The 288358-nt window shown below is 48.8% G+C and overlaps 1 protein-coding gene across 1 annotated transcript; it reads right to left on the reverse strand.

Moving 5' to 3' along the window:
• Positions 1-3913: 3913 nt before the first annotated feature.
• IL2RG (interleukin 2 receptor subunit gamma) lies at positions 3914-160292 on the reverse strand. The gene is made up of 8 exons (XM_075322751.1): positions 160043-160292; positions 86979-87078; positions 38592-38767; positions 38357-38505; positions 23114-23276; positions 7401-7494; positions 6577-6661; positions 3914-5788 (listed from the first exon to the last, which is right to left on the reverse strand). Exons 1-8 carry the CDS (start codon positions 160176-160178, stop codon positions 5651-5653), a joined length of 1041 nt encoding a protein of 346 aa, XP_075178866.1. The 5' UTR covers positions 160179-160292; the 3' UTR covers positions 3914-5650.
• Between the last annotated feature and the right edge of the window lie 128066 nt (positions 160293-288358).

The following is a 288358-nucleotide window of genomic DNA, read 5'->3' on the forward strand; positions in this document are numbered from 1 at the left end:
GAGATCAAGGAGGATTTGTTGGTTTGGGACGTCTTCTTGCGGCGGTTTAACGGCCGAGCTTTGTGGTTAAAGAAGATGGTGCCCAATGGGGCACTGGAGCTGTATACGGATGCGGCCGGGTCAGCGGGTTTTGGCGCGATTTTTCAAGGCCATTGGTGCGCAGGGAGGTGACCTGAGGACTGGCGGCAGAGTGGCCTGGTAAAAAAATTGGCGTTGCTGGAGTTGTTTCCGATTGTGGTGGCGGTTGAGTTGTAAGGGTCGCAGTTTTCTGGAGGTAAAGTCTGCTTTCATTGCGACAATCAGGCAGTCGTGCATGCAATAAACAGTTTGTCAGCTAAGTCTGGGCCTGTAGTGGCATATTTGCAGCATTTGGTGCTCAAGTGTTTACTGTGGAATATTCATGTGGTTGCAAAACATGTACCGGCGGTCGACAACGGGGTAGCTGACGCTTTATCTCGTTTTCAGTTCCGCAGGTTTTGGGACTTGATGCAAGGGGCGGACGAGATCAGAGCGGTGTGTCCAGAGGACTTGTGCAGTCTGGTGAGGCTGTAATTGCGGGTTTGATTAGGAACTCGGTGACTGAGGTTATTTGGTGCCGTTATGCTAAAGTGTGGGTTGAGTATCAGGCATTGTTGGGAGCGATGTTTGGAAATGGGCAGGTGGATTATCTGTTGGCACTACTGGCATTTGTGAGTGATGATTTCAGGGCCGGTAGGTCAGCATCGGCAGTGGCACTTAGGGTGGCGGCCATGGCCTTTTGGTTGAAGGTCAGGGGTGAGCGAGACATTTCCCGGGATTTCCGTGTGCGGCAGGCCTTGAAGGGGTTTCGTAAAGGAGTGAAGGAGCGGGACACTAGGCGGCCCATTTAGTTGGAATTGTTACGGCGTTTAGTGAATGGTTTGCGGGGGATTTGTGTTTCAGTGTATGAGAGGGTGCTTTTTGAGACTGCTTTTGTGTTAGCCTTTTTTGGGGCTTTTCGGATTTGGGAGTTGGTGAGCCTGTCTAGTGTTAGAGGTGATGGTTTGCTGTCTGAGGATGTGTCAGTAGTAGGACAGAGAGTGGAGTGTCGGCTTCGGCGGTCCAAAACGGACCAGATGGGTCGAGACAGGCTGGTGGTGTTGTATGCGGTACAAGGGGATGAGTTGTGCCCGGTGCAGGTGGTGAGTAAGTTCCGGGCCCGCTGTTACGTCACGAGGATGGTGCTTGGTTGTCTCGTTACCAATTTGTAGCAATGCTGAGGAGTTGTTTGCGCTGGGCTGGGGAGCGCCCGGAGGATTATGGGTCACATTCATTCAGAATCGGGGCGGCCACCAAAGCTTCTCGTTGGGGCCTTGGGGATGAAATGGTGAGACGGACTGGTTGGTGGGAGTCCTCTCGTTTTCGGGGTTATGTGCGCCCACAGTTGGTATCGCTTTAAGGGCTTAGGTTGGAGTTTGTTTGTTTTCCATTGGGTATTATTCCTTGGTACAATTTGGATTGGTATCGTATTGTTATTATTAAAGTTGTTTCTTTTATTGTAGGAGTGTGTGTGATCTGGATTCTGGGGCAATCTTTCGTTTTTTGGGGGGCCCATCGGGCCGACGCTTGCCCAAATGGTCGGCAGCTGGGAGTGGACAAATCGCTGGCATCGGTCAAATGGTTTGGCGTGCGTGGCATGGAATGGAGCAGGGTCGTGCCGGAGTTCGAGTATTATTGCAGGATGGACAGACCTCCGAACGTGTTAGTGTTACACGCGGGGGGAATGACCTGGGTTTGCGGACATTGCGCGATCTGATCAGGGACATTAAGATGGACCTCTTGCGTTTATGGGCAAGGTACCCGGGTTTGATCGTGGTATGGTCGGATATTGTGGCCAGGCTAGTGTGGAGGGGGGCTGGGTCGGTTGAGAAGCTTAATCGCGCTCGGGCACAGGTGAACAGGGTGGTGGCACGTTTCGTGCGGAGAAACGGTGGTATTGTGGTGAGGCATGTGGAGCTGGAGTCGCCGAAGTGGCAGTTTCGGAGGGGTGATGGTGTACACCTTAATGATATTGGTTCTGATTTATGGGCGTTGGGTTTGCGTGACGGTGTGGAGCAAGCCTTGGGTGTGTGGCGGGTCCAGGCCACGTAAGGAGTCACATGGTCTGTCCTGTGGCGGGGGTAGGTCTGGTCCAGAGGCGGTTTTAAGGGATTGGTAGCTGGACCGAGAGACACTGTCTTGGCACGGTGTCTCCAGGTTCCGGGAATTGCAGGAACGGGGTTCTCTGGGTCGGAGTGTTGCGGCCAGGGATATTGGTGTAAGAAGTGGTTTCTGGACCGGGCCTACATAGGGTTACATATACTGTTTGTTATTTTTATTATTATTTGTTTGGGTTCGCCCGTTGGACGGCGCCCCCTTGTGTTAGAGTGTTAATAAGTAATAAAGGCTGCTGTGGCCAATTTTCAACCAAGTCGCATGCAGTCGGTGTATTAAGGTTAAGTTTGGGGTATCGTAGAACATCACGACTGGAGAATCCTTCCTCAGCGGTCATGTGTGTGAAATTGTGCTGGGCATTTTGTTGTTTTGCAATCCTCATGAATCTAAATCTCAAAGTGTTCAAATTCACATGGAGCCAAGGATTTTAGGAAATTCAACTTCAAGTCAATTCTTTGCAGATCAATCAGCTTATCTCTAGTCAGAATTGCTTGCACATACGAGATTTAAAGGGGACCTGTCAGGTCTCCTATGTGCTCCAACCCAGCAGCATTCTTAGCCATATGTCCAACTTCCCTCTCAACCAGCCCTGTATAATGCTATTCACTAGTATGAATATTTAAAAAAGTGACTTATAAACCTTGCTTTCCCCATCAGGGTCTTGAATAGTCGCAAGGACGTTCCCCAGACTAGTCTGCCCTCTTTCCGTGTTATCATGCCCAAGCGGGATAACATGATTTCCATGAGCCGGCATAACCGCCAGCACCTAGAAATCTCATACATGCACGTGGCTCATTTTGTTCTCGTCAGTGCACCATTGAAACCAGGTGGACGCTTCCAAGCTTCATAAGACGCACTGTACATGACTAAATAATCAGAAGACATGTATGTGAGCCGTCTCCTGAAATTACAGGCATGCGGTGTGTCTAATGAAGCCGGGAAGCATACACCCTGCTTCTGAGGCACACTGATGCGGCTGAAATGAGCCACGTGCATGGCGGGATTTCCAGGAGCTGGCGGTTACAGCAGCTCATAAAAATCATCTTATCATGCCCACAGGAGCAAGATAACAGAGAAAGAGGGAAGACTAGTCTGGGGAAATAATGCCCATTTGTCTAGTCCACTTCCCAATTTGCATAGGGAAAGCGATGTTTATAAGTAGTTTTTTAAACATTCGTATTAGTGAATACAGTTATACAGGGATGGTTAGGGAGGGGATGTGGGCATACAGGTATTAATGCTGCTGGATTGGAGGGAATTGGTGGACCTGACAGGTTCCCTTTAATTCTGATATTAATATTAGCATTTCATGAGGTAAAAAGAGTTTGAGATTTAGATTCATGAGGATTGCAAAACAACAAAAATACCCAGCACAATTTCACACACATATCTGAAGCATCAGAAAGTCACACTTGCGAGTGACTTGCATGCAATACGCGCGAGTCTCGCATCGCATCACCTGGAACGGCCGCACACTCTCTTGATAGGAGCGTCTCAGCTGCATAGAAATACATGCAGCCGACCCGTTCCTGTCAGGAGAGAAACCAGCCGCGCCGGGTGATGCAATGCAAGACTCACGCGTATTACATGCGAGTCACTCGCATGTGTGACTCCAGACTTACAGAGCTTATGAGTTCTAGTCCATTCAATCTCTTCTTAGCCAGCCCGACTGACAGTTGTAGCTTGTACAGAGCAGTGTGAGACTGTTGCAGCAGGCAGGAGGGAAACTCAGGAGCTGTCACAAGGACTAAGTTTAAGCTTTAATAAAGAATTAAGAAGCTATTCTAACTTGTATTTTCAAAGTTAATACACCAGTCTCATCACATCTATAATATATATGTAATTATGTATGCACTGTATATTTTGAAATTCGGTGTCAGATCTATTCTGTAATATGATATTGAATGGTTTCAATCAAAACCAATTTCATTAATTAATGATTCAGTCATGAAGCAATAATTTGTCCGCTATGTCACAGAAAGAACCTCTATCTAAAATGAAAGGGACTCAGTGGTGCAGTACAGGCCCTATGCACTTGAATTGGCGCCACCAAACTACTTGGTACAGTCATAATATGGGCTTATTTCCTATTACAGGCGTAATACCAAGTACTCTATACCTGGATTACCACATGATGCTATGTTGGCCTAAATGTAGTTCTTTTGAAATTTTCAAAGTCTGCATGTTACAGTTGTAAGGCTATGTGCGCACGTTGCGTCGGAGTACCTGCAGTTTATTCTGCACGTTTTCCTTCCCTTGGTTTTTGACCAAATGGCTTTTGACCATTTTTTAGCGCTAAAAACGCATGCGTTTTTAGCGCTTTTTACCTGCGCTTTCACATGCGTTTCTGCAGATGCGTTTTTGAGATCAAGACACTGAGAAATAAAGTTGAATTAGTCAAAAAGAATGAAAAAAGAGAAAAAAAGTATAAAATTTACTTTTAATAAAACTATTTGGGAAATTATCATTTTTAATGAAAAAATAGTGGTTATGCACATTTTATCTGAAAAATAGGTGAAGTTTCTAATGTTTTAACATTTAAATTTTCGGTTATTGTGTGTGTGTGTGTAAAGGAACATTAGAACCCATTAAATTTTGTCCAGAAAAGCATGCGTTTTTGGAGCCAAAAACGCAGTGGAAAAGCAGGTAAAAAGCATGAAAAACGCAGGAATTGTGATTTTGGTTGCGTTTTGCCATTTCTCATTGACTCCAATGTTAAGGAAACGCTGCAGAAATGGCAAAAACAACTGACATGCTGCTTCTTTTTCAGCATGGTTTTTGACCCAAAATATGCAAATTAAACGCTGCAGAAAAAAAAGCAAAGTGCAGACAGGATTTCTGCTTTTCCCATAGACTTTGCTGGCAATCAAAAACGCATGCGTTTTAGCGCAAAAACGCTGCTGCTAAAAACGCTGCAGAAACGCGGAAAAAAACGCAACGTGCGAACATAGTCTTAGAGAGTCCTTACAAATCTATGATTTGCTGATATTGAGAGATTTTCTAAAAAAGGTCTCAGTAAATAAATGCCCAGATAAAGGCAAATATATACCTATACAGTTATATACGATATATTTGCAAGTGACTGGTACTAAGAAACCAACCAACTGCAGTTCCAGATGTGGGGTTTCAAGGTTATCTGGGTAATCAACAGGCTATAAAAGTCTAATAGGTGATGGCCTATAATGGAGTTCCTTAATATTGTCCTTTTTGGACCTCAAAACTACACAAAGCAATTGCTTCAATGAAATAATTGTCAAGAGTCCTTATCCATTCCACTTTAGCTGTTGTATGTCACTGCTCTAGTCTAAGGTAATAGATGTCATAGCAGGGAAAAAGTAGTAGTTGTCAAAATTGTCTCTATGAACTCAAGTAAAAAACAAAGACCAGCAATTACAAGAACGCTGGAAAACACTCTGTGATACAGGACATAGGACACAAGGGGCAGTGCAGCTAGCGCTGTGTCCTGCACTGATCGGAGTCACTTTGTAGGTGAGCTGGTTGGAGGATTCTTCCCATCAGGCCAGGTACAGTCAGGGTCTTCAGTAACAGTGCAAAGCGTTTCAGTATAATTCGTCTGCAAGTTCTCCACATCTTTTTTTGAAATACCAATCCAATCCTTGAAAGAAAACAAAAAACATTATTAAGCTCAATAGAAACAGTTATCAGATATTTGACGTTTTTAACTGTAATTTGATAGTGTAAAGAGGACCTTTCACTAATTGCTGCAGAGCTGAATAAAACATAGAGCTTAGGCTATAATTTATGATAAGCCCAATTGGGCATTAACAGAGATTTTTCTCTTGGGATGTATAGTTCATATTGTTGACCAATAATAAGCAGGAGGTGTCACACATGGGAAAATATAACACCCCCCCCACACACACACAATAACGTAGAGCAGGTTTTCTTTTGTGTGAGACATGTAATGACAGACAGTCTGCTCTCTCTGATCTCACTCCAGAGCTGTATGTGATTGCAAAGTGCTGGGAGCATAACAGAGCTAAATGTAATTACTAACTCTTCTTCAGCTTTCATTTCACAGCATCCAACATGGTGAGATGGAACAGTAAAGCAGGGCTGACAACACTGAGAAGAGAGCTGCTAGTAGTATTCATAATGAGACAAACCTGAGGTCCGCTGTACTGTCTCACACTGGTTACTGTGAGATGAAAGCTAGAGAAGTGTTAGATAAGACTCAGTCATTTCTGTTTTGCTCTTAGCACTATTTTATCATACACAGCTCTGCAGTGATATCAGAGGGAGCAGACTGTCTGTTATTATATGTCTCACATGTTGTTTTTTTCTTTATTTAATTAGATAACATTTTTATTTACAAAGTTGCTACATGACATTATTTTAGACTACACTGAGAACCTGGCTACAGTGTCCTAGAAAGTTGTTTACCTGGAAGTTGTTATCGTAGGTCTTAAAAAGATCTTCAAACTTTTTGCCAGGATTTGGAATTTGAGGAACAAGAATCACCCAAATCCTATAAAAATGAAAATCTGAAATTAGCTTTAACCAAGCAACACTGAAAAACACTACTCTAGGCTGGCTTTGCATGTCTGCAGTTGATGGTCCATGTATGAACCACAATTTCTGAAGCAACTGCAAATATTCTAACCCACATATATGTGTGAATCAGTAGATCTTCTTTCATGCCATATATGTACCGATAAATACAGTTATGTGAAGCTGGCCCATGAGATGAGAGTAATTGGATGGCAGAAAACTGTAGAATTTATAATAATGAACAAAATAAATGAAAAAGTTATCTATGCCAGGTATGGCTGAGCTGATAGTAATGCTACAAAATTAAATGGATTATATTTATATTACTAGCAATCTTTACTAATGCATCATAAACTTTAGTTAGACATTTAATCCCCATGTATATAATGCATATTTTGCCATCAAGTAGGAGCTAAAATAACAAACACAAGCATGAATGCAGCATGGCTTCTCCTATTTGTTACTGCACATATTTTTTGAGGAAAACATGAAAGTAGTGGGGCTCCTAGGCCGCAATAAAAAAATGCACCTGGCAGAATGGGGATCTCTGTATAAAGAATTTTATAATGAAAAGCAAATTGTTGTAAGACGCTAAGTATAGCACAATTACATTTATTATATATTTGTTCCATTGTGTCAATTATATTCTTGTGACTGAAACATAATGATAAATCAATGAAAAAGCAGAAAAATGAATAACTGTAAATATGACTTACCTATCCGCCCTGATCACTAGAACCGCAACTACCAGCAACAGAAATGTAACAACGAGTATAACACATGCTTTTACAAATGTTGATTGCTGCTCATCTGAAAAGAAAAAGTAGTATTATAAATAATATATATATACCGTATATATATATATATACAGTAGTTGAAACCAGAAGCTTACATACACTAACTAAAAAGACACATCTGCATGTTTTTCTCTTTATCTGACATGAAATCAGAATAAACCTTTCCCATTTTAGGTCAATAGGGAACCAAAATTATTTATATTTGCCAAACGTCAGAATAATGAGAGAGAGAATGTTTTAAGGCATTTTTATTACTTTCTGCAAAGTCAAAAGTTTACATACATTTCATTAGTATTTGGTACCATTGCCCTTACACTGTATGACTTGTGTAAAATGTTTTGGATATCCTTCGACAAGCTTCTCACAATACTTGGCAGGAATTTGGGCCCATTCCTCCTGACAGAACTGGTTTAATCCCTTCACGACCAATTACGTACTGGAATGTCATTTGTAATGTAGCAGTAATCGGTGCGGTGAGCCAGCGGTGATCCCCGCACATGTCTGCTGATTTGATTAGCAGATATGTGGGGCTAAAAGCGTGGGTGGATTTGCAATCCACCCATGCATGCTTGCCACTTAGACCATGCTGTCAAAATGTGACTTGCGATTTAAATGGGCGAGGCAGAGATCATGCTGTTCCCCCATGCCATCGGAGGCCCTGTGACATGATCACGGGGAACCAATGGTTGCCATGGTAACTCAGGGTCATGTGATAACCCCATGACCCTACTATGACGTACTTTCTGTAAGAGCCGACAGAGCGTCGGCTCTCACAGGAACACTGCATTTCTGCTGATCAAAGCAATGCTGCTCTGATCAGGAGAAATGAACAATTGATCCATAAAGTCTCCTAGGGGGACTAGTAAAATAAACAAAAAATGTAAAAAAAAAATTAAAAAATATGAAAAAATAAAAAAAAACTAAAAGTTCAAATCACCCCCCATTCACCCCATTGAAAATAAAACAGTAAAAAAAAATTAAAAATATACATCTATTTGGTATTACTGCATTCAGAAATGCTTAATCTATCAAAATATAAAATCAATTAATCTGATTGGTACATGGCATGGTGAGAAAAAAATTCCAAATGACAAAATTATGTTTTTTGGTCGCCGCAATTTTTTTTAAATGCAATAACAGGTGAACAAAATGTAGCATCCACAGAAAAGCGGTATAATTAATAATGTCACCTCAAGACAAAAAATAAGCCATCACTGAGCCCCAGATCCCAAAAAATAAGAACACTATGGGTCTCAGAAAATGTCGCCAAAAGCGCAATTCTTTTTTTGGACAAACTGAATTTTTTTAACTCTTTAGATAAAAGTAAAAGTATACATAAAAGTAAAGTAAAGTATATGCTTGTTATCTATGAACTCGTACCAACATTAGGCATATAATGAACACGGTGAATAAAATATTCCAAAAACAATCATGTAATTGCACTTTTTTTGCAATTTCACCACACTTGGAATTTTTTCCCTTTTCCAGTACACTATATAGTAAAACTAATCATTCCATTCAAGAGTACAACTCATCCCGCAAAAAATAAACCTGCAGATGGCAATTTTGACAGAAAAATAAAAAATGTATGGCTCCTGGAAGAAGGGGTGCAAAAACGAAAAAGAAAAACAAAAAATTGGGGATAACTGAGCCATGTTTGTCAGCGCCTTGCTTGCACCTGCCTTTTCAGCTTTGCCAATAAGTTTTAATAGTATTGAGATCAGGGCTTTGTGATAGCCACTCCAAAACATTGACTTTGTTATCCTTAAGCCACTTTGTAAACAGTTTGGCAGTATGGTTCGGGTCTTTGTCCATTTGGAAGACACCTTTATGCACAAGCTTTAAGTTCCTAGCTGATGTCTTGAGATGTATCTTTAGTATTGCCAAATAATCTTCTTTCCTCATGATGCCATGTATTTTGTGAAGTACACTAGTCCCTCCTGCAGCAAAACAACCCCACAACATGATGCTGCCACCCCCAGTATTTCACAGTTGTGATGGTGTTCTTAGGCTTCAAAGCTTCTTCCTTTTTCCTCCAAACATAACGATGGGCATTATGGCCAAATAGTTCAATTTCAGTTTGGTCAGATCACAGAAGATGTCTCCAAAAATTAAGGTCTGTGTTCCTATGTGCATTTGCAAACATTAATCTCGCTTTTTATGTTTCTTTTGAAATAATGGCTTCTTCCTGGCAGAGTGGTCTTTCACCCCATGTTGATACAGTACTCGTTTCACTGTGGATAATGACACAATCTTACCAGTTTCCTTCAGCATCTTCCCAAGGTCTTTTGCTTTTGTTGTTGGGTTAATATAGACATGTCTGACCAAAGCATATTCACCTGTGGTACACAGAACACGTCTCCTTCATGAGCGGTATTATGGCTGGACATTCCCATCTTGTTTGTACTTGCAGATAATTGATTGTACAGATGAACGTTGCACCTTCAGGTATCTGGAAATTGCACCCAAGGATGGACCAGACTGGTGTAAGTCCACAATTCTCTTCCTGAGATCTTGGCTGATTTCTTTTGACTTTCCCATGATGCTACACTAACAAGCAGTGTGTTTTAGGTGTGCATGAAAGTACATCCACAGGTGTGTGTCTAATTAAATCAGATGTTGCTAATAAACCTATCAATAATAATAATAATAATAATAATAAACTGTAAGGTGGATGGATTATCTCGGCAAAGGAGAAGCTCTAACTAACACAGATTTAGACAACTTTGTGAACAATATTTGAGAAAAAAAGGCCTTTTGTGTACAAGTGTTAGATCTTTGACATTCAGTTCATGACAAATGTGAGCAAAAACAGAAGTTTTGCGTTTATATTTTTTGAATGAGTCCTAAGGCTGCATAACCACGATGAGTATTTTATGCGTTTTTGATTTTGCAGATTCTCTGCAGCATTTCTGCATCAATTAGCTAATTTCGGCTACTTGCATTTTTAATAGTGTTTTTACTGACTTATATATTGTATTTTTGCTAACATTTTTCTATGAGTATGATCTATCAAGCTTGACATATTTAGAATTTTTGAAAATATGGATACAAACAGTACAGACCAAAAGTTTGGACACACCTTCTCATTCAAAGAGTTTTCTTTATTTTCATGACTCTAAAAATTGTAGATTCCCATTGAAGGCATCAAAACTATGAATTAAAACATGTGGAATTAAATACTTAAAAAAGTGTGAAACAACTGAAAATATGTCTTATATTCTAGGTTCTTAAAAATAGCCACCTTTTGCTTTGATTACTGCTTTGCACACTCTTGGCATTCTCTTGATGAGCTTCAAGAAGTAGTCACTGGAAATGTTCTTCCAACAGTCTTGAAGGAGTTCCCAGAGATGCTTAGCACTTATTGGCCCTTTTGCCTTCACTCTGCGGTCCAGCTCACCACAAACCATCTCGATTGGGTTCAGGTCTGGTGACAGTGGAGGCCAGGTCATCTGGCGTAGCACCCCATCACTCTCCTTCTTAGTCAAATAGCCCTTACACAGCCTGGAGGTGTGTTTTGGGTGATTGTCCTGTTGAAAAATAAATGATGGTCCAACGAAACGCAAACTGGATGGAATAGCATGTTACTGCAAGATGCTGTGGTAGCCATGCTGGTTTAGTATGCCTTCAATTTTGAATAAATCCCCAACAGTGTCACCAGCAAAGCACCCCCACACCATCACACCTCCTCCTCCATGCTTCACGGTGGAAATCAGGCATGTAGAGTCCATCCGTTCACCTTTTCTACAAAGACACGGTGGTTGGATCCAAAGAGATCAAATTTGGACTCATCAGACCAAAGCACAGATTTCCACTGGTCTAATGTCCATTTCTTGTGTTTTTAGCCCAAACAAGTCTCTTTTGATTGTTGCCTGTCCTTAGCAGTGGTTTCCTAGCAGCTATTTTACCATGAAGGCCTGCTGCACAAAGTCTCCTCTTAATAGTTGTTCTAGAGATGAGAAGGTGTGTCCAAACTTTTGCTCTGTACTGTATGTTTTAATCTACAACCCTCCAGCTCGACATAGGATGTTATCTATTTTTCCCCAAATTGTTTCCAGTACAAACTCTGGCACATCCGTGGGGGCGTACTAACCATGACAGTGGATAACACTTGCTGGTAAGATGACTCTCCTATTTCTCTTTATATGCCAAAGAATGACAGCGTCTCATTGGGTGAAAAAATTCAGTCCACATTTATTCCATCAAGTGTAATGATAGCAACATTTCGACCGGATACTCTTTGTCAAGCATACGGTCGAAACATTGTTGTCATTACTAGAGTTGAGCGCGGTTCGCGGTTCTCCAGTTCTAAGCTCGAGTGATTTTGGGGGCTGTTCGAGATCGAACTAGAACTCGAGCTTTTTGCAAAAGCTCGATAGTTCTAGATACGTTCGAGAACGGTTCTAGCAGCAAAAAGCAGGGCTTTTTACAGCTACAGTGTGCAGGAGCCATCGCTGGCAGCCTGCCAGAAGCTGGTAACCAAGATAAACATCGGGTATCCAAGCAAAGCGCTTTGGTTAGTAACCCGATGTTTATCTTAGTTACGTGCAGGAAGCCCACACTTCCCCGCTCAGCTCGCTCCACCCCCTCCTGCCCGCGGCATGTACACATACACACACACACACACACACACACACACACACACACACATGGTCCCGCTCGGCTTACCTGCGGTGATGAAGTCCCGCCATCCCGACCTCAGCGCTGTCACTGTCCTCCATGGCCGCCGCTTGTCACATCACCTCTCGCTTCCGACCCGAGACTGACTAGCGGTGACTCTAGCGGGCCTCTCGCGATATTTGGCTGTGAAGGCGCCGGTCATTGAACTCAGTGACAGGGGCTGTCAGTGTGCTGGAGATCAGCGCAGGTAATGTACCTCGCTGACAGCAGCACTTGTCATCCCCTGCAGTGACCTGGGCTGACCTATTGATGTTAGCTCAAGTCACTGCATTGCTCTCCCAGCCAATGGGGAACATCCTGCTCTTCATTGACTGGGACAGTGTGGATCGTCATGGCAACCCCTTGGATTACACCAGACCTGGATTTGTTTTTCATTCTAATAAATTGGTTAAAGAGGGAATGTTTTGGGGAGTGTTTTTTCAAATAAAAATGTGTTTGTCGTCTATTTTTTTTTATTACTGACTGGGTTGGTGATGTCGGGTATCTGATAGACGCCTGACCTCACCAACCCCAGGGCTTGATGCCAGGTGACATTACACATCTGGTATTAACCCCATATATTACCCCGTTTGCCACCGCACCAGGGCACGGGATGAGCTGGGGCGAAGCACCAGGATTGGCACATCTAATGGATGCGCCACTTCTGGGGCGGCTGCGGCCTGCTATTTTTAGGCTGGGGAGAGTCCAATAACCATGGACCTCCCTAGTCTGAGAATATCAGGCCCCAGCTGTCTGCTTTACCTTGGCTGGTGATCCAATTTTGGGGGACCCCTACGTGTTTTTTTTTTTAATTATTTATTTAATTTAAAATAACAGCGTGGGGTGCCCTCAGTTTTGGATTACCAGCCAAGGTGAGGTTGCCAGCTGTGGTCTGCAGGCTGCAGCCGTCTGCTTTACCCTAGCTGGCTACAAAACTAGGGGGAACCCTACGTCATTTTTTTTTTCATTTTTTTGGCTAAATACAAAGCTAAGCACCCCTTAGTGCCACATGAAAGGCACCAAAGGGTGCTCCACTTTTTCTCCATTTTTTCTCCACTTTTTCTCCACTTTTTCTCCACTTTTTCTCCACTTTTTCTCCGTTCTTTTTCTATGGTCGGTCTACCCATTAGCTCTGCCATGCATACTGTAGCTCTACACCTACTGCACATGTTACTTTATGATTGACATCTCTTTCGTACCAGAGCTGTCTAAGTCTACTCTGACCCCATATTTGTCATTACTATATTGTCCTTGTACTGTATTATGACATTTGTATCATGTGTTTCATTTCTTGATGTGTTGCAATTTTTTTGCTGCATCCCAATTGTACCTCTACATTGTTCGAGTTTATGTTATTGTTCTCTCACTCTTATGTGATACTGATTATTGTCATTTTTCATGATTACATGCAGATAAGTCCAATCTGACGAAGGCTCAGGCCGAAACGTCATTTGTAACTTGTTTTGGACAAAAACATATATGCTTATGAAAAAAAAAATTTTCTTAATACGGACCAATAAAGAGTGATTTTGCATTACTATCCATTGTGACTTACTGACTTAGTCTGGGAGATTTAGAGTGCCGAGGTTACTCACTAATTTTATCTATTATTACCTCTGAGCACCTATATACCAGTGAGCAGAGCTTCCTCTACAGTAGTTCTCCTGATTAGGCATGCCCTTACCTCATGAGCAGGGCATTGCAGCTTTGGTAGCAACCATTACGACATGGACTCTGCTGCTGTGGACCCGGGGAGAGTGAGTGCAGATTCATTGCACCCACACTCCTCACATGAAGGGTCCGCACTCCTAGAAAATGGGGGATACGTTCCCGGAGTGTCTCCCCCCCATATTCTAGACGGTCCAGAGTCGTCGTGGGACCCCTTTATTTTTTTTCTTACAATAAATTGGTGAAAGAGGAAATGTTTTGGGGACTGTTTTTTCAAATAAATTTCTTTTGCCGATTTTTTGTTTTTGTTAGTACTGACAGTTTATGATGTTGGGTATCTAATAGACGCCATGACATCACAAACTGCTGGGCTTGATCTCAGGTGACTTTACAGCTAGTATCAACCCGATTTATTACCCCGTTTGCCACTGCACCAGGGCACGGGATGAGCTGGGGTGAAGCGCCAGGATTGGCGCATCTAGTGGATGCGCCACGTCTGGGGTGCCTGCGGCCTGCTATTTTTAGGCTGTGAAGGCCCAATAACTATGGACCTTCCCACCCTGAGAATATCAGACCTCAGCTGTCCGCTTTACCTTGGCTGGTGATCCAATTTGGGGGGGACCCTACTTTTATTGTGTAATTATTAATATTTATAAAATAATTATAAAAAAAGAGCCTGAGGGGACCTCCACATTGGATCCCCAACCACGGTAAAGCTGCCAGCTGTGGTTTTCAGGCTACAGCCGTTTGCTTTACCCTAGCTGGCTATCAAAAATGGGGGGACCCAACGTCATTTTTTTTTTAACTATTTTTTAAATAGAAAAAATTAATGGGCTTCCCTGTATTTTGATTGCCAACCAAGGTAACGGCAGGCAGATGGGGGTGGAAACCCATAGCTGTCTGCTTTATCTGCGCTGAGAATCAAAAATACCGCGGAGCGCTACGTCATTTTTTTAAAGATTTATTTTTACAGTACTGTGATGTCCAGCAATCAAAATACAGGGAAGCCCATTTTATTTTTAGTTATTTAAATAAATAATTAAAAAAAATAAATATGGGCTCCCGCTGCATTTTTTGTATTGCTAGCTAAGGGTAATCCAAGCAGCTACTGGCTGCTAACCCCCACTGCTTGGTGTTACCTTCACTGGCAATGGAAAATCCAGGGAAGCATTTTTTATTTTTTTTGCCAAAAAACTACAAAAAAAGGACGTGAGCTTCGCCATATTTTTGTATGCTAGCCAGGTATAGCAGGCAGGTGCTGGAAGAGTTGGATACAGCGCCAGAAGATGGCGCTTCTATGAAAATGCCATTTTCTGAGGCGGCTGCAGACTGCAATTCGCAGCAGTGGGGCCCAGAAAGCTCAGGCCAACCTGTGGTGCGGATTCCAATCCCCAGCTGCCTAGTTGTACCTGGCTGGACACAAAAATGGGGCGAAGCCTACGTCATTTGTTTTCTAATTATTTCATGAAATTCATGAAATAATAAAAAAAGGGCTTCCCTTTATTTTTGGTTCCCAGCCGGGTACAAATAGGCAACTGCGGGTTGGGGGCAGCCGTACCTGCCTGCTGTACCTGGCTAGCATACAAAAATATGGCGAAGCCCACATAATTTTTTCAGGGGGCAAAAAACTTCTGCATACAGTCCTGGATGGATAATGGAAAAAGGTTTTTTGCCCAGCTCACCTGTGCAATGGAAGCCAGTAATCCTGGGCTGTGCACGGAGAAGAGGTTTGGAGAGCCAGTCCATGTGCATTGAAAATGGTTGAAGGGTTTCACCAGCACAAAACTCCAGGCATTTTGTTCTTTAAAATAAAAATTCCTTTATTTTCTTATCATTAAAAAGTCCATGCTATAGTGGTCAAGCCCATGTCAGAGAGGACGCGTTTCGAACATCCAGTTCTTATTCAGTCTCTAAACCATCTAGTCACAGAACTGTTTAAAAAGGGCTGAACCCAAACATGTGATCAAATGCAAGGAGAGAGCAAGACAATTACAAAAACATTAACCCCTTAAGTTGTATAACTCCATATAATGCTTATAACACTTATATACATACATAGTATTTAAGCCAGATTAATATGCAAACATTAATTCATTTCTTTTATTTAGACCTTTAGGAAATCTTGTGCCCATTAAAAACATCCATTTTATTTCTCTCTGAAAGAGGATGTCTTTCAAATTTCCACCTCTTCTAGGTAGTTTAATTTTTTCAATGGCATTGACTTTCATGCCTTTCAAATCACCTGCATGTGCGTCGCGAAAATGTTGAGACACTCCTGATAATTTTCTTGTGGTGGCATTATTCACATCATAAATGTGTTCAGATATCCTCTTTCTGAGAGAACGACAAGTGCTGCCTATATATTGTAACTGACAAATAGTACAAGATATTAAATAAACCACATGGTCTGAGCCGCAGTTTATGAGTGACATTATTTTATACGTTTTTTTATCAGTAAATGAAGAAAAATCCTTCACATTTAACATATAACCGCATAGTCCACACGATCTGTGGCCACATTTGAAAGAGCCTGTGCTAGGTAACCAATTGCCGGTATTTTTTTCTTTTTTAATGGAACCGCACCTATTCATGTGATCACTAGGTGATAACATGGATCCCAATGTAATGTTCCTTTTTGAAACAAATTTAACTCCATTTTTTAAGATTTGATATAATGTGTCATCTGTAGATAAAATGGGTAAATATTTTTTAATAATTTTAATTACATCATAATAATTCTTACTGTATGTTGTTGAAAAAACAACTGACAATTCTTTCTGGGGACTATCTCTGGTTTTATTCATGTCCAAATATTGTGACCTACTCACTTTAGTTGCCTTGGTTTTGGCTTTCTGGAGATTTGTCTTTTTATAACCTCTTGCCAAAAACCTTTTTTCAATAGTGCTGCATTCTACCTCAAAACCATTTTGGGTGTTGCAACATCTCCTAGCACGGACATATTCACCTGTAGGGATGTTATCTATAACATGCTTTGGATGGCAACTTCCCGCATGTAATAGCGAGTTGCCTGATATAGGTTTTCTGTAAAGACTGCAATTAATTTCTCCATTATCACCCTTCCCATGGAATTGTATATCCAAAAAATTGATTTTTGATACATCATGAAAAAAAGTGAAAAAAAGATTATGGGCATTATTATTGATATAAAATCCTCAATTTTTTTATTTGGATTTTACCATACAATAAGTACATCATCTATAAATCTCAGATATAATGCTATATCTGAGAAAAAAGGATTACATTGATTAAAAATATATTGTTCTTCCCACCAAAACATGAATATGCCTGCTAGAGAGGGGGAAAAACGTGCGCCCATTGAACATCCCTGCAACTGAATATATCCTTTATTTAGAAAGGTAAAATAGTTGTTCTTAAGTAAAAACTCAGTTACATCAACCAAATAATCCTGTAGTTCAAGTGAGTAGTCAGAATATTTTTTGAGCAAATCTTTCAAAGCTAAAATGGCAAGGGAATGTGGAATGGATGTATAAAGTGATTGCACATCACAAGTTAACCAACTGTAATTATCCTGCCATTTCATCTGAGAGATAATATTCAACACATGTTTGCTATCCAGGACATAGCCAGGAGACATTTTGGGAAGAAATTGAAGGTGGTTATCCAACCACTCTGCTAGATGTTCAGTATAAGAATCGATACCTGAGACAATCGGTCTCATTTTTGGGGGAAATTGGTTTTTATGTGACTTGGGTAAGGCATGCAATAGTGGTGTTAAACAATAAGAGGGATTAAGATAATCTCTCAATTTTTCATCCATTAAACCCAAATGTAAGCCTTCTTCTAGAATTTTTTCCAAGGATTTTTTTATATCTGCAGAGGGGTCATAATCGACTCTCCTGTAGGTATCACAATCCTGTAACATAGTCAATACCTCCCTTTCATAAAGTCCTGTATCCAAAACTACGACTGCCCCCCCCTTGTCAGAATTTTTTATTATGATGTTCAAGTTTTTTTGCAAGGAAATAACCGCATCCTTCTCAGTCTTAGACAAATGGATACAGGACTTTAGGAAAGGGAGGTATTGACTATGTTACAGGATTGTGATACCTACAGGAGAGTCGATTATGACCCCTCTGCAGATATAAAAAAATCCTTGGAAAAAATTCTAGAAGAAGGCTTACATTTGGGTTTAATGGATGAAAAATTGAGAGATTATCTTAATCCCTCTTATTGTTTAACACCACTATTGCATGCCTTACCCAAGTCACATAAAAACCAATTTCCCCCAAAAATGAGACCGATTGTCTCAGGTATTGATTCTTATACTGAACATCTAGCAGAGTGGTTGGATAACCACCTTCAATTTCTTCCCAAAATGTCTCCTGGCTATGTCCTAGATAGCAAACATGTGTTGAATATTATCTCTCAGATGAAATGGCAGGATAATTACAGTTGGTTAACTTGTGATGTGCAATCACTTTATACATCCATTCCACATTCCCTTGACATTTTAGCTTTGAAAGATTTGCTCAAAAAATATTCTGACTACTCACTTGAACTACAGGATTATTTGGTTGATGTAACTGAGTTTTTACTTAAGAACAACTATTTTACCTTTCTAAATAAAGGATATATTCAGTTGCAGGGATGTTCAATGGGCGCACGGTTTTCCCCCTCTCTAGCAGGCATATTCATGTTTTGGTGGGAAGAACAATATATTTTTAATCAGTGCAATCCTTTTTTCTCGGATATAGCATTATATCTGAGATTTATAGATGATATACTTATTGTATGGCAAAATCCAAATAAAAAAATTGAGGATTTTATATTTTATATCAATAATAATGCCCATAATCTTTTTTTCACTTTTTTTCATGATGTATCAAAAATCAATTTTTTGGATATACAATTCCATGGGAAGGGTGATAATGGAGAAATTAATTGCAGTCTTTACAGAAAACCTATATCAGGCAACTCGCTATTACATGCGGGAAGTTGCCATCCAAAGCATGTTATAGATAACATCCCTACAGGTGAATATGTCCGTGCCAGGAGATGTTGCAACACCCAAAATGGTTTTGAGGTAGAATGCAGCACTATTGAAAAAAGGTTTTTGGCAAGAGGTTATAAAATGACAAATCTCCAGAAAGCCAAAACCAAGGCAACTAAAGTGAGTAGGTCACAATATTTGGACATGAATAAAACCAGAGATAGTCCCCAGAAAGAATTGTCAGTTGTTTTTTCAACAACATACAGTAAGAATTATTATGATGTAATTAAAATTATTAAAAAATATTTACCCATTTTATCTACAGATGACACATTATATCAAATCTTAAAAAATGGAGTTAAATTTGTTTCAAAAAGGAACATTACATTGGGATCCATGTTATCACCTAGTGATCACATGAATAGGTGCGGTTCCATTAAAAAAGAAAAAAATACCGGCAATTGGTTACCTAGCACAGGCTCTTTCAAATGTGGCCACAGATCGTGTGGACTATGCGGTTATATGTTAAATGTGAAGGATTTTTCTTCATTTACTGATAAAAAAACGTATAAAATAATGTCACTCATAAACTGCGGTTCAGACCATGTGGTTTATTTAATATCGTGTACTATTTGTCAGTTACAATATATAGGCAGCACTTGTCGTTCTCTCAGAAAGAGGATATCTGAACACATTTATGATGTGAATAATGCCACCACAAGAAAATTATCAGGAGTGTCTCAACATTTTCGCGACGCACATGCAGGTGATTTGAAAGGCATGAAAGTCAATGCCATTGAAAAAATTAAACTACCTAGAAGAGGTGGAAATTTGAAAGACATCCTCTTTCAGAGAGAAATAAAATGGATGTTTTTAATGGGCACAAGATTTCCTAAAGGTCTAAATAAAAGAAATGAATTAATGTTTGCATATTAATCTGGCTTAAATACTATGTATGTATATAAGTGTTATAAGCATTATATGGAGTTATACAACTTAAGGGGTTAATGTTTTTGTAATTGTCTTGCTCTCTCCTTGCATTTGATCACATGTTTGGGTTCAGCCCTTTTTAAACAGTTCTGTGACTAGATGGTTTAGAGACTGAATAAGAACTGGATGTTCGAAACGCGTCCTCTCTGACATGGGCTTGACCACTATAGCATGGACTTTTTAATGATAAGAAAATAAAGGAATTTTTATTTTAAAGAACAAAATGCCTGGAGTTTTGTGCTGGTGAAACCCTTCAACCATTTTCAGTCCTGGATGGAGTATGCTGAGCCTTGTAGTTCTGCAGCTGCTGTCTGTCTGTATGGAGAAGAGCAGACAGCAGCTGCAGAACTACAAGGCTCAGCATACTCCATCCAGGACTGTATGCAGAATTTTTTTGCCCACCAAAAAAATGACGTGGGCTTCGCCATATTTTTGTATGCTAGCCAGGTACAGCTGGCAGCCACGGGCTGCCTCCAACCCCCAGTTGCCTATTTGTACCCGGCTGGGAACCAAAAATATAGGGAAGCCCGTTTTTTTTTAATTATTTCACTTATTTCATGAAATAATTAAAAAACAAATGACGTGGGCTTCGCCCCATTTTTGTGTCCAGCCGGGTACAACTAGGCAGCTGGGGATTGGAATCCGCAGCACAGGTTAGCCCGAGGTTTCTGGGCGCCTCTACTGCGGATTTCAGTCCGCAGCCGTCCCAGAAAATGGTGCTCTCATAGAAGCGCCATCATCTGGCGCTGTATCCAACTCTTCCAACAGCCCTGGAGCCGGGTGGCTTGTTGGGTAATCATGAGTTAATACTGGCTTTGTTTTACTAGCCAGTATTAAGCCAGAGATTCTTAATGTCAGGCACGTTTGACCCGGCCATTAAGAATCTCCAATAAAGGGTTAAAAAAAACACCACACAGAGAAAAAATACTTTAATAGAAATAAATACACAGACACATTAGAGACTCCATCTTTATTACCGCCTGTCAGCCCTCCACGATCCTGCTCTTCTGTCTTCTTTCTTTCTAGTGTAGTAGTAGTGACGATTGTAGTGAGGAAGGATGAGATTCACCAGCTCATCACTTGGGGCTGGGGAACCTCATCCTCACTACAATCATCACTACAATCGGGAAGCAGCGTGCAGCCTTCACTCCGTGAGTGATCAGTGCTGGCTGCTAGCGGTAACAGCGGTAACGCTGACAGACGCGTTACCATAGCAACGGTGCTCTCGGAGCCGCGGTTAGCGGTGACGTCACCGCTAACTGCGGTGCTATGGCAACGGTGATCTCCGTTAATGACCGGCTGTGTCAGCCGGTCCCTAACGGAACGGGGAGTCGACCGTGTGCGAGAGCATGTCGCCGGTACACGGCGATACACATATGTGCACCGTGTACCGGAGAGATGCACTCGCAGGTCCTACATGACGTGTCATAGTCATGTGACCAGTCTGTAGCCAATGAGATAATAGCCACGTGACTGGTCACATGGCTATTTTGACGTCACGATAGGTCCTGCATCTCTGCTGGCAGTGCAGGTCACCGGGAGGATTCAGCGATCATCGGATGGAATAGCGGCAGGAGACAGAGTGCAGAAGGGATCGCGAGGACCGGTAAGTGTTATGGCAATGTTTATTAACTGTTTGTGTACATTTATCATGCATTTTTATGTGTTTGTGATTGCCTCCCATTATAGCCTATAGGTTCTAGTTCGGTTCGTCGAACGTTCGACGAACCGAACTCGAACGGGACCCCCGTTCGGCGAACCGGCCTCGAGCCGAACCGGGACCGGTTCGCTCATCTCTAGTCATTACACTTGATGGAATAAATATGGACTGAATTTTTTCACCCAATGGGACGCTGTCATCCTTTGGCATATGATATGTTTGCATCAAGTAGATCCCTTGACATTGGACATGTGTCCCTAATCTGCTTGAATTGTGTTACTTATACACAAACAGTTTTTTGACCATAGGTGCTGCAGACCTTGCTTTTTTCTCCTTTTTCTCTCTTTCATATGATGCATTTTGTATTGTTTTTCAAATAAAGTTTCAATCTAACATTAAACTAAAAAAGTTGGTGACTTAAACAAAATAGTGGAAATCCTGACTAACAGAACCATTTGATGTTCTACAGGACAAAGAGAAGAGTCCAGTATTAAAATAGGAAAGGAACTTTCAATCTTTACAACAAAATTTCCCCAGAAATCCATCAGACAGCCGGAAACACGTAAAGGGGTATTTTCATCTCCAAGATCCTATCCTAATGTGTAGTAGGTGTAATAATAATAATAATATTAGCAAATACCTACAATTATAAATGAAGTATAGTTCTTCTGATTCACTACGTCACTTACCTCATGTTCAGGGCATTGTAGGACCTTAATTATCCATAGTTATGACCAGGCATATGGTCACAGTTAGTAAGTTAGGTAGTAGCTAGTGGTCATAACCATGGACATCTAAGGTTCTGTAATGCCTTGAACAGGAGGCAAGTGACATATAGAATCAGAAGAACTAGACTACATTTCTAATTGGAGGTAATTGTTATTATTACTTCTACTATATATTGGGATAGGATCTTGGAGATGAGACTAGCCCTTTAAGCTATGATCCTTGCTGTTTAATGGAATTCATCGAGTTCTGTAATAACACTATAAAGATCTTTTTACTTTATGGATGCTGGAGCTTTCACATTGTCTTGTATATTCAGTTAGTCCATTACTAATTTACAAGTTTAATGTCAGAGTTGTTAGAAAGCAATGTAAGACATATTTTGGCCCCGTTTCATTAGAACTAATGATTTTAATGCCAGTCTTAATGATGGGCCTGGATGTAAGTTCAATATTTTTGGATCAGTACAGTAGCCCTAAGGGTATGTTCACGCAGTGCATATTTTGTAACTACAAAAATGCAGTGTTTTTGGCCCCAAAACACGCACAAAAAATGCACCCGTGCAAAAAAAAAATAGTAAAAAATGCATGTGTTTTTACCGTATTTTGCCCAATGCGTTTTTTAAGTCAAATCTATTGCAACAGCTCAAAAACGCTGGAAAAACGCAAAAAAAGAATTGAAATGCTGCATCTTCAAAAACGCAGCCAAGATACAGCCAACAAAAGATGCTCAGTGTGGACAGCAAAATAGAAATCCCATAGACTTTGCTGGGAGAAGGAAATGCATGCATTTAGGTGCATTTTTGTAACACCAAAAACGCACCGAAAGATACAGTGTGTGAACATAGCCTTGTCTGATATGACAGCAGTTGGCTATCTGTCCTATAGGTTCTTGGATATTTATAAGTTGTTAATAGAAAATATAGAAATCCTTTACATTATCACGACCCTCACTTACCAGTAACTGTGACGTTCCTTCCCCAGGTAACTGCTTGACTCCAGTCACTCCAAAATTTAGAGTTTCCACAATTTTTATCTATTTGGCTTCTCACATGGAATGTATATGTTTGTCTGGGGTCATAACTTGGCAAGGTAAATGAAAGGGAAGAGGCGTCCTTAAACTTTAAAATAGAATTAATGAACGTTATTTGAAATTGTTTCTAATAGAAATTGATTAAGACATTTTAAGCCTGCTTTACACACTTCAATAGATCTTTCAATCCGTCGTCGGGGTCAAGTTGTAAGTGACGCACATCCGGCATCGTTCGTGACGTATTTGCGTGTGACACCTACGTGCGATCGATATTGAACGCAAATACGGTGATCGCATACACGTCATTTATTCCTCATACATTGGACGTTTGGTAGTACGAAACTAGTCAATTGTAACGTGTGACATCCCTCATACGATTGTGATGTCTGAGGCTATGTGCGCAGGTGTGCGCTCTGCACCGCAGCTTAAAAAAGGTCTGCTTCAGAGCGCAGCTGAAAAGCTGCGTTCTGAAGCACCTCACAATGTCTGTCATTCACTAATCTCTGTCAGTCGGTCACTATCTCTGTCCCTCTCTCTCTGTCCATGTCAGTCTATCCCTCTTACCCCCTCTCTCATACTCACCGATCCCCGATCACCAGCGCGGCTCTGCACGGCGTTCACACTGCTCCGGCGGCTTTTACTGTTTTGAAAAAGCCGGCCGCCCATTAAATAATCTCGTATTCCCTGCTTACCCCGCCCACCGGCGCCTATGATTGGTTACAGTGAGACACGCCCCCCACGCTGAGTGACAGGTGTCACACTGCACCCAATCACAGCAGCCGGTGGGCGTGTATATACTGTGTAGTGAAATAAATAATTAAATAATTTAAAAAAACGGCGTGCGGTCCCCCCTAATTTTAAAACCAGCCAGATAAAGCAATACGGCTGAAGGCTGCTATTCTCAGGATGGGGAGCTCCACGTTATGGGGAGCCCCCCAGCCTAACAATATCAGCCAACAGCCGCCCAGAATTGCCGCATACATTAGATGCGACAGTTCTGGGACTGTACCCGGCTCTTCCCGATTTGCCCTGGTGCGTTGGCAAATCGGGGTAAAAAGGAGTTATTGGCAGCCCATAGCTGCCAATAAGTCCTAGATTAATCATGTTAAGCGTCTATGAGACACCTTCCATGATTAATCTGTAAATTACAGTAAATAAACACACACACCCGAAAAAAATCATTTATGAGGAATAAAAAACACAAACATATACCCTGGTTAACCACTTTAATCAGCCCCAAAAAGCCCTCCATGTACGGCGTAATCCAGGATGCTCCAGCGTCGCTTCCAGCGCTGCTGCATGGAGGTGACCAGAGCCTGTACACTGCCGCTCCTGTCATCTCCACACAGCAACTGAAGACAGCTGCGCGATCAGCTGAGCTGTCACTGAGGTTACCCGCTGTCACTGGATGCAGCGGTGGCCGCGGGTAACCTCAGTGACAGCTCAGCTGATCGCGCTACTCACCTCAGTTGCTGACTGGAGCTGACCGGAGCGGCGGTGAGTAGCGCGATCAGCTGAGCTGTCACTGAGGTTACCCGCGGCCACCGCTGCATCCACCGCTGGATCCAGTGACAGCGGGTAACCTCAGTGACAGATCAGCTGATCGCGCGGCTGTCTTCAGTTGCTGTGTGGAGGTGACCGGAGCGGCTGTGTCTGCTGCAGCTCCGGTCACCTCCATGCAGCAGCGCTGGAAGCGACGCTGGAGCATCCTGGCTTCCGCCGGACATGGAGGGCTTTTTGGGGCTGATTAAAGTGGTTAACCAGGGTATATGTTTGTGTTTTTTACTCCTAATAAATGATTTTTTTCAGGTGTGTGTGTTTATTTACTGTAATTTACAGATTAATCATGGAAGGTATCTCATAGACGCCTGACATGATTAATCTAGGATTTAGTGGCAGCTATGGGCTGCCAATAACTCCTTATTACCCCGATTTGCCAACGCACCAGGGCAAATCGGGAAGAGCCGGGTACAGTCCCAGAACTGTCGCATCTAATGTATGCGGCAATTCTGGGCGGCTGTTGGCTGATATTGTTAGGCTGGGGGGCTCCCCATAACGTGGAGCTCCCCATCCTGAGAATACCAGCCTTCAGCCGTATGGCTTTATCTGGCTGGTTTTAAAATTAGGGGGGACGGGCACGCCGTTTTTTTTAATTATTTAATTAGTTATTTCACTACACAGTATAGACACGCCCACCGGCTGCTGTGATTGGGTGCAGTGTGACACCTGTCACTCAGCGTGGGGGCGTGTCTCACTGTAACCAATCATAGGCGCCGGTGGGCGGGGTAAGCAGGGAATACGAGATTGTTAAATGGGCGGCCGGCTTTTTCAAAACAGTAAAAGCCGCCGGAGCAGTGTGAATGCCGTGCAGTGCCGGGGATCGGGGATCAGTGAGTATATGAGAGAGGGCTGCTCAATTCAGTTACTCAGGAGTTTAGCGGTCACCGGTGAATCCTTCACAGGTGACCGCTAATCAGGGCGCGACACAGACAGAGCCGCAGCATGACAATGAAGTCGGGTGAGGTTCACCCGAGTTCATTCTGATCGTGCGGCTCTTTCTGTGTCTGCTGTCAACTACCATTCACCGCTGCTACATGGCTGTCTGTGTCTGCTGTCAGCGGCCATGTAGCAGAGCTGAATGGCAAATGACATAGTAAAAACGCATCCCTACACATTATACACGCTTGTCAAGTCAATAAATAAAAAAAAAAAAAGGTGCCCAATGCATACGTCACAGAACACATGATCTAAAGGATCGCACACAAAATTGATCAATTTAACATAGACTACTAACGCTCGTGTGACATCAAATGAACGACCTACGTGCAATCTCATTCAATCGCATATGCGACCTGGGCGTGTCACATCGCATACGAGATCGCATACCTAATTGTAAGGTGTAAAGCTGGCTTTAGAAATAATAACACTGGCGTACAATGATTTTGGTGCCAACGATGTGTGAACAGTTTTATATTAAGTTTATGATGCTGATTAAGAATATGACTTTGGTTTTGCCAGATTGGCTCTAGAGAGATTTTTAAAAGTTAAATAATGAATGCATCACAATTAATAAAACATTCATAATTGCAATAATATTATTTTTGTTATAACCAGTAAGTAAATAGTCTAAAATCAAAGAAATTAAAACAGTGACAGGAAAAAGTTATGTATAATCGATTAATAACAAAAAGTAATTAATATTAATTAATGTCAGTGCTTCAAAAACACTGTTTATATGTTTCCTTTTATGTATGTCACCAGGACAATCACGGAGACGCCAACGCTAGTCTGCCATCATGTGTATGTCTCATCTGCCGTCATCTGTGTGTCCCGTCTGCCATCATGTGTGTGTCCCGTCTGCCATCATGTGTGTGTCCTGTCTGCCATCATGTGTGTGTCCCGTCATGCCGTCATGTGTGTGCCCCGTCTGCCATCATGTGTATCTCCCGTCTGCCGTCATGTGTATGTCCCGTCTGCCGTCATGTGTATGTCCCGTCTGCCACCATGTGTATGTTCCATTTGCCACCATGTGTACGTCCCGTCTGCCACCATGTGTATGTCCCGTCTGCCGTCATGTCTATGTCCTGTCTGCCATCATGTGTATGTCCCGTCTGCCATTATGTATATGTCCCTTCTGCCATCATGTGTATGTCCCGTCTGCCATCATGTGCATGTGTGACGCCCTGGGCAAGCCAGGGGTCACAGGTCACAACATCACATGCACCCCACATTCCCGGCAGGTACATCTGAGCTAACCTAAAATCCTTGTTGCCTTCCTCCAGGGGCTGATGTCCACACCAGGGGGTGGGCCAGGCGGTTGGCTCTGCCCACCGAGGAGTTCACAGCCCTGGAGGCGGGAAAACCAAGCAGTCAAGCTAGGGAAGTGAAGGAGTAAAGAGATGAGTTTAGGAAGTGAAAGTAGAAGGAAGTGAAGTGGTAGAGGAGCAAAGGAGAGGAGCTTGAGTGAAGAAGTAAAAAAGGAACAGTTAAGAAAGCCTGAAGTTGGTCCGGGTGTGTGCCCCGGACTGAGACAGCAAGGTCAGCAGACGGCGGTGATAGTCTGCAGGGGGACTGCTTGGAGGTTGCTGGAAGGACCGCAGACGGGTGGTGACACGGCGGTACCGGAGCAGTATACGAAGAACAGTCAGCACCAGGGCAGGGGCCTTTCAGATCCCGGCAAGGCTAGGAGTCGCCATAATTTGCCAAATCCGTCAGTGAAGGGGACCTCTGTCTCCTAACAACCAAGTCCCGATTGAAGGCAACAGTCCCACCGTTAAGGGGAGACACCGCCACCGCCAAGGCACCAGTTTCCCAAGGCCAGCGCCTGCGGGCAAGAGAGAGGCTCCTCCGGCTCATGTCCAGGTCGGGGAGCGGGTAACCGGTGGGAACCCATCGCTACCAAAAAGACTTTACATAGGTGCAGGGAAGAGACCGTCACCGCTAACCGCAGGGAACATCAGCACCGTAACCGTCCGAGGGACCCGTCCAACCAGCCGTTTGTTTACCGAGAACTGTGTCGTGTTTACTGGCTGAGTGAGTACCTCCGTGCGGTGCGACACAGCGCTGCCCCTGCACCTCCACAGGCCCCATACCCGCCTGTCCACCATACCAACCCCATCACTGGACCCCGGGAGCACCAAAACCCCTACCCATGGAGGGGCAAACCAACAACTGGCTGCTCCATACCATCACTCCCGGGCTCCCCAGAAAGAGCAGCGGTGGTGTCCACTTAATCACCACAACCGTGGGTGGCGTCACGGACAATAAACTATCCCAAATCCCAATCCCCTTTCACTCACGGGCGAGGAGCGCCGCTCGAGTCCCCGGGATCCGGCCCATCGCTCGAGCCACCGAGCAGCAGCAGGCCGCAGCAGCCGCGGCAGCCGGACCCGAGCAGTGGGAGAGCACGGCGTCCCCTCCTCCGCCCGTGACACATGTCCCGTCTGCCATCATGTGTATGTCCCTTCTGCCATCATGTGTATGTCCCTTCTGCCATCATGTGTGTGTCCCGTCTGCCATCATGTGTATGTCCCGTCTGCTATCATGTGTATGTCCCGTCTGCCGTCATGTGTATGTCCCGTCTGCTGTCATGTGTATGTCCCTTCTGCCATCATATGTGTGTTCCATCTGCCATCATGTGTATGTCCCATCTGCCATCATGTGTGTGTCCCGTCTGCCATCATGTGCATGTCCTGTCTGCCATCATGTGCATGTCCCGTCTGCCATCATGTGTATGTCTCGTCTGCCATCATGTGATCATATGTGTGTCCCATCTGCCATCATGTGTATGTCCCGTCTGCCATCATGTGTATGTCCCGTCTGCCATCATGTGTATCTCCCGTCTAACTTAATACCTCTCCTCGCTTCACTCCGTCTCCCATGTGATCGAGACTCCTGCATTGTGATCAATGGGGCCCAATAGCTGTCATATCAAGGTCATCATGTCAGGCAGCTATGGCAAACTTCTTAGACCATGCCAGGAGCATGGTGTAAGACACTTGAGTCAGTGTCTCACTGACAAGTATAATGTATTACAATGCTGGTACATTGCAATACATTACACCAGTGATCAGACTAATAAAAGTAAAAAAAGTAAAAAAAAAATTGTAAATTTAATGTTGTAAATATATTAACCCCCCTACATAAAATATAGAACAAAAAGATGAAAAAAATTATATATTATACCAATAAATGCATTTATGTAAAAAAAAAAATATACAAAAGTACACATAAAATTTGGTATTGCTGAATTTGGAACAACCCGATCTATAAAATTGGCACACTAGTTAACCCCTTCAGTGTACACTGTAAAAAAAAAACGAAAAAAAAAACAGAACAGCAAAAACTATGTCTTTTCATCATGCAGCTGACAAAAAAGTGGAATAAAACATGATTAAAAAGTGATATATAAATAAAAATGCTAATGCTAAAAATGAAATCTTATCTTGCAAAACACAAGCTGCCATACCGCAGCGTCATCAAAATAATAAAAAAGTTATAGATCTTAGAATACAGCAATGCAAAAACTATTTTCTTCTATAAAAATAGTTTTTATGATGTAAAAGGGGCAAAACATAAAAAAATATAAATGTGATATTACTGTAATCACACCTGAAGAATAAAGCTGACATCACTTTTACGACATGGTGAAAGGCATAAAATAAAAATAATAGTAATAATAATCCTGAATTGCTGTTTCTTCTTGATTCTGCCTCACAAAAAGCAGAATAGAAAGCGATCAAAAATATTATGTGGCTCAAAATGAAAACAATATAAAACTCCAACTCATCCCGCAATAAATCAGCCCTCACATGACTTCCTGAGCAGAAACATAAAAAGTATAGCCCTGAAAATTCAATGATGCAAAAACCTGCTGTAATCGGATTGACCTGCATAATAAAGCTGCATTATCACTTATTTGGCAAGGTGAATGTCATAAAAAACAATTAAAACCAATTCTTCAATTGCTGTTAATTTGTTTATTCTTCCTCCCAAAGGTGTTCAACATCAATTCTAAACGATTTTGCGCTCCAAAATTCAAATAGCGCTCCTTCACTTCCCAGTCATGTCATTTGCACATAAAGTACAGTAGCTTTCCACCACACATATAGTATCTGCATACTCAGAAATTGCACAACAAATTATATTGTGAAATTTCTCCTGTTACCCATGTGAAAATGCAAAATTTGGTGCTAAAGTAACATTTTTGTGGGAAAAAGTAAAATTTTAATTTTTCCTTCCACATTGCTCTAGCTCCTGTGAAGCATGTAATGAGTTAATAAACTTCTTGAATGTGATTTTGAGCACTTTAAGGGGTGCAGTTTTTAGAATTGTGTCACTTTGGGGTATTTTCTGTCATATGGGCACCTCAAAATCACTTTAAATGGTTTTGTAAATTTTGTTGCAAAAATTAGAAATTGCTGATAAACGTTTAACCCTTCTAACTTGCTAACAAAAAAATATAGATATATACATATTTAAAAAATAGTGCTGATGTAAAGTAGACATGTGGGAAATGTTATGTATTATCTATTTTGTGTCACATAACTCTCTAGTTTAAGGGCATAAAAATTCAAATTAGAAAACTACTAAATTTTCACCAAATTTCCAATTTTTTCACAAATAAACATAAATATTGTCCTAAATTTATGGTTATCATGAAGTGCAATATGTTCCATAGATGAAAACAGGCTGGGTGGTGAAGGGGTAAATGGCTATGGAGATAGTGCATCTTTACACCCATATTAATTTCTGAACTTGGCGAGCATACAGTATCTTGCACCAATTCTTCATAACTGTCTACTCTGTGATTACCCACGTAGCTCTTCACAATAGAGGCAACACTTTTCCAGGCCGAAGCTTCAGTGTAATTCATGCATGTCGGGAAATTGGGATCGTTGATGAGTTTATGAATATGGGGACCGTCAAAGACTTCAGCTTTTAGTTCCCTCTGGGGAGTACAAATGTACTTAAAGCAATTACCAGATTTGTCCAAAGCCCTAACACATTGGTACATATACCATGGTTTAACGTGAACCTGTCAGGTGCAATATATACCTAGAATTATGAGCAGTTCTGGATGCATATTCCTAATTGCTGCCTAACCATCTCAGCATCTGTTAGCATAGATAAAGAGATAGTTAGAAAAAGAATTTCTAAAGATTCTTTATAATATGCTAATGAGGCCAGGGACTAGTCACAAGGGCGTTATTTCCCTTGGCTAGTCGGCCCCCTTAGCATGGTAGCATTCCCACAGGGGCACGCTAACATGCTAATGAATGCGCAGCATCAGAGGCATGGTCGCTTTCACCTCTGCTGCTACTGCTGGTTTTTGGCTCAGTGCGCATGATCAGAACATCCTCAGACTTCTGGTCATGCGCACTACACCAGTTGGAAGCCGGGACACGTACACTCGGCTTCATACATAGTGCGCATGACTGGAAGTCCGGGACTTCTGATCATGCGCGCTGAGCTGAAATCCAGAGCTGGGCACAGTGGCAACAGAGAGCGGTGAGATCGAACATACCTCTAATGCTGCGCATTCATTAGCATGTTAGCACGCCCACATGGGCGTGCTTACATGATAAGGGGGCCGACTAGACAAGGGAATAATGCCCTTGTGACTAGTCACTGGCCTCATTAGCATATGAAAAAAGATCTTTAGAAATACTTTTCTAAAGAGCTCTTTATCTATGCTAGTGTATACAGGGACGGTTAGGCAGTGATTATCAATATACACCCAGAACTGCTCCTGTGTAACAGCAAGCCACCCACTAAGCAGGACCCCCCTAGTACCCCGAAACCCTTTAACCCCTATACACGGATCTGGAATTACTGCAGGGTTCAGGGGTTCACTGCCTATGGTAGGCTTCAATCTAGAGATGGGGATAGTTGACAGGCCGAGGTCAAACCGAGATGTCAGGTGAGGTACAAAACACAAATAAGGAATTTAATTCAGCTCACCACTCCAAAGCAGGTCTCTCCAACTTCTGGTCCGGTGCACGGAACAAGTGGTTTGGCTACTACAGCTGAATAATCAGTCACATCAAGAGGAGGAGGGGAAGAGAGAAGATCCAGCACCGATGTAATAAAAAAATTCTTTATTCAAAATTCAGAAAAAAGGTAATTTCAACCAAGTGCAAAATATATTTACACTTGACGCGCTTCGGAGAAAGTAGACTCCTTATTCATAAGCTACATAATATTTCATGTTACTTATGAATAAGGAGTTTACTTTCGCTGAAACGCGTCAAGCGTAAATATATTTTGCACATGGTTGGAATTACCTTTTTTATGAATTTTGAATAAAGAATTTTTTTAATACAACGGTGCTGGATCTTCTCTCCTCCCCTCCTCCTTTTGATGTGAGGTACAAAACAGCAGGCATGAGGGACGTCAATAAACAAAGCCAAGTTGATATGAGAATTCAAGCAAGAGGCACAGTACCAGGAAGGATGTGGCTCAAAGAAACACAAGACTATATCTGGCAGGGAACCAGGGACACTGAATGCTATAAAAAGGGTGTTGTGCCTTCCCATAGGCGGAAGTAGGAGCTGATACTAGCTGGAAGGCACACACTCCTACAGTCAGTCAGCAGTACTGCAAGTTCCAGCCAGACCAAGCCTGGTGAATGTGTGATGCCCTGGCAAAACCAGGGTGTCACAGACCTGCAGAAATCCAGCGAAGAGCAGGTCATTCTCCTCCTTGGTAACCTGATCCCACACCAGTGCAGCAGGACAGACCCCCCCCCCCCCCAGTGTAAGAGCAAAACAGAGCAGCAGGGGAGGGGCTGGAGCAGAGTGTGTGGGGAGAGGGAGAGGAGAGGAGTCCGGAGTTGTAGCTCCCGAGCTGCTAGAGAAGCATGCTCCAAAAGGGCCGGGACAGGCTGTTAGTGAGGAAGGTGTGGTGCCCTGGACCACAGAGAACAACATCAACACACCCCACACTCCCATCAGGCACACCGAAGTCAGACACAAAACCCTTGTTGCCTTCCTCCAGGGGCTGATGTTCACACCAGGGGGTGGGCCAGGCGGTTGGTCCCACCCACCGAGGAGTTCACAGTCCTGGAGGCAGGAAAAACAGACAGATTAGTTTTGGAGGTGAAAGTGGAAGGAGGAGAAGTGGTAGTGGAGCAACTAACTGACAGCGTCCGGGTGTGTGGCCCGGGCGAGACAGCAAGGTTGGCAGACGGTGGTGACCGTCTGCAGGAGTGGCTGATTGGAGTCTACCGTAAGGACCGTGGACGGGCGGTGGCCCGGCGGTACCGGACCGGTACGCAAAGAGAAGCCAGCACCATCTGGCAGGGGCCTACGGACCCCGGCAAGGCTAGGAGTCACCATGAATTTGCCAAATTCGTTAGTGAAGGGAACCTCCTGGGTTTCCCAATAGCCAAGTCCCAACAGAAGGCAACAGTCCAACCAAAGTGAGGGAGACACCGCCAAGGCAGCTGTTTCTCAGGGCCAGAGCCTGCGGGCAAAAGGGGCTCCTCCGGCTCATATCCAAGCTGGGGAGCGGGTTACCGGTGGGAACCCATTGGAACCATCTACCGTATCTAGGTGCAGGGAAAGGCAGTCACCATCAACCTGCCGGGAGAAAACAACACCGCAGCCGTCTGTGGGACCCGTCCATCCAGCCGTGTGTTTTACCGAGAACTGTGTCCTCATCATTGGCTGAGAGCGTACCACCGTGCCGTGCGGCATAGCGCTGCCCCTGCGACCTTGCACCTCGCCAGGCTCCGTAACCCGCCTGCCATCCATCCCTACCCCATCATCGGGCTCCTGGACCACCAACCCCCTACCCACGGAGGGGAGAACTAACAACTAAGCTGCTCCCTGTCACCGCTCCCGGGATCCCCGTCTAGAGCAGCGGTGGTGTCACCAATATCACCACAACCGTGGGTGGCGTCACGGACAATAATCAAAACCCCCACAATCAAAATCCCCTTTTCACTCACGGGCGAGGAACGCCGCTCGAGTCCGCGGGATCCGGCCCACCGCTCGAGCCACCACAGAGCAGCAGCAGCCGCAACAGCAGCGGCAGCCGGACCCGAGCAGTGGGAGAGCGCAGCGTCCCCTCCTCCGCCCGCGACAATTTGGCGTCACGAACAGGATCCTACCGTTCTACCGACTGGTGGAAGTGCGCCTTGTGTGACCGCCGGAGGTGTCCGGCCGAAAAATTTGCGAAGCCGCCATCTTGGGCGCGAAGAGTTCCCGCTCGAGCGTCTCCTCGAGTAGTAGAGGCGCGAAGGCCAAAACCCCGCCTATATAGAGGAGGAGCCGGAAAGAGACTGAGGGGGACGATATGGCGGCTGGTCGCATGTGAGCGCGGCTATAAAAGCAGGGACGCTAGGACCCTGCGGCCATCTTGTTCCTGGGAGAGGCCGCCAGCAAGATGTACATGCCGTCCCGAAGCACCGTAGCCCCCGCGCCTGGAACCGCGGCAACGGCTGCAGGTCAAAATGCAGCTCCTCTTGTAGGAGTGGGAGACCGACATGGCGGAGGTCATAGCGACCGTGCGGAGACGCGAGGAGGAAGTTGCGGAAGGGAGGGTGAGTGCCCCACGCCCCGATACCCCTAGTGGGTCGGTCATCGCGGCTGCGGGACCCGGTCTGAACCCCCTCGCCCTACTGCCTCCCTCGCCACCCGTCCCGGCTGCCGTGACCCCGCCACTAGGCCCGCTGCCCCCGCAACCGGTAGCGAAACCCCGCATGTCTGCCCAGGCGGATCGACCTGTAGCCGGAGCCCGTAGCCGACCGGAGGTGCTACCGTGGAAAGCCCCGAAGCCTGAACCGGAGGCATCCCCCGAGAGATTCCCCGAGCTGAAGCCGACAGACCGCTCCGTGCCGAAGGCCCAGCGGAGGAAAGCCCCTGTGCCCATCCCCCACACCTCGGCTGAGGTTGCGCCGGGTTGTCGCTGCAAGGCGGCGTCCAAGGCCAAGTCACCGCGGGACCTTCTGCCCAGATCACCAGCAGTGGGCAGTGTCCAAAAGGTCTCGCGGGGCCCGACCCGTGCGCCGGAGCTCGCAGCAGCACCGTACTGGGATAGGGAGCCGATACCGTTGGGCCCAGAAATCGAGGAAAGGGAAAGGAAGAAGGCGGAGTTGGTGGCCCGTGCAATCCGGGAGAAGGAGAGCCTCCGCCAAGCGACCTTCCGTGTCCGGGGCCCCCTGTATGAAGGGCAGGTGAGGCGGTTTGATGTCCGCCGGGGCTATGGCTTCATATACGAACCGGGCCTGGAGGCCGAAGTATTCATAGCCCGGCGGGATGTTAATGCCTACCTGCCGGAGGAGCACCCAGGCCGTAACCTGATGCCGGGCGACTTGGTGCAGTACACCCGGCACTGTGGGGAGAGGGGGTGGTTTGCGCTGGATGCCAAGCTGAGGGGCAGCCAAGAGGCCCGGGTGTCCACCGCGTCCCCTCCCCCAGCAGACACCGAAGAGTCGGAGTAAGGGCAGCGGAATGCCGTTGTCGCCATCCCCGTTGGGACCACCAGTGTTAAAAGTACTGTTTAAAGTTAAAAAGAATGAAAAAGAATAATCAACTGAGATGTCACCTGATTGAAGCCCAGATTTGCAACCTTGATTTGAAATCGGTCGTTGCCGGCAACTGGTCCCCGTTGGGACCCCCTTCACCATTTTGCATAAGGAACTCCTTATGAACAGGCCCGAGAACTAGCAGGGCAACCACAAACTAGTGGCATGTAAATAAAGTTGTTGTGGCTTCTACCGTTACCGCTTCCGGAGAGGCAGATTGGAGGAAGGGCCCGCAGTGGAGCAGGCTGGGGCCCAGTCACCACCGTAACCGGTGGCAATCCTCTGGGGGTTTCAGGGGTTTCCCATGGACGTGGGTCCCCTGAAAAGGACAGAACCCGCTCTGGCAACTTGTGCTGGACTGGGGTCAAGGGGTGCTGCCTGTTGCTTAGGGGCAGCATCAGGGTCAGGTTGCTTGGGTGGGAGAGAGCGGAAGCCGTAACCGTTACGCAACGTTTAAATAAGAGTACCTCCCAATGTGGGAAGATGTTATTATAAATGTAATGTGTTACTGTTTTACCTTTTCTATTTTTCAGTTTGTGAAAATAAAACCGGTGATGGACGGGCAGCCCGCGGACGGTCTGCATTTAACTAAGGGGGAATGTGGCGCCCTGGACAAGCCAGGGGCCACAGAGAACAACATCAACACACCCCACACTCCCAGCAGGCACACCGAAGTCAGACACAAAACCCTTGTTGCCTTCCTCCAGGGGCTCATGTTCACACCAGGGGGTGGGCCAGGCGGTTGGTCCCGCCCACCGAGGAGTTCACATTCCTGGAGGCAGGAAAAACAGACAGATTAGTTTTGGAGGTGAAAGTGGAAGGAGGAGAAGTGGTAGTGGAGCAACTAACTGACAGCGTCCGGGTGTGTGGCCCGGGCGAGACAGCAAGGTTGGCAGATGGTGGTGACCGTCTGTAGGAGTGGCTGATTGGAGTCTACCGTAAGGACCGTGGACGGGCGGTGGCCCGGCGGTACCGGACCGGTACACAAAGAGAAGCCAGCACCATCTGGCAGGGGCCTACGGACCCCGGCAAGGCTAGGAGTCACCGTGAATTTGCCAAATTCGTTAGTGAAGGGAACCTTCTGGGTTTCCCAACAGCCATGTCCCGACAGAAGGCAACAGTCCAACCAAAGTGAGGGAGACACCGCCACCGCCAAGGCAGCCGTTTCTCAGGGCCAGAGCCTGCGGGCAAAAGGGGCTCGTCCGGCTCATATCCAAGCTGGGGAGCGGGTTACCGGTGGGAACCCATTGGAACCATCTACCGTATCTAGGTGCAGGGAAAGGCAGTCACCATCAACCTGCCGGGAGAAAACAACACCGCAGCCTTCTGTGGGACCCGTCCATCCATCCGTGTGTTTTACCGAGAACTGTGTCCTCATCATTGGCTGAGTGAGTACCACCGTGCCGTGCGGCACAGCGCTGCCCCCGCGACCCTGCAACTCGCCAGGCTCCGTAACCCACCTGCCATCCATCCCTGCTCCATCATCGGGCCCCGGAACCACCAACCCCCTACCCACGGAGGGGAGAACTAACAACTAAGCTGCTCCCTGTCACCGCTCCCAGGATCCCTGTCTAGAGCAGCGGTGGTGTCACCAATATCACCACAACCGTGGGTGGCGTCACGGACAATAATCAAAACCCCCACAATCAAAATCCCCTTTTCACTCACGGGTGAGGAACGCCGCTCGAGTCCCCGGGATCCGGCCCACCGCTCGAGCCACCACCGAGCAGCAGCAGCCGCAGCAGCAGCGGCAGCCGGACCCGAGCAGTGGGAGAGCACAGCGTCCCCTCCTCCGCCCGCGACAAAGGGACTTGAGGTGACCGGGGCAGGGTAGTGGCCCGCCAGTATCGAAAGACATCCCGGATCACTGCAGGGGAGTGGACTCCCCGTTCCTGGCTGAGGAGGAAAGAAAGAGAAAGAGTGGAGAAAGAGGCACCTGGCTGCAGGGAAAGAACAGGGGCTGTTGCACCGTGTGTGGGACTTAAACACCCTCCGTACCGAAGGCTACGGACACCGGCAATTTCTGGTTAATTCCTGACTCTGTGTGAATTTCCTTGCAAAGCGAACTGTGAGTAACAACATGCCCCCGGTCCAACCGGGTGCACAGCTCTCAGACAGTCTCCATTTCCTCCCTGCACCACCTCACCGGGGTCCTGGGACACCAACACCCTACCTGTGGAGGGAAATCACCACCTTGCTGCCCACCACCATCCCCGGGATCCATTTACCGGCAGCTGCAGTGCTCTGTTACTTCACCGCACACCACAGGTGGCGTCACGGACAATCTCCCTTACCTAATCCCCTTCTTACTGTGGAGCCTGGGATCACACACCGGGTCACGCCACCGTGATACCCACAGAAGTGACCCTGTGGCCTGGAACTGAGTACCCCTTATCCCTGGGTGACACAAATGTGTGGCGAATCCGCCCACTAGAGCCACTGGAACTCACCTCTCCACCATCACCAGCACTGCCTGCAGTGTAAGCAGAGCAGCGCCTGGTGACTGGGGCAGATGTCTCCGGTGCAGGCCCTGATGGAGACGTGACAGTAGGGCGGTGCCTGGTGACCGGGGCAGACGTCACCGGAGCAGGCCCTGGTGACGTGACATCGTGGTTCTGGGTGCATATTGCACCCGACAGGTTCACTTTAATATGAAGTGATGGGAGAATGATTTTGTTCTTCCACACCATCATTTCAGCACCCTCAAAATACTCTAGATCCATTCAAACAACCTTGACACCTGAATTTTCTTTTTAACAGACCTATGTATGTATGTTATTTATGTGTAAATGGACAAGGCAAACATTGCTAACATTTAACACAGAGAACCATATAGCCAAGTTCTCAATAAAATAGCTTCTAATTATAGAATGCCCACAAGCTCTGCAGAGGGGTGTGCACTGAAAATGAAATATACTTTACGGGTTTCAATACTTTGCAATCCAGTAAGTTATACACTATAGTCTACATATCTTCCCTCTCAAACAGAAATAAACTGATATACAGTAAATGATCTCCATGATCATGCATCAAACAGCTGACAGGAACAAGAATGAAGAAATCCTTTACTATTAGTAAAAAAAAAATTAATTAGAGACAGAACCAGGTTTTAGTATTTTCTATGTAAGGTTCCTTACCGTCCACTGCTCACTGGCCATATTCCGGTGCTGCACTTGGTAAGCCATACAGCCTGCAGGGAAAGAGCCGACGGATTGCTCCCATGTCAGAAGCAGCTCCAAACTGCTAGTATTAACCACATAAAGATTTGAAGGGGGATCCGTCTTTACTGTAAAATAAGATAATATTTCATTAAGTGCAGGTAGATATTTTATTGATAAGGTCCAATGTGTATTGTATACATATATTTATTACCCCAGTCTTGCAACAAGTCAAACTTCCTTTTAGTTTCAAGTCCCTGACGAGTACTGTTCAGCTTTACGGTGCAGGATGTGAATGTATCACTTAGTAATATCTGACACCCAACAGTTTGACGGTTTGTAATCAGGTATTGAGGACAGGGAGCAGCGGAGGATTCCTTGCCACTGAACCTAAAATAGATGACACAAAACAAAGTCCTCATTTTTCTTTTATTATGTCTAATTTAAAGCACTTTTATTGAGAGGTCTCATATCTTAATATTGGAAATCTCTCAATTTCAGTGTCCATGAGCTTGTTCTAAAATCCATACAATTATTTGCATATTAGATCATAAATCAATTGTTCCCAAACTATCATGTTAGCTATTGCTTTTAGATATATTAATAATTCCAGATTGACATATAACTGAAGCTTTGTAACCTCTGTAGAGAGGAATTACGGTGGGACGCTTGTTCTGGTTGTCATAAACAGCAAAACTCTTCATCCCAGGAACTTGATATATCCAAGTGGATGAATAATACCACATACACAGTTTGGAAGAGCTCTGAAGTTCGGAGTCTAAAACTACAAGTTCCCTAAGACTTAGGGACTTTGGAAATCATAGGTGTTCACATTCCATCTTCTGGTTAGAGAAATCTGCTCTCATTGTTAGTTGAGTTTACCAACATACTGTATCGGGTGCTTTACATGCTGCGACATCGCTAACGATATATCGTCGGGGGCACGTTAGTGACGCACATCCGGCGCGACATCGCAGCGTGTGACACCTAGGAGCGACCATCAACGAGCGCAAAAACATGAAAAATCGTTGCTCGTTGACACGTCACTCCTTTTCCAAATATCGTTGCTGCAGCAGGTACGATGTTGTTCGTCGTTCCTGCGGCAGCACATATCGCTATGTGTGACACCGCAGGAACGACGAAAATCTCCTTACCTGCGTCCACCGGCAATGAGGAAGGAAGGAGGTGGGCGGCATGTTCCGGCCGCTCATCTCCGCCCCTCCTCTACTATTGGACGGCTGCCGTGTGACATCGCTGTGACGCCGCACAAACCGCCCCCTTAGAAAGGAGGCGGATCGCCGGCCAGAGCGACATCGCAGGGAAGGTAAGTCCGTGTGACGGATATTAGCGATGTTGTGCGCCACGGGCAGCGATTTGCCCGTGACGCACAACCGACGGGGGCGGGTACGCTTGCTAGCGATATCGGTACCGATATCGCAGCGTGTAAAGTACCCTTAACTCTTATTATCTGGCTATGTTGTAATGTGGATTTATATGCTTTTTATGCTCTCTTCCCTCCCATATTGTATTTCTTCTCTCTAACCAAGAACTGGAAGCAGTCCCTTCAAATATTTGATTAGACTCATTTCTGATGGACTTATCACCCTTACTTTGTGTTGACCTTTCCTATGATCTTAATTTGCCTCCTACATTTTGTGTTCTTGTGTTGTTATTAATATGTTTTTCATATCAATAGAATCTTTGAATTGTTATGTATATGATTACCTAACAATGTACCTATGTTTCCATGTTAATGCACTTTTGGTCAGCATGAAGGCCCAGATTCATAAAAGCTTCTACGCCAGAAAATGGTCACAAAAATCTTTAGTAAGAAAATTAGTAAAATTATTGTGCAACACAGAATAAAAGATTTAACAACTTTTGTCATTTTCATGCTATTTTTGCCTAGTTCCAACAAAGTGGGTACAGCTGGGGTGGAATGGGGTGTGGCGACCATATTCATGAGAAGTGGTGGCATTCATTACACCACACATCTTACTCCAGTCACTGACTTCACGCCTTGCCTAATTCATGAGGAGGCATATGCCTCGCACTCCACCTCGCCCCCTCATCAAGATTGGCATGATAACCACCAGTGTTCATGAATCAAGGCGTGTGTCATATTGTAATTTCTATTTGCCTTGCATTTTGAAGGATCGGTAATTAAAATTTGCAAAAAAGGTTAAAAAAACCCTTCCATGGTTTTAGTAAAAGAAATTCACTAATATTTAGGAAACTCCCTGAGGAAGCAAACATATGAAAAGCACAGTAGATGCTGAGAACCAGGCTAATCCAGGCAATAAATATAAAAAGGGCAAAGGAGTAACAAACAATGTTATGCAGTCACAAGCTCCATATCTCACCATCCAAAATAGCTCTGAGCGTGAGACTATCTTCATTTTACAGACAATCATCTTGGCTATCTCATACGTAAATTTGACTTGCAACTATTTAGTATATGATTAGTTATGCAGATTCTTGTCATGAAACTGCATTGTTACTGTTTTGCTCCTAAAAATCTAAATTATTGTTTTGTTAGTATTTTGTAGTATTTTGCATTTCAACACTGCCTGAATCCTTCTGGTCATGCTCTCTATCAAATTCAAGCATGTCTCAATTGAAATCTGATCTCAGGTCTTTTCTATTCGTTCCCAATGTTGGTGCATTCTGGTCAACTCTTTTGGGTATGTATACAGCTTTTACTTCAACTCTACTCACAAGTGTTGGATTGGGTTGAGGTCTGAGGCCTGTGGGGGCCAATTCAGCATCTCTACTTTATTGTCATTGAACCATTTCTTTGCTAATTTCGATGTATGCTTTCGGTCGCTGTCCTGCTGAAACACCATGTCATCCTTTTCATACCCACAGTACTCAAGTGTTCAAAGTAGCTCATCTTGTAGGGTAATCACATACAGCTCAGCATTTAGACCACCATTGATTCCGGTCAATTATTCAATGCCTTTGGCTGTGAAATACCCTCTTATCATCAGGCTTCTCCAGCAAACTTGACAGTTCCTTAAATTTTTCGATCCATTAGCCCCTTTCTCCCTTGTTTCTTCCAAACCCATTTACACTCATCAGAACCTAGCCCCCTGCCGTGTTTGTCGCCCCCGAACTTGTGATGAGCTGACTTGCTGACTCTGATATGTTGCCTGGACGCCATCTCTTGACGGACTTAATTTCCTGTTCTCCCAACTGTCATTGCACTCACATGAAGTAGTTTGGCAATTTTCTTGGCCGAGAGACCAGTATCGATTAGCTTACATAGTTACATAGGTTAAAAAAAGACCTAGGTCCATCTAGTACAACCTTCCTCCACCAATTTTACATTTTGTTATTGTCATTTATAACCGACAATGTTGTGTGCACTGAGGAAATCATCCAGCCCTTTTTTAAAAGCTGTTATAGTATCTGCCATTACTACCTCTTGTGGTAGGGCATTCCACAGTCTGACTGCTCTAACTGTAAAGAACCCTTTCCTATTTAGCTGCCGGAATCGCTTTTCTTCCACTCGCAGTGAGTGTCCCCTGGTTCTTAGTATTGCCTTTGGAAGGAATAAGTCATGTGCCAGTCCTTTATATTGACCACACATGTATTTATGCATATAAATGAGATCTCCTCGGATATGTCTTTTTTCTAAGCTAAACAAATCTAACTTTTTTCAACATCTCATCATATGGGAGGCCTTCCATAGCGTGATGATACTGGTTCTGTTTTCGTGGGAAATCTTCTTCATGGCTGCTCCTCGATTCAAGCCATTGACCTTTCACTTGGGAATCAACCTAATAACACACTGAGCTATTAGGGAATGTGAGAACAGCTTGTAATTTGTTGTATACAGGAAGAAAAATATTTTTCCAACATCAGAAGCAAAATAGTAACAATGCAGTGACATGAAAAGAATCTGCATAACTAATCACATGCTAAATAGCTGCAAGTCAAATTTCTGTATGAGATAGCCAACATGATTGTCTATAAAATAAAGTTAGTCTCACATTTGAAGCTGCAGTGGATGGAGAGATATGGAGCCTGAAAAGTTATAAGTTCACAACATTGTTACCCTTTTGCTTGTCAGTGTAATTGGCATTTTTTTTTTACATGCAAGTGCATTTATTATAGTGAAAAAAATATGGAATGATAATATTAAAAGGGGTTATCCTAGAATCTGTTATTTCTCCAAACTGTAGTTTTATAATCTCTTTGAAGTAATCCAAGCAAACCTTTAACTCCTTACCGACATCCGCAGTACATGTACAGCACAAGTTGGTAGCGGGTGTATGGACTGGGCTCATTAAAAAAGAAAACAAAACATTAAAGTTCAAATCATTCCCCTTTTCACCCACCAAAAATAAATATAATAAAAAAATACACATTTGTGGTATCATCGCATTCAGAAACTTTCGACCTATCAAAATATACACATAATTAACCTGCTTGGTAAACACCGTAAATGCGAAAAATTCAAGAAATTACGGTTTTCTGGTCTCTGCAATACCACAAAAAATGCTAAAGTAAGCAATCAAAATTTAATTTCTATCCCAAAATGGTATCAATGAAAATATTGTCTCACTGCAAAAAATAAGCCGTCACACAGATCCATCGACTGAGAAAATGGCGACACAACCTAAAATTATTTATTTCAAACTTCTGTTTTCTTTTTTACCACAAAAATAATAAAAAAACGGACATGTTTGGTATAGCTGTAATTTTACTAATGTGCAGAATCATATAGCCAGGTAATTTTTACCACATAATGTACACTATAAAAACAATTCCCATAAACAATGTCAGAATCGTATTTTTCTCACAATTTCAATGCGCTTGAAATGTATTTCCTGTTTTCCAGTACACTGTATGGTAAAATAAATGGTGTCATTCATAAGTAGAACTCGCCTCACTAAAACAAGCTCGCATATGTCCATTTGGACCGAAAAATAAAAAAGTTATGTCTCTGGTGGGAATATGGGAAGGAAAGAAGCAAAATCAGAAATTGGCCATGTCGGAGTAGAGGGGAGCCAGGGAATGGCCGGCAGGGCTCCGCTCTAATTTACCAAACTGGACTTGTGTTTGTGTTCCACCTCGGCTGGGGGGAGCAACACTTATGTGACGCCCTGGGCAAGCCAGGGGTCACAGGTCACAACATCACATGCACCCCACATTCCCTGCAGGAACATCCAAGCTAACCCAAAATCCTTGTTGCCTTCCTCCAGGGGCTGATGTCCACACCAGTGGGTGGGCCAGGCGGTTGGCTCCACCCACCGAGGAGTACACAGCCCTGGAGGCGGGAGAACCAGGCAGTGAAGTTAGGGAAGTAGAGGTAGAAGGAAGTGAAGTGGTAGAGGAGCTGGAGAGAAAGAGTAAAAAGTGACAGTAGTAAAGCCTGAAGCTGGTCCGGGTGTGTGCCCCGGACTGTGACAGCAAGGTCAGCAGACGGCGGTGATAGTCTGCAGGGGGACTGCTTGGAGGTTGCTGGAAGGACCGCGGACGGGTGGTGACCCGGCGGTACTGGAGCAGTATATGAAGAACAGTCAGCACCAGGGCAGGGGCCTTTCGGATCCCGGCAAGGCTAGGAGTCGCCATAATTTGCCAAATCCGTCAGTGAAGGGGACCTCTGTCTCCTAACAACCAAGTCCCGATTGAAGGCAACAGCCCGACCGTGAAGGGGAGACACCGCCACCGCCAGGGCACCAGTTTCCCAGGGCCAGCGCCTGCGGGCAAAGTAGGGCTCCTTCGTCCCAGATTGAAGCCGAGGAGTGGGTAACCAGTGGGGACCCATCGCTACCAAGAGACATTACATAGGTGCAGGGAAGAGACCGTCACCGCTAACTGCAGGGAACCGCAGCACCGTAACCATCCGAGGGACCCGTCCAACCAGCCGTTTGTTTACCGAGAACTGTGTCGTGTTTACTGGCTGAGTGAGTACCTCCGTGCCGTGCGGCACAGCGCTGCCCCTGCGCCCCTGCACCTCCACAGGCCCCATACCCGCCTGTCCACCATACCAACCCCATCACTGGGCCCCGGGAGCACCAAGACCCCTACCCACGGAGGGGCAAATCAACAACTGGCTGCTCAACACCATCACTCCCGGGCTCCCCAGACAGAGCAGCGGTGGTGTCCACTTAATCACCACAACCGTGGGTGGCGTCACGGACAATAAACTATCCCAAAACCCAATCCCCTTTCACTCACGGGCGAGGAGCGCCGCTCGAGTCCCCGGGATCCGGCCCATCACTCGAGCCACCGAGCAGCGGCAGCAGCAGGCCGCAGCAGCCGCAGCGGCAGCCGGACCCGAGCAGTGGGAGAGCGCGGCGCCCCCTCCTCCGCCCGCGACAACTTGGTGTCACGAACAGGATCTTACCGCTCTGCCGTTGGGTAGAGGTGCACCTTGTGACTGCCGGAGGTATCCGGCCGGAAAATTTCAGAAGTCGCCATCTTTGGAGCGAAAAGTTCTCGCTCGAGCGTCTTCTCGAGTAGCAGAGGCGAGAAGGCCAAAACCCCGCCCCGATAGAGGAGGGGCCGGAAAGAGGCTAAGGGGGACGGAAACAAGATGTCTGCGCCCGACGGAGCCGCTGGAGGAGCGGTGGTCGCAGCCGCAGTGGCACCCGTGGATGGGAATGGGCCTGCCCAGGTCCCTCCCGCGCTGGCGGGAGGTGCCGCGGCCCCCGCGCTCGCTCAGGTGATGCCGTTCTCCTTGCCCTATGCGCCCGGAGCTACCTGGCTACCGCAGTATGACGGGAAACCTGATGCTTTACAGGTCTTCCGGAAAAAGCTTAACCCGTTGCTAGAACTGTACCCCCTGACCGATAAGCAACGTGCAGCGGTAGTGCTGGGCCAGTTAACCGGTGCGGCTGAGCAGGAGGCGGAGACCTGGGCAGAGGGGGACCGGCTCTCTGTAGCCACCATCTTTGAGAAGCTACAGACTGCCTTTGAGACCCGGACTGAAGCTGAGCTGAGGATGCAGTTTTACCAGTGCCGGCAACGGTCTGTGGATAGCATTCGGGACTATGCTTTACGTCTGCAAACCGCCCTCCGCACGCTAAAGCGGGTGAATCCTATCAATGAGGCGGACAGCAACAAGATGTTAGTAGAGCAATTTGTGCAGGGGATGAGATTCCTTGAGGATCGCAAACAACTCCGGCTCTGGGCCCTAGAACACCCTGATGTGGACTTTGCCGTGTTAAAGGAACGGGCCATTAAAGCACTACAGCCCCCAGCTTCAGAAATCTTGGAGCCAGCCCCGTGGCCCATTGAGACGGCCCCCGTTGTGGTGGCCCCTGCCCTACCAACCTCTCCAATACCTACAGCCCCAAGCAGCACGATGGAGGAACTGGCAGCCCAGGTCCGTCGCATGGACGGAGACCTCGCCAAGATTCTTGCTGCACTCCAACCTTTGACCAGATCTCAGCCTCCAGCACAGATACAGCTTGCCGACAGCCCTGAGGATGTTCCCTTGATGCAGCGGAGAAGTGCTAACAACCCACGGAGCAGACCTCCAACCTGCTACAAGTGCCGTAAGCCTGGGCATTACTTCCGACAGTGCCCGTTAAACGAGCAACCCCTGGGGCCCCGGGCCAATCCTCAGGAGTAGAACCCCGTGGCCCCCCAGACTGGCGGGACCGGTATATCGAGGCCCGGCCCATCATCCCCGTGGCTGTGGACGGCATACCGGTGATGGCTCTCTTGGACACTGGATCACAGGTAACCACCATACCATACACATTGTACCAGCGGTATTGGGGGATAGACGAGCTGGCACCCCCAGATACTAGTATAACGCTAATTGCTGCTAATGGACTCCCATTGACCCAAGTGGGGTATAAACAGGTGGTTATGACAGTGGGGCAAGCTGAACTGCAACACCAGGGTATGATTGTGATCATGAATGAACCCAGTGATCATAACCCGAAGATAGTGCTAGGAACCAATATGATGGAGCACTGTATGGGTGATGTGTTGGCCCTACTGCAACAGCTGGCCGCCATGGCGGCGGGGAGCCGACACAGAGCTGTGCAGCGTGAGATCCGAGCCTTGATGTACCGCCAGCATGTAAACTCAACAGGAGGAGAGATTGGTGGAGTGAGAGTGATGGATGTTGCTCCGTTGATTGTGCCCCCTAGGAGTGAGATGATGATTTGGTGTAGGGCAGCAGTAGGGCCTCAGGGGCGTGACTACCCTGCCATGATGGAGCCCATACCCTCCGAGCACTGGCCCACTGTAATGGCCGCCCGAGGGGTGGTGGACGTAAAGAAGGGGAGAGTGCCCATGAGGGTGCTGAACTGTGGGGAGGAAGAAGTCAGGCTTCCCCGGTATGCCACCATTGCCAAGCTGCTCACCCTGGATCCCCACACCATCCACGAAGCCATTCCCTCAGTCTCCCCACCTACTACCAGCACTTCCCCGCCTCAAGGGGAGGTAAATGAGTGGCACCAACAGCTACACGTGGGCACTGATGATACCCCTACACATCACAAAGCAGGGGTATACAGGGTGGTGCGGGAGTATGAACAGGTTTTCAGCAAACATCCACTAGACTTTGGGCAGATCAAAGGGGTCCAACACCACATCCCCACCGGTGAACACCCCCCTATCAAAGAGAGGTACAGGCCTATTCCCCCTGCACATTACCAGTGTGCCAAAGATATGTTGAGGAATATGAAGGAGGCAGGGGTTATTCGGGACAGCTGTAGTCCCTGGGCCGCTCCGTTGGTACTGGTCAAGAAGAAGGATGGTACCATGCGGATGTGTGTGGACTACCGGAAGATTAATCAGATAACCCATAAAGATGCCTACCCACTGCCCCGTATTGAAGAGTCTTTGGCCGCACTGAGAACCGCAAATTACTTCTCTACCCTTGACCTCACCAGTGGGTACTGGCAAGTGGCCGTGGCCCCGGAAGACCGGGAGAAAACCGCCTTCACCACCCCAATGGGGCTCTGTGAATTCAATAGTATGCCGTTTGGGCTGTGCAATGCCCCTGGAACCTTCCAACGGCTGATGGAGTGCTGTCTGGGACATCTAAACTTCGAGACCGTCCTGTTATACCTGGATGATGTGATTGTGTACTCTCAGACGTATGAAGCCCATCTGGAGCACCTAGCCGAGGTGTTCGCGTCCCTGGCCAAATACGTGATGAAGTTGAAGCCCTCCAAGTGCCACCTGCTGAAACCCAGAGTGCAGTACCTGGGGCATGTGGTGAGTGCGGAAGGTGTTGCCCCCGACCCTGAGAAGATCACTGCCATCCAGGACTGGCCAAGACCAACCACCGTGAGGGAAGTAAGGCAGTTTTTGGGTCTGGTGGGGTACTACCGGCGCTTCATCAAGGGGTACACGAAGATGGCTGCTCCCATGCAAGACCTCCTCGTGGGACAGACCAAAGGTGGTAGACCCATCGGAGCCCCACTGGTGTGGGAGGACAGGCATGAGGAATCCTTCCGTCAGCTGAAAGCGGCCTTGACTGGAGAAGAGGTCCTAGCGTACCCTGACTACGGCTGCCCATTCATCCTCTACACAGACGCCAGCAATGTGGGTTTGGGGGCAGTCCTGTCCCAGGTCCAGGAAGGAAAGGAGAAGGTGATTGCCTATGCTAGTCGAAAACTCCGGCCGACTGAAAGGAACCCTGAGAACTACAGCTCCTTCAAGCTCGAGCTCCTGGCACTGGTGTGGGCTATCACCGAGCGGTTCCGCCACTACTTGGCCGCAGCAAAATTCACCACTTTCACGGATAACAATCCGTTGACTCACCTGGACACGGCCAAGCTGGGCGTGTTGGAGCAGCAGTGGGTGGCCAGACTAGCCAACTATGACTTCACCATCAAATACAGGGCCGGTCGTGTCAACATTAATGCTGATGCCCTCTCTCGGATGCCCCACTTGTCAGAAGGTGGGTGCGAGGATGATGACCTCGAGGAGATCGAGTTGCCTGCATTCCACCAGTCACCAACTGAGAAGGTACATGTCCACCAACAACGGGTGAACCTGGATCCGCTGCCCAGTCAGGAGTGGCAGGAAGCTCAAAATCAGGCGCCTGCTGTCCGCCTAGTCAAGACCCTGGTGGAGCGAGGCGCTGTTGGGATGGACCCTGCCGCCCCAGCTGAAGCCCAACGCTTGTGGAAGGAACGGACCCGGCTGTGTCTACATTAGGGGAGGTTGTACCGTGAGCTGATCAACCCAAAGACCCATGAGAAAATCCGCCAGTTGGTTATTCCCCAAGCTGATGTACCCACTGTTCTGCAGGCGTACCATGATGGTGCGGGCCACTTCGGGTGGAAGAAGCTGGAGATGCTGTTGAGGGAGCGGTTCTATTGGAGTGGGATGCGGGAGTCTGTGGAGGCCTGGTGTCGAGAGTGCGGTCCTTGTACGTTGAGGAGGAAGGATGAAGCCAGCCAGAAGGCTCCCCTACGCCCGATCGTTACACACCAACCGCTGGAGCTGGTCGCCTTGGACCATGTAAAGCTCACCCCCAGCCGAAGTGGGTACACTTACGCTCTGACCATAGTAGATCATTACTCCTGGTTCATGGTGGTTGTCCCGGTCAAGGACTTAACCGGCCGTACCGCCGCTAGAGCGTTCCAAGCTTACTTCTGTCGACCCCATGGATACCCTGAGAAGGTGCTTACCGACCAAGGTCCAGCCTTTGAGGCGGAGGTGTTCCATGAGTTCTGTCAGCTGTACGGCTGCAAGAAGATCCGGACCAAACCTTACCATGCCCAGACCAACGATATGTGTGAGAAGATGAACCATCTGGTCCTTGGCCTCCTCAGAACGTTGCCGTTGGAGGAGCGGAACCTGTGGCCGGAGAAGCTGCCTGACTTGGTCGATATGTACAACAATATCCCGTCTAGCTCAACGAAGTGCACCCCAGCGTATCTGATGAGGGCTCGGCCTGGCCGACTGCCGGTGGACCTGGAATCGGGACTGGAAGCCCCAGAGACACTCCCCTCAATGGCTGAATGGGACACCCGGCGGAGGGTGCAGTACCGACAGATTCAGGAGTATGTGGAGAAGAACCTAAGTCGGAGTCGAGAACAACAGGAGCAGCGCTTCAATCAGAAAGCGTCTGCGGGCCCTTTCCAGCCTGGAGATGTGGTGTTAAAGCGGAAGAGGAAAACCCACAAGCTGGATGATCAATGGGAACAAATCCCGTACGTCATCCAACCTACAGGATGGGAAGATGGAAAGGCCTACCAGATCAGTCGTGACCAAGGGGGCACCTTGGCCACGGTTTCCCGGGACCATCTGAAAAGGTGCCCACCAGCATTGAGGGCGATGGCTGAAGTACCAGTTCCTCCACCAGCAGAGAAGGCAAAAGAGGTGATCCACACTGTGATGGGTGACTTCCCAGCAGACTGGCCTACACAGAACGGCACGGTGATTCTTCCAGTGATACTGTTCCCACAACCTGTGGATGAAGAAGTGGTGGAAGCGGTCAACCGTAAGCCAGAACCAGTGACAGTGCCCAGGGATGAACCTGTGCCCAGCTCCCCTATGCCTCCGCCTGCCCCACACAATAGCCTAGAGGAGGAACCGATTGTTCCCTCTGCCCCACTGCCTAGCCCCACTGACACCGGACCCCGGAGGTCCACCCGTCCCAACCTAGGTAGGCCCCCACTTAGGCACAGGGAAACCGTTCTTTAAAAGGGGGAGGGGAAAGAAAACAGGTGTGTTTTAAGTGTGTTTGTTTGAAAGTTTTTGTGAACATGAAGAATTGATTACCGAACAGTCACCTGATTCTTCTGTGATTTGGAAACCGGCCGTTGCCGGCACCGTTGTCCCCGTGGGGACCGTTTTAAAAATATGCATAGGAACTCCTATGGACAAGCCCGTGAACTTGCAGGGCAACCACAGACGTTAGTGGCTTGTAAATAAGTTGTGTTAGCGTTACCGTTTCCGCATTTACCGCCTCTGGAGAGGCAGGTTGGAGGGAGGGCCCACAGCAGAGCAGGCTGGGGCCCAGCCACCACAGGAACCGGTGACTACCCTCTGGAGGGGAAGGACAGATCCCGCTCGGGTAGCTTGTGCTGGACTGGGGTCAAGGGGTGCTGCCTGGGTTTTAGGGGCAGCATCAGGGCCAGGTTACTTGGGTGGGAGAGCGGAGATCGTAACCGTTAACCGTTTTAATGTTAGCAACGTTTAAGAAATGAACCTCCCGATGTGGGATGATGCCATAAATTGTATATATGTTACCGTTTTCCCTATCTTTTCAGAAAAACAAAAGGAAAATAAAACCGGTGTTGGACGGGCAGCCCGAGGACGGTCTGCGTTTTGCTAAGGGGGAATGTGACGCTCTGGGCAACCCAGGGGTCACAGGTCACAACATCACATGCACCCCACATTCCCTGCAGGAACATCCAAGCTAACCCAAAATCCTTGTTGCCTTCCTCCAGGGGCTGATGTCCACACCAGTGGGTGGGCCAGGCGGTTGGCTCCGCCCACTGAGGAGTACACAGCCCTAGAGGCGGGAGAACCAGGCAGTGAAGTTAGGGAAGTGGAGGTAGAAGGAAGTGAAGTGGTAGAGGAGCTGGAGAGAAAGAGTAAAAAGTGACAGTAGTAAAGCCTGAAGCTGGTCCGGGTGTGTGCCCCGGACTGTGACAGCAAGGTCAGCAGACGGCGGTGATAGTCTGCAGGGGGACTGCTTGGAGGTTGCTGGAAGGACCGCGGACGGGTGGTGACCCGGCGGTACTGGAGCAGTATACGAAGTCAGCACCAGGGCAGGGGCCTTTCGGATCCCGGCAAGGCTAGGAGTAGCCATAATTTGCCAAATCCATCAGTGAAGGGGACCTCTGTCTCCTAACAACCGAGTCCCGATTGAAGGCAACAGCCCGACCGTGAAGGGGAGACACCGCCACCGCCAGGGCACCAGTTTCCCAGGGCCAGCGCCTGCGGGCAAAGTAGGGCTCCTTCGGCCCAGATTGAAGCCGAGGAGTGGGTAACCGGTGGGGACCCATCGCTACCAAGAGACTTTACATAGGTGCAGGGAAGAGACCGTCACCGCTAACTGCAGGGAACCGCAGCACCGTAACCGTCCGAGGGACCCGTCCAACCAGCCGTTTGTTTACCGAGAACTGTGTCGTGTTTACTGGCTGAGTGAGTACCTCCGTGCCGTGCGGCACAGCGCTGCCCCTGCGCCCCTGCACCTCCACAGGCCCCATACCTGCCTGTCCACCATACCAACCCCATCACTGGGCCCCGGGAGCACCAAGACCCCTACCCACGGAGGGGCAAATCAACAACTGGCTGCTCAACACCATCACTCCCGGGCTCCCCAGACAGAGCAGCGGTGGTGTCCACTTAATCACCACAACCGTGGGTGGCGTCACGGACAATAAACTATCCCAAAACCCAATCACCTTTCACTCACGGGCGAGGAGCGCCGCTCGAGTCCCCGGGATCCGGCCCATCACTCGAGCCACCGAGCAGCGGCAGCAGCAGGCCGCAGCAGCCGCAGCGGCAGCCGGACCCGAGCAGTGGGAGAGCGCGGCGTCCCCTCCTCCGCCCGCGACACTTACTTGGGTCTTCATGGATGTGTCCACCACCCCACAGCCAATCACCGACGTAGACATAGCAGGGCAAAACATCACACAGAGAGATTCTTTGCAACATAACAACAAACACTTTATTCATCTTTCAATCTTCTGGACAGACATGGTCACTATTTTTATACATTCCTGTTCTGCCGCCGCCTTACTTCTGGTAGTTTTCCTTACACTAACCCTTGCTCTGGGCATCAGCCTTCCAGTAGCCGAGTCTAGACTCCTGTTTTCTCTCGATTCCTGTTCCTGCAGCTTCTTTGGTCCACATCACTACCTCAGACATCTTTCTAGCCTCTCGACCTATATATAGGCCCCGGTGCCCGACTGGTCCCCGAACTCTCATCACGAGGTGAGCCGTAGGCTCCTGACCGTTGGAGTATACCTCCTGGTTCTGCAATGGATTCTGGTAGAGAGCTAGACCTTGCTTCAACAACCCTTGGCAGAACTGACTCCTTTCCTGGCTTGTCTGGCTAACCAACCCTCTGCTCTCTCACACTCCTTCCATCCTGCCTCTAGTTCCCTCAGCAACCAGGATGTGTCTATTACACTAGACCTGTTAAAACTGTGACGCCCGAAGGCTGTGGGATACTCGGTCCCGGGCGTGTGTGACACTCAGGGGAGTCATGGTCGTGGCCGATGCCCGATTTCGTGACCCCGGGCGTCGGTTTGAAATAGAAAGGGGTTTAAATAAAATAAAATATAATAGTTTTTGGTGACTACGCAACTTGCGGTGTGTGGCCAGGTTATTTGAAGCCGCCACTGCACGGTTCTGTTGGGGCTGATGGAGTTGTGCAGTTTAGGTGTTTTGGGCCCTCCACAAGCAGGGCTAGACCCCAGCAGTGGATGATAGGGGTTGTAGTGAGAAACAGTCAGTGTGAGTGCACAGGGTGATCAAGAACACAGTCCACACCAGTATTGCAGTTTCTACTTACCTTTACTTTGCTGTGGTGGTACCTGAACCAGCGGGTTCCGATCCCAGGTGTATCCGTTCTCCGTGCCAGCTGTGACCTTGGTTGGCTTTCCTCCGTGCACACTTGTTATTGATGGGCTCCTGTGGCCTAGAGCTACTTGGGAACCTCTCCGTTTCTGTTTTGGTCCTATTGCAGGCAGCATGGACTATTTAAGGGGTTCAGTCCCCGATCCCCTCTTTGCTGCTTGTGCTTCAGACTTTTTTTGGGTTGGCAATGGACCCTGGAGATCTTCTCGCCCGGCAGAGTTAACAGCTGACCATAAAGTGTCCCACTGTCCTAGGGTCTGCATCCTGCCTTGTGCTGAGTACTGTGAGCCTTGGTTTCAGACTTCCACAGGCCCTCCGTGGTACCTGGCAGAAGATGAAGCTCTGCTACACTGGTGTATAGGTGCTCAGAGGTAAAAAATAGTAAAATTAGAGGATAACCCCGGCACACTAAATCTCCCAATAAGAGTAAAAAGTCACACTGGATAGTAATGCAAAATGATTCTTTATTAGTCCTTTTTTTTTAAAAAAGTTGCATATATGGTTTGTGTCCAAATCAAATACAAGTGACGTTTCGGCCTGAGCCTTCGTCAGATTGGACTTATCAGATACATATAGTAGCAAGAAATGCGTCAATCAAAAGAGCTGAGTAGTGCAAAACAGCTTATTCTGTAGGATACACTGCTGTTGTAGGATGGCCCACTAAGGTAATTTAATACTGTTGGTTATTGGTCAAGTGCTAAAAATGTCACAGCCTAGGGGTACTGGAAGAGAGCGTCAATAATGAATCACGCTGAGTCGTATCCTTGCTGGGTATAGCACTGTCACACGTGCTGTATAAGAGTTACTAGGACGTTCTCTACAGTATGCACCTATGGGTAGTGTGCTGCTGCTAGAAATCTGTAGAAATAATATTGCAGTCTGCACAGGAGCACGCGAGGACTGAACGCACGTCCACAGCAGCGAGGACCCTGGCCTGTTAACCCCTCCGGTGCTACCGGCTGTATACACCCAGGCCATCTACATAGGTAATGTTGCTTCTAACCTGTTCCTAATCTACACGGTTTATGTGACTATCCGCATTCCACAAGCGCATTACTTATAGGGCTTACTTTGGAATACGTCACAGTACAAGTGACAGTGTCATACTGCAAGGCGGCTTCACAGACGCTTCCTATACATTCTCCTCAGTACTCCTTGGCTGTGACCTAATGGCACCTGGTCAGTGTTGCCATTGAAATATTATTTCTACAGATTTCTAGCAGCAGCACACTACCCATAGGTGCGTACTGTAGAGAACGTCCTAGTAACTCTTATACAGCACGTGTGACAGTGCTATACCCAGCAAGGATACGACTCAGCGTGATTCATTATTGACGCTCTCTTCCAGTACCCCTAGGCTGTGACATTTTTAGCACTTGACCAATAACCAACAGTATTAAATTACCTTAGTGGGCCATCCTACAACAGCAGTGTATCCTACAGAATAAGCTGTTTTGCACTACTCAGCTCTTTTGATTGACGCATTTCTTGCTACTATATGTATCTGATAAGTCCAATCTGACGAAGGCTCAGGCCGAAACGTCACTTGTATTTGATTTGGACACAAACCATATATGCAACTTTTTCAAAAAAAAGGACTAATAAAGAATCATTTTGCATTACTATCCAGTGTGACTTTTTACTCTTATTGGGAGATTTAGTGTGCCGGGGTTATCCTCTAATTCTCCGTGGTACCTGGAGTCTGGCGCTTCCACAGGTAACCCACGGTGCCTGGAAACCTGGTTGCGTGCTCCACAGTCACTCACTCCATTTACAGCACTCCAGTGGTTCGTCACATCAGTTTCAGTACTTTCCACTTTCTACTACCATATTTTTCGGACCATAAGACGCACTTTTTTCCCCCCAAATGTTGGGGGAAATTGGGGGGTGCGTCTAATGGTCTGAATATAGGGCTGCGGCCGGGAATGAGGGTGCTGCGTTGGAGCGGGTCATGGGCGGCACGAGCAGGCTGTGGCAGCGCCTGCCGTGACCACGTGGGCCTGCTCATTACATATGCACGCCCATCATCCCGCCCATCATCTCTCAGCACTGAAGCCAGCGCTGACAGGAGGGCGGGATGATGGGCGGGGGGTTCACGCATAGTAAACAGCCGGCCGTGATCACCCCTGGCAACTACAGCCTGGAGTGATCATGTGCGGCCGTATTCATTGCCCCCCGCGCATCATCATCAGTGCGGGGTGCAGTGAATCAATACGGCATACTCCCCGTTCCCCTGCAGCACCGCGATGTCCTCCTGTCTGTATCGGTGTGCTGATCTGTGTAGAGAGGGGTGAGCACAGCGATGACTTCATCGCTGTGCGCGCCGCTAGTCACGCAGGTCAGCTGACCGGCAGACAGGAGGACGAGCGGTGCTGCATGGAGCGAGGAGAGGTGAGTATAAACGTTTTTTTTTTTGTGCGTGATACACAATACATGCCATATACCAGGATGGGGTTATTTATCAGGATGGGGGTATATAGCAGGATGGGTGTATATAGCAGGATGGGGCTATATAGCAGGATGGATGGGGTATATAGCAGGATGGATGGATGGGGGGTATATGGCAGGATGGATGGCGGTATATAGCAGGATGGGAATATATAGCAGGATGGGAATATATACCAGGATGGGGGCATATAGCAGGATGGGAGTATATAGCAGGATAGGAGTATGTAGCAGGATGCCAGTATATAGCAGGATAAGGGCATATACGAGGATGGGGGTACATATAAAAGGCAGGAGGATCATTACCAGGATGCGGTACCTTAGCAGAGAATTTGGGGACATTACCCCCATAACAGTGTCAACAGCAGAACCTCGCCCCATAACAGTGTGTCATGACCAAATTTTTTGCTTAAAATTTTGTTTTCCTATTTCCCTCCTCTAAAACCAGGGGGCGATGGTCCGGTTCGTCTTATAGTCCGAAAAATATGGTACTACTCCTCTCCTTTACTTCCTTCACTCTCTCTCTCTCCTTTAACTGACTACTACTTCCTGCCAGCTTCCCAACTGACCACTGGCCCCTCCCCCTCACTGGGTCTCTCCCTATAGGTTGGGTGGCTACATCCAATCAGTGCCCTTCCCTTTTACCTGTTTCTAGGCAGTCTCCCAGTTTGGTGCTGGGGTTGTGTGTGGCCTGCTAGTGTGTTTGCTGGCATGGGTAGTCCGGGGTTTGGGTTTGGGTCCATAGGTTACATTTGTAGCACTTGGTACTGCAGCGGTGCTACAAAACTCTCTCTTACGCTACCATCTATCCATTAATATTCCAACTAACATTTCAAGATAAACACATTAGACAGATTTCACTATAAAATACATATTATACAGTAAAATGTGATTTGCAATAAAACACTTAAAACTGCTGGTTGCCAGAGTGTGCCGACTGCTGCACTGCTCCGGCTCTGCTACATCACCAGCCGTACACTAGTACACTCTGTCAGCAGCATCTAGACATTTACTTTAATACACATTATTTATATGTCCATCGTAGGAGTGGGGTGATCTGACCACCTCCTATATCGGGACTGATTTAAAATATCATTGGCCAATTCTTCCATTCTTTACTTTTTCTGACTCCAGCTCCTCCATAATTGTGTCCCTGTACAATATGAAGTGGGTGGGCCTTCAGTGCTGCCCATGTGACCAATATAAACTACATTTCCCAAAATTTCCTACTTCTTCTCCAGGATCCCTCCCTCTCTCCATGCACATATAACATTAGCTACTCATCCAGCTGCTCTTAAAGGGAACTTGTCACAAGGTTTTTCCTTTAAGAGCTGCGGCCACCACCAGTGAGTTTTTATATACAGCATTCCAGAATAGTGTATATAAGAGCCCAGACCACTATGCATAAAAAAAACCTTTATTATACTCACCTAGGGGGCGGTCCAGATCGATGGGTATTGCTGTTCTTGGTCTGGCGCCTCCTCCATCTTGTGCGATCGCCATCCTTCTTCCCAGACATGTTGCCTGACACATCCTGCGTCGTTCCCACAGAAGCTCCATTGTGGTTCTGCGCAGACACACTCTGATCTGCCCGGCTGAGGGCAGCTCAAAGTACTGTAGTGCGCATGTGTGCCTCCCCCGTACCAGCAGCTGGAGCTGCTCGGATCCGGATCCGCGGTGGCTCGAGGGGTCTCCGGACCCGGGGGTCGTGCGGCCACTCAAATGAAGTGAGTATTTACAGGGGATTGTAAAGTTCGTGACACTATGTGGTATTTGGAGTACCACCGCTGCAGTTGGGAGTACCCGGGGATGATGGAACGGGGCAGCCAGGTGATGAGACCCTCCATGGGTAGGGGGGAATACCCCGAGACTTGGTGATGGTGGGAGAGCGCCGTTGGGTGCAGAGGGGTCACTTGCGTACTCACTCAATCCATTAAGCTGACACTGACAACTGGATAAACCAAAGTTCTGGATACCGCTGCCGCTGAGGGGAGCTAGTTCAGGTCCCGTCCCCAATGGTGCTGCCTGGTGATCCGTGACCTGCCTCCTGGCACTAAGTTTACTTCTCTGTTGGTCCCGGTAGTATGGAACTTGCCGGGTCCCACTCCCCACTATGGCTAAGTGTGGGAGCTTGCTCTCAGGGTTCACGTTTGGGATTTTCTGGACCGTTTTAGTTGAAAGTTCTATCCGCTCGTTGCGCTAGTACCCCGATTTTGAAGCAGGAGGAGAGTGGATCTTGAAGGCTCCGGCCTCGTCGGGTAAATTGTCAGGTTGCCTGAAGCTACTCCCTGACCTAGGGTCCACGTACCCCGTCGTGCCCTGGTCCCAGCCCGGTGATGGTGCAAGGCCGCCGGCTGTCCTCCTCGACAGATCTGTGCCCCTTGCCACGATCCCCTGTGACCGGGGGTCCAGCTCCTCTAGGCCCACACCACCGTCTGCCTCCTAGATAGTTCCTAGGAGCCCTGCTCCTGACCTCCTCTCACCTTCACTTCCAAAACTACAACTCTTTCCTGACACTCCTGACCTCCCCTAACCAACCCCCCAAGTGGGCAACCCTATTCCACTCAGGCCGTCCACTGGTGTGTCTGGTGGGTGTGGTGCGGAGTGTACCTATGATTTTGATTAGCTGATGTAGGCAACGCCATGTAGTTGGGGACCCATAACCAAGAAGGAGGTGGATATTGCACGGGAGGGTAGATTGTGCAATACCCTGTGACGACCTGATAGTCCAGGGGAGTCACACATGCACGGGTGGTCTTTGACCTTTCCTCGTTCCTGCGCATTACAGTACTTTGCTCTGCCCTCATCAGTACAGATCAAAGTGTGCATATGCAGGACCGCAATGGAGGCCTCTATGTAGAAGACGTAGGACATGTCATACAAACGTGGCTGGGAAGGAGGACGGTGACTGCACAAGATGGAGGAGGCGTGGAACTGAGATCAGTGACATCCATCAGACCAGATCGCCCCCTAGGTAAGTATTATAAAGGTCTTTTTTACATTATACAGAGCTGCCTGGGCTCTTATATGCAGCATGTTAGAATGTTGTATATAAAGGCTCACTCGTGGTGGCCGCAGCTCATAAGGGAAAAACCTGGTGACAGGTTCCCTTTAATCTACTAGTCGCTGCAGGGTAAAGCTGATAAGAGGAGATAATATGCTGCTCCAAAATTTGTTTTTGTTGTGCATAACAACCAATCACAATGCAGCTTTTAATTCTGCCAAATCTGTTAAAGAAAATAAAGATGACCTCAGATTGATCACCGTGGGGAACAATGGCAGTTATTCTTTTAGCCAGAATAAATATAGGCTCCGTTGTGTGCAAATGATATGTATAGGTATGAGGTATAACAATATACAGTTAGGTCCAGAAATATTTGGACAGTGACACAATTTTCGCGAGTTGGGCTCTGCATGCCACCACATTGGATTTGAAATGAAACCAATACAACAGAATTCAAGTGCAGATTGTAACGTTTAATTTGAAGGTTTGAACAAAAATATCTGATAGAAATTGTAGGAATTGTACACATTTCTTTACAAACACTCCACATTTTAGGAGGTCAAAAGTAATTGGACAAATAAATCAAACCCAAAAAAATATTTTTATTTTCAATATTTTGTTGCGAATCCTTTGGAGGCAATCACTGCCTTAAGTCTGGAACCCATGGACATCACCAAACGCTGGGTTTCCTCCTTCTTAATGCTTTGCCAGGCCTTTACAGCCGCAGCCTTCAGGTCTTGCTTGTTTGTGGGTCTTTCCGTCTTAAGTCTGGATTTGAGCAAGTGAAATGCATGCTCAATTGGGTTAAGATCTGGTGATTGACTTGGCCATTGCAGAATGTTCCACTTTTTTGCACTCATGAACTCCTGGGTAGCTTTGGCTGTATGCTTGGGGTCATTGTCCATCTGTACTATGAAGCGCCGTCCGATCAACTTTGCGGCATTTGGCTGAATCTGGGCTGAAAGTATATCCCGGTACGCTTCAGAATTCATCCGGCTACTCTTGTCTGCTGTTATGTCATCAATAAACACAAGTGACCCAGTGCCATTAAAAGCCATGCATGCCCATGCCATCACGTTGCCTCCACCATGTTTTACAGAGGATGTGGTGTGTCTTGGATCATGTGCCGTTCCCTTTCTTCTCCAAACTTTTTTCTTCCCATCATTCTGGTACAGGTTGATCTTGGTCTCATCTGTCCATAGAATACTTTTCCAGAACTGAGCTGGCTTCATGAGGTGTTGTGCCGCCCTGGGCAAGCCAGGGGACACAGGTCACACACCACCACACCTACATCCCAGGTAGGAACATCTAAGCTAACCAAAAATCCTTGTTGCCTTCCTCCAGAGACTGATGATTCACACCAGGGGGTGGGCCAGGCGGTTGGCTCCGCCCACCGAGGAGTTCACAGTTCTGGAGGCGGGAGAAACCAGGCAGTCAGCTCAGGGACGAGCTTGAGTAAACAACAGAGATTAGCTCAGGGGGAGCTTGAGTGAGGAGCTAAGTGGAGGAGTAAACAAGTAGTAAAGGAGGAAAGCAAGAGTGGTGACAGAACAGAAAGAGCGTGTAAAAGCCTGAAGGGTCCAGCTGTGTGCAGGACAGGTCAGCAAGGTCAGCAACGGCGGTGACTGTCTGGAGGGGGACCGTTTGGAAGTTCCTGGAAGGACCCCGTAGGCTGTGTGCCCGGCGGTCTGGAGCAGTGTTCCGAAGGACAGTCAGCACCAGGGCAGGGGCCTCTCGGACCCCGGCAAGGCTTGGAGTCGCCATAATTTGCCGAATCCGTCAGTGAAGGGGACGTAGATCCCCCAACAACCAAGTCCCGATTGAAGGCAACAGCCCAGCCAGTGTAAAAGAGACACCGCCACCGCCAAGGCACCAGTTTCTTAGGGCCAGCGCCTGCGGGCAAAGAGTAGAGCTCCTCCGGTCCAGCTTGAAGCCGCGGAGCGGGTTACCGGTGGGGACACATCGCAACCAACAAGCACACCAAGGTGCTAGGAAAAGGGACATCACCGTCACCTACCGGGAGAGCAAGTGCAGCCGTCCGTGGGACCGTCTATCCAGCCGTTTGGTTTACCGTAAAAACTGTGTCAACGTCTCAGGCTGAGTGAGTACCACAGTGCCGCAAGGCACAGCACTGCCCCCGCGTCCCTGTGCCCACCAGGCCCTGCACCTCCCAAACCATCACCGGGCCCCGGGATCACCAACCCCTACCCACGGAGGGGCAACACAACACCTGGCTGCTCCGCATCACCATCCCCGGGACCCCCGCATTGAGCAGCGGTGGTGAAATCACCACAACCGTGGGTGGCGTCACGGACAATAACCAATTCCCACACCCAACCAACCCCTTTCACTCACAGGCGAGGAGTGCCGCTCGAGAACCCCCGGGATCCGGCCTACAGCTCGAGCCACCACTGAGCAGCGGCCGCCGGACCCGAGCAGAAGGGGGTGAGCGTAGTGTGCTGACACCCTCCTCCCTGCCCGCGACAGTGTTTTTCAGCAAATTTAACTCTGGCCTGTCTATTTTTGGAATTGATGAATGGTTTGCATCTAGATGTGAACCCTTTGTATTTACTTTCATGGAGTCTTCTCTTTACTGTTGACTTAGAGACAGATACACCTACTTCACTGAGTGTTCTGGACTTCAGTTGATGTTGTGAACGGGTTCTTCTTCACCAAAGAAAGTATGCGGCGATCATCCACCACTGTTGTCATCCGTGGACGCCCAGGCCTTTTTGAGTTCCCAAGCTCACCAGTCAATTCCTTTTTTTCTCAGAATGTACCCGACTGTTGATTTTGCTACTCCAAGCATGTCTGCTATCTCTCTGATGGATTTTTTCTTTTTTTTCAGCCTCAGGATGTTCTGCTTCACCTCAATTGAGAGTTCCTTAGACCGCATGTTGTCTGGTCACAGCAACAGCTTCCAAATGCAAAACCACACACCTGTAATCAACCCCAGACCTTTTAACTACTTCATTGATTACAGGTTAACGAGGGAGACGCCTTCAGAGTTAATTGCAGCCCTTAGAGTCCCTTGTCCAATTACTTTTGGTCCCTTGAAAAAGAGGAGGCTATGCATTACAGAGCTATGATTCCTAAACCCTTTCTCCGATTTGGATGTGAAAACTCTCATATTGCAGCTGGGAGTGTGCACTTTCAGCCCATATTATATATATAATTGTATTTCTGAACATGTTTTTGTAAACAGTTAAAATAACAAAACTTGTGTCACTGTCCAAATATTTCTGGACCTAACTGTAGATAGAAATATTTTTGTGAAATATTGGTGGTTTAGCAGCTGGTACTTCTCCATTCAAGTTTGTGTTTTGTGAACATTACATACATCACATGGATGTCCTTAGTGTGCAATCCATGTACGCGCCTTTTTTTAACATTGCAATGGCTAGGAGAAGATTTGTAGCTTATTTTAAATTTTTGCTGAAAAGAAAATCACTGATGGAGCACTGATTGAAGAAACTGAAACACTGAATGAACACTGATAAAAATCTGAACCAACACACTGATAAAAAACAGACTTTTTTTTGCATATGACAACAATCACGGAAATCTAAATGAAATCTTGTATGCTGTAGGGTAAAATGGATTGATACTGTAAACTTTTTTTTTTTTAATTTAATGTGTTTAGTTTAACCCGAGAAATGTATGCCACAAAATAATCTTTATATTGTAGACTGATACCAAGCAAATGTACTAAGCCCAAATTTCCTGAGAAAAATGATCTATATTTGTTTCTTGAACACCCACTGTATTTGGGATTTTTAATTCTTCTTCATAGGACTTCCCAAAAGATGTATGTGCCCCAAAATTCTAGAAATGGCAACTACAGCAGATCACAAACAGAAACATAGCTTTGAAGAAAAAAATAGTTATGGCTCTCAGAATATGGTAACCAATAAAAAGTTTCTTGAAAAGTCATTTTAGAAAATAATGAACTTCATAAAATAACCATAACAAAAATGCTGTTGTGACGCCCCTGAACTAGTCAGGGTGTCACAGGCTACTGCACTCCTTTCTCTTCTGGTGCAGAACTCAATCCCCCATGGTTCTGGGATCCTAACTTTTGGTATTGCTCCATCAGCATTCAAATCCTAGTCACACCTCACACCACACCCTGTCATGCACACCAGTGGGTGGTCTAGCCGGAACAGGGCCACTCGCCTAGGGGTCAGGCAAACTGGTGGGGGGAAGTCAGAGAGAGGAAATGCAGAGAAAAGCTTAGAGAGTTGAGTAGTGGCTCCCAAAGAGTGAGGAGCTGGGAGTTGGAGCTCACTGGGGACTTTTGGCTAGGTCGTGGACAGTGGTCTGGGACCGAAGGAGTCGGAGACCCGGTCGCAGGGTATTGGAGAAAGGTGTCAGGCTTAGTTTTGGGGAACGGTCGGCACTAGAGTACCTAGTAACCGAACCGGTACCGAGCACTGTGGGGTACTGGACCCTAGATCAGGGAGTAGCTTCACGCAACCTGATAATTAACCTGTGGAGGATAGTCTCTTTATGAACTTTCCCCAAGAGCTCAGAGATCAAAGGCATCAACACAAAGAGGGGGATAAGGCTTTCCAGCTTATGCGGCCCACTGAAATCCCAAGTGTCAGCCATCGAGAGTATAGCTCTCCTACTTAACAGGGATGAGTGGGACCCCAACAGCTACAAGCAGAGGGGTCACTCAGAACATCTAAAATACAGTGCATGGAGGCAAGGTACAGACCATCAGCAATACCAACGGGTGTGGACTCCCGGACGAGCTCCCCTGAAGTAGCCGTGGCACCCAGAGACTTGGTTTACTTCTGTGTCAGAGTCTGCTTTGTGGTCGCATCATTACCAACACTGCCTGTACGCTGTCCTCCCCTGCTTCCAATCTGCACCACGCTCCCCTATATCTCCATCATCCAGAGTCCCGGGGCCTCCCCTACCCGTGGAGGGAACGTCATCTGGCTGCCCCACTCCATCTCCCCTGGGTACTCCCATCGGCAGCGGCGGTACTCCCCTTACCACGAACCACGGGTGGCGTCACAAACTCTTATCCCCTGTAAATACCCCCTTTGCATTTGAAGTAGCCGTGAGCCCCCGAGTTCGGAGACCCTCGAGCCACAGCAACCTCCGGATCCAAGCGGTTCGACTGTTGCAGGGGCGGCACACTGTTTTACATTCTTCTTATAAAGCAGAGGTGGGGAACCTCCTGCCCGCGATAAAGTTTTCTGCGGCCCCAGGGCAGATTCCTGGGTCCGCAGTACTCGGGTCGGCCAAAGGCGCTTTAAATCTCCAGGTGCGCTGTGAGGACGCACATTCCAGAGTCACACTTGCAAGTGACTCGCGCTAGTATCACATCACCTGGCATGGCAGCACTCTCCCCTGACAGGAGCGGGTAAGCTGTATATATTTCTATGCAGCTGAGACACTTCTGTCCAGAGAGTATGTGGGCCAATCCAGGTGGTGTGATGTGAGACTAGCGTGAGTGACTTGCAAATGTGACTCCAGCGCTGAAGCGTTCACTACTGAATGCTACGTGAGCGTACCATTGGGTCCTCGCATTGGCCAGTGCCAGTGTGCTCAGAACTTACTTTGTGGGCGGGGTTAGAGCTCTGCGCTTCCGTACAACAGAAGACGAACAGCAGCTTCTTGGCTTCCAGCGCTGTGTGGCGGCCCACCGGTGCTGTGTACCCCCTCTCTCAGTGCTGTGTGCGCCCTCCGGTGCTGTGTTCCCCCTCCCCCAGTGCTGTGTGCCCTTGTGCTGTGTGCGCCCTCTGGTGCAGTGTGCCACCCATAGTGCTGTGTGACCCCTCCCTCAGTGCTGAGTGCTCCTGTGCTATGTGCCCCCTCCCCAAGTGCTGTGTGCCACCCAAAGTGCTGTGTGCCACCCCCAGTGCTGTGTGCCCTCTCCAGAGCTGTGTGCTACCCCCCAGTGCTGTGTACCACCCTCAGTGCTGTGTCAGTGATGTCCAAGTTCCCCTGTGCTGTCCATGCCCCCTAGTGATGTTTGTGGTCCCCAGTTCCCCCCTAGTGAAGTCTGTGTTCCCCTAGTGATGTCTGTGCTTTGCAAGTGTTATCCATTTTCCCCAGTGCCCTTCTAGTGCTATTTTTGCCCTCTAGTGTGGTCTGTGCTCCCCTCATGATATACAAGCCCCCCTTATGCTGTCCGTGCCCCCGGGTGCTGTCCATGCACCCCCAGTGATGTCCGTAACCCCCAGTGATGTCTGTGCCCTCCTAGTGATGTATGTGCTCCCCCAGTGCTGTCCGTGCCCCCTAGTGATGCCTGCTCCCCAGTGATGTTTGTGCCCCAACAGTGCTGTTCATGCCCCCAAGTGCTGTCTGTGCCCCTCAGGCATATATATATATATGCCTCCCAGAGATGTATATGCCCCAGCCTTTCCTGTGATGTGTATGCCCTCAGCCCCTCCAGTATTGTATATGCCCTCAGCCCCGCCTGTGAGGTATATGCCCCAGCCCCTCCTGTGATGTGTATTCCCCAAACGTCTCCTGTGATGTGTATGCCCCAGCGTCTCTTGTGATGTGTATGCACCCAGCATCTCATGTGATGTGTATGCCCCCAACGTTTCCCATGATGTGTATGCCCCAGAGTCTTCTGTCATGTGTATGCCCCCAGCGTCTTCTGTGATATATACATCACAGCAGGGACTGGGGCATATACATCACAGGAGGGACTGGGGTCATACACATCACAGGAGAGGCTAGGGGCATATATATCACAGAAGGGGCTGGGGCATATACATCACAGGAGGGGCTGGATCATATACATCACAGGGGGGGCTAGGGCATATACATCACAGGGGGGACTGGGACACATACATCACAGGAGGGGCTGGGGCATATACAGTTAGGTCCAGAAATATTTGGACAGTGACACACGTTTTGTTATTTTAGCTGTTTACAAAAACATGTTCAGAAATACAATTATATATATAATATGGGCTGAAAGTGCACACTCCCAGCTGCAATATGAGAGTTTTCACATCCAAATCGGAGAAAGGGTTTAGGAATCATAGCTCTGTAATGCATAGCCTCCTCTTTTTCAAGGGACCAAAAGTAATTGGACAAGGGACTCTAAGGGCTGCAATTAACTCTGAAGGCGTCTCCCTCGTTAACCTGTAATCAATGAAGTAGTTAAAAGGTCTGGGGTTGATTACAGGTGTGTGGTTTTGCATTTGGAAGCTGTTGCTGTGACCAGACAACATGCGGTCTAAGGAACTCTCAATTGAGGTGAAGCAGAACATCCTGAGGCTGAAAAAAAAGAAAAAATCCATCAGAGAGATAGCAGACATGCTTGGAGTAGCAAAATCAACAGTCGGGTACATTCTGAGAAAAAAGGAATTGACTGGTGAGCTTGGGAACTCAAAAAGGCCTGGGCGTCCACGGATGACAACAGTGGTGGATGATCGCCGCATACTTTCTTTGGTGAAGAAGAACCCGTTCACAACATCAACTGAAGTCCAGAACACTCTCAGTGAAGTAGGTGTATCTGTCTCTAAGTCAACAGTAAAGAGAAGACTCCATGAAAGTAAATACAAAGGGTTCACATCTAGATGCAAACCATTCATCAATTCCAAAAATAGACAGGCCAGAGTTAAATTTGCTGAAAAACACCTCATGAAGCCAGCTCAGTTCTGGAAAAGTATTCTATGGACAGATGAGACAAAGATCAACCTGTACCAGAATGATGGGTAGAAAAAAGTTTGGAGAAGAAAGGGAACGGCACATGATCCAAGGCACACCACATCCTCTGTAAAACATGGTGGAGGCAACGTGATGGCATGGGCATGCATGGCTTTCAATGGCACTGGGTCACTTGTGTTTATTGATGACATAACAGCAGACAAGAGTAGCCGGATGAATTCTGAAGTGTACAGGGATATACTTTCAGCCCAGATTCAGCCAAATGCCGCAAAGTTGATCGGACGGCGCTTCATAGTACAGATGGACAATGACCCCAAGCATACAGCCAAAGCTACCCAGGAGTTCATGAGTGCAAAAAAGTGGAACATTCTGCAATGGCCAAGTCAATCACCAGATCTTAACCCAATTGAGCATGCATTTCACTTGCTCAAATCCAGACTTAAGACGGAAAGACCCACAAACAAGCAAGACCTGAAGGCTGCGGCTGTAAAGGCCTGGCAAAGCATTAAGAAGGAGGAAACCCAGCGTTTGGTGATGTCCATGGGTTCCAGACTTAAGGCAGTGATTGCGTCCAAAGGATTCGCAACAAAATATTGAAAATAAAAATATTTTGTTTGGGTTTGGTTTATTTGTCCAATTACTTTTGACCTCCTAAAATGTGGAGTGTTTGTAAAGAAATGTGTACAATTCCTACAATTTCTATGAGATATTTTTGTTCAAACCTTCAAATTAAACGTTACAATCTGCACTTGAATTCTGTTGTAGAGGTTTCATTTCAAATCCAATGTGGTGGCATGCAGAGCCCAACTCGCGAAAATTGTGTCACTGTCCAAATATTTCTGGACCTAACTGTACATGTCCCCAGCCCCTCATGACCATTGAGGAAGGATTCTCCAGTCGTGCTGTATGTGTGTTACCCACCAATACCATCTGTAAATAATACACGAACTGCATGTGACTTGGTTTAAAATTGGCCACAGCAGCCTTTATTACCTATTATTTACATACTAACACAAGGGGGCGCCGTCCAACGGGCGACCCCAACAAATAACAATAGGTAACACAGTAACCAATACAGTAAATATACAACCCTGAGTAGGCCCAGTCCAGGAACCACTTCTCACCCCAGCATCCCTGGCCGCAACACACCGACCCAGAGATGAGGTATTAATCACCTACGGATTAACCCTCCAACTTTGCAGAACCCCGTGCCTGCAACATCCCGGAACCTGGAGCCACCATACCAAGATGGTGTCTCTCTGTCCAGTTACCATTGCCTTCAACCGCCTCTGGACCAGACCTACCCCCCGCTGCTGTGACAAAGAAACAACCCAGACAAAATTCCCCTCGGTATTAAACACAAGGGAGGGTGGGCGGGGATCGTTCCATATCCGGAAGTCAAGAGAGAGGGGGTAAGTCAAAGTCCTTTACTTACACCCCTCAACTGTCCCACCTCTTCCTCCAGGGAACTCCTCCTACCCACCAATCCCTTTTATTCTGCCTTATAAACAAACCATTCCTGTTTCCATTAACCCCATCACTCCTTCCCTTCCCTCTAGTCATGTCGCCCCTCCACCCTATGGGTTCCATGGCTTTCTTGACCATTGAGGAAGGATTCTCCAGTCGTGCTGTATGTGTGTTACCCACCAATACCATCTGTAAATAATACACGAACTGCATGTGACTTGGTTTAAAATTGGCCACAGCAGCCTTTATTACCTATTATTTACATACTAACACAAGGGGGCGCCGTCCAACGGGCGACCCCAACAAATAACAATAGGTAACACAGTAACCAATACAGTAAATATACAACCCTGAGTAGGCCCAGTCCAGGAACCACTTCTCACCCCAGCATCCCTGGCCGCAACACACCGACCCAGAGATGAGGTATTAATCACCTACGGATTAACCCTCCAACTTTGCAGAACCCCGTGCCTGCAACATCCCGGAACCTGGAGCCACCATACCAAGATGGTGTCTCTCTGTCCAGTTACCATTGCCTTCAACCGCCTCTGGACCAGACCTACCCCCCGCCACAGGACAGGGCACGTGACTCCTTACGTGGCCTGGACCCGCCACACACCAAAAGCTTGTACCACACCTCCACGCAATCCCAGCGTCCACAAACAGCACCAAGAACGTTAAGATGCACCCCCATCGCATCACCAAAACCACCAGTTCAGCGCCACCAACTTTAGGCGCCGCCCCCCCAATAAAGGCTCGATTGATACTGCCTACCGCACAAGCCACACGCCATTCCAAACCGGTCACACTATCAAAAACTACCCCACGATTAAGCCCGGGTATGTCTTCCACAATGCAACAAACCAACAATTTTTTTTTTTTTTTTTTTTTTTTTTAAAACATTCATAAATAACTTCTCGAGATACCTAATCGCTGCCTCCCACTCACTGGACCAGTACCATCGACCCGTCCAGACCCCACTGGCAAAATTTGGGCGAGCCTCAGACCGTCGAGGCCCCGAGAACCAACGAATGCCCAAATATCCAAATGAGGCACACCCTCACCACAAAACCCAGAGGTTATAAACCCACAGATAACACCAACCTGTTACGCCAACCCATTCCACTCCCAAAAGACTCAAACGCCCCCATTGGCCTTAACCCGATAACAACTGAGGCCAACGTAACACCGAAACAAGAGGACTCCCACCTCCCAATACTTCTCACCACCCCTTTTCTGAGCCCACCGAGGGGCCTCCGTGGAAGCCCAATCCAGAAGGAAGACGACCCGTAGTATTCCGGGCGCCCACCCCCGCCACCTGCAATCCAGTCTGCAGCGCTGCCACAAAATGGTACCTTAACAAACGCGACACAAGAATGATCCTGGGCGTCCTCACAACATAAATTCCGCACCCGGGACCGCGTATAACAACACCAACCTTCACCACCCGCCTAATCTGATTCGGTGAGCGACAAAGTCGGCGCTCAACCCACTGCACCACCTCGGACACATCCTCCAACATCCAACCTCCGCTCCTAACCGTAGATGGGCTGACCAACCCCACAATCTCAAAGCCTCCCAAAAGGCTAACACAAACCGTTTTGGACAAGGGAAACAAAACCTGCTCGTGCTCAGATGAACATAGCCACCACAAACCACTCACCAAACGCTGCCACAAAACAACGGAGACGGACCCTTGTATCCCGCTGCCTCACACCCTTACGACCAAACCCTTCAAGGCCTGCCGCGCACTAAGATCCTGCGAAAACATCTCTCCACATCTAATCCTCAACAAGACAGCCACAGCCGCCACCCTCTGCTCCACTGCTGACGCCGGCCTAGCAGCCTGAAAACCGTTAATCACCACTGCCAACGCCCCCACCAAATACTCCACCGGGCCTTCCTCACACATTGTCCCAAACAACGTTATCCGCGCCACCCACACTTCTGGATATCAGCCCCAAATAACCTCAGTCACTGGGCACCGAGCCGCTCCCCAACACAGCCACACCAGACTCCACAAGCCCTCAGGACACACCGTGCCCACCTCGTCTGTTACGCGGCCTCAACTCCCGAGACCTGCAGAACTGGAAGGAAACAAAGCAGCTGCTATTCCCTTGGCGAACCCCAGTACTGGTTGCGCCACGCATACCATTTTTTTTTTTTTTTTTTAAACGCATACAATTGCGAAACCAACTGTCGCAAGTACGCCACCCTTGGCCCCAGGATTAGCAAACCAACTATTAATCGAATTCTCCACCAACTGATAGTCAGAATGACAGCACACCTTCCTCTTGGAAAAACTGCCAACCTCCCCAACCCGACTACTACCACCGGTTGGAAGCGCTACCCCACAATGCCCAACCAGAAAACCAACTGGACCCGCTGCATCCGAGTACCGCAGCTACGTTCCATCAGGCACCACCTTACCCAGCCACAATCCGCGGCCACTAAATCGCCGTAAGAAAAAACCTCCTACACCATCAGATCGTCATTGATCTCCTTCGTGACCACACACAAAGGATCCGATGGCTGCACCCTTGGCGCAGCCATCTCCAGCGTCCAGCAGACACGCCCCCCAGCGGCGTAACTCTGCACCCGTGGTTCGACCGCCCCTGCAAAGACTGCACCGCCTGAAACCGCACCGTCTTAGCTGACCTAACTGCCTCTATCGCAGCCCATAGGACCACACCATTACCCACGAATCCTACCTCTCTGACCATAACATCAAACTTTATCCCCCACAAACTGTATCACTGGCGTTGGACCCTCAGTCTTCGCCTGCGCCAACAGGCCCAAAAGAGTATCCACCACCATCTGCAATGAAACAAACAACCTCAACGAATCATCAACCCGCCAACCCGATGTAAAGAGAATCAACCTATAATGAATAAGAGGTGTAAGCTGGGACACACCACGCACAAACCACTCCACAAAGAAATAACCGCCCCCAACGGAACATAAAATGGGACAAAACCCATTAGCCCCCACCGATCAGCATAATAATAACTCCCCTCCCCACCGCAGCACCAGAACTGCTAGCTAGCAGGGTGGACCAGTAACAACCTAAATGCCGCCTCCAAATCCACCTTTGCCATCAATGCTCCACGGCTCACCGCCTTTACCAAATCCCACCCTCTGTCCAACGACACATAATAAACCGCCGACAATTCTGGAGCCAAGCAGGCATACACCGATGACTCCTCCAGATAAGATACGTTTTGAACAAGCCGAAATATATACATCTATATACAGCTCATTTCCGGCACTACCCACCAACAGAGAAACCCAATCATGACAAGAAGGGCCCCGAATGGCCCACCCATCCTGCCCAAAGCCACGTCCTGACCCCTCTTTCCACTGACAACCACCAGGTGTCCCCTAGCCCAGCACAAACTTCCAATAAGGAGGCAAAGATCCATCAATATAAATAGAAAGACGCAGAATTACTATGTTCCTTACCACAACCCAACACGTATGCTTAAGACAACCGTCCGCGCCAAATCTGCACCACCCATCATTCTATTCCCCCCAAAAAACCCTCATCGACCGTGTCGCCGGGGTTCCACGCCCCGAACAGCCAACTACCCCCCAAAAGGGGGGGGCTGACTAGGAGCCGCCATCCACTGCAGCCATAAGGATGTGCCCGTATGCTCCTACCGCATACTGGCACGCAACACCTTCCCTTGCTGAAATTACACGGCGTACTGAAGCCAGACTAAACCGCCATATGACCTAAACAAGCCACCCCAAATGGATCCATATAACCGAACCATGCCGAACCAATTACCCAATTCCTTCCCCCGATACCCTTGCCAAAAACGCAAATGCCCGCAGCCACGTTGCAAATGTACGAGGGGTGAGCCTCCACCGGCGCTCCCCTCCCTCTACTTATCCTTCCTGGAATCACTTGGCTTAACCTAATCCAGGTGAAACTGTTCCAGGGGGAGCAGCGAAACTATTGCTACACGTTCCCCCATTCAAATCTTATCCCTCACATCCTCCAGCAACTGAGCCCCCCCCCAGCGGGCCTTTGAAGCACCCATAACTCTCACACTTGACCACTGTCAGCCCAATGCACCACCTCATCCCCCTCTTCGCTCCTCACCACCCACTCGGTCACAGCCCTTGCCGCCTCTGCCCGAAAATGCTCCCCTGCCGCCTCATGCGCCCTCACTCTGCCTGCCGCACCTGCGCCTACTAACCACCGATCCCGTCCATGCCGCCGGCGGTGCATGCGCACTCTCCACAACCGTATACACCACTGCAGTAAACCCCATACCTTGTCAAAACACAAACCCACTCGGCGCTGCCGTGTCCGCAGCCGCCCCCCCCACCAACTGCGCCCCAACCCTGCCGAATCCACGGCCGTCTCACCCGACCGCGACCTGGCGTATCCTGGAATAAAAGTCACGCCATCCAGACGTCTGATTCTTCCGTCGCTGCTTCCTCCTCCTCCTCGCTGGAGCCGACCGCCTCTGGCTCATGTAATGCAGACGCCGCCGAAGCGCTGCCACCACCACGGCCGTCCTCCTGGTACGCCGCGTGGGCACCATCCTCCAAGCTCCATCTTCTGTCCCGCGGCGACAACCCCGGAAACCGTCCCGACCCACGGGCTGCCACCGCGGGCCTCATCTTCTGGCCCGACCCCCCCCTGCTGCCTGCAAGGACAGGGGGTACCTGTGGCCCGACCCGCTGCCAGCAGACTCCCATCCAGAGCCGCCAGCCTCCTGCCCACCTGGGCCCAGAAGGCATCCGTCCGCCGGGTCCTCGCCCCCCTGGGGGAGACCGCCGCTGCCGGGAGCTGCACGCCTGCTCTGGGTGACCAGGCGGGGACCGCAGGGTCCCCGCCGTCACCCCCACGTACCGACGCCTCCCGGGCATCCGTCGCACCAGGCTCGCCTGCCCTGGTGCCGGACCCCTTGCTGGCTGCAGCCCCCCGGCCACCCCCCCTCCACCCACGGGGGAAGGGGGGTAACGCTGGCCTCCGTCCTCGCCGGGCGCTCTCCTGGCCAGGAGCCGCCGCATCCAGCCCTCCTGGGCCCCATGAAAGCCTCTGTCCGCTGGGCCCTCCCCCTCCTGGGGGAGACCGCCGCTGCCGGGAGCTGCAACCTGATCTGGGTGACCAAGGAGAAACCGCAGGGCCCCTGCCGTCACCCCAACTCACCGACGCCTCCTGGGCACCCGTCGCCCCAGGCCCGCCTGCCCTGGTGCCGGACCCACCACTGGCTGCAGCTCCGCGGCCCCCCCCACCGTCCGCGAGGGGTAAAGCTGGCCTCTGTCACCGCCGGGCGCTCTCCCCGTCCGGGAGCCGCCGCATCCAGCAATCCAGGCCGCGGCTCGGACCGGAAATAGGCCGCAGACAAGCCACGCCCCCCTCCCGGCTGCCGCGACCCGGACGGAGATTCCTCCCGCGGCCGGAGCAGCAGCTGAGTACTGCCCTGCCCACGTCCCACCGCGGAGGGTCCCCGAAGGGGCTCTCACATCTCCTCCTCGCTCCCCCCGCACACGGCAAGTACCTGAGATATGAGGGAGGGGGGACGCCGCCCGCAGCTGACAGGGGAGCGAGGGGAAAGTGCCAACGGGTTAACCCCCAGCAGCCAAGGCGTGGGACCGCGCTGCCAGGGGCCCGTGCACTGCCATGATGAATCCGCTGGTCCCGGGTAGCAGCCATCCTGTCGCACGTCCGGATCGTTCCATATCCGGAAGTCTGGTGATGTGAGGGGCTGGGGAACCTCCATTATGACGTCCTTGTACAGATCTTTGTGTCCTTCTAAATACTCCCACTCCTCCATGGAGAAATAGAAGGTGACGTCCTGACACCTTATAGGAACCTCTCCAGTCAGATCGTTCCATATCCGGAAGTCAAGAGAGAGGGGGTAAGTCAAAGTCCTTTACTTACACCCCTCAACTGTCCCACCTCTTCCTCCAGGGAACTCCTCCTACCCACCAATCCCTTTTATTCTGCCTTATAAACAAACCATTCCTGTTTCCATTAACCCCATCACTCCTTCCCTTCCCTCTAGTCATGTCGCCCCTCCACCCTATGGGTTCCATGGCTTTCTTGTCATGCATGTGTCCGCAATGTCTCCTGTGATGTATATACAGCAGTCCCAATGTCTACTATGTGATATATATGATTTACCAATCTTATTATCACGAAGAGTCAACTGCACTCCAGACAGAGACAAAGCTGGAAAAGTAGTTGTGAAAAGCAACATTACGTACTCAATGTCACTGAAAATTAACTGCCGCACTAAAGAGAAACAGCTCCAGGCACCACAGTAGGGGTGAGTTAATTAATTGCTTGATCAAATATAGCCAGTTAATTTTCACATTGATCATTTTGTGCAGCCCCCGAAGCTTGGTAGAATTTTACAAGCGGCACCCGGTAGTAAAAAGTTTCCCTACCCCTGTTATAAAGAGTTGCCAACAGTTGATCTGTCGCGGGCGGGGAGGACGCCACCGCTGCTGCGCTCTCGCTAACGCTTGGGTCCGGCGCTGCTGCGACTGCTGCTCGGTGGCTCGAGCGGTGGGCCGGATCCGGGGACTCGAGCGGCACTCCTCGCCCGTGAGTGAAAGGGGTGGTTGGTTTGGGGGATTTAGTCCGTGACGCCACCCACGGTTCGTGGTGAAGATGGGCACCACCGCTGCTGGTGACGGGGATCCCGGGAGCGATTGTAGGGAGCAGCTGGGATATTGTTTTCCACCTCCGTGGGTAGGGGTCGGTGGTCCCAGGGCCGGATGATGTGACGGGGAGGCAGGGTTGGTGAGGTGCAGGGTTGCAGGGACAGCGCGGCGCGGTGCCGGATGGCACGGGTGTACTCACTCAGTAAGAAATGTACAATGTCCTCGGTAAACCAAACGGCTGGATGGACGGGTCCCGCAGCTGGCTGCAGTGTCTCTCCCCGGACAGGTGATGGCGGCTGTGTTTCCCTGCACCTTGATATTTTCGTTTGACTACTATGGATCCCCAACGGTAGACAGCTCCCCGGTGTATGGGTATGGGAGGAGTCTGTTTGCCCGCAGACGCTGGCCCTTGGGCCTCTAGCCTTAGGCGGTAGCTGTATACCCTCACAGTGTGGGTGGTTGCCTTCAATCGGGACTTTTGCTGTTAGGAAACCCCTGGGGTTCCAGTCACATTCGGATCTGACTATTGTCGGCGGCTCCAAGCCTGGTCGGGGTCCGATGGCCCTGCCTGTGTGTGCTGGCTTCACTTCGCTCCCCGGTCGGTACCGGCGGGCCGTCGCCCGACCCCGGTCCTACGGTTCCGCGTTGCTCTACCACTCCTGCAGACGGCCACCACCGTCTGCCAACCTTGCTGTCAGTGCCTGGGCCACAAACCCAGACACCCAAGTGTTCACTCCTCAACACTGAACTGACACTTTTCCCGCCTCCAGGCCTGTGAACTCCTCGGTGGGTGGAGCCAACCGCTTAGCTCCGCCCCACCTGGTGTGTACATCAGTCACTGGAGGGAGGCAACAAGGGTTTTGTGTTTGGCTGGTGTCCCTGTCTAATGGGGGTGGGGTGTTTGTGTGTTATCTGTGACAACCTGGCTAGGCCAGGGCGCCACAGATCAAAAAGTTATATGAACCCTAAAATGGTGCCTCTGAAAAATTCAACTTTGCACACAAAAAGCAAGCCTTCATATTCATACAGCTATGTCAACAGAAAAAGAAAGTAATGGCTGTTGGAATGCAACGATGAGAAAGTGCATTGTCCTAAAGGGGCAAAACAGGCTAATCCTATAGGGGTTAGATGGAATCTGTCACTAGGTTTTTGCTACCTAATCTGAGAGCAGCATAATGTAGGGGCAGAGATCCTGATCCCAGCGATGTGTGGCTTTGGGCTGCTTAGTGTAGTTTTGATAAAATGACTGATTAATCAGTAGTAGATTATCATTAAAGGACTACTTGGCCTGCTGCCAGGTAGTCCAGCATATTCATGAGCTCTGTATAATTGCTAGATCTGCAGCAGAGAAAACATAGATTTTTTTTATCAAAATAACAGCAATCAGCTCAGTAAGTGACACATCGCTGGAAATAGGGTCTCTGTCTTTACATTATGTTGCTCTCAGATGAGGGAGCAAAAACCTGGTGACTAATTTCCTTTGAAGTTCCTTTGATTTCAGTGATATAACTCAATGCTAAATCTGTGCCATCAAAAACACAGGAAAGCTGAAGACCAATTACAATTACAATTACAATTACAAAGTTAATTAATTTAATAAATTAAGTTAGAAAGATCTACCAGAAATAAGCTCTTTTGAAAATGTTTTTTTTTTATTTTTAACTTTTAGCTCCATCCTACAGTACATCACTCCTTTCAGCCCTAGTACATACAGTGCTACCCTGCAGTATATCACTCCTCTCAGCTTCTCTATATACAGTATAATCTTGCAAGTACATCACTTCTCTCAGCCCTATTCTGCAGTACACAGCTAAATTAGCCCAATCCTGCATTACATCATTGCTCTTTTCCCCTCTGTATATGGTACCATCCTGTCGGACATCGTTTTTCTTAGTACAATTCTGCATTATATCACTCCCCTCAGTCCTAATCTGCACTATATTGCTACTCCTAGCCCCTAGGTATATGGAATCATCCTGAAGTTCAGTTCTCCCTTCAGACCCATTTTGCAATACACTTCTTTCAGTCCATCCTGCACTACATCATTTTTCTAAGGGTGGCTTTATACGCTGCGACATAGCTAGCCGATGCTAGCGATGGCGAGCGTGATAGCACCCGCCCCTATCGTTATGCCGATATTTGGTGATCGCTGCTGCAGCGAACATTATCGCTACGCCAGCGTCACACGCACTTACCTGATCGTCGTCGTCGCTGTGACTGCCGAACAATCCCTCCCTCAAGGGGGAGGGACGTTCGGCATCACAGCGACGTCACCGCGACGTCACTAAGCGGCCGGCCAATCACAGCGGAGGGCAGAGATGAGCGGGACGAACATCCCGCCCACCTTCTTCCTTCCTCATTGGTGGCGTGTGGCAGGTAAGGAAAGGTTCCTCGTTCCTACAGCTTCACACGTAGCGATGTGTGTTGCCGCAGGGACGAGGAAACCCTTCGCCCAAGCGACAGAAGCGATGATTGGGAGCGGACCCCCATGTCAACGAGGAGCGATTTTGGACGTTTTTGCAACGATCCAAAATTGCTCCTAGGAGTCACACACAATGAGATCGCTACAGCGGCCGGATGTGCGCCACAAAATCCATGACCCCAACGAGATCGCTGTAGCGATCTCGTAGCGTGTAAAGCCCGCTTAAGCCCTTCTATATGCAGTACCATACTGCAATACATTATTCCTCTCAGCTCCTTTATATTCAGCCACATCCTGCAGTACATTGCTCCTCTCAGCCACATCCTGCAGTACATTGCTCCTCTCAGCCACATCTTCCACTGCATCGATTCTCTCAGTTGTTCTGTATCTGATGTCATATATAGTAAATTACTCATATCTGCCCAATTTTCCAGTCCATCACTCTTTTCAGTCCCTTCCTGTACTATATAGTTGCTCAGTCCCTCTCTATATAGTAGCATTGTTCAGTACATTATTCCTATCATCGCCACTGTATTCAGTACCATCCTGCCATGCATCGATCCTTCAATCCCCATCTTGTAGAACCTGACTCCACTAAACCCCATGCTGCAGTATATCACAACTTCACATGAGCAATCCCTGTTCACTCTCCTGCTGGACACAAGACTCCTTATGGGTATAGATCATCAAGAGTCCTGTGTGCAGCAGAAGGAGCAAGATTTACTGACTTTATGAATAGGGTTTTCAGATTGTTCCTGCAGTACATCACTCCTCTCTGCCTCTCTGTATACTCTACTATGCTTCAGATTATTTCTCCCAGTCCTGTTCTGCAGTATATTACTCCTCTCAATCTCAGTACATATAGTTCCATCATGCAGTATATCGCTCCTCTCATCTTCTCTATATACAGTAGCATTTTGCAGCATGTTGCCCCTCTTAACTCCTGTATATGCTGTTACATCCTGCAGTACATCACTTTTTTTTGCTTCAATCAGCTATACATTGCTCCTCTATCTGCATCCTGCAGTCATCATTCCTCTAAGCCAATTTATATACAGTACCATCCTGTAGAAAATCATTCCTCTTAGCCCCATTCTGCATTTCATCTCTCTCCTCTGTAACTATTCTGTGCTCCATTGTTCTTTTTAGCCCCTCTATATATGGTATTATCCTACAGCACACTGCTCCTTTCAGCCCCATTCTACAGTACATAGCTCCTCTCAGCCCCTCTGTATACGGTACCATCCTTCAGTAGCTCTGTTCCTCTTAGCTCGACTGTATTCAGTACGATCCTGTAGTACATTGGTCCTCTCATCCCAGTTCTACAGTACATAACTTCCCTCAACACAGTACTTATATACTGTTTCATCCTGCAGTACATCCACATTACTTATATACAGTTTCATCCTGCAGTACATCACTTGTCTCAGCCACTATATATGTTGTTGCACCTTGCATTGCAACACTTCTATCAACCTAATCTGTAATATATATGTGGCGCCCCTGACCCGGTCAGGCACCACAGAGTATTGCACCCATGCGGGAGCAATGCTTCCAGGTAATCTCCAAAGGCCAGGATGAGGTGCACACACAAACATATAGTGACCAGGCCTCCCACATCACCAGAGGGGACCCTTGGGTAGCCATAAGGGGTTAACTTTCAATTCCCAGCTGGGGGTGTGTTCAGGGGCTGGTTGCTAGGAAGCAGGGCAGAGAGAGAGAGGAAGAGGGGAGTCTGGAGGAAGAGGTTGAAGTGTGAGGAAGCAGGGCAGAGGAGCTCTAGAGTGTGAGACAGGTCCTGAGGAGTGCAGTAGCTGAAAGCGGGGGAGAAAGGAGTACCGTGGGTCGGCCTGAAAATCATCCAGAGAGAGAAGGGTGGCTGAGTACGGAGATCCCGGTATCCGAGCACACAAGGGGAACTAGGTCCCCAGTACAGGCAGCAGATCATCCAGAGCTGCTTAACCTACAGGTGGGGGGGGGTACTTCATGCCCTCACCACGACTACACAGAGCTTGAGCCAAGCAGCAATCACCAGGCCCATAAGGGGACAGGGCCAGAAGCCATCCCACCAAGGCCACGCTGCCGGCAGACGAGCCAGAGAGAGGGGAGCAGGGTTGTAACAGCTTCCCTGGAGGGGTCCTACCACGCTTCAAGCAAAGGATCCTCCTAAAACAGAAAGAGTGCAAGGAAGGCAAGTGGACAGCTACCCTCAGAACGGCCTCCTGGAATTCCTGACTCAACATGGTTATCACAGTGTCGCCCGGGCATCTCACCGTGACCTCCAAACAGTGAGTAAACACGTTGAAAGACTTCTTGGACTGTGTTTGAGTCATTCTGCGACCTGTGGTCCCACACACATACACCGGGGCCTGGGGCTTGCCTCACTCTCAGGGGGCTAATATACTGACTGCACCCACCATCAGCCCCAGGCATCCCTTAATCTGCAGTGGCGGTCCCCGCTGACCGCAATACTGAGAGTGGCGTCACGACAATCCCAAATAGAAGATTTCCTACCTGTGACCAGACTGTTCCATCCACGTGGAGTCCCTGAAGGTAATGCACAGACACATACTAGCGGGGCTTCACATATAGCTTCTTTAAACTCATCCTGCATGACATCAGTCCTGTCAGCACTTCAATATATGGTTCCACCCAGCAGGATATCTTTCCTCTTAGCCACATTTGGTAGTAAATAGCTCCTCTCAGCCCCATTCTGCACTGCATTTTTTTCAGTCTCTCTATATATGGTACCATCCTGAAGTACATTGTTTCTCTCAGCTGCACTACATAAAGTCACATACAGCATACATTTCTCTTTGTATATACTGTATATACAGTAGCTTCCTTCAGTATATCACTACTCTTAGCCCCAATGTATTCACTATCATTCTGCAGTAAATCACTTTTGTCATTCCTTTTATATACTGTATGCAGTGCATTGCTTCTTTCCGCCCCATTCTGTAGTATGTGGCGCCCCTGAGGCTCAGTTGCCACAGGGTATTGCATCTGATTTAAGGTGCAGTACTCATCCCAGGTAAGGAAGAGGTTAACCACTGGTTTTCACTTACACAACACACCCCTGCTCAGGTGCTTGCCCGCTGGAACTGGGTTAAAGGTGGTCACCATAACAAGGGTTTTTTCCCAGCCACCAGTGGTCATCAGGAAGGTGGGGGGAGCACATGGGAAGTGAGAGAACTCACAGTTTTTACCTCAGAATAGTCTGGGACACAGAACAACACGGTCACTAAGGAGAGTGCTTTAGAGCTTCCTTAGTTAGGACCAGCCCAACTGGAAGAAGCAGGAGACGACCAGTGGAGCTATGGGACACAGGAGCAAGAGGGGAGCTGGAGGTAGAGCTCAATAATTCCCTCATCACTAGCGCAGTTCAGGGTGTAGAGCCCTAGGGTGGTGCACACTCCACATTGCGCCACCAGATTCTGCAGGACAGGGGAATTTCATGTCTCTCTGGCCACCAAAGATCCCGGGGCACACCAGCACAAAGAGTCAGGAGTCAGGACCACGGTCGGGCCCACGTTTGATTCACGCTGCCTGCGAATGGGACAGGAACTTTAACACCAATCAGGGTTCCCCAAGTACAGGTCACGGGGATCCACACAGAAAGTGCAAGGAAGGAACGTCTCACACTCCACAACAGCGGTGGTGGCTTCTGAGGTACCCGGGATCAGCTGGGGTCCATCGCGGCGGAAACCGGCACTCCAACTGAACTGTGAGACCTTGAACCACAACCACTGTGTCAGCCCATCATTGCCAGCGCCCCGCGCTCCGGCGCCAACGGCCACTACTACCTCCATCATCCTCCCTGTGGCCTAGCTTCACCTGCGGGAAAATGAACTATTCTAGCTGCAACACCATCCGCCCCAGAGGACAGCGACTGTAGCGGCGGCTAATCCCTGGCCGCATACCGCAGGTGGCATCATGAGACAACCACAACTCCTATCATACTCATCATCACCTATCCTCATCTCATTTCCATTCCCCCTTTTGGTGTAAAACTCGGGGCCACGAAGCCAGGCAGGGCCACCTGTGACCTCCCAAACCCGACATCACTGGCCCGGTGACTAGTATTTTAAACCGTTGCCCGTGGGTGCTACAAGTACATAACTCCTCTCAGCCATCATTCCTCTCTGTCATATTTTGCAATTACATTACTTCTCTCAGCTTCAGTCTGCACTACATCATTGCTCTCAACCACTCTATACATAGTTTCTTCCTGCAGTACATTGCTCCTTTCAGTCACATTTTGCAAAATATCCCTCTTCTAAGCTCCATCCTTCACTACATTGTTTTTTCCTCAGTCCTAATGAATAGGGTATTATCCTGCAGCAAATTAGTCCTCTCAGCCCTTTTATATAGTGCATCATCCTGCAGTACATCACTCCTCTTAGTACCTTTTTCAGTAGCATCCTTCAGTACATCTTCACTATATACCTGTCATGGTTGTCTTCCTGTTTTTGGAGACTATGACAGCTTTTTGACTGGAGCCCCTCATCTCCATATGGGACTCTGCATTTATATGTTGTTTCATTTCCTTTGGTTCTGAAATGTTAACGTCAGTTTTTCTGTCAGCAGCTCTCCTGCAGGTAAGGTCAGCTGCAGCTGCTCTGTAGCCACACACCCCTTGTGTTTAAATAGCTAGGTTTCCCAGCAAGCCATGCTAATTATATAAAGCATTTTGTATGCTGACCCCCTTGGTTAAGGAGCTGCTGAGGATTCGTCCTGAAGTTGGATCTTCTCCATTTTTTGTTGTATTCCCTGTTTGTCTCACCTACCCTTTTGTTGTATTAGTGCAGCAGGGGGCCTAGTGAGTCATACCGCCCCACTCCTTAGCTAGGACTATAGTAGGGATTTTTTAGGGCTTCAGGTATTCCTGCTTGGCGCCAGGTGTGGAGCCTGTATAGGGTCTGGCTAGGCGTGCAGGGTAAAGTGCCAGGTTTAGGCAGGAGGTGTCTCCATCTACCCTCTCACTAGAGCTAGGGCTCACCATTGTTATTGTGTTCCTAGTGTTTCCCCTTGTTTTTGTTGTAGTTGTGGGGTGTTTTTTGTTGTGCGTCAGACATCTGTTGGTCTGAACGTGCTCACCACACTAAATGCGTGACATATAATCAGCCATACATTTTTTCTTATGCCACCATGGCTCAGGCTGCAGTGCTTGAACAACTGATGCAGGCCACATCCCATGAGGTTTCGGACATGCGCTCTCAGATTGTGCAGCAGCTCCACATATTGATGGATTTCTGATCTCGACGCACGCCCAGGCACAACTAGAACCCAAGATATCCCTCCCAGATATGTTTTCTGGTGGGAAGGATACGTTTACCACCTTCAGGGAAGCCTGCAAGTTGTACTTCAGGCTCAGCCCTTCAGGGAGCGAGGAATAGCGAGTGGGGATAGTTGTCTCTCGTTTGCGGGGAGATCCCCAGTCCTGGGCCTTCTCTCAGCTGATTGACTCTCAGTCATTGCAGTCGATGGATGAGTTTTTTGCAGCTTTGGCCTTTGTATATGGCAACCCTGGTGGCGTCACACTTGTGGAGGTAGGCTTAGACCAACATTTGTTGGTCTGAATGTGCCCTCTACGCTAAATGCATGACAATACCCTACTGTAATCAGTACCATCCGGCAGTACACAACTCATCTAAGCCCCATCCTGCACTGCATAATTTTTTTTAGCTCTTTGATATATGGTATCATCCAACAGGACATTGCTCAGCCCCATTCTGCAGTTCATTGCTCTTCTCAGTCCTGTCCTGCATTACATAATTTTTCTCAGCCCTCTATATACAGTACTATATTACAGTACAACATTTCTTTAAGCCCCTCTTTATACAGCTCCTTCCTGCACTACACCACTCCTTTTACTCCATCTATATTCAGAATCATTCTTCAATATATTGTTCGTCTTAGCCACACTGTATTGAATACCATCCTGCCATACATCACTCTTCTCAGTCCCTGTATATACAGCCCCCATCCTGCAGTACATCACTCCTCTCAGCCCCATCTTGCACAACATGCCTCCACTAAATCTCATTTTGCAGTACATCATATCTCACATACATGAGTTATCACTGCTCACTTCCCTGCTGTAGACAGGATTCCTGATAAGCAGCGATAAAAAGGAGTCCTGTTATCCAACTTCTTCTGTACCACTGAGAGTGCAGGTAAGAGATCAAGAATTGAACATGTGCGATCTGACAACTTTAGGACACCCCATGTACCAATGTGAACAGTGACATTTATTATACTTAGCAGTGCAGTTGAGGCTGAAAATCAGGTGTGCTGTATATGTAACACCAAAGTGATGTCACATGACCACCACACATTATATTACACATGTTCAGAATTTTTACTCTAATATATAAAGCTGAGTGTATGTATATGTATGTATGTGCGTATGTATGTGACTCGCCCACCCCAGGGCTATGGGACACCCGGTGCCGGGCCGGACTAGTCCGGTGGTAGTCAGTGGTGGCTGGGCCCGGCTCCGTGGCCCTGGTGGGTGTCAGTTGAATATGTGGCTGATGACTTTAATGTTTGTGTTCGTGACGCCACCTGTGGTATGCGGCTATTAAGCCGCCGCTGCTGTGTGAGGCCACCGGGATGATGTTATGGCAGCAATGTTGGTACTGCTCCCCACAGGTGGAGCAATGCCCGGGGCACAGTTGGTGCTTGTGGAAGTCTATGGTGCTGCGTGACTAACACGGTGCAGGGCCGACAAGCAATGAAAGAAACAGGCACAAACAGTAGTCTCTTTACCTTCTCCTCTTTTACTCGGCAGAAACTTAGTCCAGGGAGACCGTCACAGATGGTATAGATGATCCGGCCGGCCTGGAAGTGCCTGGGGTGATCTTTGGCCAGTTGAGTATGAGGCCTACTCCTTAATCTTTCTCTGCTGTTTTAGGACACTGCACTTTGGGTTCGCAATTGCCCTCTTGCTGCTGGGACTTGTTGTTCGTCCCCTCTTCTGTGTGGTAGGCTGCGCAGGCCCTCTCTGGTGCTTCTCTGCTGGAGCCCACACCAGGCCCTTGGGATGCAGTTGTACCTTCAGATTGCTTCTGGGGCAGGGGGCTTACAGCTCTCCTGCCCTCCGGATTCAGCTACCAGGGATGGATTTTATGCCCTGGCAACTACAGACTCCGATGTCCGAGTCTCTGCTGTGCCTCTCTGCTCCCCTTGCTTCACTGGGCCAAGCTATCCCAGCTCTAGGCCCCAGTTTACAAGGCAGCACTACTCTGCGTCTGCACTCTTTCACTCCTGTCTCCAGACTAACTAACACTTCCTCCTTCCAGCCAGACTTAAGGAATGCTCCCTGAAGTTCCAGGTTCAGAGCTCCCCCTGCTGGCCGGAGGGAGAACTGTGTTGAGTGTTAACTTACTGGCCAATAGATCTCCCAATTACCTCCAGGCTCAGCATTAACCCTTTTGGGAGGGCAATGCTGTTGTGGCGACCAGGTCCTGGGGCGCCACATATGTCCACTAAAGGAATCCACACCGTCACATGTACAATCGTGAAATTTTGCACAAACACCCCATTTCACTCAAGGAATGTAATACACTATGTTTTGAAGGGAAATTTTAACCCCGCACTTTACAGTTATTTGCCAAAAACCTGACTTCATTAAAGTCAATGGAGCTGGGAGCCACAATGCAGTCGGAATTTCAGAAGAATGTGCAGCCACACCCTTGAATTGAATGCTAGCATGTCACAATGCAGTGAGGGAAAGAGACAGACAGACAGAGACAAGCAGACACAGACAGACAAAGAGATGGGTAAAGAGACAGACAGACAAGGAAAGATACAGACAGACAGACAACGAGACAGACAGACAAAGAAACAGATGGACACAGATAGACACAGACAAAGAGACAGACACAGACAAAGAGACAGACAGGGAAAGACAGGGAAAGAGACAGTCAGAGACAGACAGACAGGGAAAGAGATAGAGAGACAGACAGGGAATGAAACAGACAGGAAAAGAGAGAGACAGATAGGGAACGAGATAGAGAGACATAGGGTAAGAGACAGACACGGAAAGAGACAGAGACAGACAAAGATAGAGAGACAGACAGGGAAAGAGACAAAGAGATAGAGAGAGAGATAGACAGACAGAGACTGAGAGAGAAACAGAGAGGCAACTCCAGGTGCTACAGCTAGTATACAGTGCCTGCAAGTAGTATTCAACCCCCTGCAGATTTAGCAGGTTTACACATTCGGAATTAACTTGACATTTGGAATGTAGATCAGCCTGGAAGTGTGAAATGCACTGCAGCAAAAAAGAATGTTATTTCTTTTTTTTTTTTTTTTAAATTGTGAAAAGTTTATTCAGAGTGTCATTTATTATTCAACCCCTCAAACCACAAGAATTCTGTTTGGTTCCCCTAAAGTATTAAGAAGTATTTCAGACACAAAGAACAATGAGCTTCACATGTATGGATTAATTATCTCTTTTTCCAGCCTTTTCTGACTAATTAAGACCCTCCCCAAACTTGTGAACAGCACTCATACTTGGTCAACATGGGAAAGACAAAGGAGCATTCCAAGGCCATCAGAGACAAGATCGTGGAGGGTCACAAGGCTGGCAAGGGGTACAAAACCCTTTCCAAGGAGTTGGGCCTACCTGTCTCCACTGTTGGGAGCATCATCCGGAAGTGGAAGGCTTATGGAACTACTGTTAGCCTTCCACGGCCTGGACAGCCTTTGAAAGTTTCCACCCGTGCCAAGGCCAGGCTTGTCCGAAGAGTCAAGGCTAACCCAAGGACTACAAGGAAGGAGCTCCGGGAAGATCTCATGGCAGTGGGGACATTGGTTTCAGTCAATACCATAAGTAACGTACTCCACCGCAATGGTCTCCGTTCCAGACGAGCCCGTAAGGTACCTTTACTTTCAAAGCGTCATGTCAAGGCTCGTCTACAGTTTGCTCATGATCACTCGGAGGACTCTGAGACAGACTGGTTCAAGATTCTCTGGTCTGATGAGACCAAGATCGAGATCTTTGGTGCCAACCACACACGTGACGTTTGGAGACTGGATGGCACTGCATACGACCCCAAGAATACCATCCCTACAGTCAAGCATGGTGGTGGCAGCATCATGCTGTGGGGCTGTTTCTCAGCCAAGGGGCCTGGCCATCTGGTCCGCATCCATGGAAGATGGATAGCACGGCCTATCTGGAGATTTTGGCCAAGAACCTCCGCTCCTCCATCAAGGATCTTAAGATGGGTCGTCATTTCATCTTCCAACAAGACAACGACACAAAGCACACAGCCAAGAAAACCAAGGCCTGGTTCAAGAGGGAAAAAATCAAGGTGTTGCAGTGGCCTAGTCAGTCTCCTGACCTTAACCCAATTGAAAACTTGTGAAAGGAGCTCAAGATTAAAGTCCACATGAGACACCCAAAGAACCTAGATAACTTGGAGAAGATCTGCATGGAGGAGTGGGCCAAGATAACTCCAGAGACCTGTGCCGGCCTGATCAGGTCTTATAAAAGACGATTATTAGCTGTAATTGCAAACAAGGGTTATTCCACAAAATATTAAACCTAGGGGTTGAATAATAATTGACCCACACTTTTATGTTGAAAATTTATTAAAATTTAACTGAGCAACATAACTTGTTGGTTTGTAAGATTTATGCATCTGTTAATAAATCCTGCTCTTGTTTGAAGTTTGCAGGCTCTAACTTATTTGCATCTTATCAAACCTGCTAAATCTGCAGGGGGTTGAATACTACTTGTAGGCACTGTTAAGGCTACTTTACACACTGCGATATCGGTCCCGATATCGCTAGTGTGGGTACCCGCCCCCATCTGTTGCGCGACATGGGCAAATCGCTGCCCGTGCCGCACAACAGCCGTCACACATACATACCTGTCCGGCGACGTTGCTGTGACGGGCGAACCGTCTCCTTTCTAAGGGGGCGGTCCGTGCGGCGTCACAGCGACGTCACTGAACCGCCGCCCAATAGCAGCGGAGGGGCGGAGCTGAGCGGGACGTAACATCCCGTCCACAGCAGGTAAGGGGAGCTTCCTCGTTCCTGCGGCGTCACACGCAGCGATGTGTGCTGCCGCAGGAACGAGGAACAACCTCGTTACTGCTGCAGTAACGAGATTTGAGAATGGACCCCCATGTCGCCGATTAGCGATTTTGCACGTTTTTGCAACGATGCAAAATCGCTTATCGGTGTCACACGCAACGGCATCGCTAATGCGGCCGGATGTGCGTCACAAATTCCGTGACCCCAACGACTCCGCATTAGCGATGTCGCAGCGTGTAAAGCCCGCTTAAGTCTCCTTACAATGCAGGACATCTTACAGATTAATAATAAAACATTATGTACACCCCTTTAAGAACACAATCTGTTTTAGCTGTCGCCCAGGTTTCTCAGAAAAAATGTAACAAAGAAAAGGACAGAACAGATTTCTTTGGACAATAATTTATTTTACTTACCAGTAATATAATGTATAGTTTTCATTTGTGTCTGACTGCTCACTCCAATAACAAATTAAGAATTTATCCTTGTTGACAGTACAATTCAGCTGCAAGTCACCTAATAAAGAAGTGTGAGATATCAATAAGTTATGTAAGTTATGAGTATTATATATATTTTTTTATATATATATATATATATATATATATATATATATATATACCGGTATATACCATGTGAAGAATTATAAGGCAAGTTGTGTTTTAGATGATTTTTTTTATTATTGATCAACAACTATGTTCTCAATCAACCCAAAAGACTCATAAATATCAAAGCTTAATATTTTTGGAAGTTGGAGTGGTTTTTTTTTTAGATTTGGCTATCTTAGGAGGATATCTGTTTGTGCAGGTAACTATTACTGTGCTGAATTATTAGACAACTTAATAAAAAACAAATATATTTCAATCTCACTTTTTTATTTTCACCAGGTAAGCCAATATAACTGCACCAAATTTAGAAATAAACATTTCTGACATGCAAAAACAAAACTCCCAAAAAATAGTGACCAATATAGCCACCTTTCTTTATGATGACACTCAACAGTCTACCATCCATAGATTCTGTCTGTTGATTGATCTGTTTACGATCAACATTGTGTGCAGCAGCCACTACAGCCAGCCAGACACTGTTCCGAGAGGTGTACTGTTTTCCCTCCCTGTAGATCTCACATTTTATGAGGGACCACAGGTTCTCTATGGGGTTCAGATCAGGTGAACAAAGGGGCCATGTCATTATTTTTTCATCTTTTAGACCTTTACTGGCCAGCCATGCTGTGGAGTAGTTGGATGCATGTAACGGAGCATTGTCCTGCATGAAAATCATGTTTTTCTTGAACGATACCGACTTCTTCCTGTACCACTGCTTGAAGAAGTTGTCTTCCAGAAACTGGCAGTAGGTCTGGCAGTTGAGCTTCACTCCATCCTCAACCCGAAAAGGTCCCACAAGTTCATCTTTGACGATACCAGCCCATACCAGTACCCCACCTCCACCTTGCTGGCGTCTGAGTCGGAGTGGAGCTCTCTGCCCTTTACTAATCCAGCCTCTGGCCCATCCATCTGGCCCACCAAGAGTCACTCTCATTTCATTAGTCCATAAAACCTTTGAAAAATCAGTCTTAGGCTATGTGCGCACGTGTGCGCTCTGCACCGCACCGAAAAGGTGCGCTTCAGAGCGCAGCTGAAAAGCTCCGTTCTGAAGCGCATGGTGCCGGCAGAGAACATGCGCTCTGCATGCTGCCTCTCCCTATAGACAGCATGCAAACCGCACGAAAGAAGTGATATGTCACTTCTTAGAACGCAGCGATTCGGGCAGAAGCCGAATCGCTGCGTTCTAATATGCCACGTGCGCACGGCTCCTGCACAATCTCCATAGATTGTGCAGGGGACGCAGGACGCATGCAGTTACGCTGCGGTGCAGAAAGCAGCGTAACTGTATGCAATACGCACACATGCGCACATACCCTTAAGATATTTCTTGGCCCAGTCTTGACGTTTTAGCTTATGTTTCTTGGTTTCTTGTTCAAAGGTGGTTGTTTTTCAGCCTTCCTTACCTTTGCCATGTCCATGAGTAATGGCACACCTTGTGCTTTTTGATACTCCAGTAACCTTGCAGCTCTGAAATATGGCCAAACTGGTGGCAAATGGCATCTTGGCAGCTTCACGTTTGATTTTCCTCAATTCGTGGGCAGTTATTTTGCGCCTTTTTTGTCCAACACGCTTCTTGTGACTCTGTTGGCTATTTGCCATGAAACGCTTGCTTGTTCGATGATCACGCTTCAAAAGGTTGGCAATTTCAAGACTGCTGCATCCCTCTGCAAGACATCTCACAGTTTTGGACTTTTCAGAGCACGTCAAATCTCTCTTCTGACCCATTTTGCCAAAGGAAGGAAGAAAGGAAGTTTCCTAATAATTAAGCACACCTTATATAGGGTGTTGATGTCATTACATAACACCCCTCCTCATTACAGAGATGCACATCACCTGATTTACTTAATTGGTAGTTGGCTCTCAAGCCTATACAGCTTGGAGTAGGACGACATGTATAAAAATTATCATGTGATCAAAATACTCATTTGCCTAATAATTCTGCACACAGTGTATATATATATAAATACAGTACAGACCAAAAGTTTGGACACACCTTCTCATCTCTAGAACAACTATTAAGAGGAGACGTTGTGCAGCAGGCCTTCATGGTAAAATAGCTGCTAGGAAACGACTGCTAAAGGCAGGCAACAAGCAGAAGAGAGTTGTTTTGGCTAAAGAACACAGGGAATGGACATTAGACCAGTGGAAATCTGTGCTTTGGTCTGATGAGTCCAAATTTGAGATCTTTGGATCCAACCACCGTGTCTTTGTAGAAAAGGTGAACGGATGGACTCTACATGCCTGGTTCCCACCGTGAAGCATGGAGGAGGAGGTGTGACGGTGTGGGGGTGCTTTGCTGATGACACTGCTGGGGATTTATTCAAAATTGAAGGCATACTAAACCAGCATGGCTACCACAACATCTTGCAGCGGCATGCTATTCCATCCGTTTTGCGTTTAGTTGGACCATAATTTATTTTTCAACAGGACAATGACCCCAAACACACCTCCAGACTGTGTAAGGGCTATTTGACTAAGAAAGAGAGTGATGGGGTGCTACGCCAGATGACCTGGCCTCCACCGTCACCAGACCTGAACCCAATCGAGATGGTTTGGGGTAAGGTTGACCGCAGAGTGAAGGCAAAAGGGCCAACAAGTGCTAAGCATCTCTGGGAACTCCTTCAAGACTGTTGGAAGACCATTTCCGGTGACTACCTCTTGAAGCTTGAATCAAGAGAATGCCAAGAGTGTGCAAAGTAGTAATGAAAGCAAAAGGTGGCTACTTTGAAGAACCTAGAATATAAGACATATTTTCAGTTGTTTCACACTTTTTTAAGTATTTCATTCGACATGTTCTCATTCATAGTTTTGATGTACTCAATGTGAAGCTACAATTTTTAGAGTCAAGAAAATAAAGAAAACTCTTTGAATGAGAAGGTGTGTCCAAACTTTTAGTCTGTACTGTATGTATATATATATATATATATATATAAAAAGAGCGTCGGTCTGGCGTGCCGGGGTAGTGGGGAAACTCCCGGTAGGCCCCGACCTCCTTGTCTTCAAATTAAGCTGTCACAGGCACCCTGCAGGGGCCCCCGCCGGGTGTATTAACATGACCTGCGGCTGCGACTCCTTAGACCGTCGGGCTGCCGCTGCAGGTGATGACACTGTATGCACTGCAGGCAGCAGTAAGATTATGACAGCGCCAGTAGCTACACGGTTGGCAGAGGGGGCGCTCCTGACCTGGAGTTGAGCACCGGAGCTTATGAGCAGCAGCGCATTCAGGGGCAGAACACAAGCTGCTTCCCAGAAGAAGAAACTGCATCTAGTGCTAGGACCTGCGATGAATCATGCCCATGTGACAGTGTGGGTGGAGCCAGGCCGGAGATGCCGAGCAGACTGAGGAAGATGTGATAATGAGGATGTGGGGAGGGTGGGTGAGTGGCATATGGGGGGTCCAGACTGTGACAGAGGAGTGTTAAGGGATACTATCTATGTGGGGCTTCAGTGTGTTTTTGAGAGAGGGGTAATTTGTGGTACAGCCAGTCTGTGAGATATGCAGGGCATGAGGGTGCTGGATGTGTGTGAGATATGTAGGGCATGAGGGTGCTGGGTGTGTGAGATATGCAAGGTATGAGGGTGCCGGGTGTGTGTGAGATATGCAGGGCATAAGGGTGCTGGGTGTGTATGACATATGCAGGGCATGAGGGTGCTGTGTGTGTGTGTGTGTGTGTGTGTGTGTGTGAGAGAGAGATATGCAAAGCATGAGGGTGCTGGGTGTGTGTGATTTGGGGGTGCTGGGTGTGTGCACCAGTCCCTGCTGTGTGACGTGGGTAAAGTCCACACAGTAACCATATATCAGTAGGGATTAGGGAAAGAGGGATAGCAGCAGTCAGAGCATGGGATAGGATTGGGAAAGCTTGATGCTCAGCTGAGAGAAAGAGGCTCTTTTCCTCATCACCCAGATCATAGAAAAGCTGGGAGCTGAGGAAAAGAACCGAGTATCTAGAGTAATTATCCTGTACCCCATCTGGCTTATCCTGTACCGAGTATCAAGCGTCAGTATCCTGTAACCCCAGTGTCAATATCCGGTACCCCCAGTGTCAGTGTCATTATCCTGTACCCCCAATGTCAGTATCCAGTACCACCAGTGTCAGCGTCATTATCCTGTACCCCCAGTGTCATTATCCCGTACCCCCAGTGTCATTATCCCGTACCCCCAGTGTCAGTGTCATTATCCTGTACCCCCAGTGTCGGTGTCATTATCCTGTTCCCCCAGTGTCAGTGTCATTATCCTGTACTCCCAGTGTCAGTGTCATTATCCTGTACCCCCAGTGTCAGTGTCATTATCCTGTTCCCCCAGTGTCAGTGTCATTATCCTGTACCCCCAATGTCAGTGTCAGTATCCTGTACCCCCAGTGTCAGTGTCAGTATCTTATACCCCCAGTGTCAGTGTCATTATCCTGTACCCGTGGTGTCAGTATCTTGTACCCGCAGTGTCAGTGTCATTCTCCTGTACCCCAGTGTCAGTGTCATTATCCTGTACCCCCAGTGTCAGTGTCATTATCCTGTACCCACAGTGTCAGCGTCATTATCCTGTACCCCCAGTGTCAGTGTCATTATCCTGTACCCACAGTGTCAGTGTCATTATCCTGTACCCCCAGTGTCAGTGTCATTATCCTGTACCCACAGTGTCAGTGTCATTATCCTGTACCCCCAGGGTCAGTGTCATTATCCTGTACCCCCAGTGTCAGTGTCATTATCCTGTACTCCCAGTGTCAGTGTCATTATCCTGTACCCCCAGTGTCAGTGTCATTATCCTGTACCTCCAGTGTCAGTGTCATTATCCTGTACCCACAGTGTCAGCGTCATTATCCTGTACCCCCAGTGTCAGTGTCATTATCCTGTACCCACAGTGTCAGTGTCATTATCCTGTACCCCCAGTGTCAGTGTCATTATCCTGTACCCACAGTGTCAGTGTCATTATCCTGTACCCCCAGGGTCAGTGTCATTATCCTGTACCCCCAGTGTCAGTGTCATTATCCTGTACTCCCAGTGTCAGTGTCATTATCCTGTACCCCCAGTGTCAGTGTCATTATCCTGTACCTCCAGTGTCAGTGTCATTATCCTGTACCCCCAGTGTCAGTGTCATTATCCTGTACCCCCAGTGTCAGTGTCATTATCCTGTACCCCCAGGGTCAGTGTCATTATCCTGTACCCCCAGTGTCAGTGTCATTATCCTGTACCCACAGTGTCAGTGTCATTATCCTGTACCCCCAGGGTCAGTGTCATTATCCTGTACCCCCAGTGTCAGTGTCATTATCCTGTACCCCCAATGTCAGTGTCATTATCCTGTACCCCCAGTGTCAGTGTCATTATCCTGTACCCCCAGTGTCAGTGTCATTATCCTGTACCCCCAATGTCAGTGTCATTATCCTGTACCCCCAGTGTCAGTGTCATTATCCTGTACCCCCAGTGTCAGTGTCATTATCCTGTACCCCCAGTGTCAGTGTCATTATCCTGTACCCCCAATGTCAGTGTCATTATCCTGTACCCCAGTGTCAGTGTCATTATCCTGTACCCCAGTGTCAGTGTCATTATCCTGTACCCCCAGTGTCAGTGTTATTATCTTAGGCTATATATATAATTACTTTACTCTTCAGGGGGTCTCTATGTGATGATAATACAGGAGGGGCCTCAATATAAATACATGTAAAAAAAAGCCTGATCTGATTATAGAGCAGTATTGTCAGAATACACAGGACTAGTGAAGGGTTTATCCAACATGTAAAACTAATTTGGAAACCATAGTGCGGCTTTTATAGGGCCTCTGTCCCCACAGAATGACTGATCACATCCAGTAGGCTGATCATTACCTGATAATTATGTACTGTGTGAGGGTGGAAAGAGAAGAGAATTCACCAGTCTCCACATGGAAGAGTATATGGAGGGTAATGCTGCACACCTCCATATACTGACTCTATAGGGGATTTCCCTGTATGGTGGATAGATGGCGGCATCGGTGGATTAATTTTAGTAATCTCTTCCATGTGAAGATGCTGGATAACGTTCTGCTTCTCTTTGAATATTATTTGGCTGATGGACTCGGTGGTTACCGAGGATAAGGAATGTCCGTGTGTAAGAAAAACTGCGACTGACTGTAAATAATAGATTCCATTATTAACTACAATAAATAAGAGGCTACAAGAAATCCTGGGATATCCGCAGGGCACAATACAGGTCTCTTCTGTGCTATCCGCAGGCACAGGACAGGTCTCTACTGCGCACTGTAGAGTTTGCTAATAGGCTCACGTTATACGGAGAGAAGCCGAAAATAAACAAGTAATAAAAACATTCATGGTAGTTATAGTGCGGGCCCCTAGAGACAATTTCACTGGTGTGCCTCCCACATCCCAGTCTCACCCTGTATATAAATATATATATAATTCAAAACATTGCCAGCTGTCGTTGCTATGTGTAACAAATAGTGTTTTACTAAAATCTGAGTTATTTATGTTGTTGCTGATACTTCTATGAATTTCATGTAAGGTTAATAGGAAAATAATAATTTTACGTGAAAATTAACCCCTTCAGCCCCCGGGCACTTTTCGTTTTTTGCTTTTTGCTCCCCTTCTTTCGAGAGCCGTATCTTTTTTATTTTTCTGTCAATCTTGCCTGCCATATGAGGGCTTGTGTTTTGCTGGACGAGTTGTACTTTTAAATTAAGCCATAGGTTTTACCATATAGTGTACTGGAAAACAGCAAAAAAATTCCAAGTGTGGAAAAACTGCAAAAAAAAGTGTGATTGCATAATAGTTTTTGGGATGTTTTATTCACCGTGTTCAATATATGGTAAAACTGATGAATGGGTATGATGCCTCAGGTTGGTGCGAGTTTGTAGACACCAAACATGTATAGGTTTACTTGTATCTAAGAGGTTAAAATAAATTCACAAACTTGTCCAATAAAAGTGGTGCACGTTTTGCGCCATTTTCCGAAACATGTAGCGTTCTCATTTTTCTGGATCTATGGCTCAGTGACAGCTTATTTTTTGCGTCTCGAGCTGACATTTTTAATGGTACCATTTTTGTGCAGATGCTACGTTTTGGTCGCCTGTTATTGCATTTTGCGTAAAACATGCGGCGACCAAAAAACTTAATTTTGGCGTTCGGAATTTTTTTACTACTACGCCGTTTACCAATCAGATTAATTGATTTTATATTTTGATAGATCAGGCATTTCTGAACGCGGCGATACCAAATATGTGTATATATATATTTTTTTTTAACCCTATAATTTTCAATGGGGTGAAAGGGGGGTGATTTGGACTTTTAGTTTTTTTTTTATTTTTTAAAACTTTTTTTTACTTTTTTTTATTTTACTAGTCCCCTTAGGGGGCTATAGCGATCAGCAATCCGATCGCTCTGATCTATCTGCTGATCACAGCTACACAGCTGTAAACAGCAGATACGGTCACTTCCTGTTTCATTCGGTTCCGGGCCGGGTGAAAACGAAAGTGAAACGTCATAGCTGCAGGCGTCATCACATGACCCTGAGCTACCATGGCAACCACCGAAAGTCACGTGATCACGCACGTTACTTCCGATGGGGGCGGCGGTAAGTAAAAATCATGGCTGCGCGCATATAGATTTAAGGGGTTAAATGTTGCGAGTGGAAGCGATTCCACTCGCAACATGCAGGCACACATGTCAGCTGTTGAAAACAGCTGATATGTGTTCCGATCGCCGCCGCCTGCCCGTGGCAGGGGGCAGGGCTTAACGTGACACGCTCCATGACGGATAGATCCGTCAAAGGTCGTGAAGGGGTTAAAATTAGGTGTATGTCTAGAAAATGTAAACTCATTAGGATTCTACATCGTTTTTGTATATTATTGGTGTTATGTAAGGGTAAGGTAATCACAACGGTAACAGTGTCACTGTTGTGGTTTTTATTACCTTACCATTACATAACAGCAATAATATACAAAAGGATGTAGAATCTTAATGTGTAATCATTTTTTTAATTCAGTTTTATTCAGGTTCATTCAGATTGAGTCAGTGAAAAAATTGTACAAAAGAAGATAAAGAAGATACTATGGCACATCCAATATTAGGAAAATCTGTGCATATGGGCCAATGTTTCAGTCAATAGACCTTGTTCACGGCCTATGAAAATTGTACAAATACATTTGTAAATATATGTAAATGTGCTTCCAGTGTGAGTCAAGTGTCCTGCGAGGATCGCAGTAGTCCCCCGTGTGACCCCGGCCTAAAGGTCAGTGAAAAGAATGCCAGTAAGTAATTTCTTGACCAAGATATCAAGGAAAATTAATTTCAGATTTATCGCTGTGTGGAGGGTATTTTATTCAGGATCACTGTTATTAATTGATAGAAAAGAAGTAGCCAAAAGTCTCAAGATTACAAGTTTATCTTCAGAGGTCTTGATGCTTCTTTGTCCAAAGTGCTCAACATAATCAGGAAGTTTAAAACTCATGGCACTGTAACTAATGTTCCTAGATGTAGACTGCAGAGAAAAATTAAAGGTTGCAATGCAGGATAGTCCGAATTGAGGACAAGCAGCCCCAATCAGGTTCCAAAGAAATTCAAGCTGTTCTGCAGGCTCAGGGTGCATCAGTATCAGTGCAAACTATCTGTTATCATTTGAATGAAATGAAACACTATGGCTAGGTTCGCACACTGCGTCTTTTTGACGCTGCGTTTTTGTGCGTTTGTGGCCGCTAAAAACGCACAAAAACGCACCTGCGTCGAAAAAACGCATAAAAAAAGCATGCGTTTTTGCCGCGATTTGGTGCATTTTTGGCTGCGTTTTGCTGCGTTTTTGATCTCTGCGTTTTGCTGCGTTTTTCCAATGCATTGCATGAGGGGAAAACGCAGAAAAACGCAGGAAAGAACTGACATGTCCATTTTTTTTTTTTAACTCAAAAACGCAGGTAAAAAAAACAGATGTGTGCGGACAGCAAAAATGAAAACTCATAGACTTTGCTGGGGAAGCAAAATCCTGCAGTTTTAAGGCCAAAAACGCACCCGAAAAACGCCGCGAAAAACGCACTGTGCGCACATAGCCTAAGGCAGGAGACCCAGGAGGATCCCACTGCTGACACAGAAACATAAAAGATAGACCGCAGTTTGCAAAAATGTATGTGAGTAACCAAAGTTCTTCTGGGAAACCATCTTGTGAACAGATGAAACCAAGATAGAGCTTTTTGGTAAAGCACATCATTCTACTGTTTACCAAACATTGAATGAGGACTAAAAAGAAATGAACACAGTATCTGCAGTCAAATATGGTGGGGGCTCAAAGATGTCTTTGGGTTGTTTTGCTGCCTCTGACACTGGGTGCCTTGACTGTGCACAAGGCATCATGAAATGATGAAACACCTACCACCCATATAGGAATTTACATGCCATTGACACAGAAATTTCTGAAAACTTTGCAATCATCATTGGCCAAAATATCTTCCCTCCCATGTCCTGACTCTGCTGTAAAACATTATAATGAAACCCTGCAGAGCGCCCTGGATGAAGCTGCTCCTGCTACACGCAGAGCAACTCAGCGCAGATGGCAGCAGCCCTGGCACATGTTGCAAACACGTTTTCTCCAACGGTGCTCCAGGTGCGTTGAACGTCTGTGGAGAAAATCCAATCTAGCCGAAGATTTCATCCATTATAAGTTTATGCTCAAAACATACAATGGTGCCCTTCACCTCTCCAAACAAGCGTACTTTAACACCCTCATCACCTCTCTAGCCAGCAATCCTAAATGACTGTTTGATACTTTCCAGTCCCTTCTTGGACCAAGAGTTTTGGCCCTAACCACCAACCTCAGCACCAACGACCTGGTCAATTATTTTAAAGAAAAAAATGACCATATACGCCAGGAAATTTCCTCACAGCCTCATAACACCACACATTGTCTGCCCTCCTACACTTCATCTAGCTCACTTTCATCCTTTGATCCAGTCTCACAAAAAGTCACAAGGCTCCTCGGATATTCTCGCCCTACCACCTGCACCAGTGACCTTATTCCCTCATATCTCCTTAAATCTATCACTCCAGCTGTCACCACTCACCTAACTAAAATATTCAATCTCTCTCCTCTGGTGTCTTTCCCTCCTCCTTCAAACATGCCAGCATATGTGACGCCCTGGCAAAACCAGGTAGTCACACACAGGCCCCTGCATAACACCTTCCCTCACCTAGGTAACACACAGCCGACCTGAAACCCTAGTCACCCCCCCTTAGGGCAAGACAGGCACACCAGTGGGCGGGACCAGGCAGTTGGAAACGCCCACCTAGGGGTCTAGACAGCCCGGGGCGGGAAAACAAGCAGATAGTTTTTGTAGTTCAAGTTGAGAGGAGTGTGGGCTGGAGCTAGGTGTAGCTCCAGCAGAGGAAGTTCAAGTAGAGCGGTGCCAGGGTCGGAGCCCTGGTACCTTGGCTAGGTGGCAGACGGTGATCTCCGTCAGGAGGAGACGGGAAGACGGCTCAGCAGATCCGAGGTGGACCGGGACCAGTTTGTGGCCCGCCGATACCGACACAGAGAACTGACCCGGAAACCGTAGCACAGAGGGGGTACTCGGACCCTGAAGCCAGGACCGAAACCAGCAGCCTAGCTAATTAACCGATTGAGGACAGGATTATAGGTCCTGTCTCACTCAAAGACCCTAAAGAAGACAACAGCCCACCAATAGGGATAAGGCCACTGCCAGGGCCAATAGATCCCACGGGCCAGTGTCTGGGGGCACGGCTCCTTAGGCACACAGCAAGCTGGGAGCGGACTCCTAAGTTCCAAACAAGGCAGCCCACAATACACAAAAACAGTGCAGAGGAAAGGACAGCGACCACCAGCCCGGGTGTGGGACCGGAGTACAACCGGCCGCGGCTGGCCACCAGCACCTTGGTTTACCAAAAGACTCGTGTAATTCATTCAATAGTGAGTAACCAACTATCCCCTGGTCCATCTGGGGGTGCGGGCCCCTGCCATTGCCATACCCTGCACAGAGACACTGGGCCCCAGGGCAACCATCCCTACCCACGGAGGGGTTAACATCCAGCTGCCATTACATCTCCCCCGGGTATCCCACAACAGCAGCAGTGGTGTCCCACCTAACCACACACTGTGGGTGGCGTCACAGACATTCTACAATCAACCCCGTACAAATACGTTCCCCTTTTATTCGGAGTGACCGCGAGACCCCCGGGTCTGGAGAACCCCTCGAGCCATACCGTAGGCCCCAGATCCAAGCAGCGCCGGCTGCTGGCACGGGGCTGGCACACATACACCCATTACTTAAACAAACATCCCTGGACAAAAAACTGTGCCACAAACTACAGATCAGTCACTAATCTCCCCTTCATCTCCAAACTCCTGGAACGCCTGGTCCACTCCAGTCTAATCCATTATCTGTCAGAGAACTCTCTCCTCGACCCTCTACAATCTGGTTTCTGCTCCTTACACTCTACTGAAACTGCTCTTACTAAAGTCTCTAATGATCTACTAACAACTAAATTTAATGGTAACTGCTCCCTTCTGATTCTCCTGGATCTCTCTGCTGCATTTGATACTGTGGATCACTGGCTCCTCCTCACTATGTTCTGCTCTTTCGGGCTCAAGGACACTGTTGTTTCTTGGTTCTCCTCTTACCTCTCTGATCGCTCATTCACTGTATCTTTTGTCGGCTCCTCTTCCTCTTCTCTTCCCCTTACGGTCAGGGTTCCTCAAGGTTCAGTCTTAGCCCCCCTCCTTTTCCCTCTATACACCGCACCTATTAGACCAACCATCAGCAGATTTGGTTTCCAGTACCATCTCTATGCTGATGGCAGCCAACTATATACATCGTCTCCTGACATCACCCCTGCATTATTACAAAATACTGTAATACTGTAAGCTGTGTCCAACATCATGTCCTCCCTCTATCTAAAACTGAACCTGTCAAAATCTGAACTCCTCATGTTTCCTCCCTCTCCTAACCTTCCCACACCCAATATTACCATTTCTGTGTGTGGCTCTACCATTACACCCCAGCAGCACGCCTGCTGTGTTGGGGATATATTTGACTCCGATCTCTCCTTCACTCCCCATATTCGTTCACTCACTCACTCATGTTGCCTCCATCTCAAAAACATCTCTAGAATTCGACCTTTTCTTACTGTTGACTCTGCAAAAACTCTTAAGCCTGCTTTACACGAGACGATGGATTGTGCGATAGCACAATCGATCATACCCGCCCCCGTCGTTTTTGCGTCACAGGCAATTAGTTGCCCATGGCGCACAAATTCATTTACCCCCCGTCACACATACTTATCTTCCGGACGACCTCGCTGTGGGCGACGAACGTCCACTTCCTGGAGTGGGCGGGACGGTCGGCGTCACAGCGACGTCACACGGCAGGCGGCCAATAGAAGCGGAGGGGCGGAGATGAGCGGGATGTAAACATCCCGCCCACCTCCTTCCTTCCAACAAGTCGTCGGGTGCCGCGGGAGGCAGGTAAGCTGCTGTTCATCGCTCCCGTGGTGTCACACGGAGCAACGTGTGATGCCACGTCAACGATGAACAACCTCCGCCATTTTAATTAAACAATTTTATGAAACCTAGTGACGAGTACACGACTCACGATTTGTGAGCGTTACTGCGTCGCTAGGAGGTGTCACATGAGACGACGTCGAGCGGTATGCCGGATGTGCGTCACGAAAACCGTGACCCCGACGACATATCGCACAATCTATCGCCTCGTGTAAAGCCCGCTTTACTGTCACTCTCATTCATTCTTGCCTGGATTACTGTAATTATTTACTAATTGCTCTCCCTGTTACTAAACTCTCCCCTCTCCATTCCATTCTGAATGCTGAAGCCAGGATCATTTTCCTCTCCAACCACTTCACTGATGCCTCTGCTCTGTGCCAGTCATTGCACTGGTTGCTTATCAGCTACAGAATCCAACATAAACTTATCTCTCTCACTCACAAAGCTCTCCACAGTTTCGCACCACCCTACATCTCCTCCCTTATCTCTGTCTGTCACACCACCCGTGCTGCTAATAACTTAAGACTGACATCCTCAATAATTCGAACCTCCCACTCCTGTCTTCAAGATTTCTCACGAGCTGTGCCAATGCTCTGGAACACTCTACATCCACACCTTTAAGCGGGCCCTACAAACGCATTTCTTTAGACTAGCCTATCACCTCACCTCCCTCACCTAATCTAGTCCCATTCTGCCCTTTATAAAATTTACTTCAAATTCTTGTCTCCTGTATCTTCTGATTGCATTCATCTTCATGTACTTGTCGCGGGCGAGGAGGACGCCGCCTCGCGCTCGCTAACGCTCGGGTCCGGCGCTGCTGCGACTGCTGCTCGGTGACTCGAGCGGTGGGCCGGATCCGGGGACTCGAGCAGCGCCCCTCGCCCGTGAGTGAAAGGGGTGGTTGGTTTGGGGGATTTAGTCACCACGGGTCGTGGTGAAGATGGGCACCACCGCTGCTGGTGACGGGGATCCCGGGAGCGATGGTAGGGAGCAGCTGGGATGTTGTTTTCCCCCTCCGTGGGTAGGGGTCAGTGGTCCCGGGGCCCGGTGATGTGACGGGGAGGCAGGGTTGGTGAGGTGCAGGGTTGCAGGGACAGTGCGGCGCGGTGCCGGATGGCATGGGTGTACTCACTCAGCAAGAGATGCACAAAGTCCTCGGTAAACCAAACGGCTGGATGGACGGATCCCGCAGCCGGCTGCAGTGTCTCTCCCGGGACAGGTGATGGCGGCTGTCTTTCCCTGCACCTTGATGTACTTAAATACATAAGATCCAACAATATCAAATAGGCACAGGTACAGTCAGGGCCAGAAATATTTGGACAGTGACACAAGTTTTGTTATTTTAGCTGTTTACAAAAACATGTTCAGACATACAATTATATATATAATATGGGCTGAAAGTGCACACTCCCAGCTGCAATATGAGAGTTTTCACATCCAAATCGGAGAAAGGGTTTAGGAATCATAGCTCTGTAATGCATAGCCTCCTCTTTTTCAAGGGACCAAATTGTAATTGGACAAGGGACTCTAAGGGCTGCAATTAACTCTGAAGGCGTCTCCCTCGTTAACCTGTAATCAATGAAGTAGTTAAAAGGTCTGGGGTTGATTACAGGTGTGTGGTTTTGCATTTGGAAGCTGTTGCTGTGACCAGACAACATGCGGTCTAAGGAACTCTCAATTGAGGTGAAGCAGAACATCCTGAGGCTGAAAAAAAGAAAAAATCCATCAGAGAGATAGCAGACATGCTTGGAGTAGCAAAATCAACAGTCGGGTACATTCTGAGAAAAAAGGAATTGACTGGTGAGCTTGGGAACTCAAAAAGGCCTGGGCGTCCACGGATGACAACAGTGGTGGATGATCCCCGCATACTTTCTTTGGTGAAGAAGAACCCGTTCACAACATCAACTGAAGTCCAGAACACTCTCAGTGAAGTAGGTGTATCTGTCTCTAAGTCAACAGTAAAGAGAAGACTCCATGAAAGTAAATACAAAGGGTTCACATCTAGATGCAAACCATTCATCAATTCCAAAAATAGACAGGCCAGAGTTAAATTTGCTGAAAAACACCTCATGAAGCCAGCTCAGTTCTGGAAAAGTATTCTATGGACAGATGAGACAAAGATCAACCTGTACCAGAATGATGGGAAGAAAAAAGTTTGGAGAAGAAAGGGAACGGCACATGATCCAAGGCACACCACATCCTCTGTAAAACATGGTGGAGGCAACGTGATGGCATGGGCATGCATGGCTTTCAATGGCACTGGGTCCCTTGTGTTTATTGATGACATAACAGCAGACAAGAGTAGCTGGATGAATTCTGAAGTGTACCGGGATATACTTTCAGCCCAGATTCAGCCAAATGCCGCAAAGTTGATCGGACGGCGCTTCATAGTACAGATGGACAATGACCCCAAGCATACAGCCAAAGCTACCCAGGAGTTCATGAATGCTAAAAAGTGGAACATTCTACAATGGCCAAGTCAATCACCAGATCTTAACCCAATTGAGCATGCATTTCACTTGCTCAAATCCAGACTTAAGACGGAAAGACCCACAAACAAGCAAGACCTGAAGGCTGCGGCTGTAAAGGCCTGGCAAAGCATTAAGAAGGAGGAAACCCAGCGTTTGGTGATGTCCATGGGTTCCAGACTTAAGGCAGTGATTGCCTCCAAAGGATTCGCAACAAAATATTGAAAATAAAAATATTTTGTTTGGGTTTGGTTTATTTGTCCAATTACTTTTGACCTCCTAAAATGTGGAGTGTTTGTAAAGAAATGTGTACAATTCCTACAATTTCTATCAGATATTTTTGTTCAAACCTTCAAATTAAACGTTACAATCTGCACTTGAATTCTGTTGTAGAGGTTTCATTTCAAATCCAATGTGGTGGCATGCAGAGCCCAACTCGCGAAAATTGTGTCACTGTCCAAATATTTCTGGACCTAACTGTATGTCAATCCCTCAAGGGATATCACAAACTGTGCCGAGCTACTCAAACAATGTATACAAAACAGGAGGAAACGAGTAGAATTGCTTCAAGAAAATATATGTATTTTTATTTTTTATGTTTTTTTAGTAGTATATATTTTTAGTGAATAAAACACAATAGGTCAGAATACATATATGTCAAATAGAATCAATTTAGGAATGAGTGTTTACTTTTTCATGTGAACTATTCTTACACTTGAATCTTCCTATTATTGGCAAATACCATGGACCACAGGTTTGGCAGGATATGTAAGTGTCTCTTTTAACATCCCTCCTTTTGGCCGCCTTATTTATTTGTAACTTTCTCATATATTGACATATATGTATTCTGACCTATTGTGTTTTATTCACTAAAAATATATACTACTAAAAAAACATAAAAATAAAAATACATATATTTTCTTGAAGCAATTCTACTCGTTTCCTCCTGTTTTTTATACCTTGATGTACTTAGTTGACTACTATGGATCCCCAATGGTAGTCCGCTCCCCGGCGTATGGATACCGGAGGAGCCCCCTTTGAACGCAGGCGCTGGCCCTTGGGTCTCTAGCCTTAGGCGGTAGCTGTATACCCTCACGGTGTGGGCGATTGCCTTCAATCGGGTCTTTGGCTGATAGGAAACCCCTGGGGTTCCCGTCACACTCGGATTTGACTATTGTCGGCGGCTCCAAGCCTGGTCGGGGTCCGATGGTCCTGCCTGTGTGTGCTGGCTTCACTTCGCTCCCCGGTCGGTACCGGCGGGCCAACGCCCGACCCCGGTCCTACGGTTCCGCGTTGCTTCACCACTCCTGCAGACGGCCACCACCGTCTGCCAACCTTGCTGTCAGTGCCTGGGCCACAAACCCACTCCTCACACTTCAACCTCCTGAACTGAACTGTCACTTTTCCCGCCTCCAGGACTGTCAACTCCTCGGTGGGTGGAGCCAACCGCTTAGCTCCGCCCCACCTGGTGTGGACATCAGATCCTGGAGGGAGGCAACAAGGGTTTTGTGTTTGGCTGGTGTCACTGTCTAATGGGGGTGGGGGTGTTTGTGTGTTATCTGTAACAACCTGGCTAGTCCAGGGCGCCACATACTTTTTTACACTCTGTACCTGTACAAATTCTGGCTGGCAACTGGTCCATGCAGCTGGTTTTGAATCCCCCATTAAATCGATGGCTCGACCATATATGACAAGCTCCCCTCCCCCCCAATTCACCTTTTGTGCCTCTGTCGCCGGCGGGGAGGGCGGCGGCGCCGCTGCGCTCGCTAATGCTCGGGTCCGGCGCTGCTGTGATGGTTGCTCGGTGGCTCGAGCGGTGGGCCGGATCCGGGGACTCGAGCGGCGCTCCTCGCCCGTGAGTGAAAGGGGGTAGTTTGGTTTGGGGATTTGGTCCGTGACGCCACCCACGGGTTGTGGTGAGGTTGGGCACCACCGCTGCTGCTAACGGGGATCCCGGGAGCGATGGCAGGGAGCGGCTGGGATGTTGTTCTCCCCCTCCATGGGTAGGCTTTGGTGGTCCCGGGGGAAGGTGAAGGGTTGCTTGGACTGCGCAGCGTGGTGCCGGATGGCACGGTAGTACTCACTCAGCCACAAATGTACGCAAAGTCTCTGGTAAACCAAACAGCTGGATGGACGGGTCCAGCAGCCGGCTGCTGTGGCTTCTCCCAGACAGTTGGTGGTGGCTGCCTTTCCCTGCACCTGTGTGTATGTTCGGTCCCAATGGATTCCCAAAGGTAACCCGCTCCCCAGCGTGTAAATGTGCCGGAGGAGCCCTTTTGCCCGCAGGCTCTGGCCCTTGGAACTCTAGCTGTGGCGGTAGCTGTATTTCCTTTTGCTGGTTGGACGGTTGCCTTCAATCGGGTCTTGGCTGTTAGGAAACCCCTGTGGTTCCGGTCACTGACGGATTTGACCTCTAATGGCGGCTCCAAGCCTGGTCGGGGTCCGCAGGCCCTGCCTGAGTGTGCTGGCTTCACTTCGCTCCCAAGTTCGGTACCGACGGGCCACCGCCCGTCCCCGGTCCTATGGTTCCGCGTCGATTCGCCTCTCCTGCAGACGGCCACCACCGTCTGCCAACCTTGCTCTTAGTGCCCGGGCCACACACCCGGACACGGTCAGATTGCTCCTCCACCACTACTTCACTCTTCCACTTCCCTAACTGCACTCCCTTCCTTTTCCCGCCTCCAGGACTGTGAACTCCTCAGTGGGTGGGGCCAACTGCCTGACTCCACCTCACCTGATGTGGACATCAGCCCCTGGAGGGAGGCAACAAGGATTTTGTGTCTGGCTGATGTGCCTATCTCAGGGTGGGGGTGTGTGTTGTAGTACCTGTGACGACCTGGCTAGTCCAGGGCGCCACATTCCCCCTTGGTTAAATGCAGACCGTCCGCGGGCTGCCCGTCCATCACCGGTTTTATTTTGCAAACTGTAAAAAGAATAAATAACATGTAACGGTAAACATTAAGCATACTTCAGATCATCTTGAACGTTGCAAAACATATATATATATAAATTTTTAATAACAAAGGACGGCTTCCGCTCTCCCACCCAAGCAACCTAGCCCTAATGCTGCCCCTAAGAAGTGGGCAGCACCCCTTGACCCCAAGAACCGGCCCAGTCCCCTCTTCCGGCCTGCGATGTGGACCTGAAGTAAGGCAGCTGTCCCTCCGTTGCACCGTTGTCCCCGTTGGGACCACCAGTGTGGTATCCCATCCCGGGTAAGAATGGGGTCAACTGCCGGTGTACAGACAAAACTTGCACACACCAATTGGTAGGCATACACCAGGTCAGGGATAGTGGCAGTAACCCCCATAGATGTTTAGCTCATGGGGCCGTAAGTCCCATTAGTGGTCCCAATGGTGTGGGTGGGGCCTAGTCAGTGGGTGTGGGGGAGGAGTCAGAAAGAGAGAGTAGAAAAAGGGAACTAAGAAGTTCAAGTTTAGTCAGCCTGTCAGGCAGTGACTGAGAAGGAGTGAGGAGGTGGGCTGTGAAGAAAGGACAGCAGATAGAGAAGACAGAGACAGAAAGCGGTTCCTGGTGGAGATCCTGGGGTCTTGATAGTCCCAGGTGACACCGAAAGAAAGGAGGAAAGGATTTAAGGGCCACGGAAGGGCAATTGTCCCGTGACCCGTTCCACTGACAATATCGGGTGGAGAGATCTGGCTGCATTCAGGGACGGTCCCTAGACAAAGGGAAGAAAGACAATTCCTCAAAAGTAAAACCGAAGGCCTGGGAGATCGTTGCAAGCGCCCAGGGCCACTTCCCGCAACAGACCCCTGGTGAAGAGGGCAAGAGACGACTGCGGTCAGCCCCGTGCGATCGCACGATAGATCGTACCATGTGACGCCGGCATTAGTCACATAGACCTTTTATTGATAAGGTAAAATCCTGCCGTAAACTTACATAGATAATACAAAGGAAGTAAGACAGGAGGGGCTCCATTTTTCTGAGCTTTGCTTGACTTCTGCTATATACTACATTAGGCTCTTACTGTTAGGCTTTTACTGCATTTTATACCTGGTTCAATTGGTAAATTAGTTGCTGTGGATTGTATGACTACAATGTTTTTAGTCATGTTTTGAACTCTTCTTTTCTTGTTTGTATTGGCTTAATTATATAGATAGGATCGTATGTTCTAATTTATCAGAACCGTCATTGCTCTAGAATCAAGTGAACATAGAGCTGGCACTATTAATCATGCTTCCTCTGTAGTGTTTAATCAAGTGTAGTGTTTAATCAAGTCTAAAAAAAATATCTGGAGAGGGCTGTGCTCAGCCAGTGACATGAATATTAAACATACACAATAATTACCTACTCAACATGGCAACATATAATCAAGAGAAACAGGGGTGCCCTGGCACCGTCCCCTATCAATGCTCAATATTGAGGGGCCATGTACCTTTCTAAGTCTAGGTTCACATTTCCGTTGTTTTGCATCAGTCACAATCCGCCGCTCTGATAAATAACGTAATCCGTTTGGCAGATTTCGTTGTTCCCATATACTTGTATGAGCGGCGCATTGTGACTGATGCTCCTTTGTGGCATCCTCCGCCCGACTGATCAGTCGTGGAATGACTGACCGTCGGGCAGCAGGAACGCAGAGTGTAACTTTTTTTGAGCAGCGGAATCCTTAGGATTAGATCAGCTGCCTTCTGTGAGCGATCAGCTGATCACCCGGCGGCCGGCTGCTGTGAGCGATCAGCTGATCACTTGGCGGCCGGCTGCTGTGAGCGATCAGCTGATCACCCAGCGGCCGGCTGCTGTGAGCGATCAGCTGGTCACCCGGTGGCCGGCTGTTGTGAGCAATCAGCTGATCACCCGGCGGCCGGCTGCTGTGAGCCATAAGCTGATCACCCGGCGGCCGGCTAATGAGAGCGATCAGCTGATCGCTCTCATTAGCTGGTTGCCGGGAGATCATCTGTTCGTGTGGCGCCCTGGACAAGCCAGGACGTCACAGGTACTGCAACAACACACCCCCCACCCCGGTTACGCACACCAGCCACACACACACAAATCCTTGTTGCCTCCCTCCAGGGGCTGATGTCCACACCAGGTGGGGCAGAGCCAGGCGGTTGGCTCCTCCCTCTGAGGAGTTCACAGGCCTGGAGGCGGGAAAGAAGGTCAGATAGTGACAAGCAGTCGAGTTTGGAGTGTAGAGAGTGAGAGTCAGGGAAGTGGTAGTGGAGGAGCAGACTGACCGTGTCTGGGTACGTGGCCCGGGCACATACAGCAAGGTTGGCAGACGGTGGTGACCGTCTGCAGGAGAGGCAGATTAACGCACAACCGTAAGGACCGGGGACTGGCGGTGGCCCGCCGGTACCGGACTGGGGAGCGAAGAGAAGCCAGCACCATCCGGCAGGGCCTACGGACCCTGACCAGGCTAGGAGTCGCCGTTAAACCAGTCAAATCCGTCAGCGATGGGAACCTCCGGGGTTTCCCAGCAATAAAGACCCGACTGAAGGCAACCATCCAAACCGTGAGGGAGATAAAGCTACCGCCAGAGCTAGAGCTCCCAGGGCCAGAGCCTGCGGGCAACAAAAGGGGCTCCCTTAGCCAACACACCACTGGGGAGCGGGTTACCGGTGGGAAGCCATCGGGGCTGAGAACATAACACCGGTGCAGGGAGAGACCGTTACCGCCAACCGACCGGGAGTGACCGCCGCAGCCGTCTGTGGGACTCGTCCATCCAGCCGTTTGTTTTACAAGAGACTCCGTGTGCATTACTGGCTGAGTAAGTACCACCGTGCCGTCTGGCACTGCGCTGCCCCGCGACCCTGCACCTGGCCAGGCCCCGCAATCCACCAAACAGACAATAACTCCGGGCCCCGGGACTACCAAAATCCCCCTACCCACGGAGGGGAGAGAAACATCCCAGCTGCTCCCTATCATCGCTCCCGGGATCCCCGTACAGAGCAGCGGTGGTGCCCCAACCTCACCACACACCGTGGGTGGCGTCACGAACCGACATCCCAAACCCCAACAAACCACCCTTTTCACTCACGGGCGAGGAGCGCCGCTCGAGTCCCCAGATCCGGCCCACCGCTCAAGCCACCGAGCAGCAGCAGCGCCGGACCCGAGCGTGGTGAGCGCAGCGTCCCCTCCCCGCCCGCGACATTCGCTCTCAAAAGCCAGCGGCCGGCTATTGTCAGTGATCAGCTGATTGTTCTCTCTCTCACGTTTTACAATGGAGTCCGACAATGAATTCTTCTTGTCATCCGTTGTACAACGCATCAGTCACAAGCGTCAAGCAACGCATGTGACTGATGCAAGACAACGGAAATGTGAACCTAACCTAAGAATTACATGCACAGCAGTGCTCCTGTCTACCAGGCTGTGCAGGGATATGCTCCAGATGGAGCACCAATGTGCAGAATAAATGTTAAAGGGAACCCGTCACAAGATTTTTGAGTTTTATCCAAAACTAGCACCTTAAGCAGTGTCTGTGCTGCATTCTGTAATGGTACATGTTGTCCCTGTTCTGTTGTTGTGTCTCTCAGTAATCACACTCAGTGGGGATCTTCAGGCTATTTATTAGGTGGTATTGTCAGCCATTACATCTCTCCCTGCTGCCTGCACTCTGTCTGCAGTACCCGCGAGTTCCCACTTGCTTGTGAACACATACAAGAAGAGAGACCCCTAGAGGCCCCTAGGGGACATACAGCATATACAAATTGCTACATCTTTTCTCTTTAAAGAAGAATAACAATCAAACTTAATAAACACAAGTTAATCTGACCAAGTAAAAGAGAATTACAATATATACAGTTAGATATAATCCTTGAGGTGCGCAGGCTTTCTGATCATTCTGCTGGCCCTAGTAACATAAGAAGAGTCAATGTCCACCTCTGGTAGTTGTTCTGATTCTGGTAATGTGCCTTCTGATATTGCCTGTCTCTGGTTAACAGTCTCACCCTGATGGTCAGCAGGCACTGTTGGTACTTGGCTTGGACTTGCTGTCACGTTATCTTGGGTATCAGGATATTGTTCAAAAGGCCAAGAAACATCTTGTTCTTGTGTTTTCCTCAAATATCTCCTATTTCTCCTTAGGCTTCTTCCGTCTTCTGTTACAATTTCGTAGGACCGAGGTCCTAGTTTCTGGACAACCTTTGCCTTTTGCCAGTGTTTGTCGTATTTGCTGCTTGGCTGCAGCCATATGTTGTCATTCCTCTGGAGATCTGGCAGATCCTTTGCAGATTTATTGTAATACAAAGCTTGCCTATCTTGATTTTTCTTTAGTTGAGCTTTGATGTTTCCCACCAACTTTGGCTTTAACAGATGACTAGCGGTTGGTATGAGTGTCTTTGAACGTCTACTCATCAGCCTCTGTGCCGGACTGCTGTCTATGCCTTGGGTGGGTGTGTTTCTATGATCCAGTATAGACAGATATACATCAGTACCTGCCTGTTTTGCTTTTTTAAGGAGTCTTTTGGCCGTTTTTACTGCGGACTCTGCTTTGCCATTACTCTGTGGATATCTTGGAGAAGACGTCTGGTGTTCAAATTCCCATCTCTTGCTGAAAGTTTTAAACTCTTCTGAAGTAAACTGAGCAGCATTGTCAGAGAACACGATATCTGGAATGCCATACCTGGCAAAATGGGCCTTGGGTTTTTTAATCACTGTTCTCGCCCTTGTGTCCTGTAACAAATCAATCTCCCAAAAGTTAGATAAATAGTCCACTGTAATCAGGTATTCTTTGTCATTCCATGTGAACACATCTGTTCCTTATTTTTGACCAAGGCCTCTGTGGAATTTCATGAGGTTGCAATGTCTCCTTTTGTTGCTTATCACTGCAGGATGCACATATTTCACATTGTGCTATATAGTTTTTAATGTGGTCATTCATTCCTGGCCAATAAATAGATTCTCTTGCTCGCCGTAGACATCCTTCCCTGCCTAAGTGCGAAGAGTGCAGTGTTTCCAGTATGTCTCTCCTGAGTGCTTCTGGTATAACAGCTCTGTCTCCTTTAAAGATGATTCCTTGCTGCACTGACAGCTCATCTGTTATGTGGAAGAATGGAAAAACTTCCCTAGGTGCATGCTGCTTGTATTTTGGCCAGCCCTGCAAGATGACAGTCTTTAAGATCTGGAGTATTTTATCCTTCTCTGTACAAGTCTGTATTTGCTTAAACTTGTCTTTTGACACCGCCAGATAGTCACACATATTGATGGTTTCAATTTCATTCTCCTCATCATTTGTGACAGGTAGGTATGCTCTGCTTAGAGTATCTGCAATCAGTAAGTCTCTTCCTGGACAGTAACAGATGTCAAAATCGTATTTCTGAAGTCGTAACAGCATGCGCTCTAGTCTCTTTGGGGCATTTAGTAGTGGTTTCTTTGTAATGCTCTCCAATGGCTTGTGATCAGATTGCACTGTTACTCGTCGACCATAGGTGTACTGGTGAAACTTCTCCATCCCAAATACCACAGCCAGTAACTCCTTCTCAATCTGAGCATATCCCTGCTCTGTTGTTGTTAGGGCTCTGCTTGCAAACGTGATTGGCTGTTTGTTCTGCATTAGTGTAGCTCCAAGGCCTTTTTCTGAAGCATCACATTGTACCACGACTTCTCAATCTGGGTCGAAATACTTCAGGGTTGCTGCATCTGTAATAGCCTTCTTTACTGACCGGAAAGCAGTTTCCTGGTTTTCTGTCCATTCCCAGAGCACATCTTTGTGGGTTAGCTGTCTCAGTGGCTCACACCTATCTGACAGATGCTTGCAAAACTTGGAGAGATAATTTACTATGCCCAGAAATCGTTGTACTCCACACACATCAGTTGGGGTTGGCAAATCTTGAATTGCTCTCACCTTTTCTGGATCCACTTTTACACCATTTGAGGTCAGAAGATATCCAATATATGCAACTTCTTTCATTTTCAGTTTGAATTTGTCCACGTTCAGCTTTATTTGTTTTGCTCTACATCGGTCCAAAAATTGTATCATCTTCTGATCATGATCCTTGATTGCAGATTCCATATCTTCGCCTTCTCCCACTATAAGGATATCATCTGCTATTGTTTTTACTCCAGGAAGTCCTTCCAAAGCCTGCATCAATTTCTGTTGGAACATCTCCGAAGCAGGTTTTAGTCCCATGGGCAGTCTCAGCCATTTATAGCGTCCAAATGGTGAAGAAAATGTTGTCAATAAACTTGATTCTTCAGTCAGTTCCACATGCCAGAATCCATTTTTTACATCACATACAGAAAATATTTTAGCCTTTGATAGATCTGGGAGAATATCATCCAATGTTGGCATCGGGTAATGATTTCTTTTCAGCGCCTTGTTGAGTGGCTTCGGATCAATGCATATTCTTAACTTGCCTGATGGTTTCTGCACTATGACCAAACTGCTGATCCAATCTGAGCTCTTCTGGACTGGTGCTATCATGCCTCTTTTCTGTAAATCTTGTAGGTCTACTTTCAGTGGTTGCATTAAAGCTACAGGCACCCTTCTTGTAGGTAATCTGGTAGGCTGCACGGTTTTATCAATTTCTAGCCTGTATTTACCTTCAAAACACCCATCACCTTCAAATAAATCAGCATACTCCATTTTTATTTTTTGAAAGTCCAAATTGCGCTCTGCATTTAGTTTGGGATTTGGTATATCCTGGGAAACTTCAACAGACATAATGTTCTGCGACTGTACTTTTATTAAGTCCATTGCCTGCACTGCTTTTACTCCCAGTATTGGTACATGGTTCCCACCATGCAGCACGGTAAATTCAGCTCTGTAACTTTTACTGTTACATGGGTTCCGTATTTTGAGCTTACATGTCCCCATAGGTTTCAGAACACTTTTGTTGTACATCACCAGTACCTTGTCCGTTGGCTCAATGGAAACCTGCTTGTTCAGCAGAGCACTTGGAATTACATTGCAGCTTGCTCCACAATCCAGCTGAAATCTAATGGGCTTCTCATCCAACAAGAAGGTTGCATAGAGCTGCTTGGCATCCTTGACTACTGGCTGCCTGATTACATTGACATTCTCTGTTGCAGGTCGCAGCTGTAGCCATGTAATGTCCTCTGCACTGTCAGTGTCTGGTGTCACAGTGTGGACCTGTCCATGCTGTTTGCTTGTTACCAGCCTGCAGACAGCTGAGAAATGATTCTTCTTGCCACATAACCTGCAGGTTTCGCCATATGTTGCACACTTGGTCTTGTCTCTCTCATGTCTCTTACCACAATATTTGCAGTGGATCGTGCTTATAGGGGAGCTTGGTCTTGTCTTTCCTCTCATAGACACTGCATGTACCTCATCATCATCATTCTCACTGGTGCCTGCCATCATCTTCAGGCTGCGCTTTGTCAGCTCTGCAGCCCTGCAGATTTGCATGGATCTCTCTAAGGTCAGCTCTTCGTCTCTGAGTAAACGTTCTCTGAGGCGAGTATCCATAATGCCACATATAATTCTGTCTCTTATGAGGCAATCCCTGATTTCCCCAAAGCCACATGTTGCAGCCAATGTCCTCAGCTCTGTCACATATCTGTCTACATTTTCACCATCCGCCTGCTGTCTTGTGAAAAACTTGTATCTCTCCACAGTCTCATTTCTCTTGGGGTCACAGTGCTTATCAAATGCCTCCACAATCTCTGCTAGGATGAGGCGGTCTGTGTCTGGCAGTAAGGTCTGGGCTAGTTCTCTGCCTTTTTCCCCAAATTAAGTAATAAAACAGCTTTACTTTACGTTTGTCATCACTGGGGGCCACTGTCAGATCCACATACAGAGAAAACTCCTCTTTCCAGTGTCTCCATGTCTGGGATAGATTACATGATGAGACATCCAGTTTCTGAGGGGGCTTCAGACCAGTCTCCATCTTGTATAATGATAGGAAATCTGTACTCACAGTTGCTATGATGTTCTGTACAGTCCCAGTCTCACACACAAGCTCTGAGGATTTGCAGGTGTCACATGAAGGTTCTGTGCCCAGCTGCCACCATGTTCTGTTTGCTGTGTCTCTCAGTAATCACACTCAGTGGAGATCTTCAGGCTCTTTGTTAGGTGGTATTGTCAGCCATTACATCTCTCCCTGCTGCCTGCACTCTGTCTGCAGTACCCGCGAGTTCCCACTTGCTTGTGAACACATACAAGAAGAGAGACCCCTAGAGGCCCCTAGGGGACATACAGCATATACATAGTCCCCTCACTTCCCCTGTAGGCACCACAATTACCTTTATAAAATATCTCCGCTATGTACAGTATGTAAATCCTTAAATCTGGTCTGATTGGCATCCTAGGTTATGGCTTCTGTCCCTCCTCTCTGTACTGATCTCTGTCTTCCTTTGATAACGTGGATGATGCCTTGGCGCCGAGCAAAATCTCACGCCAGTGTAGAACTTGTAGAGCTGTAGGGGGAAAAAGCGCAATAGGGTCTTACCCGGTATGAGGGTAGAGAGACAGAAAGAGGTACACTCACCTGGTAGGGTTGTGCAAGTCACAACTCCTTATGATCGCATGTGAGTGCCTTTTTGTGGTTTAGCAGCGGCCCCGGAATGCAGTATATAAAATATAGGTCAGGTAAAGAGAAAACCGGTTTAAATGCCGCGCTAAAAACCACTGATGTTGTAGATGAAAAAGATTTCCTTTATTTCATAATTCTACGCGTTTCAGAGACATCTCCGTCTCCTTCCTCAGGAAAATAAATCATAAATAATATGATTTATTTTCCTGAGGAAGGAGACGGAGATGTCTCTGAAACGCGTAGAATTATGAAATAAAGGAAATCTTTTTCATCTACAACATCAGTGGTTTTTAGCGCGGCATTTAAACCGGTTTTCTCTTTACCTGACCTATATTTTACGCCAGTGTAGAGACATTGCCAGCTCAAACAGGTGCACTTTGTTCTGCCCTCTTGTGGGCAGAGCCAAAAACAGGTGTCACTGTGCAAACTGGCAAGTTCTCTTCACAAGCGAGAGATTTTGCCCAGCGATGTGGATGACCTCACCTGCATAAATTATCAAAGGAGGGCAGCAATCAGCGCTGAAAGGAGGGACAGGAGCTGCAACCTAGGATGCCAATCGGACCGAACACAAGGATTTACATACATGACGAGATTTTTTATAAAGGTATTTGTGGGGGCTACAGGGGGAGTCAGGGGTCAACATGCACCTTTATAGAATGCAGCACAGGCGCTTCTTAATGTGATATGGAAGTTTTGGTTTAGAACTCGAAAATCTGGTGACAGGTTCCATTTAAAGGAAACCTATTTCTATAAAAATATTGTGCAAATAGGACGCCCTGGCAAAACCAGGTAGTCACAGTTAGGCTCCCACACTACACCGTTCCCTCACTAGGAAACACACAGCGCACCAGAAACCCTAGTCACCCCCCCTTAGGGAAAGATAGACGCACCAGTGGGCGTGACCAGGCGGTTGGGAGACGCCCACCCAGGGGTCCAGACAGCCTGGTGCGGGAAAAGAAGCAGATCAGTTTAGATTAGTCTGAAGTTCAGTTTGGAGAGGAGTGTGGGCTGGAGCTAAGTGTAGCTCCAGCAGCGAAGTCAAGTTGAACGGTACCAGGTTAGGAGCCCTGGTGCCACTGGCTAGGAGGCAGACGGTGGTCTCCATCAGCAGGAGACGGGAAGACGGCTTGGTGGAACCGAGGTGGACCGGGACAGGGTTGTAGCCCGCCGGTACCGACACAGGGAATCGACCCGGAAACCGGAGCACAAAGGGGGGTACTCGGACCCTGAAGCCAGGACCAGAACCAACTGGAACTGGTTAATTAACCAATTGAGGCCAGGACTAAAGGTCCTGTCCCACCCAAAGTCCCTCATAGAAGGCAACAGCCCGCCAATTAGGGATAAGAGGTCACCGCCAGGGCCCATAGATCCCACATGCCAGCGTCTGCAGGCACGGCTCCTTAGGCCACATCCAGCCGGGAGTGTACTCCTGAGTTTCACACTAGGAAAGTCCACCATCACCTTGTTTTACCAGAGACTTGTGTGTTTTACTAACAGTGAGTACACCAGCACCCCATCCCCATGATCGCCATTCCCTGCACCGAGCCACCGGGTCCCGGGGCCACCATCGCTACCCACAGAGGGGTTAACAACTTGCTGCACAACATCTCCCCCGGGTGCCCCATAACAGCAGCGGTGGTGTCCCATCTCACCACACACCGTGGGTGGCGTCACAAACTTACTACGGCCTAGCCCGTACATCTACGTCCCCCCATTTATTCGGCGTGTCCGCGAGACCCCCGGGTCCGGATACCCTCGAGCCTCTATCCCTGAAGGCCCGGATCCGAGCAGCGCCGGCTGCTGGTGACTCGCCCACCCCAGAGCTTTGGGAAACCCGTTGTCGGGCCGGACTAGTCCGGGGGTAGTCAGTGGTGGCGGGGCCCGACTCCGTGACCCTGGCGGGGTCAACTAATATGGCAGTTGTGGGGGTGGTAATTAATAATAAAGTTTTTGGAATATTCGTGACGCCACCTGTGGATTGTGGCTATGGAGCTGCCGCTGCTGGATGGGACCTCCGGGGCTTATGGATTAGCAGCTGGGATGGTTCTGCTCCTCACAGGTGGAGCGGTACCCCAGGGCAACCGTTGGTGCTTATTAAAGTCTATAGTGCCTTGGAAATGGTGCAGGGCTAATCAGGACAGTGAAAAGAACCGACACAAACAACAGCCTCTTTACCTTCTTTTCTTTTACTCTTTTAACAATCCAGTCCTGGGAGACTGTCACAGGTGGTGAAGGGGATCCGGTCGGCCTGGAAGTACCTGGGGTGATCTCCTTGGCCAGTCGAGTATTGAGGCCTACTCCCTGCTCTTCCTTTGCTTCTACAGGACCCTGCACTCTGGGTTTAGCAATGGCCCTCTTGCTGCTGGGAATGGTGGTAAGTCCCTTTCTTGTAGGATAGGCTGCGCAGGCCCTCTCTGATGCTTCCCTGCTGGGGTCCACACCGGGCCCTGGTGATGCAGCTGTACCTTGGGTTGTTGTGGGGGCCAAGAGACCTACTGTCCTCCTGCCCTTCGGATTCGGCTACCAGCTAAAGGGTTTTACACCCTGGCAACCACAGACTCCGACGTCCGATGTTTTGTTGCATGCTCTTCAGGGGCGGACAGGTTCTGACCCGTCCTCCTCTAGAGTCTTCTCTCTGTGCCTCTCTGCAGATCCTGCTTTTCTGGGCTGAGCTATCTTAGCTCCAGGCCCCAGCTTGCAAGCCTGCACTACTAAGCTCCTCTCTCCTTGAACTTGAATGTTGGTACTTACTGGCCAATAGACTTCCCCAATTACCTCCAGGCTCAGCATTAACCCTTTGGAGGGGCAACACTGTTGTGGCAACCAGATCTTGGGGCGCCACACTACCCCTTAGTTAAAACCAGTACTTCCGGACTGAGGAAACATAAATAGAGAATATTAGAACATTTCATCCCTTTATGGGAGGCACATTACTTAAACATTACAAACTTAAATAACAACTAATACAAGTCCAGTGTGGCTCCCTGCCGGGCGTACATAACATTGCTCCATGGGGGACCCACCGCGATAAAATCCCCAACGTAGGCTCTGGGCGTGCGTCAGAGCATCGAAGTCCCCATTGTATCCACGCCGGACGGGTTTTTCTTCTGGGGTGTTGAGCACACTGGTGCTAACTGTAAACAATTAAAGTTTTGGCCACCCATAGTCCAGTGACCTAGTTGTCCATATACTTAATCACCTAAAACAAAAAGCATTTTATACAAGACACTTTCACATAACTATTTACACTCTGATTGGTATTCTATATTCTATACTTTGGAGGGAGCTGTCCCCGGGTGCTACGTTGGGACCTGCGTAGTACCGGTGTTTGTTCCTGACTACTTGGAGTGTCTGCTACCTCAGTGCTACTGATAGGCCTAACCCTGATAGGTATGCGTGATTGTTGCCTACGGGGTCTGAGATTCGCCAAGGGTACGACAGGTTCACCACTGGCAGGGGGTTGAATCTCCTGTTCCACTGCTGGCGTGACATCTATTGGTGGGACTGATAGTTCTTCAGGTGGATCTGCAACTTCTGCTGCTGGTATGACTACTTGCGGGAATGTCAATACTGGTACCACTATAGCTTTATTTATTTGGGTCCATGTTTAGGGGAATTTTCTGAGTATTGTTTGGATCATATCTTCCTCTTTTTCTTGAAGTTGGGGACTTTCTTGAACTTCTTCTTGGATTTTACACCGTTCAGGACATACTTTCAGATGATCTCTGGAAACTGCTTGATATGTTTTGCCTCCATCTTTACTCATTAGACACACTTTGCTGTTGTCAAAATGTGAGGAAATAATTGTGTAGGGCTCATTTTCCCACTGGTCATCTAATTTATGCATTCTCTGCTTTTTCTTGAGGACCTGTTCTCCAGGTGCTAAGGGAGTTGCTGGGGCTGTTTGATTGTAGTTCTTTTCTTGTCTCATTCTGGCTTGGGACAGGTTCCTTTCCACACATTCCTGAACTTGGAGTTATTGTTGTTGTTGCTCTGTATTCCAATCTTCTATCTGTGGAACCGCTTCGGGTGACACAGTTCCCATTTCAAAGTCTACAGGTAACTTGCCAAGTCTTGCTCGCATCAAGTAAGCGGGGCTGCAGTTGGTGGAGTTTACTGGAATATGATTGTACAAGTCCACTAGATCTGGCAACTTCTGTGGCCAATGGTTTCTTTCTTCTAGAGGTAGAGTCTTGAGCAAATCAATAACCACATGGTTCATCTTCACGCACAATCCATTGGTTTGAGGGTGGTACGGGGTTGTTCTTATTTTCTTAAAGCCGTACATGTTACAGAATTCTTGGAACACTTCCGCCTCGAATGCAGGGCCTTGATCAGTCAGCACTCTTTCAGGATAACCGTGGGGTCGACAAAAATATGCTTGAAATGCCCTAGCTGCTGTTCTGGCTGTCTGGTCTTTCACAGGCACTACTACCAGGAAACGAGAGTAATGGTCCACTATGGTAAGGGTGTAGACATAGCCTGACCGGCTTGGTGTTAGTTTCACGTGGTCCATGGCCACTAATTCAAGGGGCTGCTTTGTGATGATTGGCTGCAGGGGCGACCTCTGGCTAGTATCATCTTTCCACCTCAGGTTACACGGACCACAGTCTCGGCGCCACTTCTCGATGGCCTTTCTCATGTGTACCCAGTAGAACCGATCACGGAGTAGGACCTCCAACTTCTTCCACCCGAAGTGTCCTGCTTTATCGTGGTGAGCGGCTAGGACCATAGGGGCATCCCTCTGTGGAACCACTATTTGCCAGACGAGTTCATTGGTTCGCCAGTTAACATATCTCTTGCATAACTTACCTTTGTAGAGAAACAGTCGTCCCCTCTCCTTCCACAGCTGTTGGGCTTCTTGTGGAGCATCTGGACCAAGATGAGTTTCAGCTTGTGCTAGCTTTTCTTTGACTAATCGGATGGCCGGGTCACTGTTCTGTGTTTCTTCCCATTTATGGAGGAGTAATGGGTTGACCGAGACCTCGTGCTGGCTCGAGCGCTTCCCTCTTACAGCATGCTCACACTGGGAGACACCTTGGTGATGGAAAGCCGGTAACTATCTCTTCGAGTTCATCCAGGTCTTCTCCAGACTCGGGTAAGTGAGGCATTCTGGACAGCGCATCAGCATTGTTATTCTTTCGGCCAGCCCGGTACTTGATGGTAAAGTCAAAGTTGGACAGTCGAGCCATCCATCGCTGTTCTAGCGCACCTAGCTTGGCTGTTGCCAGGTATGTCAACGGATTGTTGTCTGTGAAGATGGTAAACTTGGCCGACGCCAGATAGTGCTTGAAGCGTTCAGTCACTGCCCAGACAATAGCGAGGAACTCCAGCTTAAAGGAACTGTAGTTTTCTCGATTCCTTTCTGTTTGACGAAGCTTTCTACTGGCGTAGGCTATCACTTTCTCTCTGCCTTCTTGTACCTGGGACAGAACTGCACCCAATCCCACGTTGCTGGCATCCATGTACAGTACAAATGGCTGGCCGTAGTCAGGGTAGGCCAGAATTTCTTCTCCAGTGCGAGCCATCTTCAACCGGACAAAGGATGTTTCTACTTGGCTGTTCCACTCAAATGGAGGACTCTGCTTCTTAGCCTTCTTCGGCTGACCCACCAGGAGATCTTGAAGGGGCGCTGCTATTTTCGCGAAACCGTCAATGAACCTTCGGTAGTAGCCCACCAGCCCAAGGAACTGCCGCACCTCCTTTATCGTGGTGGGTCTTGGCCAGTCCTTGATTACTGTGACTTTATCTGGATCAGGTGCCACACCTTCTGCGCTGACTACATGACCCAGGTACTGTACTTTTGGCTTCAAGAGGTGACAATTTAACGGCTTTATCTTCAGGCCATACTCGGACAAGGACTCAAACACTTCTGCCAAGTGCCTCAGGTGGTCTTCATAGGTCTTCGAATAGACTATGACGTCATCTAGGTAAAATAACACGGTTTCAAAGTTGTAATTGCCCAAGCAGCACTCTATCAATCTTTGAAATGTCCCTGGGGCATTGCAGAGCCCGAAAGGCATACAGTTGAACTCGCAGAGGCCCATTGGTGTCGTGAATGCAGTCTTCTCTTTGTCCGCCTCTGCCACGGGAACCTGCCAATACCCACTGGTGAGATCCAAGGTGGAGAAATCGTTAGCTGATTTTAAAGCTGCTAATGACTCTTCTATTCTGGGTAGTGGATAAGCATCTTTATGTGTAATGCGGTTAATTTGCCTGTAATCAACGCACATTCTCATTATGCCATTTTTTCTTTACGAGCACTAGTGGAGCTGCCCAGGGGCTACAACTATCTCTGATCACCCCAGCCTCCTTCATTTCCCATAACATCTCTTTGGCACGCTGATATTGAGCTGGGGGTACAGGGCGGTATCTCTCTTTAATGGGATGATGGTCACCAGTGGGGATTTGATGTTTAGCCCCTTTTACCTGCCCAAAGTCTAGAGGGTGTTTGCTGAAGACCCGCTCGTATTCCTGTACCACCCGGTAAACTCCATGCTTTTGGTGTGAAGGGGTGGAGTCGGTGCCCACATGTAATCTTTAGCACCAGTCCTCCAGCTGTCCCTTGGAGCCATTGTCTTCCGCCTGGTCGGATGGGATCAAGGGTTCCATTGTTCTTATGGTATTATTACTGACAGTATGCAGCTTAGCTACCGTGGCGTACCGGGGCAATTTGGCTTCCTCCTCCCCACAATTCAGGATGCGGACGGGTACTCTCCCCTTGCGGACGTCTGCTACCCCCCTGGCTATCAGGACTCCAGGCCTACTGTCTGAATACACAGGTTCTACCAGGGCCTGGTAATATTGGCCCTTGAGGCCTATTGCTGCCCGACACCATATCAACATTTCACTTCTTGGGGGTATTGCAATGGGGAAGGGGTCACTTATCCTCACACTGCCAATTTCTCCTCTGGCCAGCTCTACCTGCTGCCTCCTCATCAGGGCTCTGATCTCCCACTGTAGGGCACACTGCTGCCCGGAGCTGGCAGTTTCAGCCACCTGTTGCAACAAAATTATCACCTCGGCAAGACAATTTTCCATGACATTTGTACCGATTGTTAGCAGTGGGTTAGATTATTTGCGATCAATATCCACAATTATGGGGGAATAATGATGGCCGCCGGAGAGTCCAGACACACATGAGGGAGCTCCATACTCAGAGAAGTTAATCTGTGCCATCCACCCACAGGAGTGATTCACTACACACCCTGCTCTACTCTAATAGATGCCCAGTGTCCAGGAGACCAGACAGCAGCGATTTTGAACCAGCTTCTTGCCCCAGAATCTGCCTGCAAGACCTCTTTAATCTGCGGCCTACTACTGAGCCTGAAGCAGGGACCTTGTGCTGGAAAAGCAATATCTCCCTGAAGACATCTGCTGTGCCACCCTCTCCCCCACCCACCTACAACAGATCTGCTGTGCAAGCCCGACTGAGGGGTGAGTGAACTTCTTAGGGGTGCTCCTGGTGTCTAGAGGCCTCCTGCATGCAGCATTCCATGGGTCTGCTGCCATCAGCCATTACAGGCCTCTCCCTACCCCCTCTCTGATGCCTTACCTGTAGATGCTGCTGCCTGTTACAGTTGGGAGGAGAGAGAAAAGAGATTGCTGTGCGGGCCCTTTGTGATTACAAGGAGCTGTGTGTCCTGTCCTCCTGTACCATTATATAACAAGGGAATTCCCCACCTGCTGCAGAGGTACTGAGCTGCAGTGCCTCTTTAAGACTTTGCAGGAAATCTCTGACACTCCAACTGAGCAGCACTGTTTCCTCACTGATAGTGGCCTGAGGAGTCTGATAAGATTTATCAATAAACACATATATCTGCAGCTGGCAGTCAGATATAAGACATAGGGCCTGGACACAAATTGAAATAACTGGCAGCCTGGTAGTCTCACCTACAAGCCTGCTTGTTTCAGGTGGATTATTAACCACTGTATAAGAGGCATTCCTTTACTGTTGGACAAGGACATTAATCTTGTTTATTGCTCACATACTCCTGCTATCTGTCTTCATCATCTGACCTCCGGTGGTCAAAGGCTGAAATTACACTTTATTCTTCACTAAGCTCACTAATGCCCCGTGTGGGGGCTCCTAATACAGCCTGAGCCCTATACTTCCTCACTGACTGAAAATGATGTAATCACAGACACGGTTGGGGCTAACATGGGATGCCGGCCTCCTGATGTCTATTTAACACATTGCCATCTTAAAGTGGAATGCCAGGGAAACGCCAGCTTGTCACCGCAGACTTGCTACCTTCTTCTCCCCACATTACACGGGAAGTCTCCAAAACAATAGGACATTACTTCATACCGGCGGCTACAGCAAAGGCTGTCTCGCATCTGAAGGCAAAAACATCAATGCTTAACTCGACACAAGTTACTAAAGTTACATCAAGGAGAAACAAAGACACCCCTAAAGGGCTGCCCTCCACCTCTCACTCGGAGCATTCTCTGCCATCGACATCTAAAGACGCCTCTCCAGATTCCCACACACAAGACGCCTCTAATTCCTCTTCACAAAAAATACTGCTTCCCCACAATATGGATCCTTCATATACTAGGTCAGCTCATGCGCAGGCTAATTTAGACTTTCAAGCGCTGAAGGACTTGATTCAGGCTCTCCCCACTAAAGAAGACCTCGCTGATCTTGCCGAAAGAATTGAAACATCCCATCAGCAAGCTATAGACAATATTAAGGGAGAGGTTGCGGAGCTCACAAATAGGACATCAGCGACCGAGGTCTCACTTAAAGACATTTCGATTCAAGTCCTCGCTCTCTCCGAGAAACAAGATACAATGCACTCAAGATTGCAAGAAATGGCTCTCCTCCTCGATGATCAAGGAAATAGAGGGAGGAGAAACAACATTCGGATAAAGGGGCTCCCTGAAGAAGGAAGAGAGAACTTACAATCTAAAGTGCAGAAACTTTTCCAAAGTGTGACCGGTCGAGCTCTAGAAGACTGCTATCAGTTTGATAGAGTGCATCGTGTCACAAGGAGACGCCCATTAGATCCTGCCAAGCCGAGAGACGTCTTGTGTAGACTCCATTATTTTATAGACAAAGAAGACATTCTACGGGAGGCCTGGAAGTCTGACCAGATTGTTTTCAATGACTCTCCTATTAAGATATTTCCAGATGTCTCCGCTCGCACTCTGTACATGAGGCGCCTTCTTCATCCCCTCTTGGTGAAGATAGTGGATGCCGGAGCAACATACCGGTGGGGACACCCATTCCACCTCATCGTCCGAAAAGAAGACACCATGTTCTACCTTCATACACCGGACGAATATCCCTGCACTGTTTGATCTTCTCAATGTGGTGCCAGTCCCGATTCCAGAGTGGCTGTCATTGGAGGGCTTCTGTACACCTCAGCAGAAGCCAAGAAGAGGAGCACGTCACCACCATCAGCCTTCGCAGAAGGATTAAATTTCTACATCTCCCTGATGCGCTATCCATCAAGCGCAGTCTGATTTGAGATTTTGCTCTTTAATTTGTGTCTCCCATACTGACTCCTCCCACATGTACCATGAGAAGCGATAGGAGGAGGGGCATATATGACCCAGTGGTAACCATTTTGGGATCCCTCCCACATGTATCCTAAAGGTGACAAGAGGAGGGCCATAAATGACTCAGTAGTAACCATTTCGGGGATCCACATATATGGTATACACAGACCAAATGGGAGACACTTATTCTGCTGTTTAATATGTATTTTGTTCTTTAGATGGCAATGATAAGGTTAATGCTTTAGCATAGAATAAGCAGGGAGGAGCTGTTGGTGTCCTTAATGCCCTTTTAGACTTGGTCATCGTCTTTCCCCTGTTACACCAGGGAGGACGATGTTATTCAACCTGGCAACAGTACATTTACACTCCTCTTTGCTTTCAGGGGGTTGTGGCACCCATGGCCATGTCCCCCCATGTGTGTTAATTATCTTTATTGTTTTTAACCTTCTGATTCCCCAATGCTCCGCTTTTTGGAGCTTGCCTAAGAATTTTCTTGGGTACACTGCATTAGCTTTCTTACACATTACTCTTTTCTCTTTCCTTCTCAACGTATTAGGCTATGTGTGCACGTTGCGTAAATTCATGCAGTTACGCTGCGCTTTGTAGCGCAGCGTAACTGCATGCGTCCTGCGTCCCCTGCACAGTCTATGGAGATTGTGCAGGGGCCGTGCGCACTTGGCGTTTTAGAGCGCAGCGCTTCGGCTACTGCCGAAGCACTGCGCAAAAAGAAGTGACATGTCACTTCTTCCGTGCGCTTTGCCGGCAGCTCCTGCTCTGTCTATGGCAGGAGCTGCAGGCAGAGCGCACGTTCTCGCCGGCACCATGCGCTTCAGAACGGAGCTTTTCAGCTGCGCTCTGAAGCGCACCTTTTACGGTGCTGGGCTAGTACGCAACGTGCGCACATACCCTTACTGTCTTTGTTTCTTTACTTCTTACTCTATCCCCTTGAGACTCCCTAACACTTTGCTGTCTGGAGCCGACTTGAGATTTGTACCTCAGCATTTAACGTTAGTTTCTCAAATCCTTCTTCTTTCTCCCTTCTTTTTTCTTCTCTAGTAAGCTACACCCTTACTCGTCTTTTTTCCACTACATTACCTTCTTCCCATCCCCATTTTCCCTTTTCCCGCTCCCACCCCTAAGATATCTTGACACAGGCGTGCACTATCTACCAGAAACAATTATCACAATGGTATCAAACCCATACTCAGAAGTGAGGGTGGGCTCATTAAACGTAAAGGGGTTGCATAGCCCAGGAAAACGGTCTATCCTCCTAAGTCTTCTGCATAAAAGGAAGTTAGATATTGCCTTCCTTCAGGAAACTCATTACTAGAGTTGAGCGCGGTTCTCCAGTTCGCGGTTCGAGTGATTTTGGGGGCGGTTCTAGATCGAACTAGAACTCGAGCTTTTTGCTAAAGTTCAATAGTTCTAGTTACGTTCGAGAACGGTTCTAGCAGCAAAAAGCAGGGCTTTTTACAGCTACAGTGTGCAGGAGCCATCGCTGGCAGCCTGCCAGAAGCTGGTAACCAAGATAAACATCGGGTATCCAAGCAAAGCGCTTTGGTTAGTAACCCGATATTTATCCTAGTTACGTGTACAGGAAGCCGACACTTCCCCGCTCAGCTCGCTCCGCCCCCTCCTGCACGCGGCATGTACACATACATACACACACACAGACACTCACACTCACCTGTCCCCAGCCATGCAGTCCACGACACTGACGTCCTCAGCGCCACATGACCCCGCTAGGCTCCACCCACTTCGCACTCCGCCGCCAGCACACATGGCTCCGCCCACCTGGCACTCTGCACACATTTCCCCGCTAGGCTCCGCCCACCTGGCACTCTGCACACATGGTCCCGTTAGGCTCCGCCCACCTGGCGCTCTGCACACCTGGTACTCTGCACACATTACCCCGCTAGGCTCCGCCCACCTGACACTCTGCACACATTACCCCGCTAGGCTCCGCCCACCTGGCACTCTGCACACATGGTCTCGCTCGGCTTACCTGCGGTGATGAAGTCCCGACCTCAGCGCTGTCACTGTCCTCCATGGCCGCCGCTTGTCACATCACCTTCTTTCGCTTCCGACCCGAGACTGACTAGCGGTGACGTCACGGGCCTCTCGCGATACTTGGCTGTGAAGGTCATTGAACTCAGTGAAAGGTGCTGTCAGCAGTGCAGGAGATCAGCGCAGGTAATGTACCTCGCTGACAGCAGCACTTGTCATCCCCTGCAGTGACCTGGGCTGACCTATTGATGTTAGCTCAAGTCACTGCATTGCTCTCCCAGCCAATGGGGAACATCCTGCTCTTCATTGACTGGGACAGTGTGGATCGTCATGGCAACCCCTTGGATTACACCAGACCTGGATTTGTTTTTCTTTCTAATAAATTGGTTAAAGAGTGAATGTATTGGGGAGTGTTTTTTCAAATAAAAATGTGTTTGTCGTCTATTTTTTTTTATTACTGACTGGGTTGGTGATGTCGGGTATCTGATAGACGCCTGACCTCACCAACCCCAGGGCTTGATGCCAGGTGACATTACACATCTGGTATTAACCCCATATATTACCCCGTTTGCCACCGCACCAGGGCACGGGATGAGCTGGGGCGAAGCACCAGGATTGGCGCATCTAATGGATGCGCCACTTCTGGGGCGGCTGCGGCCTGCTATTTTTAGGCTGGGGAGAGTCCAATAACCATGGACCTCCCTAGTCTGAGAATATCAGACCCCAGCTGTCTGCTTTACCTTGGCTGGTGATCCAATTTTGGGGGGACCCCTACGTGTTTTTTTTTTTAAATTATTTATTTAATTTAAAATAACAGCGTGGAGTGCCCTCAGTTTTGGATTACCAGCCAAGGTGAGGCTGCCAGCTGTGGTCTGCAGGCTGCAGCCGTGTCTGCTTTACCCTAGCTAGCTACAAAAATAGGGGGAACCCTACGTCATTTTTTTTTCATTTTTTTGGCTAAATACAAAGCTAAGCACCCCTTAGTGCCACATGAAAGGCACCAAAGGGTGCAAAATTACAAAATGCAGGAGAGTGGGACATTATGTGTCTTTCTGCCATTATAATGACAGAAAAGACTGATATGAAGTGTACAAGCACAAGAAAATCACCAGAGCGCTCTACGCTGTGAAAAGCAGTAGAAAATGGCACTGGAGTGAACATGTGACCGTCTCATGTAGGTTGAAGCTATGGATCCTGGGTAAATTTATGTATTTTCCCTCCTTCAGTTTTTTTGCAGTACACAAAAAAAAACGGAAGGCACACGGATGACAAACAGATGACATACGGACCGTCTACGGAACGGAAACGGATGCCACACGGATGCACCCGTGGAAAAAAATGGACTGTTTTTTGCAGACCACAAAAATGGATCGGTCGTGTGAATGTAGCCTTATTCTGATCTGCCGTTTATAAACAGCAGGCAGAAATAAGTGAATAACGCCACCCAGCATCAGAAAATCTCCGGGGTTTCAGGGGGTAGCTGAGACCCTGGAGATCATGATTCAGGACGGTTTTTCCGGTCCCCGCTCACGTGATCACAGGTATACACCGTATACCGATGATCACGTTACAGTAAATGACAGTGCCGGTAAAAAATTATTTATCTCCCATCTGGCATGAACAAACATGATAAATCTCCTCCCCGGTCCCCCGGTGTCGCCAAAGTGCCCCCCCTGATGCCCTTCCATAAATCCAAGATGGCCGCGTGCACAGCAGCGCGCCGGCCGCATTGACCCTACTCCTCTGATTTCTGTCACATGTGCCATGACACATGCGACAGAAAACTCCTCCCCAGGCCCTGCCAGGTCACCCCCTATAACCCCACCGGTGTTCCCCGGTGTCCCACAGTACCTGTGCAGCGTTGATCTCCCCACGGCCCTCTCCTTCACAATAGATGCTGCCGCATGCACAGAGCGGCTATCAGCTCAGCTTCCTGTGTTCAGACACAGTGAGTGGTGGTTATGCATCTGTAAGCTAAATGGGCGGCACGGTGGCACTGTGGTTAGCACTGCAGTCTTGCAGCGCTGAGGTCCTCGGTTCAATTCCCACCAAAGACACCATCTGCAAGGAATTTGTATGTTCTCCCCGTGTTTGCGTGGGTTTCCTCCCACACTCCAAAGACATACAGCGCTATGGAATTAATAACGCTATATAAATGAATAAATTATTATTATTACTGCAATGCCCTGCTCATGAGGTAAGGAACATAGTTGATCAGGAGAGCTATATACTACATTTCCAAATGGAGGGATTTGCTTTTATAGTTGCCCTGCTGAACGACTACCAAACATGAGAGTCCGTTATACGCCACAAGAAAACACATCTAAATAGCGAGCTCTGTTGTTAAGTATTCATTCAGCTGGATAACTGGACTTAAAGGGGTATTCCATCTCCAAGATCCTATCCCCAATATATAGTAGGTGGAATAGCAATAATATCAGCAAATACCAATATTTGGAAATGTAGAATAGTTCCCCTGATTAGGCATGCCCTTACCTCATGAGCAGGGCATTGCAGCTTTGGTAGCAACCATTACGACATGGACTCTGCTACTGTGGACCCGGGGAGAGTGAGTGCAGATTCATTGCACCCACACTCCTCACATGAAGGGTCTGCACTCCTAGAAAATGGGGGATACGTTCCCTGAGTGTCTCCCCCCCATATTCTAGACGGTCCAGAGTCGTCGTGGGACCCCTTTATTTTTTTTCTTACAATAAATTGGTGAAAGAGGGAATGTTTTGGGGACTGTTTTTTCAAATAAATTTCTTTTGTCGATTTTTTTTTTGTTAGTACTGACAGTTTATGATGTTGGGTATCTAATAGACGCCATGACATCACAAACTGCTGGGCTTGATCTCAAGTGACTTTACAGCTAGTATCAACCCGATTTATTACCCCGTTTGCCACTGCACCAGGGCACGGGATGAGCTGGGGTGAAGCGCCAGGATTGGCGCATTCTAGTGGATGCGCCACGTCTGGGGTGCCTGCGGCCTGCTATTTTTAGGCTGTGAAGGCCCAATAACTATGTATCTTCCCACCCTGAGAATACCAGACCACAGCTGTCCGCTTTACCTTGGCTGGTGATCCAATTTGGGGGGGACCTTACTTTTTTTGTGTAATTATTAATATTTATAAAATAATTATAAAAAAAGAGCCTGGAGGGACCTCCACATTGGATCCCCAACCACGGTAAAGCTGCCAGCTGTGGTTTTCAGGCTACAGCCGTCTGCATTACCCTAGCTGGCTATCAAAAATGGGGGGACCCAATGTCATTTTTTTTTAACTATTTTTTAAATAGAAAAAATTAATGGGCTTCCCTGTATTTTGATTGCCAACCAAGGTAACGGCAGGCAGATGGGGGTGGCAACCCATAGCTATCTGCTTTATCTGCGCTGAGAATCAAAAATACCGCGGAGCGCTACGTCGTTTTTTTTAAAGATTTATTTTTACAGCACTGTGATGTCCAGCAATCAAAATACAGGGAAGCCCATTTTGTTTTTAGTTATTTAAATAAATAATTAAAAAAAATATATATGGGCACCCGCTGCATTTTTTGTATTGCTAGCTAAGGGTAATCCAAGAAGCTACTGGCTGCTAAACCCCACTGCTTGGTGTTACCTTCACTGGCAATGGAAAATCCAGGGAAGCATTTTTTATTTTTTTTGCCAAAAAACTACAAAAAAAGGACGTGAGCTTCGCCATATTTTTGTATGCTAGCCAGGTATAGCAGGCATGTGCTGGAAGAGTTGGATACAGCACCAGAAGATGACGCTTCTATGAAAGTGCCATTTTCTGAGGCGGCTGCAGGCTGCAATTCACAGCAGTGGGGCCCAGAAAGCTCAGGCCAACCTGTGCTGCGGATTCCAATCCCCAGCTGCCTAGTTGTACCTGGCTGGACACAAAAATGGGGCGAAGCCTACGTCATTTGTTATCTAATTATTTCATGAAATTCATGAAATAATAAAAAAAGGGCTTCCCTTTATTTTTGGTTCCCAGCCGGGTACAAATAGGCAACTGGGGGTTGGGGGCAGCCGTACCTGCCTGCTGTACCTGGCTAGCATACAAAAATATGGCGAAGCCCACATAATTTTTTCAGGGGGCAAAAAACTTCTGCATACAGTCCTGGATGGAGTATGCTGAGCCTTGTAGTTCTGCAGCTGCTGTCTGTCTGTATGGAGAAGAGCAGACAGCAGCTGCAGAACTACAAGGCTCAGCATACTCCATCCAGGACTGTATGCAGACGTTTTTTGCCCACCAAAAAAATGACGTGGGCTTCGCCATATTTTTGTATGCTAGCCAGGTACAGCAGGCAGCCACGGGCTGCCTCCAACCCCCAGTTGCCTATTTGTACCCGGCTGGGAACCAAAAATATAGGCAAGCTCGTTTTTTTTAATTATTTCACTTATTTCATGAAATAATTAAAAAACAAATGACGTGGGCTTTGCCCCATTTTTGTGTCCAGCCAGGTACAACTAGGCAGCTGGGGATTGGAATCCACAGCACAGGTTAGCCCGAGGTTTCTGGGCGCCTCTGCTGCGAATTGCAGTCCGCAGCCGCCCCAGAAAATGGCGTTTTCATAGAAGCGCCATCATCTGGCGCTGTATCCAACTCTTCCAACAGCCCTGAAGCCGGGTGGCTTGCTGGGTAATAATGAGTTAATACTAGCTTTGTTTTACTAGCTAGTATTAAGCCAGAGATTCTTAATGTCAGGCACGTTTGACCCGGCCATTAAGAATCTCCAATAAAGGGTTAAAAAAAAGACACCACACAGAGAAAAAATACTTTAATAGAAATAAATACACAGACACATTAGAGACTCCATCTTTATTACCCCCTGTCAGCCCTCCACGATCCATGGTCTTCTGTCTTTCTCATTCAACAAATGCAGCTCTGCTCCATCACTGCTGCATGGGGGAAGACGCTGCTTCCCGTGCAGCCTTCACTCCGTGAGAGATCAGTGCTGCTGGCTGTTAGTGGTAACAGCGGTAACGCTGACAGACGCGTTACCATAGCAACGGTGCTCCGATCATGTGATTCCCGGAGCCGCGGTTAGCGGTGACGTCACCTCTAACTGTGTTGCTATGGCAACGGTGATCTCCGTTAATGACCGGCTGTGTCAGCCGGTCCCTAACGCAATGGGGAGTCGACCGTGTGCTAGAGCATGTCGCCGGTACACGGCGATACACAAATGTGCACCGTGTACCGGAGAGTGCAATGACAGGACCTAGGACAGGACATAACGTCAAAGCCATGTGACCAGTCTGTAGCCAATGAGATAATAGCCACGTGACTGGTCACATGGCTATTTTGACGACGTCACGGAAGGTCCTGTCAGTGCTGGTTATCGGGAGGACGCAGCGATCATCGGAAGGAATAGTGACAGGAGACAGAGTGCAGGACGCATCGCGGGCACCGGTAAGTGTTATGGCAATGTTTATCAACTGTATGTGTACATTTAGAATGCGTTTTTATGTGTTTGTGATTGCCTGCCATTCTTTCCTATTGGTTCGAGTTCGGTTCGTCGAACGTTCGCCGAACCGAACTCGAACGGGACCTCGGTTCGGCGAATCGAGCTCGAGCCGAACCGCGGCTGGTTTGCTCATCTCTACTCATTACTGTCTAACTAAACCTTTTAAGCTTTCTGATTCCAGTTTTACTGCAGCAGATCCGAAATCTAAAGGCTCGAGCATAGTCGTTTCTAAAGCGATCCCCTGGGAGTTCCTTGAATCTCACAGATGGAGAAGGCCGCTTTCTGGTGGTCAAGGGACATATTGCTTCCCAAAAGGTAACACTGGCATATTTTTACCTCCCAAATACGGGGCAGGATAGGGCGCTTCACACATACTTAGAGTTGCTGGATTCTCTAACGGAGGGCCTTTTGATCCTGGGCGGAGATTTCAATATGATTTTGGACCCTGCCTTGGATAACTCCAGAGGCATCTCTTCCACACCTCCTTCCATTCAAAAGCTCGTGACTTCCTGCATCCGTAACCACCAATTGCTCGATACATGGCGACTAATGCAGATAGGGATTTCTCATACTATTCTGCTCCCCACGACACGTACACGAGGATCGATTACTTTTTCATTAAACACCAAGACATTTCCCTTCTCCGTAGCGCTGATATTGATAACATAATAATTTCCGATCATGCGCTTGTCAGTATCTCCATACTCTTGCCGATGTTTAGACGAAACCAATGTCTTTGGAGATTGAACGTGTCGCTTTTAGATGACCCTGTCATAACAACAGAAATTCAAGAAACTTTAAATTGGTTCTTTGCCACCAATATGAAAGGGGACACAGATCCTTGGTCAGTCTGGGAAGCACACAAATGCGTGATCAAAGGAATTTTTATCAAACATGGGGCACGGGTGAAGAGGGAACATGGAGAGGAGATATCTAATTTACTAAAAGAAATAAATCACTTGGAGAGCTCTCACAAAAAATCCCCTGATGAGTCCCTGAGAAAAACCCTGTTGGCCAGGCAAGAATCCCGACGTTCTACACTGACCCACAAAGCAAAGGCAATATTTATCAAGTGACGTCACTTCTATTATGAACACGGCAATAAAAGTGGCAAAGCACTAGCAAGAGAGCCCAATGGTCCAATACGTACGTACCAACTATAGTAGATCAGTCAGGGCAACATACTCAGACACTTTCGGGCATAGCGGATGCCTTTAAACACTATTACGAGGCACTTTACTCAATAGATAAGAGTAAGGAGGAGACACAAGGTGATGAATTTAAAGACCGAATTCAAAAATACATTAAGGAATCGGGCATGCCAGCGTTGTCAGGTGACGAGGCAGTGGCCATGGAACAGCCCTTCTCAGAAGAGGAGCTCTCCATGGCAATTAAGACCACTAAACCAGGGAAGGCCCCGGGTCCTGATGGTCTTACACTCCCCTATTATAGACTATTTCTGAAGTCCCTGTCTCCACACCTTATCAGGTGCCTGAACTCTATCCCTGGGGGGTCGAGACTGCCAGTAGACTCTTTGAGAGCACACATTTCGGTCATACATAAAATAGGTAAAGACCCTGCCCTCTGTTCCAATTACAGGCCAATATCACTTCTCAACGTAGATATCAAACTATGTGCGAAAATGATAGCATCTAGATTGGCTCCTTCTTTACCATCACTCATTCACCCTGATCAGGCAGGCTTCGTGGGTGGTAGAGAAGCTAGAGATAACACAACTAAGGCTCTAAACCTTATATACAGAGCAAAGCTGAAATCTCTACCCCTGATGCTGCTTGCTACTGATACAGAGAAGGCGTTCGACAGGGTGAATTGGACATTTATGTTCGAGACACTCTGTCGAATTGGCCTCAGACCTAACATGCTCGCCTGGATCTCAGCTTTATATTCAAAACCATCGGCCAAGGTGAAAGTGATGGATTCCTCTCCTCTGATTTTTCTATATTTAACGGAACAAGGCAGGGGTGCCCACTCTCCCCTTTGATTTTCATACTATCGATAGAACCATTCCTCCGGAAGATCAGAAATAACACTAACATACAAGGCCCCATGATTAAAGGTGCACCATACAAAATTGCTGCTTATGCAGACGATTTATTGTTTTTTATCAGCAACCCCTTATCTACTCTACCAGCTCTCATGACTGAATTTGAATTGTACGGGAAGCGATCAAATTTTAAAATTAACCTAGCAAAATCAGAGGCATTAAACATTAATTCAGCTCACACTGCCTTGGCACCATTGAAGAGGTCTTACAAGTTTCACTGGGCGAACTCTTCGATCAAGTACCTAGGCACTGTGCTCCCGAGGGACACCCGCCAGACCTTCTCCCTAAATTTTCCTAAGATATTACAGGAAGTCCAAAATGATTGCTCGAGGTGGAGGAAGAACACTTTCACATGGTTTGGGAGGATTGCAATTTTTAAAATGAACATCCTTCCCAGGATATTATATATCCTTCAAGCCCTCCCAATTATGGTCCCTTCATCATTCTTTAAAAGCCTCACATCAATCCAAACTAAATTCATCTGGGGAGACAAACCACCACGAATTAGCAGAAAGATCCTGCACCGCTCCAAGACGGCTGGAGGGACCGCACTTCCTAATTTCAAATCATATTACTTAGCTACTCATCTTTCCAGAATTCTGGACTGGTGTAGGAACGGTGAGATGAAGGCCTGGGTAGGAGTGGAACAAGACTTCACAGATGTATATTTACCGGGCATTCCATGGGTGGGTTCCAGCAGAGTAAAACATCTGAGAGATCACCCCACAATCGGGGCTACTTTGGCATGTTGCGATAATTCATTCATTAGATCACACATACTCCCCCAATCGTCGTCATTGTTTCCGGTTTTGGGAAACCTGCTTTTTCCGCCTGGGGTGGAAGACTGGATTTTCCGGTCAATCATGAGAGAGGGCTATCACAGAGTGCTACACTTTGGTAGTGGAAACGCCTGGCCAACAAAGGACCAACTTATGAGTAGAGTTGAGCGCGGATCGCGGTTCGAGGTTCTCCAGTTCGCGGCTCGAGTGATTTTGGGGGCTGTTCTAGATCGAACTAGAACGCGAGCTTTTTGCTAAAGCTCGATAGTTCTAGATACGTTCGAGAACAGTTCTAGCAGCAAAAAGCAGGGCTTTTTACAGCAACAGTGTGCAGGAGCCATCGCTGGCAGCCTGCCAGAAGCTGGTAACCAAGATAAACATCGGGTATCCAAGCAAAGCGCTTTGGTTAGTAACCCGATGTTTATCCTAGTTACGTGCAGGAAGCCCACACTTCCCCGCTCAGCTCACTCCGCCCCCTCCTGCACGTGACATGTACACACACACTCACACACACACACACACACGTCCCCAGCCATGCAGTCCACGACACTGACGCGCTACTGGCACTCTGCACACATGGTCCCACTCGGCTTACCTGCGGTGATGAAGTCCCGATCTCAGCGCTGTCACTGTCCTCCATGGCCGCCGCTTGTCACATCACCTTCTTTCGCTTCCAACCCGAGACTGACTAGCGGTAACGTCACGGGCCTCTCGCGATACTTGGCTGTGAAGGCGGCGGTCATTGAACTCAGTGACAGGTGCTGTCAGGAGTGCAGGAGATCAGCGCAGGTAATGTACCTCGCTGACAGCAGCACTTGTCATCCCCTGCAGTGACCTGGGCTGACCCATTGATGTTAGCTCAGGTCACTGCACTGCTCTCCCAGCCAATGGGGAACATCCTGCTCTTCATTGACTGGGACAGTGTGGATCGTCATGGCAACCCCTTGGATTACACCAGACCTGGATTTGTTTTCATTTCTAATAAATTGGTTAAAGAGTGAATGTATTGGGGAGTGTTTTTTCAAATAAAAATGTGTTTGTCGTCTATTTTTTTTTATTACTGACTGGGTTGGTGATGTCGGGTATCTGATAGACGCCTGACCTCACCAACCCCAGGGCTTGGTGCCAGGTGACATTACACATCTGGTATTAACCCCATATATTACCCCGTTTGCCACCGCACCAGGGCACGGGATGAGCTGGGGCGAAGCACCAGGATTGGCGCATCTAATGGATGCGCCACTTCTGGGGCGGCTGCGGCCTGCTATTTTTAGGCTGGGGAGAGTCCAATAACCATGGACCTCCCTAGTCTGAGAATATCAGACCCCAGCTGTCTGCTTTACCTTGGCTGGTGATCCAATTTTGGGGGGACCCCTACGTGTTTTTTTTTTTTAATTATTTATTTAATTTAAAATAACAGCGTGGGGTGCCCTCAGTTTTGGATTACCAGACAAGGTGAGGCTGCCAGCTGTGGTCTGCAGGCTGCAGCCGTCTGCTTTACCCTAGCTGGCTACAAAAATAGGGGGAACCCTACGTCATTTTTTTTTTCATTTTTTTGGCTAAATACAAAGCTAAGCACCCCTTAGTGCCACATGAAAGGCACCAAAGGGTGCAAAATTACAAAATGCAGGATAGTGGGACATTATGTGTCTTTCTGCCATTATAATGACAGAAAAGACTGATATGAAGTGTACAAGCACAGGAAAATCACCAGAGCGCTCTACGCTGTGAAAAGCAGTAGAAAATGGCACTGGAGTGAACATGTGACCGCCTCATGTAGGTTGAAGCTAAGGATCCTGGGTAAATTTATGTATTTTCCCTCCTTCAGTTTTTTTGCAGTACACAAAAAAAAACGGAAGGCACACGGATGACAAACAGATGACATATGGACCGTCTACGGAACGGAAACGGATGCCACACGGATGCACCCGTGAAAAAAAACGGACTGTTTTTTGCAGACCACAAAAATGGATCGGTCATGTGAATGTAGCCTTATTCTGATCTGCCGTTTATAAACAGCAGGCAGAAATAAGTGAATAACGCCCCCCAGTGTCAGAAAATCTCCGGGGTTTCAGGGCTAGCTGAGACCCTGAAGATCATGATTCAGGACGGTTTTTCCGGTCCCCGCTCACGTGATCACAGGTATACACCGTATACCGATGATTACGTTACAGTAAATGACAGCGCCGGTAAAAAATTATTTATCTCCCATCTGGCATGAACAAACATGATAAATCTCCTCCACGGTCCCCTCCGGTCCCCCGGTGTCGCCAAAGTGCCCCCCCTGATGCCCTCCCAAAAATCCAAGATGGCCGCGCGCACAGCAACGCGCCGGCCGCATTCACCCTACTCCTCTGATTTCTGTCGCATGTGCCATGACACATGCGACAGAAAACTCCTCCCCAGGCCCTGCCAGGTCACCCCCTATAACCCCACCGGTGTTCCCCGGTGTCCCACGGTACCTGTGCAGCGTTGATCCCCCCACGGCCCTCTCCTTCACAATAGACGCTGCCGCATGCACAGAGCGGCTGTCAGCTCAGCTTCCTGTGTTCAGACACAGTGAGTGGTGGTTATGCATCTGTAAGCTAAATGGGTGGCACGGTGGCTCAGTGGTTAGCACTGCAGTCTTGCAGCACTGAGGTCCTGGGTTCAATTCTTACCAAGGGCACCATCTGCAAGGAGTTTGTATGTTCTCCCCGTGTTTGCGTGGGTTTCCTCCGGGTACTCCGGTTTCCTCTCACACTCCAAAGACATACAGCGCTATGGAACTAATAACGCGATATAAATGAATAAATTATTATTATTACTGCAATGCCCTGCTCATGAGGTAAGGAACATAATTGATCAGGAGAGCTATATACTACATTTCCAAATGGAGGGATTTGCTTTTATAGTTTCCCTGCTGAACGACTACCAAACATGAGAGTCCGTTATACGCCACAAGAAAACACATCTAAATAGCGAGCTCTGTTGTTGTTAAGTATTCATTCAGCTGGATAACTGGACTTAAAGGGGTATTCCATCTCCAAGATCCTATCCCCAATATATAGTAGGTGGAATAGCAATAATATCAGCAAATACCAATATTTGGAAATGTAGAATAGTTCTCCTGATTAGGCATGCCCTTACCTCATGAGCAGGGCATTGCAGCTTTGGTAGCAACCATTACGACATGGACTCTGCTGCTGTGGACCCGGGGAGAGTGAGTGCAGATTCATTGCACCCACACTCCTCACATGAAGGGTCTGCACTCCTAGAAAATGGGGGATACGTTCCCTGAGTGTCCCCCCCCCCATATTCTAGACGGTCCAGCGTCGTCCTGGGACCCCTTTATTTTTTTTCTTACAATAAATTGGTGAAAGAGGAAATGTTTTGGGGACTGTTTTTTCAAATAAATTTCTTTTGTCGATTTTTTTTTTGTTAGTACTGACAGTTTATGATGTTGGGTATCTAATAGACGCCATGACATCACAAACTGCTGGGCTTGATCTCAGGTGACTTTACAGCTAGTATCAACCCGATTTATTACCCCGTTTGCCACTGCACCAGGGCACGGGATGAGCTGGGGTGAAGTGCCAGGATTGGCGCATCTAGTGGATGCGCCACGTCTGGGGTGCCTGTGGCCTGCTATTTTTAGGCTGTGAAGGCCCAATAACTATGGACCTTCCCACCCTGAGAATACCAGACCACAGCTGTCCGCTTTACCTTGGCTGGTGATCCAATTTGGGGGGGACCCTACTTTTTTGTGTAATTATTATTATTTAGAAAATAATTATAAAAAAAGAGCCTGGGGGGACCTCCACATTGGATCCCCAACCACGGTAAAGCTGCCAGCTGTGGTTTTCAGGCTACAGCCGTCTGCTTTACCCTAGCTGGCTATCAAAAATGGGGGACCCAACGTCATTTTTTTTTAACTTTTTTTTAAATAGAAAAAATTAATGGGCTTCCCTGTATTTTGATTGCCAACCAAGGTAACGGCAGGCAGATGGGGGTGGCAACCCATAGCTGTCTGCTTTATTTGCGCTGAGAATCAAAAATACCGCGGAGCGCTACGTCCTTTTTTTAAAGATTTACTTTTACAGCACTGTGATGTCCAGCAATCAAAATACAGGGAAGCCCATTTTGTTTTTAGTTATTTTAAGAAATAATTAAAAAAAATATATATGAGCTCCCGCTGCATTTTTTGTATTGCTAGCTAAGGGTAATCCAAGAAGCTACTGGCTGCTAACCCCCACTGCTTGGTGTTACCTTCACTGGCAATGGAAAATCCAGGGAAGCATTTTTTATTTTTTTTGCCAAAAAACTACAAAAAAAGGACGTGAGCTTCGCCATATTTTTGTATGCTAGCCAGGTATAGCAGGCAGGTGCTGTAAGAGTTGGATACAGCGCCAGAAGATGGCGCTTCTATGAAAGTGCCATTTTCTGAGGCGGCTGCAGACTGCAATTCGCAGCAGTGGGGCCCAGAAAGCTCAGGCCAACCTGTGCTGCGGATTCCAATCCCCAGCTGCCTAGTTGTACCTGGCTGGACACAAAAATGGGGCGAAGCCTACGTCATTTGTTTTCTAATTATTTCATGAAATTCATGAAATAATAAAAAAAGGGCTTACCTTTATTTTTGGTTCCCAGCCGGGTACAAATAGGCAACTGGGGGTTGGGGCAGCCGTACCTGCCTGCTGTACCTGGCTAGCATACAAAAATATGGCGAAGCCCACATAATTTTTTCAGGGGGCAAAAAACTTCTGCATACAGTCCTGGATGGAGTATGCTGAACCTTGTAGTTCTGCAGCTGCTGTCTGTCTGTATGGAGAAGAGCAGAAAGCAGCTTCAGAACTACAAGGCTCAGCATACTCCATCCAGGACTGTATGCAGAAGTTTTTTGCCCACCAAAAAAATGACGTGGGCTTCGCCATATTTTTGTATGCTAGCCAGGTACAGCAGGCAGCCACGGGCTGCCTCCAACCCCCAGTTGCCTATTTGTACCTGGCTGGGAACCCAAAATATAGGGAATCCCGTTTTTTTTAATTATTTCACTTATTTCATGAAATAATTAGAAAACAAATGACGTGGGCTTCGCCCCATTTTTGTGTCCAGCCCGGTACAACTAGGCAGCTGGGGATTGGAATCCACAGCACAGGTTAGCCCGAGGTTTCTGGGCGCTTCTGCTGCGAATTGCAGTCCGCAGCCGCCCCAGAAAATGGCGCTCTCATAGAAGCGCCATCATCTGGCGCTGTATCCAACTCTTCCAACAGCCCTGGAGCCGGGTGGCTTGTTGGGTAATCATGAGTTAATACTGGCTTTGTTTTACTAGCTAGTATTAAGCCAGAGATTCTTAATGTCAGGCACGTTTGACCCGGCCATTAAGAATCTCCAATAAAGGGTTAAAAAAAAACACCACACAGAGAAAAAATACTTTAATAGAAATAAATACACAGACACATTAGAGACTCCATCTTTATTACCCCCTGTCAGCCCTCCACGATCCATGGTCTTCTGTCTTTCTCGTTCAACAAATGCAGCTCTGCTCCATCACTCCTGCATGGGGGAAGACGCTGCTTCCCGTGCAGCCTTCACTCCGTGAGAGATCAGTACTGCTGGCTGCTGGCGGTGACAGACGCGTTACCATAGAAACAGGGCTCCGATCATGTGATTCCCGGAGCCGCGGTTAGCGGTGACGTCACCGCTAACTTCGTTGCTATGGCAACGGTGATCTCCGTTAATGACTGGCTGTGTCAGCCGGTCCCTAACGGAATGGGGAGTCGACCGTGTGGTAGAGCATGTCGCCGGTACACGGCGATACACAAATGTGCACCGTGTACCGGAGAGTGCAATGACAGGTCCTACATGACACGTCATAGTCATGTGACCAGTCTGTGGCCAATGAGATAATAGCCACGTGACTGGTCACATGGCTATTTTGACGTCACAATAGGTCCTGCATCACTGCTGGCAGTGCTGGTCACCGGGAGGATTCAGCGATCATCGGATGGAATAGCGGCAGGAGACAGAGTGCAGGAGGGATCGCGGGGACCGGTAAGTGTTATGGCAATGTTTATTAACTGTATGTGTACATTTATAATGCGTTTTTATGTGTTTGTGATTGCCTCCCATTATATCCTATTGGTTCGAGTTCGGTTCGTCGAACGTTCGCCGAACTGAACTCGAACGAGACCTCCGTTCGACGAACCGAACTTGAGCCGAACCACGGCCAGTTCGCTCATTTCTACTTATGAGCTCCCAAACTCCCCATGCCCTCGATGTATGGAGAGCCAACCAATTGACACATTTCTTGAAATCCCTTCTTCCTAGATCCCATTTTTCTAACTCTTTGACATCTTTTGAAAAGGAATGTATGAGCACGGGTCCCATTATACATACCCTTTCTATGTCATATAATCTTATTAACACACCCACTGGGAACACTAAAACCAAATTTCAATCACAATGGGAGGACAATCTTCAAATCCAGTTTTCTGAGGCCCAATGGGAAAAGATATGTTCTCTGACCCATCGATCCTCTATCTCGTCCCGTGATCAGGAAGCGAGTTTTAAGTTGCTCACCAGATGGTACAGAGTTCCTACTAGACTGCACTCAATCTTCCCAGAAGTGAGCCCACTCTGTTGGAGATGTGATGAGGAGGATGGTAGTCTGATGCATATTTTCTGGTCATGTAGGCGCCTTGCCCCGTTTTGGGAGAATGTACAAACAGTTATACATAAAGTTACTAGCTTGACCACCGCTCTGGATCCGGCCCTTGTCCTTTTACATCATTGTGACATCTCAACGAAAAAGTACAAGAATTCCTTACTACGACACTTAATCACGGCAGCCAGAGCTTGCATACCTCTCTTGTGGAAAAAAGATAACCCTCCTACGATGGCAATGTGGTTCGCCAGGATAAATGAGACGATGTTGCTCGAAGACCTCACTTCCATAATTCACAACTCTCAAGACCGGTTTGTTAGAACCTGGTATAACTGGACAGAGTTTAAAGGATCTGATGATTACATTTCAGTGTTGGAGACAGGTTGAATTTGCACTGTCAGTGTCTGGAACCTCCCCCCCCCACCGCCCCCTCCATCCTGACATATTCACCTACCCTTTTTGACCCCAACCCTCCCACCTTTTTCTTCTCTGACTTTCTTTTTTCTCTTTTTCTTTCTTGTTCATGTTTTACTCAGTATCTTCTATTCTGCCAACTCACACTTGAGTTACGGTCCCGGTTTTGTTCACTCCTCTATGGTGGCCTTGTTATATAGTATAAAATGATTTTATGTTGATCCTCCGACAGTAGTTGGTTACAGTTCTCATTGTTGTTTATACAGTCTTGAGTTTTGTATCTCCCCATATTTTAGGAATTGATCTGCTAACAATTCCTCGATACAATGCTTGTGTTCTGACATTGTGCTTTACTCTGTACAATACGGTGTTTCCTGTGTTATTGATAATGTTAATAAAAGTTAAATTTATAAAAAAAAAAATATCCACAATTATCATCCCCTGAGATGGCAATTCTACCCGCCCCACTTTAATGGTTACTTCTTTATACCCAATTTGAGGCACGGGCTGGCCATTACTGGCTACAATCGTTAAATCATCATCTGGGCCATGGGTAATGTCTGAATCAGCCCAATATCTTTTGTACGGTATATAAGGTATGGTCGTTACCTGGGACCCCGTATCCAGGAGGGCAGTCAAAGGGATCCCATCCAGCACAAGAGAAAGGACCGGTCATCCCTCCACATACTTGTTGCGCCAGGAGGTCGAGCAGGGACTTCTTACACCTGGGGGTTGGCTCCTGACCCCAGGTTCGGCCCGTTTAAAGGACAGTGCCTTGCGTAGTGGCCCGCCTGGCTGCAGATCGGTTGTCCAGCTGAATCATACCGGTCTGTGTCTTTTCCTCGGGTCGGTGGAATCCTCCTCGGTCGCATCCACAGGACGTCATCTAGACTGGAGGCCAACTTGATTCTTGCAGGCGACGGCCTAGCTAATTAACCGATTGAGGGCAGGATTCCAGGTCCTGTCCCAACCTAAGTCCCGGAAAATAGACAACCACCCACAGAGAGGGATAGGGCATCCGCCAGGGCCCGGTAGATCCCACGGGTAAGCGGCTGACGGACACGGCTCCCAACCAGAGGACCGGGAGTGGACTCCTGCGTTACACACCGGGAAGTCTACACAAGAAAACACAAAGTGAAGAGGAAAGGGGCAGTGACCATCAGCCCGGGTGTGGGACAAGATACACCCATCTACGGTAGCCGGCCACCATCACCTTGGTTTACCAAAAGACTTGTGTGATTGATTCAACAGTGAGTAACATTCCCGGCCTTAGCGGGTGCGCCGGCCCCTGCCGTTATCATCCCCTGCACAGAGACACTGGGCCCCGGTTTGCTGATCCTACTTGTTTTAGTTAAAACTGTTATTTAATGTTTTTCATGCTTGTCTCTGCGCCATCTACTGGTCAGACCTTTCGGCTCCTCTGTTTCTTTTCATCCAGCCCATGGGAGTGTCTGCTGCTCCTCTTACATCACATCCTGGCATGTTCAGTTATTAGCCAGAGATCATGAGAATAACACCCCTTATTGGAGCTGCTGGAAGCAAAGTCTTCTGACCTTAGTGGCTCCAGAAACAAGCATCACAAGGTAACCACAATGCCAGGTACTTGGACCACTGTATTCCTGCATGTCCTTAACCTTTGGAGAAAATAATCCACCATTGTTTCATCTCAGCATGTGCATGTTTAACTCTGGAGCGCATTGGTCATGTCTGCCTAACCTATAGGAAAAACGAAGGTAAGATTCTCACGCCATCCCACAACTACGCATCTTCAATCACCTTTAAGTGGGGACAGAACACCTGGGGCATCCATCCCTGCCCACGGAGGGGTTAACATCCAGCTGCCAGCCCACCACCCCTGGGAGCCCCACAACAGCAGCGGTGCTACATTTCACCACACTGTGGCGTCACAGACAGTTTTCAACAACCCCTGTACAAATACGTTCCCCTTTTATTCGGAGTGTCCGCGTGACCCCCGTATCCGGTAGAGTCCCTCGAGCCATACCGCAGATCCAGATCCGAGCAGCATGGGGGTAGCACACTACCCCATTACGCCACCATTGCTAAGCTATTCACAGTAGACACTAATGCCATCCAGAAACCAAGGAAAAAATTGTGAAAACATACCCTGCTGTAACTAAATAAAAGCATAGTGCATATAAACATAGGGTACTTAGTAAACACTGTTTTTGAACAAAAAAAGCATAAAGCTATCCACCAAACGTCAAGGTGTACCCAGTTGGGATAGTACGTACACTCTCTAATATTAACACCTTACCATGGGTCTAAAATAGGCCTCAATGTGGCTAAGGGCTGATCCACCATCACTGCATCACAGTCAGACAGTGACAGTTCACCAAAGCAGCTAGAGGAGTGGTGTCAAGAGCTACACGTAGGCACCGACTCCACACCTATAGGAAAAATGAAGGTAAGATTCTCACGCCATCCCACAACTACGTGCCTTCAATCACCTTTAAGTGGGGACAAAACAGTCAGAAAACTGCTTAACAGCTCAATACCCGACTACAGATCCCTAAGAACCATGTAACTTCCCTTGTAATCTGCCTAGCAACAAGCCTTGTGCACTAGTCTGCCTGCAACAGTGCATGCCTGGACAAGCCTAAAGCCTACTTTACGATGAACAATCTGACGTGCAATTCTAGAGAAAGGTACTATGTGTATGCGATGAAAGTTTTAACGTTCAATCGCAATCGCACTTACCTGTCACATACTGCAATGTATCTTACAATGTGTCGGCGGGGTGACGTCGTAAGTGACGCACATCCGGCATTGTAAGGTACATTGCAGTGTGTGACAGGTACGTGCGATTGAACGTTAAAACGTTCATCGCATACACATAGTACCTTTCTCTAGAATTGCACGTCAGATTGTTCATCGTACCCGAGGTAGCACACATTGCAGTGTGTGACACCCCGGGAACGATGAACAGATCTTACCTGCATCCTGCGGCTCCCGGCCCACAATGCGGAAGGAAGGAGGTGAGCGGGATGTTTACGTCCCGCTCAGCTCCGCCTCTCCGCTTCTATTGGCCGGCTGCCGCGTGACGTCGATGTGACGCCGAACGTCCCTCCCACTCCAGGAAGTGGACGTTCGCCGCCCACATCGAGGTCGTATGGAAGGTAAGTACGTGTGACGGGGGTTAATCGTTTGTGCGGCACGTTCCTCAAATTGAACGTGCCACACATATGATGGGGGCGTTGCAAATCGCATACGATAACGTATGCGAAATTGCAACGTGTAAAGCAGGCTTTAGGGGAAGCTCTCCCATCTGCCATGTTGTGTATCACCTCTGCTTGCATTGTAAAGGGACAGTTTATGCACCTGCTGTTGCATCTTGCCATACCCCTTCTATAGACTTGCAGTGCATTATACCTCATTACTGCATATTGCTGAACTGTGAACCCCATGTTTTGCTAAAGACACCTTGGGAATCTCATCAGGGAGTCCTTGCTAGAACGTCTATGTAGGACAAGCAGAAGCAGGTCTCGCTACGGCATGGAAAAGACTGGAACGCACCTTTGGCAGCGCAGAAGCCCTATTCAAGAGACTGCAGGACATCCCAAAGATCAACCTTAAAGAAGTCCTCAAACTTCAAGACCTAAGTAAGCTCGCCAAAACAGACCCTCGTCTGTCTGGGCTGTGCTACCTGGATACAGCCCATGGAGTGAACCCAATCGTGGTAACGCTGCCATACAGTCTGCAGGAGAAATGGTCAGTCTAAAGGTACAAAAGAGTGCATGACGTCACCTTTCCCCCATTTATTCATTTCTACAAGTTCATCGACGAGCAGGCCCAGATGAGGAACGACCCCAGCCTCGCCTTCCTAGAGTTCAACACTTCGGCAGCTGCAACAACATCATCATCAAGGTATGAAGGTGACATACACAAAGTCAGAGACATTAAGAACACTATGAGTGTTAGGAAGTCTGAGCCAGAATCACCTGCAGCACACACAGATAAAAGTACACCATCTCATCACGAGATAAGTCTTTCAATCGAGAATGTCCCATCCATAAAAAATCACACTCACTGAACAAGTGCAGAGGGTTTAGATCTAAAACCCTACAGGAGCGGAAGAAAGTCCTCACAGATCTTGGGATCTGTTTCAAATGCTGCGCATCACTTGAGCACATGGCCAAGGACTGTAAATCCATCGTCAAGTGTGAGGAGTGTCATAGCGAAAAACACGTTTCAACCATACACCCAACCCAGCTAGCTAGACACACCGGCAGCAGTCACCACCGCTCCCACTCTAAGTCATGGCGGGGAGTCGAAGAATCAGACTGACACCACCACAGCCATCTCCTGCTCATGCTCAGAGGTATGTGGAGAGGGCCAAATGGAGAAATGTTGTGCCCTAATATGCCTCATCAAGGTTTATCCCGAGGGACATCCAGAAAAGGCAATGAAGGTGTATGCCATCATAATGACCAAAGCAACCGCTCCCTGGCAGGAACCAAATTCTTTGAAACCTTCGGAATTAAAGAAAAGCCCGGACGCCTGCCCTGAAGGGGCTCAAGGGAGGGCAACATGACTGAGGAGGGATGCTAGGCCGGAGGGTTAGCAAGGGGTTAAGGTGTAGGGCATTTTTGTGCGGGAAAAGTGGGAGGTGGAGTTATAAGGGCTGTGGGGCCATGTAATTGGTCAGCGTGTTGTCAGTGGTAAGTGAGTATATATAGGGCAAGATATGTGGTGGGAGGTCATTCACTACCTGGAAGACGTCCGGAATTGTCCCGCCCACCCGCCCATTTTCAAGAATTCTGGAGATCGACATGGAGAGACGAAGAGGATTGACCTTGTCGCAGCAGTCGGCGGAAAGGAGGGGGGTATTTGAAGTCGGTGGATTGCACAAAGAGCGGGGGCGAACCCAGTGCAGGAGCGGGTTACCCCTGGTGGTGCAGTGGTATAGTTGGTGGGACCCTGCTGTGCTGGGTCACAGCAGGGCATGTTAATGTGCTGGGTGTCCTCGAGTCGGTGTGGTGCGGCTGAGGGCACATGGTGGAGCTGGTGTTGCAATCATGTACAACGGGACTCTTCACTTACCCCCCCCTCCTTTGCTGGTGGTTGATGTTTTATGGAGTTATTACTATATTTATGAATAAAATGTTATTGATTATTTTGGTGATAATAAACGAGGCTGCTGTGGCCTTTTACATCCAACGTCACGCAGTCTGTGTCTTATTTTGGTTGAGAAGCGGTAAAAAGGTGGATAGCTGGTTTGGGTCAGTACGGTAAGATAGGGCCGACAGTGAGACTTTCCTAAGTCATGAACCATCAGAACCATACACCTTGAACACCTGCTCAGGATGCATAGAGACTAGCGGCAGAAGAGCCCAGGGATTCATTTCTTCTTCTATCAATGGGAAGACTGAAATACCTCTACCAACGCTCGTTGAATGTAACCAAATACCCAGCCACAGGAATCAAATTCCTACTCCAGAAGCTGCACTTCATCAACCACACCTGAGACACTTTGCTAGTGTTATCACACCTTTGGACATTAACGCAGAGATTCTACTCCTGCTCCGCAGAGACAATCTAAGGGTACACAAGGTGCGACAACAGTGTAATGGGCCTGGCTATGCACCATACGCCCAGAGACTGGACTTGGGTTGGGTAGTCATAGGAAATGTGTGCGTTGATCGATCAGAAATTGATTCCTTCAAGACTTACGTGCATGGAGATGAGCGAACAACCTGCCTAAAGCCATGTCATCATCACTATGGAGTGAAAGAGAAGTCTCCAGACACAATACAGCAACCTGACATCGCTTCTCTGCATATCGACAACTTGGGAAGATCAGTTTTTCTCACAACCAAGGACGACGATAAAGTAGCCTTGTCAGTGGAGGACAGAGAATTCATCGAAATAATGGACTGTGAGTTTTCTAAAGACAAAACCAACCAATGGGTCTCTCCATTACCCTTCCAATCTACCAGGGTAAAGGGCGCTTTACACGCTACAATATATCTTACGATGTGTCGGCGGGGTCAAGTCGTAAGTGACGCACATCCGGCATCGTAAGTTACATTGTAGCATGTAACACCTACGTGCAATTGCGATTGAACGGTAAAACGTTCATCGCATGCACGTTGTTCATTTTCTAAAAATTGAACGTCAGGTTGTTCATCGTACCCGGGGTAGCACACATCGCAGTGTGTGACACCCCGGGAATGATGAACAGATCTTACCTACGTCCTGCGGCTCCCGCCGGCTATGCGGACGCAAGGAGGTGGGCGGGATGTTTTCGTCCCGCTCATCTCCGCCCCTCCGCTTCTATTGGCCGGCTGCCGCTTGACGTTGCTGTGACGCCGAACGTCCCTCCCACTCCAGGAAGTGGATGTTCGCCGCCCACATCGAGGTCGTATGGATGGGTAAGCACGTGTGACGGGGGGGGTTATTCATTTGTGCGACACGTTCAACAAATTGAATGTGCCGCACATGTGCCGCACATGTGCTTAATTGCAAGGTGTAAAGCAGGCTTAAGACTCCCAAACAACCGAGGTCAAGCGCAGACCAGATTTAACTCTCTTCGGCGTTCCATGAACAGCAAGCCTGAAATGAGAGAACACAGCGTCGCCTTTATGGACAAGGAAATCTGCAACAACCTAGTAGAACCTGTACCAACCGAACTGAATCCAGCAGATCACACCACTAGACCTATGTCTATAAGTTCTTTTGCTAAGTCTTCTTGGCATACATGTCCAGAGTTCCTGCTGAGACAGTCAGAAGAAGGTGTCCAGGAAGCCTTCAGCATCCTAGATTCAGACAACAATCCGGATGTCTGAGCTGAAGTCAATACCCCGGCTACCAGTGCAGAAAAAACTTCCAACCTCGGTTGCTAATGTTTTAAACGTTTCTCCAGCTGGATGAGGCTCGTCAGGGCTGTCGCTAGGTTAGTGCATATCGCCAGATGCTATCGTACGGACCTTAAAAACAAAGACTGTCATCGCTGGCATGTTTGCCACAAACCTGTTTCTGCTGAGGACATCTCCCATAGCGAGTCCCTCATAATACGCCACCTCCAACAGAGTGAATTCGCCATAGAATGGAAGTGTTTATACAACAAACAGCAAATTCCATTAAGAAGCCTCTCGCCAAATTAAACCCAGTTATCGACAGTTTCGGCTTACTGAGAGTTGGTGGTCGTTTGAACAAGGCTCATCTTGGAGTTTCAGAACAAAATCCTCTCATCATTCCCAACAAACACCATGTTACAGTCTTGCTGATCCGACACCACCATGAAAAGACTGAACACCAAGGCAGGCAAATTACAGAGGATGCTTTACGGTCTGCAGGCCTCTGCATTATTGGGATGAAGAGACGTGTAGCACAAATACTACACAATTGTGTGCACTGTCGTAAAGCGAGAGGAAAACAACTGTACCAACAAATGGCTGACTTGCCTACAGACAGACTTTCTACAGAGTCACCTTTCACCTACGTGGGCCTAGACGTTTTCGGACCATGGATGGTGTCCACACGCAGAACTCGCGGTGGCCAAGCAAACAGTAAGTGGTGGGCTGTGTTATTCACCTGCAAGAGTGTTCGAGCCATTCACATTGAGATGTTAGAGTCCATGGATACCTCCAGCCTAATCAATGCCTTGAGAAGGTTCCTTGCCATCAGAGGACCAGTGAAACAGCTGAGGTCTGACCGTGGAAGCAAGTTCATTGGTGCTTGTAGAGAACTGAACATCGACACCAAGCCTATCCAAGATCAGCTGGCAGAGAAAGGTTGCACCTGGATCTTCAATTCCCCTCACAGTTCTCACATGGGAGGCTCCTGGGAGAGGATGATCGGGATTTCACGCAACATCTTGAACTCCATGCTAATGGACGTCAATTCCTCAAGACTCACACATGAGACTCTAGTCACTCTTTTAGCTGAAGTCTCAGCCATTATCAATTCAAGACCCCTTGTGCCGGTGAACATGGATCCAGAAACACCAACCATATTGACTCCTACTATTCTTATTACCCAAAAAACTGACAACGCAGTAATGCCCAGTGGAGAGTTCACCAACGAAAACACTTATCAAAGACACTGGAAACGGGTTCAATACTTGACTGACTACTTCTGGAACCGATGGAGGAAGGAATACCTCACCATTCTTAAAGGAAGAAAGAAGTGGCGACATCCCAAGCCGAACCTCAAAGAAGGAGACCTAGTCGTCATTAAAGACCAGACCACAGAGAGGACTGACTGGCCTATGGGACTGATTACTAGGATACAGCCTAGCCAGGACGGCAATGGAGCTAAAGGTCATCAGGAAAGGTGAGACGAAGACCTTTGCAAGGCCAATCCATGAACTTGTTCTGCTGTTACCCATAGAGAGCGTCCCTACGGGATGAACGCTACCGGACCTGAACTTTGAGCCATCCTTCTTGTTTTGGACTCAATTGAGTTTGTTTTTGCATTTAACATGCCTTTCCTTTCAGGTTATATCATGGACTCAATAGTGAAATCCCCAAAGTGAATTTCAGATGGGGAGTGTGCTGTTCTTACTTATTTTAGTTAAAACTGTTATATAATGTTTTTCATGCCTGTCTCTGCTGCCATCTACTGGTCAAACCTTTCGGCTCCTCTGTTTCTTTTCATCCAGCCCATGGGAGTGTCTGCTGCTCCTCTTACATCACTTCCTGGCATGTTCAGTTATCAGCCAGAGATCATGAGAATAACACCCCTTATTGGAGCTGCTGGAAGCAAAGTCTTCTGACCTTAGTGGCTCCAGAAACAAGCATCACAAGGTAAACACAATGCCAAGTACTTGGACTACTGTATTCCTGCATGTCCTTAACCTTTGGAGAAAATAATCCACCATTGTTTCATCTCAGCATGTGCATGTTTAACTCTGGAGCGCTCTGGTCATGTCTGCCTCACCTATAGGAAAAACGAAGGTAAGATTCTCACGCCATCCCACAACTACGCATCTTCAATCACCTTTAAGTGGGGACAGAACACCTGGGGAATCCATCCCTGCCCACGGAGGGGTTAACATCCAGCTGCCAGCCCACCACCCCTGGGAGCCCCACAACAGCAGTGGTGCTACATCTCACCACACTGTGGCGTCACAGACAGTTTTCAACAACCCCTGTACAAATACATTCCCCTTTTATTCGGAGTGTCCGCGTGACCCCCGTATCCGGTAGAGTCCCTCGAGCCATACCGCAGATCCAGATCCGAGCAGCATGGGGGTAGCACACTACCCCGTTACGCCACCATTGCTAAGCTATTCACAGTAGACACTAATGCCATCCAGAAACCAAGGAAAAAATTGTGAAAACATACCCTGCTGTAACTAAATAAAAGCATAGTGCATATAAACATAGGGTACTTAGTAAACACTGTTTTTGATCAAAAAAAGCATAAAGCTATCCCACCAAACGTCAAGGTGTACCCAGTTGGGATAGTACCTACACTCTCTAATATTAAAACCTTACCATGGGTCTAAAATAGGCCTCAATGTGGCTAAGGGCTGATCCACCATCCACCATCACTGCATCAGTCAGACAGTGACAGTTCACCAAAGCAGCTAGAGGAGTGGTGTCAAGAGCTACACGTAGGCACCGACTCCACACCTGCACATCACAAGGGAGGCGTGTACAGGGTAGTGCAGGAGTACGAGCAGGTATTCAGGAAACACCCGCTAGATTTTTGGAGGATCAAGGGAGTCCAACACCACATTCCGACAGGTACACATCCACCCATCAATGAGAGATATAGGCCGATTTCACCTGCACATTACCAGTGTGCCAAAGACATGTTAAGGAACATGAAGGAGGCAGGGGTCATCCGTGATAGTTGTAGTCCCTGGGCAGCTCCGTTGATCCTGGTAAAGAAGAAGGACGGCACTATGAGGATGTGTGTGGATTACCGGAAGATTAATCAGATAACTCATAAGGATGCATATCCTCTCCGTCGTATTGAAGAGTCGTTGGCTGCACTGAGAACAGCAAATTACTTCTCTACTCTTGACCTTACTAGTGGCTACTGGCAGGTGTCCGTCGCGGAAGAGGACCGGGAGAAGACTGCTTTTGCTACCCCGATGGGTCTCTGCGAGTTCAACAGCATGCTTTTTGCGTTGTGTTTTGCATTGTGTAACGCACCAGGATCCTTCCAGAGGCTGATGGAGTGCTGCTTGGGACATCGCAATTTTGAGACAGTCCTGCTATATTTGGATGATTGTCTATTCCAAGACATTGTCTACTCCAAGATGTATGAGGCACATGTGCAGCATCTTGCCAAAGTGTTTGAGGCCCTCTCCAAATACGGGATAAAACTGAAGCCCTCCAAGTGGCATCTGCTGAAGCCCAAAGTACAGTACCTCGGGCATGTGGTGAGTGCGGAAGGTGTGGCACTGGAGCCAGAGAAAATTACAGCCATCCTGAGCTGGCCAAGACCTACCACAACCAAAGAGGTGAGTGGGTCTGGTGGGTTATTGCAACTGCTTCATCAAGGGCTACACCAAAATGGCGGCCTCCATGCAGGACCTCCTGGTGGGGCAAACCAAGAATGACAAGACTCCTGGCCCCCCCGTTCACCTGGGGTGAAGAGCAGGAAGAGTACTTTCAGCGGCTGAAGACGGCTTTGACCGGAGAAGAGAGCCTAGCCTACCGCGACTATGGCCTCCCTTTCATTCCATACACAGATGCCAGCAATGTGGGCCTGGGAGCTGTCGTGCCCCAGATGCAAAATGGCAAGGAGAAGGTGATTGCTTTTGCAAGCAGGAAGCTCCGGTCGACAGAAAGAAATTCTGAGAATTATAGCTCTTTCAAGTTGGAGTTCCTGGCACTTGTCTGGGCGATAACAGAGAGGCTCAAGCATTTCCTGGCTTCTGCAAAATTTACTGCCTACACAGATAATAACCCTCTGACCCACCTGGATACAGCGAAGCTTGGGTCCCTAGAACAAGGCTGGATGGCTCGGCTGGCGAAATATGACTTTACCATCAAGTACAGGGCCGGCTGTAAAAACACCAATGCAGATGTGTTGTCTCGGATGCCGCACCTATCTGATGGAGGGTTGCATGAAGATGAGTTGGAAGAGATTGAACTGCCTGCGTTCCATCAACCTGATGCGAAAGACGCAAGGCCATATAGTGGTCAGCAGCAGGCAGCCTTCAACCCATTACCCCACCATGGTTGGCAAGAAGCCCAAGAAAAGGAACCTGCAGTTCGGCTAATCAAGATGTTAATTTCCCAAGCCCATTCTAGGTTGGAGCCTACGTCCCCTGAAGAAGCGCAGTGGCTTTGGAGAGAAAGGGACCGCTTGTACTTGCAGCAGGGCAAATTGTACAAAGGGATAATTAATCCTAAGGCACATGAGAAGGTCTGTCAGATTGTAGTGCCGCAAGCATATGTGTCCGTGGTCTTGAAAGCTTATCACGATGGAGCTGGACACTTCGGCTGGAAGAAGCTAGAAATGCTGCTGAGAGAACGCTTTTACTGGGTTGGAATGAGAGAGTCCATCGAAGCATGGTGCAGGGATTGTGGTCCCTGTGTGCTAAGAAGAAAGGATGGAACCAGCCAGAAAGCCCCATTGCAGCTAATTGTCACTCACCAGCCACTGGAACTTGTTGCTCTGGACCACGTCAAGCTTGCGCCAAGCCGGAGTGACTACACATACGCCCTCACCATCGTAGACCACTACTCCAGGTTCATGGTGGTGGTACCCGTCAAGGATCTAACGGCTGACACTGCAGTGAAGGTCTTCCAGGCATACTTCTGCCAGCCGCATGGTTACCCGGAGAAGGTGCTGACAGATCAAGGCCCTGCCATTGAGGTGGAGATCATCCAGGAGTTCTGCAACTTGTATGGGTGCAAGAAGATCCGTACCACACCCTATCATGGCCAGACCAATGGGATGTGTGAGAAGATGAACCACCTGGTCCTCAACCTTCTCAAGACCTTGCCCCTTGAGGAGCAGAACCTATGGCCTGAAAAACTACCTGATTTAGTGGACATGTACAATAATATCCCTAGCAGCTCCACTAAATGCACACCCGCATATCTGATGAGGGCGAGGCCTGGAAGACTGCCGGTGGATCTGCAGTTGGATGTTGAGGTGCCTGAGACCATCCCGCCAACTACCAACTGGGATGCCAAGCGTCAGAGGCAGTACCAACAGATCCAAGAATATGTGGAGAGGAACCTGCGCCAGAGCAGAGAAAGGCAAGCGCAGCATTTCAACAAACGAGCCCAGGCCGCCCCCTTTGAACTGGGAGACGTAGTGCTGAAGAGGAAGAGAAGATTGCACAAGTTGGATGACCAGTGGGAGAGGACCCCCTATGTTATCCAACCCACTGCCTGGGAGAATCAGAAGACTTACCTTGTCAGTCGTGACCAAGGGAAGACTACGGCCACTGTTTCCAGGGACCACCTGAAGAAGTGTCCAGAGCCCTTGAAGATGGTGGAGAAGGTTCCTGCCCCCACTCCAGGCGCGGAGAAAACGAGAAAGGTGATCCACACCGTTATGGGTGACTTCCCAGCTGATTGGCCTATGCAGAATGGAGCGGTGATTGTTCCCGTTATAATGTTCCCGCAACCTGTGGAAGATACGGCGCCAGCAGGGCCTATCAGCAATACACCAACACCGGCACCCAGGGATGCACCTGCACCTACACCACTCCCCCGTAGGTCCCTACCAGCTGTACCTGACATTAGGGAAGAGGAACCCGTAAATCACTCTACCCCATCAGTCCTAAGTGAGAATGGAGGGCTAAGAAGGTCCACACGCCATATCTTAGGTCAGCCACCACTCAGATACAGGGAAACCATAGTTTAGTGAGTGGTGCCCGCTTGCTGTGTATATAGTCTTGTATGTGTGTAAATGAATTCCAATTCACCGAATACCTCACCTGATTGCAGAGAAAGAGTAAGGTAGCGGTTTCCCGGCTACCCCAGTTGTTGTTTACCCCCGTTAAAAAAAAAATACTACTGTTTTAAAATGGACCAAGGCTGAGAACTGACAGGCCAACCCAAAAACTATTGGGCCTTGTAAATAACCACCAACCATTTTCTCTGGAGAGGTTGATTGGATGAAGGGCCTGCGGTAGAGTAGGCCGAGGCCTAGTCACTACCAAGACCGGTGATTAACCTCCAGGCCAGGGGACCCCGGACTATGGGGCCCTTGACAAGGACTGCTGGGTAAGGAACTTTTTACCCGGCCCATGTGGCGTCACTCGGAACCGTTTTTGACTTGGGAAAGGGGTGCCCACCAGTTTTAGCGGTGGCACCAGGAAACAGGTTTTCTTGGGTTGCGGGAGCAATGGGAAAGTGGTCCGGTTGTTTGAAACATTTTAGAAATGTGCCTCTGGAAAGGGAAGAAATGTTTAATATTTTTATGTTTTTACATGTTATCCCTTTTTCCATTTACAGTTGCCGTAACAATAAATGTCAGTGGTCGAACAGCCCGCGGACGGTCTGTATTAAACCAAGGGGGAATGTGACGCCATGGCACCGCCAGGTGGTCACACACAAAGTAGACCCCCACACCACACCATCCCCCATAGGGTTACACCGAGCTGACAAAACCTTAGTCCCCCCCAGGTTAGGAAAGGCACACCAGTGGACGGGACCAGGTGGAAGGAAAATGCCCACCTAGGGGTCTAGAGAATCCGGGGCGGCAAAAGAGAGTGTGCAGAGTGGAGAGTTCGGAGTTCGGAGTAGGAGTGCAGAGTGGAGAGGAGAAAGTAAAGTGGAGTTCGGAATGGAAGCCATAGAGGAAAGGCGTCGGGGTTGGAGCCCCGGCGTGCTGGCTATGTGACAGACGGTGGTCCGTGTCTGTCAGGAGACGGGAAGATGGCTGCCGGAGATCCGAGCTGGACCGGGACAGGGTAGCAGCCTGCCGGTACCGACAGCAGAGAACTGACCCGGAAACCGTGCACAGAGGGGGTACCTGGACCCTGAAGCAAGGATCGGAACCACCGGCTTTGTTAATTCACCAGTTGAGGACAGGATTATAGGTCCTGTCCTACCCAAAGTCCCAAAAGAGCAGACCAGCAGACCACCGCGGGGGATAGGGCATCTGCCAGGGCCCCTTTAGATCCCACGGGTCAGCGTCTGTGGGCAAGGCTCCTACCCGTAGTTCTGGGAGCGGACTCCCATGTTCCACACCGGGAAGTCCAAAGAGAACTAAACCGTGCAGAGGAAAGTGACACAGACCATCACCCCGGGTGAGGGACCAGAATACACTTGGCCGTGGCGGCCGGCCACTGGCACCTTGGTTTACCGCTGGACTTGTTTGATTTCTTTGACTGTGAGTACACTAACATCCCCGCTCCGACCGGGCGCACCGGCCCCTGCAGCCACCATCCTCAGCACAGTAACACTGGGCCCCGAGGCATCCACCCCTTCCCATGGAGGGTTAAAAACAACTAGCTGCCATTCCAACGCCCCCAGGTGGTCCCTAATAGCAGTGGTGGTACCCCATCTTACCACACACCGTGGGTGGCGTCACGGACTATATAGAAAATCCCACATACAACCAATTCCACTTTTTTTTATTTGAAGTGTCCGCGAGACCCCCGGGTTCGGAGATCCCTCGAGCCATACTGCAGATCCGGATCCGAGCAGCCTGGCTGCTACTGACGTGGGGGCAGCACACAGCCGCCACAGTGAATTAATTGCTTGACTAAATATAATAGGGCAATTTGCAAGTTGATAATTTTGTGCGGCCCCCGAATGATGGTACAAATTTTCAAATGGCCCCTGGCAGAAAAAAGGTTCCCCACCCCTGCTATAAATTTTGCAGACGAGTTGTTAGAGCAAGAAGTTGTCATGTTGGTCTCGGCCAGATGGAAATCAAAAATAGTGACTAACCCCAATTTGAATGAACTGTAAATTAATATATCGTATATACCAAAGCTACAATTATTATATGTTATGCAAGACTGGTATCTACTACTACATGAACACTGCGTGATGGTAATATCAGTCTTTTTGAAGTGTTTTTTTCTTTTTTATTTAGCAACTGTTTCATGTATTTAAGTCATTATGTGGTAAGAGCGTGCATGGCAATTTAGTTGTATACTGCATTTTATTATATACGACAGGTAACTATAATATTGCAGCACTATATGTGTTCATTATGTATGATCAAATATATCCGATACATCGTTAAAGTTCAAATGTGGAAACTGCCAACAATAGCATAAATCAAGAGAAACTGAGTCATTTTCCAAAATTCCATATAAAAGTACAATTTTATTGAATACAAAGTTTTTGTTAAAATCAATCACAATACAAAAAGAGGGGGAAGAAAGGTAAAGTGCAGAGATACAGAACAGCAAAATTACCACAGATACAGTAGTTTATGAGCACAGATGTTATTTAAAGGGCATGGAGTATAAGGCATATCAAATTTATAGTTTACAGGCGCCAACCATGTCCCACTTCATGTAGACAAGGTGCTAGCCTGATGTTACCAATGCCTGGGTCAGTCAGACCCGTCCACATAAGTGTACCACACACCGGTCAGTTGGAGGATCAACACACCACCTCCGCATAAGTAGTGACCATGAGTGTAGGGATGTCAATATGTATCAAACATCCCCTAAAGCATTAGTATCATGCATCCATGTGTCCAATATGCGGGGGCAGAGGGAGACCCAACACCGAAAGGTGGAAGAAGTTTACAATATGTAGACAACCCAGGCGTACAGAGTCAAGCGTGCTTAGGGAGGAGACATTCTAGCTCACTGCACGCTAAGACCAAACTGCAAACACCACTGAACATTAGTAATTGTAATCAAAGTGCTCACCCATATTATAAAACTGCGGTAAATACTGTCCTGAAGGCCCCGACGCTGCGTTTCGCGTAGGGCTAAAATGGAGCGAAAATAAACTACTTTTTCTACATATTTATGCATATAATCGTCTTTTCGCTCCTATATACATTGTCTCATTACATCTATGTTACATGTCTGTTGAATTATTCACTGTATGATCCTTCAGGATAGCATTTACCGCAGTTTTATAATAAAGCCTAATTCATAATAGCAAAGCCTGCCCCACAGACCCCAGCACAGAACCTGCCTCCTTCGACCCCTCTCTACCACCTGCCGGTAAGGTGCATTTGGATTATAAAACGCACCCAGCGTCGGACTGGCTACCGGAGGAAACTCCAGTAATGCCAGGCCTGGATTCAGGTGCCTGCACTGCACTCCGGAGCGCTCACCTGAGCTCCGGTGTGCAGCCTACACTGTACCGCGAGTGCCAAGTGATTGATTCCCCGGTGCTTGCAATTCAGTTCATGTCAGCTGCAGACATGCTGGGATGATCTCCAGTGCTCTCACCTGAACTCCGGAGTTCAGCCCGGCCTGTCTGCAGCTGTCATTAACTGAATCAATCACTCGGCGCTCGCGGTACAGTCTAGGCTGCACGCCGGAGCTCAGGTGAGAGCTCCGGAGTGCAGTGCCGGTAACTGAATACAGGCCTGGCATTACTGGAGATTCCTCCGGTAGCCAGTCCGACGCTGGACGCACCCCTCATTTTCCTTCTAATTTTTGGAAGGAAAAGTGTATGTTATAATCTGAAAAATATGGTATGCAAGTATAGACATAAATGTACTTTGGTGCTTGAGGCCCTGATATTTTTTTCTTCTATAAACCCCTGATCTTTTAAGACCCTAGCGATGCCCCACTGGTAAAGTAAAAAATTAATACATTGAAAACAACTTTGTAATGTAAAGTACAGACATGGCTGCTGTAATGATGCAGTTATACTTCTTTGGTGAAGAATTCTGCTTTGATGTTTTGGTTTAATCACCATTTGAAAATTTCTGCTAAGTACATTTCAGTGCATAGAGGCCAGACTGTACACTGAGTTTTCTCCTCCCTGTCTGTGATTCCCTGGCACCTCTGCCTGCCTCTCCTGACTGAGGTAACAAAGGAGAGAGGGCGATGCGCTGAGTAGCACCCGGTGGTGAAGGGGATTATGGTATTGCCCGGAGGCTGCTCACCTCAAATGGTTGTGCACCCGTGCACAACCCCGGTTGTTGCAGTAAAGGAGCCACGGTGTCCCGCTGATGCCTGGAGCTGTCTGAAATCTCAGGGAACAGAGTGGAGCGAGTCCTTCCGGATTGGTCACGTGACCGCGAGCACCCGGAAGTGCGTCACCGCAGGTCCTATGCACTCAGAGCAACCCGGCAAACACTCCAGGCAGACCTGATAAAATCTGCACGGTCAGGGGACCATCCAGGATTTCACAGACCATAAAGTTTGAGACACAGTAGCAATGGGAGATCCGGGGAACAGGACCAGAGAAAACGCACAAAAAACACCACGGCAAAAAAAGCATAAAAAACGCAATGCATTTTTGATGCATTTTTGACGCATTTTTACCACGTTTTGCTTAATCCATTTTAAAAAAATGGCAATTCTATTGACTGGAAGGGCTCAAAAACACTGGGAAAACAGAAAAAAAATTGACATGCTGCATCTTAGGTGCATCTTCAAATACGCAGCCAATATGCAGCCAACAAAAGATGCCCAATGTGGACAGCAAAATCAAAATCTTATAGACTTTGCTGGGAGAAGGAAATGCAAGCATTTAGGTGCATCTTTGTGATCTCAAAAAAGCACCAAAAATGCAGCAAAAGATGCCCTGTGTGAACTTAGCCTTCCACACACAGACAGGTAAATATTTCAGATGAACTTTTTCATGTCCACTATAACATGTCCAGGGGTGGGGATATGTGAGCAGCCAGTCCCAACCATCTCTTTGACAGCTCGTAAACCAGGCCTTTGCTACGCTCTAGTAACACTCTCAATACTAAAAGTGCTAGAGCTTCTTTTCGGGCAACTATCACAGAGGATACCCACCTCTGTAATCCATATCTCCCATCTATGACGTATCCGGCAGCCATTTTACAGTATATACTGTACATAGGCAGAAAGTGCCAATCAGTGATGGGTGCTGGGTAATTCAGAGCTCATGAATTCAGTGGACTAAATGGCAGTAGGTTTACTAATCCTCTAGTAATAATCTCCTGCTAATAAACCAACGATTTTATTAAAAGTGCATGAAATAACACATCACTAGAATCAGAGTCTCTCACGCTACATTCTGTTGCTCTCAAGATTAATTGGCAGAATTCTGGTGATAGACTCCATTTAATACTTAGTCCATGTGATTTTATCTAAGTATTAAATTGCATATTTACCCCTTCATGACCAAGGATGTACTGGTACGTCCTTGGCCATGTCAGACCCTTTAATGCTGGCTTTCGTGGCGAGTCTGCATTATTCCCCGCATATGTCTGCTGACTGGATCAGTAGATATGTGCAGCTAACAGACACGGGTGGATCTCTGATCTCTGATCCACCCGTGCTTGTTAACCCCTTAGATTGCGCTGTCAAACTTTGACAGCGTGATCTAAAGCGCTCCGGAGGGGATTGCACTGTTTCCGGTGCCATTGGTGGCTCCGTGACACATTCACAGGGCGCCAGTGGGTTGGCATGGCAGTGTGGAGACAGAAGACGACCTCTGTTACTGCCATGATGTGTTTCCTGTGAATGCTGTCAGAAGCAATTAGAGTGTGCAGCCCTAGGGGGACTAGTAAAATTAATAAAATATGTAAAAAAAATAAATAAGTTTTAAAAAACATATGAAAAAACCTAAGTTCAAATCCCACCCCCTTTTGCCCTATTGAACATATAATAATAATAATAATAATAATAATAACAACAACACATATTTGGTACTGCCGCATTCAGACATGCCAGATCTTTCAAAATGTAAAATCTATTAACCTGATTGGAACACGACGTAGCAACAAAAAATTCCAAACGCCAAAATTATGTTTTTTATGGTCTCCACAGATTGCATTACAATGCAATAACAGGCAATCAAAACATTGCATCTAGATAAAAATGGTATAATTAAAAACGCCAGCTCAAGACACAAAACATAGGCCATCACTGAGTCCCAGATACCGTAAAAAGGAGAACGCTATGAGTCACGGAAAATGGTGGCAAAAGTGCATTTTTTTTTTACAAACTTCAAATTTTTTTTTTCGCCACTTAGATAAAAGTAAAACTATACATGTTTGGTATCTACGAACTCATAAAGAACTGGGGAATCGTAATGCCAGGTATGTTTTTCAAAATAGGGGTGAAGAAACATGAAAATATATAAAACTACACGCAGCATGTCATGACTACAATTTGAATGGATTGAATCCTGGAATTGTAAAAGGTCTAATACAAAATCAAGTGTGATAGCAATCTAATGCAATTGTTCTGTAATTTTTTTATCTCCCTATGAACAATTCTCTGGATCGGTTGATTCTCAGTTGATAAAATCGCAATTGATCATCTACGGTATATTTATCAGCCATTTTGTAAAATTCAATTCTGGGAGAATTCCAATAATGTCTGGTTCTAAAATGTAACTAACACCAGAAATAATATTCTCCCAAAGCTTTGAAATTGCAATATGTTACGATGAAACACAATATGGTAAATGGAGACTATAGATAGGAAAATAAGGATCAGTGCTCTGAACCCGAGGAGCTTCCAATTTCTGAAGGTGAAAAAACTGCATTTAAGTTTATTTGATGATAATTACCTGGTTTATCGCTGCTGTCAATGCCACGACTCGGGACGGATAGTATGATGATAAAGAAGAAAGGCAGTCCCAATCTTACTGAACTTATCCGATGAAATACAGGATAGAGCTTCATGGTCTTGATGCCTAAGAGCATTTTATCTCCCCCCTATATTTCTTTTTTTTAGTAAAGGTGTTCTACCTCATGTGTAGAAAATAAATCTTTGAAACGATAAAGAAAAACAGATCGATTTGGTCCAAACTAGTTAGTATGATATTTGCCTTTAAGTCAACGTGTACAAATACTCTTTTTATCATTAAATCTCATGAGTTTGTACATCTTACTCCTTTCAGTTTCCTTATTCTTCTTTTTCCTGCCACATGAAAAGCCCCTTAGACTCATTTCCTGTTATTTAAGCTTTTGTGTTACCTGAATCACCACATAAGATGTTTAAGTTAAAACATTAAGTTTGGACTTTGTTCTAATATGCACTTAGTTATATGAATAAAATATGTACAAGCTCCTAAAGTAAATCAACCATTAGTAAATAACAATAAAAGAGATGGGGGCTGAAAGGAAGGCTGAAAAAATATTCTGTTATCTTTATTTAAGAAAATATTTTTTTTCTAGATTTGTGAAGAAATATCTAAAGGCTATATTTTATAATCCAGGCTATATCCTCAAGACCAACTCACAATCTATATTCTAAAGTTATACACAGAACTACGTGTGTAAATGTGGCGCCCTGGACAAGCCAGGACGTCACAGGTACTGCAACAACACACCCCACACCCCGGCTAGGCACATCAAAGTCAGACAAAAATCCTTGTTGCCTCCCTCCAGGGGCTGATGTGCACACCAGGGGGTGGAGCCAGGTGGTTGGCCCCGCCCGCCGTGGAGTGCACAGTCCTGGAGGCGGGAAAAGGAGACAGTTGAGTTCAGTGCAGTTGAGTTTGCAGAGGAGTAGAGCTGAGGAGTGAAGTGGTAAAGGAGCAGACTGACCGTGTCCGGGTGCGTGGCCCGGGCACATACAGCAAGGTTGGCAGACGGTGGTGACCGTCTGCAGGAGAGGCCTATCGACGCGGAACCGTAGGGCCGGGGTTGGGCGGTGCCCACCGGTACCGAACCGGGGAGCGAAGAGAAGCCAGCACCATTCGGCAGGGTTACGGACCCCGACCAGGCTTGGAGTCGCCGTAAAACCGGTCAAATCCGTTAGCGAAGGGAACCTCCTGGGTTTCCCAGCAGTAAAAACCCGAGATGAAGGCAACTGCTCAAACCGTGAAGGGAAATACAGTCACCGCCAAGGCTACAGTTCCCAGGGCCAGAGCCTGCGGGCAAAAGGGGCTCCCTCAGCATCCATCCAAGCTGGGGAGCGGGTTACTGGTGGGAAGCCATCGGATCCAGGAACATTCTACAGGTGCAGGGAAAGGCAGTCACCACAAACCTACCGGGAGGAAAAGCCACCGCAGCCGTCTGTGGGACCCGTCCATCCAGCCGTTTGTTTTACCGGAGACTTTGCATTCATCATTGGCTGAGTGAGTACTATCGTGCCGTGCGGCACCGCGCTGCCCCCGCGACCCTGCACCTCACCAAACCCTGCCATCCACCTTCCATCCACCGTCCCCGAGCCCCGGGACGACTAACCCCTACCCACGGAGGGGGAAAAACAACATCCAGGCTGCTCCCTGTCATCGCTCCCGGGATCCCCGTACAGAGCAGCGGTGGTGTCACAACCTCACCACAAACCGTGGGTGGCGTCACGGACAATAACCCCAAAACCTTCTTCCCCTTTTCACTCACGGGCGAGGAGTGCCGCTCGAGTCCCTGGATCCGGCCCCCCACTCGAGCCACCGAGCAGCAAGCGAAGCAGCCCCGAGCCGGACCCGAGCGTGGTGAGCACAGCGTCCCCTCCCCGCCCGCGACAACTTGGCGTCACGAACAGGATCTTACCGCTTTACCGTCAGGTAGAGGTGCGCCTTGTGTCCCGCCGGAGGTGTCCGGCAGAAAATTTTCAGAAGCCGCCATTTTGGGCGCGAAAAGTCCCCGCTCGAGCGTCTCCTCGAGCAGTGGAGGCGCGAAAGCCAAGACCCCGCCCCTGTAGAGGAGGAGCCAAAAAAAACTAAGGGGGACGGATGGCGTCTGGCCGCATGTGAGCCGCGGCTATAAAGGCAGGGACACCAGGACTCTGCAGCCATCTTCGGTTCCTGGGAGAGGCCGCTGCTGAAGATGCTGAGACCCACCGACAACACTGTAGTCCCCGAGCCCGCGCCCGGCACCGCGGCGTGGGTGAAGATCTCGACCGTCCCGCTGAGTAACTGTCTGCAGGCCCGCATGCAGCTCCTCTTGGAGGAGTGGGAGGCCAACATGGCGGACGTGGTGGCTGCTATGCGGAGACGCGAGGTGGAGGAAGATCTGGAGGAACGGGTAAGAGACCCACGCCCCTGTATTCCCGAGGGATCGGCCACTGCGGCTGAGGGGCCCGGCCTGCACCCTCTCACCCTGCTGCCTCTCCCATTACCCGCGTTAGTCGCTGCCGCCCCGCCTCTAGGCCCGCTACCCGTGCCCTCGGTAGCGGTACCCTGTCCGTCCGCCCAAGCAGACCGACCGGCTGCAGAAGCTCGGGGCCGCCCTGAACCGCTTCCCTGGGAGCCGCCGAGGCCGCGGACCATTAATGAAAATGTATCGGAGGCCCCTGCAGTGATCGCGCCAGGTTCCGTGCCCGCACCCGGTACCGTGGCGTGGATGAAGGCCAGAGTAATTGAATTCAACCAGCGCCAACGGAATCAGATACGTCTCATGATGGAGCAGTGGACCAACGAGGTGGAAACGCTGGTTGCGACTGCCCCGATGTATGAGATGGGAGCCGACGTGACAGAGCCGGCGAGTGACCCACGCCTCCATGTCCCACAAGGACCGGCCACTGCGGCTGGGGGGCCCGCTCCGGTCTCGGCCCTCGTATCGTCCATGCCCTTGCCCACGGGGCGCCCCAGTGTTGACCGACCTGACCCGCTGCCCCGTGCTACAACAGTAGGACCCGACGTGCTAAGTGCTGGAAACCCTGAGACTGCGGCAGCTGGAGTTCATGTTCTTCCGCTCCCCCACCCAAGCAACCTGCACCTTGATGCTGCCCCTAAGAAATGGGCAGCACCCCTTTACCCCAGTCCTGGTCCAGGTCACCCGAGTGGGAACGGGTAAGGTGTTTCGCACCCGGCTGACATTTCAGGGGACACCATGTCCAGGGGGACCCCTGACCCCCGGAGGATGGTTACCGGTCCTGGTGGTGACCGGACCCCAGCCTGCTCCGCTGCGGGTCCTCCCTCCAATCTGCCTCTCCGGAGGCGGCAACGGAATACAGCCCACAAATTATTTACAAAACCACAAGTTCGTGGTTGGCCTGCAAGTTCTCGGCCTTGTTCATGAGCAGTTTCTCATGTGTGCTGTTTCAAGGGACAAACATACTGATGGTCCCAACGGGGACAACTTTCTCCTTTTACGGACGGTACAATCTGGTAAGTTATTCGGATCATTGGTGCTCATTCATTCAAATAAAACACGGTACTGAGGGTCCCAACGGAGACAACTGGGTTGCAACAGAAGACCATTGCCTTTATTTCTCGTCGTGGGTCAGCGGTGTGGAGGCTCGGACGTGCAGCTGAGCACCCTCACGGGATTCACGGGTCTCACCGCAGACGGATCCGGCATTCTGCCGGCCCGGGGGGTCGTAGGAGGCTGGATCCTGTAGGGGCGCGTTCTCCGAGGTGGGCCTCTCATTCGCCTGCACCGGAGCTACCATCTCTCGTATCCCCTGCTTCCAGCTCATATGCTGTTGCATTGATTCGACCCCCTACCTGGATTCAGAACTGTGCCAACTTGCTCTCCAGCCACTCCGCCATCCCCGGCGGCCACCGGCCCTGGGGCGCCTCTGCTTCCTCGTCTGGGGCGGGTGCTGTTCCTGAGGCCCGTGCGGGGACTGTAGCTTCACTTTCTCTGCTGGCGGTCTTCTTCGCGGGTGGATCACCTTGAACCGGGACCGCGGCCTCCGTTGTCGGTGGAGGCGCCAGTGGGCCGGGCGGAGGAAGGCCGGAAGCAAGCGCGGGCAGCAGGGGAGACTAAATAGGGGCCGGGGGCAGACCGGGTCCCTCAGCCGCAGCGGCCGGTCCCTCAGGGACATAGGGGCGTGGGTCACCTACCCGCTCCTCAAGAATAGCCTCCACCACGTACAACCGCGCGGCTGTAACCAGCTCCTCCACTTCGGCCGTCCACCGGGCCATCAGGCGGCGTAGTTCTACCTGGCTGCGGCGACACAGCAACATCACCTGGGCCTCCAGCCACGCCAATGTTCCGGGCGCGGGCTCCAAGCCCTCGGGCTGTGCCGATGGGGCAGACATGCAGCTCTTAAACCGACGGGGTCCAGGAACAGGGCCTATGCAGGGTCCTGGCGTCCCCGCTTCTTTATACCTTCGGTTACATCAGGCACACCTGCACCCGCCCCCCCTTGGTTCTTTCTAGCACTTCTCTCTTCTGGGGGCGGGGTTCCACTTTCACACCTTCCCTGCTCGGGCAAGACGCTCGAGCGGGAAATCTTCACGCCAAAGATGGCGGAACTTCAAATATTTCAGCCGGACCCGCCGTCGGGGAATGCAAGGAGCACTTTTGCCGGTAGGTAGATTGGTTCTAATCCTGTTCACAGCGCCAAGTTGTTGCTGGCAGAGGGGCCGCGCTCACTACGCTCGGGTCCGGGGACTTCTGCTGTTGCTCGGTGGCTCGAGCGGTGGGCCGGACCCGGGGACTCGAGCAGCGCTCCTCGCCCACGAGTGAAAAGGGGGGGTGGTGTGTTTGTTTGGGGAGATAGTTCGTGACGCCACCCACGGGTCATGGTGATAATGGACACCACCGCTGCTGGTGACGGGAATCCCGGGAGCAGCTAGGATGTCGGTTCCCCCTCCGTGGGTAGGGGTTGGTCATCCCGGGGCCCGGTGGTGGTACGGGGAGGCAGGGTAGCTGGGGTGCATGGTTGCAGGGACAGTGCGGCGCGGTGCCAGATGGCACTGTTGTACTCACTCAGGCACAGATTCACAGAGTCTCTGGTAAACCAAACGGCTGGATGGACGGGTCCCGCAGCCGGCTGCAGTGTCTTTGCTCTCCCCGGACAGGTAGATGGTGGCTGTCTTTCCCTGCCCCTTTGTAGAATGTTTTGACTCCGATGGCTTCCGAACGGTAGCCCGCTCCCCGGCGTATATGTACTGAAGGAGCTCATTTTGCCCGCAGGCGCTGGCCCTTGGATCTCTAGCCTATGGTGGTGGCTTTTTATCCTAACTGTGTGGACGGTTGCCTTCTGTCGGGTCTTGGGTGTTAGGGATCCCCTGGGGTTCCGGTCACTCTCGGATTTGACCGTTGTCGGCGGCTCCTATCCTAGTCGGGGTCCGATGGCCCTGCCTTTGTGTGCTTGGTACAGCTCAGCTCCCCGGCTCGGTACCGGCGGGCCACCGCCCGTCCCCGGTCCTACGGTTCCGCTGACCGGTACCACCTGCAGACGGCCACCACCGTCTGCCGACCTTGCTGACAGTGCCTGGGCTCCTACCCAGACACTCACAGGTTCTGTCCTCCCTTTCAACTCCAACTAGAATCTCCTGTCACTTTTCCCACCTCCAGGCCTGTGAACTCCTCGGTGGGTGGGGCCAACCGCCTGGCTCTGCCCCACCTGGTGTGGACATCAGACCCTGGAGGGAGGCAACAAGGGTTTTGTTTGACTGATGTAGACTGTCCAGGGGAGGGTGTGTATGTGTTGTTGTGTTTGTGACTACCTGGCTAGTCCAGGGCGTCACACAAGTGACATGCCTGCACCGGGGCCTAGGGTGACTGGTTACCAGTCAGCGGTTCTGCTCCTGGGGCACCGCGGTGTCGAGGCCCAGTTCCGTGACCCCTGCAGTGTCGTTTAGGAAATAGGAAAGGGACGATGACAGTTTATTCGTGACGCCATCTGTGGTATGCAGCAAGTTGGGGTGTTGCCATTGCGGGATGGGGACCTCTGGGGCAGATGATGATGCAGCTTAGATAGTGCAGCTCTCCACAGGTAGAACTGGGCCTCAGGGTGGATGGGGATAATAGTAGTAGGCGATGGCGGGGGTTGCTGGGCGGGAGGCACAGGAGAATAACGGAGCAACACAGGGATGCAGTCTCCAGGTTTTTACTCACTATATAAGATTCCAAGGTAACATAACATGCCAGTGACCACCTTTGGAGTGCTGGAGTTTCACCGTGATGGGCTCCAGCCAATCCCGGGTAGTTTGGAGGTTGAGTCCGGTGCACCTTTCTTAAGTGTACCTTCCCTGGTCATCTTCCTGCGCTTACTTCTCCCTCCTGCCTTGCGCCCGCGCTCACTGAACTCTGTGCCAGTGCCCGTGGACCCTGTTGGGTGGAATGAAGCTCTATCCCTTGGTCCTTTGGGGTCACCTTCCAGCGAATTCGTGTGCAGATGTGAATTCGGGGCTTGTAGTCACCTCAGCCGCTGGTTTTACCAGTGGAGTATGTAGGTTCTTCTCTTCTAGCCTAGGGCCCAGTCCTCGAGATGCGGACAAGTTCTTCCACCTGTAGATTATATGTGGAACAAGGCCACGACAGGTAATGGCACTCCCGTGGTCTCTAGGACCCCTTCTGCCTGTGCCCGGGCCGAGCGGTACCAGCTCCAGGCCACGGGTCTTCGCTCCTCCAATGCTCCTCTCTCTTTCATTCTCTCTCTATACTCCCCAACTGTCTGTCTATTCACACTCATAAGACTCCACCCCCCTGGTCTGTTTTGGGTATAATCACGCCCTTACCATATCTGATGAGGTGTTGCTGAGTGAGAGTGTTGTGTTTTATGTGAACCAGGAAGGACCTCCTCTTTACTCAGGATGGAATACCACACCTCTGTCTGAGGTGCAGTACTTCTGTGGCGACTGAAGCCTCAGGGGTGCCACACAAGGATTACTGACAGTTCAAACAAAGATGGCAGAACATGTCCTATGACCGACCATGAACTCCACCAATCGTGGATGGTACAGAAGGAAAAAAGCACAAAGCCGTACCCTCAATGCTTTGAAGCTGGGGATTAAAAAATGACCCATGATCAGTGGTGCCCGTCCCTGGTGGGTGCATCAGAAAGAGAAGAATCACCATTCCCATGAATCTGATAGGATATGGGTGGCAGCCTTGAAGAAATAGGATGAGGAACCGGAAGAGGCCCCACTCTCGAGGGTGCCGTCCTGAAAATGGAGACATCCCCAACACTACAGGATGGTGCCATTAAAGGAGCAAATCCTGAAAGAAGCTGGTGAAACCATGGCAGAGGCATAGCTGATAAAGGAAGTGGTTATTGATGAGCCGGCTGGTTACGAGGGAATGCGATCTGGGAGGCCACATACAATGGTTGGTGAGTGACCTGGTGGGCCATAGCCTTGTGGACGTGGAGGACCTGTGGGTGAGTGGGACCCAGAATCAGTTCAGTCGCCCACAGTCTGGTATCAACAGCTGGTCACAGCTGGGAAAGTGGCCTACTTTTACCCAGCGGATACATCCTGGAGGCTGGGACTCAGGACTGGGTCCTTGTCGAGAGAGCTTGGTAACTTCTTCTGGGCCGACCCCCCTTTCTCAAAGGGGCTCCACATTTCCTTTCTTAAAATGGAAAGCCCTTATTGCACCTCTGTGGCCCACATCCTGCTGAGTTCTCATTTGAAGGAGTGGTAAATTGTGAAGCCCTGGCAAAACCAGGTAGTCACAGAGGTTGTACAAATCTCTCAGGTACAAAACTCCATCCTCCTTGGCAGTCCAACACAAAACCCACACCCAGGTGCACAACACCAGCCATGACAATGTGGACACACTAGTGGGCGGGACCAGGCGGATGGGAGCGCCCACCTAGGGGTCCTGAGGTGTCAGTGGAAGGAACCAAGAGTCAAGTACTGACAGTTGAAGTGGAAGGGTGTGAAGTGCAGCAGAGTCAGGGGTTGGCGCCCCTGGACTACCGGACTAGGTGGCAGACGGCAAGCAGTACCACAGGCGTTGGAGATCCGATCGCGGGAGACCTTAAGTGGACCTGGGCAGGGTTGTAGCCCGCCGGTGCCAACAGCGGGAATCCGGTCCGGATGCCGTGCACAGACGGGGTGCTGGACCCTAGGGTGAGGAAGGTTTCAAGCCCCTTGTCAATTGACCAGCCGGGGACAAGGTTTCAGGCCTTGTTCCACAGTAAGCCCAGAGAGCGAAACGGCAGCCCAACGCGGGGGATAGGGTGTCCGCCAGAACCCACAGAGATCCCAAGGGTCAGATTTCTTGGGCTACAGCTCCCAACATACAAAGTACCGGGAGTGGACTTCCCCGTTCCAAGCGGAGTCGTCCCATTGAAGACACAAACACTGAGTGCAGGAGGAAGGGACCCCTGTTTGCTATACCAGGGTGTGGGACCCGAATACACCCGCCAGAGGCAACCGGTCACTTGCAATTTGGTTTACCACTGGACTTTGTGTGCAATTCTTTGGAACTGTGAGTACACCATCCATCCTCGGTCCAACTCTGCATGACCTTGTCCGCAACCACCACTCCCGTTCACCTGGGCCCCGGGACTACATCTCCCCTACCCGTGGAGGGAATTCCATCCTGCTGCCCCGCACCATCAGCCCTGGGATGTCTCATCACCAGGCAGCGGCGGTGCTACCAACACTCGCCACAACCCATGGGTGTTGTCACTGACAAACCAATCCCCTGTAAATACCCCCTTCCTACGGTTGTGAGGACGGATGGCTGTACGAGCCCAGGTCCGGCTACCACTCGAGCCGCAGTAACAAACCCGAATCCGAGCAGCCCATGCCCTGTCCGCAACAACCCCACTTTTTACTGTACTCGGGTGGCGCGAGCCCTGTACGAAGAAGAATAAGAAAGCGGCCACAAGTCATGTGGCATAATCAGGATCTAAAACTCCCTCCCAGTTGTACTGGTTGCACGAAAGATGCATGGGACAATTTTGCATTCCGTGAGGGGAGGCAGCTAAGGAGGAGTTGTGGCACTTAGGGGCTCTGCAAAAAGAGTCTGAAAACTATTCTAGGAAAATGTATGCTCCAAAATTCAAATGGCGCTCCTTTCCTCCCAAGCCCTGTAATGCAGCCAAACAGTATTGCACAGTCCCATGTGGGGTATCTGTAAAGCACCTGGAGATTCAATATGCTTACTAAAATCTAGATACATTTCTTGAGGGGTCTAGTTTCCAAAATGGGGTCACTTCTAAGGCAGCTCCACTGCTTAGGCACCTCAGGCATTTTGCCAATGTGACATGGCACCCGCAAACCATTACAATTAAATCTACACTCCAACATGGCGCTCCTTGCTTTCTTCATTTTATACTGTGGCTCAAAAATAATTTTAGACCACATACTAGGTACTGGTGCACTCAAGAGAAATTGCACAATAAATTGTATAGTGCATTTTCTCCAGTTATCCTTGTGCAAATGAATGATTTGAGGTTACAGCATCGGTTTTGTGGTAATAATGTATTTTTTATTTTTACGTCTCAACTAGAGATGAGCGAACAGGTCGCGGTTCGGCTTGAGCTCGGTTCGCCGAACCGAGGTCTGGTTCGAGTTCGGGTTGGTGAACTGGTTCGGCGAACCACTCGAACCCATAGGAAACAATGGGAGGCAATCACAAACACATGAAAACGCATTATAAATGTACACATACAGTTAATAAACATTGCCATAACACTTACCGGTCCCCGGGATGCGTCCTGCACTCTGTCTCCTTCCGCTATTCCTCCCGATAATCGCTGCGTCCTCCTGTTAACCAGCAGTGATGCAGGACCCACGTGACGTCATCAAAATAGCATGTGACCAGTCACGTGTCTGTTATCTCATTGACTACAGACTGGTCACATGACTATGACGCGTCATGCTAGGACCTGTCATTGCATCTCTCTGTTACACGGTGCACGTTTGTGTATCACTGTGTACCGGTGACATGCTCTAGCACACGGTCGACTCCCCGCTCTGCTTCCCCGTTCCCTTAAGGTACCGTCACACTAAGCGACGCTCCAGCGATCCCACCAGCAACCTGACCTGGCAAGGATCGCTGGAGCGTCGCAACACGGGTTGCTGGTGAGCTGTCACACAGGCAGATCTCGCCAGCAACCAGTGACCAGCCCCCAGCCAGCAGCGACGCGTGGAAGCGATGCTGCGCTTGGTAACTAAGGTAAATATCGGGTAACCAACCCGATATTTATCTTGGTTACCAGCGCACACCGCTTAGCGCTGGCTCCCTGCACTCCTAGCCAGAGTACACATTGGGTTAATTTAACCCGATGTGTGGTCTGGTTATGTGTGCAGGGAGCAGGAAGCCGGCACTGACAGCGTGAGAGCGGCGGACGCTGGTAACGAAGGTAAACATCGGGTAACCAAGGTAAGGGCTTCTTGGTTACCCGATGTTTACCGTAGTTACCAGCGTCCGCAGAAGCCGGCTCCTGACCGGCTGACACAGCCGGTCAATGACGGAGATCATCGTTGCCATAGCAACACGCCTGTTAGCGGTGACGGGGACGTCCCGCTACCAGCACGCAGCGGCACCGGAATCACGTAATCGGAGCAGCGTTGCTATGGCAACCTGTGCCACCGCTTACAGCCGGGAGCCTGTGGTCACTCTCACAGAGTGATTTCTGCACGGAGCACAGCGTCCTTTCTCCTATGCAGCTGTGCTGTCTGATGGAGCAGACAGAGCTGCATGTGTTGAAGGAGAAAGAAGACAGAAGAGCATGGATCGTGGAGGGCTGAGAGGGGGTAATAAAGATGGAGTCTCTAAGTGTGTCTGTGTATTGATTTCTATTAAAGTATTTTTTCTCTGTGTGGTGTTTTTTTTAACCCTTTATTGAAGATTCTTAATGGCCGGGTCAAACGTGCTTGACACGGGCCTGACATTAAGAATCTCTGACTTAATACTAGCTAGTAAAACAAAGCTAGTATTAACTCATGATTACCCAACAAGCCACCCGGCTTCAGGGCTGTTGGAAGAGTTGGATACAGCGCCAGATGATAGCGCCATTTTTTGGGGCGGCTGCGGACTGCAATTCGCAGCAGAGGGGCCCAGAAACCTCGGGCTAACCTGTGCTGTGGATTCCAATCCCCAGCTGCCTAGCTGTACCCGGCTGGACACAAAAATGGGGCAAAGCCTACGTCGTTTTTTTTTTTTTAATTATTTCAAAAAATTCATGAATTAAGTAAAAAAAAGGGCTTCCCTATATTTGTAGTTCCCAGCCGGGTACAAATAGGCAGCTGGGGGTTGGGGGCAGCCGTACCTGCCTGCTGTACCTGGCTAGCATACAAAAATGTGGCAAAAAAAATAAAAAATGCTTCCCTGGATTTTCCATTGCCAGTGAAGGTAACACCAAGCAGTGGGGGTTAGCAACCAGTAGCTGCTTGGATTACCCTTAGCTAGCAATACAAAAAATGCAGCGAGAGCACATATATATATTTTTTTTAATTATTTATTTAAATAACTAAAAACAAAAAGGGCTTCCCTGTATTTTGATTGCCTGACATCACAGTGCTGTAAAAATAAATCTTTAAAAAAAATGACGTAGCGCTCCACGGTATTTTTGATTCTCAGTGCAGATAAAGCAGACAGCTACGGGTTGCCACCCCCATCTGCCTGGCGTTACCTTGGCTGGCAATCAAAATACAGGGAAGCCCATTAATTTTTTCTATTTAAAAAATAGTTAAAAAAATGACGTTATGTCCCCCCATTTTTGATAGCCAGCTAGGGTAAAGCAGACGGCTGTAGCCTAAAAACCACAGCTGGCAGGTTTACCGTGGTTAGGGATCCAATGTGGAGGTCACCCCAGGCTCTTTTTTATAATTATTTTATAAATATTAATAATGACAAAAAAAAAGTAGGGTCCCCCACAAATTGGATCACCATCCAAGGTAAAGCGGACAGCTGTGGTCTGTTATTCTCAGGGTGGGAAGGTCCATAGTTATTGGGCCTTCACAGCCTAAAAATAGCAGGCCGCAGGCACCCTAGACGTGGCGCATCCACTAGATGCGCCAATCCTGGCGCTTCACCCCAGCTCATCCTGTGCCCTGGAGCAGTGTCAAACGGGGTAATAAATGGGGTTGATACTAGCTGTAAAGTCACCTGACATCAAGCCCAGCAGTTTGTGATGTCATGGCGTCTATCAGATACCCGACATCATAAACTGTCAGTACTAACAAAAAAAAAAATCGACAAAAAAATATATTTAAAAAAACACTCCCCAAAACATTCCCTCTTTCACCAATTTATTGTAAGGAAAAAAAATAAGGGGGTCCCACGACGACTCTGGACCGTCTAGAATATGGGGGAGACACTCAGGAAACGTATCCCCCATTTTCTAGGAGTGCAGACCCTCCATGTGAGGAGTGTGGGTGCAATGAATCTGCACTCACTCTCCCCGGGTCCACAGCAGCAGAGTCCATGTCGTAACGGTTGCTACCAAAGCTGCAATGCCCTGCTCATGAGGTAAGGGCATGCCTAATCAGGAGAACTATTCTACATTTCCAAATATTGGTATTTGCTGATATTATTGCTATTCCACCTACTATATATTGGGGATAGGATCTTGGAGATGGAATACCCCATTAAGTCTAGTTATCCAGCTGAATGAATACTAAACAACAGAGCTCGCTATTTAGATGTGTTTTCTTGTGGCGTATAACGGACTCTCAAGTTTGGTAGTCGTTCAGCAGGGCAACTATAAAATCAAATGCCTCCATTTGGAAATGTAGTATATAGCTCTCCTGATCAACTATGTTCCTTACCTCATGAGCAGGGCATTGCAGTAATAATAATAATTTATTCATTTATATAGCGCTATTAATTCCATAGCGCTTTGCATACATTGGGAACACTGTCCCCATTGGGGCTCACAATCAAAATTCTCTATCTGTATGTCTTTGGAGTGTGAGAGGAAACCAGAGTACCCGGAGGAAACCCACGCAAACACGGGGAGAACATACAAACTCCTTGCAGATGGTGTCCTTGGTGGGAATTGAACCCAGGACCTCAGCGCCGCAAGACTGCTGAGCCACCATGCCGCCCACTTAGCTTACAGATGCATAACCACCACTCACTGTGTCTGAACACAGGAAGCTGAGCTGACAGCCGCTCTGTGCATGCGGCAGCGTCTATTGTGAAGGAGAGGGCCGCGGGGGATCAACGCTGCACAGGTACCGTGGGACACCGGGGAACACCGGTGGGGTTATAGGGGGTGACCTGGTAGGGCCTGGGGAGGAGTTTTCTGTCGCATGTGTCATGGCACATGCGACAGAAATCAGAGGAGTGAGGTGAATGCGACCGGCGCGCTGCTGTGCACGTGGCCATCTTTGATTTTTGCTAGGGGGCGCTATTCACTTATTTCTGCCTGCTGGTTATAAACGGCAGATCAGAATAAGGCTACATTTACACGACCGATCTGTTTTTGCGGTCCGCAAAAAACGGTTTGTTTTTTTTACGGGTGCCTCCGTGTGGCATCCGTTTCTGTTCCATAAACAGGCCGTATGTCATCCGTGTGCCTTCCGTTTGTTTGCGTACTGCAAAAAAACTGAAGGAGGGAAAATACATAAATTTACTCAGGATCTGTGATGTCCTGGACTCCCAGGGGACACAGGTAACAACACACAACACCACACACACCCCCACCCCAGTGAGGCACCAGCAGCCAACAAGTCCTGACCGCCTCCCTCAGGTCTAGCAAGGCACACCAGGTGGACGGAGCCAGGCGGATAGGCACGCCCTCCGAGGAGTCTGCTGGCCTGAGGCAGGGAAAGGACAAGTGAGTCGAGTGGGGAGAGGAGTAGTAAGAGGAGTAAAAGTGGCGAGCTGAAAGTCAGGGGCCTAGGACGGAGCCTAGGACCACTTGGAACGATCAGGCAGGCAGACTGTGGTGGCCGTCTGCAGGAGTCCGGTCAGGGACTGAACTGCGGAACCGTAGGGATCGAGAAGAGGGTGGTGACCCTTCGGACCCGAACCGGGGAGCTAACAAGTCAACCGGAGCACCAGGCAGGGTACTCAGACCCCGTTCTAGCCCAGAAGCAACCGGGCTCAGACAAATCTACTGATTGTGGTCTGGACCTCAGGGGTTCATTCCCACCCAAAGTCCCGATAGACGGCAACAGCCCACCGATTCCGGATAAGAGCCACCGCCAAGGGCCAGAGATCCAAAGGGCCAGCACCTGTGGGTAAAAAGGGCTCCTCCGGTACCCAAAAGCCAGCGAGCGGACTACCATTACTGAAGCATATGAGTCACTATAGCAAATTTAAAGGTGCAGGAGAAAGGCGACATCACCAACCTCACTGGGGACACACGCAGCCGGTTGCGGGTACCGATCTACACCGAACTTGGTTTACCATTGACTCTGTGTAGTTTAATCGTGAGTACACCAGTGCCATCAGGCACCACGCTGCAAGCGAGCCCCTGCTCCTGCCACCTGGCCCCGGGACCAACAAACCCCCTACCCACGGAGGGGTCAACACATAGCTGCGACCCACCACCGATCCCGGACGAGCCCCCGCACCCTCACCGCAACGGTGGTGCCCATCACCTCACCACGATCCGTGGGTGGCGTCACGAACTGTTACCAGTCACCGCGGCTCCGGCCGTGAAACCGGTCCACCCCAAACCAAACAATTAAACCCCCCACCCTTTGCAGAGCGACGTGGACCCCGGTCCGGAGGCGCTCGAGCCACTGACAACCCGAGCCCCGATCCGAGCGGCTCGGCAGAGAGCAGCCGAGCCCCCAGGGCGGTACAGATCCATAGCGTCAACCTACATGAGGCGGTCACATGTTCACTCCAGCGCCATTTTCTACTGCTTTTCACAGCGTAGAGCGCTCCGGTGATTTTCTTGTGCTTGTACACTTCATATCAGTCTTTTCTGTCATTATAATGGCAGAAAGACACATAATGTCTCACTCTCCTGCATTTTGTAATTTTGCACCCTTTGGTGCCTTTCCTGTGGCACTAAGGGGTGCTTAGCCTTGTATTTACCAAAAAAATGAAAAAAATGACGTGGGGTTCCCCCTATTTTTGTAGCGAACTAGGGTAAAGCAGACGGCTGCAGCCTGCAGACCATATGTTACGGGGGGCTGTCTGATAATAACCGAAAGGAGTATCAGACAGTCAGGGTCCACCGTGCAAAGACTTTGCTGCAGACTATGGCAGAGTGCAATACCTCTGTTAACTCACAGAAGGATATAATAAGAAAGTAAAGCAATTCCTCCCTTACTTGGAGGGTGTGTGGAATGATCTCTGTTAATAATCACAGAGACAAAGGCAATGTGTGCGAAATGGCACCTACCTAGGTCCGCTCTTCTAGTGGTGCAAAAGAGACGAACAGCAGCGTAAGCCGCACAAAGCTCCTACCTGCGTTCGCTCCACTAGTGTGCGAGGACACGAACCACTAGATATGGCACCTGCATAGGTCCGCTCTTCTAGTGGTGCAAAAGAGACGAACAGCAGCGTAAGCCGCACAAAGCTCCTACCTCTGTTCGCTCCCCTAGTGTGCGAGGATACGAACAACTGCCAGACGCAGTATAAGGAACGTTACCCTAGCGGCAACGTCCACCTACGAGTACAATCACAAGGCCCAGCCAGACCATGTGCCTCAGGCACCTGCCTATGTCCGCTCCCCTAAGAGGTAAGGATACGGACAGCAGCCGAAGCTGTAAGGTATAAGAACGCTACCCTGCCGGTAGCGCTCACCTAGCATAGACAGAGGAATGCCTAGAGGAACGCGCACAGAGCGTCTACTCATATGCATGAACCAAGAGGACTGAGCACCATGCGGCGTGTGTCAGGGTCTTATATAGACTCTGTGCCTCATCCAAGATGGAGGACACCAGAGCCAATCCGCTTCCAGAACGACAGGAGTGACGTCATGCTGGCCTATCTGCCATAACTGCCAGACCCTTGGCTCAGTCCTACGAGTACAATCACAAGGCCCAGCCAGACCATGTGCCTCAGGCACCTGCCTATGTCCGCTCCCCTAAGAGGTAAGGATACGGACAGCAGCCGAAGCTGTAAGGTATAAGAACGCTACCCTGCCGGTAGCGCTCACCTAGCATAGACAGAGGAATGCCTAGAGGAACGCGCACAGAGCGTCTACTCATATGCATGAACCAAGAGGACTGAGCACCATGCGGCGTGTGTCAGGGTCTTATATAGACTCTGTGCCTCATCCAAGATGGAGGACACCAGAGCCAATCTGCTTCCAGAACGACAGGAGTGACGTCATGCTGGCCTATCACCGAGCAAGACGTCACAAGCACATGACCAGCGACCAATCGGCATAGAAGGTGTCAGAGACATGTGACCTCGTGTCAGCGATGATGTCACCCGCACATGTGCAATGGCTCCAAGATTGGACTTAGTCTCTGGCGCTCGCACATGTGCAGTAGCAAGAAATCTGGACTTAGTCTCCAGCGCTCGCACATGTGCAGTAGCAAGAAATCTGGACTTAGTCTCCAGCGCTCGCACATGTGCAGTAGCAAGAAATCTGGACTTAGTCTCCAGCGCTCGCACATGTGCAGTAGCAAGAAATCTGGACATAGTCTCCAGTGCTCGCAGCAACCGTAACACCATAGCTGGCAGCTTCACCTTGGCTGGTAATCCAAAACTGAGGGCACCAAAAAACCACGTGGGGGTCCCCCCAAAATTGGATCACCAGCCAAGATAAAGCAGACAGCTGGGGTCTGATATTCTCAGACTAGGGAGGTCCATGGTTATTGGACTCTCCCCGGCCTAAAAATAGCAGGCCGCAGCCGCCCCAGAAGTGGTGCATCCATTAGATGCGCCAATCCTGGTGCTTCGCCCCAGCTTATCCCGTGCCCTGGTGGGTGGCAAACGGGGTAATATATGGGGTTAATACCAGATGTGTAATGTCACCTGGCATCAAGCCCTGGGGTTAGTGATGTCACGCGTCTATCAGATAGCCGACATCACCAACCCAGTCAGTAATAAAAAAAAATAGACGACAAACACATTTTTATGTGAAAAAACACTGCCCAAAGCATTCCCTCTTTCACCAATTTATTAGAAAGAAAAACAAATCCAGGTCTGCTGTAATCCAAGGGGTTCCCATGACGATCCACACTGTCCCAGTCAATGAAGAGCAGGATGTTCCCCATTGGCTGGGAGAGCAATGCAGTGACCTGAGCTAACATCAATAGGTCAGCCCAGGTCACTGCAGGGGATGACAAGTGCTGCTGTAAGCAAAGTACATTACCTGCGCTGATCTCCTGCACTGCTGACAGCACCTGTCACTGACTTCAATGATCTTCACAGTCAAGTATCGCCAGCGGCCCGTGATGTCACCGCTTGTCACAGTCTCGGGTCGGAAGCAAGAGAAGGTGATGTGACAAGCAGCGGCCATGGAGGACAGTGACAGAGCTGAGGTCGGGAGGGCGGGACTTCATCACCGCAGGTAAGCCGAGCAGGGCCATGTGTGCAGAGTGCCAGGTGGGCGGAGCCTAGCAGGGCCATGTGTGCAGAGTGCCTGGTGGGCGGAGCCTAGCGGGTAATGTGTGCAGAGTGTCAGGTGGGCGGAGCCTAGCGGGACCATGTGTGCAGAGTTCCAGGTGGGCGGAGCCTAGTGGGGTAATGTGTGCAGAGTGCCAGGTGGGCGGAGCCTAGCGGGGTAATGTGTGCAGAGTGCCAGATGGGCTGAGCCTAGTGGGACCATGTGTGCAGAGTGCCAGGTGGGCAGAGCCTAGCGGGACCATGTGTGCAGAGTGCCAGGTGGGCGGAGCCTACCGGGGTAATGTGTGCAGAGTGCCAGGTGGGCGGAGCCTAGCAGGGCCATGTGTGCAGAGTGCCAGGTGGGCGGAGCCTAGCAGGGCCATGTGTGCAGAGTGACAGGTGGGCGGGGCCTAGCAGGGCCATGTGTGCAGAGTGCCAGATGGGCGGAGCCTAGTGGGGCCATGTGTGCGGGCGACGGTGTGCGAAGTGGGTGGAGCCTAGCGGAGCCATGTGGCGCTGAGGACGTCAGTGTTGTGGACTGCATGGCTGGGGACAGGTGAGTGTGAGTGTACATGCCGCGTGCAGGAGGGGGCAGAGCGAGCTGAGCGGGGAAGTGTCGGCTCCCTGTACACGTAACCAGGGTAAATATCGGGTTTACTAACCAAAGCGCTTTGGTTGGATACCCGATATTTATCTTCGTTACCAGCTTCTGGCAGGCTGCCAGCGATGGCTCCCTGCACACTGTAGCTGTAAAAAGCCCTGCTTTTGCTGCTAGAACCGTTCTCGAACGTAACTCGAACTGTCGAGCTTTTAGCAAAAAGCTCGAGTTCTAGTTCGATCTAGAACACCCTCCAAAATCACTCGAACCGCGAACTGGAGAACCGCGAACCGTGCTCAACTCTAGTCTCAACGTTATAAAATTATGTGAAGCACCTAGGAGTACAAGGTGCTCACCCAACATCTAGATAAATTCCTTGAGGGTTGTAGTTTCCAAAATGGGGTCACTTGTGGGAGTTCCACTGTTTAGGCACATTAGGGGTCTCCAAACATACTATGGCATCTGCTCTCTATTCCAGACAATTTTGCTCTTTAAAATTCAAATGGCGCTACTTCCCTTCCTAGCCCTGCCGTGTGCCCAAACAGTAAAATTCAACCACACATGTGGTATGTGCATACTCAAAAGAAATTGCACAACAAATTGTATGGTACATATGGTACCCTTGTAAAAATGCAAACTTTGGCATTAAAGTAACATTTTTGTGGGGAAAAGTAAAATTTTCATTTTTTGCTACCACATTTCTTTAGTTCCTATGAAGCACCTAAAGGGTTAATAAACTTCTTTGATTTTCAGCACTTTTATGGGTGCAGTTTTTAGGATGGTGTCACTTTGGGATATTTTTTGATGCCATCAATGTATAAGGGAACTCTGGTACTGCATTACAGCTATATGAAAAAATGAGATTCTTAGTTTATGAATTGGCCAATTTATAAACTAAAAATTTCATTTTTTCATATAGCAGTAATGCAGTACCAGAGTTCCCTTATACATTGATGGCATTTTAGTGTGCAGCTGTATGCATCTTGTAATTGTTATGTTTTTTCAGCTGGCACCTATACACACTGATGTGTGGGTCAGTTTTTTTGAAATATTTGTAGTGAGTCTCTTTTTGACTGAGCACTCCGCTCTATAAACCAGGCTGTGTTCATAATCCTTGTACCAGGAGTCCTAGCTGCCTAAACATGGAGGTTAGACCAGATAGTGGCAATTCAAGTTAGATTTTTTAGTCTAGCTGTCCAGACACGGATGTTTTTAACCTAGATAGTGGCATTTTAGTTAGGTACCCGCAATATTGAGATTTACCTTGCTGTTGGTTTCCGGGCTTACATGCATTGGCCAATTCATAAACTAAAAATCTCATTTTTTCATATAGCAGTAATGCAGTACCAGAGTTCCCTTATACATTGATGGCATTTGAGTGTGCAGCTGTATGGATCTTGTAATTATGTTTTTTCAGCTGGCACCTATACACACTTGTAGGATGTGCAGGTCAGTTTTTTTTAAATATTTGTAGTGAGTCTCTTTCTGACTGAGCACTCCACCCTATAAACCAGGCTGTGTTCATATTTTGATATTTGGGATATTTTCTGTCACCTAGGCCTCTCAAAGTGACTTCAAATGTGATGCGGTCCCTAAAAAAATGGTTTTGTAAATTTTGTTGGAAAAATGAGATGTTGCTGATAAACTTTGAACCCTTCTAACTTCCTAACAAAACAAAGTTATGTTTCAAAAAGTTTAGCTCACGTAAAGTAGACAGGTGGGAAATGTTATTTATTAACTATTTTGTGTGATATAACTCTCTAGTTTAAGGACATAAAAATTAAAAATTTGAAAATTCTGAAATTTTCAAACATTTTGCCAAATTTCCAATTTTTCACAATTAAACACAAAATATATTGTCCTAAATTTATCACTGACATGGGGTACAATAAGTCACGAAAAAAATCAATCTTAGAATTGCTGGAATCCGTTGAAGCATTCCAGACTTATAACCTGTCAAAGTGACACTGGTCAGAATTGAAAAAAATTGGCCTGGTCATGAAGGTGAAAACAGTCTGGGTTAAATAATTACTTTTAATTTTATTGCATGAAATAAAAGTTGATCACCTAGCAACTAGCAAGAATCTGGCTCTCACAGACCTGTTATTTTTTCTAAAAGAAGCACTCCTACTCTGAGGACACCAGGGCCAAAATTGTAGAACTTCACAAAGCTGGGATGGAACACAAGACAATAGGCAAACAGCTTGGTGAGAAGGCACCAACTGTTGGCGCAATTAATAGAAAATTGAAGAAACGCAAGATGACTGTCAACCTTACTTGGTCTGGGGCTCCATACAAAATCTTGCCTTGTGGAGTAAGGATGGTTCTAAGAAAGTTTAGGAATCAGCCCAGGACTACATGGGAGGACCTGGTTAATGATTTGAAGAGAGCGGGGACCATAATGTCAAAGATTACAGTGAGTAATACACTACACCATCAAGGATTAAAATCTTGCAGGGCACGCAAGGTCCCCCTGCTCATGCCAACACATATACAGGTCCTTTTGAAGAGGCATAGAAGAAGGTCATGTGGTCAGATGAGACCAAAAAACGTTTTCTATCAACTCCATGTGATGACTCAGCACTTGGCCACTTGTGTGGGGGTGAACTGTTCTTAATTAGGCCAGATGTATGGTTTCCTATTGTTTGTTAAATCGAGAGAAGTTAACAATTGTCTCTTCCCAGACTGATCAGAGCCTTATTGTCTGCAAATGTGTATTGCCTCAGCCCTTCTGACTACATAGTTCAGAGGAAAACTATGAACTCGGATTGAACTTGCAACCAATGAGAGAGTAGCCATCTCCCACCAATAGTGTAAAGTCAGCTTTACACACTACAATATATCTTACGATGTGTCGGCGGGGTCACGTCGTAAGTGACGCACATCCGGCATCGTAAGGTACATTGTAGTGTGTGACAGGTACGTGCGATTGCGATTGAACGAAAATCCGTTCATCGCATACACATCGTCCATTCCTCATGGATTGAACCTGCGATTGTGCAATGTTCCCGAGGCAGCACACATCGCAGTGTGTGACACCCCGGGAACATTGAAAAGATCTTACCTGCGTCCCGCGGCTCCAGCCGCCAATGCGGAAGGAAAGAGGTGGGCGGGATGTTTACGTCCCACTCAGCTCCGCCCCTCCGCTTCTATTGGCCGGCTGCCGCGTGACGTCGATGTGACGCCGAACGTCCCTCCCACTCCAGGAAGTGGACGTTCGCCGCCCACATCGAGGTCGTATGGACGGGTAAGTACGTGTGACGGGGGTTAATCGTTTGTGCGGCACGTTCAACAAATTGAACGTGCTGCACGTACGATGGGTGCGTTGCAAATCACATACGATATCGTATGCGAAATTGCAACGTGTAAAGCAGGCTTTAGAGTAATGAATTTTATAAAATGGCCTTGCTCCTGTCACCAGAAAGAAAAGGATTCTACATCATCTCAGAGGAGCTTCAGTTCTGACTGAGGAAAGGCAGAACTGCTTCACTTCAGATATTCTACAGGATTTCAGCTTAGGATCCACGGTTCCAGCTGAAAGTTCACAGAACTGCTTCCTAAGCCTGTCACTATCTCTTCTCAGTAGGTGCCCGCCAAAAGCGGAATGCTGCAGGACTTTGGATATTTGGCCCTGGAAGCCCAGAAGCCACAAAGATTGTAATGCCTGGCTGGCCAGTGGAAGGGTGAGACTGTTGCTTGTACCATCTTATGTTATTGCTCTGAATGTACAATATGTTTTTGCCTGTTGGTGAACCAATAAAGTCTTACCAGTGTGTGGCTCCCTCACCATATTTTATATGAAGAAGATCTGTATGGAGGAGTGGTCCAAAATCCCTGCTGTAGGGTTTGCAAACTTAAGGTGGTGACACACATAGCGACGCAGCAGCGATCACGACCAGCGATCTGACCTTATCAGGATCGCTGCTGCGTCGTTACGTGGTCGCTGGTGAGCTGTCAAACAGGCAGATCTCACCAGCGACCAGTGACCAGCCCCCAGCCAGCCAGCTGTGTACTGTGTACTCCAGCTACGTGTGCAGGGAGCTGGTACTGGCAGCGTGAGAGCACACCGCTTAGCGCTGGCTCCCTGCACTCCTAGCCAGAGTACACATCGGGTTAATTACCCGATGTATATTCCAGCTACGTATGCAGGGAGCAGGGAGCCGGCACTGGCAGCGTGAGAGTGGCGTACGCTAGTGACTAAGGTAAATATCGGGTACCAAGGAAAGGGCCAGACGCCGACTCCCTGCTTGCTTCAGTTCGTCGCTCTCTCGCTGTCACACACTGCGATGTGTGCTTCACAGCAGGAGAGCGACGAGCCAAAAATGAAGCAGGACATTCAGCAACGACCGGCGACCTCACAGCAGGGGCCAGGTCATTGCTGGATGTCACACACAGCGACAGCGACGGGACATCGCTGCTACGTCACAGAAAATGGTGACTTAGCAGCGACGTCATTGTCGTCATCGCTATGTGTGACACCACCTTTAGTCAAGAACTGCAGGAAACGTCTGACCTCTTTATTTGCAAACTAAAGTTTCTGTACCAAATATTAAGTTCTGTTTTTCTATTGTATCAAATACTTATTTCATGCTATAAAATGCAAATTAATTATTAAAAAAATCGTACAATGTGATTTTCTGGATTTTTGGAGGGGATTCTGTCAGTCATTGTTGAAATGTACCTACGAGAAAAATTACAGAAATCTCCATTATTTGTCGGTTGGAAAACTTGCAAAATCGGCATTGTATCAAGTACTTATTTTTCCCACTGTATATGTGGTGCCCCAGCATCTGGTTGCCACAACAGTGTTGCCCCTCCAAAGGGTTAATGCTGAGCCTGGAGGTAGTTGGGGAAGTCTATTGGCCAGTAAGTACCAGCATTCAACACAGTTCCTCTCCCAGGCCAGCAGGGGGAGCTCTAAACCTGGAGTTCCAGGGAGGATCCCTTAAGCTCTGACCTAGGGGAGGAATTAGGTAGTCTGTGAGGAGAGTTCAAGGAGAGAGGAGTTTGAGTAGTGCAGGTTTGCGAGCTGGGGCCTGGAGCTAAGATAGCTCAGCCCAGAAAAACAGGATCTGCAGAGAGGCACAAAGAGAAGATTCTAGGGGAGAACAGGTTGGAACCGGTTTGACTCAGAAGAACCCACTAAAAATTAGACATCGGAGTCTGTGGTTGCCGGGGTGTTAGATCCCCCAGTAACAGAATCCGAAGGGCAGGAGGACTGTAGGTCTCCGGGCCCCCAAAACAACCCGAAGGTACAGCTGCATTACCGGGGCCCAGTGTGGTTCCAGCAGAGAAGCATCAGAGAGGGCCTGCGCAGCCTACCATACAGGAACGGGACGTACCACAAGTCCCAGCAGAGAGAGGGCTTCCGTTAAACCAATGTTGCGGGGCCCTGTAAAAAAAGGAAGAAAGAGTAAAGCGAAGGCCTCAATACTCACCTGGCCAAGGAGATAACCCCATCTGCTTCCAGGCCGATCGGATTGCCATTACCACTGTAACAGTCTCCCAGGACTGCACCAATTGTCGCAGAGTAAAAGAAGGTAAAGAGACTGCTGTTTGTGTCTGTTCCTTTCACTGTCCTGTCGGCCCTGCACGTCATCATTCACAAAACCACCATAGCCTCTAACAAGCACCAACGGTTGCCCCGGGGTACCGCTCCAGCTGTGGGGAGCAGAACCACCATAGCTGCCATTACATCAGCCCCGGAGACCCCATCCAGCAGTGGCGGCTCCATAGCCGCAATCCACAGGTGGCGTCACGAATCTTCCATAAACTTTATTGTAATCACCACCCCCACAGCCGCTATATGAATTGACCCTGCCAGGGTCATGGAGTCGGGCCCTGCCACCGCTGACTACCCCCGGACTAGTCCGACACCGGGTTACCCAGAGCCCTGGGGTAGGCGAGACATATATACAGCAGGTGAAATAAGTATTGGAGATATCACAAATTTTCTAAGCAAATATACTTCTAAAGGTGCTATTGACAGGCATTTCTCACCAGATGTTGGTAACAACCCCTCCCCTCCATACAGGCAAATAAATCAAATAAATATCCATAAATTAAGTTATGTGCAATAAAAAGAAATGATATGGAAAAAGTATTGAAAATCGTTACTGAAATTTATTTAATACTTCATACAAAAGTCTTTGTTGGGGATGGTATCTTTAAGACAACCTCCTGTATGGAGAAACTAGTCGCATGCATTGCTCCCGTGTGATTTTGGGCCATTTTTTCACAGAAACACTCTTCTAATCCTAAAGGTGGCGTAGGTTAGTTCTATGAACTCTGAGCTTTAGTTTATTCCATAAATTTTGTATTATATTCAGATCAGGTGATTGGCTCGGCCATTCTAGCAGCTTTATTTTTTTCATCTGCAACCAACTGAGAGTTTTCTTGCCTGTGTGTTTGTGATCATCGTCTTGCTGATATGTTCATCCTCATTTCATCTTCATTATCCTGGTAGATAGCAGCAGATTTTTATCAGGAATATGTCGGTACATTTGTCCATTCATGCAACAACTGATCAACTACTTTACCTCTATGTTTGGTGATCAGATACAATAACTTCCCATTTACCATAAAATTAGGGTACGTGATGTCAGCCCTCGCCTCTTGAGTAACCCCATTTAAAATGGTTACATTACCAAATGCAGTTCCAAAATTCCCCCAGGACACCCCCATCTTAGGAATGTTTTTCCCCTGATGACATTACCTGAATAACCAGGCACCTCCATATTCCCCCACAAGTCATAGAAAAAGGCAAACTCCCTACCTATTATAAAAAGGTGTAATAGGTCCTTAACTATGTCGACCTCATGGGATTCAGTGCTACAGTTTATCTCGATGACCACCCTAGCCACAGGGTAGTCCATAGCATCCCTGTGGATACAGCGAATGCCCACCATTTTCCCCGGAATCAGCCGGAGAGGAAGTCTGGACCTAACCAGGGTCTCCAAACTGTCAGTCTAATAGTCCACCCTCATTTTATCTTCATCATCCTAGTATGATAGCAGCAGATTTTTATCAAGAATGTCTTGGTGCATTTGTCCATTCAAGTTTGCCAGTGCCTTATGCTGAAAAAAAGCCTCACAACATGATGCTCCCAGCTCAAAACTTCACTGTTAAAGGCCTCCATACCGTGGCATGGTATTATGGCATTCAAAAAATTCAGTCTTGGTCTCATCTGACCAGACTATATTCTCCCAGTATTTCACAGGCGTGTCTAAGGCGGGCTTTGCACACTACAACATTGCAGGTGCGATATCGGTGGGGTCAAATCGAAAGTGACGCACATCCGGCGTCGCAGTCGATATTGTAGTGTGTAAATCCTTTTTGATACGATTAACGAGCGCAAAAGCGTCGTTATCGTATTATCGGTGTAGGGTCCGGCATTTCCATTATTTGGTAGCAGCGACAGGTACGATGTTGTTCCTCGTTCCTGCGGCAGCACACATCTCTATGTGAGAAGCCGCAGTAGAGAGGAACATCTCCTAACTGCGTCACTGCGTCTCACGCCGGCTCTGCAGAAGGAAGGAGGGGGGCGGGATGTTTACGTCCCGCTCATCTCCGCCCCTCCGCTTCTATTGGCTGCCTGCCGTGTGAAATCGCAATGACGCCGCAGGACCTGCCCCCTTAAGAAGGAGGCGGGTTGCCGGCCAGAGCGACGTCGCAAGGCAGGTGAGTGCATGTGAAGCTGGCGTAGCGATAATGTTAGCTGGCGTAGCGATCACCATGATATCGCAGCTGCGACGGGGGCGGGGACTATCGCGCACGGCATCGCAGCATCGGCTTGCGATGTCTTAGTGTGCAAAGGCCCCCTAAATTTTGTTGAGCAAATTTTAAATGCCCTTGAACCTGTTTTTTGTTCAGTAATGGAGCCTTGCATGGTGAGCGTGCAGTTCAGGCCACGAAGGCTGATTGCACTAAATATTTTTTTAAACAATTTCACGTGCTGATTTCAGGTCTTTCTGTAGATCGACACATGTGGTCCTTGTGCCGCCCTCGCGTCAGCAGCCGGGCTGCTCGGATCCAGATGCGCGGTGGCTCGAGGGATCTCCGGACCCGGGGGTCGGGGTCGCGTGGCCACTCGGAATAAAAAGGGGTGGTATGTTTGAAGTTCGTGACGCCACCCATGGTGTGTGGTAAGGTGGAGTACCACTGCTGCAGTTGGGAGTACCCGGTGGCGATGGTGTGGGCAACCAGGTGTATAACTCATCCACAGGTAGGGGGATGCCCCGGGACTCGATGAGGGTGATGGGGAGGTGCCGTTGGGACAGTAAGGGTCACTTGTGTACTCACTCAGTCCAATAACACTGACACCGACAAACTATGGTAAACCAAAGTTCTTGATACCGCTGCCCGATTTTGGAGCGGGTGGAGAACGGATCTTGAAGGCTCCGTCCTCGTCGGGTAAATTGCCAGGACGTCTGAAGCTACTTCCTGACCTAGGGTCCATGTACCCCGTCGTGCCCCTGCCCAGTGATGGCACAAGGTCGCTGGCTGTCCTCCTCGACAGTCTGTGCCCCTTGTCACGATCCCCTGCAACCGGGGTCCAGCTCCTACCAGGCCCAGACCAACGTCTGCCACCTAGTAGTTCCAAGGAGCCCAGCTCCTGACCTCCTCTCACTTTCACCTCCAACACTACACTGTTCTGATCCTGACACTCCTGACCTCCCCTTAACCAACCCCCCAAGTGGGCGACCTTATTCCGCTCAGGCCGTCCACTGGTGTGTCTGGTGGGTGTGGTGCAGAGTGTTCCTAGGATGTTGATTAGCTTGTTCTTGGCAACACCAAAGGTCAGGGACCCGTAACCAAGGAGGAGGTGGATATTGTACAGGAGGGCAGATTGCACAATACCCTGTGACGACCTGATAGGCCAGGGCATCACATCCTTATCTCTTGGACAACTCTTCTGATAATTCTTTTCACTTTTCTTCCTGAAATCATGTGGAGAGCACCTGGCCATAGCCGGTTTATGGTGAAAAGATGTTCTTTTCACTTCTGGATTATGGCCCCAACAGTGCTTATGTGATGCCCTGGCAAAACCAGGTAGTCACACAGTTAGGCCCCGGCACAACACTTCTCCTACACAGGGTAAAAGCAGCCGACCTGAAATCCTAGTCACCGCCCACAGGGTAAGACAGACACACCAGTGGGCGGGACCAGGCAGATGGAGAACGCCCACCTAGGGGTCTGGAGAATCTGGGGCGGGAAAAACAGTCAGAAAGAGTTCAGATCAGTCAGTGACAGGCTGAAGTTCAAGTTGGCAGGCATCGGGGTTGGAGCCCCAGAATACTGGCTAGGTGGCAGATGGTGATCAGTGGCAGGAGGAGACGGGAAGATGGCTGCCGGAGATCCCAGGTGGACCGGGGCAGGGTTGCAGCCCGCCGGTACCGACACCGGAGAACCGACCCGGAAACCGTGCACAAAGGGGGTACTTGGACCCTGAAGCCAGGACCGGCACCAACGGCCTAGCTAATTAACCAATTGAGGGCAGGATAATAGATCCTGTCCCAACCTAAGTCCCGAAAAGTAGACAACCACCCACAGAGAGGGATAGGGCATCTGCCAGGGCCCGGTAGATCCCACGGGTCAGCGTCAGACGGGCACAGCTCCCAACCAAAGGATCGGGAGCGGACTCCCGTGTTATACACCGGGAAGTCCATCACAGAAAACACAAAGTGCAGAGGAAAGAGACATTGATCACCAGCCCGGGTGTGGGACCAGATACACCCGACTGCGGAGGCCGGCCACCATCACCTTGGTTTACCAAACGAACTGTGTGTTTATTGACTCCACACATCAGTGCAACCTCATCCAGCACCAGGACAACTGAACTGTAAGTGTCCTAATCCCTGCAACCCTGCACAACACTGGGCCCCGGGGCATCCATCCCTACCCACGAAGGGGTTAACATCTAGCTACCATCACATCTTCCCCGGGCATCCCATATCAGCAGCGGTGGTGCTACACCTCACCACACACTGTGGGTGGCGTCACAGACAGTTCATAGCAAATCCCGTACAATTACGTCCCCTTTTATTCGAAGTGTCCGTGCGACCCCCAGGTCCGGAAAAATCCCTCGAGCCACACTGCGGATCCAGATCTGAGCAGCACTGGCTGCTGGCATGGGGGTGGCACACCTCGAAACTTGGCGTCACAAACCGGGTACTTACCTATCCACTTACCGGGTGGAAGTGCGTCTTGTTCTGGACAGTCAGAGGTGCTCCGCTGAAAAATTTTGAGAAACCGCCATTTTTAGGCGTGAAAAACAACAACCCAGCGTCTTCTTCCCCGAGAAAGGGCGCAAAGTTGAAGCCCCGCCCCCTGGGAACAAGGCCGGAAGAAAGCAACACCCTGAGGCCGAAATCGAAAGTAGCAAGCCGCGTCTAGAGACGGCTCCCAAAAAACCAAAGGGGAGGGGAGGAGGATGTCGGCGCTCAGAGGCGGCAGAGGCGGAGTGGTGCTCCCCATGGAGGAGCAAGAATCGGATCGTCTTCCACTGGGGACCGCTGCCTGGCTGGAGCAAGAACTAGCGTGGTTCTGTGTTCAGGTGCGAGCTCAGTCGCTGCAACAAGTGCTGGATTGGAAAGCGGAGGTCTGGAGAATGGTGGCAGTGGTGTGGGCCCACGAGAGCCGAGTCACCCCTACAGTATCGTGCCGGGAGAGAGGAACACAGACCCTCCCGGCACCGCTGACCTGCCCGGAGCCAGAGCCCATTCCCAATGCGACCGGAGAGCACCGGCCGGAACAGCTCTTGGAAGAGACAGTATCACCTGCGATACCACCTCCGTTCCCGATGGAAGTCCACAGTCCTGGGATGAGTTGCAACTGGTCCAGGGATGCTGTTTCCAGAGCGCTGAGTGAGCCGTACGGCCCTATACAGCAGTAGTAGTGGAACCCGTGAGTCTACCCATGAAAAGTTTCAAGTTTCAAGTTAAAAGTTAACTTTGAAACCAGCCACCCTTGTTGAACGTTCTCATGTTCCCCGGAGGAGGCCATCTGCACCGCAGGTGGAGGGTGGCAGGGCAGTTGAAGAGGTTGACTGTATAGAGCTCTGTTCTTGTTGAATGTCTACACCCCTGCAAGTTGAAAGTGAAGAGGCCATCAGGAGTTGGAGCCCCTGGTGGAGGATGGAGCCAGGTCCGGAGGAGCAGCTGTACCCGCACTGCAAGGAGCAAGAAGACGGAGTCTTTTGGACAGTGCCGCCAGTGAGTGCAGGTGGCATTGGGGACCCGTGTAGTCCAGTGGTGGTCTTGTGGGAAAGCTGCAGAAGGAGGCTGTCCTGGCAGCGGCGTTTTAATGTTTTAAATAATCCCCAACCACTCTTCTCTTTCCGCTGCAGTCTCTGGAGAGGCTGATTGGAGGAAGGGCATGTGGTAGAGTAGGCCGAGGCCCAGTCACTACTGAAATCGGTGACTACCCTCCAGGCCAGGGGTCCCTGGACTTGGGGCCCGTGACAAAGACTGCCGGGTAAGGAACTTTTTACCCGGCCCGTGTGTGCATCACCCGGACCTGTTCCTGGACTTGAGCAAAGGGGTGTGCACCAGTGCTTAGCGGTGGCACCAGGGAACAGGTTGTTTTGGGTGGGGGCGAAGTAAGAAGGTGGTCCGGTTCGTCCCGTTCCGTTTAGTTATGCAACGTTTAAGCTATGTGCCTCCCGTAAAGGGAAGAAATTGTAAAAATGTTAGTATACTTGTATTCCTGTTTTCTACTTTTTCTAGTTCCGGTTAAAATAAACGGTGGTGGTTGGACAGCCCGCGGACGGTCTGTATTTAACCAAGGGGGAATGTGACGTCCTGGCAAAACCAGGTAGTCACACAGTTAGGCCCCCGAACAACACTTCTCCCACACAGGGTTAAAGCAGCCGACCTGAAATCCTAGTCACCCCCCTCAGGGTAGGACAGACACACCAGTGGGCGGGACCAGGCAGATGGAGAACGCCCACCTAGGGGTCTGCAGAACCCGTGGTGGAAAAAACAGTCATAAAGAGTTCAGATCAGTCAGTGACAGGCTGAAGTTCAAGTTGGCAGGCGCGGAGTTGGAGCCCCGGCATGCTGGCTAGGTGGCAGACGGTGATCAGTGGCAGGAGGAGACGGGAAGAAGGCTGCCGGAGATCCGAGGTGGACCTGGCCATGGTTGTAGTCTGCCGGTACCGACACAGGAGAACCGACCCGCAAACCGTGCACAAAGAGGGTACTTGGACCCTGAAGCCAGGAGCGGCACCAACGGCCTAGCTAATTAACCAATTGAGGGCAAGATAATAGGTCCTGTCCCAACCTAAATCCCGAAAAGTAGACAACCACCCACAGAGAGGGATAGGGCATCCGCCAGGGCCCGGTAGATCCCACGGGTCAGCGTCAGACGGGTACGGCTCCTAACCAAAGGACCAGGAGCGGACTCCCGTGTTACACACCGGGACGTCCATCACAGAAAACACAAAGTGCAGAGGAAAGAGACATTGATCACCAGCCTGGGTGTGGCACTAGAGACACCCGTCTGCGGAGGCCGGCCACCAGCACCTTGGTTCACCAAAAGAACTGTGTGTTTATTGACTCCACACATCAGTGCAACCTCATCTAGCACCATGACTGTACTATTGTAGATGCTTCCTTCTCGCTATGCACTAATCCCTTCATTCCACAGATTCCCCTTTGAATGAAGACATGACACCCGCTTGGATAATTTGGCCAAATCGGCCTTTATTACACAAACATGACATTAAATAAATAGCTTTCTTTAAAGCGAGGAGGGTTCTTGGAGCTCCAAAACCTGGCGGACGTTCCCATAAAATTGATAAATCATCCGGAGTTGTCCCCAGCCGCAAACGACCACAAGCTCGGGGACACCATGACCAGAAAACCATTTCCCTAACACCACTCCCAGGGGACCCCACCCTGGAGAGCCCCAAAGTCTGCCAGGTAATTACCATTCCAAATAAAAGAAGGGGGTTACCATCCACCTGATGTACAACCCCCCACCACCATTTTACCACCAACTCCAAGAACCCCACCTCACTACCGCAACATGACAGTAAATAAATAAAATACCCGGCCAAAATGACGCCGACACATTACTAAAATATACAAAACTTTCTCCTGATGAAACCCACACCCCCAGCATAACACAGGGCGGGAGGGCGGGACCTTTTCTGCTGGCTTCACATGCTGTTCTGATAGTACCCACCCCTTCTACTTATCCTATATTCCCAACTGACCACCCCTAGCACTTAACCCAGCCCCTTAAACTTCTGACCCCCCACAGCCCGCGCTTTCTTTCCCTGCAACCAGTGTTAACCCCTCGTTGGCCTTCAAAGTCAGTCATGAGTCACTTTGCCCATGGCTCCGCTGTGGGCTCCGTTCAGCCTTGACTGTACTATTGTAGATGCTTCCTTCTCGCTATGCACTAATCCCTTCATCCCACAGATTCCCTTTTGAATGAAGACATGACACCCGCTTGGATAATTTGGCCAAATCAGCCTTTATTACAGAAACATGACATTAAATAAATACCTTTCTTTAAAGCGAGGAGGGTTCTTGGAGCTCCAAAACCTGGCAGACGTTCCCATAAAATTGATAAACCATCCGGAGTTGTCCCCAGCCGCAAACGACCACAAGCTCGGGGACACCATGACCGGAAAACCATTTCCCTAACACCGACTCCCAGGGGACCCCACCCTGGAGAGCCCCAAAGTCTGCCAGGTAATTACCATTCCAAATAAAAGAAGGGGGGTTACCATCCACCTGATGTACAACCCCCCACCACCATTTTACCACCAACTACAAGAACCCCACCTCACTACCGCCACCACAAGCATTACCTGAGACCTCATAATGCGAGTCACCCCACCAAACAAAGCGCTCACTCCACCTTCCTGAACACCTGCTAACCACAGGTGCATCCACCGCACCGACCTGTCCGTTCCAAGCCAAGAAACTCCCCACTGCCCTATCCACCTTAATTTCAGTCCTGTCGATCCCCTCTATCGACCGAACCACCAGTAAGGTTTCGTAGGCACAATATCCGACCGCACCATCTTCACCTCTCGGGGAGGCGGAGCATAGCTGCAGTAAACCTTGGCAAATAACTCCAATTTAATCCCCCATAGGGGGAAATCCCCACATAATTTTCACCCGTGTGCAACACCAGCACATCGGGGGCACGATCCAACCTTAAAATGGTGAAAATCCAGTGCTACCTTAGACCACTCATATCTGAAACCAGATCCAAAGTACTAGAACGTGATCTCTCAACCAACCCTGCTTGCACTCATTCCTCCACTCATCTGCCAGCAGCCCCCCCCCCTAAGAACAACTAGCCGAAACCACTTCACCTCAAATGGGGGAATTACTCACTGGTCTTGGCAATGCCCACTGTTCCAAGCAATTAACCAGTCCAGTTAAAGGACTCATCCCGCAAATCCCTCAAAAATTGCACTAAACAGTTTAATGATATCAACCAGACATTGAAACTTACAACCAGAAGTGGTCCTGAGCCATAAATTATTAACCTCAGACTCAGACCTTCCTTCAGCCGACACCCTACGTAACCAACACAGCAGTGCCCCTACCAAATCCTCCTCAGACTCTCCCGTGCCGAATTCCTGACTCCGATCCCCCGTTGCCTCATCAATCCGCCTCATATGCTAACCTAGTACCCCCAGCAAAGGATACTGTAATGCATAATAAGCCTAGTGCCCAAATACCACCTCACAAAGCTCCTCCGGCCACTTGCAGCTGGTGGACTCTGCCTCCAGTGCCAGGCACCAAAAGCGATCCCACTACAATTGAAAAAGAGCATTAACGCTAATTTCCAAACACCTGGTGCCTGCACTGCAACTATCTACATGCTAAAGCAAAAAAGGCGCCGTAACCCAAAGTGCCTCCATAGCCCCATTAACGGAGGAAGAACACCAAAAATTAGTTGCCAAAAACACTATTGACGCAACGAAAACTGATGTTTTTATTGCTGAAGTAGTCCCCCCACATGGAACTGGCCACTACCAAGAAAAAACTCCAACAAAATCCGATTCCTGGTAAAACACTGCCTCCACCCAAGATCGTGGATCTATGTCCATCCCCCATTTGCCCTGCTGAAAGCTCTGACAACTAACCCAACCTGCCGCTACAGTAAAAGTTCACAATCAAAATAGACCACAAGCTCCAAAACCCTAACGACCATCCATTATAACTACCCAGGAAAATATATCCTGGCCCCCACTGCCAGGTCATTGAAGAATTCCTCCGGCAACCGTATACAAAGTGTGGGGGCCTTGCCCCCGCCATAGCCACTTTCTCACTACCCAAAAAATTCCGGCTATGGGCACATGCAAAAGCAAAGTAAAGCATGCCCAGCAACCATTAAAGGTGTGCCACTGCATTTGATTTTACTTATTTATTTTTTTAATATATAACCCGCTTTGCGCACTTCAGTGAGGAAAGACACACTTCCTTGTCCCGTAACCTGTACTCAATCCTCCCCTGCTCTCCATCCTCCTAGAATCAATGGAGATTCCCAAGATGTTCAGACAATTGCCAGGGCCCTTCTTTCTCTCTTGGTAAACTGCCGAACTATCCATGCCCTAGCCCTTAGCAAAGATGGGAAAAATGGAGAGCTGACCGCCCCATGTACAGGAAGTTTTTTTTTTTTTGTTTTTTTTTTTTGAGGTAAGACTCATCATCAGCAACCTAGCCATACTGCAACCCCCCCATTCTAGAAATGAACCAAACCCTTTCAATAGGCACAAGAAAATAGGCCAAACCATAAGTAAACACCAGACCACAAAATATGAGCCATCCCAAAACAACCTAACAAATGCATGCTGTCAGGACGCCATGGCAACGAACGGCATGTCAGAAACGACAACTCCCAAGTGACCCGGAATTTATTCGGCTCCTTCTTTTGCACCACCCCTAATCGAAGAAAACCACCAGAACCAGAAATGGCAGAGATAAAACTGAACCGCCCAATACCTGCACGATACCTCGCACCCAAATTATTATTATATTTCATATACATTTACTATTATTATTATGATTCCAGAACCCACCGCAGCCTGAACCCTGGTATCTGAACGAGCCGTAAGGCCCCGTCACACACAGAGACAAATCCCCGGCAGATCCGCGGCCGGAGCGAAACCCCGGACACACCGCTCCATCTGTACACAAATTATAGAAAAAACTCCTAAAAAATGCTGGTAGTCCTATACAGCACCAGGTCCTCTGCCCCCTTAATCTGCATCGTGTCACTGTGTCTGCATCTGGACTAGAGGGTGATGACCTGAGGAGCTCATTGACTGCTTCCTTTGGGATATTTGGACTGGTGTACTATCTAAGGAGTCGTGGGAGGACCGTCTCCAGTGGACACCTATTGAGGCCTGAGATAAGTGGCGAATTGTGTATACTCTAATGAGTGACTGTGTCTGTTACTTATGAGTCTTATCTCACTATTATATGTGAATTTGCTGTGGCTAGTCTCTGCCAGATAGCCGGCGGTTAGTGATTTGGCACGGGATTCTGGGCTTTCTAGCCTGGCTCTGGCTTGGAATAGTGGGATTGGACGGACTCAGTGACCATTGGCCTCTTGGTGCTGTATAGGACTACCAGCATTTATTATGGTTTATTATATTCTGTTTGAACTAATTTTTGCTCCTGAAGAACCTCAGATAGATGAGGGGAAACGCGTCGGGTGGTTTTTGTTAGGAGCCGCCTTTATCTAACTAGGTGGTCTTTCTTGGGTTATTGGACAATACCATTTCCCAAATTGTAGTATATTTAGATATAATATATTGTTATATTTAGATGATTGTTGGTTCAGCTTTGTATTAAACCCTTCAGACTGTCACCTTTGATTTGTCAGGATCCGGATAGGGCCTATAGGGACAGCCTACGTTGAGCGGGGCCGCCAATTGCGCAGGTTCTAGGGTGCCAACCTCCGCAGCAAGGAAGGGGTGAGCGTAGGGCATCATAAGGGCCATGCCCCACCCCTCCCCTTGTACCCTTGGACTTTTTTGACCTTTTTGATTTTTAATTTAATTTTGACATAAATGTTGGGTATTTTCCCTTTTAATACTGAATTGAATAAAAATTAGTTTTAGGAGTTTTTTCTATAATTTGCACTAATGTACTTCTAATTGATTGTCTCAACTTTACTCCATCTGTACACAGCCACAAACCTGGCACTGATTGTCCGCAATTTCACCGCGACCACCGATCCGCCGCAGATCCGTCCCTGCGTGCGACAGGGCCCCCAGAGCTTTCTGATCTTGCTTTATGCAGTGTCACCCATCCTTCCACTGCCTGAACTGCCCATCATTTCAACACCGGGTGTGATCGCCACAAAACCAATGAACCTTCCTTGTAGCAGAACACCCCTAAACAATTCTCAGGCCCCCCCCCCCTTTTTTTTCTTTTGTGTGCCTGGATGCTTGCAGAATGGAAAACACCTGAAGCCAGTTAACAAAATCGAAAGTTTAACCACTCACCCTTCTCTGTCTGCCCTGACCCCGCGACCCCCACCACAAGATGTTGCCTAACTTGATGACCAACCGGCGACCTGCCTCAACGCCCGACCCCAAAACGGAAATGGAGGACCCCATTGACCCGACCTTTGCCTGCTCCACATGTTTCGGCAACTCCTTCCCAAACCCTAACATGCTGCAGACCCTACTAACTGACCCCACAGAGGCCCCCCAACATGCTAAAACTAAGACCGCCACCATTCCCCCTGGGCCTGATGAAACACCCACCCAGGAAAATCGCACTAGATGAACACACACAGAACATAGAATTAAACTCACCAGGCTGCGTGGGGGCATGGAACCCACCAGCCGGAACACCCGATTCCAGCCGATGACTCTCCTCAGGATGTTAAGGCACTCAAGCCGCTTAAGCAGCTTGCCCAGGGAGACCCCAGCAAGCCGCCATGCTCAAACCTAGCGGGACCACCAGGGAGCGGACTACCTGTTGAACGACCTCCCAGGACATGGATCATCCCCTCCTAGATGACGAGCTCTTCCTCGACACGGACCTCATCCGCGAAGACGAGACCCTCTGTGCTGCTGACCTCCAACATAAAGGCGACCTCCATCGTGATGACGACAGCCTCCTCCTCAATGCTGACCTCTTTCCAGATGCCGATCCCTGCGCCGACCTCCTTCCCGATAACCATTACCCAGCTGAAAACGACCTCCCCGCTGACCTCCAGCCAGATGATGACCTTCGCGCTGACCACCTCACTGAAAACAACCTCCATGCTGACCGCCAGCCAGACGATGACCTCCGCGCTGACCACCTCACTGAAAACAACCTCCACACTGATCTCTGTCCCCGATGACGACCTCCGCGCTGACCTCTGTCCCCGATGATGACCTCCGCGCTGACCTCTGTCCCCGATGACGACCTCCGCGCCGACCTCTGTCCCCGATGACGACCTCCGCACCGACTTCTGTCCCCGATGACGACCTCCGCGCCGACCTCTGTCCCCGATGACGACCTCCGCGCCGACCTCTGTCCCCGATGACGACCTCCGCGCTGACCTCTGTCCCCGATGACGACCTCCGCACCGACCTCTGTCCCCGATGATGACCTCCGCGCCGACCTCTGTCCCCGATGACGACCTCCGTGCCGACCTCTGTCCCCGATGACGACCTCCGTGCCGACCTCTGCCCCGATTACGACCTCCGCGCCGACCTCTGTCCCCGATGACGACCTCCGTGCCGACCTCTGTCCCCGATGACGACCTCCGCGCTGACCTCTGTCCCCGATGACGACCTCCGCACCGACCTCTGTCCCCGATGACGACCTCCGCGCCGACCTCTGTCCCCGATGACGACCTCCGTGCCGACCTCTGTCCCCGATGACGACCTCCGCGCCGACCTCTGTCCCCGATGACGACCTCCGTGCCGACCTCTGCCCCGATTACGACCTCCGCGCCAATCTCTGTCCCCAATGACGACCTCCGCGCTGACCTCTGTCCCCGATGACGACCTCCGCGCTAACCTCTGTCCCCGATGACGACCTCCGCGCTGACCTCTGTCCCCGATGATGACCTCCGCGCTGACCTCTTTCCCCGGTGATGACCTCCGTGCTGACCTCTGCCCCCAAAGACGACCTCCGCGCTGACCTTTTCCTCGATGTCGACCTTTGCTTTTCTGACCTCAAGCCTGAAGCCGCCCTCCACGCTGACCTCTGTCTCTGAGTGTTTCTCCGGATGTCCAGTTGCTGCCACCACAAGCAGTCCCCCCAACAGGTATATCACTGGGAAGGACCGCCGCCATCTTGTTGAAGCCCTGATCACTAGAGGCTTGAGGCAGAGCCTTGGTCACGTGATACACCAAGGCCCCGCGCACCTCCGCAGGTCCCGGCTGCCTTGTAAGATTCCTCCCCTGTTCCATCTGAAAGCACAGGATGGAGAGATGGACAGGGAGGGTCCCCAGGGAGGGGGCTCTTGCGGCACCACCGAGACCTTAGGAGCTGCTCCTGGTGGCAGACTGTCAGGCACCCTTGCCCTGCATGCCCACTGGGGAAGTGGATCTTCTGCAGCACCCCCCACAGCTGAACCTCCCAATATCTTCAGCACCTGTGCTCTGATGCAGCTCCATCCACGCTGCTGGCAGCACCATGCAGCTGCTCCAGAAGTTTTAAATCACCATGATCAGTCACTGCAGGAGACGAGGTGAAAAGAGCTCAGGACCTTTTCTGCTGGCTTCACATGCTGTTCTGATAGTACCCACCCCTTCTACTGATCCTGTTAAGGTGAACTCATAACCAGAGATCACTAGTTGCCTACTGCCTGGCCAAATTGATATGGGCCAAGTGCATGCATAAAAGAATCCACACCAGACACAGTCGGATGTGTAATCTCTTCTTGGTCACAGTAGAAAATGGCACCAAACAGACAGAGAAGAGCATGCGTCCTCTTGATATAGACTAGGGGCGTACACAAGTTCAGATATGCACATTTAGTGGGACAGTTCATGGGCTAGCGAATGGGGAGATCCGTGTTGCTGTTGATGGGCAGGTCTGACTCCAGTGGATGAAACCATGACGATGGGAGGGACGTCATCTGGTGCATCCATGCTGATGGTTTGGTCTGTGATTTCCAGCTTGACCAGAGGTCTTCCCTTATATGGAGGTCTTCTTTCATCTGGACATTCCTTGCATTCCAAGCAAGGTGTGGATAACAGGAAATAGCGGCCATCTTTATATCTGTGTCATGTATATGATCTGAAACCTGAATTATGTAAGGCAAATCGACATTTCCCACAATCCCTTGTCAAGAGGTTAATTAAGTATTTAATCTTATGGCTCTCCTCAACAGTCCCCCCTAAATACTTTATTAACCTTCTGACCCTACCGTGGTCCTCTAACACATCAGCTCTAATGCTTTAACTGCAACCTTTTTTCGTTTTGCTATCCACTATACAAGCAATACTAAGCCTTTGCCCCCACTGATACAGACTGCTGATCAGAGAGTTGATCACATCCCGCACACACAGTTCACAGAGGCACAGGTAACTAGAACAGACTATTTAATGCTGACGAGCTCACTCAGATTTCGAGATTAATCGATTAGAAAGAGTAAGGCAATTGTAAGAATAAGCTTCTTACCGTTATGCTGCAGCTTTTAGCGTTACTGTTTCTGAAAGACTGATTCTCAGTCAATATCCAAGTGCTGTCCGCGTCTTCGAGACTTTTCTACCTTAATACACCTAATTGTATCACAACACTAATGGATCTCTTCTTGTCTGGGGTCTATAATCTACCACCAGGAGGCCTTTAACAAGATTTCCCTTACACATGGATCCGATTACCTTCAGTAACACAGAGTAGCACTTTTACGGCTTCAAATACCAACAAATAAAACAATACCAGTTACCTATAAGTGTATGTTATCCTTAAGTCACTTAAACCCTTAAAATAATTGATTGGTTCAGGTCAAATAATGTCTTTCCCACCATGAGCCCTTATTTGTGTAATGTTCCTGTACCCATTGTTCCCTTATGGTTATTTCCCATGTATCATCCCCAATCTAGAAATTCTCCATAAAGTTCTATGTGTGATAATCCAGCACTATGTGTGTTGTGACCCTCATTCTGCTGGTACGATGGACTCTTTACAGTGGTTGTTGTCTCCAGATGGGTTTTCCCTCAAGCTTCATGGAAGTCGCTGTGGTTGGGAAAAGCTGGATCGGCCCATCTGATTCTGACTCATGGCTCATTCTGACTTGTCTTTTTAGGATCACCCAGTCTCCTGGCTGGAGACCACGTGCTCCTGACATTGATTTAGGATCTGGAATTGGAGGATACACATGTTTAACACACTATACAGGCAGTTGTATACGGCTCATACATCACTGGTCAGGATATCACACTGTATCTGCAGTATCTGTGAGAAATATAATCACGTTCTAGGTACTAAACCAAAAATACCTTATATAAAGATCTAATTATTAAAGGAAAACGAACATTTGTTACATGATTTGCAGCGTTCACCATTATCTTGTGGATCGTTACATGTTTATGTTATAATCATTAAAATTCCAAACAACATACACACATGTGACTATAGACACAATAAGATATTCCAATACAGGAGGGGGCAGGGATTGGGGCAATAGCCCTAAACTCTCCCTACCTCGCAGCGGAGGTCGGCACCCTATAAGGCGAATGGGCGCCCCCGCTCACCGACGGCTCCCCCTCCCTATCCCTACACTGCTAAGCTAATACGTGCTGCTAATGTCAGTGAGGGAATATAGAAACCGTGAGATACAGGGGATAAAGAGGCGTCAATATGCAATTATATATATCCAATTAATTCCCAAAGATTAAATATTCACACTCTGTATTTACATAGCTGTTTGGTAGCTTAAATCAATATGATACAGCAAATTCAAGAACCAAACCCTAAAAGAAATTAAATATCTCACATGTATAACATGTACCCACTGCATAAATATAATAATAATAATAAGGCCAGGTAAAGTCATGAGGAGATCTCGTCCAATCACAGACCCTCCACTGTACAATTCACACTCAGGCTAATAAAATAAACGCATATTTATCAGACACTTAGCATGAAAGAAGCGCAACGCATTTCTCCCCTCTTCGCAGTGGCAGACAGGGTTCATCACAGGCATCCCCAGGTACTGACCTCTATAATGACCTGTGCTATAGAATATGTACTTTTTACCACTTTTTAGGAACTCCATCTTTACATACCACCAGCACCATGAGTTTTTCAGCAGTAATGTTTTCCACACTGGATATGTTTCAGAGCAGACCTGAAAAGAAATTCACACAACACGCACAAAACTCATATAAACCTACTCATGGTAGATGTATATGACTAATCTGCAATCACCGGAGCAGTAGAGCGGATGAGGGGGGTGTTTCTACGAGGTCTTTACAGTTTTTCTACCTTAATAGGCACACGTCTTACTAGACTGGAGGTGTCTCGCCACCTGGGTACTGAGCAGTGGTGCCGCCAATATCTTGTCCATCCCAACACCTTTGTCACATGGGTTACCTGGGCCATTATTGAGTAGAACGCTCACGGCAGAGAAAGCTTACCGCCCTTTATCCACAGACCTTCCTCAGTCACTGGCTCCCTGCGTCTCACACTCCGTTCCTTGCTGAATCGCTTGTTCCTGTAAGGATTTAAGAACACAAGGAGTGACCAATGTCACGGACGACGTGACAGGAGCCACCGAGGTACTGGTCTGCATTGGACTCTCAACTCTAGGCCCATTCACTGCTTCTTTGTTGTCTGCACCTGTGCGAGCATCTCCTCCGGCTGCTGCCTATATCCACATTTTGACTATCTTACCCCCCTCCGCTCTACGAACCACAGTGATCGCAAATCTTCAACTCGTTCTCCTATTCCGATGAGAGAGGGAGTGAAGGAAGGGAGTGGTTTGATTTTTAATACCTCATGTTGCGTAACCTCAGCATATCCAGTGCAGAATCAACCAGCATCTTGGTATCTGGATCCATCTACGGAAAAACTCAAAATCTGCATTAGCAATGGCCTCATCTGAGACATGCTCAAAACCTGATGATTCTTGTTACATCAGAGCAATCATGAGATATATGTGTGTCTGCTGTATCCTCCTTACAGATAAAAATATAAAGAACACTTAATAGAAAAACCCAATCGATGAACAAATTAAAACCTTAAATAATACGTGATTTTCCACATCATCTTTCCCCCCCTTTATGAATCTATTATCCAAAACATAATTAGATTCAAAAAGTGTGTGGCCCCGGAGCTCTGCATTTAGGCATGAAAGTCACATTGTATAGATTGTACCTAATCGGGAGCACCAGAAATATTGTTTTTATCTGTAATTTAATAATGGAAAACTCTTTCAATGGCTTTTATAACCTTTGCTTGGACCACAGAAATCTGCACTGCAATCATTCATTCTATAAAAGAAAAGCAGATTATTCAATACATTAAATATAAAACACAGAATTCCATAAATCATCCACATTCCTTAAATCAAATTATTGTAATTATTAATAAATGATTATTATTATGATTATTATTATTATTATTAATAACTATAATAATAACGTAGCACAACCTCTGGATATTGGACGTAGGGGCGTTCATATTTGAAACATTGAGGAGATTATCAGCATCTCTGTGATACTGTCCTATAACCTGAAGGGATAAAAGAATCTAGAACAAATAAACTGGCCATGTGGGAAAACAAAATGTTGATTTGCCATAGAAAAATCATCTAACAGACCTCTATGCTTGAAAAGCTATCAATGAATCTAAACATGTCCACAGTTGACTTTTATTTCTTTGGGATAAAATTAGTAAAATAAAACTATTGTCAATGACCTTTTTCCAATATAAATTGCAATGAATTAAATGCAGAAAGCTCCCTTTTTTTTTTTTTTTTTCTCGGGCTGCTCTCACAATAGATCGAAGGTGAGATAATAAGCCTGCACTACAGGTTTTTTTTTTATCTCTAAAAGTTGCTCCTTACCCCAAAAGCCAGAAACACACTGTTCATTTCCCTGGACACAAGTGAAATCAATTTCCCTCCTTCTGTTGGATTTTTTTTTTTTTTATTATTATTTATTTATTTATTTATTTTTTTTCCTTTCTGCAAGACAACTCAACATTACGACCTCTTTTCCCATGGATATATTTATTTATTTATTTAATTATTTTTAAAACATTCAACTCTCAGGATTATTCGCCACATTCATAATTGGAATATGTATTATTTATCATGACATCTGCCGCAAAGGTACGTTATTTTAAGGTTTTTCTCTTATTTTATTGCTTACTAAATAAGATATTGCTCCTTGTGACTGTCCTGACTCAATCCAAGCTGCACACTGGATCTATATTAAGTGTCTTCCACAACCACCCAATCATTCAATGTTCCATCTTTTAGTGCTATAAACATTTACTAACACTTCATGTTATTCAGTGGCTGCAGTTTTGTCAGCTCCACTGAAGGGCTCCATACAGATTTACTAACAAAATGGCCACTGCCAGAATAGCACATGGCTTCTTTGTGTAAGAGCGGTTGAACCACATGAGAGGGGGAAGGGAGAAACTGATTTTACTTCTGCTAAACTTACAAGTTTAACCAATTATCCTTCCTGCCTATATTCCATAGTCTATACATATACACACAGATTTACATATCCACAGTCCTGGTCCAACTACAGTTAAAAACACTAATTTTTCTGTCTAAGTATGTACTACTCCATTCAGCCATGTGCTTCATCCACCATTTTAAAATCTGTAGGAACATGTGGCAGAGAAAAGGGAAAACTGACCTCACAGCTGCTCAAACTCTGTCTCCCCATTTTCTATAGTCTGTACTTATACATATATATATTTATACACACACATATGTCCCAGATCTAAGTCTAATTATGGATAAAAACACTTATTTTTCTGTCTAAGTATATAGTACTCCATCCAATCCATTGCTCAAACATTTACAGAGCACATGGTCTTCTTCACACATCCCCTGACTCACTTTGTTTTCTTTGTCTCAATCATGCTGTAGCCATGTGCTTCATCCACCATTTTAAAATCTTACCTAAAATGTCTGCCTCCATGACTAGCACATGCTTTATCACAGGATTGCGGCCTAGAGTCGCCACATCTCAACACAGTCCACTCATCCGGATTTTTTCCGACCACAACTACACACAACTTCATCAATTTCTCAATCTTTCTCTCAAGATAAACAACACCAACAAAACCAACAAACAAACACAGGAGGAGATGACTCACAACTGACACACAACTTGAACACTAAGTAAAGTTTTGTTAAGTCTGCAGCAGGCGCCTCGTCACGGTGTCCCTGCCCAGTTTCTACATGGTCCGTAATTCATCAAGACACCAATGGTGTCACCCCTGGCTACAAGGTGCCCGTACCAGCCGATTCACGTCCAGCGCTTTTTCTAGACCCCAAGACACCTCATACCAATTATATCACCCAAGCTTGCGCTAAGCCCCAATGGTATCCGTACCAGCCATTTCACGTCCAGCGTTAGGCCCCAAGACTACCACGTACCAGCCACAATGCGCAACTTAAACGCTATGCCCCAATGGTATCCGTACCAGCCATTCCACGCTAAACTGCGCTAGGCCCCAAGATTACCACGTACCAGCAGTCCCACGTATTTCCTCACAGAGCCATAAACTGTACCACAGGCGACAACCGTATACTATACCACAGACAAAATCCTTTACCATATCAACAAATTTGAGAGCCCGTGAAAAACACGTGCCTAACCTGACCAATTAAAACCTGCCCTATATCTCTAGGTCTTGTACCAAACCATATTAACTACTTAAGTCTCCACTAGAACCACAAACCATATCACAGGCGACAACTAACAGAACTCACAAACCCACATGCTCTCTTAATTTCCCCTCTTCACAAATACACACAACAGGCAGCAGGCAACTGAATATGTGACGGTTCTTCCGAGATTAATATGGCCAATAGCCGTGAGACCCGTCTGCCCGTCAACAGATACCCCAACAAACCGGACACAGTCAGGCAATCAGTGCCACACACCCCACCGAGACCACGGAAAGACTACAGATTATGAAAAATCAGCAGACTTACCGTACTCTCGTTCGGAAGTCATCAGTTTCCTGGGGTGTCCAGCACGTCATGCCATTCCAGTTGCCGGTTCATCAGGATTTCAGGTGTCTCCGTCTATTGGCCGCACGTTGGGCACCAATAATGTTAAGGTGAACTCATAACCAGAGATCACTAGTTGCCTACTGCCTGGCCAAATTGATATGGGCCAAGTGCATGCATAAAAGAATGCACACCAGACACAGTCGGATGTGTAATCTCTTCTTGGTCACAGTAGAAAATGGCACCAAACAGACAGAGAAGAGCATGCGTCCTCTTGATATAGACTAGGGGCGTACACAAGTTCAGATATGCACATTTAGTGGGACAGTTCATGGGCTAGCGAATGGGGAGATCCGTGTTGCTGTTGATGGGCGGGTCTGACTCCAGTGGATGAAACCATGACGATGGGAGGGACGTCATCTGGTGCATCCATGCTGATGGTTTAGTCTGTGATTTCCAGCTTGACCAGAGGTCTTCCCTTATATGGAGGTCTTCTTTCATCTGGACATTCCTTGCATTCCAAGCAAGGTGTGGATAACAGGAAATAGCGGCCATCTTTATATCTGTGTCATGTATATGATCTGAAACCTGAATTATGTAAGGCAAATCGACATTTCCCACAATCCCTTGTCAAGAGGTTAATTAAGTATTTAATCTTATGGCTCTCCTCAACAATCCTATATTCCCAACTGACCACCCCTAGCACTTAACCCAGCCCCTTAAAATTCTGACCCCCCACAGCCCGCGCTTTCTTTCCCTGCAACCAGTGTTAACCCCTCGTTGCCCTTCAAAGTCAGTCATGAGTCACTTTGCCCATGGCTCCGCTGTGGGCTCCGTTCAGCCTGGACAACTGAACTGTAAGTGTGCTAATCCCTGCAACCCTGCACAACGCTGGGCCCCGGTGCATCCATCCCTACCCACGGAGGGGTTAACATCTAGATGCCATCACATCTTCCCCGGGCATCCCATAACAGCAGCGGTGGTGCTACACCTCACCACACACCTTGGGTGGCGTCACAGACAGTTCATAGCAAATTCCGTACAATTACGTCCCCTTTTATTCTAAGTGTCCGTGCGACCCCCAGGTCCGGAAAAATCCCTCGAGCCACACTGCGGATCCGGATCCGAGCAGCACCGGCTGCTGGCATGGGGGCGGCACACTTCCGCAAATCTTTAGTAGTTGAGAAGTTCTTCTGTGACCAATCCCATCAGTATGTTTTGCAACAATATTTTTACGAAGGTCTTGAGGCAGCTAACTGGTTTTAACCACCATGAGATGTTTCTTATGTGGCACCTTGGTAAGACTCCTTTTTACAGGCCATCAGTTGAATCAGCTTATATTACTTTTCATTAAGTGGCAGGATTGCTCTCTAATTACTGATAGTTTTCAGCTGGTATCATGACTTTCCATAGCTCTTGTATCTCTCTTTCTTCATGTGTTCAATGCTTTTTCCTTGTGTCATTTCTCATTATTGTATGTAACATAATGGGGTATTCACATCTCCAAGATCCTATCCATATGTAGTATGTTTGATGATGATGATGATGATGATGATAGTAATAATAGCAAATTCCTTAAATTGCAAATGTAGTATAGTTCTCCTCATATAGCTATGCCTCTTACCTCATGTGCATAGCATTGCAGCTTAGATAATCCATAGTTATAACCATGAGTAACTAACGGCCACTATATGAGTGGATGTAACCATGGATACCTAAGCTGTAATGCTCTGCACATGAGGTTAGAGACATGGCTATAACAGATGAACTACACTACATTTCTAATTGGAGGTATTTGCTTATATTATTATTATTATTATTATTATTATTATTATTATTATCATCATTTTTATTACCACATCTACTACAAATTGGGATTAGTGAGGGACGGACTGAAAGATACCTGGGATCGGCAAATCCTACAAGTTTTTTTAAATAAAAAACAAAAAAAGAAAACAGTTTTGGGCCCGGAATTGTCTATGGGGACCAGCATCCGGCACTTTAAAATGGTGGTAGAAGGGATAGGGGGATTGGAGCAAGCGCGTTATGTTACCAAGTATCTCTTGCGGCTCTAACACTACTTCCGGGACCGCTCATTAACTACATACATATGCACTGCTTCCCCAACCACCGGCAGTCCCCGTGTCCCTGACTCGTTGCAGTCAGACGCACCCCACCCTGTGTGACAGCATGTCTGACTGCAACCAATCAGACCCTCTGCGTGTACGTCTCTTTTGGTGTAAAAATAAATAAAAAAATTGATGTTGGGTCCCACTATTTTATGATACCCAGTAGAGATAAAGCATACGACTACAGGGTGCAGCCCTCAGCCTTCTGCATATCTTGGTTATGTATCGAAATACGGGGGACCGCATGTTGCTTTTTTAAATTATTTAAGTAAATAATTTTTAAAAATGACTTGAGGTCCCCCCAATTTTGATATCCAGCCATGATAAAGCCGACAGCTTGGGGCTGGTATTCTCAGGCTATAGAGACCCATACTTATTAGGCCCCCTAGCCTAAAAATAGCAACCTGACAATCCCGGAACTCATCTTGATTGCCCTGGTGTGGTGGCAGTCGGGGTAATAAGGGGTTAATTACAGACTCCCAGCTGCCACTAAGCCCTAGATTAGTAGTTGGAGGCATCTATGAGACCCTCTCCCATTACTAATCTGTTAGTGAAATGAAAGTCTTCAGTGTAGGAAGACAAAAAGGGGTTAAACCCGCGCAATCCGCCAAATAAGATGTAGAGATGTTGATAGTTTAATCACTCTTTTATTCCATACGTCTACGCGTTTCAAGGTGCAGGGACCTCTTCCTCAGGACCAGAAAATCAACATTCAATGAAAGGAAACAAACACCAAAAAAAATATTTATTTGAAATAAAATATAAAAAAACCCACCCTGGTTCACTTCTTTATTAACCCGCAAAACAACCTCCAGTGGCAGTGTTTTGAATACAGTGGAACCTTGGTTAACGAGAACAATCCGTTCTGGGAGTGTGCTTGTTAACCAAGTTACTCGTTCAGCAAAGCAAGATTTCCCATAGGAAATCATTGCAGTGCAGACAATTCGTTCCACAACTTGTTAAATGTCCCATCCTGGTCCCCTATTGTGCCATTACACACATGCACAAACACACACAAACACGTACAAACTCACACAAACACACAAACACACACAAGCACACATGCACATATTATATGCTCACCTTACCTTCCGTTCCATCGCCGGTCTCCTGGGACTTGCTGTTCGCTAGTACGGGCTGTGTGTCGGGTAACCATGATGACGAGGGAGGAAAGTCCGCTGCCAGAGCGCTGACATCAAAAGCAGGAGCCGCTTGACTCTGATTGGCCAGCACGCTGCCTTTGAGTAGCGTCTGACAGCCGAAGTTCCTGCCTCGTCGCGCTGCCTGCCGATACACATCCTGGAGCGGCGAACTACAGGACCCAGGAGGCTGGCGATGGAACGGAAGGTACACATATTATGCTCACCTTACCGTCCGTTCATCGCCGGTCTCCTGGGTCCTGTAGTTCACCGCGAGGATTCCTCCCTCGTCGCAATGCACCAGCGAACTACAAGAACCATGAGGCCGGCGATGGAACGGAAGGTAAGGTGAGCATAATACTGTATGTGTGTGTGTGCGTGCGTGTGTGTTTGTGTGTGTTTTGTGCGTGCTTGTGTGTGTTTGTGTGTGTTTGTGTGGACTGCAAGAGCGGGTCAGAGCGCGGTGGATGTACGGAACTGGAAGTGTGTGCGGCGAGTATTTTGCTCATACAGCAAAGCTTTCTCGTAAGCCGAGTTACAAATTTACAGAAAGCTTTGCTTGTTAAGCGAAATTCTCATTAATTGGGTTACTCATTAAGCGAGGCTCCACTGTACTTATTTTCCTCACTGTATATATCGCTATTATATTCTGGCACGCGGTACAGATATAATCTTCACTCTCTTTTTTGGGGCTCAAAATCTACAGTCTCTATCAGTATGTCTTTGGAGTGTGTGGTGGAAACTGGAGAACCCAGAGGAAACCCACGTAAACACGGAGAGAACATATCAGCTCCTTGCACATGTTGCCCTAGGTGGGATAGTATGACAATAAAGAAACCTCTTTAGGCCTCCGACACACATTCGTGAAAATGCACGCACGTGTAATACGGGCCATTTTTCAGGTCCGTGATCCGTCTTTATGTTTGTTTTCATGGTTCGTGTGGCATTTGTGTGAACGGCGTATGCTACCCGCGTGTGCGTGTGTAATGACCGTATGTGCGTGAGATTTGTAACTGACGTGTGAGTGTGTTTTCCGTGTGTAATGTTCCATGTGTGATGTAAAATGTGGTTGATACATACCCGCAGACAGCAGACATTGTCGCGCGCTGAGAATGAACTCGGGTGAACTTCACCCGACTTCATTGTCATACCGTGGCTCTGTCTGTGTCACGTCCTGATTAGCGGTCATCCGTGAAGGACTCACCGGTGACCGCTAATCCCCTGAGTGACTGCAGTGAGCAGCGCGATTAGCACTGCCGTCACTCAGGCTACCGCGGCCAGCTGGAGTCCTCCACCCGAGACCGCAACTCACCTGTGACTTTATCGCTGTCATTCGGGTGACTTGCTGTCACAGTTGGAGGATCCAGCGGTGGCCGCGAGTAACCTCAGTGACAGCACAGCTGATTGCGATACTCACCTCAGTTGCTGCGTGGAGCTGGCAGGAGTGGCGGTGTTCTTCTGCCGCTCCTGTCACCTTAATGTAGCAGAGCTGGAAGCGACGCGGGACCTCCGGGGATTACGCCGAACATGGATGGGTATTTGGGGCTTAATAAATTGGTGAACGAGGGTATTTGTTATTGTTTTTTATTGAAAATAAAGGATTTTTCGTTGTGTGTGTTTATTTACTTTAACTTACAGATTAATCATGGAAGGTATCTCGGGGAGATGCCTGCCGTGATTAATCTAGGACTTATTGTCAGCTATGGGCTGCCATTAACTCCTTATTACCCCGATTGCCAATGCACCAGGGCAATTTGGGAAGAGCCGGGTGGAGTTCCAGTACTGTCGCATCTAATGGATGCGGCATTTCTGGGCGGCTGCTGGCTGATATTGTTAGGCTGGGGTTCTCCCCATAACGTGGAGCTCCCCATCCTGAGAATACCAGCCTTTAGCCGTGTGACTTTACCCTGGCTGGTATCAAAATGGAGGGGGGGCCGCACGTCGTTTTTTTTAATTAATTATTTATTTTTTTTTACTGCACATTATAGACCCGCCCACCGGCGGCTGTGATTGGTTGCAGTGAGACAGCTGTCACTCAGCGTGAGGGCATGTCTAACTGCAACCAATCATAGGCGCCGGTGGGCATGGAAAGCAGGGAATACCAGATTGATTAATGAGCGGCCGGCTTTTTCAAAATAGTAAAGGCCGCCGGAGCAGTGTGAACGCCGTGCAGCGCCGCACCGGTGATCGGGGATTGGTAAGTATGAGAGAGGAGGGAGACTGACCGCCAGACAGAGAGAGAGACAAACAGACAGATAGAGACCGACCGACGGACTGAGGGAAATTGACCGACATACACAGAAAAAGAAAGAATGACCGACATTGCTAGAAAAAAGCACAAAACGTACACGGAGCATACGGAGATGCATCTGTGTCACGTACTTGTGCGCACCAAACCATTGACTTTCATGGTGTTCGTGTGTGCGTGTTCCGTGCAGGAAACGGACATGCTGCCGTGAATAACGGAAACACATACAGATCACGTACAAAGACACACGGACATGATGAAAAACGCAAGTTTGACCACAAACAGATTAACATTGGTGCACGTTTGTCCGTGTCTCCGGTATATACGGAAGCGGACAAAACACGCACATTTTTAACGGATGTGTGTCGGAGGCCTTATAGTGTTTTTTGTGATTTTTAAATAATGTCCCTGAAGCTGGAAACAAATATTAATATAATACCTAATAAACTCAATACTGTATACTCTTCTTCTTTTTTTTTTTTTTTCTTTTTTCAAACTACATAGCATATATTGTATAAAAGGGATACAGCATAGCTTGCATTACATTATTAGGTAATTTAGCAGTACAGCATTATTCTGCCTTTGAAGTAGATGCTTTGCCTGCAACCCCAACGTTAGCCATTTAAAAGCAGCCAGACACAAAGATAAGCATCTAAACTTCCTGCCCAGCTGGGCACAGAGGATGCCAGTGAGAAAGTAGCACAAGGGGATCTTTCAACTAAAATGGAGAAAATGCCTTAGAAAAAACATGAACAAGAGAAGTAATAAGACCGTGAGAAGCTAAAACCTAAAAGTAAGTTATCTTAAGTAAACACATGATATGTTAATAAAACGTACAGTATGTACATAAGCACTGGGATCTTTGTACACTATCCTCCAGCTAATACCTCTTTATATTAGACAATACTTAGCTATATAAAGTATAATATTATAGACTTATTACTAATTAATAGTAAATTGTCAAAATATAGAATTAAAAATATGAGGTTAGAAAATTGGGTCACTGGGAGCAACTCAGTATTTCCCCTTTACATATAGTCAGAAAATATATCACCTCTGCTTCATAAACAAGCAGTTTGGGCTAAATATCAAGCTTTTCAGTGCACTGATAAGTCTATGCATACTGTTTATATTTAAGATGTTACTTAGCATACATATGTTGTATATGCACTGGAGTATTGACAGGCTATGCAGCTAATATGGGACCTCTGTGCTTGGGGGATTAACAAAAGCACCCCTGAAAACCGACGCGTTTCAGATTATGCCTTAATCATGGTTCAGGAGTAAGCCGAAACATGGCGGTTTTCAGGAGGCCCCTTTTTAATCCACCATATTTTTGAAGTTCCGGTCTGATTGTGTTTTTATACTTTGGATACATTAAGGCTATGTGCGCACGTTGCGTACAAGCCCTGCAGAAATTTCTGCAGCGATCTGAAGAGCACATGTGCGCTTTAGATCGCTGCAGAAATGTCCGTAGTGAGCGCCGATTCCATGCGCTCTGCCTGCAGCTCCTGCCATAGACAGAGCAGGAGCTGCCGGCAAAGCGCAGGAAAGAAGTGACATGTCACTTCTTTTTGCGCAGCGCTTCGGCAGTAGCCGAAGCGCTGCGCTCTTAAACGCCACGTGCACACGGCCCCTGCACAATCTCCATAGACTGTGCAGGGGAGCCAGGACGCATGCAGTTACGCTGCGCTGCAAAGCGCAGCGTAACTGCATGTTTTTACGCGACGTGCGCACATAGCCTTAAGCCTGCTCTTATGTCTTTGCCACGACACATCCCTGGATTTCTTTACTCTCCTGAAATAAGTGACCCAGCCCAGATCTGGGCTTATCCATGCTAAGCAATGAGCGTGTTCACAAGGGTGAAGGGTGAGCTGACTCATTTCCCAATTTTATCTTGCATAGTTGTAGTGTGTACTATGGATGTAGTAGTCTAGTAGAGGTGTGTCTACACTATAATTGCAGCAGAGGTATGCTTCACCACTGTGCGGAGCTGCCGCCCCACCACCGTGCGGAGCTGCCGCCCCACCACCGTGCGGAGCTGCTGCCTCACCACCATGCGGAGCTGCCGCCCAACCTACGCCCCACCTACTGTCTTCTCCCCAAAATCCTTTAGAATGTAAGCCCGCAAGGGCGGGGCCCTCTTCCCTCTGTACTAGTCTGTCTATTGTAACTTGTATATGTATTCTGTATGTAACCCCCTTCTCATGTACAGCACCATGGAATCAATGGTGCTCTATAAATAAATAATTATAATAATAATAATAATAATATAGGTGTGTTCACTATAGTTGTAGAATAGGTGTGTGTATGTGCCGCCCCCATGGCAGCAGCCGAGCTGCTCGGATCTGGGTTCTCAGTAGCTGGAGGGTCTCCAGACCCGAGGGCCATGCAGCCGCTAAAATGAAGGGGGTATTTACAAGGGATTATAGAGTTCGTGACGCCACTCGTGGTGTGTGGTAATTAGGAGTACCACCGCTGCAGTTGGGAGTACCTGGGGATGATGGAACGGGGCAGCAAGGTGTTAGAACCCTCCACGGGTAGGGGGAATGCCCCGGGACTCAGTGTGGGGGATAAGGCCGTGGGATGCAGGGATCACTCAGTCCATTAAGCAGACAACCGAGTAAACCAAATCTCTGGACACCGCTGCCGCTGAGGGGAGCTAGTTCGGGTCCCGTCTCCAATGGTGCTGCCTTGTGATCCATGACCTGCCTCCTTGCACTAAGTTTACTTCTCTGGTAATCCTGGTAGTATGGAACTTGCCGGGTCCTGCTCCCCACTGTGGCTAAGTATGGGAGCTTGTTCTCAGTGCTCATGCTTGGGATTTTCTGGACCGTTTTGAATGGAAAGTCCTATCCCCCTCGTTGCGCTAGTGCCACGATTTGGGAGCGGTTGGGAGCGAATCTTGAAGGCTCCGTTCTCCACGGGTAAATTATCGGGTTGCATGCAGCTACTCCACGACCTAGGGTCCACGTACCCCATCGTGCCTTGGTTCCAGCCCGGTGATGGTGCAAGGCCGCCAGCTGTCCTGCTCGATAGACCCAAGCCCCTTACGACGATCCCCTGCAACCGGGGGTCCCCCTCTTCTAGTCCCAGACCACCATCTGCCACCTAGACAGTTTCCTTATGGGAGTCCCCGCTCCCGACCTCCTCAGAGCTCCTCACAGCTCGAGGGCTACTCTCACCACTACTCTCTAACTCATCACGTGTACTATAGTTGTAGAAGAGGTGTGTTCACTTTAGTTGTAGAAGAGGTGTGTTCACTATAGTTGTAGAAGAGGTGTGTGTACTATAGTTGTAGAAGAGGTGTATGTACTATAGTTGTAGAAGAGGTGTATGTACTATAGTTGTAGAAGAGGTGAATGTACTATAGTTGTAGAAAAGTTGTGTGTACAGTTGTCGCGGGCGGGGGGTGCGCTGCTGTATGTGCCCGGGCCACGTACCCGGACACGGTCAGTCAGTTGCTCCTTTACCACTTCACTCCTCTCCTCTCACTTTCCTTAACAGAACTCCAAACTGATCTGTCTCCTTTTCCCGCCTCCAGGACTGTGTACTCCTCGGCGGGCGGGGCCAACCGCCTGACTCCACCCCCTGGTGTGGACATCAGCCCCTGGAGGGAGGCAACAAGGATTTTTGTCTGACTTCGATGTGCCTAGCCGGGGTGTAGGGTGTGTTGTTGCAGTATTTGTGACGTCCTGGCTTGTCCATGGTGCCACATTCCCCCTTAGTAAAATGCAGACCGTCCGCGGGCTGCCCATCCATCACCGGTTTTATTTTTGTTAACTGAAAAAGAGTAAAAAAACATGTAAAACACATAAGCATTTTTCAATCTTCCCACAACGGGAGGCACATTCTTAAATGTTGCTAACGGTATATGTTTATTAAACGGTACGGCTTCCGCTCTTCTCCCACCCAAACAACCTGGCCCTGATGCTGCCCCTAAGCAAATGGGCAGCACCCCTTGACCCCAGTCCAGAACCAAGTTGCCCGAGTGGGTACGGTCCATTTCAGGGGACCCGCGTCCATGGGGACCCCTGAACCCCCCGGAGGATCGCCACCGGTTCTGGTGGTGGCTGGGCCCCCAGCCTTCTCCACTGCGGGCCCTTCCTCCAACCTGCCTCTCCGGAGGCGGTAACGGTTTAAGCCAACAAATATTTACAAGCCACAAGTTTGTGGTTGCCCTGCAAGTTCTCGGGCGTGTCCGTAGCAGTTTCTATGTAACGGTTGCAGAAAGTCCCTACGGGGACTAGTTGCCGGCAACGGCCGGTTCAATCACGGTTTCAAATCAGATGACTTCTTTGGTTGATTCATTCTTATCATTCTTCTTATCATTTAAACTGTTAACAATAACTGTGCTGACGGTCCCAACGGGGACAGCTTTTGGGCGGAGGACCGCCGGCTTCACTCTGACTCTTCCGTTGAGGTGGCCTCATCCTCTGCTACCAACATGTCGAACATGCAGTGACAGGCCTGTTGAGAGAGGGGTGCACGGTATCCATTTCCACCGGTGCGCGGGCTATAGAAAACCACCGGCCCTCCCTCGTAGCAGAGACGCTCACTCGCCTTCTCGGACTCAGAGACGGGCTTTGTGCCGGGGCCGGAGTAACTATCATCTGTCTCTGCGGCAGGCGGGTTGCCGCCAGCTGCCGCAGTCTCCGGGTTCCTGGCATTCAGCTCGTCGAGTCCTACTGTTGTAGCATGGGGCAGGAGGTCAGGTCGGTCAACACTGGGGCGCCCCGTGGGCAATGGCAGGGACGATACGAGGGCCGAGACCGGACCGGGCCCCCCAGCTGCAGTGGCCGGTCCCTTTGGGACATGGAGGCGTGGGTCACTCGCCGTCTCCATCACGTCGGCTCCCATCTCATACATCGGGGCAGTTGCAACCAGAATTTCCACCTCGTTGGTCCACTGCTCCATCATGGAGTATATCTGATTCTGTTGGCATTGGTTGAATTCAATTACTCTGGCCTTCATCCACTCCATGGTCCCGGGCGCGGGCACGGGACCTGACGCGATCACTGCAGGGGCCCCCGATACATTTTCATTAATGGGCCGCCGCCTCGGCGGCTCCCAGGGGAGCGGTTCAGGACAGCCCCGAGCTTCTGCAGCTGGTCGGTCCGCTTGAACGGACGGGCAGGGTACCGCTACCAAGGGCACGGGTAGCGGGCCTAGTGGCGGGGCGGCAGCGACTAATGACTCGCCCACCCCAGGGCTATGGGACACCCGGTGCCGGGCCGGACTAGTCTGGTGGTAGTCAGTGGTGGCTGGGCCCGGCTCCATGGCCCTGGTGGGTGTCAGTAGAATATGTGGCTTGATGAATAAAGTTGTGTTCGTGACGCCACCTGTGGTCTGCGGCTATTAAGCCGCCGCTGCTGTGTGAGGCCTCCAGGGTGATGATATAGCAGCAATGGTGGTACTGCTCCCCACAGGTGGAGCGGAGCCCCGGAGACACTGTTAGTGCTCGTGAAAGTCTATGGTGTTGTGTGGCTAACACGGTGCAGGGCCGACAGGCAATGAAAGAACCAGGCACAAACAACAGTCTCTTTACCTTTTCCTCTTTTACTTTGGGAACAGTCCAGTCCTGGGAGACCGTTACAGGTGGTGATGGGGATCCGGTCGGCCTGGAAGTACTTGGGGTGATCTTTCTGGCCAGCTGAGTATGAGGCCTACTCCTGTGCTTTTCTTTGTTATGATAGGACCCTGCTTCTCTGAATCCAGCAATGGCCCTCTTGCTGCTGGGACTGTTGGCACGTCCCTTTCCCTCTGTAGCAGGCTGCGCAGGCCCTCTCTCTGGTGCTTCTCTGGTGGAGTCCACACCGGGCCTTGATGCTGCAGCTGTGCTTTTGGGATGTTTTTGGGCCAGGTGCTTGCAGCTCTCCTGCCCTTCGGATTCGGCTACCAGGGAGTATGTTTAAGCCCTGGTGGCCACAGACTCCGATGTCCGAGTCTCTCCGCTGCCTCTCAGCTACTCCTGCTTCTCTGGGCCAAGCTACTCTAGCTCTAGGCCCCAGATTCACAGGACAGCTCACTCTGCGTCTGTTCACTTCTACTGCTCTCTACAGACTGACCACTACTTCCGCCCTCAGATCAGACTTAAGGGGATCCTCCCTGGAATCCCAGGTTCAGAGCTCCCCCTTCTGGCCGGAGGGAGAACTGCGTTGGATGTTAAACTTGCTGGCCAATGGACCTCCCAATTACCTCCAGGCTCAGCATTAACCCTTTGGGAGGGCAATGCTGTTGTGGCGACCAGTTCCTGGGGCCCCACACTCCCCCTTAGTTAAATTCAGTACTCCCGGACTGTGGAAACAAACATAACATGTTACAACATTTCATCCCATTATGGGAGGCGCATTAATTAAACGTTACAAACTTAGATACTACTATAAGAGTCCAGTGTGGCTCCCTGCCGGGTGTCCATTACACTGCTCCATGGGGGACCCGCCGCGATCAAACCCCCAACGTAGGCTCTGGGCGTGCGTCAGAGCATTGATGACCCCACTCTATGCACGCCGGACGGGTTTTTCTTCAGGGATGTTGAGCACACGGGTGCTAACTATGAACAATTTAGGTGTTGGCCACCCATAGTCCAGTGGCCCAATTGTCCATTTACTTAATCGCCTAAGACAAAAAAGCATTTTATACACAACATTACAGACATTTCACATAACTATTTACATTCTGTTAGGTATTTTACTTTCTATATTCTATACCTTGGAGGGGGCTGTCCCCGAGTGCTACGTTGGGACCGGCGTAGCTCTGGGGTTTGTCCCTGACTACTTAGAGTGTCTGCCCCCCCCCGTGTGATTGGTAGACCTAACCCTGAGAGGGATACATGTCGGTTGCCTACGGGATCTCAGATTCGCCAAGGGTACGGCAGGTTCACCACTGGCAGGGGGTTGAACCTCCTGTTCCACTGCTGGCGTGTCACCTTGTGTTGGAGCGGCCGGTTCTTTAGGTGGATCTGGAACCTCTTCTGTTTCTGGCTCGACCAACTGCGGGAACGTCAAGACTGGTACCACTATGGCATTATTTATTCGGGTCCAAGTTTTGGGGAATTTTCCAAGGATTGTTTGGATCATCTCTTCCTCTTTTTCTTGACTTTGGGGACTTTCTTGTACTTCTTCTACTTCTTTTTGGGTTCTGCACCGTTCAGGGCACGCTTTCAGGCGGTCCCGAGAAACTGCTTGATAGGCCTTGCCTTCATCCTTGCTTATGAGGCATACCTTACTATTGTCAAAGTTGGAGGGGATAATGGTGTAGGGCTCGTTTTCCCACTGATCATCCAATTTATGCGTCCTCCGCTTCTTCTTGAGGAGTTGCTGGGGCTGTTTGATTGTAATGCTGCTCTTGTCTCATTCTTGCTTGAGACAGGCTCCTCTCTACGCATTCCTGGACCTTACGGTACCGATGCTGCCGCTCTGTATCCCAATCCTCTATTTCCTGAACCGCCTCAGGTGACACAGTCCCCATCTCAAAGTCTACAGGTAACTTGCCAGGTCTGGCTCGCATCAGGTAAGCAGGGCTGCAGTTGGTCGAATTTACCGGGATATGGTTGTACAAGTCTACCAGATCTGGTAACTTTTCTGGCCATTGGTTTCTTTCTTCCAAAGGTAGAGTCTAGAGCATGTCAATAACCACATGGTTCATCTTCTCGCACAATCCATTGGTTTGGGGGTGGTACGGTGTGGTTCTGATTTTCTTACAACCGTACATGTTACAGAACTCTTGGAACACTTCTGCCTCGAATGCAGGACCCTGATCAGTCAGTACCCTTTCAGGGTAACCGTGAGGTCGACAAAAGTAGGCCTGAAATGCTCTTGCTGCTGTTCTGGCTGTCTGGTCCTTCACGGGCACTACTACCAGGAAACGAGAGTAATGGTCCACAATGGTGAGGGCGTACACATAGCCTGACCGGCTTGGTGTTAACTTCACGTGGTCCAGGGCCACCAACTCCAGGGGCTGCTTCGTGACAATTGGCTGTAGGGGAGACCTCTGGCTGGCATCATCTTTCCGCCTCAGGTTACACGGACCACAGTCTCGGCACCACATCTCGACTGTCTTTTTCATGTGCACCCAGTAGAACCGATCACGGAGTAGGGTCTCCAACTTCTTCCACCCGAAGTGTCCTGCATTATCATGATAAGCTGCTAGGACCATTGGAGCATCCCTCTGCGGAACCACTATCTGCCAGACGAGTTCATTCGTTCGCCAGTTGACATATCTCTTACAGAGCTTGCCTTGATAGGTGAACAGTCGTCCCCTCTCCTTCCACAACTGCTGGGCTTCTTCTGGAGCATCTGGGCCAAGATGAGTCTCAGCTTGTGCTAGCTTTTCTTTGACCAATCGCACGGCCGGGTCACCGTTCTGTGTCTCTTCCCAATTATGGTGGAGTAATGGGTTGACCGAGACCTCGTGCTGGCTCGAGCGCTTCACTCCTACAGCATGCTCACACTGGGAAACACCTTGGTGATGGAAAGCCGGTAACTCTATCTCTTCGAGTTCATCCAGGTCTTCTCCAGACTCGGGTAAGTGAGGCATTCTGGACAGCGCATCAGCATTGTTATTCTTCTTGCCAGCCCGATACTTGATGGTAAAGTCAAAGTTAGACAGCCGGGCCATCCATCGCTGTTCCTACGCACCTAACTTGGCTGTTGCCAGGTGTGTCAACGGATTGTTGTCCGTGAAGATGGTGAACTTGGCCGATGCCAGATAGTGCTTGAAGCGTTCAGTCACTGCCCAAACAATAGCGAGGAACTCCAGCTTGAAGGAACTGTAGTTTTCTGGATTCCTTTCTGTGGGCCGAAGCTTCCTACTGGCGTACGCTATCACCCTCTCTCTGCCTCCCTGCACCTGGGACAGAACTGCTCCCAGTCCCACGTTGCTGGCGTCTCTATACAGTACAAACGGCTGGCTGTAGTCAGGGTAGGCCAGAATTTCTTCTCCCATGAGAGCCCCTTTCAGCCGGACAAAGGATGTTTCTAGTTGGCTGCTCCATTCAAATGGAGGGCTCTGCTTCTTAGCCTGCTTTGGCTGCCCACCAGGAGATCTTGAAGGGGCGCTGCTATCTTGGTGAAACCATCAATGAACCTTCGGTAGTAGCCCACCAGCCCAAGGAACTGCCGCACCTCCTTTACCGTGGTGGGTCTTGGCCAGTCCTTGATTACGGTGACTTTCTCCGGATCAGGTGCCACACCTTCTGCGCTGACCACATGACCCAGGTACTGTACCTTTGGCTTCAAGAGGTGACATTTGGACGGCTTTATCTTCAGGCCATATTTCGAAAAGGACTCAAACACTTCTGCTAAGTGCCTCAGGTGGTCTTCATAAGTCTTGGAGTAGACTATGACGTCATCCAGGTACAACAGCACGGTTTCAAAGTTGTGGTGGCCCAAGCAGCACTCCATCAACCTTTGGAATGTCCCTGGGGCGTTGCAGAGCCCGAATGGCATACAGTTGAACTCACAGAGGCCCATTGGTGTCGTGAATGCAGTCTTCTCCTTGTCCGCCTCTGCCACGGGAACCTGCCAATACCCACTGGTGAAATCCAAGGTGGAGAAATAGTTAGCTGACTTTAAGGCTGTTAGTGACTCCTCTATTCTGGGCAGTGGATAAGCATCTTTATGTGTAATGCGGTTAATTTGCCTGTAATCTACACACATTCTCATTGTACCATCTTTTTTCTTTACGAGCACTAGTGGAGCTGCCCAGGGGCTACAACTATCTCTGATAACCCCAGCCTCCTTCATTTCCCGTAACATTTCTTTGGCACGCTGATACTGTGCGGGGGGTACAGGGCGGTATCTCTCTTTAATGGGATGATGATCACCCGTGGGGATTTGATGTTTAACCCCTTTCACCGGCCCAAAATCTAGGGGGTGTTTGCTGAAGACCCGCTCGTACTCCTGTACCACCCGGTAAACCCCATGCTTTGGTGTGAGGGCGTGGAGTCTGTGCCCACATGTAATTTTTGGCACCAGTCTTCCAGCTGCCCCTTGGAGCCATTGTCTTCCGCCTGGTCGGGCGGGATCAAGGGTCCCACTGCTTTGATGGTATTGTTGCTGACAGTGTACAGTTTTGCTACAGTGGCGTACCGGGGCAATTTGGCTTCCTGGCTGCAGCGGCGGCAGATCGGTTGTCCCGTTGAATCATACCGGTCTGTGTCTCTGCCTCGGGTCGGCGGAATCCTCCTCTGTCGCATCCATGGGACGTCATCTGGGCTGGAGGCCAACTCGATTCTTGCAGGTGATGGGGTCACTTGTAGAGACTGCACGGTCTTGGCAAGGGCAGCTACAGTTTTGGTCAGCTCCCGGACCTGCTGTCTGAGCTCTGCAGTGGGATCCTTTTCCAGGGACTGCGCCTCGGCCCCTGCAGCAGCTGGTGTTGCAGGCACCACCCCAGGGTACGTGATAGCAAGAGGCCGGAGGGATACTGGGTCATTCGGTGTAGATTCTTTCAGTACCCGGATGGCCTGATCCTTAAACTTTGCAAAGTCCAGAGCAGGGTTCTGCAGGACCATGATACGCAGCTGGGTCCTGTGGGCATCTGACAGGAGCCCCTCTATGAACTGCTCAGTTAGGAGTTTGTGTTCTTCACGTACACTCTCTGGGTCCACCTGTTTAACTGCTTTCAGGGCCTCCTGCAAGTTTAAGGCATTGTCCCGTATGCTGTCCGTGGCCCGTTGTTTGCACCCAAAGAATCTCATCTTTATTTCTGCTGCGGTGCGGGTGTCAAAAGTACTCTTTAGCTTGGCCAGTATCTGGGTTGCTGTCCCTTTATCTGTATCAGGCCAGGACTTCACTTCACGCTGGGCCGCGCCGGCTAGCTGCCCCATTAATATGCCCACCTTCTGGCTCTCAGTCAGAGGATATACCCGGAACAAGCTGTGCAGACTTTCTCTGAAGTCGCTCAAGGTATGGGACTCCCCGGAGTACTGCGGCAGCCACTCCACTCCCGGGATGTACGGCATCGTGATCGGCATTACCGGCGCTACAGCGGGGGCTGGGGCGACGGCGACTGGAATTGCTTCGGCTGGTGCTGCGGCGTCTCCGGCTATGGCAGCCACCTGCCCTCCCTCCGAGTCGGACATCTTCCTCCCCCTTAGTGAACCTTACCAGGCTCCGTTCACTTATCAAATTCCCTTCTGGGTCGCGCGGGTTTAACAGCGCTCTGCTCTGATGGCGCGCTCCCTTCGCGCTCTTTGTCAGGCACGCCCCCCTTCTTCCTGCGCTCAGCGGGGCTAATGGCGGCGGCAGTTTTCAAACAGTGAAACACGCAGTAACACAGTTTTTTAAGCGCAATTCTTCAGGCGCACAGTACCCGGTGGAACCGGGCACGAAATCCTGTTCGTGACGCCAAAGTTGACTCGCCCACCCCAGGGCTATGGGACACCCGGTGCCGGGCCGGACTAGTCCGGTGGTAGTCAGTGGTGGCTGGGCCCGGCTCCGTGGCCCTGGTGGGTGTCAGTAGAATATGTGGCTTGATGAATAAAGTTGTGTTCGTGACGCCACCTGTGGTCTGCGGCTATTAAGCCGCCGCTGCTGTGTGAGGCCTCCGGGGTGATGATATAGCAGCAATGGTGGTACTGCTCCCCACAGGTGGAGCGGAGCCCCGGGGACACTGTTAGTGCTCGTGAAAGTCTATGGTGTTGTGTGGCTAACACGGTGCAGGGCCGACAGGCAATGAAAGAACCAGGCACAAACAACAGTCTCTTTACCTTTTCCTCTTTTACTTTGGGAACAGTCCAGTCCTGGGAGACCGTTACAGGTGGTGATGGGGATCCGGTCGGCCTGGAAGTACTTGGGGTGATCTTTCTGGCCAGCTGAGTATGAGGCCTACTCCTGTGCTTTTCTTTGTTATGATAGGACCCTGCTTCTCTGAATCCAGCAATGGCCCTCTTGCTGCTGGGACTGTTGGCACGTCCCTTTCCCTCTGTAGCAGGCTGCGCAGGCCCTCTCTCTGGTGCTTCTCTGGTGGAGTCCACACCGGGCCTTGATGCTGCAGCTGTGCTTTTGGGATGTTTTTGGGCCAGGTGCTTGCAGCTCTCCTGCCCTTCGGATTCGGCTACCAGGGAGTATGTTTAAGCCCTGGTGGCCACAGACTCCGATGTCCGAGTCTCTCCGCTGCCTCTCAGCTACTCCTGCTTCTCTGGGCCAAGCTACTCCAGCTCTAGGCCCCAGATTCACAGGACAGCTCACTCTGCGTCTGTTCACTTCTACTGCTCTCTACAGACTGACCACTACTTCCTCCCTCAGATCAGACTTAAGGGGATCCTCCCTGGAATCCCAGGTTCAGAGCTCCCCCTTCTGGCCAGAGGGAGAACTGCGTTGGATGTTAAACTTGCTGGCCAATGGACCTCTCAATTACCTCCAGGCTCAGCATTAACCCTTTGGGAGGGCAATGCTGTTGTGGCGACCAGGTCCTGGGGCGCCACACTAACGCGGGTAGCGTGGGAGGCAGCAGGGTGAGCGGGTGCAGGCCGGGCCCCTCAGCCACAGTGGCCGATCCCTCGGGAATACAGGGGCATGGGTCTCTTACCCACTCCTCCAGGTCTTCCTCCACCTCGCGTCTCCGCATAGCAGCCACCACGTCCGCCATGTCGGCCTCCCACTCCTGCAAGAGGAGCTGCATGCGGGCCTGCAGACGGTTACTCAGTGGGGCGGTCCGGTCCTTCACCCACGCCGCGGTTCCAGGCGCGGGTTCCGCATCCTCGGGCTCTTCGGGTGGGGTGGACATGATGCGGCCACTTCAGAATTTCCAGGAACGATGATAGTACGGAGTCCTGGCGTCCCCGCTTCCCCACAGCTTCAGCTACATGCGGCCGGCCTCCATCCGTCTCCCTTAGTCTTTTTCCGGCTCCTCCTCTACAGGGGCGGGGCTTCGGCCTTCGCGCCTCCACTGCTCGGGAAGACGCTCGAGCGGGGACTTTTCGCGCCCAAAATGGCGGCCTCTGAGAATTTTCGGCCGGACACCTCCGGCGGTCACAAGGCGCACCTCTACCAGATGGCAGAGCGGTAAGATCCTGTTCGTGACGCCAAGTTGTCGCGGGCGGGGGGTGCGCTGCTCAACCGCTCGCTCGCGGCTCGGGTCCGGCTGCTGCTTGCTGCTTGGTGGCTCAAGCGGTGGGCCGGATCCGGGGACTCGAGCGGTGCTCCTCGCCCGTGAGTGAAAAGGGGAATGGTTTTGGGGATTTATTGTCCGTGACGCCACCCACGGTTGTGGGGAGGTTGTGACACCATCGCTGCTCTGGACAGGGATCCCGGGAGCAATGACGGGGAGCAGCTTGGATGTTGTTTTCTCGCCTCCGTGGGTAGGGGGTTGGTTGTCCTGGGGCCCGGTGGGGGAGAGATGACAGGTGGGTTACGGGACCTGGGGAGGTGCAGGGTCGCGGGGGCAGCGCGATGCCGCACGTCACAGGGGTACTCACTCAGCCAATGATGAATGCAAAGTCTCCGGTAAAACAAGCGGCTGGATGGACGGGTCCCCCAGACGGCTGCGGTGTTTTTCCTCCAGGTAGGTTGGCGGTGACAGCCTTTCCCTGCACCTGTGTTGTGTTCTCGGTTCCGATGGCTTCCCACCGGTAACCCGCTCCCCAGCGTGGATGGATGCTGAGGGAGCCCCTTTTGCCCGCAGACTCTGACCCTGGGAACTGTAGCCTTGGCGGTGACTGTGTTTCCCTTCACGATTTGAGCGGTTGCCTTCAATCGGGACTTTGTTGCTGAGGAACCCCGGAGGTTCCCTTTGCTGACGGATTTGACTGGTTTTACGGCGACTCCAAGCCTGGTCAGGGTCCGTAAGCCCTGCTGGCTTCTCTTCGCTCCCCGGTTCGGTACTGGTGGGCCACCGCCCAACCCCGGCCCTACGGTTCTGCGTCGATAGGCCTCTCCTGCAGACAGTCACCACCGTCTGCCAACCTTGCTGTATGTGCCCGGGCCACGTACCCGGACACGGTCAGTCAGTTGCTCCTTTACCACTTCACTCCTCTCCTCTCACTTTCCTTAACGGAACTCCAAACTGATCTGTCTCCTTTTCCCGCCTCCAGGACTGTGTACTCCTCGGCGGGTGAGGCCAACCGTCTGGCTGCACCCCCTGGTGTGGACATCAGCCCCTGGAGGGAGACAATGGTAAAGTGGTCAGCTGGGTCCCAGATTAAATACACAGCAAAAAGTGAGAAGCAGGTAATTGTTCAGTCTCAGTATCAGGAGGGCTGCACCCCCAACTTGCATTAAAGCAAGATAACAGACAAAAAACACAAAAAAACTGAGCTGTGACAAATGTTCAATAAACATGCAACATTACAAACATGTGAATTGCAGCCTCAAGACTAGAAAAAAAACAAGGAGAAAAATTGTAGGAAAAATACCCTGACTATAAATAAATAAATTGCAAGTGCTTAATAACAGGGTACTTAGTATATACATTTTTGCAAAAAGGTAAGAAGCTGTCTCACCTCGTCACGGTGTACCCATCTGAGACAGTCCCTAACCTACTAAAGTTAAAAACATATTCTGTACCTGACTTGTGTCATGTCCAAACTTCAATATGAATGTTGCATGTTTATTGAACATTTGTTACAGCTCAGTTTTTTGTTTTTTTTGTGTTTTTTGTCTGTTATCTTGCTTTAATGCAAGTTGGGGGTGCAGCCCTCCTGATACTGAGACTGAACAATTACCTGCTTCTCACTTTTTGCTGTGTATTTAATCTGGGACCCAGCTGACCACTTTACCATTCATATTGAAGTTTGGACATGACACAAGTCAGGTACAGAATATGTTTTTAACTTTAGTAGGTTAGGGACTGTCTCAGATGGGTACACCGTGACGAGGTGAGACAGCTTCTTACCTTTTTGCAAAAATGTATATACTAAGTACCCTGTTATTAAGCACTTGCAATTTATTTATTTATAGTCAGGGTATTTTTCCTACAATTTTTCTCCTTGGTTTTTTTGTATTCTATAGTTGTAGAATAGGTGTGTGTACTATAGTTGTAGAATAGGTGTATTCTATAGTTGTAGAATAGGTGTGTGTACTATAGTCGTAGAATAGGTGTATTCTATAGTTGTAGAATAGGTGTGTGTACTATAGTTGTAGAATAGGTGTATTCTATAGTTGTAGAATAGGTGTGTGTACTATAGTCGTAGAATAGGTGTATTCTATAGTTGTAGAATAGGTGTGTGTACTATAGTTGAAGAATAGGTGTCTACTATAGTTGTAGAATAGGTGTGTATACTCGTATAGTTGTAGAAGAGGTGTGTGTACTATAGTTGTATAAGAGGTGTGTGCTATGGTCATAGCAGGGCTGTGTATCCAAGTACTATGGCTGTAGCAGAACATTGTGTGTAATATTGCTGTATTGTTTATAGTATGGTTGCAGCAGAGTTGTGTGTGTACAGTATGGCCATAGCAGAGCTGTGTATGTAAACTATATCTATAGCAAGGCTGGGTGTGTAAGAGTATCCATTTACCTTAAGGCTACTTTACACACTGCGATATCGGTCCCGATATCGCTAGTGTGGGTACCCGCCCCCATCTGTTGCGCGACACGGGAAAATCGCTGCCCGTGCCGCACAACAGCCGTCACACATACTTACCTGTCCGGCGACGTCGCTGTGACGGGCGAACCGCCTCCTTTCTAAGGAGTCACAGCGACGTCACTGAAGCGTCACTGAACCGCCGCCCAATAGCAGCGGAGGGGCGGAGATGAGCGGGACGTAACATCCCGCCCACCTCCTTCCTTCCTCATAGCGGCCGGGAGGCAGGTAAGGGGAGCATCCTCGTTCCTGTGGTGTCACACGCAGCGATGTGTGCTGCCGCAGGAACGAGGAACAACTTCGTTACTGCTGCAGTAACGATTTTTAAGAATGGACCCCCATGTCGCCGATTAGCAATTTTGCACGTTTTTGCAACAATGGAAAATCGCTTATCGGTGTCACACGCAACGGCATCGCTAATGCGGCCGGATGTGCGTCACACAATCCGTGACCCCAACGACTCCGCATTAGCGATGTCGCAGCGTGTAAAGCCCGCTTTAGGCTCTGTTCATATTTTCTTCTGAACATCTTAGAGCCTCATGTATCTGTCCTTTTGCCACATGCTGGACTGAAATGCTTTTCTCACTTACCGCCTTGGCAGTGGAAAACCTACAATGAAAGTAGACCACACAGCTGCTGATGCCCCCACCACATCTGCACACTTCTCAGGACCGGCCAATAAACAGCAGAATTTAGTGACGCTCTCTGCCAATCTCCTCTATGCGCTATGAAAATGCTGACTTTTTTGGTTGGGGTAGGGAACCAATTTGGACTTTTACTATGGAGCCCCATAACTTTTATGTACACCCCTTTTTGTATGTAATATAGGTTGGATACTACATTTACACTTTTGTTGTCCCTCACTTGTACATGTTTACATGTTGGCTTTGTCAATCATTCTGGTTCATAAAGTTTTTTACCCCATGTCTTTTTTCTAAAAAAAAATCGAAAAAACATGAGGCTCAATTCTTTTTATTCAGATCTGTAGCCACCACTAGGAAGCGCTTACTGAAAATTGGTTATACATTATGCTCAATAATAAAGCAACATGAATTGGGCTAATAAGCGCCTCCTTATAGATGTTTCATTTACAGTTGTGGAGCCCTGCATTACCTTCAGGTGCAGGTCGCCGCATGGTCTCCACGGGCTTGGAAATCTTCTGGTCACAGGTAGGTTAACTTCCATGGGGGATTCGTGTATTTGCGGTCAGGGGGTGACCGCCACTGCAGTTTAGGGGACGCCTGGGGCTGAAGTAAGCTGCAGTCAGATGTTGTAGCCTCCCGAGAGTGAGGGTAGCACCAGGGCCCAGTGTAAGTGTGTAGTACCACAGGTCGCAGAAGAACTCACACACAAAACAGCAATGTCTTACAGGGTTTTTACTCACTTTCAGGTGGCAGGGGTGAGTTAACCCGGGCGATGCTATAGTGGACCAGGTGGAACCAGATATCCCTTCGGCTGATGTAGGGGTGACTGCTGACTCGCCTTCCTAGCCCTTCTTGTTTTGAGGTGACCCCGACCTGAAGTCTTGCTGGGATCACCCAGGGAAGTCGCATACGCCGTTCTCCCCTTTCTGGCCCATTTGCGGGCAGCGTGGACCAAGTAATTCTGGCTGCTTGCCTTCTGTCACTTATGGGCCCCTCATTGCTGCTGTAGCTGTGGACTCGGTGTAGGTTCTTGAGGCGCATAAAGTGCCCTCACCGGCAGGTTGGGCACGCCAACTGAATGGGCCCCTGCACTGGGGACCTGTACCCCGTGCGGGCTGGGTCTACTGACAGTCCCCTTACTCAGCCACCTCTCTGCACTCTGGCCTTATGTGGTTTTCAGGCAGCACTAAACAGTAGCCCTTCTCCCCCGCCAGTAGCCACGAACGATGCAGTGTCTGGAAGGGCCCTGCTCCACTGCTCTGCCCTCCAGACGCGACTCCTCCACTTCCTTCTCCTTCGGCTGCCTCTGCACAACTCTTTTATTCCCAGTGACACCACCCACCGCTAGCTGGGAGGCGAGGCCCACGCCCCCTCCCTGAGTCTGCTCAGGGGTCCCCTCTAGCTGTGCGTGTGCTCCTGGTTACTAGTGTTCCGTGTGTCCACACCCTAGTCAGCCTCTGGGATTACCTGTGTTGTACTGACCCAGCATAGGTGCAATACTCAGTGGTGCCTGACCAGGTCAGGGGAGCCACATTACCCCTTAGTTACCAACAGCAGCACGTCCTTGGGCTGTAAAGACAAAACATTTTAAAGTGCAAAAAATGTAAAACATTTAAAACGTCATAAAAACATCATAAAACATACCAGGTACCATACATCACCACCCTCCACCCACAAGTCCATTACCCACCCAAAACCCTCTCAGGAGGCAGGTCACCAGTCCTTTTAGCAACCAGCTCTGGGCCATCTGTTTCCCCAGACCTTTCCTCCAATCTTCCTCTCCTGGGGCTGGTGGTTGAAGGCAAGCCCCTCTCCCGTCGAGCCGCATTTTCGGCCACTTCTGGCAGGATGTAGAGGCGGCTTTCTTGGTCTGGTGGTTAACGGGTAAGCCTCCCTTGTGGAGCCGCGCCTTTGGCTGCTTCTGGCAGGAATGTAGAGGCGGCATCCACAGTCAGTCCAGGCAGGGTACCCTCTTTGTGGTGGAGAGTCAGGCCCCATAAACAGGCATGCTGCCTTGTCGTAGGCGAGCCAGGCCCCATAAACGGGCGTGCTCTGGTGGTGGTACCTCTGGGGTAACTATACACACTGCGAGAGTTTGTGGCTATAGCCAGTTCATAGCCTAATGGTCCTTTGATAGAAACTGCACAAACAAGGTGCAGAATTTTTAAAGAGTAATCACATTAGTTCATGTGGGCATATCATCTTGAACTTTTCTTTAACGTTGCAAACTGGTCAACTTTAACTTTCTTTACATGGACTCTCTGCTCTCACTGGCGCTTGACGCTGCTCTTGCGCTGTCATCTGATGCTTAGTCTGGATCTGTAGCTGTATCTCCATCTATAGCTTTGTCTTGCTCTTTGTCTTTTTCTTTATCTTGCTCTTTATCTTGTTCTTTATCTGTGTTATCTGTGTCTTTTTGTGGGGACTTGGTAGAAGCTGCAGGGCTGTAGTAGGGATTCCTGGGGCATGGTGTTAAATCTAGTGCATACCAGCCACGTTCGCCTTGGTGCTTGGTAAACTCGACCAGGTCTCCCATATGTAAATCCCGGCCAGGGCGTCCTCGGGGCAGGTGGGAACAAACATCTCTCCTGCTGACAAAAATGCCCTCCTTTACGCCGGGCGCTACAATAAAGCCATAACCAGTTTTTAGGCTGAACTCTTCCATGACTCCACGGTAGAGAGGACCTCTAACCTGGTGCCGGGCTTTTCTCAGGGACTGTGTTTCCTCCAGATCCCAGGCTGTCCCTTCTTCCTTCTGCCGGTCTGGGGAATTCAGCACTGGGGTTGGTTTCGCTCTGGTGCGGCGCCGTGCTCTGCTGGCTGGACTCCATGCTGCTGGCACCTTGCTGTCTGTGGGCTCCCAATTCACATGCATACTGGGTATTACGATGGCCAGCGCCTCTCCCTCAGCAGGGGGTGTCGGGACTTCTTCCCAGCGGGAGTAGGGCAACATCTCGGCCTCCGGGCCTCACTCAACGTTACAGGGTGCTGCATCTTCCTCCGACTGTTCAGGGGTCTGCTCTTCAGCCTCCAGACCTCTCCTCCTCCCCCTTAGTGCTCTCTAGCACTCCTCTGGTGACTCTGACAGCAGCGCTGGGGACAGGTGTTCTTCAGCAGGCCAAGGTGGTGGGCTCTTAGCCACAGCAGTTTCTGGGACCGCTTCGGGTCTGGGTAGCCGCTTGGGGATGAGGTATCGATCCAACAAGTCCTTTGGGAACCGCGCACTCAGCTCCGCTTTGAACTTCAGGAACGCGGGGTCTTCTCCCGGCAGGGACGCAGGACCCGGTTCTTCAGTCGGCGGCTGGAGTGCGGTGGCTGCTTCTGCCTCGCAGGCAGGGGTAGATAACACTGCCGCCTGGTCTTCGCGGTCCGGGCGTGGCGTGGCTGCGGCCTGGTCTGGTCTGTCTGGACGGGGCGTCGCTGTTGCGGCCTGGTCTGGTCCGGCCGGATGAGACACCTCTGCACCAGATGTCGCAGCAGGGACTTAAGTCGGGGTCGCAGCTGGGGTCTCAGCGGGGATCATGACAGGCGTCGCTGCAGGGATAGCCTCCAGTAACTGCACCGGTGGGGTTGGTACACTCGAACGAGCAGGGGCAATACGGGACTCACCCATAGGCATCAGCAGCGGGGTCTGGGTGGTCGCCGCCCGGCATGACACTTGCCTCTCAGTCCACCTTTCATAGGCCCAAACTGCTACAGCCATCTCCCGGAGCTCGGTGCGTCCCTCCATTATTTGCTGCATCACCCTCAAATGCAGTCGGTCGCAGAACTGGGCAAGCTCCCAGTTTCACCCGGCAGCGGAGCCTGGTTCTGGGTCACCACGTGCAGACGCCATGCTTCCTGCGTCTTCTCTACGACCTGTCTTAACAGGTCTAGTCCTTATCCTGTTCGTGACGCCAGAAATGTGGCTGTAAACAGCAGATATGCTGATTTTCTGCCTCACCCAGCTCTGGGCCGGGTGAAACCGAGAAGCCAGAGTCACACTTGTGAGAGACTCGTGCAAGTCTTTTATCACATCACCCGACATGGCCTGCAGCTCTCCGGACAGGAGCATCCCAGCTGCAAAGAAATACATGCAGCTGACCCTCTCCTGTCAGGAGAGTGTGTGGCCACGCCGGGTGATGCGATGTGAGACTCACGCGAGTCTCTCGCAAGTGTGACTCCAGCCAAAGTAAGTCATGCAAGCTACAGGAGTCATCACATGACCCTGTGCTACCATGACAACCACTGGAAGTCACGTGATTATGTCACGTGACTTCCGGTATCGGCCGGTGAGTAAATGTTTACCGCTGATGCCGTTATAATGGCGCTGTCACATATTGACAGCGCCATTTAAGGGGTTGAACGGCACGAGCAGATAACAATTCTGCTCATGCCAGGCAGGCACACATCTCAGCTGTAAAAATAAGCTGAGATGTGCGCCGATCGCTGCAAGCTGTCGGGAGCAGACCATGGGCAGTAGGACGTAATATTACTGACCGCGGTTCTTAACCCCTTCACGACCGCGGGCCGTAAAATTACGTCCTATTTTAACGTGACTTAACGACCAGGGACGTAATTTTACGGCCTAAACTTCATTTGATTGCCGTGGCCATAGCAACGGCTTTCAAATGATGTCCCCTGCTGTTTCTTACAGCAGGGGACCTTTGCTTGACCCCAGGGGGGGCGGCATCGCCACCCCCTATCGACGATCGATGTGATTGGCTGTTCAAATCTGAACCGCCAACCACATCGATCGCACTAATTTCGGCAAAAATAATGCCCGAATTAGTGCGATCCTGTGAGATCCAGCTATGAGATGCCGCAGCTGCTGCAGCATATCATAGGTGGACCTCAAACATGCCGCCCCCAGCCCCTGCAGCACTGATTGGAGCGATCGTGCTATGACGCGCAATCGCTCCAATCAGTGTGCAGTGGGGCGGTCTGATCTGGAGGTGGCCGCCCTCCCCAGGCCTGTGTTGGTTTGGGAAGCCCTCCCCCAGTATGTTTGCGGCGTGCACTGGCTGGTACTTGTAGTACCACACAACGCTGCTGCCGCCGCCCGATCACCGCTCCTGCCCCACTTGAGTATTGCGCGCCTGATAGCCCCTGCGCGCTCCTGTGATGGCCCTGCCCCCTGCCGATGTGTCCCCCCGATCTGCTCCCCGCCACGATCTGCCCCTCTGCTGCGATCTGACCCCCTGCCACAATGTGCCCCCCTGCCGCAATCTGCTTCCTGCTGCGATCTGTCCTCTGCCATGATGTGCCCCACTGCTGCGATCTGCCTCCTGCCGCAATCTGCCCCCTGCTGCCATCTGCCTCCCTGCTGCGATATGCCCCCTGCCGCTGCGAGCCCTCCCCCAACATGTCTGCAGCGTGCAGTGGCTGGTACTTGTGGTACCACGCCACCGCCGCCGCTGCTGCCGCCGCCGCCGCTGCTGCTGCTGCAACGTGAGTACTGTGCTCACTTTGCAGCCCGTGCGCGCTCCCGTGGTGCCCCTGCGCGCTGCCGTGATAGCCCCTGCCGTGCCCCCCCCGCGATCTGCTCCCCCCAACCCCCCCCCCCCTCTGACTGCCTCCCCCATTATCTCTGTTCTGCTTCTGCAGCTCCCTCTCCGGTCTCCCCCTCTGCTCTACCCCCTCCCCCTCTGCTCCCCCCCCTCTGCTCTCAGCCCCCCCTCTGCTCTCACCCCCCCCCCTCTGCTCTCCCCCCCGTCCCCCTCTGCTCTCCCCCGACGTCCTCTTACCTGTCTTCACCGGCCTGATCACATCTGCGTCCATCGCTGGGTCCTTCCTGGGCATTCTGCTGATCTGCCTGCTGCTCCTGTAAAGCTGTCCATCTCTCTGCCATCTGTTCCTCTGCAGCTCTTCTGGTCAGTGATCCTCCTGCTAGTCCTGTGGGTACTGTGAGTATAACTTTTTTTTTTTTTCCGTATCCCCTGTCCATTTTTACACCTCATCCGTCCGTGCGTCCCGCCAAGCGCTGATCAGGGATGCAGATAACGGATCGGCATCCCTGCTCAATTTTTGGCGTGACTTTTTTTTCCGTATCCCCGACGCTTTTTGTATCGCATCCGTCCGTGCGTCCCGCCAAGCGCTGATCAGGGATGCAGATAACGGATCGGCATCCATGGTCAATTTTTGGCGTGACTTTTTTCCGTATCCCCGACGCTTTTTGTATCGCATCCGTCCGTGCGTCCCGCCAAGCGCTGATCAGGGATGCACATAACGGATCGGCATCCATGGTCAATTTTTGGCGTGACTTTTTTCCGTATTCACGACGCTTTTTGTATCGCATCCGTCCGTGCATCCCGCCGAGCGCTGATTAGGGATGCAGATAACGGATCGGCATCCCTGCTCAATTTTTGGCGTGACTTTTTTCCGTATTTGCGACGCTTTTTGTATCACATCCGTCCGTGCATCCCGCCAAGCGCTGATCAGGGATGCACATAACGTATCTGCATCCATGGTCAATTTTTGGCGTGACTTTTTTTTTTTTACGTATCCCCGACGCTTTTTTTATCGCATCCGACCGTGCGTCCTGCAGCGACCGATCAGTGCACTGCGTCTGTGCGTTTGAAAAGTCAAATGGCGCTCCTTCTCTTCTGAGCCCCGCCATGCGCTCAAACAATTACTTTCCACCACATATGAGGTATCTGCGTACTCAGGAGAAATTGCACAATACGTTTTATGGTGCATTTTTTCCTGTTACCCTTGTGAAAAAAAAAGCTACCTAGTTGAAGCAACCGTTTTATGGTAAAAAAAAAAAAATTTCTTTTCACGGCTCAACGCTATAAACTTCTGTGAAGCCCCCAGGTGTTCAAAGTGCTCACCAAACATCTAGAAAAATTATTTGAGGGCTCTAGTTTCCAAAATGGTGTCACTTGTGGGGGAGCTCCACTGTTTAGGCACCATAGGGGGTCTCCAAACGTGACATGGCGTCCGCTAATGATTCCAACCAATTTTGCTGTCAAATGGCGCTCCTTCTCTTCTGAACCCCGCCATGCGCCCAAACAATTACTTTCCACCACATATGAGGTATCTGCGTACTCAGGAGAAAATGCACAATACATTTTATGGTGCATTTTTTCCTGTTACCCTTGTGAAAAAAAAGCTACCTAGTTGAAGCAACCGTTTTGTGGTAAAAAAAAAAAAATTTCTTTTCACGGCTCAACGCTATAAACTTCTGTGAAGCCCCCAGGTGTTCAAAGTGCTCACCAAACATCTAGAAAAATTATTTGAGGGCTCTAGTTTCCAAAATGGTGTCACTTGTGGGGGAGCTCCACTGTTTAGGCACCATAGGGGGTCTCCAAACGTGACATGGCGTCCGCTAATGATTCCAACCAATTTTGCTGTCAAATGGCGCTCCTTCTCTTCTGAACCCCGCCATGCGCCCAAACAATTACTTTCCACCACATATGAGGTATCTGCGTACTCAGGAGAAAATGCACAATACATTTTATGGTGCATTTTTTCCTGATAGCCTTGTGAAAAAAAAAGCTACCTAGTTGAAGCAACCGTTTTGTGGTAAAAAAAAAAAAATTTCTTTTCACGGCTCAACGCTATAAACTTCTGTGAAGCCCCCAGGTGTTCAAAGTGCTCACCAAACATCTAGAAAAATTATTTGAGGGCTCTAGTTTCCAAAATGGGGTGACTTGTGGGGGAGCTCCATTGTTTAGGCACCTCAGGGGGTCTTCATACCCCACATGGCGTCCGCTAACAGGTGCAGCTAATTTTGCACTCAAAAATTCAAATGGCGCTCCTTGCCTTCCGAGCACTGCCGTGTGTCCAAAGATTTGATTTCCACCACATATGAGGTATCTGCGTATTCAGGTGAAAATGCACAATACATTTTATGGTGCATTTTTTCCTGTTACCCTTGTGAAAAAAAAAGCTACCTAGTTGAAGCAACCGTTTTGTTGTAAAAAAAATTTTTTTTCTTTTCACGGCTCAACGCTATAAACTTCTGTGAAGCCCCCAGGTGTTCAAAGTGCTCACCAAACATCTAGAACAATTATTTGAGGGCTCTAGTTTCCAAAATGGGGTCACTTGTGGGGGAGCTCCATTGTTTAGGCACCTCAGGGGGTCTTCAAACCCGACATGGCGTCCGCTAATGAGTGCAGCTAATTTTGCGTTCAAAAATTCAAATGGCGCTCCTTCCCTTCCGAGCTCTGCCGTGCGCCCAAACAATTGATTTTTACCACATATGGGATATCAGCGTACTCAGGAGAACATGCACAATAAATTGTATTGTGTACTTTCTCTTTTCTCCCTTGTAAAAATGAAAATTTTATGGCTAAAGTAACATTTTTGTGTTAAAAAGTAAAATTTTCATTTTTTCCTTCCACATTGCTTTGGTTCCTGTGAAGCACCTAAAGGGTTAATAAACTTATTGGATGTGGTTTTGAGCAGTGTGAGGGGTGTAGTTTTTAGAATGGGGTCACTTTTGGGTATTTTCTGTCACCTAGGCCTCTCAAAGTCACCTCAAATGTAATGTGGTCCCTAAAAAAAATTATTTTGTAAATTTTGTTGGAAAAATGAGAAATTGCTGATGACCTTTGACCCCTTCTAACTTCCTAACGGAAAAAAAATTTGTTTCGAAAATTGCGCTGATGTAAAGTAGACAAGTGGGAAATGTTATTTAGTAACTATTTTGTGTGACATATCTCTCAGATTTATGGGCATAAATTTTCAAAGTTTGAAAATTGCGAAATTTTCAAAATTTTCGCCAAATTTCCTAAATTTTCACAAATAAACGCAAAAAATATCGGCCTAAATTTACAACTGACATGAAGTACAATATGTCACGAAAAAACAATGTCAGAATCGCCAGGATCCGTTGAAGCGTTCCAGAGTTATAACCTGTCAAAATGACACTGGTCAGAATTGCAAAAAATGGCCCGGTCATTAGGGTGTTTTAGTGGCCGGGGGTGAAGGGGTTAAGGGGTTAAAGTGTAACCTTTTGTTTTAATTTTTATTTCATAATTAAATAGTACACATGAAAATAAGCAACTCTGTAATGTATCTTATCAAAGAAATCTGCTTATTTCTTCCAAAATCGATCAGTCATTATCAAAATTCTCAATTCTGAGGTAAGATCTGTATTCAGTGAAGTCTTTCCCATTACTGAGATAGGAGATGGCGGCTGTTACTGATTGTATGTAGACAGAAGAGAAAGGAAGGGTCGGAGCTCTGCCTTTAGCTCCTCCCTCCTCCCATCATATAACCTCCTCAGTAACCGCCACCATCTCCTATCTCAGTAATGGGAAAGTTGTCACTGAATACAGATTTTAACTCAGTATTGAGAATCTTGATAATAACTGATCAATTCTGGAAGAAAGAAGCACATTTCTCTGATAAGATATATTACAAAGTTGCTTATTTTCAAGTGTACTATCTATTTAGGAAATAAATATTAAACAAAGGTTGCACTTTAAAACTGAGTGAGGATCATCAAATCCAGGGGTCTCAAGAAGGACGTATGCAGCCCCAGAGGCTGCTTTTTGTGGCCCGCAGGCACGCAGACCCCTTTACGATTGTGGCCAGGGCAGGGGCTGCCAATGTCAGTGCTTTTGTGACGCCCTGGAAAAACCAGGTAGTCACAGATGACGTACCCAACAAACAAGCGTACAGAAATCACCTCCTCCTTGGGAATTTACACCACACACTCCACACACGGGAACACCAGCCACAAATCCTAGTCGCCCTCCCCATGACACACAGGACACACCAGTGGGCAGGACCAGGTAGATGGGAACGCCCACCTAGGGGTCTTGAGGTGACAGGGGGTGGGAACCAGTTACAGTAAAGTTGAGTTCAGTTCAGTCTGGAGTGAAGTGGAGTTGGAGCTGAGGAGAGTCGGAGTGCAGAGTGGTCAGGGTTGGAGCCCTTGGACCACGGGAGGCCCGACTAGGTGGCAGACGGCTCTGTAGAGCCACAGGAGATGGCGACTCGGTCGCGGGAGACCCGAAGTGGACTGGTGCAGGGTCGTAGCCCGCCGGTACCGATGGAGGGAATCTGGTCCAGAGGCCGTGCACGGGCGGGGTACCTGGAACCTAGGACGAGGCAAGCTTCAAGCCCCTTGTTAATTAACAAGCAAGACAAGGTACCAGGCCTTGTTCCCGAAGAGAGAAGCCCAGATAGACCGGCAGCCCAACGCGGGGGACAGGGTGTCCACTAAGAACCCATTGAAGTCCCACGGGTCAGCGTCTGCGGGCAACGGCTCCCTTTGCTTACAAAACAGCAGGGGAGCGGATTTCTCCCGTTCCACGTGGGGTTAATCCATACACCACAAAAACACGAGTGCAGGAGGAAGGGCCCCTACACTGCCAACCCGTGTGCGGGACCAGCACACCCCTCCAGAGGCAACCGGCATCCAGCCTTGGTTTACAATACGGACTTGGTGTAATTTCTTCCTAATTGTGAGTACACCAGTGTCATCCATTCCAACCTGCTGACAGCACCCCAGCCCTGCTCCTCACCCACACCTGGGCCCCGGGACAACACCTCTCCCCTACCCATGGAGGGGATACCCCCTTGCTGCCCCAACGTCATTGGTCCCGGACGCCGGTCCCAAGAGGCAGTGGCGGTGCCACCATCCCATCACCGCAACCCACGGGTGGCATTACAGACAATCTCCCCTGTAAATACCCCCCTCTTTCACTGTGTGCGTGGACGGGCGGTTGTGCGAGCCCCTGGTCCAGTCACCACTCGATCCCCAGACACGATCCCGGACCCGAGCGTCACTCGAGCAGCCCCGGTTGCCGCAGCGGAGGTGGCACCCGTCCGCGACACTTTACTTCAGTTGAATGATTTGCAGCGCTGTGCAGAGACAAGATCTCTGCATACCTATACAAATGTCAGGCGCTGGCCAATCAGAGGCCAGTAGCTGACGTTGGTCTATGACGTTACTGGTTTGCCTCTAATTGAGCTGGTGTTTTTCAGGGGTTAAATGACTTTTTGGCCACGCATGTCACACCACCATTACAAAGAAAATGATATCCCGCATCAAATTCAGGTCACTCCAGCCTGTTTTACATGGATTCTAGGAATCAGAACTGGCATCAAAATGGGCAAATAGCCTATTCTACCAGATTTGAATAAGTAACTGGTGTTTTTCAGAGGTTAAATGACTTTGGGTTACTCATATCTCACTCATTACATAGAGAGTGATGCTTTGCATCAAATTCAAATCACTCTAGCATGGCCCAAATGTGTTTTTGGCATCAGAATGGGCATCAAAGTTGGCAAATAGCAAATTCTCAGTCATGGGTCTGCATTCAAACCCTTGAGCCTGTGTTCAGCTTCTCTGTCCACCGGACCACAGCAGATACACCTTTTTTTTGGGTGATTACTAGAGATGGGCGAACCGGTCCCGGTTCGGCTCGAGGTCGGTTCGCCGAACGGAGGTCCTGTTCGAGTTCGGCTCGTCGAACGTTCGACGAACCGAACTCGAACTGCATAGGAAACAATGGCAGGCAATCACAAACACAGTAAAACACCTAGAAAACACCCTCAAAGGTGTCCAAAAGGTGACAAACAACTCAAACACATGGGAAAGTGACAAGGACATATACTCATTCGAAAACAAAACAGCTGGACAAGGAAAAAGAGGAGGACACTAGAGATGAGCGAACCGGTCGCGGTTCGGCTCGAGGTCGGTTCGCCGAACGGAGCTCCCGTTCGAGTTCGGTTCGTCGAACGTTCGACGAACCGAACTCGAACGTATAGGCTATAATGGGAGGCAATCACAAACATATAAAAATGCATTATAAATGTACACAAACAGTTAATAAACATTGCCATAACACTTACCGGTCCTCGCGATCCCTTCTGCACTCTGTCTCCTGCCGCTATTCCATCCGATGATCGCTGAATCCTCCCGGTGACCTGCACTGCCAGCAGAGAAGCAGGACCTATCGTGACGTCAAAATAGCCATGTGACCAGTCACGTGGCTATTATCTCATTGGCTACAGACTGGTCACATGACTATGACACGTCATGTAGGACCTGCGAGTGCATCTCTCCGGTACACGGTGCACATATGTGTATCGCCGTGTACCGACGACATGCTCTAGCACACGGTCGACTCCCCGTTCCGTTAGGGACCGGCTGACACAGCCGGTCATTAACGGAGATCACCGTTGCCATAGCAACGCAGTTAGCGGTGACGTCACCGCTAACCGCGGCTCCGAGAGCACCGTTGCTATGGTAACGCGTCTGTCAGCGTTACCGCTAGCAGCCAGCAGTGATCACTCACGGAGTGAAGGCTGCACGCTGCTTCCCGATTGTAGTGAGCATTGTAGTTAGGATGGAGGTTCCCCAGCCCCAAGTGATGAGCTGGTGAATCTCATCCTTCCTCACTACAATCGTCACTACTACTACACTAGAAAGAAAGAAGACAGAAGAGCAGGATCGTGGAGGGCTGACAGGGGTAATAAAGATGGAGTCTCTAATGTGTCTGTGTATTTATTTCTATTAAAGTATTTTTTCTCTGTGTGGTGTCTTTTTTTAACCCTTTATTGGAGATTCTTAATGGCCGGGTCAAACGTGCCTGACATTAAGAATCTCTGGCTTAATACTGGCTGGTAAAACAAAGCCAGTATTAACTCATGATTACCCAACAAGCCACCCGGCTCCAGGGCTGTTGGAAGAGTTGGATACAGCGCCAGATGATGGCGCTTCTATGAGAGCGCCATTTTCTGGGACGGCTGCGGACTGAAATCCGCAGCAGAGGCGCCCACAAACCTCGGGCTAACCTGTGCTGCGGATTCCAATCCCCAGCTGCCTAGTTGTACCCGGCTGGACACAAAAATAGGGCGAAGCCCACGTCATTTGTTTTTTAATTATTTCATGAAATAAGTGAAATAATTAAAAAAAACGGGCTTCCCTATATTTTTGGTTCCCAGCCGGGTACAAATAGGCAACTGGGGGTTGGAGGCAGCCCGTGGCTGCCAGCTGTACCTGGCTAGCATACAAAAATATGGCGAAGCCCACGTCATTTTTTTGGTGGGCAAAAAACTTCTGCATACAGTCCTGGATGGAGTATGCTGAGCCTTGTAGTTCTGCAGCTGCTGTCTGCTCTTCTCCATACAGACAGACAGCAGCTGCAGAACTATAAGGCTCAGCATACTCCATCCAGGACTGTATGCAGAAGTTTTTTGCCCCCTGAAAAAATTATGTGGCTTCGCCATATTTTTGTATGCTAGCCAGGTACAGCAGGCAGGTACGGCTGCCCCCAACCCCCAGTTGCCTATTTGTACCCGGCTGGGAACCAAAAATAAAGGGAAGCCCTTTTTTTATTATTTCATGAATTTCATGAAATAATTAGAAAACAAATGACGTAGGCTTTGCCCCATTTTTGTGTCCAGCCAGGTACAACTAGGCAGCTGGGGATTGGAATCCGCACCACCGGTTGGCCTGAGCTTTCTGGGCCCCACTGCTGCGAATTGCAGTCTGCAGCCACCTCAGAAAATGGCATTTTCATAGAAGCGCCATCTTCTGGCGCTGTATCCAACTCTTCCAGCACCTGCCTGCTATACCTGGCTAGCATACAAAAATATGGCGAAGCTCACGTCCTTTTTTTGTAGCTTTTTGGCAAAAAAAAAAAAAAAAAATGCTTCCCTGGATTTTCCATTGCCAGTGAAGGTAACACCAAGCAGTGGGGGTTAGCAGCCAGTAGCTGCTTGGATTACCCTTAGCTAGCAATACAAAAAATGCAGTGGGAGCTAACATATATTTTTTTTAATTATTTATTTAAATAACTAAAAATAAAATGGGCTTCCCTGTATTTTGATTGCTGGACATCACAGTGCTGTAAAAATAAATCTTTAAAAAAATGACGTAGCGCTCCGCGGTATTTTTGATTCTCAGCGCAGATAAAGCAGACAGCTATGGGTTGCCACCCCCATCTGCCTGCCGTTACCTTGGTTGGCAATCAAAATACAGGGAAGCCCATTAATTTTTTCTATTTAAAAAATAGTTAAAAAAAAAAAATTACGTTGGGTCCCCCCATTTTTGATAGCCAGCTAGGGTAAAGCAGACGGCTGTAGCCTGAAAACCACAGCTGGCAGCTTTACCGTGGTTGGGGATCCAATGTGGAGGTCCCCTCAGGCTCTTTTTTATAATTATTTTATAAATATTAATAATTACACAATAAAAGTAGGGGACCCCCCAAATTGGATCACCAGCCAAGGTAAAGCGGACAGCTGTGGTCTGGTATTCTCAGGGTGGGAAGGTCCATAGTTATTGGGCCTTCACAGCCTAAAAATAGCAGGCCGCAGGCACCCCAGACGTGGCGCATCCACTAGATGCGCCAATCCTGGCGCTTCACCCCAGCTCATCCCGTGCCCTGGTGCAGTGGCAAACGGGGTAATAAATCGGGTTGATACTAGCTGTAAAGTCACCTGAGATCAAGCCCAGCAGTTTGTGATGTCATGGCGTCTATTAGATACCCAACATCATAAACTGTCAGTACTAACAAAAACAAAAAATCGACAAAAGAAATTTATTTGAAAAAACAGTCCCCAAAACATTTCCTCTTTCACCAATTTATTGTAAGAAAAAAAATAAAGGGGTCCCACGACGACTCTGGACCGTCTAGAATATGGGGGGGAGACACTCAGGGAACGTATCCCCCATTTTCTAGGAGTGCGGACCCTTCATGTGAGGAGTGTGGGTGCAATGAATCTGCACTCACTCTCCCCGGGTCCACAGCAGCAGAGTCCATGTCGTAATGGTTGCTACCAAAGCTGCAATGCCCTGCTCATGAGGTAAGGGCATGCCTAATCAGGAGAACTACTGTAGAGGAAGCTCTGCTCACTGGTATATAGGTGCTCAGAGGTAATAATAGATAAAATTAGTGAGTAACCTCGGCACTCTATATCTCCCAGACTAAGTCAGTAAGTCACAATGGATAGTAATGCAAAATCACTCTTTATTGGTCCGTATTAAGAAAATTTTTTTTTCATAAGCATATATGTTTTTGTCCAAAACAAGTTACAAATGACGTTTCGGCCTGAGCCTTCGTCAGATTGGACTTATCTGCATGTAATCATGAAAAATGACAATAATCAGTATCACATAAGAGTGAGAGAACAATAACATAAACTCGAACAATGTAGAGGTACAATTGGGATGCAGCAAAAAAATTGCAACACAGCAAGAAATGAAACACATGATACAAATGTCATAATACAGTACAAGGACAATATAGTAATGACAAATATGGGGTCAGAGTAGACTTAGACAGCTCTGGTACGAAAGAGATGTCAATCATAAAGTAACATGTGCAGTAGGTGTAGAGCTACACTATGCATGGCAGAGCTAATGGGTAGACCGACCATAGAAAAAGTAGAGAAAAAGTGGAGAAAAAGTGGAGAATAAGTGGAACATAAGAGGAGAAAAAGTGGAGAAAAAGTGGAGAAAAAAGTGGAGAAAAAGTGGAGAAAAAGTGGAGAAAAAGTGGAGATTAAGAGGAGAAAAAGTGGAGAAAAAAGTGGAGAAAAAAGTGGAGAAAAAGTGGAGCATAAGAGGAGAAAAAGTGGAGAAAAAGTGGAGAAAAAAGTGGAGAAAAAGTGGAGCATAAGAGGAGAAAAAGTGGAGATTAAGAGGAGAAAAAGTGGAGAAAAAGTGGAGAAAAAGTGGAGAAAAAGTGGAGCATAAGAGGAGAAAAAGTGGAGAAAAAAGTGAAGAAAAAGTGGAGAAAAAGTGGAGCATAAGAGGAGAAAAAGTGGAGAAAAAGTGGAGAAAAAGTGGAGAAAAAGTGGAGCATAAGAGGAGAAAAAGTGGAGAAAAAGTGGAGAAAAAGTGGAGCATAAGAGGAGAAAAAGTGGAGAAAAAGTGGAGAAAAAGTGGAGAAAAAGTGGAGCATAAGAGGAGAAAAAGTGGAGAAAAAGTGGAGAAAAAGTGGAGAAAAAGTGGAGAAAAGTGGAGCATAAGAGGAGAAAAAGTGGAGAAAAAGTGGAGAAAAAGTGGAGAAAAAGTGGAGCATAAGAGGAGAAAAAGTGGAGAAAAAAGTGAAGAAAAAGTGGAGAAAAAGTGGAGCATAAGAGGAGAAAAAGTGGAGAAAAAGTGGAGAAAAAGTGGAGAAAAAGTGGAGAAAAAGTGGAGCATAAGAGGAGAAAAAGTGGAGAAAAAGTGGAGAAAAAGTGGAGAAAAAGTGGAGAATAAGTGGAACATAAGAGGAGAAAAAGTGGAGAAAAAGTGGAGAAAAAAGTGGAGAAAAAGTGGAGAAAAAGTGGAGAAAAAGTGGAGAAAAAGTAGAGATTAAGAGGAGAAAAAGTGGAGAAAAAAGTGGAGAAAAAAGTGGAGAAAAAGTGGAGCATAAGAGGAGAAAAAGTGGAGAAAAAGTGGAGAAAAAGTGGAGCATAAGAGGAGAAAAAGTGGAGAAAAAGTGGAGAAAAAAGTGGAGAAAAAGTGGAGCATAAGAGGAGAAAAAGTGGAGATTAAGAGGAGAAAAAGTGGAGAAAAAGTGGACAAAAAAGTGGAGAAAAAGTGGAGAAAAAGTGGAGAAAAAGTGGAGATTAAGAGGAGAAAAAGTGGAGAAAAAAGTGGAGAAAAAAGTGGAGAAAAAGTGGAGCATAAGAGGAGAAAAAGTGGAGAAAAAGTGGAGAAAAAAGTGGAGAAAAAGTGGAGCATAAGAGGAGAAAAAGTGGAGATTAAGAGGAGAAAAAGTGGAGAAAAAGTGGAGAAAAAGTGGAGAAAAAGTGGAGCATAAGAGGAGAAAAAGTGGAGAAAAAAGTGAAGAAAAAGTGGAGAAAAAGTGGAGCATAAGAGGAGAAAAAGTGGAGAAAAAGTGGAGAAAAAGTGGAGAAAAAGTGGAGAAAAAGTGGAGCATAAGAGGAGAAAAAGTGGAGAAAAAAGTGGAGAGAACGTGGAGAAAAAGTGGAGAAAAAGTGGAGCATAAGAGGAGAAAAAGTGGAGAAAAAGTGGAGAAAAAGTGGAGCATAAGAGGAGAAAAAGTGGAGAAAAAAGTGGAGAAAACGTGGAGAAAAAGTGGAGAAAAAGTGGAGAAAAAGTGGAGCATAAGAGGAGAAAAAGTGGAGAAAAAGTGGAGAAAAAGTGGAGCATAAGAGGAGAAAAAGTGGAGAAAAAAGTGGAGAAAAAGTGGAGAAAAAGTGGAGAAAAAGTGGAGCATAAGTGGAGAAAAAGTGGAGAAAAAGTGGAGAAAAAGTGGAGAAAAAGTGGAGCATAAGAGGAGAAAAAGTGGAGAAAAAAGTGGAGAGAACGTGGAGAAAAAGTGGAGAAAAAGTGGAGCATAAGAGGAGAAAAAGTGGAGAAAAAGTGGAGAAAAAGTGGAGCATAAGAGGAGAAAAAGTGGAGAAAAAAGTGGAGAAAAAGTGGAGAAAAAGTGGAGAAAAAGTGGAGCATAAGAGGAGAAAAAGTGGAGATTAAGAGGAGAAAAAGTGGAGAAAAAGTGGAGAAAAAGTGGAGAAAAAGTGGAGAAAAAGTGGAGAAAAAGTGGAGAAAAAAATGGAGAAAAAGTGGAGAAAAAGTGGAGAGAAAGTGGAGAAAAAAATGGAGAAAAAGTGGAACACCCTTTGGTACCTTTCATGTGGCACTAAGGGGTGCTTAGCTTTGTATTTAGCCAAAAAAATGAAAAAAAAATGACATAGGGTTCCCCCTAGTTTTGTAGCCAGCTAGGGTAAAGCAGACGGCTGCAGCCTGCAGACCACAGCTGGCAACCTCACCTTGGCTGGTAATCCAAAACTGAGGGCACCCCACGCTGTTATTTTAAATTAAATAAATAATTAAAAAAAAAAACACGTAGGGGTCCCCCAAAATTGGATCACCAGCCAAGGTAAAGCAGACAGCTGGGGCCTGATATTCTCAGACTAGGGAGGTCCATGGTTATTGGAATCTCCCCAGCCTAAAAATAGCAGGCCGCAGCCGCCCCAGAAGTGGCGCATCCATTAGATGCGCCAATCCTGGTGCTTCGCCCCAGCTCATCCCGCGCCCTGGTGCGGTGGCAAACGGGGTAATATTTGGGGTTAATACCAGATGTGTAATGTCACCTGGCATCAAGCCCTGGGGTTGGTGAGGTCAGGCGTCTATCAGATACCCGACATCACCAACCCAGTCAGTAATAAAAAAAAATAGACGACAAACACATTTTTATTTGAAAAAACACTCCCCAAAACATTCCCTCTTTAACCAATTTATTAGATTGAAAAACAAATCCAGGTCTGGTGTAATCCAAGGGGTTGCCATGACGATCCACACTGTCCCAGTCAATGAAGAGCAGGATGTTCCCCATTGACTGGGAGAGCAGTGCAGTGACCTGAGCTAACATCAATGGGTCAGCCCAGGTCACTGCAGGGGGGTGACAAGTGCTGCTGTCAGCGAGGTACATTACCTGCGCTGATCTCCAGCACACTGACAGCCCCTGTCACTGAGGTCAATGACCGGCGCCTTCACAGCAAGTATCGCGAGAGGTCCGTGACGTCACCGCTAGTCAGTCTCGGGTCGGAAGCGATAGGTGATGTGACAAGCGGCGGCCATGGAGGACAGTGACAGCGCTGAGGTCGGGATGGCGGGACTTCATCACCGCAGGTAAGCCGAGCGAGCGAGCGAGCGAGCGAGCGGGCGGGCGGGGGGGGATGGGGGGGATGGGGGGGATGGGGGGGGATGGGGGGGGGGATGTGTGTGTGTGTGTGTGTTTGTGTATGTATGTGTACATGCCGCGGGCAGGAGGGGGCGGAGCGAGCTGAGCGGGAAAGTGTGGGCTTCCTGCACGTAACTAAGATAAACATCGGGTTACTAACCAAAGCGCTTTGCTTGGATACCCGATGTTTATCTTGGTTACCAGCTTGTGGCAGGCTGCCAGCGATGGCTCCTGCACACTGTAGCTGTAAAAAGCCCTGCTTTTTGCTGCTAGAACCGTTCTCGAACGTATCTAGAACTATCGAGCTTTTGCAAAAAGCTCGAGTTCTAGTTCGATCTAGAACATGCCCCAAAATCACTCGAGCCGCGAACTGGAGAACCACGAACCACGAACCGCGCTCAACTCTAGAGGACACACAGATATAGGAATGGCACGCCATTCTAAAAATCATGTAAAACACCGCAAGGTGACTCCAAGCGTAGTCTCCCTTTTTTTCCAAAAATTGGGCCCCACACACACCCACCCATTCAGTGGCAGCAGTTGGGCCCCAGTTGTACACTTCACAGCTAGATTTGCATCAAGCACATTCAAAAATACGCCATTCTTATCCGTCCCCAGGATGACACCGGGGTAGGTAGATAAAGTCTTTGCTGACCCATGACTTGTTCATCTTGGCTTCTTTTAAAAACAATGTAAGCAAGGGTTACTCCAAGCGGAGTCTCCCTATTTTCCAAAAATTGGGCCACACAGACACCCACCCCATCAGTGGCAGCACTTGGGCCCTAGTTGCAAACAGGATGTTTTGATTTGCATCAAGCACATTCAAAAATACGCCATAATTAACCGTCCCCAGGATGACACCGGGGTAGGTAGCAAAGTCTTTCCTGATCCCAGCTCTGTTCATCTTGGCTTCTTTTAAAAACAATGTAAGCAAGGGTTACTCCACGCGGAGTCTCCCTTTTTTCCAAAAATTGGGCCACACAGACACCCACCCCATCAGTGGCAGCACTTGGGCCCTAGTTGCAAACAGGATGTTTTGATTTGCATCAAGCACATTCAAAAATACGCCATTCTTATCCGTCCCCAGGATGACACCGGGGTAGGTAGCAAAGTCTTTCCTGATCCCAGCTCTGTTCATCTTGGCTTCTTTTAAAAACACAGCAAGCAAGGGTTACTCCAAGCGGAGTCTCCCTTTTTTCCAAAAATTGGGCCACACAGACACCCACCCCATCAGTGGCAGCACTTGGGCCCTAGTTGCAAACAGGATGTTTTGATTTGCATCAAGCACATTCAAAAATACGCCATTCTTATCCGTCCCCAGGATGACACCGGGGTAGGTAGCAAAGTCTTTCCTGATCCCAGCTCTGTTCATCTTGGCTTCTTTTAAAAACAATGTAAGCAAGGGTTACTCCAAGCGGAGTCTCCCTTTTTTTCCAAAAATTGTGCCCCACACACACCCACCCATTCAGTGGCAGCACTTGTGCCCTAGTTGTACACTTCACAGCTAGATTTGCATCAAGCACATTCAAAAATACGCCATTCTTATCCGTCCCCAGGATGACACCGGGGTAGGTAGCAAAGTCTTTCCTGATCCCAGCTCTGTTCATCTTGGCTTCTTTTAAAAACACAGCAAGCAAGGGTTACTCCAAGCGGAGTCTCCCTTTTTTTCCAAAAATTGTGCCCCACACATACCCACCCATTCAGTGGCAGCACTTGTGCCCTAGTTGTACACTTCACAGCTAGATTTGCATCAAGCACATTCAAAATCAACAAGCATTTACTCTCCCCAGGATGACACCGGGGTAGTAAATTCCTTCTGGATCCATGACTTGTTCATTTTGATGAACGTCAGTCTGTCCACATTGTCACTGGACAGACGCGTGCGCTTATCTGTCAGCACACACCCAGCAGCACTGAATACACGTTCAGAGACAACGCTGGCACCTGGACATGACAAAATCTCCAAGGCGTAAGTTGCGAGCTCTGGCCATTTTTCTAGGTTTGAAGCCCAAAAGGAGCAAGGCTCCAGTTGCAAAGTCATGGCATCGATGTTCATTTGGAGATACTCCTGTATCATCCTCTCCAGCCGTTGAGTATGTGTCAGACTTGTTGTCTCTGGTGGCCTTGCAAAAAAGGGTCTAAAAAAATTATGAAAAGATTCCATAAAATTGCTGTTACCAGCACCAGATACGGTCCTACTGGTACGGGTAGACTGTTGAAGATGACGAGACCGTCCCATGTTTGTCAAGTTACAACTGGGAGATTCCCTCCCTGCACCTGCACGGTTGTTTGGTGGAAAAGCCGAGCTAAGATCGAGTAACAGCTTCTGCTGATACTCCTGCATACGTGCGTCCCTTTCTATGGCTGGAATTATGTCACAAAATTTGGACTTGTACCGGGGATCTAATAGTGTGGCAATCCAGTAGTCATCATCACTTCTAATTTTGACAATACGACTGTCATGTTGGAGGTAGTGCAACAAAAAGGCACTCATGTGTCTTGCGCAGCCATGCGGACCAAGTCCACGCTGTGTTTGTGGCATAGAGGTGCTACCCGTTCTTTCTTCCTCTGACATCTCTCCCCAACCTCTTTCAACTGAAATTTGACCAAGGTCTCCCTCATCCGCTGAGTCTTCCATGTCCATGGACAGTTCGTCCTCCATTTCTTCATGTTCTCCTGCACCTTGCTCAACATTTCGCCTGCTACTATGCGCCCTTGTCGATCCCTGTTCCCCATGGTCCCATGCCTGCTGCGTTGGTGATGATGAACGTCTGGACCTTGGTGATGTTGTTGTCCCTTGCGCATATGAATCCTCCTGTAGTTCCTCCCCTTCATGTTGTCCCACCCCCTGACTCCGAATAGTGTTTAGCGTGTGCTCCAGCATGTAAATGACTGGAATCGTCATGCTGATAAAGGCATTGTCAGCGCTAAACATATTCGTCGCCATGTCGAAACTGTGCAGAAGGGTGCATAGGTCCTTGATCTGAGACCACTCCATCAGGGTGATCTGCCCCACCTCTGCATCTCGTTGGCCCAGGCTATAGGTCATGACGTATTGCACCAGGGCTCTGCGGTGCTGCCACAGTCGCTGTAACATGTGGAGAGTTGAATTCCAGCGTGTCGCCACATCGCATTTCAGGCGATGAACCGGCAGGCCGAAAGACTTCTGGAGCGATGCAAGTCGCTCTGCTGCGGCGCTTGAACGGCGGAAGTGAGCAGACAGTTTTCGTGCCCTGTTCAGAAGGCCATCTAGGCCGGGATAGTGTGTTAAAAATTGCTGGACGACAAGGTTCAACACGTGAGCCATACAAGGTACGTGTGTCACCTTGCCCAGGCGAAGGGCCGCACCCAGGTTTGCAGCATTGTCGCACACGGCCTTACCAGGCTGCAGGTTGAGTGGAGACAACCATTTAATAAACTCGGACCGCAGAGCTGACCACAACTCCTCAGCTGTGTGACTCTTATTCCCAAGACATGTCAAGCTAAAGACCGCCTGATGCCGTTGCGCTCTGCTGCCAGAATAGTAATGAGGCGTGCGTGATTCCTTCTGCGCAGTGAGAACGCTGGTGGCCTGACCAGGCAGGCTTGGGGCGGAGGTGGAGGACCCAGATGAGGTGGAGGATGCAGAAGCTGTGGCGGAACTTGGACAGACAGAGGATTGACACACAAGTCGTGGGGACGGCAAGACTTGTGCAGCAGACCCTTCACCATCTATCACCATAGTTACCCAGTGCCCAGTCAGCGACATGTAACGTCCCTGTCCATGCTTACTGGTCCAAGTATCGGTGGTGAAATGCACCCGTTCACACACAGAGTTTCTCAAGGAAGCGGTGATGTTGTGTGCGACATGCTGGTGTAGCGCGGGCACACCTTTCTTAGAGAAGTAGTGGCGACTAGGCATCTGGTACTGGGGCACAGCGACAGACATAAGGTCTCTAAAATCCTGTGTGTCCACTAGGCGGAAAGGCAGCATTTCTGTAGCCAACAGCTTACAGAGGGATAGAGTCAACCTCTTAGCTTTGTCATGGGTCGGAGGAAGTGGCCTTTTATTTGACCACATCTGAGGGACAGAGATCTGGCTGCTGTGTGTAGACGGTGTTGAGTAGGGTGTCCCTGGAAAAATGCAGGTTTGTGAGGAAAGTGCAGGCGGAGACATGATGTTGCCTTCATCCAACGTTGGTGCTATCGATGTCTGAGAGAGCTGTACACACTCACTTGTTTCCCCTTCCAAACCAACTGACGACCTACCAAGCAAACTGCCTGTTGCGGTTACAGTGGTGGAAGTTGTGGGTGGAAAAACAGGTGTGACAGCTGTCCCCACAGTCCTAGAAGATGAAGATCGCGCGGATGCACTGGAAGGGGCGGGCGGTGGATGGTTCGCTCCGCTAGGCCGCATTGCAGCACAGTGAGCTTCCCACCGGGACCTATGATATTTATTCATGTGACGATTCATGGAAGAAGTTGTCAAACAGCTGAGGTTTTGACCTCTACTAAGAGAATCATGACAAATTTTACATATCACATGATTTGGGCGATCTTTTTCTATGTCAAAAAAGGACCAGGCTAGGCAAGGCTTAGAGGCCATGCGACCTGTTGATCCACCCCGAATAATGCTCATAGGCAGAGTGGTGGCTGAGGATGCAGTTGTAGACGTGCTACCAGTGCTCCGACTCTGTCCAGGAAGGCGCAAGGTAACTTCGTCGTCGGTTGCATCCTCCTCCACCGCCTCTGTTGACCTCCTCGAGTGCCTGACTGGGGGTTGACAGTAGGTGGGATCTAGAACTTCATCATCAATTGTTGTGTTTGCACTCCCCTCCCCCTCAGACCGAGCCTCTTCTTGCCCTGACCGAATATTTAAGTTGTCATCCCAATCGGGTATCTGCGTCTCATCTTCATCAGTATGTTCCTCATTGTCTATAACCACAGGTGTTACAGTTTGTGACAAAGGGTCAACATTATGCTCAGAAACTTGTTCCTCACGGCCTGAATCCGAGTCACAAAGGTTCTGGGCATCACTGCAGACCATTTCCTGTTCTGTACTCACTGTAGCTTGGGAGCAGACCTCTGATTCCCAGGCTATAGTGTGACTGAACAGCTCTGCAGACTCAGCCATCTCAGTTCCACCATACTGTGCAGGGCTGATGGAGACTTCAGAGCTGGGAGAAATCAAGTGTGATTGGGATGACAACTCAGAGGACTGGTGTTTTTTGGATGCGGTACTTGAAGTGGCTGAGAGGGCACTTGTTGGACCACTTGAGATCCATTCAAGCATTTTCCTTTTTTGCCCATCATCTACCTTTCTTCCTGTTGTTCGTGTCCGTAAAAAAGGGAGCACATCGGATTGTCCACGGTAAGTAGTAGACATCTTACTTTTGCTGGTAGATGGTCTATCTTCAGCAGATGATAATGGAGCTTTGCCACCTTCCCCACAGACAAAACCTTTTTTGCCTTTTCCACCACGCCTCTTCCCCTTTCCACCAGCATCTGTCATTTTGCCACTCATGTTGATTGCGACAAGATTGTGGACTGAAAATGTGGTAGTAAAAATTGAGAGGTGGTGAAGATTGCAGTGGTGGTCTAGCTTTATTAACAGCAGAATAATAAAGAATAAATATCCCTGACAATGCAACTACGGCCCTTAAACTGGCAGCAAAAAATGCTACTATAATGGCTTAGTTATGAGTTGGAGTGTGCAACGCAGGCAGATGCGCTCTGCAAATGTCTTGGCACTAGTGGGACTATAGCAAAGTCCAATAGCCACGTATAGGATGCCACTAGGTACACTGAGTGTTTGCTAGTATAATGGCTTAGTTATGAGTTGGAGTGTGCAACGCAGGCAGATGCGCTCTGCAAATGTCTTTGCACTAGTGGGACTATAGCAAAGTCCAATAGCCACGTATAGGATGCCACTAGGTACACTGAGTGTTTGCTAGTATAATGGCTTAGTTATGAGTTGGAGTGTGCAACGCAGGCAGATGCGCTCTGCAAATGTCTTTGCACTAGTGGGACTATAGCAAAGTCCAATAGCCACGTATAGGATGCCACTAGGTACACTGAGTGTTTGCTAGTATAATGGCTTAGTTATGAGTTGGAGTGTGCAACACAGGCAGATGCGCTCTGCAAATGTCTTTGCACTAGTGGGACTATAGCAAAGTCCAATAGCCACGTATAGGATGCCACTAGGTACACTGAGTGTTTGCTAGTATAATGGCTTAGTTATGAGTTGGAGTGTGCAACGCAGGCAGATGCGCTCTGAAAATCTCTTTGCACTAGTGGGACTATAGCAAAGTCCAATAGCCACGTATAGGATGCCACTAGGTACACTGAGTGTTTGCTAGTATAATGGCTTAGTTATGAGTTGGCGTGTGCAACGCAGGCAGATGCGCTCTGCAAATGTCTTTGCACTAGTGGGACTATAGCAAAGTCCAATAGCCACGTATAGGATGCCACTAGGTACACTGAGTGTTTGCTAGTATAATGGCTTAGTTATGAGTTGGAGTGTGCAACGCAGGCAGATGCGCTCTGCAAATGTCTTTGCACTAGTGGGACTATAGCAAAGTCCAATAGCCACGTATAGGATGCCACTAGGTACACTGAGTGTTTGCTAGTATAATGGCTTAGTTATGAGTTGGAGTGTGCAACGCAGGCAGATGCGCTCTGCAAATGTCTTGGCACTAGTGGGACTATAGCAAAGTCCAATAGCCACGTATAGGATGCCACTAGGTACACTGAGTGTTTGCTAGTAAAATTGCTTAGTTTAAAAAAGTTGGAGTGTGCAATGCAGGCAGACGTGCTCTGCAAATGTCTTTGCACTAGTGGGACTATAGCAAAGTCCAATAGCCACGTATAGGATGCCACTAGGTACACTGAGTGTTTGCTAGTATAATGGCTTAGTTATGAGTTGGAGTGTGCAACGCAGGCAGATGCGCTCTGCAAATGTCTTTGCACTAGTGGGACTATAGCAAAGTCCAATAGCCACGTATAGGATGCCACTAGGTACACGGAGTGTTTGCTAGTATAATGGCTTAGTTATGAGTTGGAGTGTGCAACGCAGGCAGATGCGCTCTGAAAATGTCTTTGCACTAGTGGGACTATAGCAAAGTCCAATAGCCACGTATAGGATGCCACTAGGTACACTGAGTGTTTGCTAGTATAATGGCTTAGTTATGAGTTGGAGTGTGCAACGCAGGCAGATGCGCTCTGCAAATGTCTTTGCACTAGTGGGAATATAGCAAAGTCCAATAGCCACGTATAGGATGCCACTAGGTACACTGAGTGTTTGCTAGTATAATGGCTTAGTTATGAGTTGGAGTGTGCAACGCAGGCAGATGCGCTCTGCAAATGTCTTTGCACTAGTGGGAATATAGCAAAGTCCAATAGCCACGTATAGGATGCCACTAGGTACACTGAGTGTTTGCTAGTATAATGGCTTAGTTATGAGTTGGAGTGTGCAACGCAGGCAGATGCGCTCTGAAAATGTCTTTGCACTAGTGGGACTATAGCAAAGTCCAATAGCCACGTATAGGATGCCACTAGGTACACTGAGTGTTTGCTAGTATAATGGCTTAGTTATGAGTTGGAGTGTGCAACGCAGGCAGATGCGCTCTGCAAATGTCTTTGCACTAGTGGGACTATAGCAAAGTCCAATAGCCACGTATAGGATGCCACTAGGTACACTGAGTGTTTGCTAGTATAATGGCTTAGTTATGAGTTGGAGTGTGCAACGCAGGCAGATGCGCTCTGCAAATGTCTTGGCACTAGTGGGACTATAGCAAAGTCCAATAGCCACGTATAGGATGCCACTAGGTACACTGAGTGTTTGCTAGTAAAATTGCTTAGTTTAAAAAAGTTGGAGTGTGCAATGCAGGCAGACGTGCTCTGCAAATGTCTTTGCACTAGTGGGACTATAGCAAAGTCCAATAGCCACGTATAGGATGCCACTAGGTACACTGAGTGTTTGCTAGTATAATGGCTTAGTTATGAGTTGGAGTGTGCAACGCAGGCAGATGCGCTCTGAAAATGTCTTTGCACTAGTGGGACTATAGCAAAGTCCAATAGCCACGTATAGGATGCCACTAGGTACACTGAGTGTTTGCTAGTATAATGGCTTAGTTATGAGTTGGAGTGTGCAACGCAGGCAGATGCGCTCTGCAAATGTCTTGGCACTAGTGGGACTATAGCAAAGTCCAATAGCCACGTATAGGATGCCACTAGGTACACTGAGTGTTTGCTAGTATAATGGCTTAGTTATGAGTTGGAGTGTGCAACGCAGGCAGATGCGCTCTGCAAATGTCTTGGCACTAGTGGGACTATAGCAAAGTCCAATAGCCACGTATAGGATGCCACTAGGTACACTGAGTGTTTGCTAGTATAATGGCTTAGTTATGAGTTGGAGTGTGCAACGCAGGCAGATGCGCTCTGCAAATGTCTTGGCACTAGTGGGACTATAGCAAAGTCCAATAGCCACGTATAGGATGCCACTAGGTACACTGAGTGTTTGCTAGTAAAATTGCTTAGTTATAATGAGTTGGAGTGTGCAGAGGACAAGAGGGTACAGTGGCAGGATTGTGGTGCTCTGGGTAGAGGAATGGAAGCCTGCCTTTCTATTCCCTCCTAATGGTGAAATGCAGGGAGGAAATCCCTGACCTTGGCTACACAGACGCTGTTGCTGTTTGCAGGACCTGTCACTTATGGCTCTCTGACCCTGCCGGTTTGAGCCCTTAAAAGGACTGCTATAAAGTGCTCTCCCTAAGCTGTCTAACGCTGTGTATGCAGCGCATACAGCTGTATCGGCTATAGGACTCAGGAGGACGGAGCTGCGACAGTGATGTCTGACACCAAAGACGCAGAAGGCAGATAATGGCGTCCTGGAAGAAAATGTCCGGTTTTATAATGCAGGGACATGTGACATGGACATCCTATCACACATGCCGTTGCTTCTCTGGCTCAAAGTCCACTTAGCTGTGTGTGTGTCTGGGATTGGCTGACATGCTGGCCCGCCCCACAAGACGCGCGCGCTTAGGGAAGGAAGACAAGAAAAAAAAAAAAAAAATGGCGATCGCCATTATACAAACAGCAGTGATCTGAATGCGCTGTTCCCGCACACTATACACTGAAATGTCATAATAGTGTGATTCACAGAGTGACTTACACTATTACAGCAGAAACCAAGCTAGGATTTAGCTGTTTTTTTGCTGCTAGAACCGTTCTCGAACGTTTCTAGAACTATCGAGCTTTTGCAAAAAGCTCGAGTTCTAGTTCGATCTAGAACATGCCCCAAAATCACTCGAGCCTAGAACTGGAGAACCACGAACCACGAACCGCGCTCAACTCTAGTGATTACCTTCTGTAATCTTTACTTTAGTTTTATTAATGTATCAGGTGTATTCATTTACTTGTTTGACTGCTCAATAACTTTTCTGGGGCAGCTTTAAATACTTTCCCTCTGTTGGTATTTCATGCTGGAGATATTGTCATTTTGATATCCAGCCATATTGCTGTTTGTTTATGCCAGTCAGTAAAATACCAGCTAGGATACCTCTCTGCTGTATTTCTTCTTACTCTTCACCTATCTTCTGTTTCTTGTAGGTAAGTAGGTGGTGTATTCCAGGATACTCCCTCTCTTGTATTTTGTTGTTTGACTTACTCTGGTATCACTTTCTTCTTCAGCACATCTGCCCTACCACCCGGCGAATATAACTATATAAAGCCTCCCCAGGCTTCCATTTGTCACTGGTGGTATTTCTTAAGTTGACCCTTCGTGGAACTGTCGCGGGCGGGGAGGAGGGTGTCAGCACACCGCGCTCACCCCTTCTGCTCGGGTCCGGCAGCTGCTCAGTGGTGGCTCGAGCGGTGGGCCGGATCCCGGGGTTTCTCGAGCGACACTCCTCGCCCGTGAGTGAAAGGGGGGTTGTTTGTTGGGTGTGGGGATTGTTATAGTTCGTGACGCCACCCACGGTTGTGGTGATTGCACCACCGCTGCTCAGTGTGGGGGTCCCGGGGATGGTGATGCGGAGCAGCCAGGTGTTGTGTTGCCCCTCCGTGGGTAGGGGTTGGTGATCCCGGGGCCCGGTGATGAGATTTAAAGTGTAGGGCCCGATGGGCGCAGGGACGCGGGGGCAGCGCTGTGCCTTGCGGCACTGTGGTACTCACTCAGCCTGACACACGGACACAGTTTGTACGGTAAACCAAACGGCTGGTAGGACGGTCCCACAGACGGCTGCACCTGCACTCCCGGTAGGTGACGGTGATGTCCCTCTTCCTTGCACCTTTGTTTGACTTGTGGTAGCGGTGGATTCCCTCTGGTTACCCGCTCCCCGGCTGCAATCTGGGCCGGAGGAGCGCTACACTTTGCCCGCAGGCGCTGGCCCTGGGGAAACTGGTGCCCTGGCGGTGGCGGTGTCTCCCCGGTTCAGGTTGGGCTGTTGCCTTCAATCGGGACTTGGTTGCTGGGGGATCTGCGTCCCCGTCACTGACGGATTTGGCAAATCTGGCGACTCCTAGCCTTGCCGGGGTCCGAGAGGCCCCTGCCCTGGTGCTGACTGTCCTTCGGAACACTGCTCCAGACCACCGGGCACACAGCCAACGGGGTCCTTCCAGGAACTTCCAAACGGTCCCCCTCCAGACAGTCACCGCCGTTGCTGACCTTGCTGTTCTGGCCCTCCACAAAGCTGGACCCTTCAGGCTCTCTTTCTCTTCTGTCACTTTACTTGCTTTCCTCCTTTTCAACTTCCACTTTCACCCTGTCTAGACTACTCCTCCACTCCTTCCACTTCCTCCTCCCTGACTAGACTGCCTGGTTTCTCCCTGCCTCCAGAGTTGTGAGCTCCTCGGTGGGCGGAGCCAACCGCCTGGCCCACCCCCTGGTGTGCATCACCAGACTCCTGGAGGAAGGCAACAAGGATTTGTAGGTTAGCTGTGATGTGCCTACCTGGAGTGTGGGGTGTGGTGGTGTTGTGACCCGTGTCCCCTGGCTTGCCCAGGGCGACACAGAACTACAGCCTGTTTGTGTTTCTCCTGGCAGTTTATAACCTTCGTTTTCCTTATTTTACTCTGCATCTTCCCCATCAATGGCTGCTTATGTGACTCCCTGGCGCCACCAGGTGGTCACAGAAGTACATAACACCCTACATAACACCTTCCCACACAAGGGTTCCATCAGCCACAAAATCCTAGCCATCCCCCCAGGGTAATAAGGACACACCAGTGGGCAGGACCAGTTGGATTGGGAGCGCCCACCTAGGGGTCTTGAGGATCCGGGGGCGAGAACAAGTGAGTGAAATTCAATTCTAGTTTGGAGTTTGAAGTTGGAGGTCAAGTGGAGAGGAGTGACAGTGACAGACTGTTGGGAGGAAAGCTGAGCCTAGTGAGGGTAGATGTGACGCCCTGGCGGAGGTCCCTTCCAGCAGCTGCGGCCCTAAAGAGCTGCAATTTACCACAGGTGGCGTCACAAATCTTTCATAAACATTATCACCATCTCCCCCAATACCGCCATTTTAACTGACTCCACCAGGGTCACGGAGTCGGGCTTTGCCAACGCTGACTACCTCGGACTAGTCCGGCCCGACACCGAGTCACTTAAGGCCCTGGGGTGGGCGAGTCATCTTTGGCGTCACGAACAGGATTTCGTGCCCGCTCCCACCGGGTACTGTGTGCCTTAAAGAACTGTGTTTAATAGACTGTGTTTTACTGTGTGGAAACTGACGCCACCATTTAAAACTGCTGAGCGTGGGAAGAAAGGGGGTGTGCCTGAAGAAAGAGCGCGAAGATAAGCCCCGCCCTCTCCCTGTTCAGAGGAGGATTGAAAAATGGTGCATTAAGAGACTGAAAGTCTGGCAAAGTGACTTTAGATGCCAGACAAGAATACTGCAAGAATGTACTGGATCGTAGGCGGGGGGATATCGCTCGGGCTGGGTGCCAGCTTGGCGCCAAGCGCTGGTACAGTCCCTGGCCCCGCCTCTGGAGTGGAGAAGGGTGCAGCCGAGCAGTGTAGTCGAGTGCTCGAGTGGAATGGAGGCCATCGAAAACCAGGAAGGAAGGATGGCGGAGTACTGGCGACCAGGCACCCCGGGAAAGAAAAGAACTGACCCGGAGCTGAACCTCCTGCGGGAGGAGGTGGAGCTGCTAACCCGACGGTTGTGCAGGCTCAGAGCGGAGGTCGAGCGGCGAACGAACGAAGAGGCAGAATCAGGATGCGACAGCGAGTACCAGGCGGCGTCTGAAGTGGAGAGCCAGCAAGTACAGGCAGCCACGACCGACCAAGGTAAGGGATACGTTACCGCCACCCGGCCGAGCCGGGGGCACAGTGAAACACCGCTGCCAAATCCACCTGCAGGCCTGCAGGATGCCATCGCCAACCCCGTCGAAGCTTGGCCCGCCACCGCCAGTCCCAGTAGCGAGGATTGTGCCCCTGACCGTACAGGCCCCGACCACCTAGTGGGTCCATTACCCTGCCCTCCCACCGGCGTACCTGGTGCATCCTCGCCCGGGGTGGAGTGGGACACTGAACCGGTCCGCGAGTGTAGGCTGGTTGTTCCCCTGAGGCCTGTCTCAACCCCGGTCGCCACAAAAATAGCTTGGGAGCGGCAGCTCGAGCAGTACCGGTATGAAAGAGAGTGCCGGGAGGAAAAAAGAAAGATAAAGGAGGCTGCCAACCTGGCCTCAAAGGAGAGGATAAGGAGGTCCCGTAAGGCAGCCCATGGCCCGATCAGGAGGGGCCAAGTACTCGACTTTGATCTGGAACGGGGCTGGGGTTTCATTAGGGAACCTGGCCTGGGGAAGGATATATTTGTGTCCTGCCGGGACATCGAGGAACACTTACAGCACGGTCACCCGGCGACCTGGTGGAGTACACCTGTCTGATGGGAAACCGAGGGTGGTATGCCCTGGACGTACATGTACTCCGTACAGAAGCAGCCCCGCTGGAACCCGCTTGCCACAGCCCCACCCCAGTCAGCACCCAGGATCAGCAAACACAGACCGTGCTGACCGCTGCCTACCTGCTGCCAGCAGCAGAACTGAAGCAGAATCCATACATGTAAGCAGAAGGCAAACTACCTGAACTGTAAATAGCCCCTTTTTGCCCTACTTGCTTTTTGAAGATGCCACCCTTCCTGAATTCCTGCCCCTTTTGCTTTGTGAAGATGTCCCTACCCTCCCCCCACTGTTTATGTTTAACCGGGCCACTGGACTTGAAGTGGCCGGTGTGTAGAGTGTAAATAAGGTGTTGACGAATAACCAGGCCACTAGACGTTAGGTGGCTGGTACATTGCAGTTTGAAAGACACTTGGGCCACTGGACTATGAGTGGCCAGGACTGCTTATTGTATATAGTTGCACCCGTTGTGCCCCCTACCAATGGGAATGCACCTTGAGAAAAGGTTGTGCATTGGACTGCAAAGTGCACTAGAGACTCTAAAGTTTGTTCACCTGTTATGCAACGTTCAAGTGAAAGTGCCTCCCATAAAGGGATGAAAAGTTATTGTTATTTTAGCATTACAAAAATGTTGCAGTTAACACCACTGTATTTTTGTTTCAGCCAGCAGACATCCTGGGATTTGCTGTGGGGGAGTGTGGCGCCCCTGAGGCTTCCGTTGCCACAGAGATATTGCACCTCAGCAAGGAGGTGTGGTATCCCATCCCGGGTAAGAATAGGGTCAACTACCGGTGTACAGACTAAACTTGCACACACCAATTGGTAGGCATACACTGGGTCAGGGATAGTGGCTGCAACCCCACAGATGTATTCATGGGGCCGTAAGTCCCATTTCTGGTCCCAATAGTGTGGGTGGGGCCTAGTCAGTGGGTGTGTGGGAGGAGTCAGTGTCAGTAAAAAAAAAGGGAACTAGGAAGTAGAGATGAGCGAACCGGTCACGGTTCGGCTTGAGCTCGCTTCGCTGAACCGAGGTCTCGCTCGAGTTCGGTTCGGCGAACCATTTCGGCGAACCACTCAAACCCATAGGAAACAATGGGAGGTAATCACAAACACATAAAAACACATTATAAATGTACACTTACAGTTAATAAGCATTGCCATAACACTTACCGGTGCCCGTGATGTGTCCTGCACTCTGTCTCCTGTCGCTATTCCTTCCGATGATCGATGCGTCCTCCCGATAACCAGTACTGACAGGACCTTCCATGATGTCGTCAAAATAGCCATGTGACCAGTCACGTGTCTGTTATCTCATTGGCTATAGACTGGTCACATGACTATGACGCGTCATGTAGGACCTGTCAGTGCATCTCTCCAGTACACGGTGCACGTTTGTGTATCGCCGTGTACCGGCGACATGCTCTAGCACACGGTCAACTCCCCGTTCTGCTTCCCCGTTCCGTTAGGGACCGGCTGACACAGCCGGTCAATAACGGAGATCACCGTTGCCATAGCAATGCGGTTAGAGGTGATGTCACCGCTAGCCGCGGCTCCGGGAATCACATGATCGGAGCACCGTTGCTGTGGTAACGCGTCTGTCAGCTGTAATGTTACCGCTAACAGCCAGCAGCACTTATCACTCACGGAGTGAAGGCTGCACGGGAAGCAGCGTCTTTCTCCCATGCAGCAGTGCTGATGATGGAGCAGAGCTGCATGTGTTGAACAAGAAAGACAGAAGAGCATGGATCGTAGAGGGCTGACAGTGAGTAAGAAACATGGAGTCTCTAATGTGTCTGTGTATTTATTTCTATTAAAGTATTTTTTCTCTGTGTGGTGTCTTTTTTTAACCCTTTATTGGAGATTCTTAATGGCCGGGTCAAACTTGCCTGACATTAAGAATCTCTGACTTAATACTAGCTAGTAAAACAAAGCCAGTACTCATTATTACCCAGCAAAGCCACAGTCACCACGGCTGTTGGAAGAGTTGGATACAGCGCCAGATGATAGCGCTTCTATGAAAGCGCCATTTTCTGGGGCGGCTGCGGACTGCAATTCACAGCAGAGGCGCCCAGAAACCTCGGGCTAACCTGTGCTGCGGATTCCAATCCCCAGCTGCCTAGTTGTACCCGGCTGGACACAAAAATGGGGCGAAGCCCACGTCATTTGTTTTTTAATTATTTCATGAAATAAGTGAAATAAATAAAAAAAACGGGCTTCCCTGTATTTTTGGTTCCCAGCCGGGTACAAATAGGCAGCTGGGGGTTGGGGGCAGCCGTACCTGCCTGCTGTACCTGGCTAGCATACAAAAATATGGCGAAGCCCACATCATTTTTTTGGTGGGCAAAAAACTCCTGCATACAGTCCTGGATAGAGTATGCTGAGCCTTGTAGTTCTGCAGCTGCTGTCTGCTCTCCTCCATACAGACAGACAGCAGCTGCAGAACTACAAGGCTCACATACTCCATCCAGGACTGTATGCAGGAGTTTTTTGCCCTCTGAAAAAATTATGTGGGCTTCGCCATATTTTTGTATGCTAGCCAGGTACAGCAGGCAGCTACGGGCTGCCCCCAACCCCCAGCTGCCTATTTGTATCCGGCTGGGAACCAAAAATAAAGGGAAGCCCTTTTTTTATTAGTTCATGAATTTCATGAAATAATTAGAAAACAAATGATGTAGACTTCGCCATATTTTTGTGTCCATCCAGGTACAGCTAGGCAGCTGGGGACTGGAATCCGCAGCACAGGTTGGCCTGAGCTTTCTGGGCCCCTCTGCTGTGAATTGCAGTCTGCAGCCGCCTCTGAAAATGGCACTTTCAGAAGCTCTGTATCCAACTCTTATAGCTAACCTAGTGAAGGGTGGTTCGCTGGGTAATAATGGGGTTAGGGCAAGCTGTATATTATCAACTGAAATCATTATTACCCAGCGAGCCACCGGCATCAGGGCAGCTGGAAGAGTTGGATACAGCGCCAGATGATGGCGCTTCTATGAGAGCGCCATTTTCTGGGGCGGCTGCGGACTGCAATTCGCAGCAGAGGGGCCCAGAAAGCTCGGACTAACCTGTGCTGCGGATCCAATCCCCAGCTGCCTAGTTGTACTCGGCTAAACACAAAAATGGGGCGAAGCCTACATCGGTTTTTTTTTAATTATTTCATGACATTCATGAAATAATTAAAAAAAGGGCTTCCCTATATTTGTAGTTCCCAGCCGGGTACAAATAGGCAGCTAGGGGTTGGGGGCAGCCGTACCTGCCTGCTGTACCTGGCTAGCATACAAAAATATGGCGAAGCCCACGTCATTTGTTTGGTGGGCAAAAAACTCCTGCATACAGTCTTGGATTTTTTGACAAAAAAAATAAAAAATGTATCCCTGGATTTTCCATTGCCAGTGAAGGTAACACCAAGCAGTGGGGGTTAGCAGCCAGTAGCTGCTTGGATTACCCTTAGCTAGCAATACAAAAAATGCAGCGGGAGCCCATATATATTTTTTTTAATTATTTATTTAAAAAACTAAAAACAAAATGGGCTTCCCTGTATTTTGATTGCTTGACATCACAGTGCTGTAAAAATAAATCTTTAAAAGAAAAATGACGTAGCGCTCCGCGGTATTTTTGATTCTCAGCGCAGATAAAGCAGACAGCTACGGGTTGCCACTCCCATCTGCGTGGCGTTACCTTGGCTGGCAATCAAAATACAGGGAAGCCGATTAATTTTTTTTATTTAAAAAAATAGTTAAAAAAAAATGACGTTGGGTCCCCCCATTTTTGATAGCCAGCTAGGGTAAAGCAGGCGGCTGTATCCTGAAAACCACAGCTGGCAGCTTTACCGTGGTTGGGGATCCAATGTGGAGGTCACCCCAGGCTCTTTTTTTATAATTATTTTATAAATATTAATAATTACAAAAAAAAAATAGGGTCCCCCCCAAATTGGATCACCAGCCAAGGTAAAGCGGACAGCTGTGGTCTGTTATTCTCAGGCTGGGAAGGTCCATAGTTATTGGCCCTTCACAGCCTAAAAATAGCAGGCCGCAGGCACCCAAGAAGTGGTGCACTAGATGCGCCACTCCTGGCGCTTCACCCCAGCTGATCTCGTGCCCTGGTGCAGTGGCAAACGGGGTAATAAATGAGGTTGATACTAGCTGTAAGGTCACCTGACATCAAGCCCAGCAGCTTGTGATGTCATAGCGTCTATCAGATACCCGACATCACATACTGTCAGTACTAACAAAACAAATAGACAAAAAAAATGTATTTGAAAAAACACTCCCCAAAACATTCCCTCTTTCACCAATTTATTGTAAGGAAAAAAAATAAGGGGGTCTCACAATGACTCTGGACTAGAGTTGAGCGCGGTTCGTGGTTCTCCAGTTCGCGGTTCGAGTGATTTTGGGGGCTGTTCTAGATCGAACTAGAACTCGAGCTTTTTGCTAAAAGCTCGATAGTTCTAGTTACATTCGAGAACGGTTCTAGCAGCAAAAAGCCAAGCTAATTACTAGCTGGCTTTCCATTGTAATAGTGTAAGTCACTCTGTGACTCACACTATTATGAAATTTCAGCGTATAGTGTGCGGGAACAGCGCGTTCAGATCACTGCTGCTGGGATAATGGCGATCGTCATTTTTTTTTTTTTCTCTTCTTCCTTCCCTCCCTAAGCGCGCGTGTAGTGGGGCGGGCCAGCATGTCAGCCAATCCCAGACACACACACAGCTAAGTGTACTTTTAGCCAGAGAAGCAGTGGCATGTGTGATAGGATGTCCATGTCACATGTCCTTGCATTATAAAAACGTGGATCTGCCCGTCTGGACGCCATTATCTGCCTTCTGCGTCTGGGTGTCAGTCACCGCTGGCGCAGCTCCTGTCTCCGATACTGCTGTGTACGCTCTACACACAGCGCTATACAGAATAGGGATAGAAGTTTCTTTCAGCCCTTGTAAGGGCTAATTACAGCAGGCTCAGAGCCATAGGTGACAGTCAGGTCCGTGGAAAGAGTTTTTAACAGCTACAGATAAGAGCGTAGCTAAGGTCAGAGAGTTCCTTGCTGCATTTCACCATTAGGAGGAATAGAAAGTGAGGCTTCCTTTCCTCTACACTGACCCACAACCCGGCCACTGTACCCTCCTGCCCTTTGCACACTCAAGCTCATTGTTACTAAGCCATTCTAATACCAAACACTGAGGAAACTTAGTGGCATCCTAAAAGTTGCTGTTGGACTTCATTAGTGTCCCACTAGTGCAAAGCTATTTGCAGCACCTCTGCATTGCACACTGAAGCTAATTGTTACAATACCATTATAATACCAAACACTGAGGAAACTTAGTGGCATCCTAAAAGTGGCTGTTAGACTTCATTAGTGTCCCACTGGTGCAAAGATATTTGCAGCACCTCTGCATTGCACATTCAAACTCATTTTTACTAAGCTATTAAAATAGCAAACACTGAGGAAACTTAGTGGCACCCTAAAAGTGGCTGTTGGACTTCATTAGTGTCCCACTAGTGCAAAGCTATTTGCAGCACCTCTGCATTGCACACTCAAACTCATTTTTACTAAGCTATTATAATAGCAAACACTGAGGAAACTTAGTGGCATCCTAAAAGTGGCTGTTGGACTTCATTAGTGTCCCACTGGTGCAAAGATATTTGCAGCACCTCTGCGTTGCACACTGAAGCTCATTGTTACAAAGCCATTATAATACCAAACACTGAGGAAACTTAGTGGCATCCTAAAAGTGGCTGTTGGACTTCATTAGTGTCCCACTGGTGCAAAGATATTTGCAGCACCTCTGCATTGCACACTGAAGCTCATTGTTACAAAGCCATTATAATAGCAAACACTGAGGAAACTTAGTGGCATCCTAAAAGTGGCTGTTGGACTTCATTGTCCCACTGGTGCAAATCTATTTGCAGAACCTCTGCATTGCACACTGAAGCTCATTGTTACAAAGCCATTATAATACCAAACACTGAGGAAACTTAGTGGCATCTGTGAAGATGTAAATTACCCTCTCACTGTATATGCTGTGCAGATTCCTATTTCAAGCTGGGTTCATTGTCTTATTTGAACTACTTCTGTGTACATTTCTATTGTTGTAGGTAATCACCCCCCTAAAATGCAAGGTTATATCCTCTTGAGGCACTTCCATCCCTGGGAGTAGGGGGAGGTGGGCCTAGAGTCCAACTAGTGTAAACTCTGCTTACCTGGGAGATTCAGGCAGAGTGAGCTGAAACTTGAAGGGAGCAGGAGCCCCAGCCTGTGTGGCTGTGGACACGGACGGAGCTAGGCCTGTGTGGCGGCCCGTGGGATTGTATGGAACTCTTTGGACTACTGTAAGGACGATTGCTTTGTAATCCGGTCCGAGGATTGTCGGGAAGGGCCCCCGAATCTGTTTTACGTGGACTTATCGTGTGCTGTTCCAGTGTTCTTGTGAATAAACCTGTTGGATCGTTCCTCGGCCTGTTGTCTCTCCTTGCTCTGCTGTACACCCCGTCACAAACTGGTTGGCAGCGCTGGGATCAGAGCAGAAGGAATGGAGGACAATGGCTCAACATCAGGAACCAGCACTGCAGAGTACAAGACCTGGACTTTGGGGAGCCTGCAATCAAAGGCCCGTGAAGTAGGAGTTCGTTTCAAAGGACTCTCCAAGGAGCAGCTGATTGAGGCGCTAGAAGGAGTCTGCTCGCAAAATGACGTGGAGGAAGGATCCTCACAGCAAAGGGAGGAAAGACGGGAGCTGGAGGTAAATACCCAAAAAAGTCAATGGATTGTGTGGTACAAGGAAAAGATGGCACTGCTTGGAGATGAGGCCACCATAGAAGATAAGAGGGAGGCCATGCGTGGAGTTGAAGAGAAGGAGCGCAGGATGGAGGAGATGGCATTGCTGGATAAGCAGCTCGCTGTGGAAGCCGCGAGAGGTTCCAGACAGACTGTAACCCCAGCACCCATCATAAGGGAACTTCCCAGGGTGTCCCGCAAAGACTTTAAGCCGTTCAATGAGGCTGCAGGCGACATTGAGGGCTTCTTCCAGGACTTTGAGCATCAGTGTCGATTAATGGAAGTCCCAGAAAGGGAGCGCGTCCGGCATCTGGTTGGGCTCCTAGAGGGGGGAGCTGCTGAAGCCTATAGAGCTATGGACCCTCGGTGGAACTGTGAGTATGCGGAGATTAAACAGACTATTCTAAAACATTATGCTGTGACCCCAGACACTTACAGGACTCAGTTCCGTGCTTTAGCCTGTGATGGGGAAGTGTCTTTTAAGATATATGCTCATAGACTCAAACAAATATGTAATCGCTGGCTGGAGGCAGAGGAGGCCTTATCTTGGGAGACCTTCCTGCAGGTCATCCTAAAAGAACAATTCTTTGCCCAGTGCCCCGCTGAGATCCGGGAATGGGTGCGTGAGAGAAAACCAGCGACAGTGGAGGAAGCTGCTGCTCTCGCTGATGAGGCTCTCACCATCAAGCCTCAGTGGAGGGTTCTGTTGGAGGATGGAGAGACGCCTAACATCTCCACAACACCGGATGCCCCCAGTTATTCTGTCCCCATTGTTCCCCGTTCCTCTAAGCCACCACATGTTGATACCCGTGTTAATGTGCCTCCAGTTGCTTCTACTGCACTTTCTGGAATACGCCGGGGAGAGGAGGTAACAGAGCGCAGGTGTTATGTTTGTAGGCATCCCGGGCATTTGCAGGCCTCATGCCCAGCCAGGCCATGGAGGAATCATCCTCAAACCCCTACAGCACCTTCAGGTGGGAGCCGGCCTCCAAGTTCCCCTACCCCTTACCCAAGAGGACGCCTTGGATGGAGGGAGACCCAGCTCAGATGCTATCAATGTGGACAGCCAGGGCATCGGCAAGTCTCCTGCCCAGCTGTTCAAATGAGGACTGATCCTGCACCCAATCGGATTGTTAATTATTTACAGCCCAGGGCCATGGAGGAAGATGTGGCACCGTTATGTGAGGACTGGCCTAGTGACTCAGCCCCCCATGTTGCACCACCAGGAGTTTACGGGGTGCGACCCGCAGTTATGACGACTTCTGCTCATCGAGGTAAGCACTTGCAGGAGGTTGTGCTGGATGGACAGAGACTTGTTGGATTTTGTGACTCGGGTGCTTTCCTCACACTGGCTGATCCCCGAGTGGTTCGGCCTGAGGCAATCCATAGAGGACCTGGGATTGTCATTGAACTGGCTGGTGGACAATGGAGGACTATTCCCACAGTGTTACGGTTGCTGCGAGCACTGGAGACTATGTCCAGATTTCTTGCTACTGCACATGTGCGAGCGCTGGAGACTAAGTCCAGATTTCTTGCTACTGCACATGTGCGAGCGCTGGAGACTAAGTCCTATCTTGGAGCCATTGCACATGTGCGGGTGACATCATCGCTGACACGAGGTCACATGTCTCTGACACCTTCTATGCCGATTGGTCTCTGGTCATGTGCTTGTGACGCCTTGCTCGGTGATAGGCCAGCATGACGTCACTCTTGTCGTTCTGGCAGCCGATTGGCTCTGGTGTCCTCCATCTTGGATGAGGCACAGAGTCTATATAAGACCCTGACACACGCCGCATGGCGCTCAGTCCTCTTGGTTCATGCATGAGGGTAGACGCCCTGTGCACGTTCCTCTAGGCATTCCTCTGTCTATGCAAGGTGAGCGCTACCGGCAGGGTAGCGTTCTTATACCTTACAGCTTCGGCTGCTGTCCGTATCCTTACCTCTTAGGGGAGCGGACATAGGCAGGTGCCTGAGGCACATGGTCTGGCTGGGCCTTGTGATTCGACTCGTAGGTGGACGTTGCCGCTAGGGTAACGTTCCTTATACTGCGTCTGGCAGTTGTTCGTATCCTCGCACACTAGGGGAGCGAACAGAGGTAGGAGCTTTGTGCGGCTTACGCTGCTGTTCGTCTCTTTTGCACCACTAGAAGAGCGGACCTAGGCAGGTGCCATATCTAGTGGTTCGTGTCCTCGCACACTAGTGGAGCGAACGCAGGTAGGAGCTTTGTGCGGCTTACGCTGCTGTTCGTCTCTTTTGCACCACTAGAAGAGCGGACCTAGGTAGGTGCCATTTCGCACACATTGCCTTTGTCTCTGTGATTATTAACAGAGATCATTCCACACACCCTCCAAGTAAGGGAGGAATTGCTTTACTTACTTATTATATCCTTCTGTGAGTTAACAGAGGTATTGCACTCTGCCATAGTCTGCAGCAGAGTCTTTGCACGGTGGACCCTGACTGTCTGATACTCCTTTAAGTTATTATCAGACAGCCCCCCGTAACACACAGCCACTGTGGATCTGAGCTTTGGTTTTGGGGTCAGGCGATGTGTGGTTGGGGTGATGGGTGGTCTGCCTGCAGCTGTTCTCCTGGGCAATGATGTGGGAGAGCTACGATGCCAATTCGTGGCTGCATGAAGCCACATGTAAGTAACGCTCTGCCTGTGTGTACTTAACCAGTGACCTGTAGAGGTCCCTAGTACGTACACAAGTTGGGAGGGGGAGGGATTGTGAAGATGTAAATTACCCTCTCACTGTATATGCTGTGCAGATTCCTATTTCAAGCTGGGTTCATTGTCTTATTTGAACTACTTCTGTGTACATTTCTATTGTTGTAGGTAATCACCCCCCTAAAATGCAAGGTTATATCCTCTTGAGGCACTTCCATCCCTGGGAGTAGGGGGAGGTGGGCCTAGAGTCCAACTAGTGTAAACTCTGCTTACCTGGGAGATTCAGGCAGAGTGAGCTGAAACTTGAAGGGAGCAGGAGCCCCAGCCTGTGTGGCTGTGGACACGGACGGAGCTAGGCCTGTGTGGCGGCCCGTGGGATTGTGTGGAACTCTTTGGACTACTGTAAGGACGATTGCTTTGTAATCCGGTCCGAGGATTGTCGGGAAGGGCCCCCGAATCTGTTTTACGTGGACTTATCGTGTGCTGTTCCAGTGTTCTTGTGAATAAACCTGTTGGATCGTTCCTCGGCCTGTTGTCTCTCCTTGCTCTGCTGTACACCCCGTCACAGCATCCTAAAAGTGGCTGTTGGACTTAATTAGTGTCCCACTGGTGCAAAGCTATTTGCAGCACCTCTGCATTGCACACTCAAACTCATTTTTACTAAGCTATTATACTAGCAAACTGTGCTGCCATTTTAAGGGCCATAGTTTCATTGTCCGGGATAGTTATTGTTGTTTATTCTGCTGTCAATAAAGGTAGACCATCGCTGCAATCTACACCACCTCTCAATTTTTACTACCACATTTTAAGTGGACAATCTTGTCGCTAGCAAAATGAGTGGCAAAATGACAGATGCTGGTGGAAAAGGGAACAGGCGTGTTGGAAAAGGAAAAAAAGTTTCTGTCCGTGGGGAAGGTGGCAAAGCTCTATTAACATCTGCTGAAGATAGGCCATCTTCCAGTAAAAGTAAGATGTCTACTACTTTCTGTGGACAATCGGATGTGTTCCCTTTTTTACGAACACGAACAACTGGAACAAAGGTAGATGTTTCCCAAAAAAAGAAAATGCTTGAATGGATCTCAGGTGGTCCAACAAGTGCCCTCTCCTCCACCTCAACTACCGCATCCAAAAAACACCAGTCCTCTGAGTTGTCATCCCAATCACACTTGCTTTCTCCCAGCTCTCAAGTCTCCATCCGCCCTGCACAGTATGGTGGAACAGAGATGGCTGAGTCTGCAGAGCTGTTCAGTCACACTATAGCCTGGGAATCAGAGGTCTGCTCCCAAGCTACAGTGAGTACAGACCAGGAAATGGTCTGCAGTGATGCCCAGAACCTTTATGACTCAGATTCAGGCCGTGATGACCAAGTTTCTGAGAATAATGTTGACCCTTATTCACAAACTGAAACACCTGTTGTAATAGACAATAAGGAACATACTGATGACGATGAGACGCAGATACCAGATTGGGATGACAACTTAAATCTTCGTTCAGGGCAGGAGCACGCTCGGTCTGAGGGGGCGGGGAGTGCAAACACTACACTTGATGAGGAAGTTCTAGATCCCGCCTACTGTCAACCCACAGTCAGGCACTCGAGGAGGTCAACAGAGGCAGTGGAGGAGGATGCTACTGATGACGAAGTTAACTTGCGCCTTCCTGGACAGAGGAGGAGTACTGGTAGCACGTCTGCAACTGCATCCTCAGCCACCACTCTGCCTCTGAGCACTAGTTGGGGTGGCTCAGCAGGTCGCATGCCCTCTAAGCCTTGCCTAGCCTGGTCCTTTTTTAACCTTGCAAAGGATCGCCCAAATCATGTGATCTGTAAAATTTGTCGGGAATCTATTAATAGAGGCAAAAACCTCAGCAGTTTGACAACTTCTTCCATGAATCGTCACATGAATAAATATCATATGTCCCAGTGGGAAGCTCACCGTGCTGCAATGCGACCTAGCGAAGCGGACCATCCACCGCTTGCCCCTTCCAGTGCATCAGCGCGCTCTTCATCTTCTAGGACTGTGGGGACAGCTGTCACACCTGGTTTTCCACGCACAACTTCCACCACTGTAACCGCAACAGGCAGTTTGCTTGGTAGGTCGTCAGTTGGTTTGGAAGGGGAAACAAGTGCATGTGTACAGCTCTCTCAGACATCGATAGCACCAACGTTGGATGAAGGCAACATCATGTCTACGCCTGCACTTTCCTCACAAACCTGCATTTTTCCAGGGACACCCTACTCCCCACCGTCTACACACAGCAGCCAGATCTCTGTCCCTCAGATGTGGACAAATAAAAGGCCATTTCCTGCGACCCATGACAAAGCTAAGAGGTTGACTTTATCCCTCTGTAAGCTCTTGGCTACCGAAATGCTGCCTTTCCGCCTGGTGGACACACAGGATTTTAGAGACCTTATGTCTGTCGCTGTGCCCCAGTACCAGATGCCCAGTCTCCACTACTTCTCTAAGAAAGGTGTGCCTGCGCTACACCAGCATATCGCACACAACATCACCGCTTCCTTGAGAAACTCTGTGTGTGAATGGGTGCATTTCACCACCGATACTTGGACCAGTAAGCATGGACAGGGACGTTACATGTCGCTGACTGGGCACTGGGTAACTATGGTAATAAATAGTGAAGAGTCTGCTGCACAAGTCTTGCCGTCCCCACGACTTGTGTGTCAATCCTCTGTCTAACCAAGTTCCTCCACTGCTTCTGCCTCCTCAACCTCGTCTGGGTCCTCCACCTTCGCCCCAAGCCTGCCTGGTCAGGCCACCAGCGTTGCAACTGCGCTGAAGGAATCACGTACCTCTCATTACTATGCTGGCAGCAGAGCGCAACAGCATCAGGCGGTCTTTGTCTTGAAATGTCTTGGAACTAAGAGTCACACAGCGGCTGAGTTATGGGCAGCTCTGGAGACTGAGTTTGGTAAATGGTTGTCTCCACTCAACCTGCAGCCTGGTAAGGCCTTGTGCGACAATGCTGCAAACCTGGGTGCGGCCCTTCGCCTGGGCAAGGTGACACACGTGCCTTGTATGGCTCACGCGTTGAACCTTGTTGTCCAGCAATTTTTAACACACTATCCTGGCCTAGATGTCCTTCTGAACAGGGCACAAAAACTGTCTGCTCACTTCCGCCATCCAACCGCCGCAGCTGAGCGACTTGCATCGCTCCAGAAGTCTTTCGGCCTGGCGGTTCATCGCCTGAAATGCGATGTGCTGACACGCTGGAATTCGACTCTCCACATGTTACAGCGACTGTGGCAGCACCGCCGAGCCCTGCTGCAATACGTCATGACGTATAGCCTGGGCCAACGAGATGCAGAGGTGGGGAAGATCACCCTGATGGAGTGGTCTCAGGTCAAGGACCTATGCACCCTTCTGCACAGTTTCGACATGGCGACGAATATGTTTAGCGCTGACAATGCCATTATCAGCATGACAATTCCAGTCATTTACATGCTGAAGCACAAATTAAACACTATTCGGACTCAGGGGGTGGGACAACAGGAAGGGGAGGAACTACAGGAGGATTCATATGCGCAAGAGGAAACAACATCACCAAGGTCCAGACATTCATCATCACCTAGGCGGCAGGCATGGGACCATGGGGGACAGGGATCAACAAGGGCGCATGGTAGCAGGCGAAATGTTGAGGAAGCTGCAGGAGAACATGAAGAAATAGAGGACGAATTGTCCATGGACATGGAAGACTCAGTGGATGAGGGAGACCTTGGTCAAATTTCAGTTGAAAGAGGTTGGGGGGAGATGTCAGAGGAAGAAAGAATGGGTAGCACCTCTATGCCACAAACTCAGAGTGGACTTGGTCCGCATGGCTGCGCCAGACACATGAGCGCATTCTTGCTGCACTACCTCCAACATGACCCTCGTACTGTCAAAATTAGAAGTGATGATGAGTACTGGCTTGCCACACTATTAGATCCCCAGTACAAGTCCGAATTTTGTGACATAATTCCAGCCATAGAAAGGGACGCACGTATGCAGGAGTATCAGCAAAAGCTGTTACTCCATCTTAGCTCGGCTTTTCCACCAAACAACCGTGGTGCACGGAGTGAATCTCCCAGGAGTAACCCTTGCTTGCTGTGTTTTTAAAAAGGAGCCAAGATGAACAAGTCATGTTTCAGCAAAGACTTTGCTACCTACCCCGGTGTCATCCTGGGGACAGTTAAGGATGGCGTATTTTTGAATGCGCTTGATGCAAATCTACCTGTAAAGTGTACAACTGGGGCACAAGTGCTGCCACTGAAGGGGTGGGTGTCTGTGTGGCCCAATTTTTGGAAAAAAGGGAGACTCCGCTTGGAGTAACCCTTGCTTGCTGTGTTTTTAAAAAGGAGCCAAGATGAACAAGTCATGTTTCAGCAAAGACTTTGCTACCTACCCCGGTGTCATCCAGGGGACGGTTAAGGATGGCGTATTTTTGAATGTGCTTGATGCAAATCTTCCTGTGAAGTGTACAACTGGGGCACAAGTGCTGCCACTGAAGGAGGTGTCTGTGTGGCCCAATTTTTGGAAAAAAGGGAGTCTCTGCTTGGAGTAACCCTTGCTTACAGTGTTTCTAAAAAGGATCCAAGATGAACAGATCTGGGATCAGTATAAACTTTGCTACCTACCCCGGTGACATCCTAGGGACGGTTAAGGATGGCGTATTTTTGAATGTGCTTGATGCAAATCTACCTGTGAAGTGTACAACTGGGGCAAAAGTGCTGCCACTGAAGGGGTGGGTGTCTGTGTGGCCCAATTTTTGGAAAAAAGGGTGACTCCGCTTGGAGTCCTCTTGCGGTGTTTTTCATGATTTTAGAAGGGCATGCCATGCCTATATCTGTGTCTCGTCCTCCTTTTTCTCGTCAAGCTGTTTTGTTTTTGCATGAGAATTTGTTCTTGTCACTTTCCCATGTTTTTGTGTTGTGAGTTGTTTGTCATCTTTTGGACACCTTTGAGGGTGTTTTCTAGGTGCTTTTATGTGTTTGTGATTGCCTCCCATTGTTTCCTATGCGGTTCGAGTGGTTGGCCGAACCGGTTCGCCGAACCGAACTCGAACGCGACCTCCGTTCGACGAACCAAGCTCGAGACGAACCGCAACCGGTTCGCTCATCTCTACTCTGGACCATCTAGAATATGGGGGGACAGGCTCAGGGAACGTATCTCCCATTTTCTAGGAGTGCAGACCCTCCATGTGAGGAGTGTGGGTGCAATGAATCTACACCCACTCTCCCCGGGTCCACAGCAGCAGAGTCCATGTCGTAACTGTTGCTACCAAAGCTGCAATGCCCTGCTCATGAGGTAAGGGCATGCCTAATCAGGAGAACTATTCTACATTTCCAAATATTGGTATTTGCTGTTATTATTGCTATTTCACCTACTATATTTGGGGATAGGATCTTGGAGATGGAATACCCCTTTAAGTCCAGTTATCCAGCTGAATGAATACTAAACAACAGAGCTCGCTATTTAGACATGTTTTCTTGTGGCGTATAACGGACTCTCATGTTTGGTAGTCATTCAGTAGGGCAACTATAAAAGCAAATCCCTCCATTTGGAAATGTAGTATAGCTCTCCTGATTAACTATGTTCCTTACCTCATGAGCAGGGCATTGCAGTAGCTTACAGATGCATGGTTACCGCCACTCACTGTGACTGAACACAGGAAGCTGATCTGACAGCCGCTCTGTGCATGCGGCAGCGTCTATAGTGAAGGAGGGGGCCGTGGGGGATCGACGCTGCACAGGTGCCGAGGGACACTGGGGAACACCGGTGTGGTTATAGGGGGTGACCTGGCAGGGCCTGGGGAGGAGTTTTCTGTCGCATGTGTCATGGCACATGCAACAGAAATCAGAGGGGTAGGGTGAATGCGTCCGGCACGCTGCTGTGCGCGCGGCCATCTTGGATTTTCCGGGAGGGGGTCAGGGGGGGCACTTTGGCGACACCGGGGGACTGGGGAGGAGATTGATCTCCCATCTGACATGTTTGTTCATGCCAGATGGGAGATAAATAATTTTTACCGACGCTGTCATTTACTGTAACGTGATCACCGGTATACGGTGTATACCGGTGATCACGTGAGCGGGGAGCGGACAAACCGGCCTGAATCATGATCTCCAGGGTCTCAGCTACCCCTGAAATCCCGGAGGTTTTCTGATGCTGGGGGGCGTTATTCACTTATTTCTGCCTGCTGTTTATAAATGGCAGATAAGAATAAGGCTACAGTCACATAACCAATCCGTTTATGCGGTTCGCAAAATACGGTCCGTTTTTTTCATGGGTGTGTCGCGGGCGGAGGAGGGGACGCTGTGCTCTCCCACTGCTCGGGTCCGGCCGCTGCTGATGCGGCTGTTGCTGCTCGGTGGTGGCTCGAGCGGTGGGCCGGATCCCGGGGACTCGAGCGGCACTCCTCGCCCGTGAGTGAAAAGGGTGGGGATGTGATTGATTGTGGAGATTTGATATTGTCCGTGACGCCACCCATGGTTGTGGTGATATTGGTGACACCACCGCTGCTCTGGACGGGGATCCCGGGAGCGATGACAGGGAGCAGCTTTGATGTTATTTCTCCCCTCCGTGGGTAGGGGGTTGGTTGTCCCAGGGCCCGGTGATGGGGTGGGGATGGATGGCTGGCGGGTTGCGGGGCCTGACGAGGTGCAGGGTCGCGGGGGCAGCGCTGTGCCGCACGGCACGGTGGTACTCACTCAGCCAATGATGAGGACACAGTTCTCGGTAAAACACACGGCTGGATGGACGGGTCCCACAGACGGCTGCTGTGTTGTTTCTCCCGGCAGGTTGATCGTGACTGCCTTCCCCTGCACCTATGTAGTGTAACGGTTCCAATGGGTTCCCTCCGGTAACCCGCTCCCCAGCTTTTGATGGGAGCCGAAGGAGCCCTTTTTGCCCGCAGGCTCTGGCCCTGGGAACTTTAGCCTTGGCGGTGACTGTGTTTCCCTCTCTCGGTTGGACTGTTGCCTTCTGTCGGGACTTGGCTGCTGGGAAACTCAGGAGGTTCCCTTTGCTAACGAATTTGGCAAATTCACGGCGACTCCTAGCCTTGCCGGGGTCCGTAAGCCCCTGCCAGATGGTGCTGACTTCTCTTTCTGTACCGGTCCGGTACTGCCGGGCCACCGCCCGTCCACAGTCCTTACGGTAGACTCCGATAGGCCACTCCTGCAGACGGTCACCACCGTCTGCCAACCTTGCTGATCCGTCCGGGCCACACACCCGGACCAACTTCAGGCTGCTCTTTACCACTTTCCTTCCTCTCACTTTCACTTCCCAGCTCAATCTGCCTGGTTTTCCCGCCTCCAGGACTGTGTACTCCTCGGTGGGCGGAGACCAACCACTTGGCTCCACCCCCTGGTGTGGACATCAGCCCCTGGAGGAAGGCAACAAGGGTTTTGTCTGACTTCGGTGTGCCTGACCGGGAGTGTGGGGTGTGTTGGTGTTGTTCTCTGTGGCCCCTGGCTTGTCCAGGGTGCCACAGGTGCATCCGTGTGGTATCCGTTTCCGTTCCGTATTGTTAGGTACAGGTGGTGGATCCACTGGGCCGTGCACCCCACCGGAGGCCTGGGTGCACGGTAGCCAAAGCATTAGCGTGGCAGGGACTGCGTCCCACAGGGGACGCGTAGAACAGTCACTGGGGCTTCAGAGTTCCTGGAGACAGTGCAGGAATCTGGCACAGGTGCCGGGTAGGAATGTCAGGCAATAGTATTGATCACAGGACACGGCACAAGGGGGACCTGAGCACCTAGCTTTCAAGACAAGGCTTACAAGACACATTGATCAGGCCCCACCAACATGGAAAGGCCAGTCTTATATACCCAGCACAGCCTCATGTCATATCCTTCTGCAGCAGTGCATGGCCTATCAGACCAGGTGAGTGGGCGCGGCCCGACACTTACAGAAGCATGAGTCAGACACATGAGACTGGGAACAGGACACAGGAGAGCACGAGCGGGAGCGGCAGCCGTGACCGGTGGACACGTGGACCGGATTAGTGGGTAAAGAGCGGTGCTGTGCAGGTGCGACCGGATCAGTGGGCAAGGAGTGGTGCCATGCAGGTGCAACCGGATCAATGGGTAAGGAGTGGTGCCGAGGCATCGGGAGCGTGACATGTATACGGTCCGTATGTCATCTGTTTGTCATCCGTGTGCCTTCCGTTTTTTTTGCGTACTGCCAAAAAACTGAAGGAGGGAAAATACATAAATTTACCCAGGATCCATAGCTTCAACCTACATGAGGCGGTCACATGTTCACTCCAGTGCCATTTTCTACTGGTTTTCACAGCGTAGAGCGATCTGGTGATTTTCCTGTGCTTGTACACTTCATATCAGTCTTTTCTGTCATTATAATGGCAGGAAGACACATAATGTCCCACTCTCCTGCATTTTGTAATTTTGCACCCTTTGGTTCCTTTCATGTGGCACTAAGGGGTGCTTAGCCTTGTATTTACCAAAATAAATGAATACATTTTAAAAAAAAAATGACGTGGGGTTCCCTCTATTTTTGTAGCCAGCTAGGGTAAAGCAGACGGCTGCAGCCTGCAGACCACAGCTGGCAGCTTCACCTTGGCTGGTAATCCAAAACTGAGGGCACCCAACGCTGTTATTTTAAATTAAAGAAATAATTAAAAAAAAAAAAAACCACGTAGGAGTCCCCCCAAAATTGGACCACCAGCCAAGGTAAAGCAGACAGCTGGGGTCTGATATTATCAGACTAGGGAGGTCCATGGTTATTGGACTCTCCCCAGCCTAAATTAGCAGGCCGCAGCCGCCCCAGAAGTGGCGCATCCATTAGATGTGCCAATCCTGGAGCTTCGCCCCAGCTCATCTCGTGCCCTGGTGCGGGGACAAACGGGGTAATATATGGGGTTAATACCAGATGTGTAATGTCACTTGGCATCAAGCCCTGGGGTTGGTGAGGTCAGGCGTCTATCAGATACCCGACATCACCAACCCAGTCAGTAATAAAAATAAAAAAATAGACGACAAACACATTTAAATTTGAAAAAACACTCCCCAACACATTCCCTCTTTCACCAATTTATTAGAAAGAAAAACAAATCCAGGTCTGCTGTAATCCAAGCAGTTCTCATGACAATCCATACCATAGTCACTGTCCCAGTCCATGAAGAACAGAATGTTCCCCATTGGCTGGGAGAGCAATGCAGTGACCTGAGCTAACATCAATAGGTCAGCCCAGGTCACTGCAGGGCATGACAAATGCTGCTGTCAGGAGCGAGGTACATTACCTGCGGTGACAATCTCCTCACTGCTGATACTGCACACTGACTTCAATGACCTTCACAGCCAAGTATCGCAGGAGCCTATGACATCACCGCTAGTGACTCGGGCCGCAGTGACAGATGTGAAGCGGCAGCCATGGAGGACAGTGTCAGCGCTGAGGTCGGGAGGGTGGGACTTCATCACCGCAGGTAAGCCGAGCGGGGTAATGTGTGCGGAGTGTGAGGTGGGCGGAGCCTAGCGGGGTAATGTGTGCAGACTGTGAAGTGGGTGGGGCTAAGCGGGGTAATGTGTGCAGAGTGCCAAGTGGGCGGAGCCAAGCGGGGTAATGTGTGCGGAGTGCAAGGTGGGCGGAGCCGAGCAGGGCCATGTGTGCGGAGTGCCGGGTGGGCGGAGCCAAGCGGGGTAATGTGTGCAGAGTGCCAGGTGGGCGGAGCCAAGCGGGGTAATGTATGCAGAGTTCCAGGTGGGCGGAGCCAAGCGGGGTAAGTGTGCAGAGTGCCAGGTGGGCGGAGCCAAGCGGGTTAATGTGTGCAGAATGCCAGGTGGGCGAAGCCAAGCAGGGTAATGTGTGCAGAGTCCCAGGTGGGTGGAGCCAAGCGGGGTAATGTGTGCAGAGTTCCAGGTGGGTGGAGCCAAGCGGGGTAATGTGTGCAGAGTGCCAGGTGGGCGGAGCCAAGCGAAGTAATGTGTGCAGAGTGCCAGGTGGGCGGAGCCAAGTGGGGTAGTGTGTGCAGAGTCCCAGGTGGGTGGAGCCAAGCGGGGTAATGTGTGCAGAGTGCAAGTGGGTGGAGCCTAGCGGGGTCATGTGTGCGGGTGGCGGAGTGTGAAGTGGGTGGAGCCTAGCGGGGCCATGTGTGCGGGCGGCAGAGTGTGAAGTGGGTGGAGCCTAGCGGGGCCATGTGCGCTGAGGATGTCAGTGCCGGGGCCTGCATGGCTGGGAACAGGTGAGTGTGTGTGTGTGAGTGTGTGTACATGTCGAGTGCAGGAGGGGGCGGAGCCCAGCGGGGAACTGTCGTCTCCCTGCACACGTAACTAGGATAAATATTGGGTTACTAAACAAAGCACTTTGCTTGGATACCCGATGTTTATCTTGGTTACCAGCTTACCGCAGGCTGCCAGCAATAGCTCCCTGCACACTGTAGCTGTAAAAAGCCCTGCTTTTGCTGATAGAACCGTTCTCGAACATAACTCGAACTGCCAAACTTTTACCAAAAAGCTCGAGTTCGAGTTCTAACTAGAACACCCCCCCAAAATCACTCGAACTGCGAACCGCAAACTATGAACCGCGCTCAACTCTACTAGGAAGTAAAAAGTCAGTTAGACAGTCTGGGAGAGACAGAGGGAGAAGGAGAGGGAGGTAGTTACCTCAGGAGAGTGAAGGAGTAAAGTCTGAAGAGAAAGTGACAGAAGGAAGTTCCTGGTGGAGATCCTGGGGTCTAGTTAGGCCCAGGTGACACCGAGAAAGTAAGGATCCCAGGGCCATGAAAGGGCATATTGGCTCGTGACCTGTTCCGCTGAAAGATCGGGTGGAGGGATCTGGCTGCATTCAAGGACGGTCCCTAGACTGGGGGAAGAAAGACAATTTCTCAAAAGTAACACCTAAGGCCCGGGGGTGGTTGCAAGCGCCCAGGGCCACAACCCACCACAGATCCCCGGTGAAGGGGGAAGGGGGCAAGATACAACTGCGGTTAGCCCCCTTTGTACAGGCCCTGTGGTGGAGGCCAAGACCAGCTCAGGTAACACAGTCAAGGCTAAGACGTCAGTCAGGAAAGGACACAAAGAGGGGTGCACTGGTACTGGCCCTTGAACTACCCCGGGATCGGCGGAGGTCCCTGACAGTGGATCCCAGCATACTGTGGGCAACAGGACAGCTGCCAAATTGAGACCAAACAGTGAGTAAAGACCTTAAGGCCAGAATCACACTTGCTAGTGCCTCGCGTGTAACTCGCGCGAGTCTCTCATGGTAGAACCCGGCATGGCCGCACACTCCCCTGACAGGAGCGGGTCGGTTGCATGTATCTCTATGCAGCTCAGACACTCCTGTATGCATAGTGTGCGGCCATGCCGGGTTCTACCATGCGAGACCCGCGCGAGTTACTAGCAAGTGTGATTCTGGCCTAACCATACCTCCCAACCGTCCCAGATTCTGCGGGACTGCCACGATTTTTCAGGTCTGTCCCGCACTCCCGCGGCTCACAGCTGATGTCCCGACTCCTCCCCTCAGTGGAGTGAATAAATTAAATTATTATCAGCTCTGACCAGGACTCAAACCCATGAAACTGTGCAGCTCATTGCTCCATAGGCAGCAGCTCCACCTCTGAGCCACTGCCCATATTGTAAACCATGGGAAGATTTGGTAATCTTAACCTCTATACTGCAGGAGACAAAGCAGAAGCAGATTATTTAGCTGCAAAGATGGATGGATGGATGATAGAGGGATATATATATATATATATATATATATATATATATATATATATACATACATGACAGATAATAGATACATACATGATAGAAAAATAGATAGACATATGGATAGATATATAATAGATAGATACATAGATAGATGGATAGATACATGGATGGATAGATACATGGATAGATAGATAGATAGATACATGGATAGATAGATAGATAGATACATGGATGGATAGATAGATAGATAGATAGATAGATACATGGATAGATAGATATCTAGATAGATAGATAGATACATGGATAGATAGATAGATAAATAGATAGATAGATACATGGATAGATAGATAGATAGATAGATAGATAGATAGATAGATAGATAGATAGATAGATAGATAGATAGATAGATAGATAGATAGATAGATACATGGATGGATAGATACATAGATAGATACCTGGATAGATAGATAGATAGATAGATAGATAGATAGATAGATAGATAGATAGATAGATAGATACATGGATAGATAGATAGATAGATAGATAGATACATGGATAGATAGATAGATAGATAGATAGATAGATAGATACATGGATAGATAGATAGATACTGCATCTCTTTGTAGGTGAAGGAGTCAGATTCATTTGTACCCATAAAACTACTATAAAGAAATGTGGAAAAAATACAAAATTACAAAATAAAATTTTTATTTTCACCAACTTGGATTTGAACTGGCAACTTTCAAACATGTCTACAGAAGCCTCCTGGCTTTCCTAGCTGCTAACGCTGTCGCTATCTCCTTTATTCTAAAGGGAGAGGAAAAGAGATTTTTTTTTTCCTTTTAATAAAATTACTAAAAATAACAAAAAAATAGAATAATGTAATTTTATTGCACTTTTTTCTAAAATAATAAACATCACAAATCAGCAAATAACATGGACATATTTGGTGTCCCTGTAATCGTAACGACCCAAACAACGCAGCGATCAGATTATTGATGGGGATCGGTAAATGGCGGGAAAAAATGGCGCAATTTATTATTTTTCTTTATTAAAACCCATAAAAAACGTAATAAATATGTATCACTGAGGCCATGTTCACACGAAGCGTAAATGCTGCATTTTTTCTGCAGGTGTCCGCGCCACGAGCGCAATAACAATCTCCTCTGATTATTGCGTGTTTGCGGTATTTTTTATGCATTGTCCCTTATTTGATACATGTTTGGTGCAGATGTGAATCCTGAAGCTTATAAAGAAAAAAACACCAAAACTGCACAGATCAGCGGCATCTTCAGACATAAAAGGGACGGAGATTTCATGACGTCTCATCCATTTGCTTGGACATTTTGTCCATGTTCCCATGTAGTGTAAATGCTGCATTTTTTTCTGCTGTTTTCTTGCACATTTATTCCGCTGTGTTTAATTATCCAAGTAAAGTGGATGTGATTCCACGAGATGACGTCACTGAACTCTGCAGTTTTGGAGGTTTTTTTCTCTGGAGGTTTCTATGCGGAGCTTAAAAAAATGCAGGAAAAAGCTTCTCAGTACTATAAAAACACTTAAAAACGCAGATTCACATCTGCACCAAAAACACATTAAATAATGGAGAAAAGGCAGAAAATGGAACAATCAGAGAAGATTGTTATTGTGTAGTTTGGTGCAGACAGCGGCGTAAGCAAAAAGAAACAGAATTTATACAACATGTGAACACGGCCTTATAGGCACAAATAAGTAATGTCATATAGTGACACATAGAAATATAAGAAAATTCTGGCTGCTATGACTATTAACGAACTTTCTGGGGCATCTGCTGAATGACCCTTACTGAGGAATGGGTGTGGCTAGGGGTGTGGCTAGGGGCGTGGTCACATTTTGCCACGGCGCGCTACGCGCGCCGCTTACTTTATCCCTCTTTCCTTTCTTCAAAAGTTGGGAGGTATGCCTTAACTGCAAGCATTGTGTCGTCTCCTCTATACCGCCCTGTCAGCCCTGCACCTCAACCACAGCACACGACACCATAGAACCTACAAAGTACCAAAGGTTGCCCCGGGGTACCCGCTCTACCTGTGGAGAGCAAGCAACATCTCAGCTGCTATAACATCAGCCCCGGAGGTCCCTTCTAGCAGCTGCAGCCCTAAAGAGCTGCAATACCACTGGTGGCATCACAAATCTTTCTTAACCCCTTAACGACCTTTGACGTACTGAGTACGTCATGGTGACATGGTGCTAAACGACCCATGACGTACTCAGTACGTCATGGCGAAATCGCGGTCCCGGAGCCCCGGGGAGTGAAATTTGTTTAATTAAACGGTAGATTCGGGAAGGAAGGGACCTCTGCCTGACCTCAGGAGGGGTGGTGCCTCCTCCCCGAACCTACAGAGGCTGTGATTGGCTGACGAACGCCACTCAGCCAATTACAGCCACTGTAATGTTCCAGCCATTGAAAATGGCTGGAACATTGAAATCCAGCCCTGATCAGTGCTGCTGTAGCACTGGCCATTGGCTGGAGCTGGGTGATCGATGCTTCACCCGCCCTCAGCTCTGATTGGAGAGACCGGTCTTGTGACCGCTCTCTCCAATCAATGTGGATCTGCGGCCTGTGACCGTCCCTGGAAGCCGAGGAGAGCGGTAAGTTGCTGTCCCCGCCGCCCGCCCCTGTCCCCGATCGCCCCGCCGCTGCTCCCGATCCACCGCTGTCCCCGCCGCTGCTCCCGATGCACCGCTGTCCCCGCCGCTGCTCCCGATGCACCGCTGTCCCCGCCGCTGCTCCCGATGCACCGCTGTCCCCGCCGCTGCTCCCGATGCACCGCTGTCCCCGCCGCTGCTCCCGATCCACCGCTGTCCCCGCCGCTGTCTCCGATCCACCGCTGTCCCCGCCGCTGTCTCCGATCGCCCCGCCGCTGCTCCCGATCCACCGCTGTCCCCGGCACCATGCTCCCGCTCCACCGCTGTCCCCGGCGCCATGCTCCCGCTCCACCGCTGTCCCCGCCGCTGCTCCCGCTCCACCGCTGTCCCCGCCGCCGCTCCCGATCCACCGCTGTCCCCGGCGCCATGCTCCCGCTCCACCGCTGTCCCCGCCGCCGCTCCCGATCCACCGCTGTCCCCGGCGCCATGCTCCCGCTCCACCGCTGTCCCCGCCGCCGCTCCCGATCCACCGCTGTCCCCGGCGCCATGCTCCCGCTCCACCGCTGTCCCCGGCGCCATGCTCCCGCTCCACCGCTGTCCCCGGCGCCATGCTCCCGCTCCACCGCTGTCCCCGGCGCCATGCTCCCGCTCCACCGCTGTCCCCGCCGCCGCTCCCGATCCACCGCTGTCCCCGCCGCCATGCTCACCACTGTCCCCGCCGCCGTCGCACTCACCTTTTTCAGCCGCTGCTGCCCCCGAATCGGCCCCCACTGTTCCCGATCGGCGGCCGCCGCCGCCTCCTTCATCGGCTGCCCCTTCTCCATCGCCACATCTCCTATCCCTCCATGTGCTGCAAGCCACCCTCCCCCCATGTGGGGGGAGGGTGGCTTGCAGCACATGTGGGGGGAGGGTCGCTGGCTTGCAGCACATGTGGGGGGAGGGTGGCTGGCTTGCAGCACATGTGGGGGGAGGGTGGCTGGCTTGCAGCACATGTGCTGCAAGCCACCCTCCCCCCACATGTGCTGCAAGCCACCCTCCCCCTACATGTGCTGCAAGCCACCCTCCCCCCGGGGCCCCCCCTCCTCCATGTGCCATCTCTCTCTCCCATCAGACTCTGCCCCCCTCCCCGATCTGCTGCCTGCTCTCTCCCATTTTCCATCTACTGCCCCCTCTCACCCTCCTCGATCTGTTGCCTCCTTCATCTGCTGCCTCTTCTGTCTGCTGTGATCCTGCTGCCTAGATCCATCCTGTAAGGTAGGTATCCCCATCTCACCTCCCCCCCCCCATCCTCTGCCACGCCTCCATCCGCTGCGCCATTTCCCATCCATCCGCTGCACCATTTCCCATCATCCATCCGCTGCACCCTTTCCCATCCTCTGCCGCTCCTCCACCCGCTGCGTCCTTTCCCATCTTCCATCCGCTGCGCCCTTTCTCATCTGCCGCCCCGCCCTCTCGCATCGCATTATCCAGCGCAGTTGCTCGCTTCCAGACTGCAATGGATGATGCGATGCGAGACTCGTGCATTGCTCTCACGTTTGGCACTGGTCTTAGTGGCGGGCGCTCATTTTTTTTTTTTTTTTTACTGATGTCTGTATTTTTTATTTCGCCAAACTAATTTTTTTTGTATGGGGGGGGTCTAGTTTCCAAAATGGGATCACATGTGGGGGAGCTCCATTGTTTAGGCACCTCAGGGGGTCTCCAAATGAAACATGGCGTCTGCTAATAATTCCAATCAATTTTACTGTGAAATGGCGCTCCTTCTCTTCTGAGCCCCGCCGTACGCCCAAACAATTGATTTCCACCACATATGAGGTATCGTCGTACTCAGGAGAAATTGCACAATACATTTTATGGTGCATTTTTTCCTGATACCCTTGTGGAAAAAAAAGCTACCTGTTTGAAAAAACAATTTTGTGGTAAAAAAAAGAATAAAATATTTTCACGGCTGAACATTACAAACGTTTGTGAAGCCTCCAGGGGTTCAAAGTGCTCACTAAACAGCTAGATAAATTCCATGAGGGGTCTAGTTTCCAAAATGGGGTCAATTGTGGGGGAGCTCCATTGTTTAGGCACTTCAGGGGGGTCTCCAAACGCAACATGGCGTCCGCTAATAATTCCAACCAATTTTGCTGTGAAATGGCGCTCCTTGCCTTCCGAGTCCTGCCGTGCGCCCAAACATTTGATTTCCACCACATATGGGGTATCTGCGTACTCAGGAGAAAATGCACAATACATTTTATGGTGCATTTTTTCCTGATACCCTTGTGATAAAAAAAGCTACCTGGTTGAAGCAACAGTTTTGTGGTAAAAAAAAATGTTTTTCTTTTCACGGCTCAACGTTATAAACTTCTGTGAAGCCCCCAGGGGTTCACAGTGCACATCAAACATCTAGAAAAAATATTTGAGGGCTCTAGTTTCCAAAATGGGGTCACTTATGGGGGAGCTCCATTGTTTAGGCACCTCGGGGAGTCTTCAAACCCGACATGGCGTCCGCTAATGAGTGCAGCTAATTTTGCACTCAAAAATTCAAATGGCGCTCCTTGCCTTCCGAGTCCTGCTGTGTGCCCAAACATTTGATTACCACCACATATGGGGTATCTGCGTACTCAGGAGAAAATGCACAATACATTTTATGGTGCATTTTTTCCTGATACCCTTGTGATAAAAAAAAGCTACCTGGTTGAAGCAACAGTTTTGTGGTAAAAAAAAAATTTTTTCTTTTCACGGCTCAACATTATAAACTTCTGTGAAGCCCCCAGGGGTTCAAAGTGCACATCAAACATCTAGAAAAAATATTTGAGGGCTCTAGTTTCCAAAATGGGGTCATTTGTGGGGGAGCTCCATTGTTTAGGCACCTCGGGGAGTCTTCAAACCCGACATGGTATCCGCTAATGAGTGCAGCTAATTTTGCACTCAAAAATTCAAATGGCGCTCCTTGCCTTCCAATTCCTGCTGTGTGCCCAAACATTTGATTACAACCACATATGGGGTATCTGCGTACTCAGGAGAAAATGCACGGTTCATTTTATGATGCATTTTTCCTGATACCTTTGTGAAAATACTAATTTTTATGGCTAAAGTAACATTTTTGTGTTAAAAAAGTAAAATTTTCATTTTTGCATCTACATTGCTTTGGTTGCTGTGAAGCTCCTAAAGGGTTAATAAACTTCTTGGATGTGGTTTTGAGCAGAGTGAGGGGTGCAGATTTTAGAATTGGGTCACTTTTGGGTATTTTCTGTCGCCTAGGTTTCTCAAATCACTCCAAATGTGATGTGGTCCCTAAAACGTTTTTTTTTGTAAATTTTGTTGGAAAAATGAGAAATTGGTGATGAACTTTGAACCCTTCTAACTTCCTAACGGAAATTTTTTTTTTTCCAAAAATTACGCTGGTGTAAAGTAGACATGTGGGAAATGTTATTTAGTAACTATTTTGTGTGACATATCTCTCAGATTTATGGGCATAAAATTTAAAATTTTGAAAATTGCAAAATTTTCAAAATTTTCGCCAAATTTCCGAAATTTTCACAAATAAGCGCAAAACATATCGGCCTAAATTTACCACTGATATGAAGTACAATATGTCACGAAAAAACAATCTCAGAATCGCCAGGATCCGTTGAAGTGTTCCAGAGTTATAACCTGTCAAAGTGACACTGGTCAAAATTGCAAAAAATGGCCGGGTCTTTAAGGTGAAAACAGGCTGGGGGCTGAAGGGGTTAAGCATTATCACCATCTCCCACAATACCGCCATTTTAACTGACTCTACCAAGGTCACGGAGTCGGGCCCCACCACCGATGACTACCCCGGACTAGTCCGGCCTGACACCGAGTCACCAAAGGCCCTGGGTGTGGGTGAGTCACTAACGTGGGGGTGGCACACTTAGAAAGCAAAAGGTCATGTTTTAGTCTGCGCAGAAGCCTTTAGTGACTACACAGCTGGGACCTCTAGTCTGTACTAGAGCCGCTCGGGTCAGGTGCAGTAGTTTTAAATAAGACGTCAGTTTTACATTATTTACCGCGTGTTCATTTCTGTGCGCATAACAGTTACTTTTTCAAATATGATAGAATTGGTTCATTTTGATGCCAGTTCTGGTTCCCAGAACCCATTTGCACCATATTGGAGTGACCTGAATTTGAAGCATCTAAAACCTATGTAAGAGTGGTGCAAGATCAGTTTCCCAAAGTCATTTAATCCCTGAAAAACACCAGTTACTTATTCAAATCTGTGAAAATTAGCTATTATCCCACTTTGATATCGCGAGCGGGGAGGAGGCCGCCGCCGTTGCGCTCTCGCTAACGCTCGGGTCCGGCACTGCTGCTGCTGCTGCTCGGTGGCTCGAGCAGTGGGCCGGATCCAAGGACTCGAGTGGCGCTCCTCGACCGTGAGTGAAAGGGGGAATGGAGTTTGGGTTTGGGAAGTTGGTCCGTGACGCCACCCACGGTTTGTGGTGAGGTTGGGACACCACCGCTGCTGGTGGGAAGGTGAGGTGCAGGGTCGCAGGGGCAGCGCGGTGCCGGACGGCACGGAGGTACTCACTCAGACAATAACGTATACGGAGTATCCGGTAAAACAAACGGCTGGATGGACGGGTCCCACAGCCGGCTGCGGTGGTTACTCCCGGACAGGTGGTGGTGGCTGCCTTTCCCTGCACCTGTTGTGTATCTTCAGTCCCGATGGCTTCCCACTGGTAACCCGCTCCCCAGCTTAGATATGGGCTGGAGGAGCCCCTTTTGCCCGCAGGCTCTGGCCCTGGGAACTTTAGACTTTTCGGTAGCTGTATTTCCCTTCTCGGTTTGGACGGTTGCCTTCTATCGGGTCTTTGCTGCTAGGAAACCCCGGAGGTTCCCGTCGCTAACGGATTTGACCATTTTAACGGCGACTCCAAGCCTGGTCGGGGTTCACAGGCCCTGCAGGTTTGTGCTGGCTTCTCTTCACTCTGTGTGCATAACAGTTACTTTTTCAAATATGATAAAATTGGCTCATTTTGATGCCAGTTCTGGTTCCCAGAACCCATTTGCACCATATTGGAGTGACCTGAATTTGATGCATCTAAAACCTATGTAAGAGTGGTGCAAGATCAGTTTCCCAAAGTCATTTAATCCCTGAAAAACACCAGTTACTTATTCAAATCTGTGAAAATTGGCTATTGTCCCACTTTAATGCCCAGACCCAATTTGGGCGGAGCTAGACTGACCTAAATTTGATGCAGGGCATCACTATCTGTGTAGTGGGCATGTGATAGGAGTGGCCCAAAGTCATTTAACTCCTGAAAAACACCAGTAACATTAGAATCTAGGAAAATTCGCTTTTGTTCTCTTTGCTGCCAATTCTGATGTCCAGAACCCATTTAGGCCTGATGTAGCTGTTGTGCTCTGACTCAAAGATCAGCTTATGGAATCAGTAGTGAGGTCCTTACTGAATTAGGCCTCTTCAATATCGAGTGCTCGGAGAAAAGACCTGCATTCATGTGAGCATGATCAGTTTATTAGCCAATCCACAGATAATTTATACTATTTACAGACCAATGTGATATTGTGTGCTGCCCCCGTGCCAGCAGCTGGGGTTGCTTGGATCCGGATCCGCGGTGGCTCGAGGGGTGTCCGGACCTGGGGGTCGTGCGGGCACTCAAATGAAGGGGGTATTTACAGGGGATTGTGTTTAGAGTTTGTGACGCCACCCATGGTGTGTGGTAATGTGGAGTACCACCGCTGCAGTTGGGAGTACCTGGGGGGCGATGGAGTGGGGCAGCGAGGGGTTAGAACCCTCCACGGGTAGGGGGGATGGTGTTCGGGGAGTGCCGTTGGGTGCAGAGGGGACACTTTCGTATTCACTCAGTCCATTAAAATGACACCAACTGGATAAACCAAAGTTCTGGATACCGCTGCCGCTGAGGGGAGCTTAGTTCGGGTCCCGTCCCCAATGGTGCTGCCTGGTGATCCGTGGCCTTCCTCCTGGCACTAAGTTACTTCTCTGTTGGTTCCGGTAGTATGAACCTTTTCGGGTCTCGCTCCCTACTATAGCTAAGTGTGGGAGCTTGCTCTCAGGGTTCACGCTTGGGATTTTCTGGACCGTTTTAGTGGAAAGTCCTATCCCCCTCGTTGCGCTAGTACATCGATTTTGGAGCAGGTGGAGAGCAGATCTTGAAGGCTCCGTTCTCGTCGGGTAAATTGTCAGGTTGCCTGAAGCTACTCCCTTACCTAGGGTCCATGTACCCTGTCCTGCCCTGGTCCCAGCCCGGTGATGGTGCAAGGCCGCTGGCTGTCCTCCTCGACAGTTCCATGCCCCTTGCCACAATCCCCTGTGACCGGGGGTCAAGCTTCTCTAGGCCCAGACCACCGTCTGCTACCTAGATCACTTCCAAGGAGCCCGGCTCCTGACCTCCTCTCTCCTTCACTTCCTCAACACTTGACTTCCTACTCTTGACTCCCTCTCCTGACACTCCTGACCTCCCCTTACTAACCCCCCAAGTGGGCGACCCTGTTCCACTCAGGCTGTCCACTGGTGTGTGTGGTGGGTGTGGTGCAGAGTGTACCTAGGATTTTCATTAGCTAACGTAGGCAACACCATGTAGTTGGGGGCTCATAACCAAGAAGGATGTGGATATTGTACGGGAAGGCAGATTGTACAATACCCTGTGACGACCTGATAGTCCGGGGCGTCACATTCCCCCTTGGTTAAACTTAGCTCGTCCTCAAGCTACAGGGCATAAGAGGTGTTTTGGTTATTTTTGTTTTTTTAAAACTGTAAAATAGAAAATGAAAGGAACAGTTTTATTTACAAAGGTTCATCCCTCTTTAGGGAGGCTGGATACTTAAACGTTGCAAAACTTTAGAGTTCGTTATTTCAACAGTGGAACGCTACCGGTTTCGGTTAGTAGCGGATGCTCAACCTGCTCCATTGCAGCCTCTTCCTGCGACAGTCCAGTCCCAATGTCCCGGATCCCATTAACCCGCCACCCAAACAACCTGACCCACTGCATACCTATTGTGGGTCCGTGACCAGGTTAAGGTTCCAGGTGTTGTAATAGACGACTCTGGTGGGCACAGGAGGTGCAACTATTTACAATACACAAGTCTGTGTTGGTCACAACCAGTCCCATGACCATGGTCCATAATTACTACTATAAACATTGGTGCATAAATGTAACAATGTCCTTGCACCGGGGTACACACTATAAAATCTTCTAGTTAATCAGGTAACTTTTCTCTTTTCATTCATACCTTGTTGATTGGACAC

Source organism: Anomaloglossus baeobatrachus, chromosome 9 (assembly GCF_048569485.1).
Source record: "Anomaloglossus baeobatrachus isolate aAnoBae1 chromosome 9, aAnoBae1.hap1, whole genome shotgun sequence".
Classification (NCBI taxonomy): Eukaryota; Metazoa; Chordata; class Amphibia; order Anura; family Aromobatidae; genus Anomaloglossus; species Anomaloglossus baeobatrachus.

Coding starts and splice junctions, on each gene's coding strand:
- IL2RG (XM_075322751.1), bottom strand. CDS start 160,178: ATGCTCTTAGGCATCAAGACCATGAAGCTCTATCCTGTATTTCATCGG. Junction 6,662..7,400: donor CTAGTGATCAGGGCGGATAG/GTAAGTCATATT, acceptor TCATTTTTATAG/GATTTGGGTGATTCTTGTTC. Junction 5,789..6,576: donor CCTACGATAACAACTTCCAG/GTAAACAACTTT, acceptor TTTTCTTTCAAG/GATTGGATTGGTATTTCAAA.